Here is a 288,358-nt window from a genome sequence, read left to right on the forward strand (position 1 = left end):
GGCCGGTAAAACACATGTAGAGTCAATCTAGAGAATCTGAAACACGACTCCAAGGTAGATGCACTCACCCAAAATGGTGTCAATGCTTCCCCCAATTGAGGCCAAAGTCTAAACTGCGGGAACCCGCGCTTCTAACATGTCGTAATAACAGCCGTTTGTCCCTGTAAAACGGGGAAACAATAAGTGCCTGTACCCGCATAAAGATCCTGTAATACACCGTAACCACTTCATGCACACTCTCAGTTGCACCAAACTCACCGGGTAAAGGTATCTAAATTCTCACGGTAACTCCGGAGGTGTTCGTAGCTGCCAGCTGTCGAGAGGGATACTCTTGTGTGTCAACGCCAGCCCCGTGTGAGGCTCATAGAAATAAACAGAGGACTGTGACAGGTACGGAGGGCGCCATGTTAACATGGTCAAAACCCTGGCTAGTAGTGTTAATAAAAAAGGAAAAATACGAAATAGAACCGTATGTTACCCAAAGCAGCAGACTGGCGCTAACTACTGAAATAATATGGAAAATAAAAGTGACATCCGTCCAAATGTAAAAACGGATTGCGCCAAGAATAATGGCCGCCATCTAATGCTAAATAAAGTGCAAAAAATAGCCACATGGTATGAAGAGAAAAGGACCTAATGACAATGGTGGTGACTGCAGCTAAATCCAAAATACAACATAAATGCACCAAAATACCCTAAAATGGAGAACATAACCACCTAATTGAAATACATCCTATCAGTGTCTCTAGGAAAAAGATCAAAATGAGATGGAAAAGAGAATCATCACAGAAGCTGTTAGTCAATAAATGTGCATAAAAAACTGCTTTGGAGAATAATGGTTTGTGAAGTAATAGACAAGAAATGTACACACAATAGATATAGTGAACAAAAACCTGACCCATTGTGAAAATAAAGAAAACAATTAAGAAGAAGAATCTAGAATTGACAAATTTAGTAACTATACAATCTCATCACAAGTACTAATAGCTAACAATATATGCGAGCGGCGGAGCTCAATATTCACAAGTATTCCCTGGAGTGAGCAACAAGCCTTGTGAGCTTAAGATGTAACATTGTATAAACAGTGAAAAAGCTCTGGGAATCACATGAAAATGGCTTATATACATTGTTTCAGAGAAAACATATCATATCAAGACGATCATTGACACCTATAGGGTGCATCGTTCCCAAAGTCTGAATCCAAAAGACCTCTCTCTGGAGTAACAATCTATTCATGTCTAGGCCTGGTCTAGAAATAATTTGTTCAACAATTTGAACTCGCAATTGTGATATTGAATGCTGGGCAGTGTCCCAGTGTGTTGCCAAACTTGATGTGGTGTTTTTTGTACGTATTCGACTTTTATGCTCAGTAATGCGGATCTTAAGCTTGCGTGATGTCTTTCCAATGTAAGCTTTGCCGCAAGGGCACTTAATGCAATAAATAACATTAGCCGAATTACAATCGGTGGTATGCTTAAGGTGACATTTTTTACCAGATGTAGGATGTGTCAAGATGTTACCTACAGTCACGTTGTTGCAATATGTACAATTATTGCAACGTTGGGTACCTGTAAAAAGCTGTGTTTGCTCCAATTTCTTTAGTCTAGCCAATAGTGAACGTACATTCTTCCCTTTAGTGTAGGCGAACAGAGGTCTGTCTTTAAATATGCCATGAAAATCTTCCTCAGTCTGTAGTAGATCCCAACGCTTTACAATGATCTTTTTAACAGCCTGCGAGACAGTGGAGTATTTAGAGACATACAACATCCGGTTACTTGTCTCTCTCAAGGATGGTTGAAGCAAGTCAGCACGAGATTTCAATAGTGTTTTACGTAAGCACTCTTGAACAGTGTGCTCAGGGTAACCCAGAGTTAGAAATTTCTGTGAGTATTCCTCCAATTTAGTCTGACAAACTGTAGGGCCAGAGCAAATCCTACGTATTCTGATAAATTGAGAATATGGTAAATTGTTAATAGGACCCCTAGGGTGAAAACTAGAGTGTAACAAAGTGCTGTTACGGTCTGTGGGTTTAGAATATACAGTTGTATGGAATTTGTTTGGGTGTGTCTTTGAACTTGCACATCCAAATAATGGATGGAATCAGTGTGTATATCATAAGTAGAGTAGGAGGGAACGTCCGCATGGGCAGCGGCGTTCCCTCCGTGAAGATTAGGATGTGACCGCCAGGGTGGCGGTCACATCCTCTATCATTAACATTGCGGCGGGTGCAGCTTCAAGCTGCACCCACCGCAATGTTAAAAATGCATACATTGCATTTGTATGCAGAAAGCAGCAGGCACCGCGCGGTGCCTGCTGATTTCTGCATACAAATGCAGGGGGTACCATGGGTACCCCCCATGTGCACCCCGCACCCCCCCTTCACCCAGGGGGCCCGCAACGGGCCCCCAAAGTCAAATTCCGTATGCTTTTCACGGCGGAAAAGCCGCCGTGGAAAAGCATCTCTTTTACACTATCCTAATATGGCTGGCGGTGTCTGATAGACACCGCCAGCCATGTTACAGCTTTTCCGCCACGGTTGTAAGTCAACCGCGGCAGAAAAGCGGCGGACTGAAACCAGGACCCACCAGCCATCCTAATGTGGCGGTGGGTCTTTGGTGGGTCCGCTGAAGATTTTCCGCATCCTCCGGGCCGGCGGTGGCTTCCGCCGGCCCGAAGGATGCGGAAAATCCTCCATCCTAATGAGCCCCTAAGTTTGGCAACACACTGGGACACTGCCCAGCATTCAATATCACAATTGCGAGTTATATCTAGACCAGGCCTAGACATGAATAAATTGTTACTCCAGAGAGAGGTCTTTTGGATTCAGACTTTGGGAACGATGCACCCTATAGGTCTCAATGATCGTCTTGATATGATATGTTTTCTCTGAAACAATGTATATAAGCCATTTTCATGTGATTCCCAGAGCTGTTTCACTATTTATACAATGTTACATCTTAAGCTCACAAGGCTTGTTGCTCACTCCAGGGAATACTTGTGAATATTGAGCTCCGCTGCTCGCATATATTGTTAGCTATTAGTCCTTGTGATGAGATTGTATAGTTACTATATTTGTCAATTCTAGATTCTTCTTAATTTTTTTCTTTATTTTCACAATGGGTCAGGTTTTTGTTCACTATATCTATTGTGTGTAAATTTCTTGTCTATTACTTCATAAACCATTATTCTCCAATGCAGTTTTTTATGCACATTTATTGACTAACAGCTTCTGTGATGATTCTCTTTTCCATTTTTCCTAGTGACACTGATAGGATGTATTTCAATTAGGTGGTTATGTTCTCCATTTTAGGGTATTTTGGTGCATTTACTTTGTATTTTGGATTTAGCTGCAGTCACCACCATTGTCATTAGGTCCTTTTCTCTTCATACCATTTGGCTATTTTTTGCACTTTATTTAACATTAGATGGCGGCCATTATTCTTGGCGCAATCCGTTTTTACATTTGGACGGATGTCACTTTCATTTTCCATATTATTTCAGTAGTTAGCGCCAGTCTGCTGCTTTGGGTAACATACGGTTCTATTTTGTATTTTTCCTTATTTATTAACACTACCAGTAAGGGTTTTGACCATGTTAAGATGGCGCCCTCCGTACCTGTCACAGTCCTCTGTTTATTTCTATAAGCCTCACACGGGGCCGGCGTTGACACACAAGAGTATCCCTCTCAACAGCTGGCAACTACGAACACCTCCGGAGTTACCCTGACAATTTAGAAACCTTTACCCGGTGAGTTTGGTTTAACTGAGAGTGTGCATGAAGTGGTTACGGTGTATTACAGGATCTTTATGCGGGTACAGGCACTTATTGTTTCCCGGTTTTACAGGGACAAACGGCTGTTATTACGACGTGTTAGAAGCGCGGGTGCCCGCAGTTTAGACTTTGGCCTCAATTGGGGGAAGCATTGACACCATTTTGGGTGAGTGCATCTACCTTGGAGTCGTGTTTCAGATTCTCTAGATTGACTCTACATGTGTTTTACCGGCCTTTTTCATTTATACATTTCAGTATTTCTAAGACGCTATTTTCCTGCTTTGGATGTTGAAATCTTGCTTCGCATTCGGTACCAGTTTTTAGCATTCTGGTTTTCAGTACTACAAGGTATTTCTCATTGATACACTATCACGGTTTTGTTCACCTTTGAGTCTTTATTTTCCCTTTTTGTAGGACATTATATAAAGTGCTCACCTTTCTGCCACTATTTGTTCCACCCTTTTTGCACCATTGGTTTTTCCCTTGGGATTAGGTGGTTTCTACTGTTTTCATTTTTATTTTTATTTTTTATTTTTTATTTCGAATTGAACAGTCTCATCTTTCGTGACCACAAAAAGCTTTGTCACTTTCTTTGCCCCTCCCTTTTAGAGAGTCTGCTGTGTCATCATAGCTCCTTCAGTTATACATGTATTATTTTCTTTCAACAGACTGGCCCCTGAAGAAGGGACACCACTGTCCCGAAATGCAGCGGGCCGTTACAAGAACTCTTGTTAACATGTGATTGTATATTTATGTACTATTGCAAAAGGTTATATTGTTATGATACTATGTGAATTTTAAACGTACCTGCAAATAAGTTGGTCATGCATTAAAAAATTTGCGTTATGTATGTTAAAAATTATCTGTAAAGATATACATTTACAAGTACAACTGAGTTTATTCTGTTTCTCTTTGTATTTTTTATATACTATGCTAATTTTGTTAAAACTTCACGAGGGTCCATTGGGGACCATATTGCACAGTGCGCAGTGTTGCTACCGTGTTCGTTAGCATTTATATAACTTTGTCTAGGAGGAATGCACAAAGCTCAACTGCCAGCTACACCCAGTGATTTGACCAAAGACAGGCTGCAGGCACTAAATGGCTAACAAAAGAAAATGGCAACTTTCTAAAAGTGGCATTTTCAAAACTGCAATGTAAAATCTGACTTCACCATATGTTAGGATTTTAATTGTTATTCAAGGACACCAAATATGAACTGTAATCCCTTCCCATTTGGAAATGATACTTATCAAATGTAATAAGGCAACTCTAGTGTTATTCTGTAGGAGAGGTAGAACTTGCCGCACAAATATCATTGTTTTTCACTACCAGGGCATGTAAAACTTAAAATGACATGTCCTACCTTTTGAACACATTGAAGCCTGCCCTCTAGACTGTCCAGGGCGTACCTTAGGGATGACTTACATGCATTACAAATTAAGGTTAGACCTGACAAAAGGTTTATTTTGCAAGTTCAGTTTTAAACTGCGCAGATAGGCTATGCAATAGCAGGCCCCAGACATACTTGAAAGGGTCCTTACTTGGGTCGCAGAATCAATTCTGCAGACCCACTAGTAGAATTTAATTTTCAGTCCCAGGGCACGTGTAGTGCATTTACTAGGGACAAATAAATAGATTAGAAATGTCAATTGGGTGTAAGCCATTGCTCCTGTGTTTGGAGCAGAGAGCACAGCCACCTTAGCACTGGTTAGCAGTAGCAAAGTGCACAGAGTCCTAAGGTCAACAAAAACAAATTCAGCAAAAATTAGAGGAGTGAAGGCAAAATGTTTGGGGATGACCCTGCAAAGAGAGCCAGGTTCAACACAGTTTTTATTTTTTGGAAAGGAAATGGGTAACCTTCTACTCCATAATGTAGAATAGTCCTTAGGCACAGCAATTAGAATGCCATTGTAGCAGCTCTAGGTTCTGTATAATCAGTTCCGAAGCTTAACCCCTGTAAACACCTTATCAAAATCAGTACTGCCTGAAGGTAATGCTTTTCATGCTTACCAAGCACCACTGCATTCAAAGCAATACAGCAGCAGTCGATGCAGGAAAGCACGGTGGGGCCCACCGTGCCCTGACCCACCCCACCGCCCTTACCTCCACTGACCACTGCTGAAGCTATAGTTAGAAACACATGATGGCGATGGGGCCTAATGACGGGCTTGGATTCTTGGCATCATCAGTCAAGTGTGGTTAATTGTTGCCTAGAGAAAATCAGCTGTAGCCAAGGCTATTTCTACAATGAGGCAATTCTGCAAAGCCATGTAAGGTTATTCTCACAGATGTTGCCTGGTTTCCTCTAACTGCAGCAAAAGAAGCCTCATTGTTTGGAAAGGTGCGGATGAATTTTTGTTTACCTGTTGTGGCACAAACATTGAACCAGGGGGTCGATTCCGATCTGGTAAAAAGCGCTCCGATTAGCTGTACAGAGCGTTTTTCCCATACGATTCGTACACAAACAACGTCCCCGTACGAACTAGCAAGTACGATCCTAGCCCAAAGCGCCACTCCGTACGACTCGTACCAAACACCGTACAACTACAAACTACTTACGGATTCACTCCATCCGACGCTGTACATCACGTCCGTACGTAAATCGGCAGCCATTTCCGAACCAGGAAGTACGATCCGTGTTGACGACACTCCTTACGGCCCTTTTCCTACGAGAGCTGTAAACTGCCGTAAATCCAGAGTCCGCCACAATCTGCACCCCGGTACGCGACATACACAACATGAACCCCATCGATCGTGTCATATGAGCCCTGCACGCCTACGACCTCGTACATAGAAACCAACGACGGCACAGACAGTGAGTACAACCCACCGCAACAACGGAAGTATACCTGTACGGTGTGCCACACACCAGCGCATATTACCATCCCAATAGAAATACGCGCCGCACACACGTCATTAATCTTAGGGTACGGTGTGTCAAACGCTAGCGCATATCACCATTGCAATAGTGATACGCGCCGCCCACACGTCATTAATCTCGGGGTACGGTGCGTCACACGCTAGCGCACATCACCATTGCAATAGTGATACGTGCCGCACACACGTCACAAATCTCGGGGTACCGTGCGTCACACGCTAGCGCACATCACCATTGCAAAAGTGATACGCGCCGCACGCACGTCAGAAAGCTCGGGTACGGTGCGTCACACGCTAGCGCATATCACCATTGCAATAGTGATACGCGCCGCACACACGTCAGGTATGGTGCGTCACATCTGAGGTGTGGTTGGAAAAGACCCCCAGCAGTGCCCAACAGTAGAGGGGGTGGGTGCAGAGGACCCCCAGCAATGCCCAGCAGTGCCCACCAGCATAGGAGTGTGTGTGGCAAAGACCCCCAGCAATGCCCAGCATTAGAGTGTGTGTGTGGCTAAGACCCCCAGCAGTGCCCAGCATTACAGTGTGTCTGTGGCTAAGACCCCCAGCAGTGCCCACCAGCATAGGGTGTGTGTGGCTAAGACCCCCAGGAGTGCCCTCTAGCATAGGGTGTGTGTGGCTAAGACCCCCAGCAGTGCCCACCAGCATAGGGTGTGTGTGGCTAAGACCCCCAGCAGTGCCCACCAGCATAGGGTGTGTGTGGCTAGGACCCCCAGCAGTGCCCAGCAGTGCCCACCAGCATAGGGTGTGTGTGGCTAAGACCCCCAGCAGTGCCCAGCATAGGGTGTGTGTGGCTAAGACCCCCAGCAGTGCCCAGCATTACAGTGTGTGTGGCTAAGACCCCCAGCGGTGCCCAGCAGTGCCCAGCATTACAGTGTGTGTGGCTAAGACGCCCAGCAGTGCCCAGCAGTGCCCAGCATTACAGTGTGTGTGTGGCTAAGACCCCCAGCAGTGCCCACCAGCATAGGGTGTGTGTGGCTAAGACCCCCAGCAGTGCCCAGCAGTGCCCACCAGCATAGGGTGTGTGTGGCCTAGACCCCCAGCAGTGCCCAGCAGTGCCCAGCATTACAGTGTGTGTGTGGTGAAGACCCCCAGCAGTGCCCAGCATTACAGTGTGTGTGGCTAAGACCCCCAGCAGTGTCCAGCATTACAGTGTGTGTGGCTAAGACCCCCAGCAGTGCCCAGCATTACAGTGTGTGTGGCTAAGACTGTTGAAATTGACAATGTATATATACATAAGCGGCGTTCATTTGTGTTCACTGTACCCCTTGTTGTAAACAGAACGGATATCGCTAAAACACTGACTGTGTTATCCCGCTAGCATAGACCCATGCACACACGTACACGACAGCCATTTTAGGTATCATGGTCTCCCTGTTCACGACCGCCCGTCAGCACTCTTCCCTGACCCTGCAAGCCCCCCCATGCACCCTGACTGCCCCCGCTCTCACATGCACAAGTCATGAGCCCTCCCCTCCCGCATGACTCTGTCTCTGAGAATCGCACCCCGCGCCTGACCGACACCTCCTGTCCCTCCGTGAATACCCCTCCTTTGATGACCTCTTCCTCTGAACCTAATTGTCTGCGTGGACCGCTGGTCATCCCTTAGCCCGAGGATACAGTTTATTGCCCACTACTGTATGCACTCGCCTCTCTTGAAAGGAGCCACTATTGATCATGACCACCCCACCCCCTGAGATTCGATCAGGAGCACACATTCCAACGGAATCAACAGCACACTCAGCTGCATGACAGCCCCCTCCTATTGTATGGAGGATAAGGGCCCCTACTGTAGCCACGTGTTGGAATATCGTCGTATTTTACAATGTCTTGATTGTAATGAAGGATGTGTGTGTGTCATAAACCTGTGTATAAAAGACGAAGCCTCAGAGAAACTTGTTAGAGCCCCTCCCGAAGACACTCTGTGAGTGTCCCAAATGACATGCTCTCACTCATGAGTAATAAACTCTGTTCTTGTTTTCCTGCCTTCAGCACCCGTCTCTTTATTTGGTAATTATTCAAGATGGAAACGAAGAGTCGCCCTGCACCAGCAGCCTGGGCATTGGGTGCGATCGGGGCAGACTTTTCAACAATTGGCGTCCCAAACGCGGGGCCCATCAGCGACATAAGGTCCGGTAAGAGAGGTCCAGACGATGGGGTGAACATCTAAATGATTGGAGTATACCTGCCTTGAGAGGGCCCTCGTCCGGCTGCCGATTGAAATGAACTTCACCGATTCCGAACGGACCTCTCTCAAGTGACCTATTGTCCTGACTGGAATCCCACAGGACTGCTGCGGTAAAAACATGGAGAAAAGAGAACGATCGGGCGCTGGAAAAAGGAAGGCGAAGAACTGTCCACATGGTCCGGTCCGGGTAAGGTCGTGACACACGACAAATTGCGAAATTGATTGATTGATTGTTTGAAAATACTAGTATTACTTATTGATTGTTTCTGAGAGATTCTCTATTTGCAAACAAGCACAGAGTCGCCATACTCTGTTTAGTCTTTGCAGATAGTGAAGGATAGGTAATGCAGACTTTTGTCCCCATTGTAATCCGTCATACCTATTTTTCTCCCCATTGATTGATTGATTGAATCGAGCATTGAATTGTTCGAAGTTGGTTCTCTTAAGGATCTTCTCTGCCCGCAAACGGGGAAGAATAGGAATATTCTCCCTTCCTTTGCCGGTAGTGAAGGGTAGGTAACGCAAGCCTTTAACACGTCGTACCTATTTCATTCCTCATTGATTGATTGATTGACCGAACATTGACTATTTGGAATTGGTTCTTTTTGGAGGTATTCTCTATTTTTGCAAACGAGCACAGAGTCGCCATACTCTAGTCTTTGCAAGTAGTGAAGGGTAGGTAATGCGGACCTTTGTCCCCCGTTGTAATCTGTCATGCCTATCTACTCCCCACTGATTGATACGCCAGTCTCACCCGGACCATTTACTAGAGGAAGGTCATCTGGCCCGACCAGAGAGCACCCCTAGTGAAAAGGACATATACAATAATAGCGAAGTGATCACTATATCCTGTTAACAGAAAACTTTAGCATGAAACCACCTGGAAAGAAAAGAATAGGAAAACGAAAATCAGTAGGCCACTGATGAACTTTTTATTAAATAACGAACAAGGAAACGATAACAATACTTAATGATAAAACCTATGAGTGTCCTAGAAACAAGAAACGTTAGAGAAAAGTCCGTAATAAGAAACCTGAAAACAGTAAGAGAAACCAAGCGTGACATTGCAACGGTCACAAAGCAACAAGGCTTCATTGCCCCCCCACTGCCCCAAACATGTCTGTCCCACCGCCTGCCACGCCCAAATAACGGCAACTTGGGAAAGATACAAGCCAACAGACATCCGCCCCATTCTGGAAACTTCCAAAGTGCAACAGGGTTGCGGCTACGCCCAGCCGGAAGCAACACATATAGGGCGGGTCCTGCTGCCAACAGTCGGCTGGAGATCATCACGTAGGGTGTAGCCGGAGGAGAGGCCGAGGCCAAAGGGACCCGGCCAAGGGGATTGCTACGACCACCCTGGAGAGTTGCAGGGGAGGGAATGTCCGTGTCCTCGACCCTCCCCTCCCTCTCCCCAGTCCGGCCACCATCAACCAGAGGCCGAGGCCGACGGGATCCGGCCGCGGTGGCGGTAACACTGGAGAATTGCAGGTTGACCCTCTCTCTCTTTCCCAGTCTGGACCAGTATCCATGGAGGGCCTGGGAGTGGAGAGGCCACTCAGGCGCCACTTCTTTCTTTTTTCTTCCGTAATGGCAGCGACAACATGCCAGGCGCCACTTCTTTCTTTTATAATGGCTGCGACAACTCTGGGGGGGATGTCTTGCACATGCCTCCGACCCCCCCCCTCGTCCTCATCGCCTGGTCCGGCCATAACAAATGTCGAGCGAGACGCCGTGGGGTGCGCTGGGAGGGAGAGGCGGTGCGAACAAGCCTCTCCCGCCTCCCCAGGTGGAGGCTTCCCAGCTGCAACCTCAGCGCTCCAGGCGCCCGGAAAAGGGTTCTTCCACTGTGGCGATGCTGCAACGCCTCGCCCGGCAGGGTGGAGCCCGTCCGCTCATTTGACCCCGCGATCGCCGGTAGCTGCCGAACTCTCAAAATGGCGATCGACCTGGCAAGAGCGGGCCCAGCACGAAGGAATGGCCCGGTCACCAGTTGACTCCACCACCATAGTTCTCCACGACCTTGAAGATTCTAGAGGAGCCGCGGGAGTCCCCGACCCCCGCAGATACCCCCGATGGGGAATGACTGCCATGATTGCCCTCGGAACGACGGAAATGTAGCCGCAGGACGTCGGCGCTCCCATGCTGTTGCCCGCCTCAGTTTGAATGACTAGAATCCTGCAGACTACAGTTCGGATCAGTTCCGGTGAAAGCACAGTATGACCCGGTAGAAAAAGATTGTTGCCTCCCTCCCCTTTTGACTGATGGTTCAGACCACCGACCCTTTCTTTTGCCCTTTAACGGAACTTTGGACTGCCAAAGGAAGCTCTGGGCCAACCACGAGTTAGTAGAGATTTAGACTATGCCTGGTTCTGCCTGACTGCACCCAAAATGGCGCCGACGCAAATGAAACTCTCAACTCCTTATTGTACCCCGATTGCTCAGCCTTGATGTCATAGGATATGTATGAAGTTTTTTAAACATATAGATTGATATAGGATGTGTACTGATTATGAGTTCGGACAATGGATTGATATAGGATGTATACTGTCAGCTCGGACAATGAATTGATATGAGATGGGTACAGGTTATATGTTCGGACAAAGAATTGATATAGGATGGGTACTGGTTATGTGTTCAGACGGTAAATTGACATCAGATGGGTATTAATTGAACATCGGACAATGAATAGTTGTTGAGTTTGGCGCATCATGATTATTGAAAGTTCGAAATTTCGATGCTTATGATATTCGCTCACACTAAAGATTCAATAGGATTTTTATTGCACTTGGCGCACTTTTTATGAAATTAACGACCACTGACTCCATTAAGTTTTCTACTAATAAAGTATCCCCACATCTACAAGCCTAGCCTGCTCCGTGGCCGGCCCACGGGGTTGTAGGCCCATATTTATGCACTGACATTCTTATTAAAGATTTTTGGAAAAAGCAAACGTAGTTGTCACGTGTGAATTAGTAAGTTTCGAATAAATGACCACTGTTTAAGGATTAAAAAGTATAGTACGCAGAGATACTGCAAAAATGAATGTAACAGGTTTTTGTTGTATGTACTTTGCACATTTTTGTACAGCTTAAAGCAACCGCTAAAAGACCCTGGAATTCAGTCTATATTTTGTATGCTACCTGTATCAGAAAAATTGTGCTAAAATGCCCCTAAGTCGCTCCAAAGGAGTGCCATCTGGCCTCCCTACATATGATCAGTAATACCACACTTGGGTGACCTATGCTATCCACCGGCTTCCGATAAATCATCTCTCGCACACTAAAAGGTTCATCTGGGCTTAAATGCCGAATTGGCAAGAACTGCATCCCGTGGAGATAGGCCGAGTATGCAGTAAGTAAAAGCCTTTTCGGGTTTATGCGCGCTGATGTATTCTTAAATGCTGCCCCCGCCCCCCTTCTTTTTCCCTCTTTTCTGCAGGTCACCTTGGAACATCAATTAAGAATACAAAGAAGGAAAATGGTGATCTGACGGACGAAGAGACGGGAAAAAGGCGTTCGATTATGGTGCCCGCGCACTCCGAATAATGCAACCTAAACTAATGTGCACACATGATTAAACCCTCCACACTTAACTAAATAGGGAAAGTTTAAGGAAAGTTCCGAGGTAAGGATTACACAAGTACCCTCCGACGGGAGGACTAGGGATAAGGCCGACACTTAAAGACCTACTACCTCCTTTTCGCATCCTCATAGACATGTAACTAAAAGCTGCCTCATTGTTCTCCAATTGACACCAACTGTTGTCTCAGCCTAGAAACGCACTTGCTAAAAAATAACTCGAATAAACCACCGTGAGCATTAGCCCAACCAGGTCAGTTCATGACCAATTGCCAACGGCGTAAGTGTGTACAATCAAAGCCACCAGTAAAAGGCAGCCAACGAATAAAAGAGAAGACAGGGGTAAAAAGAGCTTAGGATGATAAGGGTGCGCGGCATACAGAAAAGGATAATTTTGGCCAATAGCTGTTTATGTTTTTTCTTGGATCTTTGTATGTAATACCTGTACTGTCTCCCCCGTCTGAGTTTGTGTGTACGTGATGTATGGATCTACGTCATCCCTCCGTTTGTGTTTCCATATTACTTAACCCCTGTTGTTCTATGTTGTGCGCGCACTGAATGGTCCATTATTGTACACGTCTCTCTCTCTCTCTCTCTCTCTCTCCCCCTCTCTTTCTCTCTCCATGTCACACGTGTACTGAATGGGCCACTTAGAGTGCGGTCTCTCTCTCTCTCTCTCTCTCTCTCTCTCTCTCTCTCTCTCTCTCTCTCTCCCTCTCTCTCTCTCTCCCTCTCTCGCTCTCTCATTCTCTCGCTCTCTCATTCTCTCGCTCTCTCATTCTCTCGCTCTCTCGCTCTCTCACTCTCTCACTCTCTAAAGCCCCCTGATCCCTCCTTCCTTGTATGGTAACGTTGTGCCCCCCCGGCACAAAACATAATTGGGTCTCCTCGAACACAAAGGTGTTCAGCAAAATTGACCAAAACCAAAACGATTGTGACTTGCCATATTACTACCTCTCCTTTTTGCAAAACGATAGAACCCGAGTTGGTAATGAAGGAAAGGGTAGGTAAGACGACGGATGTCCCCTAATCTGGCCTTCTGTGGGGGGACTATAACGTCAAATGGCCTTCTGTTTCTCAGTTCGCTAAAAATGCAATTGCCAATGCACAAATTACTTCGCCCCTCTGCCCTTGAGTACGAATGTCCAGAGTACCCCACTTCTCCCGATCGACCCCAGCTCCCTGTCCAAAGCGTCCCCGTTTCCCCCGATTAACCCCAGCCTCATGTCAGCTACCCACGAAACGTAATTGATGACCTTGATTAACGGACATTCCCCAGGAAAGCCATGTTTTACGTCCTCCCCCTTCTTCATGACGATAACGCCCCACTTACAAGAGTTAGCCGACCCCGAAGGGAAATGTAAGATTGTCGATGCTTGGGTTAAAGGGAAGGGCGAGTCTCTACATAAGGACTCGATTTTGAGTTTGATATAATACACTGTGTATAAAAGTCCAACTTCTCTCATCATATGCCGCAAATGAACTCTAAGCAGGTCTATGAATTCAATAAGCAATGCACTCCTACTGACTTCATAAATTACGACTTCTGACTATGACCGATGAACTTATTCCCCACCTACATAGGATTGGGGACGGAATTGAGATGTATAAATGTCTTCTCCTGCCAGTTTTTCTAAAAACTTGTTTTCTACTCATTTAAAGATATAATAACCGGAGGAGAGGAGCTGGACGTGACTCACAGCCTGGCTACAGATCATGAAGCACATGTGACCGCAAGCAAAGGTGGAGCCGCAGAGCAACGAGACGCGGGACGAGGCACGACTCTCAAACTCGGCAGATGAAAGAATGAAGGGCTACCTTGAAGCCCTCGACTTGCTGACCCACTCGTGCCTGAAGTCCCCGTCCCCTTTTTGAGTCCGACTGTTGGGCTTGCCTGCTCATTGTCCTTTGCTCCCTTGGTCTCTTGGTGTGTTCGAAGATCTGGCCCCACTCCGCCCTCTCTTCCCCCGATTATTCAACAAACTCTTTCATATAAACTTTGACTATGGACTGGGATTTTGCCACGAAAAAAAGAAAGACACGCAGGTGCCCAGCATGAGGCACCCCTAAGAAGATCAGTTAGGAAACAGGACTGTGATCTAACAGCAGAGGACTGATCGCACCCTGCAACGCGTAAGGAGGATTCTGAGCTGGACTTATAGCTCCACCGCCGGTGCTCAAAAGCGCCAACGAAAAGAAAAACGGACTAACAGAGTCTACCAGTGGTTGCTCGTCGTTGAAAAAGAAATTTTCACTAAGACCCCCCCTTCCTGAACTTTCTACCTACCCCTTGACTAGTCGTTTACATCGAACTGAATTCCTCCCTCAATTCTTATTGCTTTCAAAAATGTTTTCGGTCACTTAAGTCCAAAAGTCTCATATAGCACTTTTTACTATATGTTGATGTCATTGAAAAGAAAGTCAGAACTTGAAGTCTATAATATGTCGGAACGTTTTTTCCTGATTGCCCTCGACTACGTGTTATGCCGATCTCTAGATTTGTATGAATAACGCAGCAAATGTAAATTCACATGTACCGTATTCCGCCAATTGTATCGACTGCATATGGCTACACGCAATTTGCTAGCATTTGACGAACGTTATTTTATTGGCCACACATGATTATATGTACACTCCTTCAGTTAGGGTAAACACAAATGTACTAGCTATGTTTAAAAGCGGCGACTGTTGAAATTGACAATGTATATATACATAAGCGGCGTTCATTTGTGTTCACTGTACCCCTTGTTGTAAACAGAACGGATATCGCTAAAACACTGACTGTGTTATCCCGCTAGCATAGACCCATGCACACACGTACACGCCAGCCATTTTAGGTATCATGGTCTCCCTGTTCACGATCGCCCGTCAGCACTCTTCCCTGACCCTGCAAGCCCCCCCATGCACCCTGACTGCCCCCGCTCTCACATGCACAAGTCATGAGCCCTCCCCTCCCGCATGACTCTGTCTCTGAGAATCGCACCCCGCGCCTGACCGACACCTCCTGTCCCTCCGTGAATACCCCTCCTTTGATGACCTCTTCCTCTGAACCTAATTGTCTGCGTGGACCGCTGGTCATCCCTTAGCCCGAGGATACAGTTTATTGCCCACTACTGTATGCACTCGTCTCTCTTGAAAGGAGCCACTATTGATCATGACCACCCCACCCCCTGAGATTCGATCAGGAGCACACATTCCAACGGAATCAACAGCACACTCAGCTGCATGACAGCCCCCTCCTATTGTATGGAGGATAAGGGCCCCTACTGTAGCCACGTGTTGGAATATCGTCGTATTTTACAATGTCTTGATTGTAATGAAGGATGTGTGTGTGTCATAAACCTGTGTATAAAAGACGAAGCCTCAGAGAAACTTGTTAGAGCCCCTCCCGAAGACACTCTGCGAGTGTCCCAAATGACATGCTCTCACTCATGAGTAATAAACTCTGTTCTTGTTTTCCTGCCTTCAGCGCCCGTCTCTTTATTTGGTAATTATTCAAGATGGAAACGAAGAGTCGCCCTGCACCAGCAGCCTGGGCATTGGGTGCGATCGGGGCAGACTTTTCAACAATACCCCCAGCAGTGCCCAGCAGTGCCCAGCATTACAGTGTGTGTGTGTAAGACCCCCAGCAGTGCCCCGCATTACAGTGTGTGTGTGGCGAAGACCCCCAGCAGTGCCCAGCAGTGCCCACCAGCATAGGGTGTATGTGGCTAAGACCCCCAGCAGTGCCCAGCATTAGAGTGTGTGTGTGGCTAAGACCCCCAGCAGTGCCCAGCAGTGCCCAGCATTACAGTGTGCGTGGCTAAGACCCCCAGCAGTGCCCAGCATTACAGTGTGTGTGGCTAAGACCCCCATACAGTGTGTGTGGCTAAGACCCCCAGCAGCGCCCAGCATTACAGTGTGTGTTGCTAAGACCCCCAGCAGTGCCCAGCATTACAGTGTGTGTGTGGCTGAGACCCCCAGCAGTGCCCTCTCACAGCCACATGCAGCCTAAAATCTCTGCACACACACAAATAAAGATAATTATCTGAAACATTGTGATAGCACAGAGATACCATGGTCCACCTCTTTCCCATCAGAAAAATAGACATCTATCACAATACCAAAACATCAACATCACACAAACTTGTAGGCACACAGCACCTAAAGAAATTCCCTGAAATGCAATAGTTCAGACAGTAAAATAAAATGCTTTATTCAGCGCCAATCTGTTGAAAAAAAAATTAAATGAGTCAAGGAACACTGAAGGCCAATGGCCAGTCCAAAACAAGGTCCATTACAGTGGTGACTTTGTGGAGGCTGTCACCCCAAAACTTGCCTGCACATGTTGGACTTAGAGGTCCGTGGACCCATGGGGGGGGGCATCATCTGAGTCTGGGTCTGGCACCGCGGGGACAGGAGAGGGAAGCGTATGTTTAGTGTGCGCAGGTGGGGAGGATTCCTCCACAGTGGCAGGGTCAGCGCAAAAGGTAGCAACATATTCAGCGCTGCACACTGCTGCCAGTTCAGACAGGCTACCACCTGAACCCGGGGACACAATGGGAGTGGAGGTAGAGGGCTGTGAGTCAGGTGTATGGTGGCTGTGGGTGGGTGGGTGATGTGTGTCCCCTGTCCCTGTGTGTGTGCGTACATCCCCCTGAGATTTGGTGAATGTTGGTTTGCGCTTCGACTTATGTGTGGGTGTGCTGGGTGTGTCTGTTGGGGTGTCTGATCTTGTGCGTTTGTGTGTATGGTGGACAGGGGTGGGAGAGGGGGATGTGGATGGGTCAGAAGGAGTCGGGGGATTGACGCTGCAGGATGGCAAGTGCTGCCATCAGTGTTGAGTCCATGGACGCCAAACTCCGACGTTGATCAGACATGTCAGCTGACATGCCCTCCATGAATGACAACAACTGTGTCATTATTTGTGTTTGTCCAAGGAGGACAGTCAGCATTGACGCCTGACCAACTTGAATCAGCAGAAGTACGTCAACAGACTCAGCACTGAGGGCAGCAGGGGAAACAGGGGCAGGGTCCGTGGTGCCGGGGACAAAGGAGACACGGGGGTAGAACGGACTCTAGGGCCCCTAACAACTGGGTGGGTGGAGATGGGTCTGGAGGAGGAGGGGACAGACATAGTTGCAGTCGATGCCATTGCTGCATATTCCCCCTCCTCCTGGGAGTCAGATTCCGAGCCGTCTGCATGGTAGGAGGTGTCGTGCTCATGAGGTCTGGCCGGCTGACTCCCCTCACCCTCTGTGCCACTGCCTCCCTCCGACTCCTCGAAGCTGGTGGCAGTGTTGCTGGGTCCCTCGGTCCGTTCTGTGTCTCCTCCAGGTTCTGGTGATGATGCTTATGGCAACGAGAAAAAGAACAATATATCAGTCATCTCTCCCCATCATACATATCAGCATTAAAAAATGTTGCGCCATTTCTAATCATGGCATGCATCATGAGTCACATGCCACATAACTCAGCACATATCTAAGTCTTCTAATGCGCAATTGTAAGAGACACAAAGCTCATTGTATCCACAGAGCAAAGTCACAAACCAGGCCACAACTTGGAAAACAGTCACAATGATGAGCCACTGCCTGTCAACAGGAGAGGTGTTAAGCAATCATCTCTGGGAGCCAATACCATTTCCTGTAAATCCTACAATGACTATCTTCTCCAGCAGCACAGCCTAAGTGCATAGTGACAAGTCCACATCAGATATTACATCCTCAGCACACCACTGACAAGGCTAAACAGTTGGTCCCATCACACCTCCCATGCACAACATCCCAAGCACTCCGTCAATGTGAGTAATACTGCCCAAGTAGTAGAAAATATGAATCTGGCTCCCAATAACTGGAAACCTATATAAAGAAATCCAAGGTCCCATTGTTTTGCTGCACAATCAATATGTGTCCCAAAGAACCTGCTACATTTCTTGTAAATATGCACACACGCACTGCCCAGTGTGAGTATGCACAAAGCAAAATTAGGATACATGGACAGTGTGCACATGTAGCTAACACATGAGAAATACAAAGCATACCAAGGACAAAGGCCACTGAAGCAGACCTGTGCAGAACTCCTTGTTGAGACTCATGATCAGTTCCAAGCTATCATGAAGGGCAAGCACAGTGCACAGGCTGTTGAACAGTTAAGGTACCAACAAGTGTCACAGACCCCCCTCCAACATGATGATGTGCTAAGCAATATGCATACTAATACCTTTCTTCCCTAGGAGGACATGCACAAATATGAAACATAGAAAGCAGGGGCCAAATGTTGAGGAGGATAAGGGATGTCAAAGAGCATTAGCTTAAAAAGGGGCATTGAAATTACAATGCATTAAGTGCCTGTCTGACCACACCACCCCCACTGTGGGAATGTCACCAGGCTCACAAACACTGCAGGTAGCATGTGACATACATGACAGCAAACAGACATGTACCTACCCCCTCCTTGCTGCTGTCCCTCCTGCATCTGCCTATGGAGGTCAGGGAAAACAACTGCCAGGACCCGGAGCTGGTTTGGTGTGAGGTGACGCATGCCTCCATACCGGCGTGGAGCCTCCAGCTTAAGCTGCACCCGGGCGATACGGCGGGTCCAGCACCGGATGTCCTGCCACCTCTTGCGTATGTTCCGGACCCTGCGGTAGGGTCCCCCCTCAGACCTCACATCCCTGACGGCCCTGGCAATGTCCAGCCAGATGTCCCCCTTCCAGCCGCGGTCGGTAGGGGAGTACCTGCCGGGGCGGTGACGTGGGGAGGGGGAGGGGCAGGGTGGGGGTTAGTAATGTATGGATAATGGAGGTTTGCAGGTAAGTAAACATTGAAATAAATCAAACGAATTTCGTTGCGCGCACTGCATTGCATTTGGGGATGCAGTGCGCGCAACAAAATTCGTTTGATTTATTTCAATGTTTACTTACCTGCAAACCTCCATTATCCATACATTACTAACCTGCCCCTCCCCCACCCTACGTCACCGCCCCGGCAGGTACTCCCCTACCGACCGTGGCTGCCCCCTTCTCATTGGCAGATACCTGTCAGGAATAAAAAGTGAAAGTACATCAGTACACCTGCTCCATGTCACAAAGACCCACACTTGCCCCACATTGATGATAACAACACGGCAGAGGATGCAGACAGGACTAGTATCATTGTTCATGTGAATGTGGCCTGTGAGCAAACACCAATGCACTAAATGACTGTGAAAGGCAACTGATGCCCTAGGGCTTTCTAAACACTCACTGAGCATGGCTAACACTGAACAAGCTATGCTTTTTCATGGTGGTGTCCAGCACGTGACATGCTGGCACATATCCCACGACACCTAAGAACTCTAAGCAGACCACACACTCTCAAGTGAATGTACTTAGCACAATGGCGGTAAGCAGTACACAAGATTTAGATACATCATTCACTGCATGGTAGATATTTTAATGTACACACCAGGCACTCACTCTGAAGTACATTGCATCTCTCTCTGTCCCATAAATACACAATGGCTGTAGTCACACTCACACATTAAGCACTCACCTGATCCCCTGGTTTCCCATACAGCTTGCTGTAGTTGGGTAGGAGGGCATCCAGCAGAGCCTGGTTCTCCTCCTCACTGAATGCAGGTGCCCTCTCCATGTCCAGCAAAATCAGGGTCCAGGGAATGCAGAGCCAGCAGCAGTATTGTGCAGGCAAGTGCCCTCTCACAGCCACATGCAGCCTTAAATCTCTGCTGCTGAGGGGCTGTCATTCTCAGGAAGACAGTGTGATAGGGCACATCACTTTGCATCCTATGTTTCATCCAATCCCATTACACATAAGGCCCTGACACATTTGCATGGTTTGAGATTTTAGCTCCAGCTACACAATAAACATAGCAACATTGTATACTTTTGGCCAACTGAATTTTGCAGGACACCTGTAGCACATTCAAATATCAGTTTCCTTGACAACCAGCCTGCATTCAGTGCATCCAACTCGTCCCCTAGGTGTTCCCTATGTATTTTCAGGCATCCACACACAAGTACGGTGCGTGAATCGTTGCAAACGCCATGTTTCGATAGTGATACGACCCGTACACCCGCACGCACCAGTGGGGTACGCTCCTGACTTGTATCGCGTATAGGCACAATACATTGTTGAGACGACCCGTACACCCGCACGCACCAGTGTGCTACGCTACACATGCGTATGGACACAATGCATTGGTGAGACGACCCGTACACCCGCACGCACCAGTGGGGTACGCTCCTGACTTGTATCGCATATAGGCACAATACATTGGTGAGACGACTCGTACACCCGCACGCACCAGTGGGGTACGCTGCACACGCGTATGGACACAATGCATTGGTGAGACGACCCGTACACCCGCACGCGTCAGTGGGGTACGCTACACACGCGTATGGACACAATGCATTGGTGAGACGACCCGTACACCCGCACGTACCAGTGGGGTACGCTCCTGACTTGTATCGCGTATAGGCACAATACATTGGTGAGACGACCCGTACACCCGCATGCACCAGTGGGGTACGCTCCTGACTTGTATCGCGTATATGCACATTGCATTGGTGAGACGACCCGTACACCCGCACGCCCCAGTGGGTTAGTGTGCGTATCACATGCTCCAGTCAATGCATGTGTACAGTGCATTCCACAGGCTCATGCATGGCACCATTACTATAGTGACAACAGGAAAATACATGGCAGGGATGTGGGTGTGAGTTCATCATGAGGATGTCCATGTATATATTCACATGGCTGACCTACATTAGCAGGCCCCCGGTGTGGCACACAGTCAAATAGCAGAGGGCATGTGAACTAGTGGCACTGTTGATGAGTGATGGGCTGTGGAGACATGACATTTGTGACGGGCCACTATGTGGTTTACATTACCTTCACACGTGTCACATGAGTAACATAATGGACATGTAGTCATTCACATGAACACTGTGATGGCACACTCTTCATTATGGACATCTGTCACATGATGCCAGGGGCAGGGGCACTGTCTCACTGTACCAATTTAGGCTATGCATGACCCTGTGTGACAATGTAATGTGTGTGCCATGTAATCCATTGGACATGCTGTTTGTATTGGTTAAACGTCATCCTCTATCGGTGCATTTATGATGGGTCTGTGTCATGATAGCAAGTGTCACACATGTACGCACACCATGCCACGGGGCATTTCTAAAGCTCATGTGTGTGATGGCATCATAGAGTATTTGGACACAGACATACAGATCTGCATTCAGAGGATGTCTGTGGTGTAGTATTGTAAAATGCTAAACTCATACACAATATCACTGAAATGCAAAATATAGAGCACATGTGACGTGGGTGTGTTCCGTGCAGTCAGCTGTCTGGATGTGTTGACCACCTTCTCATGCAGGTCACGTGACGTGTGTCACAGACGCTATACATTGGTCTGCCATCTCTGACATGCCCAGAATATCTTTTGTGTGCATGTCATGTACATTTCACAGACAACAGGGCAATCAGTTATGTGTTAAGAGAGCCAAGTAGCTTGCTTAACTGTCCATGATGTATAGCCCATGGCAGGTTCATAAGTGATTTCATGTGTGTAATCAGTGGTGATTGTGATATGTACATTGTAAAATGTTTTGGCTGATAGTGGTACACTTTTTCCCCCACACATGTCGTGCAGGGCACCCCCTCTGCCAAGGCCGTTGCCTGACTTGGATGCCATGAGGGAACGGGATTGCATCCTCCGGTACAGATTTCTACAGAAATTGATAGAGGATTTGACTGACAGGCTGGAACCACACCTACAACCGCGACACAGGTATCCAACTGCGCTGACACCCAAGGTAAAGGTGATGGCAGCCCTACATTTCTTTGCCACAGCTACATTCCAATTCACCATAGGTGATGTGGGGGGATGTCCCAGACCATGTTTAGTCGTGTCCTCCGTGATGTCTTAGCTGCTATGTTGCAGCACATTGATGATTTCATTAAGTTCCCCACTCCACAAGAGTTGAACAATATCAAGGGTGCATTTTATGCCCTGGGACGCATGCCACATGTAATTGGGTCCATTGATGGGAAACATGTTGGACTGGTGGCACCACAGGCTCAGGAGCAGGGCTTCCGCAACCGTAAACATTACCACTCCATAAATGCCCTGGTGGTGTTTCTTGCTAACATGATGATTTCCCATGTTTGTGCACGTTTTCCAGGATCATGCCATGATGCATTCATCATGAGGCGGAGCAGGGTACCACAGATGATGCTGCAGCTGCGCAACAATCGGGCATGTCTAGTTGGTGGGTATACACTGTTACTCATGTATGTCTCAATGTCAATCATCTCTCTCATGGCTACTCATTGCACACTCATTGGCATGATGTATTGTTGTAGGAGATGCCGGATATCCGAACATGCCGTGGCTCATGACTCCACTACGCAACCCCTGAACTGCCGCAGACCAGTGTTACAATAATGCACATGGCCAGACACGGCGTGTGATAGAGCATACGTTTGGACTCCTGAAGAGCCGGTTCAGGTGTCTCGACAAGACAGGTGGATCACTACCATACTCCCCGCTCAAGGTGTGTGACATCTACACCGTGTGCTGCATGCTGCACAACATGGCAGTGGAGGGGGAGGTGCCACTCATCCTGGATCCTGATGAAGAGGACCATCCGCCCGTTGAGGACGAAGGCCATGGCCAGGATGCTAGCGATGAGGAGGAGGACAGTGATATCCGGAGTCAACTCATACGCAACTTCTTCTCATAACAGTGAGTACCTGGATGATAGTGTGCAATCTTCCACCGTAGAGTGACATGTGTAGCATAATGTGTGTCCAGCAGACTGTACACAATATCACTTTGATGTTGGTGGTGCTGTGTCACACAAGTGAAGATGTCATGCCACACACATGAGCACAATGATTGCAGTTCGAATGTACAAGTGCACTACGTTGTCCGTGTATTGTACGTGACCATGTCTAAATGAATCTATACAGTACGTGACTACTTGTGTGCCTGTCCTTTCCAAGTTGCCCGGGCTGTTGTCCGTTTGTGTCATCTTGGTCCTCCTGCAATTCCTCTTGATGATAGCAACGTTGGGTGAATCAGCGTACCCTGCACAGACATGTCGAAATGTCATTTTGGGTAAGGATTCCAAACCAGCAGTTCATTGTTGTAATGGTTTGTTTTTGGGTAGAAACTGTTCCTGTGCATGACATTGTAGGCCCATACATAGATGCCACATTGCCACGTATCATATTGCACACAGCTTGCCATTGTGTGTGACATCACAAACACAGGCACTGTGGAGAATTGCTGCCTCACTGTGTGCAGCAGGATGTGTCCAAATCATCCACTCAACCTTGTGGGCCAGTACAGTTTGATTTCCTGTGAACCATGTTGTGCCGGTGTGGGCCAATGTATGTCCCACATTTTCTGTCAATTGTCCTGTGAGTCTGTTTGCATGGATGCATTGCCCCTTGTGGCAGTATGTCATGTCACTGTCACATTGTTACCTCAGTGCCGGTGGACAACTCTGCTACGCTAGCCTTCTCAGTAAGTTGATGTTAACTTTCCTTTCCCATGATGCCAGGTATGTTGCGCTGATTACAACACCACAATGGCCTGGAGCTAATGTTCACACTTACGTGGCAACAGTCCGTTGAGGTAAATGTCTGAAATCTCTTCTGCCATGCAGCATATCTTGGTCACGGTGGGGTTGTATCTTTTAGCATTGTGCCTATGTACTCACAGTTGAGTTTGTTTACACATGCTTTTCCTGTCTAGCATAGTAAGGCACAGTTGCAAGAGGTAATGAGTGGGCCCTATGGGGCTTAATATTGTTTTGGTTATTTCCTTTCTCATTTGAGGAGCTGCTTACGGCTCTTGTGGGTGATGTCAACTTTTCCGTCATGACCCTCACTTATTCACAGGGCTGAGTACGTATAGTTGGCTTAGTGTCATTTGCACTGCTATACGTTACAATTACTGAGATCGTGAGCATCAATCATACACTGTGACATCGTTCATGACTGCATGGATCTAATTCCATTGTAGCAGCCTAGTGAGCGTCATACATGCTCCATTTTGGTGAGAACCCCTACCAACTCTCATGTGTCCCTGTAGAAGGATCTGATCTTGGCACATTGCAAGATCTGTGATCACTAATAAGACACAGTGGCAGTGGTTGCTCTACACAGGTGTGAGTGGTACAGTGTAGATGCCAAGATACTCTGAGATTCTGTAACTGAAAGTATGGAATCCTCATGCATGTTTTGCTCTTTTTCAGATCTCCCTCCCTGCAGTTCCCATCTTCACCTTCCCTCGCCTGATTGCCCTAATGTGTCTGTCATTAGTAGTCAGACCAAGGGGATATTGGGAGATGGAAACCTTCCAGCATCACACTACTCTGATGGTCACAGGTACGGACAGTCCCTGGCAGTTGTGTGGAGAGTGTATCACCAGCATTACAGGTAACATCATTGCATGAGTGTTATAGTCGTCTGAGCAATGCCACTGGACATGTAAATTGGCTGATGCAGCATGTCCTTGCAAGTAAGTTCATACTATTGTGTAGGAACTGTGTTTCACACTGTACATTGTGCCTCATTGCTGTCACCGCCAGTATCTTTCCAGACTGCATGCATTCAATATGTCATTCTTTACAGTGAGTGATCATATGTGGTTATGTGTACACTCACAACAAGCATGCTGTTCTTAATGGCTAATGGACCATATTGTGCATGATGAACATGGTTGCGTATGTGTTCTGTTGCTTGATACACACAACGTGCAGGCTACTGCTGCTGACGCAGTGTGTCGTGTGCCCTGATTGGCATTATGGTGACTGGTCCTGTGGCCGTGATGTGTATTCAATGTTCACACATTTGCTGGGACTGACCCATGGGTAACCAGCCACTCCAGGCTCACATACACATGTCAATTGTTGCCTAGCAAGAATCCTTGGGTTGTGTGGCTGTTTGGCATGTTCAATCGCCCCTTCTGCCCTCATGTGTTCACTCCTCCTGGCTGCAGCATCCACAGCCACAACGCTGCACCGCTTGCCCCAATCAAGCCACACACACCTATGAGATACTCATCCATACATCCATCAATCCATCATTGGAGCATGCCGCATCTTGTCTGTGCCACTGTTGCACAACCGCCATGACAAAGGCCGGTCCGTCAGCACCTGCAACATGCACACTGCTAGACACTCAGCTCATTTGATGATACATGTGACCGCATCAGTAGGAAGTTGGTTAGCTAGCAAGTCCCTCCCCTTTTCAATAGTGGTGGTCAATTTGTAGTGTAGTTCCTATTATCCCAATAGGCTCTGCGCATTGGAATAATACCTCCAATAGTATAGACCTAGACCAGACGTTAACTAGGTCTTCTACTGTCGATATTAGACTTAAAGTTTTGGGTTTGCCAGCTAGCTCAGAGTTCACTAGAAACTTTCTCGAATAGGCAAGGAGGAGTTGAACCTCCCTGGATAGACAAGAAGGGATTTAGTTTCTGACAACCATAGAACATGACAACTTTGCTCTCCCCTAATCAAGAGTGTATCTCTAGAGTCGTGTGAAAACAAAAGACAACTTATTTTACTCAGTCAGTACGTGCATTCTTAGTTTCACCAGATTGTAGAGAAAAGGAAGAGACGGGCGTGTTCAATAAAAGATGTTATTTTATTGATCAGTCTCTTTTCTCGTACAAGAGAAATGGATCGATATTATCGCAATACTTATGGTTAAGTAAAGTGCATACAATAAAAGCAGAATTATAAAATAATACTGTAAAAACATTGACATGGTTTCTAAGCCATACGTTATTTAAAATGGACAGAATATATACATACACATATACATTTAACTAATAGTACTCAACTGGTGCTTCTAACTACGCCTACCCCAGTGTACCTGACCTAAGCCTAAAACGTGGGCGGGGATAGAAAGTAGCAGTTTAAGTTAAGTTTGTTTTGCCAAGTGACTGACTCAAGAATTCTCTGCAAGGGGTTATTCAGCTCTGTACCTGAGATCTAGGATGGTTGAGGGATAGTATCTCTCGTCTGAGGTCTCGATATTCCAAGCTGCCTGCGAGGGCTGCTCAGAAGCGCCGGAGCTGGATTTCTCGGCAGGAGAAAGCAGCGTCTCGTTCTCAGCGCGTCAGGAAGGCGGGGCAGCGCCAGTGGGCTTCGCTCTCTGCTGGGCTTCGGCAAGTCTCGCTGCTCCGATCTCGTCACCACCGCGTGTGTTTGCTTAAGGCAATATCGGTAATATTTATACCTGTAAGGTGCCGAGATTGACATAAGGATGGACATAGATACGTCAATAAGGATGTCATACGAGCTGGTCGTTAGCACATTCTTTTACTGAAGTTCTCGGTGAAATCAAAACAATGGCCGCAGGGTTTTTCCCAGGTTGACATAGGTTTGATTTGTTTTGAGAACTCCGTATGCCTTATCAGGGGCTGGAGGAATATTGCTTTTGCCTAATTAGATGGCAAGCGTTATGACCTAATCAGATAACGCGCTCCTGTGCCGTGGTCTGGCGTAATCAGATAACGGTTTCTGCATCATGGGATGGCTGCTAGTTAACTTGTTAACCAGAATAGGGTCAGGAATAGGGGGATCGATACAGAACCTATAGGAATACATCACACCCACTCCACGCTAACTATGGCCATGTTTACGAATCTAGGCATAGTAAAACATACTGTAGAGTATCGTGTATACCTTACCACCCCAAAATACATATAATGCATTTCGAAATTATGTAATGTACGGGAAAATAAAATAAAATAGCCATACGTACTATATGCACTTAAGCAGTAGACTAATGCTAAATTAATCACGCATGTATACATTATTAGTAATCGAATATGAGAAGTACACATGAAATGGCTCTTAATACAGAAGAAAAGTTCGAGACCACTTCATCACAGTTCAAGAAGAAAATTTTTTTTGAACATACCAGCGGCCAGCTAATGTCTATGAAGGTTCTAAAAACAGAAATGAGTTCTCTAAGAATAGTTATTACTTTAAGCAGAAGAAAAGTGTCCCGTAAAATTTAAAAAAATATATTTTGGGGCTGCTAAAAAATTGCTGTCCGTGGACTGGAGGAAAAGTTGATCTTGCTACTTTATTATTAAAGTTGAAGGCCAAATACAAGGTGTCGGGAACGCCGTGTGCTAGCTTGTTCAAGAGTCATTATTTCTGCTCTGGTGAGAACATCATATCATTGAGACTGCTGAAAAAGCTGTCAACAGCTTCCTGTGAGAGTTCCACTAACTCGGAAAAGGATGTAACCATGCATTCATGTGCATGATTGTCTCCATTGACGTTTTGAGTAGTATTGCTGACAGAAGGTTGTACCTGATCGATGCTGCTTTCATCTTGATCTTCACTACCCCTTAATCGTAGTGATGAAGTTTCCACGAATGCCGTCATCAGGATTGGCAGCCGTTGAGGGCAGCACAATGCATGAGCCTTTACCGGACCCAACAATGTTTCTGCATCCATTGGCGCATCCGATTGTAGCGTCAGACAGGTGTCCAACACGCATTCTTCTCCGCACAGCATGCACCTTAATACAGGTAAAACACATCTTTGCCATATCGGCCGAAATGAAAGAAACCAAGTCATGTTCAGGTCTCTAAGCCGGGTTAGTCCCAGGATTTTTGATATCCGGTCCCGGTATCCAATGGCTCGGATTGTTTCTTCCCTTGTCGCGGGTGTTTTGTCTGTGACATGGTTTGCCATAACGAAATATAAGGACTAAGAATAGGATTCCTGCAATTAGTCCCAAAATGAGGGGAACTCCTCCAAAAATCGAATGGACGAAGTCTGGAAAAATACCCAGTATGGCTTTGAATGGTGTTAATGCCATCGAAAATACTGTCTTAAATACATCTGAGACTCCACTGGTATCAGAAATATTTAAGATTTCATTCAGGATTTCTGCGAAATGTATGGGGGAATTAGTTGATAGCAATGAGTGAATCTCTGCAGTCGTCCTTGCGACTAGGAGATCATACGTTTCTTTTGATGACGTGAGCCTGGTCGGCGTCTGAAGAAGCACTGTTTTCATTCTGCTTAAAGTATCAACTCGAATAGAAGTAATTTTCAAGTTAGGCCATGCCCTTGCCTCCCTGTCTGGAAAGGAGCTGGGGAACAATAAGCGTCCACAGCACATGACCTTCGCAGTCGTACTAACGAGATAAGGAACCCCGGGCAGTATACTACAACATCTGCGATCCACAATTAGAATGTAACTCCCGTTATAGAGTCTTTTAAAGAATGGTTCTATCTCTGTTGCAGGTGTGCCTAGCTGGTGACATGAAAGGTTATTTGAGTTCCCTTCACAGGCTCCATGCAAACTAATTCCATTACACAGAAGTGTACCGCTTAGTGACCTCGCACAATTATTGCCACTAAGAAACACTTTCTGTCCTTTATTACTGACACATGCATGTGAATAGGGCAAGTTCCATGTTGTCTTAATGTACCCTTTTCCCAATTTTTCGTACATGCCAGCCTGTATATATTTTTGGCAGTATTGAAACCTGAAAGTAGATATCGGAATATTAATTATCCCATGTATTATCCATTCAATGACAGGTCGTTCTGACATTGTCAATGGTAATCTCTCGAGTTTCTCAATGCTCAGGATTGTATAATCAGCACCCTTCTGTGCCATACTGATTTGTTTATCAGTAAGGTTAAAGATATTGAATAGTGACGTTGTGTTGATTAAACGCCAAGGCACATAGCCTGAACGCAGATTTTGTAACGTCCAGCCAAGCTGTACAATAGAACGCAATTGAGACTGACCGTGTTGTAACAACAGTAAGTCTTGCGATATTATGTCGATTGCTGATGACACAATGCTGTCCAATGAAAAGATTCTGGAGGCCAGAGTCATTAACCCATTGTCCACTACAGAAAGCGATTTTTCCAAATTAATACGGTCAATTTCCCGTATACTTTCTGCTGTCTCAATTTGAGTTATCTTCCAGGCCTCGTTGTAAGCTGCATATATAGAGGCTGCTATGAAGCGTTTTTGACGCTGTTTGCGCGGTCCCTTAATGAAATCACGCAAGTCAGCACCATCAGTAAGTAAAGTTAGGTGTTGCTTAATCTCTGTCAGTGTGGAAGTTTGTAGCCATTGAAGGCAGAGTTTGCCCACTCTGTAGGTGGTGATTATCCCTGGGTGTTGTCTTTGGGAATATCTAGGGTCTGGCCTGGTCAATGTGAACCCCTGTGTTTTGTTCAGGAATCTGTCTTGACAGTTATTAGTATCTGTGGGCCAGATCAACCATTGTTTCCAATCAGGATTTGTTCTTTTTTGATTTAATACAAAGTTTACGTCTATCTCTTCATCTGCAGAGTTATTGCTGTTCATTGTTGGTTTTGGAATAGACGGTTTATTTAAGTCTTTGATTTTGGCTAATCCAAGACAGGTAGTTTGTTGAATAGTTTCATTCAAGAATATAATTTGTTCTGGGATCATGCAGGCCCTAAACAATGATTCTATACCTTGTACTTGCCATTCTTTTGTACCCCAAACACTTTTTACTTCAACATTTTTGTCCCAATAATCAAAACCAAATGCATTCATTTGTTCAAAAAATGAGTCAGAATATATCAATTTCGTGTTTGTAAGCATGGTTTTTGTTCCTGTCCTATTTGACAATTTGAAATAAAATGTTTCAGCATTACTTGTGTTGAACCCTGAAAAGTATGAATATTTGTCATAAAACGTTCTTGAGCTTCCTTTTGGAGGGGTTGCACAATGTTCCCATTGATTATAATTTAAAACATTTCTAGGTTGTGCTGATTTATGTAAAAAATGGTTACCATAGTGGTTGTAGCAGTACATACTGTCATAATTAGATGAACCCTGCAAATAATCATGTTTGGTAAATTTAGCAGACATCACTAGGTCAGACATCATGTCATTAATACTTTCAAAGTCCCAATCATCAGCAAATGAGTTTGGTTTTACAAAGTCACTCAACGAGATCTTGATTTGGTGTGGATATATGAGGATTTCAACCGGACCATAAATTTCATAGTCAGTATTGTCCCATGCTACCCCACCCGGTATAGGATTGGCTGTGAAGTTGACTGAAGAAAGTTCTCTTTTCTCGACGTGTGAAGACGTGTGTGGCTTGAGGATCAAGTTGATTTTCTGGCTTGCTGTGTCCATTTTTACATATTTTCCCTCAATGAAGCGTCCCAAACATAGTATCATGATGAGCCAAAGTATCAGGATAAATACACCAAAGGACACCCAAAATTCAATCCATGGAGAAATCAGATAGGTTTCTTTCAGCTGTTTCAAAAGTTCCTTAGCTTTGTCTTTAAGGGTTTTTGTTGATGGCTGTGTCTTTGATTCACTGAGGTCTTCAGAGGAATCATTGAAGTTTATGAAGTAGCCGGATGCTGTTCTATCAATTGTTCCAATTGCTTCAGGATTACTGTTTCTTGCAGCTTCAGCATATTCATTTGTTACTTCATTGTAGGTTGGTGTGTCTCTACTAAATGTTTTTATTTGGGTTTTCAGAGGTGTGAGTTCCATTGCATTGTTGCATATTCCTTGTTGTTGTTCTGTAGGCGTTTCGAATGTGATTAGCCTTTTAGTTAGCACCTCTGTACTTGTAGCAAACCTCGGTGTTCTACTACTTATCGGGAGTCCACTTGGCCTACTGTTTGTTATCGGCCACATGATTGTGGTTTTACCAGGTCGATGGATACAACTCGGTTCTCCTTTTTACCAGCAAGTGGCGGTAGTACAACTGATCTCGTCCCGTTGATGGACAAGACAGGAACTGCTTTTCTGTAAGAAGGCCCAAATTCCTTCTTTACCGCGATCTTTTCTCTGACTAGATCCCCGATTTTTGGAATCCAGACAGGTCTTGCTGGGACAGGTGGTGGTTCTTCAGTGGTTGTTGGCTGCTGTTTCAACTTTATGTTGCTCAGGTCTTTTCTTGTTTCGTTTAAGTCCTGTAAAATAGCCAAACGATCTTTGATATCAAAGCTTTTTTCTTTCACCACTGAAGTCTGACTGTCAAGATCTAAGACTAGCATCCTAGTCCCAAACAGTAATTCGTACGGACTGAATCCCCTCAGAGAATTTCTTGGCAAGTTGTTTAGACTACGTTGGACACTTATTAGATGTTTGACCCACCCAGCTCCCGAACCTAATACCTTTGCTGTTATAGATTGCTTTATGCCTTGGTTTTTTCTTTACACCATCCCGTATCCCTCAGGAAGGAAGTGAGAAGAATCCCGCTTCGCTATGCTCATTTGGCCGTGCTTTCCCACAAGCTTGAGGGCTAAAGTGAAAACATTGGTCAAACGTAGCATGCTCCTAGCGTATATGCCGTTTAGACTCGCAAATCTTTGTATAACAGTCCCGACGTCAGCCGAGTGCTGGGGTCTACATTTATAAGTGGAAACTAGTCTTTATTTGTTAATGGGACGCATTATTTCACTGATTTATTGTTTAGCCCTTATTGAGTGAAACGCCATGGTATTACCCCGTTCCTCTCGCCGCTGCGATCTCTGTTGCAGCCCGGGCATTTTTTTACAAAAATGTGATGATGCAGGCTCATGCCTGGCCACCAGTACACTGATTGTAGTTCTTCCAGAGAATCTTTTAGTTTGAGGTGTCTGAGACCCTAGCCCATATGTGCGTCTGCTATTAACAAAGTTCTCCTGTCCTTGTTTGGAATTACTCTATCCCCCACTCCAGGGATTCGAGCAAAAGGAACGGAGTTCGCATCGATTATGTATGTATATTCGAGTGGGTAACTGATCGGTAACGCTGAGCAGTCGCCTTTTGATGACGTTTTCACCGCCAGCATTGTTTCACCGTCAATGTATTTTACTGCACGCTTTTTTCTAGCTACGGAAGCCGATTTAGTTGCTACCGCTGTGGCTTTCTCAGCCAATGAATTCCCTGCAACGTGAACGCCATCACGCTGATGACTCAGTGAGTGTATCACGTGAGTCTTTGGTAGTTCTTTTTTTAACAGAACTATTTGTTCCCAAAGCAGTTTTTGCTTTATTGTTGCACCTGTGTCATCTTTGTAACCGTTTTGAATCCATTTCTGTAAATCGCTGTTATATGATTTGACGCAGTAATACGAATCGGACACTATGAGTGTCGGGAATTCGCGATTTGCATTATCTAGCGCCATTTTCAATGCTATTATTTCAGTCTGTTGTTCTGAATTAGTTTCTACTGAGTGTGTTTTTGGTAATAGAGGTCTTAGTATACCTCTGCGCCACACTTCTTTTGTAATCTCACATGTGGGGTTGTATGCTTGTTCTCCCCAAACGGATGGTTGAGCATGTCTGTCTGTATAGATTACACAAGCGTACTGTCGTAATGGCAGAATGTCGATTGGCAGAGGGAATATTCTTTCATATTCTAGATATTTTAGTTCCTCTAGTTCTGGATCAAAGTAGTATTTTACTTTGTCCATTGTAATGGAATTCACCCATTGTATCCATTCCGGATTCAATGCTGTTGTTGGTAAATTACACGGGGTTGTTAATGCCTCAAAGGCTGATTCTGCTGTTCTGACTGTGATGTGTCTACCGTCAGCTTTATCTTTTTCTCTAGCTATTGCGGTTTGAACTGCATGAACAATGTTTTCTTTAATGCTGAATTTCTTTTCAGCTTCTGTGTACAAGTGTGATTTGAATGCAATTGATACCTTTTCTCCCACATTAGAGGTCAGGTATGTGAATCCGCATCTTCCTGGGATGACTCGAATCACAAGGTTGCGTGTGTTATCACGTGTTTCTAATTTTGTTTTAATTAATATATCTGTTTGTAAGGATCTCAGAATTTCTGTGTGTATTTGAGTCCAATTGGTTTTTTTAAAATCTGGTTTTATTAGATCATAAAGGGGTTTGACCCTTTCTGCGTAATTTGCAATGTATGTTCTTCCGAAATTTAGGAAGCCTAGAATTGACTGTAGGTTTTTTAGTGTTCTAGGTGCTTGGAGTACGGCACATTTCTCTAGGAAATTGTCAGCCAGGCTTTTGCCTTCACTTGATAATTCATATCCTAAGAACAGGACTGTTAGATGGGCAATTCTAGATTTTTTAAAGTTGAATTTGTAACCCTCTGCCGCGAACCCAAGTATTATGGTGTTCACTCTCTTCAAATGAGTATCCAAGTCATCGTCTGTTAGGTATATGTCGTCGACATACGATAATGCTTCGTCATCATATGTTTGTAGTAACTCTGTTACTCTCGCTGAGAATAATCCTGGGCTGTTCTTGTACCCCTGGGGTAACCGACAGAATTCTTTTTGAGCGCCATTTATTGAGAACGCTGATAAGTATCTGCTCTCTGGTGCTATATTTTGACAAAAGAATCCATTAGAGATGTCTAATGTTGTTTTATATTTTTTGCGCACTATGTTATTCATTAGTGCAGCACTATGCGAGTTTTGCACTGCAAAAGTTTTGCAACATGAGTTAAGGTGTCTGTAATCCAAAACTAGACGATATGAATTGTCTGGTTTGGAGACAGGAAATAAAGGGTTGTTCATTTGTGAGGTGCAAGTTTCAATCACCCCCTGGTATTCTAGTTGATCTAGAATTTCTTTTACCTGTTTTTTAGCTTCTTGCTTGATTGGATACTGCCTTTGTGCAGTAGGTTGTGATTTTAACTGGATTTTGTGAGGAGGAGACTCCTCATCCCATCCTACATGATCTTTATATAAAGCAGGAGCTTGAGCTACTGCCCACTTTCTTGCAAGTGTATATTTTTTATGAATTGGAATATGATTTGAGTAGGCAGGCATAATTAGTTCTTCGCCATGTGGGCACTCCCTGACGAACTCTGGTGGCCAATCTTTTTCAGCTAGAAGGATGTCATAGCCCTTGGAGAGATTATCCCAAAAAAGGCCCCTTATTTTCCTAGTCTTATCCCCTTCTATACGTAAAGTTATTTCATATATTTTGTGAGGTTTGCTAACTCTGGTGTCTGCAGTTTCCACCTGAATGTATTCATTCGTGTCCACTGTCTCCAGATGATTCATAAGGACTTTGCGTGCTATGCTCACTTCTGCTGCGCTGTCTAGCATTGTCTGAGCCCACTCTCCGTTTATCAGCTGTGTCTTCAGTATTCTCGGCATTGTTGAATACTTTAATACTGGCTACCTTCTTCTTTGGAAACTGTAATTTTTTATTTGGATGAGCAGGTTCCTTGTCTTTGGACTTGACGTGCCCTTCCCTGGGTTCCGATCGTCCTCTTCTTTCTGATTTCTGCGAGGAAGTCTGAAAAGATTGAGAGGGACGTGTATCAAAATCTTGATATCTATCCGGTTTCTTTATGTTATCCCTATTTCTAAGGTTGTATTTTTTCACAGAGGGCTCCCTTTGGGGAGACTTGGGTCCTTGGTCCGGAGATCTTTCTCTCCGCCGAGGAGACCTTCCTCTGGACTGGAATCTCTTTTCTTTTGGATTGGATTATTTGTTTCCATCCCAGTTCTTCTTTTGACTGTTTAGATTATTTTTAATAAATATTTTTTCAGGACTTTCAATTAGTTGGGGCTTTACTGGTATTCCACCCAAACTATCTCTACCTAGTTCTTCATAGGATTTTTCTATAATTCTGGCAATTTCAGCTGGTTGGTCAGCTATATCTGTCTCTTTTAACGTCTGGCGGATCGCCACATTCACTGCTTCTCCTTTTATGTTGGCTAGTAATATTGCCGAGACCTGCTTGAAGTCTTTTAGTAATTTCATACCGAGAGTTAAAGCGGGTTCTGGACCGTATTCGTCTTGAATTTGTTTTAGCACATCTGGTATTACCGACATGGATGGTACACCATGTGTTTTGTGTAAATGGAAGCAAAGACTGTACCCCAAGTGTCACAGTCCTCCACGTGTGGTGCGATTCCCATTGGAAGACAGATAGTCAGAATCCTGTGTTTATCCACAGGGGTGGTGTCTGGAAACACCGCCTCTATTTGGGTGATTTTTTGTGCTAACCAGAATGGTATTTGTTCCCGTTTAGCTGGTACTTTACCTAGGCAGGACTGTATGTTCTGTGGTGTAATTTTATTTGTGTTCCCCTGATGTGGGGTCAGCTGTGGAATTTTAACTACAGGTTGGATGGTTGAAGTCCGCATTACATATTGGACTAGTTGTCTATATATTTTAATTAGTTGTTTTAGTTGTACTAAAACATCTGCTGCAGACATTCTTTCGATGTCTGGATGTGGTGTGTATCCGGCTAGGACCGGCCATGTTGCTCCTGGTCTACCTAGTGGACCGAGCCTGGTGATGTGATTATTATGTTTTAGGGCGCCATTAAACCAGAGCAGGTGCTCTTGGAATTTGAGTGGTACTTCCACTTCCTCGAAAGGAGTGTACTCATTAGGAGGTTCCTCTATTTTATAATAGTGGAACTCCTTTGTTACAGCATTTGCTGCTGGAAAGTTTATCCATGAATAGAATACCTCTGTCTGCCGATATTCATGTGCCTCAATTACGAATATGACTGTACCACCTCTTGGTGTCAGTCCATTGTCTATAAGTTTTAACGTTATAGATCTTCTTATGTTGACCGGGATGAGTTTTATATCCGGGTTCGCTTCTTGCATAGTATTATCAGCTTCTATTAGTTCAGCTGCTAATCTAGCTCTCTCTCTTTCATCATCACTTTCTGGCATTTTACTGTCAGGAAGGTTATTCTGTTTGTTTGCAGATCAGGTTTCTTATGGAAACAAAGATTAGATGCACAATATTTTGGAACAGTGTATCCTTCAACGTTGATTGAACCAAGAACCATACATAGGAGTTCCCTCCTGCGAGGTTTGGCGGATTTTACCTCTCACCCACTCCAGACGTCTTTGGAGTATTATGGGAAAAAGGGGTCTGAGTGAAAGAGCACGACTGAGTTACTCTAAAGTCTTGCGTTAGTTTTATCGCCTATCCAAACACGTTGGGCGCCATGTAGTGTAGTTCCTATTATCCCAATAGGCTCTGCGCATTGGAATAATACCTCCAATAGTATAGACCTAGACCAGACGTTAACTAGGTCTTCTACTGTCGATATTAGACTTAAAGTTTTGGGTTTGCCAGCTAGCTCAGAGTTCACTAGAAACTTTCTCGAATAGGCAAGGAGGAGTTGAACCTCCCTGGATAGACAAGAAGGGATTTAGTTTCTGACAACCATAGAACATGACAACGTTGCTCTCCCCTAATCAAGAGTGTATCTCTAGAGTCGTGTGAAAACAAAAGACAACTTATTTTACTCAGTCAGTACGTGCATTCTTAGTTTCACCAGATTGTAGAGAAAAGGAAGAGACGGGCGTGTTCAATAAAAGATGTTATTTTATTGATCAGTCTCTTTTCTCGTACAAGAGAAATGGATCGATATTATCGCAATACTTATGGTTAAGTAAAGTGCATACAATAAAAGCAGAATTATAAAATAATACTGTAAAAACATTGATATGGTTTCTAAGCCATACGTTATTTAAAATGGACAGAATATATACATACACATATACATTTAACTAATAGTACTCAACTGGTGCTTCTAACTACGCCTACCCCAGTGTACCTGACCTAAGCCTAATACGTGGGCGGGGATAGAAAGTAGCAGTTTAAGTTAAGTTTGTTTTGCCAAGTGACTGACTCAAGAATTCTCTGCAAGGGGTTATTCAGCTCTGTACCTGAGATCTAGGATGGTTGAGGGATAGTATCTCTCGTCTGAGGTCTCGATATTCCAAGCTGCCTGCGAGGGCTGCTCGGAAGCGCCGGAGCTGGATTTCTCGGCAGGAGAAAGCAGCGTCTCGTTCTCAGCGCGTCAGGAAGGCGGGGCAGCGCCAGTGGGCTCCGCTCTCTGCTGGGCTTCGACAAGTCTCGCTGCTCCGATCTCGTCACCACCGCGTGTGTTTGCTTAAGGCAATATCGGTAATATTTATACCTGTAAGGTGCCGAGATTGACGTAAGGATGGACATAGATACGTCAATAAGGATGTCATACGAGCTGGTCGTTAGCACATTCTTTTACTGAAGTTCTCGGTGAAATCAAAACAATGGCCGCAGGGTTTTTTCCAGGTTGTCATAGGTTTGATTTGTTTTGAGAACTCCGTATGCCTTATCAGGGGATGGAGGAATATTGCTTTTGCCTAATTAGATGGCAAGCGTTATGACCTAATCAGATAACGCGCTCCTGTGCCGTGGTCTGGCGTAATCAGATAACGGTTTCTGCATCATGGGATGGCTGCTAGTTAACTTGTTAACCAGAATAGGGTCAGGAATAGGGGGATCGATACATAACCTATAGGAATACATCACAGATTGTCCTTGGCTCTCATAGGGGTACCAGGTACAGACACACATGAATTGCACCATAATTAACATGAGGGGACATAGTGGTTGATTATTTTATCACCATATTATTATTAGTTAGTGATTCACTGTTTGTATTTGCCTCTTTGTTCCTCACTCAGACGAAGACAGAGTGGCCGATGATGAGAAGTGGATAAACTGGCAATTGTCTGTCAGGAACCCCCTCGGGTGTTGCTACCGTGAGGCACTCTCTCTCTCTTAGCTCTCTTCATTTTTACTTTGGTGAGTGGTATCAGAACTTGGTGTCAATGTTGTGTAAACGAAAAACACGACATGACCCTGTGGATTAGTGTAAAGGTACACCTCTGAGGCAGTATTTTAGATTGGCCATGTAACTCTGACATTGGTTGTTAGGAATTTCTTGAGAGTTGGGTTTGGCCTTTTTGTTGTTGAACAGTGTCTGAATGGGGTGCGTCTTTTGCCAATGGTATCCACTTAGACTCCTTAGTATTTAATTGCAGATGTGATACAACAGACTCATGCCCCAGACAACCTCCACACAGTGAACAGCTGACAGTAATCCACCTGGTAACACGCTACCACGAACACACACATGACAGGCTCTCAGGCTGTGTGCAACTCATACTGACAACTCGACGCAGACACACTTAACAGTGCGTGTACATACAACCAGGTCATGTGCCTCGTACTGCACACACACTACTTCCAGCAGCACCACATTGTGGTGTATTACCTCGTTGACACAACACCACCACACATCGCCTCAAATGCTGTAACGTGGTAGTACGCAACCTGAGAACGCCACTCATGCCGGGAGATCACAGACGGATTTTCAAAAACCAAAGGGATCACACAGCCAATCCAGGATTATGATTGGTCAGACTTGACGGCCTACACCCTCTGAGTCACATCCAACACCATGGACACACTCTGCATTTTCAAACATCTGCAAGGCCTGTTTCACACCAGCATTCTGACCAGCATAATTGTAACTATCATCTACAGCTCTCCTACACTACACACAAATTTTTCCTAAGCCATCTACAATTAGTTGATTCGTTAGTATGATGCACTACCTACCCGTGACGGTCTCAATGCGCTGGGGGGTGCTGGTACTGATCTAAACACACTGGCCTTGAGAATTATTGTGAAGGGCAGCAGGTCCTGGTTCTGTAGTTGACTTTTAAGGAGGGTGTACCATGTCTTGGAGTCGAGGTAGGAGATTGATCTGTCACTGTCCGTGTTATTCGGGATGTGAGGGACAGTGGCGAGAGCATGGTTGTTAGAACAGAGGCTGCGGGTGGGTTGTAGAAGTTGAGTCTGTGGTTGTGGTATGCTGGTCCTGCGTGGTGTAGAGATTTGTGTGCGTGCATGTGGATTTAGAAGCGTATTCTGTTGTTGACAGGGAGTCAGTGCAGGCCTCTGGGGTGTTGTGTGATGTGGCCGGGTTGTGGTAAATGAGGATCAGATGGCCGATGTGTTACAGATGTGTTGCAGCAGTCTCAGGAGTGTGGTTGTTGTAGCTGCATAGATGGCGTTCACTTACTCAAGTCAGCTGTTGGAGAGGGGCAGGGTGACAGTATTTTGTATATTAGAGCTGATCCATTATAAGATCCTGCGGCCCATTCAGAGGATGTTGGAGCTGAAAGCAGAGCTGGGGTAGTCCTGCTTGGTCATGGGGAGTGAGTGGTCCAGAATGGCCCACAGGTAGTGTGCGTGTTTGGTGGCTTATGGTGCTGTTCCTAGCGATGTTGCCCACCAGGAGTCGTCACAGGCTGAGCTGGTTGGGCCGAAGATGTGTTCCTCAGAATTTTCAGGAATCTGCATCAACCTGCTGCCCTTACTCCATTCCGCTACAGCCGTGATTCCTCTGTGGAGGTATATGTTGCCAGTGTGTGGGGCTTTGGTGAGGGATATGATCAAATGGGTGTAATTGGCATAGTAGATGATATTGAGGCTTGGTTGTTGTGCAACATGGGTGAGTTGTGCCATGTGGATGATTAAGTCAGTTTGGCTGTGGGATGATCCCTGTGTGACGCTGTGGATGGTGTCAGTGGTATTGTAACAGTACTGTGGGAGGCAGATGCCCGAGGTTGTGCCGGTGGGAAAGGATGTAGGCCAACCAGGGTACTCGCTTTGCTTCCTATGTCATGGATGTGTACTGTTAGGGTGCCGTGGGCGACCGTGTGGTAGTCTGCTGATAGGTCCTGATGGATGTGGGCGTCTGTTTCTCCTTTGTCCATGAGTATGCAGATGTTGTTGGTGTTGGCTATGAAGGCGGGGTCCGTGCTCTGGTTGATGTAGGATCCAGACTGTGTTGGTTCTATGATGTTTATGTCTTTGAGGTTGTGGGTCAGCTGTCTGTTGATTATATTCAACATGACTTGTTCTGAGAAGGGGAGCAGGGAGATGTTCAGGATTTTCAAGATGTATTTGTGGTCCACCTTAGGTTTATTCAGTAAGGCAGTGAACACACCATTGTCAATACTCCCTGTGAAGGTTGTTGTCTTGAAGGAGAAGTAGGATATTTTAATGGAGAAGTGGTGAGATTGCTTATCTGGCTTGTTAGGAAGAGTGGATATGCCATGGGTCAGATGTGGATCCAGAGTGAATGTTTTCCTAGCTCATGATGGTGTCTTCAGTGCGGACGTTGTAGCAGCCAATAAGGTCAATTTTGTGGCTGTTTGTCGCAGGGGGGGTGGTCTGGGTTGTGGATGTGGGGCTGGTGGAGTAGAATCTTTTGTGGATGTGGTTGATCTTACCATGAGCAAAGTTGGCCAGTGAGTCACACACGTCTTGTGATGGTGGAATGTTGTATGCGCTATATTTGGCTTTAGAGAGTTGTTTGGCAATGTTGACGTGCTATTTGCTGTTGTGTGCGTTGGTGTCTAGCCGGTCCTTGATGGGTGTTCTGTTGTCGGTCATGAAGTGTTGGTGGTGTATGCGGGGGGCACTCAGGTGTACGTTGAAGCTTTTTGGTGACTGTTTGCAGTGCGCGCTCCTCTACAGCTTACAAGAGGTGGATTTGGACGTCCGGGGATCCATGTGGCAATGTGGTTGTTGTGTTAGGTGGCGGAGGACTTGATTGGGATGAAGGTGTATGCGCAGTCGGTGATCCACTGTTTGAGGAAGATGGCAGCGGTGTGGGGGTTGGTGGTGTTGGCTTGTGGGCCCAGGGTAAGGGTGGCTGTCAGTTAGTCTTTGTTGAGCTTGCACCAGCAGCTGCGTGGCATGGTCTGTGTGCAGGGGGATTATGTTTGCTTTCCTGAAGGTGAAGTGTAGGCTTCTGAGGTCTTTCCAGTGTTGTGAGGTGTTGTTGTTGGATTAGATGTGTAGAGTTTCTGCAAAGATGGGGTCCTGTGTGTGTCTAGCGTTGTGGGTGTGGTTTGTCACTTGTTGTTGTAATCCAAGGTTGTCAAGGTTGTCCATCAGGGCGGTGGAGTTTACGTCATTGTTGTAATTACGGTGACAGTAAATTTCCCCAAGGAGGATGTAGTCCGTGTAGGCGAGAGCATGCGTGCTGATGAGGTGAGCAATGGAGTTGGTGAATAGTGTTGTGACTCCAGGTGGTCTGTAGATGAGTGTTCCTCAGAGGGTGTTGTTTGTGTGGATCAGTAAATGCATGTTTTAGGCGATATGGAGGGTGTCGTTGTTGTTGGTAGTGACTATAGGATTATTAATGTGGATGATGAGAATTCCTCCTACCGCTCTGTCGGTGTGGTGTTAGCGGGATTTGTCATTTCCTTCAGGTATGTCTATGGTGATGTCTGTTGGCCAGGTGGTGTTCAGCCTGGTTACCGTCCACAACACCAGCCAGCCCTACTACAGCAACTACCTCTACACAGGAACAAGAACATGACTTACGGAGTACTTGTGGAAATACAGGGTGCATGCACACACCTCATCCTCAACGTCCCCTGCTGCTGCCACATGACCATCCGCCTGAGATATCTACAATGGTCCCACAGTCAAATGCAGCTTCACCTTCATACTCATCAGCCACACACATTCAGCACTCCACAGACCCAGGCTAAATAAATGATATGGACGTCTAACATCTAACACCCTATTGCCCACAGTACCTATTGCCACCCTCGGCCAGGCCATCAATCTTCACATCCACAGTACAACAGGATGTGGCTGCTAGTTCTCATTCCTCATTAGACAGATCCTGGTGCTCCCTCCGTGGACACCTAGCATATTTGCCATGCTCTTGACGCCTTACACACTCTTGTATGATTGTCTGTCATTTCAGTATTTCAAGCAAACCACATCTTCTGCCGTTAGTAACCATCACGGGTGAGTATTGCTATCCATGTATGTAATTTAGGCTATCTTGTGACCTATGTATTTCCACTGCCTAAATAAAATCCATGTGTGTAGATGGCAATAGTTTGCAGGAGACGGTGGCATTTGAAAACATTTCACCTCACAAATATATTAGAATCTGAGTACATACAAATACATCAATGCTTTTAGTGCAAGTGAGATTTATTTTTTACTCTTGTGCATGTAATGTGAGTAGGTGCTGTACAAGAAGGGGGGAATCCAAAGTTCACAGCGGGAGATGTGATGCCTTACAGTATGGGTCAACAGAGTCCAGGCCACAGTGCTTGGCATCATTGGGCACACAGCGACCAGCAAGTCAATGTGGGAGAGTGTCAAAGTCAATAGGGTGATGCTGTTGCACACAAAGGCAAGATGCCAGACCAGGTGACCTGGGAGTTGTTCATGGCCCTATGCCTCTCAACGTCTTGACCGTGGATTACCAACCTTCCTTGGGGTACCCTCACGTGCAGGCCTTGGCGATGCATGGGAATCTCCGTCTGACAATTCCGCCTCCTCCTCCCTCCCTGTGCCTGTTGTTGGTCTTTGCCTAGATGTTTCTGGCCTTGTGACACAGGGAGGGTGCTGCATGTTGCCAGCGATCAGACGGAGCGATTGGTTGACTTCCAGATGCACCGTCACAAGCTCATCCAGTCTTGCCTCCATCCGTCCCTGGTGTCGATCTTGACTGGCATGTAGCTGGGCCTGCTGCTCTGTCATTTTGTTGAGGGCCTCCACTACCAGGCTGAACTCCCTGGTGTCCCGCCGGTATTCATCCATGATGTCTCGGAGTTCGGACATACCGGGCCCTGCAGCTGGCTGGTCAGGTTCTCACCTCCGCCTAGTGCCACTCCCACCACCCCTGCCCACACGCCAACGCTTGTGGAAACATCATGTCGACGGGACCCATGAGTGCTGGCAGTGGAGGTGTCGTCTGCCACCTCATGGGTGCCCGGTGAACGATGTCCCTCATTGTCAGACAGACTCTGTTGTGTATCATGGGCAGGGCTCCGAGCTGTCTGCTGGGATGTGGCGGAAATGGGTATGGTGGTTAGCACAGATGTATCTGTTCCAGCTGATGCAGGGGTTTGGGATCCAGAGGGGCCTGGTTGGTTGGGGTCATCCACAGTGTGTTGAGAGGCTTCAGTTAGGGTGGGGTAACTGCCGTGCTGAGCCTGGCACTGGGATCCTTCTCCCCCCTGGTTGGGGGTAGTTTCCACACGTTCCCCTGTGGGTGTGAGAGAGAAACAGTGTTAATGCACTATCATGCAACATCCAAATGTAATATACATAGTCGTTATCAATGTTCCCCTGCTTCGTATTTTAGAAAGTGTTCACTTGTGTATGTGTATGTTGTGGGCTGAGATTGACATGTGATCAGGGCTGCTTGACATGTTGGGTACTGTCTTTTGATGAAAGTCACAGCCATTGCTGTGGCTTGTATGGCCAGCACCACACAGTTCAAGATGTGCTCTGTGTGGCCCAATCTGCACAATGCAGTCTGAATAATTATTGCTGGTGCAAGCATCCACAGGGTTTTTATGCTGCATGTTTATGATGGCGACTGATTTGAATTTAGCTGATTTCATCATGCTACCTTAGAGAGGGTTTGCAGGGCCAAGACAGACACCCACTGCCAACCCCCCAGGAGCAGTAAACCCTCTTCAGGCACAGGGCTTTAGGACGTGCCACTTCTCTATGATGCATTACCTTGTCAATACCCATGTCCATGGTGCTACTTGAGTGCATCCACAGCATCGCCAAGCTGTGGCAAAAGCACTGTGTGAGAGGCACAATGGACTTGTGATTCTGCACTGTGCTTTTTTTGTTTGCATACGTCATCAGATCAGTATTTTTGCGGTTTTGTTACATGACAATTGTGACAGTGGTGCACTCCATTGTCTGTCCCTAGGGGCTCAGTTTCTGTAAGGGGTGTGTGTGACAGGCCATGGTAGTAGTTTGAGTGTGATTGGCAAGTGGGCGTCCCTCGTGGTGTGTCTGTCCCCCCATGTAGCATGCTGCCATTATAGTGATTGTGAGTTCCTGTGCAAGATATCTTCACTTGTCCTGGTGTTAGTGTTTGCACTGGTCACAGGAGGCCCATGTGCTGCCTACACCAGGGCCCAGGGTCAGCTATCTTGTCAGTAGTTTCACACTCCCTGTGCATTGAACATGGTGCATGGGTGTGTACCTGGCCTATATGGGTTGAGTGCTGCCTCCTACCATACATCTTGCACTCTCTCACCCTCCCCCTTGCAGCCTTCTGCAACTCCCCTTGCATCCCCTCCTACTATTGGCCACTGCAGGGAGTCATGGCCATACCCTCCAACACACACCCCCACATCCCCCTACTGTTGGGCACTGCTGGGAGTCATGGCCAGCCCCCCCACACCCCCCAACACACCCCCACACCCCCTACTGTTGGGCACTACTGGGAGTCATGGCCACCACCCCCTACCCCCAAACACACACCCCCACACCCCCCTACTGTTGGGCAGTGCTGGGAGTCATGGCCACCCCCCCCAACCCCCCAACACACACCCCCACACCCCCCTACTGTTGGGCACTGCTGGGAGTCATGGCCACCACACCCCCACACCCCAACACACACCCCTACTGTTGGGCACTGCTGGGAGTCATGGCCACCACCCCCAAACACACCCCCCCACACCTCCTACTGTTGGGCAGTGCTGGGAGTCATGGACACCACCCCCCATACACCCCCCAACACTAACCCCCACACCCCCTTACTGTTGGGCACTGCTGGGAGTCATGGCCACCCCCCCAACCCCACCCCCGCACTGCTGGGAGTCCACCCATGTTACATGAGTTGTTTGTATACTCACCAGGCTCAACGGCTCCTTCAATTCTGTGAACTCCCACCGGTGGTAGCATGGCCATGACTTTCTCCTACCAGGGCTGGTATTGTGCAGGTCTGCGGGGAGGTCCACCTCCAGTGTGATGAGCGTTGGCGTAGTCCTCATCCATCTTGCACTTGACCATCCTCCGCAGAGCATACCACCTGTTCTGGCAAACCGCCTTGGTGCGCCTGATGGGTGCAACAGCATTCACCTTCTCGACTATTCTCTCCCACAAGCGTTTCTTTTGAGCTATGCTGGTCTGTCTGACCAATGGACCAAACAGCTGTGGATAGACTCAGATGACCTCATCTGTAAGGATCTCCTTCTCTGGGTTAGTGAACTTTGGACCCTTTGGTGTGGTCATGGTCTGGGGTGCATGTGATTGGGGCGGTGATGGTGTGTATGGATGAGGGTGTGTGGGTCTGATTGTGAAGGGGGTGGTGTGTGTGAATGAGATAGGGTGTATGTGTGAAGGTGTGTGGCTGCAATTGTTGGTGTGATGGTTGTGTCTTAGCAAGAATAGGTATGTTGCAAAGGATGATGGGTTGTTTGTGTGGGCCCTTTTATTGGTCCATTTGTGGGTGTGGCTTTTTTTGAATTTTTTGTGGGTGTGTCATACAGGGCCCTCTGTTTGTTTGTTTGCATGTTCCAAGGACATTGTTTTCCTATGCTGTGTAGACTTTAGCCTTCTTTATTGGGCTGTGCGCCTCGTATTTGTTAGTGCGTCTGGCAGTTAGGCTTGTGTATCGTCGCCGGGGGTACGTGTACGCTTGATAGTAGGGTGTGCGCCTCGTATTTGTTAGTGCGTCTGGCAGTTAGGCTCGTTTATCATCGCCGGGGGTACGTGTACACATGATAGTAGGGTGTGCGCCTCGTATTTGTTAGTGCGTCTGGCAGTTAGGCTCTTGTATCGTCGCCGGGGGCACATGTACGCTTGATAGTGGGGTGTGCGCCTCATATTTGTTAGTGCGTCTGGCAGTTAGGCTCGTGTATCGTCGCCGGGGGTACGTGTACGCTTGATAGTGGGTTGTGCGCCTCATATTTGTTAGTGAGTCTGGCAGTTAGGCTCGTGTATCGTCGCCGGGGGTACGTGTATGCTTGATAGTGGGGTGTGCGCCTCGTATTTGTTAGTGCGTCTGGCAGTAAGGCTCGTTTATCGTCGCCGGGGGTACGTGTACGCTTGATAGTGGGGTGTGCGCCTGATATTTGTTAGTGCGTCTGGCAGTTAGGCTAGTGTATCGTCGCCGGGGGTACATGTACGCTTGATAGTGGGGTGTGCGCCTCGTATTTGTTAGTGCGGCTCGCTCATACGCGATGTTTTCCGTACAAATCGAGCTTCATGCGGGACAACGTTTGCGTACTTGGTTCCTGGTCAGGATCGTACTTGTTAGTTCGTACGGCATGTTTACAAATCGTAAGGTTGAAGTTCCGACGACATTTTGTATGGGTTTTCAAATTTGGTTCGTACGGTTCGCAGATATTCGTACGTATTTGCGGATTTCGAATCGTACTACGCAATTCGGACGGGTTTTTTCAATTCGTACGTAAATGGGTACGAATACGAATCGTAACACGGATTTTAATACCGAATCGGAATCGACCCCCAGGTCTTCATGTAGGACGCTTGTGGATGGATAGTATCCTGTTAGGGACAGTCCAAACTGGAATAAACAGGGTGCGCCAGTTGCGGTTCAGAGAAAAATTTTCCCAAATCCACTTTCTTCAGTACACAGGGTTAACAGAATGGTACAGTGTGGAGCATCCAACTGATTGTACCTCTGGCTAAAGATGTGGAGAGAGGCTTTGTTTTAAAGTACGTATAGGTAGTGTGTTTCAATTTGGTCCGAAACATCTTAAGAGCTTGTTTTATCAATGTAAAATGGGTACACCGAAGAGGCGAGGCTTCTCATGGAAAACATGTTCCTCTGTAATGGGTTTGGCGGCCCAATGTAAAAAAAATAAGAATAGTTGTTGCTTCATCCCTGCTGTCTGCTGGGGTCATCTGGTTAAGTGATCGACTGGTTCGGTGCAGGAAAATACATCATCCTTAGTTCACTGGCATTTAAGTGAGTGCAAGTCCTCAAGTTGCAGCTTCATGAACATGGAGAGATGTCTTTCTCTTCGTGCGACCCTTTTAAGGATTGTTTGGCCCAAAGGGAAAAGGCAGCCACAATCTCGGGTGCCTGGGATTGGTGGCTGGCTGGTTGGACCTCAGGGGTTCACGGATTGTAACTAGTTCGCTGTCATCTGGACAGACAAGTGCATAGCCTTTTTCAATCAGCTTTAAGGAAGACAGATACACAGGAAGTTGATTGCAGTCTCCTGCTGGAAACTTTCGGCGTTGGCACATCTCTTCTTTTTAAGAGTCCCTTCCGGTATACAGACATAATATCGAGTCAAAAATATAGAATAGCACAAATATCAAATTAAAAATATAGAATGGACAAAATATTGAATGGACAGAATATAGTGGTGAAAAATATCTTTTTGAAGGTAAGTAATGTAATATCGATTTTTAAAATATGGAAATTTAAAATATCGAAGTATATAATATAGTTTTAAGATATATCGAATTTTTAATTATATCGAATTTTTTAAAGTGTTTTTTTATGATATGTTATTCAATTTTTGCGTTATTTAATTCTGTAGCAGGTTGTAAGTTTATAGGAGAATAGGGTGGGAAGTAATTTAATTGTAATGAATCAAATATGTTAATTTATGTATTGGCATTCATTTTGAATTATTTGTTAATTCATTTTTAATTGGTAATTAATTAATTTTAAATTGGTAATTCATTTTTATTATTTGATTACTTGATAATTATGTTAATTTAATTATTTTGTTTTCCGTAGTGGGTTGTGGGTTTATAGGGAAATAGGGTGGGAAGTAATTTAATTGTAATTAATTAAATATGTTAATTTATTTATTGGTATTCATTTTGAATTAATTGTTAATTAATTTTTAATTGGTAATTAATTAATTTTAAATTGGTAATTAATTTTTATGAATTGATAATTATGTTAATTTAATTATTTTATTTTCCGTAGTGGGTTGTGGGTTTATAGGGGAATAGGGTGGGAAGTAATTTAATTGTAATTAATTAAATATGTTAATGTATTTATTGGTATTTAATTTGAATTATTTGTTATATAGGACTTCTGTTCTTGTACTAGTGGTTTCAGGTATCTGTCCGCATACTAGCTCAGAGGTTCCAAAAGTGAATCAATAGAAGCCACTATTGGTCTTAAAGGCGGATTCTCAAGGTTCTTATGGACTTTTGGCAGTCCATAGAACGCCGGTGTTTTGGGATTACTCGTATACAGGAACTTAAACTCCTCCTCACTAATTTCCCCATTCTCTCTTGCTGTCCGGAGCAGAATTTTTACTTCCTTTTCCAGTGCCTTTAAGTGGGCTAGTGGTACCTTGGTGTAATGTGACTCATTCGATAGGAGGGACATGACCCTAACAATATGTATGTTATTGATTCATAGACCATGTCCGGTTTGAATAATAGTGGGACCAATCAGAGGGGATCAACTCCAAGCCCACCAATATCCCTCGTTGAAACAGAAGTTTTAATGTGCAAAGGTAAGATCCAAGACAAAACGACATGAAATGAGAGAGGGACGCAAAGGGAGAGGGAGTGGTGACGTCATATTTTTAATACCCCCAATAGAGAGCAGCTCCTGATATCCAGAAAGGAAAGGAAATAGTGAAGAATAGTAAAAAGCCACCGAATAAACACTACAGGTCCTGTTTCTACGTATAAAAGGTATGTGACCAGAATAAAATATAAATAAATAGTAAAAAGGGAAGGGCACAAAGAGTATACAAAAAAGTATACAAAAAAACCCCTCATCTTACTGTTATATTCAGGTCTACCCATCAACAAGGAGTAGACAGGCACGGAAAGAAGCATTACATCAATATATCAATACAACATGCCCGACCTCTTTTTGAGGTTAGTACAGTCAAAGAGTACAGCCCAAGAGTGAAAATGGTCGGTTGAATGAATGACTTACAACTGAAGTGAACACTAGAATGTAACGGAGGGACGTGATAAGCTGCCCCCAATAACAAGGAGTTTCATGAGGTGACATGAATACCACAAATGATATTGTGCGAAATAGGCCACACGCATGAATATACATAGAAGTTGTATATATATATATATATATATATATATATATATATATATATATATATATATATATATATATATATACAAGACGTTTCTATAAAGAACAAAGAAAAAACGCTGTACGAATGTAATAAGATAGAAACCAAAGATAAGAACTTACTGAAATATTATCTCTTTATACAGACGGATTCCTATTTGGGAAAACGGTGTACCCCTTTAAATAACTGTCTTGTCTTGAAGATGGTGTTCCCGCATCCAGGGGGCTAACACCGAAACGCGTCGACGCACCTGATTAAACACAGAATCCAAGCAGAGCCTAGGGAGTAACAGATATTAATGAATTTTTGATACTGTGACCCTTTTCTGAATACACAAAAGGCAATTAGATCAAGCAATGTTGTAGCACTAACACTGAAAGCTACCACTTTTCCTAGGGGTTTGTTTGCAGATTAATGTTATGTGTCTTTATTAATTGATTAGGAATGTGTTAATGTTCTTACCTTCTTTGATTAATTGATTAGGAATGTGCTAATGTTTGTACTTTTTCATCGGTGTTCATAGTGTAAAAAAAACTGTGGACAATTTCGCCTAAATGTCAAAAAGTAAAATGTACAATGTTGTTTTAAAAGCTTTGTTTTATTTAGATATGTTTTCAGGCAAAATCCTTTTTGCTGAAATTTTAAACTGATGTATATAGGTTTCATCCTATACCTTTTTTAAAAAAAAATTTAAAAATAAAAGACTGTGAACGTTACATTATAGTGTGGAAAATTTCAATTAAATGCTTTCTTTTGTATAATGCGTGTTGGATGAATGAGACATCAATACTAGTGAGTATTTTCAGCTGAATAGCAAGGTTTTTTCCAGGGATTCTCCTTAGACTTTCCTTGTCTACAGTACCCTGTTCCCTGGAACACGTGGGGTCTTCTCTCTTTCCTTAAAATAGTAATTCTTACCCTTACGCTATCCAACGCTTTCTCTACTGTTGCACTCTCTGGAGTGGGAATAGTAATTTTTACCCCTACGCTATCCAACACTTTCCCTACTGTTGCACCCTCTGGAGTGGGAATAGTAATTTTTACCCCAACGCTATCCAACGCTTTCCCTACTGTTGCACTCTCTGGAATGGGAATAGTAATTTTTACCCCTACACTATCCAATGCTTTCCCTACTGGTCCACTCTCTGGAGTGGGAATAGTAATTTTTACCCCTAGCCTATCCAATGCTTTCCCTACTGTTGCACTCTCTGGAGTGGGAATAGTAATTTTTACCCCTACGCTATCCAACGCTTTTCCTACTGTTGCACTCACTGGAGTGGGAATAGTAATTTTTACCCCTACGCTTTCCAACGCTTTCCCTACTGTTGCACTCACTGGAATGGGAATAGTAATTTTTACCCCTACGCTATCCAACGTTTTCCCTACTGTTGCACTCATAGTAGTGGGAATAGTAATTTTTACCCCAACGCTATCCAACGTTTTCCCCTACTGTTGCAGTGCTGGAGTGGTAATAGTAAATTTTACTCTCCCGCAATCCTACAGTAAAAATATTTTATATTATTAATTATTATTATGTTAATATATATATATATATGTGTTAAAAAATTTAATGTTATGTTTTTTTAACTTAAATTAATTATTTAATACTTTTAAAGTTATATAAGTATTTTTAAGTATGTTTCAGTTAATTATAGTTATTATTTCATTAATTTTAAATTACTTTTAAGATATTTTTAAAATAATCGATATTTTGTCTAACTATATATTTTTTTCGATATTTTTGTACTTACCTGTTTGTAGATAGGACTTCGATATTTTTGCTTTCTATATTTTTACTTCGATATTTTTAGTATTCTATATTTTTGCATTCTATATTTTGTCATTGATCCGTTTCTTCCCAATTGCTGGATACTATCTCTGTATGAAACTGCATCTAATGGAAAACACTTTGAGAAATGAAACACGAAGAACAGAAGTCTTCAGGAAAAAATAATCCACTTTATTTCTTATGCGAAGGTGCCAGAGGCCAAAAGGTGCAGCACAGCCAGCAGCTTTGTCTGTGGAGGGAGCAGCCATCTGAAGCATGCCAGGTACAATCATTGAATGCCGTAACAGACAGCCCTCACCCCATATATACAACCTACCATTCATTTGAAAGCAGCCCTCACCTCACATCATGAGCAAGCTCATTCTAACAGAAAGGTCACCTTTGAAAGACAGCACCACGGAGCTTCAGGAAATTCAATAGGTTGCGGGTTGGTGCATATAGCTCTGACTGATTTGTCAGAGAATGCACACTGATCAAAAGTTCTTACTTGGAGTTCAACATACAAATCAACAGGCCACCAAAAACTTTCTTTAACATGCCTTTCTGTGCTTGAAATACCCATGTGGCCTTCATGAGCCAGATCGATAATTTGTTTCTCAAATTAAATGGGGGAACAACTTTGTCCCCTCTAACCACAATGCCATTTTCAATAGCCGACTCTTCCCGTACTTTGAAATATCCCATGAGATCCCCTGTCATCACCTGTCATCTTCCTTTCCTCAGGCCACCCATGCAATATACAGTGCATCACCCTCCTAAGCTCAGTATCTCGTTCCATTTCTTCTATCCATTTTACCTCCTGAACGATGGGACAAGTATTGCCAATCAAACTGATATCCCTTAAGGTAAAATCTACTTCACATTCCTCCTCCTTATCATCTTCTTCCTGAACCACAGAAGGCATGGGCAACCTTGACATGCAATCAGCTTATATGTTACACTTCACAATCACAAATTCCAACTGATACTGAAATCCTTGTATTCTAGAAGCCAACCTTGTCATTCTTGCCGACATGGTCCACCCATTGCCTGATGCCATCATATAAACCAATGGCTTATGAACAGTTTAAATGATGAATTTAGTGCCCCATAAGAAAGTTCTGAAATGCTCCACACCCCAAACACAGGCCAATAGTTCTCTTTCAATCACAGTATAATTCTTCTCTGCATCTCTCAGTGTCCTGGATACATATGTAACAATCCGCACTTTGCTGCTATCTCTCTTCATCAACACACCCCAAACCACTGTTGCTGGCATCCACCAATACCACACATTGATTGCCAATCACAAATGGTTTGAAACGCAGGGCATTCACCACACACTCCTTCAACTGCCTAAATGCAATACTCATGCCTTCCATTCAAACAAATACCACATTCTTCTTTAGTAAACCAGACACCATGAGCAAGTTAACAGAAAAGTCACCTTTAAAAGACAACACCCGTGCACTTCAGACTAGCTCTTGTGTACCCTCATCATGGCATGGTATATACAAATGAAAATACAAACAAGCGAGTGCTAAAGCAATTGCACTTGTGCGTATGCAACATTCTCCTTTGTCAATTGATTGCTCCTAAAAAAGAAAAGGTGTCTCAAGGATTGTAAGGTAGTTTAGACTTCTTATCCATTTTTCTCTTGAGGTTTTTGCTACAAGTATTGTTTGATGTGAGGGACAGCCATCCTTGAGTTTAGGGGCCTAGGTCAGGATTAGGTTGTGAAGGGTCTTCTTAGATCTAGCAATGCAGTTGAAAAAAGTGAATTTTCTAGAATTAAAGCTGTCAGTCAAGACATGGAGCAGAGTTTAGTCCTGAAGTATTTCCAGGCGTACATCAGAATTAATAAGGACTCCTTCTGCTAGACCTATGCAGTCAGGTACTGCCTAGAGGATGGAGACTGAAGTGCTGCGGGTTAACCTTCTTAGAGAGTTTAGAAGTGTGTTCTCTGGAGAGCAGAAGGGCTGAACTAGACCCCATTGGATGGCCCCATATAGACCATGGCCACCGATCTCAGTGCAGAAAGCCTTGGAAGGGAGTAGAAAAGTGTCATCTTACTTGTATGAACTCCCAAAAGCTTTATATTTTCTGTGTTTTGTTTATTACTTCCTCTGAGAACTGAGGCTTTTCTGAGCCCTTGTGTGATTCTGTTAATTAGGCCAGCCCGCCTCTCAGTGGCAAACCACACTGGTAAAAGTAATGCAGCCGAGAACAGGTCCTGTCTGCTGGTGGCTTCCACAGGATTTGCTTTTTGCTAAAAGTGCACAAAATAACTATCACAGGTGAATGTGGGCCAGAGCCCCTACACTGAATTGTGCTACTTCTAAAGTAGACCGTCGAGAAATGTTTAATGTGCACCAATACATTTGGTAATAGTAAGATGAGTTTCCAAATAATACTTTTATAATTGGCTACAAGGTGTCACTTTAATTAAATCAGTTTCAGCTTACAATATCTTCTCTGAACATGTCTTGCATAGGCGATACATTCGTGGGTGAACCTCTCTCAGCTGTGTAATGAACGGACAGGCAATATGGCTCCTTCATGGGATTTGGAGAGTGTTCGCCCAACTGATCGGGTGAGTGGAAGGTGTATACTTCACCATTAGAAAAATGGTTCCTATGTGAAGTAGGAGAGGTCAACTGTGGTGCAGGGTTTAGCAAACACCTGACCATGGTTAACAACAGCTGATACTGTACACTCTTGTAAAGCTAACATGACAACATAAAAAACATTTCTAAATTGAGTTTCATCACTGCGAAAGCAGGCAAAAGAAATTAATGCTAGTCCTTGACTCCATAGGCAATACTTTTTACAACATCCTTTGTTGACTCGTCGGTGGGGTTACAAATAACCTATCACCCACTGAAAAAAGTTACAACAAGGTGTGCCTATCATTAAAACATCCTCGCAAATTCTGTGTGTGTCTGCATCTGCATCTATAGTGTCTACTATCAGTCAAACCTCGTGCAACCACGTGCAAAAGAAATTACATCGGATCACATCAGAAAAGTAATCAAAAAAGATCAGAAAGAAAAATGTGTGGATGGTGGGTAGGAACCTCACGGGAGCAACCACCAGGGAACTACTGACCGGTTCTCGTCAGTGTGTTCCTTTTCTCATCATTGGCTCCTTCCCACCGGAAAACAAATCAACAAGAAGATAGGAAACAAAGTATATAAAGTGAATCCTAATCAACTTAAAGGTGTATGTCCCTATAGCACTCCTGTGCAACTACCCCCTCGGTATCAACACCGCTACTCAGTGAGAACCTCTGTGTTAAAAAGTGAAGTTAGATAACCCTAGCTGATTGAACAACTTTATTCCATGCTGGGTATCTACTCCCATTAAAACCAAAACCTTGCCATTGTGCTTCGTTTTGTATTATAAGAAGCCAACATGTTTCATTGCCAGTCAGAACTGGTCGGCAATTTCTTCAGGGCAGGGGGTATTTCATTCGCCACACTCAGCTGGACACTGCCAACCCATTATACCTGTAGACACCGTGGTACAGACACACAGACAAAGACATAAAAACATTAAGTGACACGCATTAATATCAAGCCCACCTCCTCCGAGGTACATTCTGCATCCAACTGTTTCAAGAACATATTAGGAGTGTTACCTTCATTACGGTGTCTGCTGTCATACCTAGGGTTCTTCGTACCCTCTTCCACGTGTGTGGTCCTCTTTTTAATTACTTATAATGGTCGCTTCACGTCGACCTGCAATTATGTATACAGTCATTATTGCTCATTCCCTACAATTGGCTTTCCACAGTTTCCCCATTTACTGTTTAATTATGGTCCTCTGTTTTGCCCTATTCCCACTCGAATACCAGGGCTTTACTGCTCTTTCTAGCCCTTGTTGTGCATCTGCATGCCTCTCCCCTTACCATACGAGTAAAGCGCCACCTTAGGCTAGGCTCCCACGTAAGCTGTCCGTCTCCCGCATATAGGGTCTTACGGAAAAGACCGGAGAGACTCTAGGCGCTCGAGTTTCCGCTCTGCGCGGATGTTGAATTACGAGCAGCAGCCGCCTGTGCTCCGCCCGTCTCCCATATACCTTAATGGAGCTGTTCACAGTAAACTAACCCCCCTCTATTGCTCTCTCCTTACCGCCTGTCACTGCGGCGATGTTTTCAAATAGGGGCTCCCGTTCCCGCTATCACCGTCTGTGTTCACGGCGGTTACCGCTTACATAAGCGTATGATGTCACATATCACATGACCCTCCCAAGTTATGGCGGCCATCTTGAAGTGGGGATTTTCTCCATTTCGTCCGTAATGTCACTATCTGTTATTGATAGAACTATTATTTACCTCGTCTTTCAATATCTTTCTACGGGGGTGCCTTCATGATAAACATATTAATGCTCCCCATTAGTCACTCGCTATGAGCTGCATTGCACGTTAGTTGTACCTATTTGTATGCAAAGCTGTAGACTCTTTGGCTATCGCCAGGGGTGAGTGTTTGCTATGAACTTGATTGCACAGTGGTTGTGCATATTGATCTATACCCCTTATGTATCTTTACCAAACTACAAAAATAATTGTAGAGTGGTGTCATATAATGTAATATTTGATCTAGTTGTTAACTTATAGTGTGTTGTATTCCATAGCTATATTACACCCTTTTGGGGACAGATTTACTCAAATGACCCTCGCCCACTGCTCGCTCATCTTGCAGAAATTTTATTCCATTCAATGAGGTCATTAAGACCAATCTTGTCTGCCTTCTCCTGGTAAATCCAGCGGGCTTCTTTGGACATTAGCCTCACTTCTGTTGTTCTGGGGTCCCCCTTGATTCTTTCGAGGATCACCCAGCGTGTCTCTTTTGGTTGGTGATGCGCAGTTTTGTAGTGTTATACTAACTTTGTTGTTAGTCGTCCTGCCCTTAGGGTGCTGAGATGTTCCTGGATGCGGATTTTGGCCTTTCTAGTTGTTAGCCCAATATAATGTAGTCCACATGGGCATGTGAGCCGGTATATAACGTTGGCTGTGTTACAATTTGTCAAGCTGTTCAAGTGCCATGTTTTTCCGCTCGTCAATTGGACACTTTTGGTCTTACTCGTGAGGCCACACACCGAGCAACACCCGCACGGGTGATGTCCAGTGAGTGTCTCTGGTGCTGCGCCCTCCTGTATAGGTCGCGAATGTACCAATCTGTCCTTCAGATTTTGGGACCTTCTAAAGGCAAATCTGGGCGGGGGCATCTTAAAGTTGCTCGTACTCAGCAGGTGCCAATGTTTTCTTAGGATCCCACGGATCTTGGAGGACAGCGGGTCGAAGGTAGTGACCACTGGGAGGCAATCTCCTTTTTCCTTAGGTGCTCTCTCAAGGAGGGCTTCTCTGGGAGTGTTCAGTGCCCGCTTCCAGGCAGATTTCACAATTCTCTTGGGATAGGCACGCTGCTCCAGTTTGGCCCTCAATTCGCCTGCTTCTTCCACATACTTCTGTGTAGTGGTACAGTTCCGTCTGTACCGGAGGAACTGACCAACCGGTAGGTTGTCGCGAAGTGCGCGAGGGTGGTAAAAGTTGTAATGGAGCAGTGAGTTCTTGTCAGTTGGTTTCTTATGTACTTGAGTGGTAAGAAGATTATTCTGGGCCATTATATCGAGGTCGAGATATACCGCTGTCTGCCTGTTATAGTTCCATGTGAATTTGAGGCACGGGTCCAGATTGTTCAACCATGCGAGGAACTCCTTCAATTTGACCTCAGGTCCAGTCCACACACACAGGACATCGTCGATAAATCGTTTCCACAGGCAGATGTTAGCCTGGTACGGGTTTGACTGATGGTAAACATAGTGAGTCTCAAATTGCCCTACATAGATGCATGCTAGACTCGGGGCAAAAGTTGCCCACATCGATGTCCCCGATGTTTGTAAATATAGCTGGTCTTTGTATTGGAAAAAATTCCTAGTCAGTGCTAGCTCAATGCATTGTAGGACAAATGATGGCGGTATATCATAGAACCATTCTCTACCCTCCAGTGCCCGCGCTGCTGCCACCAGCGTGGCTTCCTGGGGTATGCTTGTATATAATGATTCTATGTCAATTGTTACCAAATATTGTTGGTCTGGGTCATATTCCATACTTGCCAGTATGTTCAACACATCTGTTGTATCCTGTATGTATGAGGCTTGGGTGATGACACACTCCCTCAAGAAGAAGTCCGCAAATTGGGACAGGGGTTCCAGTACAGACTGGATACCGGACACTATAGGGCGGCCTGGTGGTGGAGACTGAGCCTTGTGGATTTTCGGTACAATGTAAAATGCTGGAGTTCTCAGTTTGGAATTGATTAAAAAATCCATTTCTTTTGCAGTAATCCACTTTTTTCCTTTTGCCTCTGTTACTAATGTTGTAATTGTCGCAAGGAGTTCCGCTGTCGGGTCCCGCATAAGTGGTTGATAATTCTTGCGTGCTCCTAGTAGGCGGTAGACCTCTGTCTCATAGTCAATTGTGTTTAGTACCACAACGGCCCCGCCTTTATCGGCTGGCTTGATAGTTATCAAGGTGTTATTCTCCAAGGATTTTACTGCCATCCATTCTGTTTTACTCATATTAGAATGTTTCCGTTAGTTCTCGGTCTGCTCCAGCTGTTCAATGTCGGACAGAACCTTTTCCTCGAAAACAGCTACCTCTGGGCCAATGGCACTCATTATTGGGCAGAAGGTAGAGGGACGGTGTAAATTTGTGGTGAACAGTGAGGGAGGGTCATGTGGTTTATCAGCAAAGAACCGGTCAGTAGTTCCCTGGTGGTTGCTCCCGTGAGGTTCCTACCCACCATCCACACATTTTTCTTTCTGATCTTTTTTGATTACTTTTCTGATGTGATCCAATGTAATTTCTTTTGCACGTGGTTGCACGAGGTTTGACTGATAGTAGACACTATAGATGCAGACGCAGACACACACAGAATTTGCGAGGATGTTTTAATGATAGGCACACCTTGTTGTAACTTTTTTCAGTGGGTGATAGGTTATTTGTAACCACACCGACGAGTCAACAAAGGATGTTGTAAAAAGTATTGCCTATGGAGTCAAGGACCAGGTTGTTGTGATTATAATGATATGAGTGGAGGTACCTGTGTCCAAAGTTTTCCCTCTGAGCTCCGATTGTGAGAGAAAAAAGAAAGTAATGCAACAACAAATAGTGCAAGTTGCACATATATTACTGTAGCTTTCCCAGATACTTGGTTCCTATCGCAGTGGTGTGATGAAATATCACAGAGAAAAATATTGGTGAGAAAAATATGACCAAAAAATATACAGACTTTACATACCTGGTATGTAAAGTAAAAAATATCGACTACAAACATATAGAAGACAAAAATGGAGTCAAAAAAGAGTTAAGTATATTGGATTTTAACTATTACACTAAATTACCTTTAAAATATCTATTAACAAAAAATTCTATTACATGTAAAAACATACCTATAATATCAAAATATATATAAAAAGTGTGACTTTAAGACATAACCTTAAAATATATACTTTACAATTGCAAAAAATAAGAGACATAAAATGTTTAGAAATCATTACATAAGCTTAAATAAAAAGGAATAAAAGTTATTTATAATTACACACACTATATATAAAAAAATAAAACAATTTACTCAATAAAAATAAATACATAAAAAAATCTAGAAAACATAATAAAACATAATTTACATAAAATGACAATTTTAAATTAAAACAAAATATATTAAATAACTTAAAAACAGATTTTAAAAATAAGATGTGGAGTGATCAAACTCACTACTACAACTCTAGTCTTACCTACAGTAGGGAAAGGGTGAACTTTGAAGGGTCAAATTTACTATTCCCACTCCAATGTAAGCAACAGTACAGGAGATTTTGGATTTTTGAAGGAGCTAGGTTTACTGTTCCCACTCTGACGTAAACAACAGTAGGTAAAGTCGGTAAAGTGTTGAACTTTGGACGAGTTAGATTTACTATTCTCACTTTAATGTAAGCAACAATAGGGAATGTGCTGGGCTCTGAATAGGTCAGAGTCACTATTCCCCTCCAACCTGAGCAACAGCAGGAAAAGTGTTGGACTTTGGAGGGGTTGGATTAACTATTTTCAATACAAGATAAGCAACAGCAGAGAATGTATTGAACTTTGAAGGGGTTAGGTTTACTTTTCCCACTGTGACTTAAGCAAAAGTAGGGAAAATGCTGGACTTTGAAGGAGATAGATTTACTATTCCAATTCTACCAGAAGCAACGGTAAAGTGTTGGTCTCTGTAGAGGCCACAATTATTATTCCCATTTAATCATGAGCAGCAGCAGGCAAAGTGTTGGTCTTTGGAGGGGTCAGATTTACTATTCCCACACCAACTCTGTAAGAAATTGAAGCACTGGTGGAGGGGGGTAAACCCCTACTAAAGCAGAAACCATAATCTTTGTCAGAGTGAAGTCACAAGCAAACCCTAAATTAACCTGTGCTCAATCCTTGGATAGCTTGTTTCAAAGCAGTCAGGCCTAACTCAGAGGCAATGTGTAAAGTATTTGTGCAACACTTCAAATAGTAACACAGTAAAAATACACCACAAAAAGATCCTAGATCAGTTTAGAAAAATATAAATTTTTATTAAATAAACAAGACCAAAATGACAAAAATCCAAAATCCAATCAGTAGAACCAGAGATATGAAGGTTTAAAGTTTTCAGTGAAAATAGCACTTAAAAGCACAAAGCGCCAACTGTGGATAACTGGTCACGCTGGACCAGGCAAAAGTCACAAGTTCAGGCAGACCACAATGGAGCATGAACTAGCTACAGGGACCCAGTAAAGCCCACTGAAGAAAGTACCTTAAGTCCTGGTTGCTGAGCGTTGCCAGGTCCCGTGCCAAGGATGCATTGCGCAGCCCAGCAAATTCGTAGGTCTTGAGTATCTGTGAAGCTGCGATACGAGAACCTGCATCATCATCGAGGCTGCCATGGACAAGAGATTTGCTATGCAAGGGGCTGCATCAGAAAAGCTTTGCACATGTGGCGGTTCTGATGTAGGCTGTGAGGTCAATGTGGAATCCTTTGTGTTGGGAAAACACTTGCAGCAGAGGTGATGCATTGGTTCTGATTAGATTTGTGCCCCATAGCAGAGGAGATGTGTCAGTTCTGTTGGGTCCACAGATGGGCTGGCAGAGCACCTTGAGATCTACTACCAAGCACCCAGGACTGTGGTGGCACCACTTGAGAGTGAGGCTCACCAATGACAAGTTCAGGTCCGGGTTCAGGGTTGTTGGAGCCTTCTGCCTCTGAGGCTGTCATCAGGAGGCCAGCCAACTAGCCTTCAGAGTCCCTTTGGGGTATAGATTATACAGATGCAGGTCCAATCCTTCTCATCCAGGCAAGAGGGCAGCAGGTCAACAAAGCAGGGCAGCAGTTCCTTGTTATGTTATGTTATGTTATTTTTATTTATACCGCACACAGCTGCCCCAGCAAAGGGGCGTCCTGGCGCATTGATAAGGCAAACACAACACAGCACTAAGAAGAAACAGAAGGGAAATGAGACACATCATAGGGGCTAAGCAAATAGAAAGGTCTTGATGGCCCGTCTAAACTGAAGGAGCTCATCAATGGCCCGGAATTTCAGAGCAGCAGTCCAGCAGAGTGGCAGTCCTTTCGGCAGCACCTTAGTCCTTCTACCCTGGCAGAGTATCCACACATCCACAAGTGTACTGAAGTGTTGGTGTCTGAGGTCTAATATTTACACCCAGTTCTGCCTTTGAAGCGGGACAGGCTTCTAGAAGTTTCCCTTTGAAGTCCCGCAGGCATCCTGCCTTCCCTGTCCTGTCTCCAGACTAACAACAGGAGGTATGCAGACCTTTGTCTGGAGGCAGGGCACAGCTTATTCAAGTGTAAATAGCGCTGTGTCCAGCTTCACCCTCCCATCCTAATACTGATGTTCCATTCAAGCACACTTAAGCTTTCTATTGTGTGTGGCTGCTTGGAGAAATACACAAAGCTCAACTGTCAGCTATACCCAGTCATTTGACGCAGAAACAGGCTGCAGGTATTAAATGGCTCAGTCAGGAAAATATCAACTAGAGAAAAGTGGCCTTTTCAATATTGTACTTTAAAATCTGACTTCACCATGAGAGAGGATTTTTCATTACAATTCCAACTATTCCAAACATGACTGCTCCTAGTTGGAAATGATCACTTATTAGATATAAAAAGGTAACTCCAATGTTAGCCTATGGTAGAAGGTAGGCCTTGCAACAGTGAAAAAACAATTGTTAGAGTTTTTCACTACCAGGAAATGTAAAGTCTCAAAATACATGTCCAACCTTTTAAATACACTCCACCCTGCCCTCTGGGCTGTCTAGAGCCTACCCTAGCTGTAACTTATATGTATTAAAAAGGAAGGGTTGGGCCTGGCAAAGGGTTTATTTTACTCACACAGAAAGTAAGGGGTAGGAGGATATTCTCCCACGTTGACCTTATTTTGGTAGAGCTGGACGTGGAGTCCCTGTATACTAATATACCACAAAGGGAGACCCTGCTTGTGTGTTAGAGGAGATTCTGTACACTTTGGACTGTGAATTCTGTACCCCCAGACCCTTCATCTTAGACCGGACCGAAACTTCGAGTTCCTGGGGACCTACTACCTCCAAACACATGGGACATCCATGGGTAAGGATTTTACACCCAGCTTAGCAGGGCTATATATGGCAGCTTTTGAAGATCAATACATCTACACCCCCGGAGCATCTGGAAACAACATCAAGGTTTGGCTATGCTATATTGATGATGTCCTCCTTATCTGGGAGGGCAACAGACAGTCCATTGACGATTTAATGGAGTGGCTGAACAGCCGCAACCCCTTGCTCTTGTTCACGTCCACCATCACTAAGGAGAACCTCCCCTTTCTGGACCTTACCATCTTCCTGCAGACGAAAATATTCCATAAACCAACAGACAGGAACAGTCTCCTGTCATTCCAGAGTTTTCTTCCCAAGTCCCTCAGGTAGAATCTTCTGGTGGGTCAGTTCCTGCGCCTCCACCGAATCTGTTCCAGTGCATTGGACTTCAGGTCAAAAGCCAACACTCTACAGCACACATTACTCCAAAGGAAGTACCCATAACGGACCATCAGGAGGGCCGCAAGAGAGCAAGTAACGGTCATCGTGAGGCACTTCTGGAGACAGTGGCAAACCACCCACTAATAGAACAATATGTGTAACCACATTTAACACTGCCTCCAACAACATCCAGAAGATCATCTTGCAGAACTGGAGAATCCTCAACTCCAATGGCTTCCAGCTGGAGAAACCCCTTTTCTCTTTCAAGAGAAGCCAGAATATAAAAGACATACTGGTTCACAAAAGACCCAGAAATCCACCGCCGAGTCCAGGAACGACTAGTGAAAGAGGTTTGACATGGACCCTCCTCCCGGTGACAGGGCATAGCAGATGTTGGACTTGTGATGTGTGCTACCTTACTGCAAATACCAAAAACAGTAGACTATGGGCTTGCCCATCCCTGGGACCAAAGAAGGCATACCAATGACAACTCCACCAACGCTATTTACAGACTGAGGTGCCCCTGTGATCTTATTTACATCTTATTTACTTCGGGATGACCACAAGGAGAGTGAAGACAAGGATCATGGAACATAGGTCCATGATCAGGTGCCAAAGGACTATCAGTCGCCTCACCACTCACTACAAGGAGAGGAATCACTCAGCCATTGACATATTCTGGATTGTCCTGGATAAGCCTAATCTGAGTGCCACCTCCAGAAACCCTGAGAGTGCCCTGTTTATCAGGGAATAAAAATGGATTTACAGGGTTTGTAGCCACACCAGAGGCCTGAACGACGACATACCTTGGAACAGCTTGAATAACCTGAAGTATTTTAGAGAAACCCATAAACAAACAATGCCCCACTTTCTTCATGCTAGGGGTTTCATTTTCCTCTAATATACCCTACTTTATGCCCCCTAAGTAGTATAACTGGCCCCACGGGTCGCATGTATAGCGCCCGATGGCAATTTATACTGACTTAGGAGGGACCTCTCTGTTTTACTGCAAGGGTGTATTTTTGTGCTGGGACATTGAGACCTACCCCTTTATTAGTCTATTGGTCTACATTAGTGAAAGGAGTTCCCTCCAATTTACTAAAAACAGACATCATTGCATTCCCTAAATTGTCCCTATGTGTCTATGATCATCCGGTTTGGAGGAGCATTTTTAGTCACTGCCCTTAGCATGGCCCTTGGGCCTCAAGTGCTGTGGTTAAACTCCTCACTGGGCTTACCTTGTGCACATGTGCATCAGAACGTGCCTCTCCCAAGATGGGAGCGGCGGTTGATGCTCTACTTGAGCAGCTACTCATCTTTCCGGTCCCTGCACACGTTCCATCACGTCCCCGCTGACGAGTATGTGGGCAGGGATGGTTTTTTTTAACAGGGCCTCGGCAGCGCTGTACTTTGATTCTGCATGGCGCTGGGAGAGACGTATATTGTGCCCACAGCTCACCTACATGAAGTAAGTGGGGTGCTTGTCTCTGTCAGACCCTGTGCGGGCTGAGGTGTGAGCTCGGCTCTGGGCACAGAATTACCGCTCTAGTGAACGTGTCTGGTTTTCCCCCCGAGGTACTACATCCCAACTGGGGGGATCCGAGTCTACCTCACGGAACCCGATGGGTCAACCAGACCTACCCTCCTGCACATTTGGGCGGTGATTTGTTTACTAATGACTCTCCATCTTTATTCATTATGTTATCTTTCATCCTCATATCTTGCAGAGTGTGACTATAGGGAGCTGTCCTCGCTCCTCTGCCAGTTCAAGTTTAGATTTTAAATGAACTCAGTAAGCGTTATGGAGTACATGACAGTGTTCCCTGTCTCCTGGCAACGATGCCCGTTTATTATCAGTAATATTGATATAACCTGTGTATTTTGATGGTGCGACATGTGCGCACCCTCAGGGACGTTATATTCAATGTATACACACCGCCGGATGCTTTATCACTTTACTATGGCCTGTGCTGGTGCTATTATGCCCTTGATAAGTTGCTGTTCTTATGGGGGGGGGGGCACACCACTTAAATTTTTTGTACAGAGGGCACAGCACTTTGTATTTCACACATGTATTTTATTGATTCTGTTACAGGTTCCTCATGGAGAGCAAGGCATTATACCACATGTAATCTGAGCAGTTACTCAGAAGGGGGTTTTCCCTTCACCTTGGATCAAAAGGAGGTAGGGCCAGTACCCATGGAATCATATTCTAGTGAGTCCTGATGATAGCCGGGATATTGCATTTTGCTGGCTGAAACATGTCGACGGTTTTGCAGAGTGGAGGGGTTGGTGACTCAGTATAAGGTCTCCATACCACCATCCACTGGCCCTGTTGTGACCATATTACTCTGGACAGGGTACCCTATATTAAAATTGCTTTAGGGACTCCCTGTGACCAGTTTTAATCACTGTTTCTGCACCTATGTTCACTTATGACCTCATATTATTTTCACGTATTTGTTGTATTGTCTTCTCCCTCCTTATTGCTCCTCCTCCAGCGTTGGTCTGTGCGGAGGTGTGTTAGCAGCCCTATGAAGCATGACACAGTTCGCTGTGTGTGAGGGCAGTTTTAACACTCCTGTGTGATTCCCCCACATCTGTTTACAGCTATCTGAGTACAGAGTCCCTCTTCTATTTTGTGGTTATATAGGGCTTATTTTGACAGGTTGAATGGCAGTTTAAAACTTCAAACACATGCTGCAGTGGCAGGCCTGAGACATATTTAAAGGGCTGCTTAAGTGGGTGGCACAATAAGTGATGCAGGCTCATTTGTAGCATTTAATTTACAGGCCCTGAGTACATGTAGTACCACTTTGCTAGGGGCTTAAAAGTAAATAGAATATGCTAATTTTAGGACAAGCCAACGTTACCATGTTTTAAGAAGTGAGCACGTTCACTTTTGTCTTGGTTAGTAGTAGTAAAATGAACAGACTCCTAAGGTCAGTAAAAACGAATTAAGCAAAAGATGGAGGAGGAAGGCAAAATGTTTGGGGGTGATCCTGCAGAGAGGGACAGGTCCAACACACTTAATCAATAGTTAGGAAAGGGCTGGATTTTGGAGGGGGTGAATTTACTATTCCTACTTCAAAGTAACTAGCTAAAGTGTTGGCTAAGTGGTTAGATTTACTAGGATCACCCCAACCTGAGCAACAGTAGAGAAAGTCTTGGTCTTTGTAGGGGTCCGATTTACTATTCCTACTCCAACCTGAGCAACAGTAGGGAATGTGGTAGACTTTGGAGGGGTTAGATTTACTATTCCCACTCCGATGTAATTAACAGTAGAGAAAGTATTGGATTTTGGAGTGTCAGAACTACTTTTCCTATCCCACCCTAAACAACAGTGTGGTAAATATTAAACTTTAGAAAGCTCAAATGTAATCGTTCCTAACCGAAATTTATACAAAATAAATTTAACATATAAACATAAAATGAAGATACATAAAATATATTTCATAAACAAATTGAAAAATCTTTTAACATTACATAAGTTAAAATGATATAATGTTAAACACAAAATTAAGATATCTAATTATTTAGAAAATTATATAAAAACATACAAATTAAAAATGTAAAAAAAATAGATTTAAATACCACCCCTATTGCGAACAACTACAGAAACAAATTATATTAGTAACAGAAAAAAAGATAATATGCATTATTTTAAAACATAAAAGGACAAAAATATCCTGTCAGAAATCATTAAACATAATAAAATTATGTAATACCCATATTGTTACAAACAATCAAATAAATAACAATCAAATACTTAATGAACCATTTGACAAAAAATATATTACCAAAATGTTACAATTATCTAGTAAATAAAAAAAATTAACAAATTAATTGCAAAATTAACAAATTATTACTTAGAGGAAAAGTTACAATCAGTTAAAAAACATATGTTTAAAAAGCTTCCTTCTATATTCCCCATACAAACCCAACAGCGTGGCAAACATTGACATAAATAAAATTTACAACAATTATTGCTAAATTAAAAACAAAAAACAACTAAACATACTTAACATTAAAATAATAATAACCTATAATATAAAAATTAATAAAACTCAACTAAATAATTAAAATCGATGTTATGTAAAACTATAGCACTTGAAAAAACTTACAAAGTAATGAGCTTAACCTTTATATCATGTCCATGGTATTTTTGACACAATATTTGTGTCTCACAGAATTGATTGGAAAAAAGTTTGCGGAATATCCATAGTGTGCTCCAGGGGTTAGTAGATTATAACATGAGCTTGTGCTAGAACGCTCAGTCTTGAGGTGCTTATGTGATCCAAGAAGATTTCAAAAGTGGAGTTCACAGGAGAAAAAAGTTTGAAAAAGAGGTCTGAGGGAAATTCCATCAGGATCATGGGTTATGGTGGTGAAGATGCAGCATAGCAAGGAGTCTGTGTACAAAGGTGGAACGACTGTTTCATATAAACTCAAATGATGATTCAACCTGGGACACTTCTCAACATAATGATAAGTATAATAAACAAAGACTAGCAGTTATACAGATAGTCTCAATAAAACTGACGGGCATATGTCTTGTTCTCCAACAAAAACAATTCAGCTCAACCCTTCTGGGCCACCCCTTGAAAAAGTTCAGAGCAGTCTTACTTGTGTAGATCAGTTACCACTATTCTTTATCAGTGCAAGAAGTTCAGAGGTGTATTGAAGAACAGATGTATGTGTAGAAATCCCACAGCAGCGAGAGGTGCGGCCTCCGAGAACTCCCCTCAGAATATCTATACATCAATCCCTGGTATCAAACCTGACGAGGAATGTGAGGTTGTTCAATAGATTCCAGGCTTTGTCTGGGCTGGCGGATTGCGACTGACCTCATGTACAACTAAGGCCTGTCCCATGTAGTATAGTAGGGAACCACAGGGAGGTGGTGGATCTGGACTCGGGGTAGAGGCAGTTCCCGCTCAGGGCAGTAGTACAGTGGGGGAGGTTGATGTGGATCAAAATGTTACAACCACTGTAAATATTGAGCTGGATAATGAAGCCCGTTCACTGGAAAGGCAGACTTCTGCATACCAAGGACCTAGCGATCATCCTGTAGGGGAGACCGGACCCCAGTCTCTAATGGACTAGTATGTCAGACATCTCTCATTTCATGGAATGTGGCGGGAGTCGGGTCTAAAATCATTTCGCCTGTTTGGCAGGAATTTATTGATGACTTTGATGTATGTTTGTTCTAGAAGGTGTGGGCAATTGAACCCGTATTTAAAATAGGGTATTTGAATTTTTTTTGTACCGGCTGTGAAAAAACGCCAAGGACGCCCGATGGGGGGTCTGGTGACTTGGGTTAGGCAGATTCTTAAATGTCATATTCAGTTGCTCCCTGTGACGAGCTGTGATATTCTTGCTGTTAGACTTAGCTTTCCAAACAACCTAATAATTGACATCTATAATGTTTATGCAAGGGGGCTCCCTGGCGGTAAGAAATCTGACGTTATTGCAGAGCTAGATACATTGTTGCAGGCAACTCCTCCTAATATATTGCCACTGATTGTGGGTGATTTTAACACCAAGTTTGAACCCCTTGGTCTGGATGATATGCACCTAATAGAGGAGGAGGATGGCAGGTGGGGTATCCCTCAACTAAGCATTAATCCTATAAAAAAAATGGACAGAGGCTGCGATACAGATGAAGGGCCTCTGTATGGGGAACCAGTTGAGGGCTGCTAATGGGCGCACATTCTCAGACAAAATGGGAAAGGAAACTTTCGACAATGGTGTAAGGACAAGCAATATTGATTACTTGCTTGTCCCGCTTAAGTTGTGGTCTACTCTCTTAGATATGGAGGTGGTTGTCCTTGTCGAGAGTGACCATAATCCCCTATCTGCGTCGTTTAATCTGGGCATACACAAAGTGGATGAGGCTATGGGAGGACTAATCCTGCCTGATTTGGTTCTGTGAAATGATGAGCGCCATCTTAAGTGGTGCCAGTTTGTGGGACATCAGAAAATCATCTCTGACATCAGGGCAGATTTGGAAGAAACATTAGCTGCCATGGAGGAGGTCACCTTGTGTGGCCCTTCCCATCAACTTTTGATAGAGGCTCACAATAGGCTGTTTACTAAGCTGAAAACATCCTTCTGCAAGCGTTGCTCGGGCAGTAGATCCCAGACTAAAAAAGAGGAAAGCTGGTATAATGGTTCTTGTCGTCAAGCTAGGGGAGAGCTAGGCCAGGCACTTAAGTCTCAAGATCTAAGCAAAATAAAGCTGGCTCGTGCAAATTACAGGCATAAGCAACATATAGCAAAAAGGGAATGGGAAGAGAGTAGGTGGCAAGATCTTAAAATTGCATGTAAGGCTAAAAACCCCAAACTTTTTTGGAACATTTTTAAATGGGACAGGGGAGGGCATCGAGAGTGCCCTCAAAATAACGTTGACTAAAACTCATGGGTCGAGTTCTTTAGGCCCCAATATGCAAACAGTGTAGCTAGTAATAGCGAGGGGGGTTTTGTGCATACTTTTTATGGGGAGACCGCCTTCACTGTAGGAGAAGTGGATAGGGCACTAGACTTAGTTAATGAGGGTCGCGCTACATGCATGGACTGTGTACCAGCGGACTTATTTCTGAATAATAGAGCACGCTGGAGGATTTATATTCTGTACGTGGCAAATGCCATAGCACAAGGGATGGAGGTACCAAAATCATGGAAAGGTGCAGAAATAGTGCCAGTGTACAAAAAAGGGGATAAGTCGACAGCCGGTAATTATAGACCAATAAGTCTGATCGACTCTATTCAAAAAATTGTGGGACAGCTTGTATTGGGAAAAATCCAGTCCTGGATGGAGGATGATAACATTCTGAGTCACCTCCAGGCTGGCTTTCGCCCGAAAACAAGCACCATAGACCAGGTTTTCCGGTTCATTATGTTATATTGGCGGACGGTGGTACTGGAGAAAGGCACCCTGTATGCCGTCTTTGTAGATCTAAGGGCGGCTTTTGACCTTGTTCCACGTAATATCTTGTGGCAAGTTCTTGCAGGGCTAGGGATGGCACCCGAGCTGTTGAGCCTAATCGTCCGATTACACGAGGATACGTTTGCCCGGGTTCGGTGGGGTTGTCAGGGTGAGGTCACAGAAACCTTCCCGGTTGAGCGGGGAGTGAGGCAAGGTTGCGTCATGGCGCCTACCTTGTTCTCGCTCTTCGTGAACGGGGTGGCGGAGTTGCTTTCCCTGACCCCGACTGATGCCCCGGCGATGTGTGGTGAGCGGGTCCCGATCCTCATGTTCGCGGACGATACATTGATAATCTCAAAAACGCCAAGCGGGCTCCAGCGTGCCCTAAGGTGCTTTAAAGATTTTTGTTTGGAGAGGGGTCTTGAAGTAAATACGGCAAATACAAAGTTTATGGTTCTTAGTGGCCGTACATCGACTGGGTTAGACAAACCTTTCAGAGGGATGATATATATGAACGGCACACCGCTTGAGCAGGTCGACGCCTTTACCTATCTGGGGGTCACACTCCAGAGAGATATGGGGTGGACCAGCCAACTGGATATTGCGGTGTTAAAACACCGCCAGCAGGCTGGCATTCTTCTGAAAAGGTTTAGCTCGTCTTTAACCAAGCCCATTAGCCCACTACTGGAAGTCTACGGAATGAAGGTGTTAAGCTCGACACTATATGGTGCCGAACTTTGGGGGGTTCCAGAATTTAAGAAACCTGACGCTAGCAGAAAATGAATTTCTGCGAAAGGCAACTAGCGTTCCCATAAGTACTCCATTAACACCTCTCATGTGGGATCTGGGAAAAAAAACAGTTCAAGACCTTGCCTCTTTGCGGCCCTTGTTGTATTGGTGCCGCCTATGGACCACAGAGGAGCTTCAGCACTACGCCCAGGGAGTAAGGGAGATAATGAGTAAGGAAGGTTGCCTAAAAATACACTGGCTGAAGTCCATTCGGTCCCTACTATTCAGGATGGGATTGAGGGAACTATGGGATGACCCGGGAAACGCTGCATTCCCTTCCAAGAAAAATCTGAAAGAAAATTATTGGAAGATGGTAAATGCAGATGTCTGTACAAATGGCCTTTCCTCACACTTAACAGGTCGCTTTCTGGAGTTCAAGGCCCAAACGAAACTGGAAATATATTGGGATGCCATAGAGAAACAGCAGGATCAAAAACTCTATTTCCAACTTAGAGTAGGCTCCCTTCCAGTAAGGTCTTTTACAGCTTAATGGGCAGGTGAAAACGGCATGGATAAATACCCTAAGTGTGGGGAGGAGCGAGAGACAATAAGTCATCTTCTCTTTTTCTGTCCCTTGTATATTGCCCCTAGAGCCAAGTGGGTTAAGCCAATTTGCAAACTGCTTGGCACACGTAGGCATGCAGAGGCCCTAAGAATCTTATGTACTGACCCTAGCCCCCCAATTGCCATTGCTATGGCTACATTTCTGAAATGGGCTTGGGTCATCCGTATGCGATTAATTGTGGAAGGGCTCTGATTATTAAGTACATACCAGCATTAACTATGTATAAATACGTGGGACACTATATTTTATATGAGTTATGTGCAATATGCCCTGTTCTGTATGAAAAATGATGAATTTCCTTCTGATTTTTAGAATTTTATGAAATTTGTAGGATGATATTCGGCAACAGTCTATAGTAGTTTAATCTATTTTTAAGTATTTATTGTACTGTTTTTATTGGTTCTTTTATATTGAAAAATGTCGGTTTTATGTATGCTTTTATGACTTAACTGTCGAATAAAGTTTATGATTCGGTATCAAGCCTGTAAGCAGCCTCCTTTTTTGTCTTCTGTGAAGCTCCAGAAAAGAGATCAAGGACCCCGGTCTAGAGGGCCATTTATGACCTCTTACTCCAGACACAGCGGCAATTTCAGAAAAAAGTAAGCTTCCTTAAACCAATGGGGAAGCAACTAATTCAGCAGTGATCCTGTCAACAGGTGGGCAATCCTCTAGTGATGCTGGAAGCATACAGTGTGATCAGCACATTCTCTGACACCATGATTCGGTGGTTGAAAGCAGGCAGACTTTTCTTCATTTCCTTACCCAGTTCCAGGTGAGGCCTGGCTCTTCACGGCAAGGGACTCTGTTGAACTGGTGACCTATCCATGGAGACACTCTGCAAAAGACTGCATTCTAACCCTGGAAGATTAGAGCCAGTAAATACCAGCTTGCATGGACTCTGTCTCCTATGTGGACACCAGTTTATTTACAGCATTTCTCTTCATGAGAAAAGTATCCTTGCTGCCTCAAAGGGTAACAGCCCCAGCCCCACCAGTCTGCGCACGGCCATTTCGGCCCAAAATCTGCCTCAAAAGATGCCACCCTTCCAAATGCCTCTCCTCACATCTGTTCTTTCCTATATATACATTCCATTTGAGAAAAATATGCACCTTAGATTATGGCAGAAAGGTCATAGAAATGCTGTCTCTTGTTCAATCATTCACTCACTGGAAGCCAGTGTCATTTTGTCAAGTTGAGGTAATATGGCCATGAGGTTTCAGACTGACCACAGGGCGAGATATCATACATAGGGTAGGGTTTTATTTTAAACAGCACCAAAGAAACATAGGGGCAGATTTACAAGCCCCTTTCGCCACTTTTACGGCATGTTAAAAAGGACGCAAAAGTGGGGCAGGGGGCTTGTAAATCTGCCCTATAGTTGTCATCTCGTTTAAAAAAGGTCATTTCCGGTAGGGTTTGGTTGGAGGTATGAGGACAGGCTGTACTTTCACAGGAGAACAGGATTCACTGGGTGCATGTGTTTCAAGGCCAAGGTTGGTAGGTAAAGCGGGCGGATGGTAGTATGGCCGTAAGACAAGGACAGGCAGTGTCTCCAGCATGGACGTGTACCAGTCGATGAGTTGTCTTCATGTGATGCAGGCGGAGCTGGGAAAGTTCAGTCACCCACGGCTTGTTATGCTTTACAGTTCCCGGCCGTACGCTGTTTGTGGACAGCTTGGGTCAGAGTCCAGAAAACATGTAGTGTCACGCCGGCTTACTGGACTCCGCATCCCGATCCGCGCCGGCATCTCACTGCCAGAAACAACCTGTTGTGGACTGCAGTTGGAAGGAGTGCAAGGTTACTCAGGAGGACTTTGGACACATTTGTAAAATAAATGTTTGTGTGTTTTGATTTTTCAGGTGCTTGGGAGGCGGGATTGAAAGCACTGGAGTTGAATTAGCAGGGTAAAGGCCTTCTTGTCAGAATAAATATGTTTACGGTCATGATGTCTCCATTCCCCAAAGAGAGAAAAATCAAGGCACTGCCCACTAAGTCAGCAGTAATAAAAACATTTCCTGTTATTGCATAAACTACCTACAGGCCTACAGTAGGCTTGATTCCTGCAAGCGCATGTCACTTCTGGACCCCTGGGTAATGTGAGGCTTTACACAGTGTTGGACTTAAGAAAGCGTTTAGACTCTACAGTATATTAAAGCTGAGGCACCTCCAGAGGGTGCATAACATTTCTCCACTATGTGAATTTTCACTTGTAGCCTCAGTGGATGGTCTTCACTTTGTGGCTACTGTGAAATCTAATTTTGATTTATTAAAAACGTGTGCCAATTGTAATGAACATGTTTGCGCTAAAATAGTATACCTTGTAAAATTGTATTTTCCTGTGCTTGGCAAAACTATCCCGAACTAGGTCTAGACTCCATTTTTTTTGTTCAATATATTTTATTGGCATTTTTAAAAACGAGAAAACAATACAGAGAGGCTACCAAAAGAGGAAAACATTGAAAAAATCGGTGCAAGTTTCAAGACAAGTATGTAAATTAAATACATAATATCATAATCACCAGATTTAACAGATTCAAAAGAGCATTTAGTGCTTGAAATCATACAAAAGGATTAATATGTCGAATTGGAGAGTTAGTTTGTGGAAACGTATATGATGATAAAAAAAGAGAATAAGAACTATGCAGGATCAGGAGTAGTTGGTGGGTGGGGTATGGATTTTTCTTGCGAGGTGTGCTTAAATAGTGTATATGTAACTTACATGTCATTATAAATGTAGGTTGAGTCAAAGGTTAAAGACGGGGAGCGGTCGATGAGGGAGAGGGGTGTGTGAAAGGGAGTCAAGTGAAACAGTAGAGGAGTTTTTACCCTCTGGGTACAATCAGAGCTTGAGATCAAATGGTAGGTACGTTTTGGTGGGTCTCCCATTATGAGGAAAAGTCGCAGTTGAAGAGGTCTAGTGCCTCCCATATATGTTGGGAGGTTATAGGGTGACATTTATTGAGGGATTGGGCTATATGTGTGCTCCTTAGGTAGGTAATCCAATCCCACTAGGTATGTTGCTAGATTTCCAATCGATCAGTATTACTTTGATGGCAATATTGAGTAGAACATCAAGTAGGATAATTTTTGATTCTGGGAGATCAATTGGAGGGTCTGCAAATCATGATTACAAGATGATAAGTGTAAAAGATAGTGGAATAGTGGTCTTAAACATTTTTGTAATTGGGATGAGATGTCTTGCCAGTAAGAAGAGAGATGTGGGCAAGAGAACAACATTATGTTCTTCCTCACCAGGTGACGATTTGCATGCTTAGCATGTGTCGGAGTCTTTGAACTTTACTTGGAACAATTTTTCGGGAGTCCAGTAAAGGAAGTGTGCGCCGAAAAAATTGGTTTGGCTTAGTGAGGGAATTATTTTATGTTTGAGTAGGTTTGATACGATTTTCGACCAGGTTTTCTCACTAGGAGGAGTAAGCCCTTTGGAGGAGAAGTGGGGAGGGCATTTGTGTGGTAGTGGGGGCTAGCTTGGGGTCTTGGTACTAGTAAGTAGTTTGCAGAATCTAGAGTGAGTGTGACCACTCATGAGTATCAGTTGTAATTTTTGTAGTAGAGATGAATTGTGGAGGTGACCAAGGTTGGATATTTTGGTTTTGATTTGTAAGAAATCATAAACTCTGTGTTTGAGAGGTTGAACTTGTGTTGTAAGGAGAAGAATGAGAGTGGTTCGGAGGTTACATAAAGATCTGATATTGAGAAGATTTATTTGGCTGCCCTTATCGGACCAATGGTTAAAGAGATGGGAATTTGTAGTTTTTTATTATTCCGTAATGGCGTGAGGAAGAATTTGTGGACTTTTATTGCTAGTGCTGTGTCCAAGGTCAATATGGAAGATAAAGTGTATTTAAAGATTATCTTGGAGTGGTTGTAAGGGTGGTATATCATCTTTAGGGTGGTCAGTAATGAGAAAGGGTAGCAGATCCAGAACTTCACCTTAAGCCAGACAGGTTTTTAACAGATTAGTTTTGAACCATCGTGAACCTTGGGCCGCTATGTATGCACTTTGGTAAATATTCCAATTTGGGAAATTGCAACCTCCTAGTATGGGGGTGTTCTCAGTTTTGTAAAACTAATTCTGAGCTTTTTATTCTACCAAAGAAAGTTAGAGACAGACTTATCAATCTTGAGGAAGAAATCTGGGAAAAGTGAACAGGGAGCATACTAGACATCAAATTAATCCGCGGTGATACCATCATCTTGATGGTTTTCGAATCTACCCCACCAGGAGATATGATTCGGTGACCATGTAGAAGTAGGTCCTTTATTATATTCAGAGGTTTGTTTTTATTGATGGAGTTAGAATCAGATAGGTTCTTATAGAACCATATCCCGAGATATTTGATATTGGCCTTTCATTGGAAGTTGGAGGAGCCAACTATCGAGGTGTTACAATGAACATCCAGGGGAAGGATCTCAGTCTTTTCCTGTTCAGGGAGCATTCAGAGAAGTAAGGGAACAGTCAATACTATTTAATATGTGATGGCATGGTCAGGGGATTCTTGAATATCAAATGTCAACTGAATATACATCTGTTTTTTATGGGACATTGTTGAATGAGATACCTGGGATGCCCGGTGATTCATTCAGCATTAGTAGGAGAGGGTCAATGGTGAGTCGGAATAATAAAGGTGATAAGGGGCTGCCTTGACGCGTTCCCTATTGTAGTATAAAGGATTTGGATAGAGCTCCATTAACTCTAATTCTAGCCAAGGGTTTTGAGAATAAGGCCATGATCATCATGATAAACGCCTCTCCTAAGTTGTGTCTTGAGAACGTGGCTTCGAGGTATGGCTATGAGAGTTTATTGAATGCCTTCTCTGCGTCTAAGGCTACAGCTGCTGCTGGGTGGAAGAGTGGGCTCCAGGCTTTCCTGAAGACATAAAAAAGAGGTGAATGTTGTCGCTGGATAGGTGCCCTTTCATAAAACCGGACTGGGTAGGACGAAATAGTTTGGGAATTGGGGGGAGAGGCTGTTTGCAAGGATTTTTGCATATATCCTTGCTTCCATGGTTATGAGGGATATAGACCTAAAGTTCATAGGGTCAGAGTGGTCCATCTCGTCTTTGGGTATGACCACAATGGTGGCTTTGAAGGTAGTCCCTGATACAGAGCCAGAAGTAGCAAAGTGGGAGAGGGCCAAATCTAGTGTGCCAATGACTGTAGAAGCAAACGTTTTGTAAAATTCAATTGAATAACTGTCCGGTCCCAGTGCTTTACCAGATGTAATACTTTTCATGGAGTGGGTAATCTCTTCTCAGGTAATCGGTCAGGCTAATGAAATTCGTTCACAGTTGGAGATTTGCTTAATTGGTAAAGTGTGAAGGAATTCTGTACAGGCGTAAAAGGGAGTGTCTACAGAGGGGATGTATAATTTAGAATTTTAATGCTTGAAACCCTTAATTATTGCCTCTCTTAATGTTTGCAAGTTATTTTGTTAATTTATAATCGTCTGGATAAGGTTAGAATTGTGCCTGAACTTTAGGTAGGCCTCCAGGAACTTTCCAGCTTTATTCAAGTAGAATTATGTTTTGCTCTTTTGGGCATGTACCCATAAGTGTACGTGTTTACTGATTATACAATGTAATTCATATTTAAAGGCATTTTACTATAGTCAGAGTTGCAAGATCGTTAGTTTTTTTATACGTCAGCTCTTTAGCTTTTATATCTGATGTCAATTGATTTAGGAAGGACTTAATTAGTTTGTTTTTCTAGAAACTCCGGCATATAATTTTACCTCTACAGTAACATTTTAGGGAGTCCCAAAGAATTATTGGGGTAGAGTCTTTATTTATCTGAATGATGGTATCCTTGACCATGTCTGAGTCTTCCAGGATCTTTAGGTTCATGCGCCAGGCCTTCGATTTCAGAGGAGTAGGAATGAGTTGGTGAGCTATTGAGCTGCCTGCATGATCTGAGATAGTGATGTGTTCTATGGAGGCTGAGCAGGCTTGTTGGAGAAAAGTGGAGTTGATTAAGAGATAATCAATTCTGGAAAAGGTGTGGGGGAGAAAATATTTTGAATTCACTGCCATTGGGGTACTGGAGTGTCCAGACATCTTTTAGTTTATGAGCAGAGCACAGGGCATGTTGTGGTAATGTATCTAAAGGCAGATTGTCCGTTCAAAAGATGGTCCATTGGAGGTTAAAATCGCCACAAAGAACAATTCGTGCATTCAGGGGGAAAAATGTGAGTTTAGTAGAGAGGTTGTCCCAGAATTTAGGGTTGTCTATGGTAGGGGCATATATGTTCACAGCATATCGTCTGTAGTGGTATTCTCTAGTTATGTTATTAGAAATGTGCCATTATTATCTGGTTCTGATATAATTGAGAGGCCAGAATTCTTGGAAATCAGTGTAAGAACCCCATTTTCTTGTGATTGCAGGAGCGTAGGCAAAGTCTGACACCAATCCCGTGCACAGGGAAAGAGATTCTTTATATCCAATTTTGGTTTCTTCTAAAAATACCAAATCACTCTTAACAGAATAGTCAAATAATTGTCTATGCTTTACGGGGTATTTAAGTACTTTGGTATCGAGGGAAACTACAGAATAGTGCTGTTTTGGTCAGCCATTGGTGTACTGAGGATTTACAGTGAGCATGGTATTATGAGTGACCATTAATTTCAGTCCGGCCATTAAGGGTTTGTGGCAATCTCATGACTCAGAGTAGGGGCGAAACAAAAAGTTAAAAGTAGTGTTTAGGATAGAGTGAGGGGTCATGGGGAAAATAGTTGTTCTCCAACAGAGAGAGAGTTTTAAAAAGGCGAGGTGTAGAGTGTGGGGCAGTGGGTATCGCCTACAAGAAGTAACTAGTAGAAAACTAAGGAGGGCATGGGCTCGCCACAAAATTGACTGATTAGTAGAATATAAGCAAGGCTGTGACGGACAATAAATGTACACTAGAGCGTTTATCAACTTAATGCAACTTAATACAGTAGAATTGTCTAAACCAGTAACTTACGCAACTGTAAGCAGGTACATGTCATCATGAGAGACATTATATTGAGACATCATAAATGACTATAAACCATTGACTTAGGGGTATATTATGAGGAATCATAAAGTATTGTAAAACATTAAAAGACACCATAGATTATTGCATAAAATGCACTGCATTGCTTTGTATGGTGTAGAATGCAATAGTAGGAAGTCTTCTGAAGGAGTAAAAACCTATGGGTCCAAACATTTTATAGGCATTGCATAGGCACATTGTAAGGAATGATAAGAGATTAGTGTGTGTATACCTTATGATGAACCATATGGTTTATGGAGCTCATGAGACTTCTGAAACTTTATAGTATTCTGAAACATTATGAAGTATTATAAAGCATTATGAAACAATATAGGGCATATTATGAGACATTACAGGACACCCTAGGATACCCATAGAGTATACCACACCGCACATTAAATCAGATTGTAGAGTATAAGGCTTAAGGGCCAAAACCATATATGAGAATGTAAGTATCTGGGTGGTCATACATTGTATATTGGTTTCAATGTATATTGGTTTCAACCGTGACCACTCTGGGAGTCTTCCATGTGGGTTGTCTAGGAAAACTCGTAAGTCATTTGGATGTGAAAACACATGAGTCTTGCCATGATAGATGATTTTGAACTTGGATGGGCAATAAAAGAATTTTGGATTGCACTGTCGATCAGTGGTTTCTTAAAAGCTAGAAAGCCTTTACTTTTGATGACTGTGTCAATGGCGTAATTCTGGGAGATGTTGATCCTTGTGCCCTGCCAGGATATTCATTTTGTTTTTCATATGTGATGAGTTCTGTATGGTGGTAGCTCAAGGGTTGAAAAATAAGTGTCTGTGGGGTAGACATGTTTTTAGGTTCATAGGAGGGTGTCCAGTGGGCACGCTCAATTTCAAAGTCCTTGTTGAATGTGACTCCCAGGATCACCAGAATACATGTTTCAAGGAAGGCAATCGTAAAAGAGCCTTTGTCTTCTCTTCCTTCTGGCAGACCAAATACTCTGAGGTTCCCCCTCCAATTGCAGTCGTACTGTTCGGTGATTTCACGTTTGAGAGTGAAGAGAGTTGTTGATCTTGAGTAGGTGTTTGGAGTGCGCTGCGAGGCGTTCTGCCAATATGCTTATTCGGCTTTTGGCGGTTGACACTCTCAAGTTTAGTTCTTTAAGGTCCCTTCTGATTGCAGTTACCTCCATATATAACATGCCAGTGTTGCTTTTTGTGCTTTGAGCAAAGTCGTGGGCGCCGTTTAGTTTTTTAAGAATAATTTCTAGAGTGGACTGGCTCTCATGTTTGTCTTTCATAGATTATTCAGGGTTCAAGGCTTTGACATTTTTAATCCAATTTTGCTTTCTCTATCTTTTTTTGTCGTTGAAGGTTTTGTGATCCCTCTTGTCTGCCATGTTTGCAGTGTATCAATGAATTCTGAGAGAGCAGTTAATCAAGTAGGAAAAGGAAACCAGTTAGTTGGTTAACTAGATATGTGATTGTGAGAGACAAGAGGTGTAGGCTTTCCGGTATGACCAGAGCTTGCCCCGGTTCAGATGATTCAACAAAATGAGTGACTGGGGATTACAGAGGATCTGTTATGGCGCCGCATGACATTGTCTACTATATCAGGGCTACCACTTCGGTGTGTTATAGATATGTGTCTCTCCCTCTAGTACATAATGGATGGTTCCACTGGTGCGGTTGCTTCTGAGATTAGTTAATATCAGGTTATCTGAACTTACATATCCATCACATATCCATTGTGTATCCATCAATTATCCATACAACACATGTACACCAAGGAGTTGGTCAGAGTGTTGTTCGAAACACCAGGAGTGCAGTGTGTTACAGGGTGCTCTAAACTAAACAGTGGATTCTCTCCTTAATGAGCATGTTGTACCTGTGTGTGCCTCAATATTTTTTGTGGTTAGCTGGTTTCACAGGTTTACATTCTTTAGTGTTGCTCTCAACATCAGGCATACTGTTAGGCACTATGAACTATTCTCGTATGCACATCAGATTGAGCAAGCATTTGGGCCAACGAGTGCAGGCAGAGTAATGATTATTAATTGCCGGCCCTGAGTCTTAAGGGTCATGAAGTTCACACACTGGGCCAGCAGGGTTCGCGTAGCGAGAGAAGATCAGAGCATGCCCAATGGCGCCAGCATAAATCATCAAAATGAAGGTAAAGATCACAGTCTTACCGCAGTCGAAGCCCTCATTGGATTGAGAGTATTTGGTCCGGCGGGTGCCGTCTAGGTGTTGAGTCTGAGGCCTACGGGCAAAGAGGGCCACTCATCGGACTGACAGGGGCCACGAAGTGGGAACAGGTCAGAGTGTGTCATGCTAGTTCATAGCAATGATTCAACATCTCCCCTCGGTGAAGGCATTGTGATGGACACATTATGTATTGATGGAGCCGTTATAGTCGCAGTCGCAGAAACTGCTAGAATACTCATGTGCAGGCGTGCATTTAATTGCTTCACGCTCAGTCTCCAGGCAAAGAGACGGGCGCCGCCATCTTGTGTTCGTGCAGGTATCGGTGTGGTTGCCAATGGGTCACTCCCCCAGGATCTTGGGACCTCAAAGGGCCCTAAAATAGTTACAAATATAACAAGAATGGTTCTGTTGGGTAGAGCGAACATGAGTGATGGTTGCTATTAATGCTATCAGCAAATTAATTAGGTCCTGCGACACACAATAATATTTAATGAATAAATCATGGAGAAAAATTGCTTATAAGGGAAAGTTTATCTCGGAATTACTTCATTCATTGATAAATACAATTTGGTAGAATGGACTGTCAAGGGGGATACAAAACAAATGGAGGTGACAAAAGTGCAAAGTGCTTAGAAGGTGAACATTATATACAGTGCAGACATATACATGTGTACAAATGGAATAGAATAAGGCCAGGTAACTAATTTCAAAAACTAAGATATCTATCTGTTCAAGTATGGAGTCCTGTTAAAGCTGGACCTAGTATCAAGCGTCGACATTTCAACCCTGAGGTGCCCCAATGGGTGGTCACGGCGGGTCTTTCTCAAGACAGTTTGGGGGGTGGTAGACGGTCTGAAATGTAAATAGAGAAATGTGTGTCACAGGGGCATTGGGTGCATGTACATGAAAGTGCACCTGTAGAGTTGTGTAATTACTCACCCTATTGATGGCCAATTGTTTAGCCTGAAAGTTTGATGAGGGCTGTGAGGCTCGGTATCTGTGGGATAGGAGCAATCATTAATTAATTACTAAAGTTTGATTAGTCAGGTTAGTTTGTAAAGGAGGCGAGAGAATAAGAGTGAAAACTCACCCTATTGAAGGCCGGATATTCAGCCTGGAAAGTTGGGTAGGAAGGCACAAGGGCTCGAAATCTGTAGAGGAGGAACAATCCTAAATTAGTAGCTGGGATAAGGGGAGTGAAGCTTTGTGCACGGCGAAACCGTAACGTGACTACAGTGGGCGACAGCCGCTCAAGAAACCTGGTTATGGCCGGGTTGAAGGTAAGTATAAATTAAATAAATAAATAAACCGGCGCAAACTCAGTCCTGAAGTGTCAGAATGGTATAATATTAATATTAATTGCGGGAGCCGGTGTGCCATGTGCTCACAATATCTGAGATCGGGGTGAGTAATGCCCGTAAAAACAAGCTGGTGCTAGCTGTGAAAAGTCCCGGTGGCTGAAGCGGGACAAGAACTTCAAGGGTTAAGCAACGGTGAGGCCCCATATGATACAAGGGTGGGGGCCGCGGAGGGCTTATGACCGAGGTTTAAATCATACCATGCTCCTCGTGTGTGGAACAGAGGGAGCGGTCGCTTTACAATAAAGCCGTGGTGAGGCAGAGTTGCGGGTGCTGGGGCAGGTAAGTGGCCAAAAGGCATGGCGTGTTAGTACTGCGGATTAAAGGGCCGATGTTATCAGGGGCCCCCTGAAAGGCTGGGACCCTGGGCCAGAGCCCACTTTGCCCATGCCTTAAAGCCTCTGATGAGCAGGGGCGATTCACAGTAATGCGCCATGTGCACCTGTAAATTGTTCCTTATTCACCCACAGGAGCAAGTTGAACCGGTGACAGGGTGCCTCTGAGTGCCAACAAGAAGAGCTTTCAGCATTAACAGTTTATAAAAGGGCACCGGCTAGATCATACATGGAGTCCAACCAGAGGTCCGAGTATGCCCTTCCATCCTCATGTTGGCGTGGAGTCATAGTGAGCTGTCCCTTTATCCTTCTGGTGTCTCTCACTTGGAGCTCTTGTTAAGCATATTGGTAAGAAGCCGGAACGAGAATGTGGATATCATTTGTAAAGATGGTGCAGTGGCACCAGAGACCTGGAGGGTTGGAAACCACTCGCTGATCATGATATACTTTTGCCATCCAACCTGGGAGGTGGGGGGGATATGGGGGCTAGCAGTGATTGTCCTTGCTTGCATTAGGCCCCAGGACACCCTTGCTGGGTCAGTGAGCCAGATAGAAGTTTACAAAATACATTGGATACTAGAGGGCGAGTGCAGAGCCAGTGACTGCTGGGGAAGCACTACAGCCAAACACAATACGATTAACAACCAGCAAACTGAACCAGTCAAAGGACACTTAGACTCAACAATCCACATGAAGGAAAGAATATGTAATAGAAAGAGGAGCAGCAGCCATCAATTCCTACCGTTTTTAGACACTGGATCGGAATTTAGTTTGGGAAATGTCAATATTTCAATTGATGAACGGTCATGGCTGGTATATAATGTGTTTAATCTGTTGAAACCTTCGGTTCGCACAGCAGGCTGCAGCCTAACTCACAAAGATGACGAACAGTTAGATATACTTTTAGATTGTAACATCACCCCCTATTGATCACCCCATGTTGATTGCTTGTTTATGGTCCAGTCATGATTTAATTTAGTTTGATTTCAAAACTCTTTCAAGTAAAAAATTACTAAACGTGGCATAAATAGATGTTAAACCTTGCAAGAAAATCATAGGGGCTTAACTGCTGACGTACTTTCGTAGATGTATAAAATTGTCAAAGTGATGTTTGTCACATCAACAACTTCGGAGGCAATGTGGAGAAAGATAAATTGTGCTTCCCTTAAGTACACAGGCACTCACTGGCAATCACGATTCCGATGAGGCCGCAGGCTCAGCTGGACTGAAAGTCACCAGAGTAAATAGGCAACAGCACAAGATTTTTCACTTTTTTTTAAAACAGATTTTATTGGGTTATTGCAGAGAAGTCTGGCAAGAGCCGTACATGTACCTGTAAAAGAGCATAAATGAGCAGGAATACCATAATTTCAAAAGTTGTCTCTTTTGCAATCCTGGCAACATGCAGGAAACTCAATAAAACAATATGCAGGCAGTTCAAGATTCCAGTCAACAGTCCCAGGATACAATCGTTAAAAAACAGACTAGCCCAATACGGAAAATAAATAAATCTAGGAGAAATACCTACGCAGTGACCACCATTAGGGGTCCGTTGATGGTAAAGGGGGAGCTCAATCCCACCGTACACTGCCCAGAGGGCCCATAACTTGCGGTGTTTTTGGGTACAGCCATGTACCATAAAAACTGTAATTTCCGTACCCATACACCTATCTAGCTCTAAATTCCATTTGCCCAGGGCCGGGGGAAGTCCCTTTCCATAGCTGTGCAATGTCGCGTTTAGCAATAGTGAGGGCTAAAAAGAGTAAATGCTGCTTGGACCTATTGCCCCCTATCTCGTCAGTGCTGTGTAAGAGGAATAGTCTTGAATCATATGGGAGTTCCCATGATAGTATATTGCTGAAGCATGATGAGATTCCCCGCCAGAAGGGCTGCAATGCGAAACTCCCCCTAATGTATGGCAAAATGTTCCCTCCTCCCTCTTGCATCTCAAGCATGTAGGGGATTGGATTGCGCCCATCAACCAGAGTCTGGTTCGGGTATAATATTCTCGATGTAAAAATATTTGAATTGCGTGAGACGAAACCGTGTAGATACCGCCGCACCCCGAGGGCTGGCAAGATTTTTCACTTTTAAGCACAAGTTTAAAACGGTATCTTTGTTTGGAATCAACTTGGAGATTACTGAGCATTTGAAAATTTGCACATCTAAACCCAACTTTATCAATGAGAATGTTTGTTTTATTACTTTAATCATATTCTTGTAAGCCCTGCTAACTATTATTTTGGTCTGGCATTTGTGTATTTTAAAGACGGAGCTCCGGGTTTTATGCTATTTGGATTTCTTTACAGTTCTTTATGTATTACTTTATTAAAAAAATTTCAGCCTACTATAACTCTGCAAACGGGGACAAGTACACTCCTTCAGCACTGGACTTCCAGGGCAGCACCAGGGAGCAGTAACGAGCGTCTTGGGAAAGTAGTGCAGAAGTGCTTCAATCTCAGAGCTCAACAATGACCCAGCAGAGAATAACAGATTGTCCAACCCAGTGTTTCTCTTTTTTTAAAAAGTACTTTGATAAAAACAGAACACTCAGTGCTACACACTACAGGTCATATATATGGATGCTTCACTGACACAGAGCAACAGTTCTTCGAGTTGTTAATCCCTGATCCATCCTCTCCTCAATCTCTCCCTTCTCCCAGGATCAAGTTCTGTCTTGGACAGGTGTAAAGCACAGACTCATTGCTGGCCCCTCTACTGAGTTTGGGTGCTTAGTTACACTTATTAGTCCCAACCATATTTCACCACTCTGGAGTTTCGTCTGCGCTTCAGCTATGGGAGGACACACAGCACACGCCTGTCTCTCTCTCTCCATCTTCCGAGAGAAGAAGCACTGGCTGTGAGCGCTCCAACGCCTAGGTCAAGCCTGTTGAAGGCAGCTCCAGAGGCCACACCGAGAGTCTGTGGAGGCGTGCAGGGTCTGGTGTGGTTACAGGTCTCCGCTTGGTTGCCGTGGTGTCAGAGGCTTGGGACCACCTTGAGGCACTCTTCTTTCCATCGCACAAACCCACCAGGGTTGCTGTATTAGTAGCACATTCCTCTTCCATGCAGTTCACAGTCACAGGGCCTCAGTCCTCTCAGGAACACCGTCACAGTGTTGTAGCTGCACAGTCTGACCAGGCTTATTTTCACAATGTTGTACTGGCGCAGTTCACTCGGGCAGAGCTTCACAACACCGCAGCTGCACGGTCTTCGGAAATAGCTTCATGATGTCACAGCGGTCCTGTCTGTTTCAGCCCAAATTTTGAAGGATGCTGCTTGGCTGACCATTTGCTGAGAGAGACTGGAGCTCGCAGATCACTCTTATTTTGGGTGGACGGACCCTCAAGTTAACCGGTCAGCTGCTTCTGGCTTGCCCAGGACAATCACATCACCCGGAGGGTTGGAATACCACTTCCCTCTCTCAGCAGGCAGGATGGCATCTTGACACTTCAGAAAAAGGACCGCATCTTCCTTCCAGGTCAGACTTCAGGTGATTTCCCCTAACTTTTAGGAAGTTGCCTGACAGACAGACATCAGCTCTGGTTGCACAGTAGACCACTGAGTATTCTTTAGAGCAACCCCTTCCTTATTCAAAGCGAACCTGGAACTGGAAGAAGTTAGTCAATGGCATCCACTTGTTTACAGTCACAGAAGAAAGGGAAATGAGGATTCTCTGTCTCCACTCCTGGAGCCGGTTTGGGGTAGTTCTTCTTTCATCTGGCCTCTCAAGGGTTTCGACAGACATGGCCTTTGTGCAGCGAGATGCTCTTCATAGCAGGGTAGTCTCCAGCCAACAGCACTCACAGCAGAAGGTTTGTATTTGTATTTAATATTAGGAAGAGCATGAATGCTGAAGCTTCAAGGCACTAAAAAAACAAAATGACAAAACAAAGAAAATAAAAGATAAGATGTATATACCAGGTAGAAAAATGTACAGGAGGATCCGGGTGTACCACTGCTCAAATAATTACATTTTGAAAAGCCTTTCCAAAAGTGAGCAGTTAATATAGTGTCCAAATTGTGTCAATGAGCATAATCCATTTTGTGGCAGCAATGGTAGGGGCATTTCTGTCCCTGAAGGTTTTTGGGATGGTAGGGGCCCACAGGTTTCTAGATGTCAGGGCTGTGAACAACATGTTTTAAGGAAATTTGTTTTTAGAAACTGCAAAGTTAGAGGATACGATGTATGATCACCATGGCCTTAAATAAAGTTTGCTCCTTTAACAGCAGCCAATGTAGCTGCCTCGAGCAGGTGAAATGTGCTGGATCCTGGGGCTGCCAGTAATTAACCTAGCGGCTGCATTCCTTACCACCTGCAGCAACCTCAGAGCCTTGTTTCAAATCCCCAAATGGCAGGCATTCCTAAAGTTGAGGTGTCACAACACTAGTGCGTGGGTTGCTGGCACATGATAAATGTGATCCACAAACGGGAGGATTTGCTTAACCAGCTTTAGCTGCCAGAAACAACTTCTGACCACTTGTGTAGTCTGATGTTTTACTGATAGTTCTGTAGTCAGATGGATACCCAGGCTGTGCACTGTCCTAGCAGGGAGGGAGCTCAGAAAAATTAACCTCGATCATGCCCAGGGTCTATTTGAGCAATGTTATTCCCAGTTATTAACAATTCGAAATAAGCTGGGTTCGAGTTAAGGATGTTGGTAGACAGCCAATGCCAAATTCAAGCAAGAATGCATGCTAATTTGTATTGTGTAGGAGAGCTGCCAAGCCAGGGTACTTTTTGTTAGTCCAGCTTAAATAAATGCTGCCGGTCATCAATATTCATGTAAAATATGTACCCCATTGTTTTCCAAATAGTTATGGCAGGGGTGCCAAATAGATATTAAACAAGAGCAGTGACAGAATAGCCCCATGGCCAATGATGTTGAATACCACTAATAGGTCGAAAAGGACAGTGTCCCCTTTATCCACATGTGATAGATCCATTCCTGAGATGGAAGAATGTCCCAACATAACCAATATGGCGGCCACTCTACCCCTGCCAGAAAGTGAGTTGTGTGCTCTAGCAGGACTATCTGCCCCTCAACGGTGTATCATGAGGGCATATCCAGGAATGGCGTAAAAACGCTGACGGCAGGAAGAATCGGGGAGAGAGCCATGGAGAGAGAAGGAGAGGTGTAGAATTGAGACGAGGAAGAAGAGGCTTGTTTACTTCAAGAGGAAGCAAAAACGCTGGTGGTGACCGAGGTATTGCCGAGAGAGCAGGAAGACAATGCTCAGGGAGAAACGCTCAAGAGTCCAGCACTCCAACAAGGGAATCAGAGGCTGAGACTCCCCTCCCCATGGCCCAAGAGGATTGTGGCTTCAGGCAAGTGCCCAGCACACACTTATTTTCTTTGAAGGGCTGGTGGGCGAGTTTCCCGGCCACACCACCCTAATTCACCAACATCCCTGCACCTAGGCATGCCACAGAGATAGGGAACTGATGAAGGGAGTTCTATCCTCCTGGTATACCGCTAGGACAGTGGCCTGACCGTATCTTTTGTTTCTTTCCGGTTCCCTCCTGAGGAGATTCCCCCCCCCACGACGAGGAAAAGCCAAGGATGAGGCAAAGGACAACGACAACGGCCGTTCCCTGTTCTACTTCTTTTCAGATTCTCCCCCTTATGTTGTTGTCAGTTTAACACTATCATTACTCTCCAAACCCTCAGACTGCTAAAACTTTCCCCATGGAGTATTGGGACCTTTATAAGGAGAGAAGAAAATCATAATAAATTATCCTACTGAGAACTCAGAGTCTTGTGTCAATAAGAAAGGGAGAGGTGTGGGGCACCTGGTGTGGCCACACGATTACACCACCCTACATCTAAGTGTTGTGAACTTTCTGCACTTGGCTATTAACTGTCAATCTGAACAGTAATCTGGCAATAGACAAAAGGATGGGCTCACCTAAAAGAATATTCACACTTTGAACAGTAGAAACTATAGTCTGACTCTTCACCCCCACAATCCACAAAATGGCAGTACTCATGGAATAATTAGCATCTCTCTGCAGAAAAAGAACCAAATCAAACTTCTAAAGGTAGCCTGTCTCCTATATCCCCATTTCAGTGTATTCATCTCTCCTCACACTTGTGCTATCTGGGAAAACAACCTTACTTTCATCTTGTGAACATCAACTGGCCAGGGACTTTGACAATGGCATCCCCAGACATTAAATGTATGTAGCACACAGACCACACACATAACATACACTTGGGATGTTGGTGCTATTGTGGAAACTGAACCCCAATAATCATGTGAACCACAATAGTTTATACACCCTGATTTTTACTTCGGCCAGTTTGGCTCAATGTTTCTTGTTGATCTAGCAGTAAGAGTCCACACTCCTCACCAATAACACATTAATTTAGTAGAGTAAAAATCAGAATAAACTAGGACTATTAAATAATTTAGGGGGTCATTACAATGCCAGTCGTACTGCCATCCGACTGCCGAGATCTGATTCAAACCGCTGAGGCCAGGAAAGTCCCCCCCACCATATTATGATGCAACTGCTGCTACCGCAGAGGTCTCATATACAGCGGTGCACATATTCCCAAATATGATGCTGCAGGTGAATACAAAATCACAGAAGACATGTTAATTGTGCACACATGCATGGCATGTGAGGACATGCCTTGTGCTGCATGTACCCCATTCCTGGAGTGTGTTGGAATGTGCACAGTCCAGTCAATGGGGATACATACCGCAGAATAACTTAACTAGATTCCGGCTCCACAGGGTCGTAGACATCGGGGTTTAGCTGCTCAGGTGTAGATGGGACCTGGGAAAAGGTATCCACTGTGGAGACAGCTGAGAAGAAGCAGTATTGGGCGAGTATGTGCCCTAGACCATTTAATTTCTGACGACGAGTCTGTCGGACCGCCGCGGTCGGTTCGTCAGAAACCCACATCGTAATCTGGATGGCGGTCGGAGATCCATGCACTGCTCTATGGCTGCTGTTTTCTCTACAACTGCAGAGTCTTGGGAAGAACCCTCAACATCAGAGGTTTTATACACAATCTAAGCATGGATGTCAATTCACCAAAATGCCAGGGGTAGGGAAAGTGATTGTACATGCCTTTGACCTTCACTTTCACTCACACCTACATATGCTTATACATACACACACATTCTCACATACACACACACCCACACGTGCAATCACACTCTACCTACACATGCACACCCATTCACACATACACACACACAATCGTGTTTGCACATTACAGACAGCTCTGCCAATTCATCTCACTTCTGACAGGATCCCGTATGGGATTCTGGGACAGGGGCAGAAAAATGAATGGTGAAAAAAATGGAACAAGAAGTAATACAATATGCACAGGTATAATACGAACTTGTTTTATGTATAGAGCTCCATAGCACTTTAATTACTGTAAATTAATGGCGTTAATCATACCCAATTTAGTGGGACTCCCTTCACCAACCTTGAAAGGGTGACAGGCCAAGAATCAAACTTAAACCCGTTAGATCATCTGGGACAGTTCAACTCACTGAGCCAACTTGCCACCTAAAAGGAACAGGGGCATACTGTCACATAGTGTAATATTTTTTTTGAACACGTCTTGGTGCAGAATTGTTTCAGAATCCAAACACCTGTGAGGTTTGCTGTGTGAGGAAGAGGCAGAAACCTGACAGGAGTGATGGAACCAGTGGTCATTCGCTGCTTGTTTCCATGTTTCTGGCTCAGATTCTGTTAAGTCGCATCATGAGATTGCAGTCACCGAAACATCCATAGTTTTGGTGCTCGATCACAGGGTTAGAGAGCATACCAGGGCCAGGTTATTACTGCAAACACACTGAAAATGGGTTTATGCTGTGATCTCTCACACAGAGGTATTTTCAGTGCACATTAAGGTGGAACAATAGAAATCTTTATAAATGTGTCTGGGATTTCACATATCTTTGGTATTGCCCATATACGGGTTGGCCAGATGGACCGCATGTTTCTAGTGTCAGAATGTTGCAAAGATTTGCACAAGGTCTAAAGGGGATAGAGAACACTGCCAGGCCTAGGGCGGTGAAGGGGAGAGAATGCTGCATTGTCCTGAGGGTGGTAGAGCAGCACGGGGTATAAAAGGAGATAGGGGACAGTGCCTGTCCTAAGGCAGTGGAGGGGTGTGACCACTGAAGTCTTCCAAGGGGTGGGAGACCAGCTGAAAATGGGGTCACAGAACATCGCAGGTAAAGGAGCGTTGGGTAGCAGTACGTTTAAATGGCAAGTGTTTGAATGCTTACCATGTGTGGTAACGAAGGGCTTTTATATTTCTACTTTGAGCTCATGGTCACAAATTTAAATCTTGGTGTGGCCACTCAGTATTTCATCTTTCTGAGATTTTTAAAATTAGTGCCATTGAGTTGGATAACAAAATTTTTATTGTGGTGTCAAGACCCTCTCTGGTGAATATGTGCTTTACAACATACATGGTGTGGTAAGGACACAGAAATGTATTTTAATCTTTTGTTTTTTAATTTCTTTGCAATATTACACTGTCATTATTCCCTCTGTCCCTTTTTCACCCATTACCTTTCATACTTGTATCCATTCCCCTGTCCTCCTTTCTTTCTTTTTTACCATCTTTTTCCTTTCCTTTTTTCTATTCCTCAGCACTTCCAGGATTGCCTCCTTTCTTCTTTCCGTTCTTGCTTCCTTACATCCTCATTCATTCCCCATCTTTCCTCCTGTGGTGCATTATTTCCTTCTTCCTTTATTAGTTCCTTATTTTCTTTTTTGCTGCTCATTTTCATCCTTTCTTTAATTTCTTCCTTTCATATCCTCAACCCTTACTTCTGCTTTTCTCCTTTCTATTCATCCATCACGCATCGTTCACATTCTTTCCCCCTCTATCCCTTCATTTCTTCCTTTTTCATTCTTTTCTTAGTTCCTCCTTTTTTCATCCATTACTTATTTCCTCACTCAAGTACTCCCCTTCCTGCCTTCATTAGTTGCTGCCTTCTTTGATGTATCCCTTCCTTCATCACTTCCTTTCTTTTAAACAAGACAGTACAAGCACATATTCTTTAGCTTGCAAAGTTGCCTCAAGTCCACAAATGACCTTTCCAAAAGCTGTATTTTGAGGCATGCACATATTCTCTAACTTGAGTTCACTTCTGAGTTGTTGTTTATATGTTATATTATATTATGTTATATAGTGCACTTATCAACCAAGAGGGTATTCAGGTGCTTGGGCAGGTGTGTAGGTGTGAGGTCCCGAGGTGCTTATACGAAGAGCTAGGTCTTCAGCTTCTTGCAGAACTCAAGAAGTGAAGGAGGAAGCTCTGATGTGCTGAGGCTTGTGGATGTGGGTGGAGCCATTAAAGGTGGGCGGAGCCAGTGGAGGTAGGAGGTTGAGTCGGGGAGGCGGGCGTGGCCTCCTAAAAAATTAGAGCACCTGCACTTAATATTTTACAAATTAGGCACTGGCAGCTATTGTATATGTTGTGTAAACAACATGCATCATAAGATTATTGTCCTAGCATCCCACAGATCTCTACTCTACTCTACCTTTGTGACATGCTGCATTACCATTACAGGAATCCTCAGTAATTCTGTTAGTGCACGTCTCAGTGTCTGCGCAGTACAATGATATACACTGCCTGATCCGCTTCTGTACTGAAGAGAAACTAATTCTTCTACTTGAAGGCCACATCCCATCTGATGCATTTGTAATACTAAGAGTCCCATAATGATTTCCGTCACTAGCTACAGGGCCACCTTAGTGCTGATGAGAAAAAAAGATGTCCTTGTCACATCCCATGTAATAGATCTTAGTGCTGAAGAGGAACCTTGTCAGATCTTGTCACCGAATCCTTCTTTTCATCTGATCGATCTTGGGACTGACACAAATTTCCATAGGTTGCTTGTAAAATTGTGCGAATGGTGAGTCTTCTTGGTGCTAATGACAAACACCATCAGGGGCGAAGTAGGCATTGTCATTGTTTGCGCCGGGCACCCTATTAGCTACGAGGTGTAGTCAGTGACCATAGGACCTCCTTTCTTCTCTCCAGAGGCCTGCTCTCGGGAGGCGCAGTGCGCCCCTTAACGGCTTCTTTGCCTCTGTGTCAGCTTTTGTAATATAGTCAGAGCCTCCAGGATTTCGGGATTTCTGCAGTTTTGTAAAAATGCCACAATTTTTACAAAACTGCCTGCGAAATCCGACCCCTTCTATTGGCCCGTGGCTCTCGCCACGGAGCCAATAGAAGGATGGTCCTCAGGGTCCTCACAACAGGCAGGCTAAGTGGTGTGTTTATTTACACCCCTCACCTGCTCACCTGCTCTGCTGCTGCTTTTCATTTCCTGATTTCCTGCACTGAGGGGACTGGTCTCTTCTGAGCATCGTCGGGCTGGGCCTACCCAGGTAGGTACTCCTCTCCTGTGCTGCTGCCTTGTTGCTGTGGGCCCGCCACACACAGGGGACGTGGCGGGCCCTGGGGGGGCATAATTCTTTTTAAAAGGGCATATTAGGCCCGCTGCGCACGACAAGTATACAGGTTCCGTCAGCATTTATTCAATAACATGATAACATGTTTATGTCCTATAAGTTGCCTTGAAGCAAAACAAACTTTCTAAATTGTAAATAATACCAAATATACATAGCTTCATGTTGTAAAATATCTCCAAAAACTAAGATATCTGTGTTTGCTGTAGAAAAAAATTGCAAAATAAAGTGCCGCAAAATGCAGCTAAATTTCCAGATTTGTGCCGCTAAATTTACTAGTTCATGGCGCAATATCCTGGGGAGTCTGTATAGTGCGGGCGATAAGGCAAAGAAATTCCCTCAATCACATAGGGCATGCCCCTGTGCAAATGAGGGGAAGCCCCTTGAAGGTAGCACTGGCGCTTTAAGTGTTCCATCGCTATCGGTATTACTAAAGGGGACGCACAGGCGTCTGCGGCCCCTTCTGTAATACCAAAGTGCCCCTGGGGCGAGCAATGCGGGTGCAAATGCCCATTTTGCCCCGGGGCACTTATTGTAATACGGCCCCAGGTGTTTGTCATTAGATCTACTGCTCATCTGTCACGCTGGAGCTGACAGCACTCACGACAGGCTTTAAATCCTTGCAACCCCTCTCATTCTCTGTTCCACTTTTTGCTGTTTCGGCGTGCCTTTTCCTAGATTCCTTGGCCTCTAATGATGCACTTAAAAGGATCTGACACCGGTTGGCTACCTTGCCGTAGGACTTTATTAAAAATATTAGAATGCAGTTTAATTTTCAGGATGATTAGATTACGTTAGGAAACACGCTGTACTAGCTATTTGTTAAGGTTAGCCCATCATACCATGTCGAAACGGATGTCAATCTAATCTTCTGAAAAGTGTGCATTTTAATAATTGTCAGAAATGTTTATTTGATTAAAATTTTTGATTTGTTTTTATATTTTAATAAATACGGCCAGGGGGGGGGCCCGTACCCCCCCTTGACTTCCAAAGACCCCCATGTGTTGACTGGTTGAATTGGGTAATTCAGTCGGTGTTCAAGGGGGGAGGTGGCCGGCAGGCCAAGACCATGATACAAGGGGGGGCCAATAGGCCCCCACGCAAGCATGGCGGGGCCCGGCCCCTCCCACACCCCGTCCCTTTCGGGGCCGCTTGCCCCGCCCCCTCGCCCCGGAAGTACTGGTGTGCTTCCGGGGCGAGGAGGCGGGGTCGCGGCGGCGAAAGGGTTAAAAGCCTGGGGAGCGCGGGAAGCGGCCTCTTTGTGCCCGCGCTCCCAGGCTCGCTCCTCGCCCCACCGTGGGGCCGTGTAATTTTCCCCACCCTCCATCCCTTATTAGCAGACCTTGGGGCTTGGCAAATGGTAAGTATCAGGTTTGTCAATGTGCCGGAATATAGGTGTAAGGGGGGCTTGATCCAGTAGGCCTTGAATTTCCTGTTTACTGGGAGGTAGAACAGATTTAAACTTTTGGTGCAGTGCCGTGATATTTAACTAATTCTTTCCTTAGGCCCTTTTTCCCGCTTACAGGAGTAACTGTATATGTAGATGTTTTGTGCTTTGCTGTGTGTTAACATTTTTATCCTTAGGCCTTTTTTCCTTTTAGAATAGCAATGTCGTATTTATTATGTGTGTCTGGCGGTAAGGTCATTAATCGGTGAGCAGCATTTTAAGGTCCTTACGGGGGGGCGGACCCATTCACGAAAGGGGCCGCCCGCGGGAGGGGCCATTGGTCTCTCTCAGAACTTCAGGGGCAGGATATGATCTCCAGTAATTTAAAGGGTGCGGGGGAGGGAGTCTACGCTTTCCTCAGGCTGGTAGCCACCCCTCACAACACTATGACATCACTAAGGTGCGCGAGTGTCTGGGCCCTCCTGTTATGGTTAAATGGAGTTCAGGGAGCGCACGTGGGTGTAACGTGCCCTGGGTTGCGCATGCGCATCTTCAACGTGAGAGCGCAGCTGTAAAAGGATCTGACACCGGTTGGCGACCTTGCCGTAGGACTTTATTAAAAATATTAGAATGCAGTTTAATTTTCAGGATGATTAGATTACGTTAGGAAACACGCTGTACTAGCTATTTGTTAAGGTTAGCCCATCATACCATGTCGAAACGGATGTCAATCTAATCTTCTGAAAAGTGTGCATTTTAATAATTGTCAGAAATGTTTATTTGATTAAAATTTTTGATTTGTTTTTATATTTTAATAAATACGGCCAGGGGGGGGGGCCCCGTACCCCCCCTTGACTTCCAAAGACCCCCATGTGTTGACTGGTTGAATTGGGTAATTCAGTCGGTGTTCAAGGGGGGAGGTGGCCGGCAGTCCAAGACCATGAGAATACATTATCAACATTCATGGATACCGCCACAAAGCACCACAATGCCGATGTATGTGTGCATCTGGTATTGGTGAAGCGCAAACCTAGCCAAAAAGAGTCAAAGGCAATGGCACAGTCACTAAGTCATTGGAGGAGAAGTTGGGCTTTGAGAGTGGAAGTGGAGCGTTACTGCTGCTCCGACAGGAGTTGACATTACACAGCACATTCCTTCCAGTCTGTGATGCCGCACATCCCAGGGAGTCCTAGCTGGCAGCCAGTGGATTCAATTGTTTCTCCTTTGTTGCTGCTTTGAAAGGCTTCTCAGCTTTTCTGTTTTAAGGGAAAACCCAGTGGTGCTGCCTGTGGCCATGACAGATTTATTTTTATTTTTTTATCTATTTTTATAACATCTCTTCATCTGATGTCATTGGATGCACCTCAGTGGTGAAGTATGGCTGCTATTTTTAGTGTTGCTCCACTGCCACTGGCAGAAACAAAGCTATGTTTGTACAGAGGACGCTCTGAGGCAGATCTGTGCTGTGATATGTGTCCAATCCAGGTTAATAACTAGCCAGTTGATGGTAATATTTCATCATTTGCAAAACAGGGCGCTGCATGTTACATTCCGCCTGGGAATTACAGAGCTTAATTAAATGGAAACAAATGACAAGAAAAAGAATAAACGGTTGCAAGTAGCTGAGCGCAGTAAATGAATTAAAAATACTCTTCTCGAGGAAGCTATCTTGCTGTTATTTTACGAAAACATTTAACTAGTGTGAAAGCAATTAAGCAAAAAAAAGGCATACGAAACCGAAACTAATTTTTCGTGCAGTATAATCAATCTAATGAAGGTGTTTATCATTTTCCTTTTTTGCACTTTATTAAATGCCCAGATGCATTTTGTTTATTTCAAAGCATGCGAAGGGCATCTAGTAAATAAATAGCTAGCTGGCAGAAAGGAAGGTGGACGTTGTTTTTTGGTCACTGGCTTTCATGTAACAAACCAGTGTATTCCAGCTGTTGTAGATTTGTTTGCTCTAAGTAAACAATACATTCGATAACAGTGATTTGTAAAGGGAAAATCAAGAACTGGGTAGACAGTAGTTGATAGATATGGGACGATATGTGACATTCAAGTGTGGCATATGTTAGTATTAAAGACACGATTTACAGTGCTAGGTATTTATAATTATAACAAGGAGGCAAATAATGAAATTGGTACCCAGAGAGCACTGCATTGTTAATTACAGCTGATGATTCGAAAGAAGACAATAGTTGAGTAGTGTTGCACACTGAAGCATTTTATCACCAAGTAGGTTCTTTAGGTATGGGCAGAGACGTTGTAAGGCGGGGGCAAAGTGGGCTTTGGCCCAGGGCCCCCACCTCACAAGGGACCCCCTTGCAAAGTCCCAAAGTCCCAGGCCCCACCTCACACGGCACATTCAAAGTACAAAGCAGACATGAAGCACTTCTTGCCTCGGACAGTGCAGCTGTATGTCTGCTAATGAGGCTTCGGTGGGGCATGCCTGTCACTCTCTTCATCCCGATATCCTATCAGATAGCAGGATAGAGGAGGCGTGCTCACCTCCAACCCTATCATAGCATCTGATATGGAAAGCAGTTGTAACTCGCTTGCCAGGCCAAGATGAGCAAAAGCTATGACTCATCATGACAGCTTCCGCTTTTTCAGACTGCCTGGTGCGCAGTTAGTGGGAGGCAGAATCCAGGAGAAAGAATCAGAGAGATGTCGACTTAGAGACCCGACTTCAGAGGTAAATATTTATATCTTTCTTTGTTGACAGTTTTAAGTAGCATTTGCTCGACCCAAGGGTATCCGTGAGGTTTACAGTACTGTGGAACAGGCCAGGATCATAGCATTAATGCAGGGATTCAAGGGGATAAAAAACAATGCAACATTATTATATGTATATTAAAAGGTATAAAAATTACAACATTATCCCTCTGTGGAATTAATGAATGATTAGACGCTGTGTCAAGGGGCCTTTTCCATGCTCATGTTGGTGTGCTGGTCTCATGTAGTATTTGTTCAGCAATAGCAATTTGAGATGTTGTGTGAAGAAAGTATAGGAGGTATTGCAACGGATATCTATCAGAATCCATGGATCAGTATATGATAACTAATGTGCATGATCTAATGTAGCACTTTGATGATGTAGTTATGTAGTAATGTAGTTGTAGTAATGTAGTGAAATATATTAGGTCACAGAAAAATAAATGATGTCCCAGCTTTATATGCCAAAAGAACAGGACTCACCTTCCTTCCACTTCCATTTTCTGTGTTACATTGAACTGTGCAGTTTGTATTTTAGCTCACTCAGTGGTAATGTGTAGTGTGGATATGTGTAAGATATTCTGCATACAAATAAGGACAATTAGATTTGTGCTTGCTTCAAACAGTATTTGTAAAATGTTCTACATGTAAAGAAAGAATACCTGAATTTGTGTTTGCTCTGGTTATGTTAAAAAGGTAGGGCCGATGTCGACCAAGAACCCTTCAGTATTTGCCCGGCGTTAGCCGCCTCTCATACCATTCGAGATTACCAAACAAAGAGGCAGGCGCTGGAGACAGAAGGCAGGAAACAGGAGTTTATTCCGACGGAGCAGAACACGTCAAATCAGACAACAGGGTATCTTCTCGAGGAGCTCTGAACGCCTCCTTGAGGCCTGGCCTCTTATACACAGGTTTATTGCTTTATTACATGAAACACATTCTTGTCAATACTTTGATGTACGGAAAGACATCCTCGGAATCCTCACTTTGGGCCTGTTCCCACACACATTTACAGTAGAAGTCCCCACCCCGGTCACAGTAGGTGATGACTATCGCACACCAGGACATTCCGTCGATTCCCGGAATGTGTGTCTGATCGGATCTCATGGGGTGGGGGGCTTTGATCAGTCAGAGATCCTTTGAATCGGGGCAGCTGCTTACTGTAAGGGGCCAATAAATGGTGTCCGCAGGGCCAGGTGGCGCCCTGGGAACGGGCAGGACGATTGGGCACAGAGGAAAGGGGGTTCATCAAAGGATGGGGAGGTGTTGGCCGGGAGCGGAATGCATTTCCGAGGCAGAGTCGCGCTGGAGGGGAGTTTTATGGTTCAGGTATGAGAGAGCGGGGGCTATCAGCGCGCGGGGGATGCTTGCGAGGTCAGAGGGAGAGACGCGCTGGCTAGCGGCGCTGGGCAGGGAGACCATGGTTTTCAAAATGGCTGCCACTTACGCGCACGAAGGGGCCTAAAAAAGGGACAAGATGGTGTGGCCAATGTTTCATGATTTTCACTTTACGCCCAACAGTGGCTATGGTGAACATAAATGAACGCCGCTTATGTATACCGATTTTAGTCATTTTCCACAGTTATTACATATTAAGGATATTACTTCCTGGAGGTATGAGGTTTTCAGTTTATTTTCTATCTTGCTTTCAGTTTATGAATGTTTCAGACTTGCAAGTATGGCCAATAAAACAAACAACGAAGAATTATTTCTTAGAACTGTAATCTTTTCCAACAGTATCAGGGCCAAACTGGCTCAGATGGCCTCTATTCTAAAACAAGCTATTCAATCACCCAAGCAAGGGCGTGACTCAAACCATACTCTTAGTATATTATTACACTACTGGAAGCAATAGGTATAATACAATACAATACAAGACACTTGTAGAGCGCACAGCTGCCTCAGAAGAGGCGACCCGGCGCTAGCGGTAGCTCCAGTGAAAGACTGGCCTTAGGTATGCAAAAAATACCAGCTAGAGCTTTTTGTAGAGAGACACAACAAAATGAAAAAATTAAAAGATTTCACAGCGCCTTGACTGATACCAAAGTAGTTTTTACATTCATCTGATCTTCATACAACTTGAGTGCTAGTGAGGTTTATTGTCTTGAACCTTAAAAAGTCACGGATCTCGGTTTTCAATGCTTTGAAGCCAGTTAGAATGTGTGCTTTATGTAAGTGCAACTTGTGCGCAGATAAAGTGCTGCATGCATAGGCCACTAACTGCTCAATCAGTGCTAAAGTGCTTAGGTCCTTACATTTATTGGCGTCGTTAGCCTCTGATTATTACTATATCTGTTTGCTGAGCTTTAGTGCGGGCTATGCATTTAACCTTTTACTACTTGAGGCCTACAGTGCCTTGAGCTCTTCAGAATCCCTGATCTATGTTTGCTATGTCTGTTTACTTCCATTAGTACAAATTAGCATACGGCCTAAGGAAAATACGCTGTTTAAAATGCAGTGGGGTATGTGCAAAAGTGCTTTGTGCATTGAGCGCCATTGGGGCAGTGAACACGATTTGTTAATTTACATGCGGTTTGCCATAGGACAAAAATGTTTTCCATTTTTAAAATACAATATGTTCATTCAGTTCCCTCTTAATTTTATGTTTTTGAGGTGGATTGCTTCCCCAATTAAATGCTTATCATTTTTAATAAACTAAACTAGAAAGTAGAGCACATGGATAAGATTACTCGTAATAATTGCTGAACAAACTGTTGTAGTCTTGTGAGAGGCCTGCAGAATTGTAGGGTGCGAGGTGGGACCTGGGGAGAGCTAAGGGATGGGAGAGAGCCAGAACTGTTATTGTGCAATTCATTCATAGCCCTGACCTCCATTCGTACGCAATTAAATCCCAGATGACTCGGTGTCATTTGTTCTAAAGTCTTATCATGCCCAGTTGTCTAATGTTAGTCCTCGGTACTCTGATTGATGCTACATTGATGCTACATTTTTTATATTGAATTTTTGCTTTTACAACCTTAATGTACAGTTGTTCAACTACATAACCGCACGTGTCAGCACACTGGAATTTCAGTTTGTTGTGTACACAATTACACATTATGTAGAAAAGTCATCCCCATCTCCCCGCAGTCTGGGCGTTGTAGAGTGCCCCAGTATCCTTACAGGCTAGCTGTCACGCTGTACAGGGTTGCTCTCTCAAGGCCACCCACCTCTGACCTAGCAGGGTCGTCATTGCCAACAGTTTCTTGCATTGTTTAGGGGAATCAAGGCTACACCCAGCAGTGCCATCATGGGAGACATAGGGTTTATTAACTCTAGCGTGTGAATTACCTGGGACCGAGATTTTGCAGCTGCTGGGCAGGACTGGAGCACACCAAGTGCTCAAAATCTCTCTGACCCAGGGGCAGCACAACCACAGCATTTAGACCCTGCCAATATGCTGCATTTAGCATGCACACAGCAAACGGATCATTATTTGTCAGTATTTTTATTACTTATGTCTTTGGACCAAAGTATGCAGGCTTAACCCTCTGGTTCTGAAGTTGCGCAGCCCAGTATGGTATAATATAAATACAAGTTCTAAGAGGTTTAGGGGTTGGTTTCTCTAACCAGTCTGACGTGCTACTGGAAATGTTGGGATTAATGGTTTCATTATGTATATGAGAATATATGATACCCTAGAAGACCCAGTGTAGGGGAATGTACCCCATGTGTCGGAGTTGTTATCACTGTAGCAATGAAAGCAGGGCAAGGCAGGGTTGTGTTCGGTATGGGCAGAGAGGTCATGTGTAATTTCAGTTTGTGTATTTCTCAGTCTGGGTGAGGCAACCTGCTATAGAGTTTAGACTGGATAGCGGCCGGCTCAGTTCCAGATCCACGTGTAGTTGGTGCAACCTCCTGGATGACAAATGTACTTTTAACAAATTAGAATGTTGTGTGTGTGTGACCTGAGGACAAATTATTTTTATTTACTATTTCTTCTTTTAAATATCCCCTAAAAGTAATCACATAATGTAGGTCATGTGCAATTATTTTACTTACTATGGGTAAACTATACAAAACAATACTTCCGGAAGCTTCCCACCCGTACTTATCTCAAAAGTGAAAGTCACATGAAGGCCTATTAACAGCAGCACGTGTTAATCCAGATGAACCGTGATATACAACATTTTCAGCAATGCTATATGAAAAACTCTTCCTTTCAATAAAGCTGCCATCTTCATTGCAACCGAGTGCTGCTAGGCAGCTACCTTGTAATTGTGGTCCACATGTTTGTTAAATATGGAATGACAGAAGGCCCTCTCATAATGAAAACAGGCATTGGTAGCACTGCTATAGTAATGGCATTCAAATTAAAAGAAAAATGCAGCTATCTGTAGAGCTCTAGTGCCACACTGTACGGGTTTGGGCTCCTTTATCAGGGGAGTGGGCTTTGAATGTCAAATTAGTGCACACCTGCGTTACTGTGCTTTGAAAAGAACTGAAGGGCTTCCCAGCACTACAGAGCTTTGCATGCGACAGAAGGGCATTTCTTATTAGTGCTTTTGTACTTTCAGTGGGGCAGTTAGGCAATCCAGTGCAACTTTGCTTTAAATGTAACAGTAGGGCAATTCTCACCAGTGAAGTTGTATTTTCGGAGGGACAGCAGGGCACCCCAGAGCTACTGCGTTTTGAAGGAGATAGTAGGACACTCCAGGATTGCTATATTTAAAGTGAACAGTAGAGGACTCCAGTGCAACTGTGCTACAAATATGGTGTAAGGGCACTCCAGGGTTCTAATGATTTGAGTAGAACGGTTTAGTTTCCCAGCTCAACTATAATTTGAATAGGAAAGTAAGGCGCTTCTCATTAGTGCACCTGTACTTTCAGTGGGACCGTAGGGCTCTCCATGGCTAATGTGCTCTGAATGGGACTGTTGAGAGCTCTGGTGCTAGTGGACTTTCATTGGGACTCTAGGCCATTCCAGTGCTACTGTGTGTTGAATGGGACAGTATTACACTCAAGCGTCACTGTGCTTTGAATGAGGCAGCATGGCACTCCAGCACTATTGTACTTTGAATGAGACAGTAGGGCCCTTTTTTTTGCAGTTTTATATAGCTACCTATGTTGTTATATGCCATCTCTTTATTAATGTGATAATTGCACTTTCACAATTGCTTTATTAACCTTCTTGCTTTCTCAAACTTGCTTAAAAATGCACCATTTGTCCACTCTTTTTTCAAATTATCTGGTGGGAGAACCACCCCGAGCCCCCGTAGGTTGTTCATGCTCTTTCACTTTGCTAGTTCACCACAGTGCAGTAGTCCAATAATTTTACACCCCACCACTTTCAAATGTCACCAGCCGCCACCCCCATAGACCCAGCTATTTTGGCTGCTTCATGCAGCCAAAATCTTCAGGGGAAACATGACAGAGTTTCCACAGACTATGTAACACCTAATGAGAATTCCAGATGTGGTCAGTAACAGTTACCAGCACCATTTGGAATTTTGAAACCACTTCAGTGCATCAAATGAAAATATGAAAGTGTGGGTACTCATTATCCTGGAGTATCTGTTTGCTCCTGAGATGTAAATGTTCTCTCCCATTAAGAGTATTGGCAGTCTGCTGAGAAGCATAGGAACTCTCCCTTTTGTATTAAAGAAGTGCAGGGACTCAGTACCTGACAGTATCTGCACTCATAATGAGGCCCGAAACATTGACATACTCAGAAGTGGAACTGTAATCTAAATCTGTACAGAGATACCACATTTATGTCACTAGGACAAAAGATGCCCCCTCCTTGGCTTTTCTATTAAGTTAATCCATGGAAAAGAAGCAGCAGAAAGTTAGATATGTTTGATGTGTAGGTGTGTGTGTGTGTGTGGAGAGAGAGAGAGTAAAACATAATTACACTGCTGTTGTGGTTCAGGTAATGCAAACATGTGAAACATCCCAAGTCGGCCAGTTATGGTATGCAGGACATACAATGCACAGCATAAAGTGCATTTAAAAGCATTTTCTTTACATATCTCAGATGCCAGTAAATGGTCATCTTTCAGCTAACAGTGCTCCATGTTTTATTACACAAATAATGATTAATGTAAGAATATTCAAAATTACTGTAATACAACTTTGACAGTAAATAAAGAGTAGAGCCCTAACTGAGGTCCATAAGATCGAGCTGCCACTGTGTTCGTGGCACTGATTTAGCCACCTCTGAGGCCTGGGATAAGCATGGGCGGATCTAGCGGATCTCGCGTACGCGAAATTGCGGATTTACGGATTTGCAATCCGCGAAGATACGCGAACTCTAGCGGATTTGCGGATTTTCCCGTTTTTTGTGTTGGCGCGCGTTCGCGACTATTTTGGGACAATTTCGCAATTGCGAACTTACTTTTCGGCACGCAACGGCCGCGACTATGTTGTTTCTACGTCTGGTTTATCATCACAGGTTCACAGCACCCTCTGCTTCACCACTGCCACCCTCTGGGACACCCATGCCATCCTCTGGTACATCCTCACTGCCACCCATTAGGTTTGTTTATCACTGTAGTTTATGGGGGGTGAAAAAAGCAAGCACACCTCCCCTACTTCAACTGCCATGAATTAATTGGGGGTTGATTAATGTGTCAGTTATTTAGAAAGTTCCAGTCTGGCTGGCACCTGCTTCCTTCCTTATCTGTAATTTGCTTTCTGTTGCAGTGAATTTTTTTTTCACAGGACCTTTATGGTCTACTTGTAGCTATTCTATGAGCCTGCTGTTTGGGTCATAGCAGGGTCATAGAATAGTTGCAAACTCTGGAGGGGCCCCTCAGGAAGCACTACAGTGAATGTTACAAATGTTAAGTTTGAACTTTTGCACCTGCTCATTGCTTTCAGTTTAGCAAAAACCGTTTTTTCTGCAATTTCGCGCGTTTTTTGAGGCGCGAATCCGTGCGAGATCGATTTCGGGAGCCGCGAATGCTTGCGAATACACTTTTTTTTTTTTTGCGACGTGTATGTTCGCGGGCTTTTGCGCGTGTTCGCGAGGCGCTTGTAGCTATACGTTTGCCAAGTTACCCTAGCGGTCGTACACGGGCGCGGCCATCTTGTTTGCGTGACGTAATTCCGTTTCTGGCCGCTATGTGTAATCTCGCAAACTGTGCTGCTCGCTAGTACAATTTCGCGCGTGCTCGCGAGGAAAATCTCGCGCGAAGTTACCCACGCGGTTGTGAACGGGCGCGGCCATCTTGTTTCTCATTCATTGCTATGGTTCTGGGCATGCTTTCTGTATCCTCTCTGAATCTCTGCCATCCTTTGCTTGTTTGAAGTTTATTTAATCTATTTTACTTATTATCTATCCCTCTATTTTTCTAGCTGTATATTTTTGTGTTTTCTGCTACTTTTAGTTACTTTTAAACTACTTTTTTAAACTCTTTTCTTTTCTTCTTCACTATTCTATTTCTTCTTTATCATTTAAGTTTATTTCTGCCCAGACCATGGTAAAGGGAGCCGGGAAGCACCCTGAGAAGGGGAAGGGTCCCGCACCCCGTGCCCGGCTCCCGTGCGGGCGTTTGAGGGGGGAGCAAGTGGTGCCGTGGGAGATCTTCAGCGCGGAGGAAGTGGCGGCACTCATCTTCCACGTCCAGCGCCGCCTCCCCAAGACGATCCTGGGAGGCGGCAAGATCGCGACTGGCTATGGCATCCGGGAGCGCCGGAAGCGGTGGGAGAAGGTGTGCCGGGCCATGTTTCAGCTCTCTGGGGTCCGGCGCACATATAACCAGGCCACCCACCGCTGGACCGATGTCATGGACCGGGAACGGGACTTGCTGGACGCGCTCGGCGTAGAGGTCCCCGGGCTTGGTGAGTAGTAGTAGCTATTCATCACTACTCTGTTTTATCCGGCTCTGTTATTTGCAAATCTTTGTTCTTTACCAAGAGCAATAATGCTGCCGATTACATTGTAGGTAAATTATATTTCAAAATCTTCTATGCATTTCAGGTGCACTGCTCTCCTTCTCAGTAGCCTTGCTTGCTACTATGCTTATTTGTTTTGTACATTGTGTTCATTTCATTGGCCTGAGAAATTATGTATGAGTGTAGTGTAAAGATAAGAACTGCGTAATGCTAGACACTAAGGGTCATATTTTCAATTAACGGCATCCCTGCAAAGTAGCAGGGATGCGGCAGTAATTGTGTGCCATGCCACCATCACCACCCATTGGCCCAAAACGTCACAGAAGCCTTACGCATCTGTGCCGTAAAGGCGGCGCATTGCTGGAGTTGCGTGCCAACGATGGCGCAGCTCCAGCAATGCTCTGGGGTACCCTATCTCCCCAATGCTGCATCAAGCCGTACGTCGGCTTCAAGCGCGCAGGGTTTGACTCATGCATCATTGTCTTAAAAGTGACTGATTGACATCTTGTAGATTTCCCTCAGCCACTTTTAGGATTCGTCCCTGCGCAGGTACGCCCTCCCTTGCGCCGGAACGCCCCCTGATGGCGCAGGGCTTTACAACGTGATGCATCGCCCATAATTTCTTTTTTTTTAATATATACGCCGCACCAACACCATGGCGAGTCTTTTGTTCTGCCGCAGTGTCACAAAAGTCACGCAACAATGGAGGAAAATGAGCCGCAAGGGACTTCTAAATCAGCCCCAACAGACTGAAGTCCACTCCTTCCTTTAGACACATGGCTATAAGAAGAAATAGTGGTGGTGGTGGGTGGATTGATAGTTTGAGTATTCACTGATCTGCAAGCAGGATGGACTTTGTCTGTCACTTTGCGTGCTGCGGACTGCTGCCTGCAGTGCCAGGCCTAGGCAAACCTCTTTAGTAGTCTGTTTATTGAGTTACATAGGAACTTTCTAAGTCAACGTTCCGCAAATCAGGCAATACGAATAACGTAGTATACCACATGAGATAGATCCCGTGGAATAGTTGTCTATCTATTTGCTATTTCTCCCAAAAATGTTGTTATTGTTCTTTTGAAATGGTTGATTTGGTTGACAAATCTCATCCATGTTTTGTGGTCTTTCTTTCTTTCATGTTGTACATCAGCTCCCCCCAAGGGCAAGAGGACACAGGAGGAGGAGGGTGCTCAGGTTGCAGGCCAGGATCGGGCAGGCGAGGGCTCCTTTGCTGGCCCCAGTAAGTTTTAATTGTAATAAAGAGTACCTATTTTTTCCTAGCGTTCCTCATTCGATTTTTTCTAAATCGTCTTTGATCTTCTTGTACACTGGATATAAATTCTTATCCTGGCTCTAATATGACTCCCTGTGGTATTACTAGATTATTCTTATTAGTCTGTCTGTGTAGCTAACTAAGATTGGACATTTGGCAATTCCATTGGACTCCCATTCTATTCAGCAATAGCTCTATGCACTGTCTCCTTACTGACTAGATAGTGTGGCAGAGTCATTCAGCTCTGTAGTCACCGATTATTGATCCCCAATGATCTCTAGATTATCGTACGCAGGACAAGAGAATACGGAGTCACAGCACAGTCAAGAAGTGTCAGAGGCACTCATGCTTGCAAAAATTCCAAAACCTTTAGCTTATCCACTCTAGTCTGGAGGACCAAAAACCACAGAGTCTATTTAAGTTTAAAAGCTTTATTAAAAGTAAACACATTTATTAAAATCTACTTTGTCATAAAACTATTTAACTGAAAACGGAAAAGTGGTTAGTGCTGACGATTAATTGGACACATTTCTTGTGGTCGAGCCGAGCTCTCACCTGGTTTGAACTTGATCCTGGTCGTGTTCTTAGGAGTCAAGCTTCTGTCTGTTAGGAGAAAAAGTGGTGCGTGTTAAAAATAAAAAGCAAGCATTCATCAGTTGTGCATAAAAGTGCAGCAAGACAACAGCCTTCCCTGGAAAAAGGGACATTTTTACTTTGGAGTAGACAGTCACAAATTATTACATTGTATTGAGTTTTTTTAACATTTCTCCTAGACCAAATATTATATAGTAGTGAGTGGTGTATTCTAACATTCTTAAATGTACTTTGTAGGTGTAACATCTGGTGACGGGGCCAGCGCGGAGGTGGCTGTGTTGGGCGAGGACTCGGAGGACTCTGGGGAGGAGGCGGTGCAAGAGCCGGCGGACGGTCCTGTGGGGGTTCAAACGGTGGTGGCGGAAACAGGTAAGCTATATATTCCTTACTTATTGAGATTGAAGACTGCATAGTGTGCTTTCTGCACGGGTGTATTACAAATCAACCAGGTAGTAGCCTCCTCGAAATGTACTTCGACTTAGCTGTGAAGTTTTTGGTGAGAAGAATCCCAATAAGTTCTTAGACGAACGTGATGGATGGGATGAACGAAAAGCGAAAGAAGGGTGTAAGTAAGTGGGACACGAAATTGTATGATGGCTGGCAAAGAAGAACGATATGTGTTTGCTTGGCCCCCGAGGTGGCTTGGAAGGAAAGAATATGGTATGGTGCATGGCTGGGTCAATGATGAAGCAAGGATGGGTGGAAGGACAGCAGCCTGGGTGGGTGAAACAGAAACTGTATGTGTGCGTATACTTTGACTGAATGGATGCCTGGAGCATGGTATTCTCTGACTCTTAGATAGCACATGTGTATCTAGAGAGAGTAGATGGTCGCCAGATGTACTAAGTGTTACCTTGAAGAGCATGTACCACCGCACCCGCACGTCCGTTCCAGTGCAGGGAAGGAAAGGAAAAGGAATTGTAAATGTGTCCAATACTACCATGAATAGTAGCAGTACTTTGTATTGCGTCTGCAATCACAGCATATATCTGGTTATTACGGTGGACACTCCGTACCTCTCTTAATAACTTTAGTTTGCTTGTAGTACGTCATTCATGTGTGGGTGTATCACTGTTCACTCAATATTAAGCAAAGCACCTAAAGTCATCCCATATGTCATCAAATACGTCCCATGTGAAGTGATAGATAATCAAATTAGTTAGCTTCTTCATTGTCCTTTTCTAGTACTCATTTGCACTGTAGGGTGAAAGGTAAATTAATTAAGCAGTAGCCCTTGTAACAGAGTATTCTCAGTGCCACCCGTAATAGAAAAGTAATAGCTTCACCACCTGCATGTACTGGACCGGTACAGTAACGCAAGTCTGTCTCACTCATCATGGTGTGCAACTTTTTTTCTCGGGTGCAAGTTCACTGTGCTGTCCATGTCATTCTGCCGGCTTGCCTAAGATAACGTACCAATTTTCCTAAACAAGAGAGAAGAAGAAGAATAAGACTGGTGTACTGTCATAGTCGACTGTAATGGAAGTCCATAGTGGTCGTAGAATTTGTTCATTAAAGTACCACTAATGTTAGAGCAAGGATGCAGGAGTGGGAGGTTACATAGATACTGTCCTCAATAGTTATGTACTGTGCTTTCAATTTGCTACTTGTACTGTGACCCAACTTTCGGCTCAATCACTTTGTGTTATTAATGCTAAGGAGCATTGGTTACAGACTATGTCTTTCTTTCTTCATATAGTTGCTCCTTCCAAATCAACAACACGGAGGGAGCAGGCTAGAATGGCCCGGCAACGGAGGCTGGAGGCCACTGTCGCCGAATATCGGCGGCTGGTGGCCCTGGAGGAGGAGGAGGACACGCAGTCGAGCGGTGCAACAACAACATCCTCGGCTGGGACCGCTGCATCCTCCTCCAGGTCCCGCAGTGCTCCAGCGGGACCGAGCCGGGCTAACAAAGCCAACCGCCACCGCCAAGCAACAGAAAAACCAGCTGCCCCCCACAGGAGCTGCAAGGAACGCCAACGCCACCTACGAGTCCGAATGTCCAACCTGGAGCAGGAGGTCCAGAAGTATAAGAACTTGGTGAAGGGCCTCCGCTCCGAGCTTGCCACCCTCCGCAAGGAGTATGATGCCCATGCGGCAAAATGCACCAGCACCAGCACCCTCCAGTAGTGGAGTGTCCCTTGCCCTTTTTTTATAGACTTTTGGGGGGTGGGATTTGGGAGTTGGGATCGTTTTGGGACGTTTCAAAGACAATCGTTGGGGTTAGGGTGGGTCTTGAGGGAGATTATTTTGTTAGGGCTACATAAATATACATTTTTAAACTTTATCTGACCATACCTGTTTTTTACTGCTTTTCAGTCTGGTGGGTGGGGGACGGGGGTGTAACAGTAACTTTGTTTTCCTGAACAGTCGTAGGACTTTAGTAGTACAACCGTCAATCTCTTGTCTACTCCGAAATAATACTCCATTATACTACCTCCCACCAAACGCTTATCTTACCTGTAATTAGTGTTAGAAATTAGGGCTAGGCCCAGGGCTGGCTCCACGTGAAATGGGGATTAACGTTGTCAATCCTGGGCGGGTGACATTTCCTCATTGCGGTGGTACTAGTGGTGTGACACAGTGGCAGTTGCATGCCTATGGAAAAAAAGAAAACGAAACCTTGTTTGTCCTTACTGTAGCATTACAACGGTTACGGTACGATCGAGAATATAGCAGGTGACAGTACACTAGAACAGTGCCATAATGTAGCCTAACAAATGGTAAAGTATTTGCTTGCAAGTATAAGTAACTAGTACTTGCGTTGAATTTATTTGACATTGGCTACTACTACTAGAAGATATAGTACTGAAGCTGAGTAAGTCTAGAAGATATCCTCGTATTCCTTCACCAGCCTGTTGCTATGACCTTATCCTCCCCAGCAAGTGTGTGGAATTATTGATGTCATTTTAGTCAGACATCAAGCAAAACAACACAGCCCGGGGGAAGAGGGTTAGGGTTTGTAAAATGGATGGGAATGGGGGTTTCTTTTTGGGTAGGTTTTGTTGAGAGAAGAAAAAAAAAGCAGAGCATGGACAAACAATAATTGAAGATAAAGACAATCTTTGGTTACAAACTAAAGCTAAGCACATGCAGTCACACTCATAGAATAAAACAATGGATACTGGATCTGTATTGCGTATGTTGTTGGAGTTGTCCTGTTGAATTTGGTAAGTAAGTTGCATGCAGCAAACAATTCCTCTTATTGGCGGCACTCCTCCATTCCAGCTGACGCTTCGTCCATCAATGTTGGTGACCACTGACAGAAGACACCCTGTCCACTGCCTGCCTGGCGGATGTTGACTGAAACCCGGCCTGTATTTATTGAACGGAAAACAGGAAGTGCTATTACAATACCACTGATAAATAAATAAAAGGTATGTACGCTGTGTGGTTCAAAAAGTGACACTTTGATTTCCCTAATAGACAGTACAATATTTTTGAAATTGCGTGCTCTGTCTGAGTCACCTTTTTAAGGATAAATAAGTATGGCCAAAATATTATAGCGGATCTTTCCCCTCAAGGTAGGTGTACTGTAAACTGTGTTTTAGAACAAAATTTGACCTTCCCAGCAATGCTCCCACCAAGACCCTTACTAAAGCCAGTCGCAAAAATGTAGAAGAACCCCAATCAGATCTCCAAAAACGATGCCTAGCAGAAAAATGGTTACAAAACGTACTTTGAAAGTAACAGTAGGCCCAAATACAGACCGTGCATTGTATTCAAACCACTTGCAAGCAAGCAAAAGTATCCATAGCCAGCATCGCTCCAACAGTGCTCTACAACACCAGAACTGCGTTGCAATAGAACCCCCCGAAACACATGCAATCCTGCTGCTAGGGCTAACCCTAACGAACCCTAACTTACAAAAAGTGCCAAAACTGGTGTTTCCTTATGGATTTTGTCCAAAACACTTCTATCCGGTATTAGACCTTCCCAGGAATGCCCCAGGCAAGACCCGCCAACCCACCCGGAAAAAACCACCCGACAACACCCCCAAACAGCGAAAAAGCTAAATCTCATACTTACAATATCTCTCGGCCTTCGGTCCAAACGCGGCGCTGTGCAGCTAGGTCATCATCATCATCAATCATCATAACTCCTGTTTTCCACCACGGATTTCCTGAAAAGCAAATGCAATCAAGATTAGATTGTCGCAGCAGTGCTTCGACAGAGTCCCCGGCCGCAACCCACCCACGAACAGCAGGAAGCCCCCCAAAACGCTACATTGAGCAAGATGACAGAAGAAATAGCAAAAAAAAGGCTGTTCCTTAAGGATTTTGTCCAAAACACTTCTATCCGGTATTAGACCTTCCCAGGAATGCCCCAGGCAAGACCCGCCAACCCACCCGGAAAAAACCACCCGACAACACCCCCAAACAGCGAAAAAGCTAAATCTCATACTTACAATATCTCTCGGCCTTCGGTCCAATCGCGGCGCTGTGCAGCTAGGTCATCATCATCATCAATCATCATAACTCCTGTTTTCCACCACAGATTTCCTGAAAAGCAAATGCAATCAAGATTAGATTGTCGCAGCAGTGCTTCGACAGAGACCCCGGCCGCAACCCACCCACGAACAGCAGGAAGCCCCCCAAAACGCTACATTGAGCAAGATGACAGAAGAAATAGCAAAAAAAAGGCTGTTCCTTAAGGATTTTGTCCAAAACACTTCTATCCGGTATTAGACCTTCCCAGGAATGCCCCAGGCAAGACCCGCCAACCCACCCGGAAAAAACCACCCGACAACACCCCCAAACAGCGAAAAAGCTAAATCTCATACTTACAATATCTCTCGGCCTTCGGTCCAATCGCGGCGCTGTGCAGCTAGGTCATCATCATCATCAATTATCATAACTCCTGTTTTCCACCACGGATTTCCTGAAAAGCAAATGCAATCAAGATTAGATTGTCGCAGCAGTGCTTCGACAGAGACCCCGGCCGCAACCCACCCACGAACAGCAGGAAGCCCCCCAAAACGCTACATTGAGCAAGATGACAGAAGAAATAGCAAAAAAAAGGCTGTTCCTTAAGGATTTTGTCCAAAACACTTCTATCCGGTATTAGACCTTCCCAGGAATGCCCCAGGCAAGACCCGCCAACCCACCCGGAAAAAACCACCCGACAACACCCCCAAACAGCGAAAAAGCTAAATCTCATACTTACAATATCTCTCGGCCTTCGGTCCAATCGCGGCGCTGTGCAGCTAGGTCATCATCATCAATCATCATAACTCCTGTTTTCCACCACGGATTTCCTGAAAAGCAAATGCAATCAAGATTAGACTGTCGCAGCAGTGCTCCCAGACACCAAAAATCACCCACAAACACCCGGAACCCCGCCAAAGAGCACCCCAAAGGCAAGCAAGTCAGCAAAAACGGCAAGAAATTTCCACCTCATATTTGGTCCAAAACACTTTTGTCCATTATTAGAGCTTCACAGCAATGGGCCCAAATCTGTCAACTCACCCGCAAAGAAGTACAACACCCCCACAAGTGCTGAGTCTTTCTTCATTGGGCGTAATCCAGCACTCTGCTTTGAGGGAAATCGCAGTCTGGAGGAGGAGGATAGAGGAGCATGTTCTTCAGAACTTGTGAACCTGAGGAATGTAGACTGCGGCACCTTCAAATCAATAAGCAAACAAGTGAAGACAGTTCTGCTGATGGTCTTGTTTTTGGGATTAGGTGATTAAAGTTTGAATTAAATTAACTGTGCAAACCAAAGAAAGAGAGACAAACAGGAATAAAAGTGAATAAGGACGAAAAAGAAAGTTCTTGATTCATTGTCTCATTTTCAGGGCTCGGTGTCAGGGAATAAGAAGAAGATTTCGTCATCATACTCTGCGAATTCAGGCAGGATGAGGTCAGTGCCACCGAACAGAGAACAAATCCCCTCATCTACGTTGCCGTCCTCCTCGTCTTCATGCGGCGTGCTTTCTCGTACTTTGTAATCTGGTGGTATGAGGTGCTGATTCATCTTGATCATTGTCAGCCGCTCCACATTTTTGGGCGAGAGGCGGCTCCGTTTGGGAGTTACAATGCCACCAGCAGCACTGAAAACACGTTCAGAAGACACACTTGCGAGTGGGCAAGACAAATAGTTTATAGCCAGGTTGGAGAGCTGTGGCCACAATTGTTTTTTGCCATGCCAATACTGCAATGGCTCATCATTAAGAAAGACCTCTGTTGAGTCATTCATATAGTCCTGCACCATCGACTCAAGGTCATCAACGGTTCCTCCACTTTGCTTACTTTTTGCTGTGCCTTTGACATTTTTTCGAGAACCATACCCAAGCAAACTTAGCCAATCCTCTACAACAGCCACTGATACTGTTGTGTGTGGTGCAGATGATCCAGTTGCCTTTAACGGCTGAGAGGTCACTTGTGCCCCAGCCACAGGTGCAGAAGTGGATTCTTGTGACTGGGGATGGCCTGCTGATGCTGATGCTGATGTACTGTCTTCTCCTTCAATAACCTGCCGTTCTTTTTTAAACCTCTTGGCTGACAAGGCTAACCAATTTTTGTACTTTTGAACATCTGCATCAGCAAAAGGAAAGAATGCTTCGCCTGCCAGTGCCTTTTTGTAGCGTGGATCCAGAATAGTAGCACAAATGTAATGCTGTTCTGACTTGATGTTTTTAAGACGTTCATCACCACGTAGGCGCTCTAATAATTTCTCAGACAAAATAAAATGGTCTTTTTTTTTCATCTTTTTCAAACTCAGAAGACACCGCCATCAGTTGGTGCTCCAGCATGCACAACAATGGGATAGCTTTTCCCAAATTACAGTCCTCCTGGCTGACTGCACGCGTGAAGAACTCAAAAGGACGAAGCATGTCTGTCAGGCTTTTAACTATGTCCCATTGCGCCGCACCCAACCGCATGTCCTCCTTCTGAGATGTACCCTCTGTGAAGAAATAGTGATCGAGTACCGTATACTGCTCATACAGACGCTCAAGCATGTAGAAGGTTGAGTTCCAACGTGTTGCCACCTCCTGGATGAGTGCTTTCACTGGCCTTTGACGTTCAAGTAGCAGTCTCCTCAGATGCTTCCGGCCCTTAAAAGAATGGCTGAAATGGTTGCACATTTTGCGGCAGGTGGCCATTACCTCGAACGCTGGACTGTGTTTATCACTCAAGAATTTTTGAATTACCAGGTTGATACAGTGCGCCAAACACGGCACTCTAAAATAGTCACCCTGAAACATGGCCTTAACTACATTGGCGCCATTATCCGTGGAAACATAACCAATCATGCGTTTTTGGGGGGATAGCATTTTCAAGACCTTTTTGTTAAACTCTTCCAAAAGGTTTTCTGCTGTGTGACTTTTCTCCAAGCCAAACATGGCTAGTGTTGCATGTTTCCGAGCAGCTTTAAAAACTTGGTCCGGGTCAACACCTGCGTTTAGCTTTGCTTTAACACCTGAAAAAGAGACCCAGTGTGCAGTGATGCACATGTAATCAGCGCCTGCGCCACTGGTCCACATGTCTGTTGTCAGATGTATTGTGTGAACAGCACTCTTCTGCAAAGCTGCCCCAATCGCCTCCAGCACATCTTCATGTAGTGCTGGAACCGCAACTCTGGCAAAATAGAACCGGCTAGGAACCTTCCATTTAGGGCAGAGCGTTGCCACTAATTCTAGAAAACCTACCGCTTCTACAAAAGAAAAAGGGAGAAGGTCCACAGCTAGCATTTTAGCCAGCTTAGTGTTATACAGACGCGTCAGTGGGTGGTTGCGTTCATATGGCACGTCTGAAGTAAGCATTGTTCTAATGTTGCCCTGGACCAAGCATTTACGGGCTGATAATGACTTCGTTGACCCAATTTTGCTCGCTGGTGAACTTTTGTGCGTTGGTGTCTCAGTCGCTCCAACACTCTTAGTGTGCCTCACATTGGGTGTGCTGCTGACAGGGGTACTGGGTGTAAGGGAAGTGTTTGACACGTCTTCTTCCTCCTCGTCATCATCAGATGAAACATCAACGTTTCCTTGAATTCGGCCTTTCTTGATCGCATCTAGGTGCGCAAACCATTTGACAGTGTGCTGTCTCCTAAGATGACCTCTCTGGCCTCCGGTACCATAGTTGGTACCTGGCTTACCACGACTAACTGCTTGCTTACAAATGGTACAAATGGCAAACTTTGGATTTTTTGGACAAACAGTAAAGAAGTCCCAAACTGGGGACTTAAAGTGTCTGTGGGACATGGAGGAGGCGGCGCCGGCGATACTGGTGGTGGTGGTCATGAAGCTAATGCCAGATGAAGTGGAGGATCTGGATTGCCCAACTTTTGTACGTTTTGCACTTTCACCGCCACTAATTAAGGTCGAGGTTGACGGAGGTCTCTTCTTGCCAGAAAGAAATATGGAAGCGGGACGAGTTGGTGTACTACTTAACTCCAATGATTGTGGTGTTTCCACTGCCTCCTCATCGACAACATCATCATCATCATCACGCTCAGCAGCTCTTCGGGCTAGGGTCAAAATGTCTGTTTGCTGCATGCCCGCTGGGGCTGCAGTGACCTTTATGATGACTGGGTCGTCGTTGGCAGAGTCTTCATCAGCAGCAGTATCCGCCACTTCTTGTTGAGCCTCATCACACTCCATAACTCTGAGACTTTGGACGAGCTTCCTTTTACGCTTAACTACCTTTGTCGGATCATGGTGTGCCTCACTCTCAGACGGCTGTGGTGCTGGTTCCCAAGTTTGATCCGTATCATCAGAAGGAGGTGTGCTTGAAGAAGATGTAGACACCACCCTTGATCTCTTCCTTGCTAGGGGTGTGGAAGACAATGAAGGATCATCAGGAGGAGTGGCTTCCTCAAATGATACCTCGCCTTGATTGTCGATTTCCTGATGTGCCCCTACTTCGGGAGGAACAACTATTGTGGCCACTTGTGACCCTCCATGCACCTCTGCTTGCGCATCTCCTTGCGCTGCCTCTCCTTCCACATGTACTTGGGCTTGTACTTGCACATGTGATTGTTGTTGCGGCTGTGGTTGTTCAACACTCGTCAGATGAGCTACAACAACCTGTGTTGATTGAGGGACATTGCTGCTGCTTTCTTGCGATGCGCCAACATCACTGGTCGATGGTGATTGAAGAACTATACTGGCTGCCTCTGCAGCACTCAAGGGCTTGGACTTAAGTTGGAGTGGTGGTGGTGGTGGCACTGAGCCCAATGGAGCGGGGGTGCTGCTGCCAGCTTGGTCCCCAGCAGATCCCGCTGCAGGCATACTTTTTTTTTTACTCCCAAAAAAGGGGCGGGCGGCACACCAGTGTCCTTGGTAACTTGCTTCTTCTGCTCCTTACTGGCACCTTTCTTGCTAGAGGAGCTACGGGTTACTTTTTTGGGGGCCATCTTCTTCAGAGCAGGTCAGCAGGCAGCAGTTGCACGAGTTGCAGAGGGTTCTGTGTCCAGACGTGACGTCGCGTGACGTTATGCTGCACACACACACCGCTGCAGGACTTCTTCCTGGCACTGGTGGTTCTCTTGAGTCTTCTTGTGCACCTAAAAGCAATGGAAGACAGAGGAACATCAGTTCAGTTATACACCCCAAAAAATGGACAAAACACAGAAAAATGAGCACAATCCCATGCCATCCATGATGTTTACATTGAAGACACCCCACAGAAAGACTAGGGACATGCAAGTATGCAACACTCACTACCCCTGGGCATAATGGATGAAAAGTAGGCAAAATAAGTGCATGCCTCAGACACTGCCTCTCTTCAAAATGGCCCCTTACACCCCAAGCACATGTTGCCTGTACCAGCCAGCACTCAAGATGGCCACCACCAACACCCACATGGCCAGTCCACATCAACAGTACACCCCCAAAAAACAGAAAAACAGCCAGAAATCACCACAATCCAATGCCATCCATGATGTTTACATTAAAGAGAGTGAGACCAGACCACACCACAGGCACACTCAGTCCATGCACCACCACCCCTGGGCAAAAGGCCACACCAGCAGCCCCCAAAAAACGACAAAAAACAATAAAATAAGCACAATCCCAGCCCATCCATGGCCTCAATTATGTTTACATTCAAGAAGACACCCCTCAGAAACACTAGGCCCATGCAACACTCACTACCCCTGGGCATAATGGATGAAAAGTAGGCAAAATAAGTGCAGGCCTCAGACACTGCCTCTCCTCAAAATGGCCCCTTACACCCCAAGCACATGTTGCCTGTACCAGCCAGCACTCAAGATGGCCACCACCACCACCCACATGGCCAGTCCACATCAACAGTACACCCCCAAAAAACAGAAAAACAGCCAGAAATCACCACAATCCAATGCCATCCATGATGTTTACATTAAAGAGAGTGAGACCAGACCACACCACAGGCACACTCAGTCCATGCACCACCACCCCTGGGCAAAAGGCCACACCAGCAGCCCCCGAAAAACGACAAAAAACAATAAAATAAGCACAATCCCAGCCCATCCATGGCCTCAATTATGTTTACATTCAAGAAGACACCCCTCAGAAACACTAGGCCCATGCAACACTCACTACCCCTGGGCATAATGGATGAAAAGTAGGCAAAATAAGTGCAGGCCTCAGACACTGCCTCTCCTCAAAATGGCCCCTTACACCCCAAGCACATGTTGCCTGTACCAGCCAGCACTCAAGATGGCCACCACCACCACCCACATGGCCAGTCCACATCAACAGTACACCCCCAAAAAACAGAAAAACAGCCAGAAATCACCACAATCCAATGCCATCCATGATGTTTACATTAAAGAGAGTGAGACCACACCACAGGCACACTCAGTCCATGCACCACCACCCCTGGGCAAAAGGCCACACCAGCAGCCCCCAAAAAACGACAAAAAACAATAAAATAAGCACAATCCCAGCCCATCCATGGCCTCAATTATGTTTAAATTCAAGAAGACACCCCACAGAAAGACTAGGCCCATGCAACACTCACCACCCCTGGGCAAAGGGCCCCACCAGCAGGCCAAAACAAGCATTTACAATGCAATAGGTCTCGCAGCATTAGAGTTTGAGTTACTGGCATTGTAAATGACAATGCTTTGCATTAATTTTTTTTTTATTTGCAATTGGTATATAAGAATTGTTTGTGAGAGAAGATAGAGTATGTGATGAAGGGAGGAAACAGGGAGAGGAGAGATCGAGCCCGCCACGGACAGAGGAAGAGTATGGGGGGACAGAGCATAGAATGAAAGGAGGGTCAGGGAGATGAGAGACCGAGCCCACGGCGGAAAAAAGCATATTGCGGTTCTCTTCAAGCTTCTCTTTGCCGGTGTGACCCCAGTGCGCTATCCCCCCCACCGAAGCAGACCTAATAAAACAAGGCTAAGTAAGCTTGCTTTGCTCAGTCTCAGTTGTGACGCACATTGGCGGTTAACAGACTAGATTTTAGACCGTTCATGATGAGGAGTCATGTCGCCTTCCACGCCACGTATTTAGAAATATATGTTGCATTACATTTTCTAAATGCCAGATCCACTGGGGGCCGGTTTGAAAATGAGAAACTCTGAATTTTTTAAAAATAATGTTATCCCTGGACTTAATAAATCATAACATGTAAAATTAAACCTAAAGGTTTGCACACGTTGCACCCGCACAATGTGAAAGAAATAGTCAGAAGACAGAGACGGCAAGTTCGAATCCACATCAGTCAGTAATACAGTACTCACGCACTGCGCGACATTCTACACACCCCTAACTGTAAATTACTGGATTTTCGTGACTTAGAATGAAAGGACTGAGTTCACAATCTTCTATTTGAAATTGGCTGCAATGTTAAATAAGCAGGGGGGAGGAGGAGGCAGCCGCAGCCCGAAGAGAGGGAGCCAGCGGCAGTACCAGGTGAGCCCGAGAGAGTACGGAGAGTGTCTGTTAAAGTTAAAGGTTCTGAGCCAGGGAAACGCTCATTGACATTAAAAACAACTATTTAAAAATGCCAATTGTCTCGGCAGGGAGTGTGGAGTAACATCTTGAGCTGAAAATTTTCGAACTGAGTTCGAGTGTCGGCGTTGTCTCTCCCATGGTGAAACATCAAAGCGGGCGTGACCATTCTAAAAGCACACACGCTACCTCCTCGGAAGTAATGAATAAAATGAAACATGAAACACGGTGCCTGTCAATGAAGCTGTGCTGATAAAACAAAATAAAGTTTATTTACACACTAGTTGGAAAATGGAAGCGCGAGCACCGTGCAGATACACAAGCTGAGGGGTAGGGTATCCCTTCCTACCCCTCCGCTTATTGTAAATGGATTCCTCTGCACTTGTATGGGCGGACAGGCATGACTTTTTTTTTTACATTTCTGGACGGAGCATGCGCGAAGTTGTTAACGTAACCAATTGTATCGTTGGTGCTGGAAGTACAGCTTTGTCCGTACGATCTCATGTCGGTGATACTGTCCTGTAGCCATGCTGGTGAAAATACACGTTGTCTACCGGTAAGACGGCGCAGCTGTGGGTGGAACTGCAGCAGGGTGTGGTGTGAAATGCAGCAAGATGGGGTGGGCGCGTGCGTGTGGGCGGGGGGCCGGGGATTGACTGTGTGTGTGCGCTCGTGTGGCGGAGGCGCCGGCGGGGCCCCGGCGGGGGGGGGCTGGGGAGGTGTGGTGTGGTGTGGTGTGGTGTGTGTGTATGTGTGTATGTGTGTATGTGTGCACTCGTGTGTGTGTGTCTCTGTGTGCGTGCGTGATCCATGGTGACTGAAGAGCCTGCCGGAATCGGAGCGCGTGACCTGATCCGATTCTGGCAGGCTGCGTGCGTGCGTGTGCCAGTCTGTTGTCCCAAACCTCGTTAGTCCTTGAAAGCCAGAATGATTACAATAGGACTCCACTGCGACAATCGCTTTCGCGATTGCGTCGCAGTGCGAGCCCTAAAAAACGACAAAAAACAATCAAATCAGCACAATCCCAGCCCATCCATGGCCTCAATGGTGTTTAAATTCAAGAAGACACCACTCAGAAACACTAGGCCCATGCAACACTCACTACCCCTGGGCATAAAGGATGAAAAGTAGGCAAAATAAGTGCAGGCCTCAGACACTGCCTCTCCTCAAAATGGCCCCTTACACCCCAAGCACATGTTGCCTGTACCAGCCAGCACTCAAGATGGCCACCACCACCACCCACATGGCCAGTCCACATCAACGGTACACCCCCAAAAAACAGAAAAACAGCCAGAAATCACCACAATCCAATGCCATCCATGATGTTTACATTAAAGAGAGTGAGACCACACCACAGGCACACTCAGTCCATGCACCACCACCCCTGGGCAAAAGGCCACACCAGCAGCCCCCAAAAAACGACAAAAAACAATAAAATAAGCACAATCCCAGCCCATCCATGGCCTCAATTATGTTTAAATTCAAGAAGACAGCCCACAGAAAGACTAGGCCCATGCAACACTCACCACCCCTGGGCAAAGGGCCCCACCAGCAGGCCCAAAAAAACGACAAAAATCAGCACAATCCCAGCCCATCCATGGCCTCAATGGTGTTTAAATTCAACAAAACAGTTGTATCATGCACCCCTAACCAACCCTGGTCCTACTGGATACTGTGGCTACCCACAATATAATTTATTTAATGTTCTGAAAAAGTTCCAAAATTTTACTTGCAGCAACTGTAATGCCCCAAACAAACTTACTTGTGAAAGTTGATTTCTAATCCAAAAGTGATCCAAAGACAGTCAAAAAGGCCTCAAATCCAAATATCCAGCAGCACCCACAAAAAGTAATCCTTCCAGCTCCAGATCCAAATGAAAGTGACCAGGAGATGGACAAAGCACTGGGAGGAGCCTGCTGGACAGGAACAGGAAGTTGGAGACTGTGGGGCACTTCCTTCCTCCCCCCCCCCCAAAAATGGACTCCTTGCAAAAGAAAAGGCCATGCAAATGTCAATCTGAGGAGTGATTCTGATAAAAATCATAATTTTCTGAAGGTTTATCCTGTTTGCTGGTGATTTTCTTGTGCAGAATTGCAAAAGCTCTATTTCGCGAGTGCGAGATTGTTCCTTTCCGCCGCAACTACGTGTTCGCAATTGCGAACTCTCGCGAGGTGTGCTGTGCAAGGTGGCAAGCCGCGATTACGTATTCGCGGGCGCCAAACTCCCGCGGGATCACGCAGCAAGATCCAAAATGGCGCGTCACTCGCAAAGAAAAACAACTCGGCAAACGCTAAATGACGGAAAGTGAACGCCGTGCACCACGCCGCGCGCCGCAACCAAGCAAAAAATCCGCCGCGAGCGGATTCACGGATTTTCGACAAATTCGCGAGAGTTCGCGGATTGCGAATTTGCCGAAAATCCGAAAAATCCGCGATCGGAGCGGATTTTACGCCCATGCTTAGCCTGGGATCACAAAGCCAGTACCAGGGATAACAAAGGGCAAGCCAGGGGCCTGAGCTGCCATCCCAGTGACTCCTAAATGATGCCCCTCGTGTACAAATCATATATTATTGATACCAAATAATGTACTAATTTATTCCTCTTAAGCACATAATTGAAATATTGATAGACACTGTATTTACCAAGTACATTAGAAATCCAAAGGACATGCTTTGCTTAATGTATTAGCTAGTTGAGTTGCCTGTATTTAACTTTTCTTTTGTGTTATGTTTCAATACATAGCTAATTTGGAAATCCCACTCCTGTTAGAAATTGACTCACTGTGAATATTTGGATGATGTGTCCAAAATAAATGTATCCATACTAATATGTATGCAAATATAATTTTAAATGAATCATAAACCTGCCCTGTCTTCATGTGAAAAATTAAAATTGCCCAAAAACAAATTAAGTCCCACAAAGGAAAGTGATACCTTTCAATGGCTCCCTAAGTAAAATAAATGTGAGAAATGTTCATGCAGTTACATTTGTAACTGAATGCTAGTTACTTTGTGCCCCAATCTCCCACCACCTTGCTGATAGGGATGGTAAATTTGAAATGTACATATTTTATACCTGGGCCTAGTAGGTCCAGAATGTTTGATCATGCTTCAGGATTTCCTGAACATATTTGTATGCCCCACATCATAGTCTGCAATAGTGTGTTGAACAAATGGTTACCAATATAAATAACAAACAACAATGTACTGTTTTCTTACTTCCTCAGCTCGTGAGCACATATGTTATTGAATCTTTATGTAATCTGATAAGTTGCTCACTGCACAAAATGAGGCGTTCATATGTGAGTGGAGCTACGAAAAGGAAAATTAAATCTGAAGTAAAACAGAAGCTTGCAAAGCTTCAAAAAGTAACTTCTTTTTTTCCGGTACAATCGAAATACTGTACTGATAATGCGGCGCAGTCACAGTATGAACGAGATGATCTTGTTGCTAGTGAGCCAGTAAGAGAATGTACTGAGGATGTATCTGCTTCCACTTCCTCTAACATTATAGATTTACAAACTATTGCCGGAAATGCTTCTCAGATTATGATAACAGATGACAGCCAATGCTCAAAAATTCCACAACTAACAGCAGTGAGCTACGCAACAGATCCCGCCTTATGGAATCCTATCACAAACGAAACACGATCGTATTGGGTTCAAAGAGGGCCTTCAACCTGTCAAAATCGAAATAGTGATTTTTCCAGTTCTGCTCGTGTTTATCAAATTGGAGAAAAGAAACACAAGCGGAGTTTATCGGATGCTGCTTTCAAGCAGCAAATGCAAAATGGGGAATTTGTAAGCCGTACATGGCTATTATATTCTCCTTCACAAGGATCAGTGTACTGTTTTGCTTGTCGTTTGTTTTCTAGCACAGATTCTGCCTTCAGTAGATCTGGTTTTAATGACTGGAAGCATGCAGCCCGTCGTATTTCTCAGCATGAAGCTTGCCCTGAGCATCAAAAATGTATGTTAGTATACACCACCCGTCAAAAAGAAACTGGTAAAATTGATTCTGAATTAGAGGAACAGATAAAACATGAACAAATATACTGGCAGGGTGTGCTGAAAAGAATTGTAGCAGTTGTTACATTTTTAGCAGCAAGAGGTATGGCATTCAGAGGAGAAAACCAGATGATAGGATCACTGCACAATGGAAATTATTTGGGAATTTTAGAACTTCTAAGCCAATTTGACCCGTTTCTTGAAGAGCACATCAGGAAATATGGAAATGCTGGAAAGGGCTATTCCTCATACCTATCACCAACAGTTTGTGAAGAATATATCACATTAATGAGCAAGAAAGTTTTCTCTGCAATAATATCAGAAATAAAGGAAGCAAAATAGTATTCTCTCAGTGTAGACTCCACTCTAGATGTGTGTCACATCGATCAGTTGACATTCACAGTGAGGTATGTAATGGGTCACGTACCAAAGGAGCGTTTTTTGGAATTTATCTCCATTCATGGTCATGGGGCAGAGTATCTTGCCAATGTTGTCGTGAAATTCCTAGAGCGGGCCGGTATTCCATTATCAGATTGCCTTGGTCAGTCATATGATAATGCATCCAATATGTCTGCTCAGTATTCGGGCTAACAGGCAAGACTGAAAGAGATCAACACATTTGCTGTTTATGTGCCATGTGCTGGCCATTCCTTGAACCTGGTGGGTATAAAAGCTGCTGAGTGCAGCATGCAGGTTGTTTCTTTTTTTGACTTTGTTCAAATTTTGTACACTTTTTTTGCTGCTTCTACTCATCGTTGGGATGTGCTACTTCATTCTGTAGGCCCAGATCACAAGGTTGTAAAACGCTTGTCTGATACTCGATGGTCAGCTCATGCCGATGCCCTCAATGCATTGTGTAGTGGCTATGAAAGAATTAAAGCTGCTCTTGATTCACTGGCAAATGATCACATTTAGTCAAAAGATACAATGCATGATGCACTTAGTCTCCTTAGAAAAATGGACAAGCTGGAAACCATTTTTTTGACCATTCTCTGGAATGACATACTGATGCGTTTCAACGAAACAAGCAAGACTGTACAAAAAGAAGATGTTAACCTATCTGTTGCAGTCAACATTATCCAATCTTTGAAGTCTTATGTCCAAGAGTTGAGAGACCAATTTGATGACTATGAATGCAAGGCAAAGGCAAAAGCTCCTGATACTCATTACAGAGATTTTGGAAAGCGTACAAAACAACGAAGCATTAGACAAACTCAGTTTGAAGGGCCCTCTAGTGACACCGCACTTGAAGGGCGGAACAAATTTAAGGTAGAAGCATACTTACCGATCATGGATGCTCTGATTGATGGTTTAACACGGCGAAGTGAAGCATATAGAGACCTAAATAATCGGTTTGGCTTCTTTATAGAATTAAAAAACATGAACACCAAAGAAATCGAAGGGTGGTGTGAAAAGCTTGCCTCTTTGTACTATAAAGACCTGAACAAATCTGATCTCATCAAGGAATGCCAGCAGTTAAAACATTATCCTGTACACAAAAATGAAACAATTTCAATGTGTGGTCTTTACAGGAAAATAAAAACTGATAAACTAGAGAACACTTTCCCTAACATTGAAATTGCACTGCTGATATTCTTGTCGATGATAGTCACACACTGTAGTGGTGAATGGTCATTTTCAAAATTGAAGCTCATAAAAAATGAGCTATGTAATCGAATGCTACAAGCCAGACTCAATTCTCTGGCTCTGCTGAGTATTGAGTCAGAAATGCCCCAAGAAATAGAATTTGCTGATCTGGTTAATGAGTTTGCTGCTAACAAATCCAGAAAGAGATGCATACTTTAAGTAGTGTCTTACAGGTGCCTAATATTGTACAGAGATGCTCCAAGGTTCTACTTAGAAGCTTTATTTTGCAGAAACACATTGTGACATTTTTGGTATTTATTGAATATAAGTAAATATTCATAGAAACACATTTACTTTCCATTTTCTAAAAATCTGCGTTAAGATGTTTAACTTCTACAACCTAACCTGCACTTAAAATACCCCAAGATGCTCTGGATTCACAGCACATTGTGCACTTCTAGCATTTGACCTTATATGACAAGAAAAACTGACAAAAGGGAAGAAGACCCAAGAACAAAATCACTTTGAATAATGTTCGCAAGAAAGTACCAAAACCTTATTTTATGTGACAAACAGCAGCGTCAAAATTCAAGCCAACAGCATAGAGTTCTTGTACTCAATCTTGCCTTTTTCATACTTCTCCAACTATAAAACAACTAAAGAGGGCCTGACCATTCAGGAAAACAGCATGGATGCCTTGCAGGCATCTCTAAGACTGAATAGACCTGAAAAATGGTAAATCATAAATAGGGTCCATCTGAGCATCTTAAAATTATTGTCAGCATTTCACAAAAGCCTATAACTTTCTATGGTCTATAACTTTCTACTTATCATTGAAACTTAATTCAAGCCTTTGATACAGGCAGCAAACATTGCCTTCAACAAAACTTTGAAACCCAGCAGCATTTATGTTCAATTCCTCAAAATTAAAATAGAACTCCTTAACACAATTACTGCACAGGTCAGGTGTAGATAACAAGATGAGGTCAACAAGGATAATTTCTCAATCATGTCCTGTTTAACCTATGCACCCTGATGTATATGATATCATCCAAACAACTACCTATTGCACAGAACACTTTGAAGAATGTTGAACGTCAATGCTTTTCTGTATTTATTACTGTTTTCTGTCAGCCCATGCAATATAGTTCATCCCAGAATCAACATGTTTAAGGCCTTAAACAATTTGAAGTTCACCTGTAAAATGTTAAAGGTGATGTTCTGAGTATGTCTGAGGAAAGAAAGAACCAATGTTAACAATAGAAAGAAGGTAAGAAGAACAGCACTGAAAATTGTAAATGCATAGAAAGTACTATAACTCAGGCTAAATGAATGAAAACTAATATCATGGAACAAGACATTGATTGAAATCTAGATAGGTGGATACAGAATCTTGCTAGAAAATGGGACAACATCACTCTGGCCTACTTCAATATTGTTATATGTGATACTTAGAGTGACTGAGAGAGTGGCTTAGCACAACCAGAGGACCCCACAGATCTTCATTTGTCTTCAGGAGTGGATTCAAATAACATAATCACTATAAAATGTAAGTAATTACAGCTCATTTTTCTTCTTTTTTTTTACTGTTTCATACATTTTGAATGTGTCATTAAATATTGCGTGACATAACAAGGGTGTGAATGAACGTATAATGGACAGTGAATTCAAAGGTATTGCGAACAGGGGCCCCCAAAATATGTTTGGCCCAGGGCCCCCAAAATCCTTAAAATGTCCCTGGGTATGGGGCTGCTTAGACCTGTAACTGACCTGTCGGTGGTCCTGACCTCCTAGCCCAACCTCTGGCGCCCATGATTTTTCTTGGGGCATAACCAAATCATCACGGGTTGCCCCAGTAGGGACAATGTGCTAAACGGCTCTCTGGTGCTTGCCTTATAGAGACTGATTGTGTCATCCCTGTGAACGATGCATTAATATTTAATAACATTTTGCTTTGTTTCAAAAAATATATGTTTGCTGGGCCCTAGGAACCTGCCTCCCCCGACGGGGTGTAAATGCATGTACATTGAAGTTAGAAAGCTTATATCTGCCGTAGGATATTCATAATGTGCAAGCATTAATGTGTATGTTATCGTGTTACCCTGTTCTGCAGTATTTTCTCCTGAAGTAAAATTTGTTTTGTCCTTCAATAATGGAAGTGTTTGTGACTGTCATTTCTGTGGGGGTAAAAGTCTGTGGTACAATTGGTTGTGTGGTCTGATTACTCTTACACGCACCTAACAGACTTAGGGGCATATGTACAAGCCCCTATCACCACGGGACCGTCACTTTTTGTGACATTCTCATGGCAATAGGGGCCTTGCCTTATGTACAAGGCAGCGCTAAGCCAATTAATGCTGCCTTGTACATAAGGCACCCTTTCACGCTATGTGTAGCGTGAAAGGGGCGTGAAGTGGGTGTTGTGGTGGGCTTTCAACCACAACACCCATTGTATTTGACCCTGCCCCCTATGTACCAGGGTGGCGTACATAGGAGGCAGCGCCAAAATTAAGACCAGGCTAATCCTGGTCTTAAATTGGCAAAAAAGGAGAAATGTATTATTTCTCCTTTTTTGTGCTTTTTCCGTGTGTGCTGCCTTGTGCAGCAAACATGGAAAAAGCAAAATGCCATGGTTTGTTTATGTACAGAAAGGTGTCCCTTCCTGAACATAAACAAACATTTTTTTAAATACCATTTTGTAAGTTTTATGTGTGCTACATCAAGCAGCACACATGAAAGTTACAAAATGGCATTTTAGGATTGTTTATGTGCAGGAAGGAACACCTACCTACACATAACGAATCCTCCCCTGCACACAGACACTCTTGCACTCTGGTGCAAGGGTGCCTGCGTTGGCGCTAAGTTTTTAAACTTAGCACCATCGCAGGGGGAACGCAAGACTGCATCACATTCTTGTAAATATGGTGCAGCCTTGCGTTTCCAAAGTGGCGGAGATTGTCGGGAAGCCCAGGAGGCTAACGACATGCTCCGCCACTTCATTGTACATATCCCCCGTAGTACTCAGAACATTTGTTCTCCTATTTTCTTCTGCGCTCTTTTTTAAGTGTGGACGATTTCATAACCAGTGTTTGAACAAAACACCCTGTTTTTCATGGTTCAATAGCCAGGGAAATCGTAAAAACAACTTGCTAACATTTTTTTTCACCACACAAGTGAGTCCAGAGGTTGAGATAAACTCAAAAAACAGGAAGCTTTTTTGTCTATTTTTAAGAGCCTCCAACAGTTCACTGAACACACCCACTGGCAAAGTTTCACGATTTGTGGTTTCACTGATGCAACTCAACATAACATTCTAGCTAAAGTGTCGTCTTATTAACAAACGTGTTTGGTGAAAAGGAGTGCCAGCGACTTAATAACTGACCATATCTCCCACACTAACCACAAAGGGTCTCTCGGTGGTGGTCTTCAAAAGCCTACACACCAAACTGGTCTCCAGCTTTTGCCTGAAGACAGTGAGTGAGATCCATCGGAGAATGAATGGAAAAAGCACGAGTTTCTCTTTTGGAAATCTCGAATTTGTTGAATGGAGTGCCGTTTCTAGGTGTTTTGCCACCCTAGGCGAGAATTGAAAAATGACGCTCTCTCCTCCCTTTTACTATCATCACTCTCTCCCCCTGCCATGAACATACTATGGCTCCCGGTCCCAGTCACTTGCTGCTACAGTTAGCTGAGCGGAGTGCTGCCTAGCCCGCCAGGGCACCAGGGATGGCCAAGGAGAGCAGTAACGACACATGCTCAGATTAACCCTTTAAAATTAAATATATTTACAATGCAGGAAGGTCGGATATTACAGACCTGTATGTGTGAGCCCCTCAGCGTTAACCTGTTTCCAGCAGCCTGGTCCGTTCGAGGGCGCATTGTGGTGGGAGGTACAGGGGAGGGGGGCATCATGATGGGAGGTAGTTGTGGCGCAGGCTGCAAAACTAAACTTCAGAATCATAAATGACGCCTCCCTCGCTCCGCTGGCGGGGCGCCATGCCCTCCAAGTCCTGTCTCCCAGGCAAAATATGGACAGTTTTGCAGTCCTGACTCCTGAGGCGCCATGAATTCACGTGACGTCTGAGACGGTGATGCAGCCAGCTATGGTTGCTGAGCCAAGCCTATTCACATTTATTAATTCAACACCAGGGCAGACCAGCAATGTACTGCATGGTGTCGAGCAGCCCTGTCACACGCACTGCAGCTGCCAGTGCAGCGCGCGTCTGTGCTTTGCTCAAATGGAAGGAATGCGAAGAACACCCAGGCGTGCGAGGCCTAGCCGCTACACAGCCTCTAGGTGCTAGGTGCAGCGCTTAAATGCCACTAACCCCGGGACTTCTAGCTGTTCCTTCCAGTCTGGGTCGGGAGGTCGAGTACACACAGCAAGAGAGGAAAGGTCGATTGTGTGCATATGTTTGCAATATGCACCGGGAACCCTCGGTCCTCTCGCGTTGGGTCGATCACACACAGCACGAGAGGGAAGGTCGAGCATGTGTGTGTGCCTGTAATATGCCATGCGCAGGTACGAGGTGGGAGTGATGTCGGCATGGCGTGTACAACTCTCATAGAAGAGACAGAACAGACTAAGCCTCAGCCCAGCCGACGCTGCTTCCTGGATATGTGCACTCAAGGCCTTTGATGAGTCTGAACACAGGCTCTAATTTCCAATCCTGTGAAAGGCTCCCAGGCCAAAGTAGAGTTTCAGGCACTATACCTCACCCTTGCAGTCCAGCCATTTTAATCAAGGGTGTTTGTGGCATTCGTTGTTGGGTGGGGGGTTGGACGCCAGGCTGATGGCAACGCAGGACACTGTCAGAAGAACTGAAGCACCCAGGAGGAGCACAGCGGTGCCTCCGCCATGGCAGCCCGGGGGTTGGGGTGGGGCTGTGGGGCTGGGGTCTCAAGCGGAGCACAGAGCGCCACAGCATGTCTCCTCCTGCACAGTATGCCCGGCCCACCCAACGTCCTGTGCTCAGGTGTGCCCTCAGCACCCGGTGCCTCTCAAGGGCATGCTGTGCGCTGCAGCTGCAGATCTGCTGTCTCCGTCTGGGAGCCGAGGTTTGGGACGCAGAGTCCTGGCTCCGCTTTGATACTGTCACAGTGAGAGTGGAAATGAGCAGGATTCCCAAACTTTTGTTTTTGCCGCCCTCTCCCTTTTGCCTCCCTAGGCGGCCGCCTAGTCTGGCCTAATGGTAGAAACGGCCTGAGTGAAGCCGAATTCCTGTTCCTGAGGTCCAGGTGGTGATAAAGAGCTTAAGTTTGTAGACTAGATAATCAGGTGCTAGATGAATAAATATGTGAACGCAGGTACCAAATCCTGAATTGGATGCGTACAACCAGTGGTCGAAGTGGGGAAAAAAAAGTAGGGGAACCGTGGGTGGAGAATCAGGGGCGGGAATAACCGAAGATTGAATCAGTGGGCGGAGTCAGGGGCGTGGCTAGAAATAGCAAAACATACCAATTTTTAGTACGTTTAGCATTTCACTGACCAGTTACAGCTTATAACGTTATTTAATTAAAACAATGGATAAACATGTTTGAGGTTTAATTCAGGAAAAAGCAAACACTCATAGGGAATACAGGTTTATGTAAAGCGTGTGAAATATAACCAGGAACAACATGTTACCTTAATGCTTTTACTCAATGTTCAGAAATCCATGATTATTTTTTGTCTCAAACATTGAGGTCATGAATACAGGGCTCCTCTTGTACACATGTGTTAAGCAGGGCTCAGAAGAGAAAGGAACTCTTCAGGAGAATCTAGACTCACGGAAACCCACAAAGGCTCCTTCATATTCATGTCGCCAGCTAGCTGCTCAATCATAATATAGCAAAAAGAACAACTGAATGCAGAACAATATCATACATTCACCCCAGTACAGAGATCTGGTCCTAAATCCATTGTTTCTTTGCTCACCACCATGCCATTCCAGTTTGGACCCAGCCATATGCAAATCAGTCTAGATTTTGCACCCAATGGGAACAGTCCTGCCCCCTCCCTTCTCCTGCCCCCGTCACCGCCCCTGCCCCCGTCACTTCTCCTCCCCCGTCACTTCTCCTCCCCCCGTCACTTCTCCTCCCCCGTCACTTCTCCTCCCCCGTCACTTCTCCTGCCCCCGTCACTTCTCCTGCCCCGTCACTTCTCCTGCCCCGTCACTTCTCCTGTCCCTTCATTTCTCCTGTCCCTTCACTTCTCCTGTCCCTTCACTTCTCCTGTCCCTTCACTTCTCCTGTCCCCGTCACTTCTCCTGTCCCCGTCACTTCTCCTGTCCCCTCACTTCTCCTGTCCCTTCACTTCTCCTGTCCCGTCACTTCTCCTGTCCCATCACTTCTCCTGTCCCATCACTTCTCCTTCTCCAGTCCCATCACTTCTCCTGTCCCGTCACTTCTCCTGTCTTGTCACTTCTCCTGTCCCATCACTTCTCCTGTCCCGTCACTTCTACTTCTCTTGGTCTCTTCACTTCTCCTTCTCTTGTCCCGTCACTTCTCCTTCTCCTGTCCCGTCACTTCTCCTTCTCCTGTCCCGTCACTTCTCCTTCTCCTGGTCCCTTCACTTCTTCTCCTGTCCCGTCACTTCTCCTTCTCCTGTCCCGTCACTTCTCTGTCTCCTGTCCCTTCACTTTTACTGTCCCTTCACTTTTACTGTCCCTTCACTTTTACTGTCCCGTCACTTCTCCTGTCCCTGTCCCTTCACTTCTCCTGTGCCTTCACTTCTCCTGTGCATTCACTTCTCCTGTGCCTTCACTTCTCCTGCCCCGTCACTTCTCCTGCCCCGTCACTTCTCCTTCTCCTGTCCTGTCACTTCTCCTGTCCCGTCACTTCTCCTGTCCCATCACTTCTCCTTCTCCTGTCCCGTCACTTCTTCTGTCCCGTCACTCCTCCTGTCCCGTCACTTCTCCTGTCCCGTCACTTCTCCTTCTCCTGGTCCCTTCAATTTTCCTTCTCCTGTCCCGTCACTTCTCCTTCTCCTGTCCCGTCACTTCTCCTTCTCCTGGTCCCTTCACGTCTCCTTCTCCTGTCCCGTCACTTCTCCTTCTCCTGTCCCGTCACTTCTCAGTCTCCTGTCCCTTCTCTTTTACTGTCCCTTCACTTTTACTGTCCCTTCACTATTACTGTCCCTTCACTTCTCCTGTCCCTTCACTTCTGCCCCGTTCACTGCTCCTGCCCCCGTCACTTCTCCTTCTCCTGTCCCTTCACTTCACTTCTCCTTCTCCTGTCCCTTCACTTCACTTCTCCTTCTCCTGTCCCCGTCACTTCTTAGAGTGGAGGATGGGCACATTTACTAATTTTGCTTGGTGTGCATCAAAGGTTTACTGCAAAATGGGGGGCATTCTAATTTTCTGACTACTCCCTTCGTTGGAGGGAGCAGTGAAGACCGCTCTTTTAGGGAGTGCAAAGCACACTCTCATCACGTGCTGCTTGCCATTATAAGTGTAGTTCAAAGTTCGGGGCATTTTGATTTTCTGGCTTCTCCCCTGAGCAGAGCCTCACACCTTAAAGGCCACAGGATCGCAGAGGAGGGCTTAAGATCACGTTGTCCTCCAGTTAAAGGGGTCTGGCAGTTTAAAGGAAAACCCCATTCTTTTTATCACACCTCATGCAGATCTCACTGGCATATGCTAAAGGCAGGCAGCGGGCAGGCGCATCGTCATTCCAAAGGGGATAATCAGCCTCAATCGGAATGACAATGGGCCCGCCCTCGGTCTGTGTGAGCTCAGCGAGGGGCTGCTGCAGCCTCTGGAGTTCAACAGAGAAGTGCGAGCAGCCCCTGAAAGCTGAACAAAAATTATCGTTTTTAGTAGGACTATTCTCTCTGTCCCGGGATGCTTTTTTCAAAGAAAGAAGTAGGGGAACGGGCTGAAATTATTTTTAGAAGTAGGGGCACGCCGTGCCCTTCCGTCCGCGCCCACTTCTACCGCTGCTTACAACCATTGGTGCCCATTGAAGGGATGTGTATAGGCTGTCTCATTTACACAAACCGAAAGGCATATATAAACTTTATTTGTGGCTATACGTAACTAATTAATTCAGATAGCTGGAAGACCAGCATATAATGCATTACGATCGTTGAGAAGTTAGGAGTTCTATTGGATAACACTTCGAAGCTCAAGGCTAAAGTCAAGAAAGTCTCCCCCATATGGTTTTATAATATGATAATGCTTAAAAAGGGTTTTGCCTTATCTTTCTTATGATTGCTGAAAAAGGAGCCTATCTGGTGATGATTCTCTCTAGATTCGAATATTGTAATGCCCTACGCTTAGTGATCTCCAAAGATATTGATGTACAGCTTACAGCTAGTGAAAAACTGGGCATTTTATGCCATTTTGAATCTGTCAAAATATTCTCCAGGCTCTTATTTTAGGGCTCATCCACGCTGGCTCGCATTGAGCCTAGAATACTATTTAAGTCACTTTTCATTGCTCACTGAGCTTTCCATCAGCTGTGACCCAGATAGATACAAGCAAAATTGACTCAATGACAGTTTACCTGAATTTTGGGAGACCTTTGAAGACATTAATCCTTGCCTAAACAGCTGAGTTAGTCACAGGTCTTGAAGAGTCATTAAGTCAAATCAGAACCATAGCACGCTCTCAGGGTAACAGATGTGCTCCAAAAAAATGATCAAGATTAGCATTAACATTAGCAATAGTCGGGCCATACTTTGAACTCAAGAAGATACCACCAAATCAGCAAGTCAGGTCTCCAGCCCTTGACAGAAGGGTTACTGTGACGGGGTCAAGAGGAATTGGCAATAGGCGGGTCTTAGTTTTCACGGGTTTTATTATATTGAACAGATGATCAGTACACGTTTTCCTTAAAGGTATATTTCGTCGTGGAGATCTACTTCTACTGGGTTGTCTGTGATGACGTTCAGATGGATCCAGTCGGCGAAATCCTTCGGGACTCCGTCGGGGCTTTACATCTGCGTCCGTGTTGACTCTCGGTTTAAACAAACAGAGACAGTCTTTCGTGAGAAGGGTGCTATATATATATACACGTGAAGGGAGAAGGGAGTGAGGACACAATAACCCGTGTAACACTCTTTGCTACGGACTACTAAATGTGCAAGGCAGTGCTCAGGGAAAGGTACACCGGGACAAGGAGGTATCAGGATTAATTAGGCGAAGCGCCCTTACGTCCCACCCAGTTCCGGATAGTTTCGCGTACCTGAGTTAGCCACACACCTCCCCTGGGTGTGTGGCGGGGCGACTCGTAAGATCGTTGGCCTCCTGGCTTCTCGACGGTTCTCGATGACCCAGCTTTGCCGCAGTCCGCTCCTTCTGTCTTTTCTGTCTCCTCGTCCGTACTCTTCCGCTCCTCGTCAGCTTCTCTCCGCACGTCTTCTCCTCTCCGGGTGAACAAGCACACCTGGTGCTGGCGTTCCCTCGCATAAGACGTCTCCGCCTCTTCATACAGCCCCGCCCATTCTTCTGCTGCTTCCTCGTTAAAGGGCCAGTGTATCTCCTCGCTCTCCTGCGTGTTGGCTTTGGCTTCTACGTTCTGTGAAGGGTAGAAGAGGGGTGTTGAAGGTGGAAAAGCGTCCTGCAATGTCTCTTTAGTATTAACAGGGTCAACCTATACTGCCACTCCGTTACACACCTCCCCCCTCAGACACTCACGATCGGGGAGTGGGTGGCGTGACAGAAAATCAGCCCCGACATTGTCCGAACCTTTTTGATGATGGATAGTGAAAGAATATGGTTGCAGGGACAAGAACCACCTCAGAACCCTGGCATTGTTTGATTTGTTGCGAGCCATCCACAACAAGGGCTTATAAAAAGAACAGGAGTATAACCCATAAACCAATTGGGATAGGGGTTCTAAATATAAAGGTGAGACAATATCCCAGGAGGTGTAAAGGTAAAGACAATTTACATAGTATGCAATCAGCATTACATGAAGTACTGGAAGGAGACACCTATTCAAATAGTTTTAAAAAAATACATTTTTAGTTATTTTGTATTCGAGCAACAATTTTTTGGATACATAAAGTTGTATACAGCACATAAACCAAACTTCAGGGTGACAACCCAAAGAAAAACTTGGTGCACAGTATGTACAAGTGAGGTGTAGCGACTCAAGTGAAAGCGTGTGCAGCGGCGGGCGGCGCAAAGTGAGCAAGGTGCAATATTTACAGTGAGTAGCTCAATAGTGACATAAAATCAGTGACAATCTATAATGCAGTCTATAATTCCAAAGAAACAATTGGGGTCACAATATTATGCGCCTGAAATTTGCGCTGGAGGGTCGATGACGTTTCGGTCCTTAGCCAATGTGGACCATCTTCAGGACAGGGTTGTCTCAATTAATGGTGCTGAGAAAAAGGGAATCAAGGCCGTGATCAATTAGAGCCGGCACGTTACATCTAGCCGCCCAGGGACTGAATCCTAAGTCTGAAGGGATGGGCGTCTCAGGAGGTTCAGGCAATGGTGCGATATCTGTGGTCAAAGACCTGAATTATATTATTCCACCCGCTTTCGTCAGTGCTTGTGGTAGGTTTGAGGTAATCCGCACCAGGGGACCTTTTGAATATATAGGGTTCCCAGGACGAATCATCAAGGAAACGGCAGCGTTGGCAAGTACCAATGGATGGCCGAACTCCTGTATATTTGGGTGAAAGCAGTCGACCCACTACATGTGGTCAGACGTCGCCGGTCAGCGATCCGGGCGGTTGCAAATGCAGTGAAGCAACTATTGAGCTACTCACTGTAAATATTGCACCTTGCTCACTTTGCGCCGCCCGCCACTGCACACGCTTTCACTTGAGTCGCTACACCTCACTTGTACATACTGTGCACCAAGTTTTTCTTTGGGTTGTCACCCTGAAGTTTGGTTTATGTGCTGTATACAACTTTATGTATCCAAAAAATTGTTGCTCGAATACAAAATAACAAAAAATGTATTTTTCTAAAACTATTTGAATAGGTGTCTCCTTCCAGTACTTCATGTAATGCTGATTGCATACTATGTAAATTGTCTTTACATTTACACCTCCTGGGATATTGTCTCACCTTTATATCCACAACAAGGAGGCATGGTCAGTATACAGTGAAAATTTGTGCCCTTCAAGATAGTATGCGAGTTTCTCTACCGCCCATTTAATGGCGAGGCATTCTTTTTCAATTGTCGCATACTTCAGTTCCCGGGGAAAAAGTTTTCTGCTAATGTATAAAATGGGATGTTCATAATTATCCGATCCCATCTGAGAGAGTACGGCGCCAATGCCATAGTCTGAGGCGTCGGTGTGTAGTATAAAAGGTCTGGAGAAGTCCGGAGATGTGAGGACCGGGGTAGATGTGATGATCGATTTCAGCCTATGGAAAGCGTCCTGCATATCAGTCGTGGGTTTAATGGGAGTCGTTGATTTCCCTTGGTGTTTCAGTGAGTCGGTGAGGGGGGCAGCCACGTGAGCAAACTGTGGTATAAAGCGCCGGTAGTATCCAACCAACCCTAGGAAGGCCCTCATTTCTCTTCTGTTCGTGGGGAATGGGGTGTCAGCTATCCTCCGAATCTTTTCTATCTGTGGTTCAATGACTCCATGTCCGAGTAAATATCCCAAGTATTTTACCTTCTGAAAGGCCACTTTGGATTTTTTTGCATTGACCCTTAACCCAGCGTTCTCCAGGACCTTGAAGACAGTGTGTAAATGCGACACATGTGTGGACCAATCCGGGCTATAGATGACAATGTTGTCAAGATACGCTGAGGTGAAGTCCGACAAACCTTGTAACACAGTATTCATTAGGCGCTGAAACGTGGCGGGGGCGCCGTGCAAGCCAAAAGGAAGTACTGTAAATTCGAAGTGCCCATCTTCAGTCGAAAAAGCAGTTTTTTTCATGTCCTCCTCTTTGAGGGGCACTTGCCAATACCCCTTCGTGAGGTCTAGGGTTGTTATGTATTGGGCATCACCCAGTTTTTCAATAAGTTCGTCTACACGTGGAATCGGGTATGCGTCAAATGTCGAAATGTCATTGAGGGCACGAAAGTCCATGCAAAAGCGTCGACTCCCGTCGGGCTTTGGAACCATGACAACGGGGCTCGACCAGTCGCTCTTTGAGGGACGGATAACTCCAATGGCCAACATTTTGGTTATTTCCTTTTTGATGGCAGCCCTTCTCGCTTCCGAAACTCTATAGGGGCGTATCTTCACCCTCTTGCCGGGAGGCGTGTCTATACAATGTTCAGCCAGAGTCGTTCTGCCTGGCGTGTTTGAAAACAGTGAATCATGTCTTAACAGTATGTCCTGAAGATCCATTTGTTGTTGTTCAGTAAGTTCATCGTTCAGGAGCAGTTGATCATGAGTAGAAGAGCGTCATTGCGGGTCTGAAACCATGTTCACGCCCGCAGGCAGTGGGCCCAACCACTTCTTAAGTAAATTGATGTGGTATGTTTGTTGTTTACTCGGGGTCACCTGCAGTTTGTAGCTTGTCCTTCCAATTGTTTCAACCACTTTATAGGGTCCGACCCATTCAGCTCGAAATTTCTGTGTGGAAGATGGAAGTAGAACCAAGGCCCAGTCCTGTACGTTAAGTTGCCTCCATTTGTTTCCTTTATCATAAGCCGTTTTTTGACATCTCTGACTCTCCTCTAGTTGAGTCGAAGCCAATTCTCTCAGTTTTCCCAGTCTGGACCTCAGGTTTTTGGCATAGTCTAGTGTGGCGGCGGTTTCCTCTCATTCACCCATGCATCTTTTGTCATCTCCAGGAGAGAGTGTGGAAGACGACCATATAGGAGTTCACAGGGGGATATTTCCATACTGCTATGCTTATGACCCCTTATGGTATACAATGCTAGGGGCAACATTTGGTCCCAATCGGATCCGCTGACTTCCATCCTCTTCCTGAGGGTTGACTTCAGAGTGCGATTATAGCGCTCCACCAGACCGTCCGTCTGAGGGTGGTATACAGAGGTACGAATCTGGTGGATATTTAGGTTGTGGCAAATTTCTCTCATCAATTTTGAGACAAACAGCGTGCCCTGATCCGTTAGGATCTCCTTGGGGAATCCCACAAGAGTGAATAACTCAATCATCTTCTCACCAACTTGTTTAGACGTAGCGGTGGTTAAAGGAAAAGCCTCGGGAAACCGCGTTGCGTAATCGACAACCACAAGTATGTGTTGGAAACCTTTTTTTGTCTTGGGCAAGGGTCCAATAAGATCCATTCCGACTCTCTCGAATGGTTTACCAATAATAGGCAATGGCTGCAGGGGGACCGATGGTGGCTTGGTCATGTTTTTCTTTTGACATATCCCGCATTCCTTGCAGTATATAGAGGTGTCCTTATATATTCCAGGCCCAAAAAAATTATTGAGGATGTTTTGTGTAGTTTTCTCAGTACCCGTATGTCCGGCTATGAAATGACTGTGTCCAAAAAATAGTACTTGTTCTCGAAGGGATACGGGTACTAGGAGTTGTAAAGGATCGTCTTTTTTTCCTTGTCTATAAAGTATATCGTTTTGTATCAGGAATTTGGGATATATATCGACATTTTTATCCTGATTCACATGAGCCCATTCCCATGCATTGTAGAGGGTAGGATCATTAATTTGTGCGAAACGAAAACTTTTATCTAAGACCCATGGATCTGGGGAGAGAAATGCTGGAAATATACCATGTTGTTTGTCTGTGGATTCAAAACCTCCCGACCCCCGTTCAGTGTCATCTAGAATGGTTAGTTCCTTCAAGGCGGGGTATGATATGCGCTCGCAAATCAGTTGTGCTATTCGATCATTTTTTTTTACTTGAAACTCTTTTTTTCCAAAATTGAAAAGGCTGATTCCTACATTTCCTCTGTAGTCTTCATCAATGACTCCAGCTTCTACATCAATGAAATGTTTCGCCGCTAATCCAGACTGTGGCGCGATTCTTCCGTAACATCCAGTGGGAACAGCAATTTGAATGTCGGTTTTTATCAGTGCTTTTCCTTGTGCAGGGATAATATAATCATAGGCGCTGTATAAATCATAACCGGCTGCTTTACTGGAGCCTTTTGTAGGAGTGGTTGCATTTTTAGACAATTTAACGAAGCGTAAGACAACTGCATTTGTTTCTTTGTGGTTAATTCCCTTTGAGTCTGGATTTTTCCGAACAACGTCTTGATGTTGTACGTATGGACCGTGTTCCAAAGTTTTTTTAAACATTTGTAAAAACCTTGGGTTATCTGTCCAAATAATCAAATCTTCAGGGAGAGTCGTAAGGACTCCTACCCTAATGGTATGAGGTTTTCCCAGGGTGGGTTGGATTGGTACGTCGGCCAAGGGGTAAGGCTTAATATCCCCGTGTACACACTTAATATTTACTTTTCCTTGGGGAATATATTGATCAAGGGACATGTGCTGTGACTGAATAACTGACTGCCGACAGCCTGAATCTAGGAGTGCTTGTACAGATGAACCATTCACGTTAACACTTACTCTGTATGAATCTCCCAATTCTGCAGAATAGAGTACAGCTCGGGGTAGGTATCCCACCTCCATCGGTTCTTCTGGATTTCTTTTCTTCTGGCATAACCGGGCGATGTGTCCCCAGTTACCGCAATCGAAGCACTGTGGTTCCGATGGTCCCGGATGTTCTGTTCTCCAAGTGCGAGATCGTGGAGGCTCCATGGTTCGCGTTAATCGTTTTTTCGTTTTTTTGACTTGGTCTATATGATTTTTCATAATCCCAACTGGGATTTTTAGGTTGGGCTCTGGAAAATGTGGAAGCCATCTCGACGGCTTGGTTGGTTGTCAGGTTATGGTGTTGTCTGAGACATTTCTGAGTGGCATATGGGAGGGCCTCTAGGGATTGTTCTAGGTATATGCAATCTAGTATTTCCTCCTTACTACTGGTTGCTGGAGTGAGCCACTTATCAGCTGCCATTTTTAATCCAACGAAAAGAGTTTTGGGATTTTCTCCAGGATTCCCTCTCTCTTTTCGGAATCGCAATCGATAGGCCTCTGCGTCGAGTCCTAGGTGGTCTAATATTATTTTTTTTATGTCGTTATAAGGAGTATCTCCGTTGGGGTTGGCTACTTGATAAGCGGCCTGTGCTTCACCTCCTTGTAACGGCGCTAGGAAGAAGGGCCACTTACTGGTGGGCCACCCGCATGCTCTGGCGGCCCGTTCAAAGTTCAACAACAAATGAGTCAGGGTCTTCTCCCGGTTGGTATTTTTGGAGGGAGACTGCTGGTGCTCCATGTGTAACGGGTCTTTATACATTCCCAGTTCGCTGTACTGGGTCAGACCATGGGGAAAGAACTTCGGTTCGTACTTCTAATGCTTTCTTCCAGATCTCTCGGTCAGCTTGTGCGGATGATGATTGTTGTTCTACCACCCACTCAAGCCTCTCTTGACCCTTCACTAGTTGCTGAACGACTGTTTCCATCTTTTCTATACAGATGGTGTCGATGCCCGCATTCTCCACCACTGTGACGGGGTCAAGAGGAATTGGCAATAGGCGGGTCTTAGTTTTCACGGGTTTTATTATATTGAACAGATGATCAGTACACGTTTTCCTTAAAGGTATATTTCGTCGTGGAGATCTACTTCTACTGGGTCGTCTGTGATGACGTTCAGATGGATCCAGTCGGCGAAATCCTTCGGGACTCCGTCGGGGCTTTACGTCTGCGTCCGTGTTGACTCTCGGTTTAAACAGACAGAGACAGTCTTTCGTGAGAAGGGTGCTACATATATATACACATGAAGGGAAAAGGGAGTGAGGACATAATAACCCGTGTAACACTCTTTGCTACGAACTACTATATGTGCAAGGCAGTGCTCAGGCAAAGGTACGCCGGGACAAGGAGGTTTCGGGATTAATTAGGCGAAGCGCCCTTACGTCCCACCCAGTTCCGGATAGTTTCGCATACATGAGTTAGCCACACACCTCCCCTGGGTGTGTGGCGGGGTGACTCGTAAGGTCGTTGGCCTCCTGGCTTCTCGGCGGTTCTCGATGCCCCAGCTTCGCCGCAGTCCGCTCCTTCTGTCTTTTCTGTCTCCTCGTCCGTACTCCTCCGCTCCTCGTCAGCTTCTCTCCGCACGTCTTCTCCTCTCCGGGTGAACAAGCACACCTGGTGCTGGCGTTCCCTCGCATAAGACGTCTCCGCCTCTTCATACAGCCCCGCCCATTCTTCTGCTGCTTCCTCGTTAAAGGGCCAGTGTATCTCCTCGCTCTCCTGCGTGTTGGCTTTGGCTTCTACGTTCTGTGAAGGGTAGAAGAGGGGTGTTGAAAGTGGAAAAGCGTCCTGCAATGTCTCTTTAGTATTAACAGGGTCAACCTGTACTGTCACTCCGTTACAGTTACCCAAGCTACATAGGTAAGATATATATAGATACTCCCTGAAACAACAAAATATAAAGAAACGTTATAGTTACGTGTAATCAAAATATCTGTTTTCATTTGTTTTTTAAACGTAGAAATTCACTGAAAAAACAAAGGTTAAAGTAACATTATAGTTAGGGGAATTTCTCAGTGACAGCATTAACATTTTAAACAAAAAAAACACTGATATTTGGCAGTTATATTTAGTAGCAGTAACTATAACTTGTACCCCCGCCATGCACTACTTTTGACCTTACTTATAACATCACTCATGACATGTTTTATGAGATCATTTATGACCGCACTGATGACAGCTCAAATGACATTTAAAAAAAAAAATTATTTTATTTATAATTTTGACTAAAAAACAGGCAACCTTAGAACAGGTTGAAGGTATGCATATATACAGGTCAGATGTTATAATAAGCAATAATTAAAATACAGGTACATAAATCAGGTAGGTTCATAGTTAGCTTCTCTGAACAGCCATTGGGTTTGTGCCATCACAGTCTTAGATCAGTGTTATAACTCGAAGTGACGATATCTGTCAATCAAATTCCTGCAACTGTAAGTAATAAAATCACAGATATATCTATAACCAGCAGTATACGTTCAGACAGCGTCCGTGTGCTCCAACATTGTTGTCATGTATGGTCCCCAGATGTCTCGTGGCCTTGACGCTACCGGAAGTCCCTCAGCATAACAGATGAGTTGATCATGGCAGTATGCCAGATCTTGCAACCATTGTTTCGATGTAGGTACCTGCCTCCCTCCCCAGCACAATGCTATCCTACGTTTGGCCAGTTGTAAGGAGAGAACCACCAGTTTACGCACCCCCACCGGTATCTTAGACACTATTCCCAACAGACATATCTTAGGGTCACATCCAATCGAAGCCCCTGTCTTAGCAGACAAGACCTCAGTCACACATCAAACCAACAGAAACAATAAATTAGTGCACATGTAGTCTTGATTGCTGTTTTTCTTCACGTTTTCTTTAATTTCTACGCCCAGCCAACACTTGTTTCGTCAGGGCCCTCAGCCCACGACTTCATCAGGGCTCTACAAAATGTACAATGGTTACCTGTTACAAGCATGCAATAGTACCTCATACATCTACATTATTCAGCAATGTGCGACAAGGTGACTTAAAGTGCGAGAACACAACCTCGAACGACGTAAAGATCCAAAAGACCTGGTCAAGGAACATTTACACCTGTGTGTGTATTGTGTTGCAGAAAATCGGATGAGTAACTTATGAAAGACCTCAAGCATTTATAATCTCAGTAGTACCTGAATTTGTGTGCAAAGTTATTAATCTAATTTACATGTAAAAACTGCATAATATCACAAACATTTCAAAGTCTGACTTTTATAAACCTTCACAGTGTTGCTGATCAATTAATATATTTGAAGAATAAAAGTAAAAAGTTATTACTTCAGTTCCTGGTAGAAAAACTAAAGTTGTGGTGATTGCAAGAAATGGAATATACTGAGTCCTAGCATGCCAATTACGAAGCAATCCGACAACTGGCTTTCTAGACGAACACGAGGTTTTCATAAATGCGGAACATGTGGGGTGTGTAAATGGGCTCTAAACAACACCACAGAATTCTTTGGCCCGTGTGGGAGGGCTTATAGCATCAAAGAGAAAATAAATTGTCTGACCAAGTATGTGGTATACATAATCACTTGCAAATGTAAGAGACAATACGTGGGTAGCACCATTAGATGCCTAAAGTATCGTATTAGTGAGCACGCCAGGGCATTAAAACAGGGTGACCCAAGGTACCCTATGGCCATACACGCCATGACATGTGACCAGCAAGGAACATACAAGCAGTTCAATTTCTTTGGGATTGAAATGATAGCAGCACACCGAAGGGGAGGCAACATGGAATTATCTCTCCGGAGGGCAGAAGCAACCTGGATAATGCGTCTAAACGCGGTAGACCAGGGATTAAATTCCGACCGAGAACTGTAATTCTTTTTGGGAGACTAAGCAGGCCCTAATCTGACATAGATGGATGAGGTGAAGATATAGAACTACTAATGAATGTCAAAAATGATGGAATCTGTAACATCCATCTTTATGTGTACACAGGATATTAATTTCTGAATGAAATTGTTTAATTTTAATTGGAATGAGGCACCCTAGCATGACATACCGGCACATGGGTGCGTCACTCTTTAGTAGAAATAATCGCCTACTCACTATTTCAGCATGCCTTTTCTTCCCTCTACGGAGGATTCACCTTTTTTCATATGAGCACTTGACTCATCTTTCCTCTTTTGTCCGCGTCGTTCTTAGAGTGTGCATTGAGTTTGTAGAATCAAACTGATTTAGTAGGAGGTTCATATTGTAATGAGGTCAGTTCAGGCTTTGTATCAAGAATTACGGTGAATATGCGATTTACCATTAAGAGGTAGGCCACACATTACGGCCGTTCGGATTACTCATGTCCGGGCTTTGGTGTCAATTCACATGCACGGGTTAATTAATCTGCACCCGCGTGGCAAATATATGAATTCTAGTGTAATGTCTGATGAACAGATTGTACTGGGCAGTGATAAGAATCAGATTAGGCAAGACATAGCAGTAGCGTATGATTTGTTTACTGAACGAATCAATAAAAGAGATTTAAACGGGGCCAGACTTTTTATTCACTTCCGACCACTATTTTCCCGAACTTCCGCTATGCTGCAGTGCGGGGTCAGCGTTCTAGCGGAGGCCGGGGGGAATATAACATGTGATGTAGGTCAGAGGTGGCACTTCTGCATACACACGCGGACGACACTGAAGTTGGTGATACTATCTCTGCCGGGAACTAGAACACGAATTTGGGTAAGCGGAACGTAATTGACTATGTCTCTCAGTCATATTAGAATTGAGGTACCTTAGAACGGGCCAGTAGTTGGAGGTTAATTGGTGTACATTAGAACGGGACAGTAGTTGGAGGTTAAATTGTAACTGTTAAAACAGGACAGACAGCGATATGTATAGCAGACAGTGGGCGGTCGTTAAATAAAGACCGGGCTACTTGGAGCGTTTTGCAAACTCTGTAAACGGCGGGCCATGTCAGGGCGTTTTTAAGATAGAGACCGAAGTAGTTCAAGCTAAAACGTTACTAAGAAAGTGAAACATAATGGGCTCGGGGGTCCTGTAGAATTAGGCCATTTCGGACAATAAATGCCCCGGATGTCGGATCATATAGATAGAAACAAGGCCTGTCAATAGAGAGGGACGGGCATTGAGATACCGAATAGTACTTGGGCTATGTCAGGGCGGTTTAAAGATAAGAACCGGTCCGCGTGGGCTGATATATGGGTGATAATGAATTATGTTGTACTGGAGATAACTGGCTGTGCAGTATTAGAGGTTCCGCTTTTCCTCCCCAGTGTTCTGTTCGACTCACTGGTACTTACCAGCATACTCTTTGTTGATCAACATCAGCGTCTTTTTTACCTTTTCCCGGCAGCCGGGACAGAAGGACAACCGGCGGAGAGGTGAGACATTCTGCCTTACCCTGTAGACTGTTGTTGGAATAATAATGCTGGCAACGGTGATGCAATGGACTTGTAAGGGTCTTACCTTGTACTGACATAGTCGTATTGTTTTTATTTCGTATCCTTTAGCACAAAAATTTTTGCAGTGCATTCAGAGACAAAGTCAGCCCGATTGGGTAAGATTTGTGTGCGTGGAGATACTGTTTGGGACTAAACTCCTACCATCTGACCTCTGAACTTTCCTTGTCTACTAGTAAACTGTGTTACTTGGAAGCATGGGTGTTCCCCCCCCTATTTCTTGCAATCACCACAACTTTAGTTTTTCTACCGGGAACTGAAGTAATAGCTTTTTACTTTTATTCTTCAAATATATTAATTGATCAGCAACACTGTGAAGATTTATAAAAGTTAGACTTTGAAATGTTTGTGATACTATGCAGTTTTTACATGTAAATTAGATGAATAATTTTGCACAAAAATTCAGGTCCTACTGAGATTATAAATGCTTGAGGTCTTTCATAAGTTACTCATCCGATTTTCTGCAGCACAATACACACACAGGTGTAAATGTTCCTTGACCAGGTCTTTTGGGTCTTTACGTCGTTTGAGGTTGTGTTCTCGCACTTTAAGTCACCTTGTCGCACATTGCTGAATAATGTGGATGTATGAGGTACTATTGCATGCTTGTAACAGGTAACCATTGTACATTTTGTAGAGCCCTGATGAAGTTGTGGGCTGAGTGCCCTGACGAAACACGTGTTGGCTGGGCGTAGAAATTAAAGAAAACGTGAAGAAAAACAGCAATCAAGACTACATGTGCACTCTGTTGAGAGTAGTCTTGCCTCCACGCTCTCTCGAGTCTGCGGCATGATTGCTTCATGGTTCTGAGTGCGGGTGTGTACCACGGGGCCACTTTGGATCTGGTTATTGATTTTAGAGGGATGCGGGGGAGAACCTGGTCAAGGGTACTGGAGATCCAGGTGTCAAAGTTGGTCGTGGCATCAGTGGGATTAGTGGACCTCTGTGGTGGATGTTCAATAAGGGCACGTTCCCACTCAGGAAGCGGTAGGGAGGGCCATTTCCTTCCCCAGTGCTTGTTGGACTTATGAGTGGTAGTAGAGGGGTTCGTAGACCAGGTAAAAGGTATTAGGCAGTGGTCAGTCCATGGGAGGGGAATGGGAGTCTCCACTTTTAGAGTATCCAGGTTGCTGTAAATGTGGTCCAAGAGGTGTCCCTTATTGTGAGTTGCAAGAAAGCCCTTTTGGCAAAGGTCCATGGCCTGCAGGTTGAGCCTAAGGTTATTAGCTGAGGAGTCGCACGGATCATCCAGGTGCAAATTAAAATCCCCCAATAGAGTGAAATTTGCTGTGGAGAGCAGGGCACTGGCGACAGTGTCTGTCAGGTTGGGGATAAAGTTACTGAGGGCGCCAGGAGGGCGATAAGCCAACATGCCGGAGAATGTGGCGGTGGGCGAGAGTTGCACAGCCTTTTTGACGTGGGCAGTGCTGCACGCCTTCCTATCAATCTCTTGATCCAAGACCACATTGAGATCGCCCCCGCCTATAACAGCAGACATTGGTAGCGCAAAGACCTTGCTCCATAGTATTGTATAAAAATTAGGGTCATCTACATTCGGCCCGTACACATTTACCATTGTGATCAGAGTTCCATATAATTTCCCTTGCAGTATAATGTACCTGCCTTCCTTATCAATTTCCTCATATGTACTCACAAATGGAACATCCTTTTTTATTAGTATCATGACCCCCCTAGCATATGAAGAGTATGTAGAGGCAAGACGTGTCCCTGCCCAATGCCTAGCCACTGATGTAGCAGTGTGCGCTGTGAGATGCGTTTCCTGCAGGAAGGCTATCTGTACGTTGTGGCGATTCATATATGCCAGGACCTGCCTGGTTTTCTTCGGATTATTCAAACCCCGTGCGTTCCATGTAAGCCAAGTGATTTTACCTACCGTACCCACAAAGATCAAAAAATGATAACCTGTAACAGATAGTTAAGCAGCATACCTTCAAATTCCGTTGCCAAAACTGGTAAACCCGTAGCCCAAAACAGTACTCATGAATCCTCACCATATAGATGGGAGCAAAGAACAACCAACCCTCCTTTCCCAGACCCGACCAATCCCACCCGCCACCCACTTCAGCTACCCAAACCTGCCAAAGCCATCCCAATAGCCCACCAAACAACCCTCCCCACCCACCACAATCTACAGTTTGGGGTTCACCCATACGTAGGGGCGTAGATGCAGATTCCTCCCACAGAACGAGAGGTGACCAAGCAACTATATTGTATCATCCCTATACTTCAGTGATAGCAGTGATATCTGACCACTACCGGCAGGGTGAATAGAAGGGCCCTAAATACCACGAAAGTTCGAGCACTGGCTCCTATCCAACATCAGCGCAAATCACAGTCTACGAATAAGTCAAATCAACATTGCAATCAGATAGTAGTCACAACAACAGGATAACTAAGAGCAACTTTGCCGAAAATGTATCAAATTCAAAGGCACCATAATAGTGGAATGATCCCATCCCTCCCGCAGTCGCAATTGTAGGATACAGTCTCTACCCTCAGCAGGCTAATGCAAGCGACAGGTGCGCAGAAAGCGTTCTCATACTGCCCAGACATCTCATCTAGCTCTCCTCTTCTACGTGCTTTTCCTCCTCCAGTCTGTCAGTCGAATCCCGCTTTTTGCGCTTCAGTTTCTTAGCGTAGTCCATTGCCGCTTTTGGGGAGGTGAAGATTTTGTTGTCCGCAGCGGCGCCAACACGTAGACGGGCCGGGTACAGCATAGCGTAAGGGACCTCCTCCTTTCGCAAAAACTGCTTTACATTGGCAAACACCCTCTGTGCAGCCTGAACATTGACTGTAAAGTCGGGGAAGAACGCAAGTTTGTTCCCTTGGTGCTCAATCGTGCCCTTCTCCCTAGCCATGCGCAGAATAGTGTCCCTGTCCCTATAATTCAATATTTGCGCTATTATAGGACGTGGTGGCGCCCCAGGCACCGGTCTGGCAGCCAATGAGCGATGGGCACGTTCGACGATAAACATGTGGGACAGTTGTTCCGTGCCAAACACATCCGTGATGAGCCGTTCCATATACACCTCCATTTTGCCCACGTTCGTGGATTCCGGCAGCCCCGTAACGCGGATGTTGTTGCGCCGGGATCGGGCTTCCTAATCCTCATTTTTTGCCTGTATAATGGAGAGCACCCTCTCCATATTTGGTGCTTTGTCGGAGATTGTCGTCAATCCATCCTTCGTGGCGGAGACACTTTGCTCCACCTCTCCTATACGCGCACTCTGCTTCTCAAGCTGGGTAGACATATGATCAAGTCTATGATTGACCGCTGCCATGGTGCCCTCTATGGACTGCAGGGTCCGCTGCATGGCCACCAATGTGGCCTCCAGAGTAGGCAAGCTCCCCGACCCTCCTTCCACCTCCGAATCCACGACCGCCTCCTGTGAGGGTTTGGTCATCCGTTGCGACTCAAAGGTGAGCTTTGACTGATTTCTATCAGCTCGCCCCATGATTAAGTGTCAGTCACAGCTCTATAGTATAGTAACGACCCCCAACACAGATAGCAGCCCAGAGTCACACTTAGCAGCTCTGCGCAGGTAATTTCACTTTTTACTGTGCCAGGCTCTTGAGGATCGTGGCAAGGAGACAGGTAACTTTGCAGGTAGCCCCTTCGCTTTACTCAACAATATCAGCAGTTCACTAAGCACCTCTGTGTTGGCAAAGTGACCATCTCCTGTGGTGGCGCCCTTGAAAGTGCCCTCCAGTATAATCAGCATCCATTCGCGCGACCTCTCTGCTAGTCGCCACACACCCCGAATGGATCTTCAGATGCAGCACACAGCAATCCAAGCACCGGCCTATACGTCCTAGTCGCACCAATGAAGCCTGCAGCTTGAGTGGTTAGCCCCCGCCAAATAGCGACGCTCCTCCTCCTCTAATTTATTCCGAGCTTTGCGGACCACTCCCGGGGGTCCCCACCACAGGCAGCAGCAACCGCACGGAGGCCTTCTCAGACTCCCAAGCCCCCACTCACCCGCGCCGCTGTCACCCGCTCCCCCCCACACCAACCACGGCCAGCCGAGAGCAGGCCGGCGCCCGCTCCGGTACCTCCTTCTCAAGCCCGGCCAGCACCGGGCTCCTACCCCACTCACCGCACCGGTATGCAGGAGATCGCAGGGCCAGCAGCTGCAGATGAAGGGAGCTCCGCAGGGCCGACACCGCCACAGCAGGCCAGCGGGACACTCTTCGGGCGTCCCGGTTACCACCTCCGCCTCCAGTCACAGCCGCTCCCAGAGCTTCCGAGTCAGAGACGTGTCTCGCTCCAACGCACCGCAGGAGCCACCCAGGTAGAGCGTCCCGCAGATCACCTGTCCGGGTCCGAGCGATGGCACAGTACAGCACAGGACTCCCAAGGTAGGTTAGATGTCAGCTCCGCTGTTTAGAATCAGACAAGCCGCTATTTTGTGAGCGCCTCTCGGCCAGGGCCTCGCTACCTCACAGGTCTGCACACGGCGCTCCAGGACTACGCAAATTTAATATGTCAGCTCCGTGGGTCCCTAGGTAGATGTGCCCTCCGGTAGATGGTTGAAAATTACAGGATTTAGAGGATTTTGGGCGGATGTTGGCTCGGTCTGGCAGAGCCTCACAGAGGTGCGGCCATCTTGCCTGGCGCCCTCTAGCGCCCCCTCAAATGACATCTTTGATGGCATCACTGATGACATCATCCCCTGAGTGTGCTAGTTTGTTTTACAGTTTACATTGTAACAGGTAGCTGTCATATTCCTATGATACTTAATTTTGTACAGCTTGGATTCAGCTAATGTAGGTAAGTGTTTACAAAATACATGTGCTCCTAATTGCACTATAGCTGTGTAGAGGTATTGAGCACGTTATCACATTTTTATTTAAGATTAACTCAGTGTGCAGGTGACAGTTGACATTTGTTCATAATGCATCAGACAAGTTTTTGGTTCTCCAGAAAAATGTCCTACAGAAGAAAGATTTTACACGGTAGATACATATGGCCAGATGTAGGTGACCAAATACTGAGCGGTAACGCAGAAATTTGCAGAATTTCTGTGTTACTGACCGGAATTTGGCTGAGAGCAATGTAGGTGAGTTGAAACCTACTTGCAAAATAAGGAATCACAAAATTGCGATTCCTTATTTTGCTCTTGCATTTAAGGAATCGGAAATAGCGATTCCTTAAATGCAATATAAGTAGCACTAAAAAAAGTGCACTTCAGCCTTAAGGAATCGCTTATTACCACCAACTTCAAGTTGGTGGTAAGTAGCGATTCCCTTTTAAAAAAACACTTTTTTGCTTTTTTAAAAGGGCCATGTGGCACACATCCATGCCCTTAGGGCATGTATGTGCGCCACATGTGCACACATGCACATTTCAGGGGTGCAACAGGGTGTCCTTTTGACACCCTGGTACCCTTGAAATTGCTCCTGCTATTTGCGATTCTTTAATACCGAATTGCAAATAGTGAATATCTTCCCATTCATTCCTATGGGCCTCCTAGCCCATAGGAATGAATAGCTAGGTATTCCTTATTACGAATCTCAATTAGCGAATATTAAGGAATCGCTAATATTTTAGAGATTCCTACCTACATTCAATTTAGCGAGGTCTTAATAGCGATTCGGTAAAAACCGCTATTAAGGACTCAATACATTGAATTTACCTACATCTGGCCCCAAGTTTTGTAAGCTGCCTTCAATTATTAGAGACAATCTTGTCAGCTCGATAATTTATACTTAACTTAGAAGACTGTGCGTACCAGAAACGAAAATATGCACGGGGCTAGATGTGCTAGAATAGATGAGCTATCTCTAAAAGTTTCACCACAGTAGGAAGGTGCAGCTAGAATGCTCTTTAGCACCTTTAGATTGTGGTTATTTTTTTAGCAAATAGTGTTCTTTTTACAACTGTTACATAGAGTGTGCACTGTTCTTAGTAGATGTTTCTAATACTCTTTATTGCATTTCTCATGAGAGTCCTACTGTCTGCAAAGTGTGCTACAGAGTAAACTCTCTCCATAGTGAAAAAACTGTTTAGAGTACCTACTTTTCAGCCCATTTCAACTTAATTTCTCAATGTAGGTTCGGAGAGTGTCAAGGATTTGATATAGATAAAAGCTGCCCATAGTAGGGCATGATTTGAACTGGCATTCACTATTTTTGCTTACTTTCAATAATTGAATACATGTTGAACTCTGCAGTCATTGAGTGTTTGGGGGCAAAACAGGGAGGAGGGGTGGGGGGGACAGCACCGACACGGACTCCGATTAAGGCGTGACAAAGGTCGCTTTATTGGAAACAGGTGCACCTCACAAACTTTTTACCCTTGGCCTGTGCCGTACAAAACTACGCCTGACAGTGCCCCCCACCCCCTCCCCTAAACATGGTTCCCCAAAACCAAAACATGCACAATTAAACAACGTAACCTTGCCTCCCTACCTAACTAAATAACCTGTAGTACTTATCCCCCCTCCCTTCAGAAAAACAGACCTCCTCAATTTTCCCAGCCCTTAGGGAAAAACTGCCCCAACTGAAGGCTGAACAACACACCAGCACCTGTTCCAGCGACAACACCCTGTACATAAAAAAAAACCTTTGTGTCAGGGTCTGACTAAGGTGCCTGCCTAGAAGATTGACTACATCTCCCAGAATGCCTAGCGTGGAGTGGGACGGATTACGAAAGGCATAAAGACCTATGGGTGACAGCGATCAGCGCACATGATTTGTCCTTTGAGATTCTGATGTTTGCGGACGCCTTGTCCCCGCGGAGTTGCTGGGGAAGTGCGGTTCGTCTGCTCCGTGGCTGCGGAGCAGGTTGTGTGTCGGTCGTTGGTAACGACGTGACTAGGCAGTTACCGGCTGGTTCTGTCTTTTGTTATTTCCGTGAGACGCGTGAGACGCCTGGATTGCCCCTCCGCGTTCTTGTGGTATTTGGTTAACTTCTATGTGAGACGCCGGAGACGCCTGGATTGCCCCCTCCGTGCCTCTCTCAGACTGTGGTATCTAAACTGAGTTACAGTCACCGGCTGGTGCTGTGTTCAAAGGGAATTAACGTGAGACGCCGGATTGCACCCTCCGCGATCTTAAACAGTTCAGTTCCTCTTTTTTGGGTGTTTTGTGGAGACGTTGGGTTGCACCTCCACGTTCACTTTGAATTCTTTGAATTACTCTCGGCTGAGAGCATCGAGCAGGAGCCGCTTGGATTGCACCCTCCTGTTACTTGTAATTGTTGTTGAATTACATTCCCTCAGTTTCCAGGAAGAGCCGGTAGGCTTCATTTGATTTGGTTCTATTATCGTTTCGTTTGGAACAGTGCATTACTATCCTTATTATCTACATGGGGAATAGGAGAGATATCCATCTACCGCGGCTGTGAGAAAGTATTCCTTTCTGTATTCCTTCTCTTGGCACCTGGTGAGTGTTTTGGGTTGTGAGAAAGATGAATGACGTACATGACTTACAGAGTATGTAGAAGGGCACTAATTGTTCTTTCATTTCCTCAGCAAGAGAAGGATTTCAGCAGAGGGAAGGGGTCGCCTCCTGAGCATTATCAGGTGAGGGTTAAAGAAGCATTATTGAGATAGAACAGGGAGGTAGTGAGTTTTTGGACTAACGTATGCCCTCTTTTGTTACAGGTCCCTATCCCTGCTGCTCCTACCCCTACCTTTCCCTCGCCTGACTGCCTTGAGCTCTGGATGTTACTGATAGTCAGAGTACAGGGACGTCTAGAGGTGGACCCCATTTGAGCATCGTTCCGACCCCGAGGAGCAGCAGCCGTGACAGAATCACGTGCCCACCTTTAAATACTCCTCCTGTTCGGAAGGATTCTCAATTATGGCTACTATGGACGATGTGCTTCAGGCCTTGCTGTTAGTACAGCAAGAACTGGCAACGTCTAAAGCAGAGACTACCGCTTTAAGGGAAAGACTAGATCGCCAACAGGCTAATCCATTTGATGCAGCGTCAGGGGGTCGGTCGATACAGGTAACAGTTCCTCCACCGATACCCCTAGCCAGTCCCGAAAGATACTCGGGTGACCCACAGAAGATACAGGCTTTTCTGACCCAGATCACCCTCCATTTTTCGTGCAGACCAGCATCATTTCCCAACAACATGTCCCGAGTTGCGTTCGCCATCTCCTATTTGTCGGGGGATGCAGCGAACTGGGCAGTTCCTTTCGTCAGAAATGACGACCCTATATTGAACGACTGGTCTGCCTTTCGCAGAGAGTTTGAACGTGTATTCGACCGGAGAGCGACTACACTAAGCGCAGACAGGGAGCTTTTGGAGCTCAGACAAGGGAGGAAAGATCTTGTGTCTTACATAACCACTTTTAATCGACTAATGGCCGAAACCGCGTGGCCCGAAGAGAAAAGGATGGTGTTGTATTACCAGGGACTGTCGGACGAACTAAAAGATGTGATAGCACAGATTGACCCACAACCCATAACATGTATTGACCTTATTAACCTCACGTTACGTTTAGACCACCGTCTGGGAGAGAGGGGAGATGATCGCAGAAAACATGATAGACCTTCCGGAACCATGGGGCAAGTGCCACCACCTGGCACAAGGACTGGTGACAGTAATCCAGAGCCGATGGATGTAGGCGCCATCCGATCACCTTTGACTAGGGCGGAACGAGAGAGCCGCCGCACACAGGGGCTTTGCATGTATTGTGGGAAGAAGGGACATTACGTCAAGGAATGTCCCCTCAAACCAAAAAGATCTAAGTCCCTTTTCTCCGGAAAGAAAGTGGCTCTCACCACTGTCGATCCAGAGAGAAACGCCGAAAACGTTTCTTCAAACAAAGGGACGGAAACAGGAGAATGGAGGCTGACCTCGTTGGCTTCTACCGAAAACAAAACCCCAGTTACGCACATCGCTTTGTCCACGTTGTTACAAACCAAGGGTAAAGAGCACATGGTGTGGAGCATGGTAGATTCGGGGGTGACTGGGAATTTCGTAGATGAGGGATTGGTGCGTAGTTTGGGTTTGGGAAGAGTATCTACTGCCAACCCAGAAACCGTGTTGGCCGTGGATGGTACTCCCTTAAAATCCGGCCCTATATAATTGAGCGTACTGAGGAAGTGGTGTTGGTATTAGAGAACAGCACCATCAAACATGTTGAGAGCATAGTGCTGAATATTATCGAGGCTCCGCAATATGAGATAATATTAGGAATACCATGGCTGGAAAAGCACAATCCTTCTATAGACTGGAGGGAGAAAACCGTGAATTTCCATTCAGAGGAGTGTCAGAGCATTTGCATGAATACGCCTACATCACACACTCTAGAACTGACACGGATTATGCACATAGCCACAGCAGCGGAAAAGACAACCATCTTGCCTACTGTTTACCTCAAGTACAGAGAGGTTTCCAGCGAAACTCAGGCCGAAGTGCTCCCTCCACATCGGGAGTACGATTGCCGAATAGACCTGGTTGAAGGAGCCATTGTTCCGTCTTGTAGGGTGTACGCCTTGTCCGAACCTGAGTCCAAACACCTGCAAGAATATTTGGCATACTTCAGTGCTATAGGCTTCATCAGACCCTCCAGGTCTCCAGCGGCATCGCCTCTGTTTTTTACATCGAAGGCCAACGGGGAGCTGCGTACCCTTATTGACTATCGCCAGCTAAACAAACAAACCATTCGGAACCGTTATCCTCTTCCACTCATCCCTGTTCTTTTGGACCAGGTGAGGGAGGCAGTGATCTATACACGGTTGGACCTCCGTGGTGCCTATCACCTGGTCAGGATCCGCAGTGGTGATGAGGGAAGACGGCCTTTAAGACCCGATATGGCCTTTTCGAGTATCTGGTAATGCCGTTCGGGCTTTGTAATGCCCCGGCGGCATTCCAGTACTTTCTCAACGACGTGTTGAAAGAATATCTTGATCAGTTTGTCATCGTATATATTGATGACATTCTGGTCTATTCAGACTCACAGACACAACACGTCAGTCATGTACTCCTGATATTACAGAAGTTGCTGGAACACCATCTCTACTGTAAGCTCAGTAAATGTGAGTTCAGTGTGGATGAGGTGGAATTTCTGGGGGTTATACTGACACCGAGGGGTTTCCACATGGCAGAGAGAAAGATTGAAGCGGTGCATGCATGGCCGGTACCAACCAGTGTGAAAGAGGTGCAGTGTTTCCTTGGCTTCGCCAATTACTATAGGCGATTTATCTCTCAGTTCTCCTTGTTGGCCTCTCCCATCACTAAACTACTGAGAAAAGGGGTTCCTTTCCAATGGAATACCGAAGCCATGGAGGCCTTCGTGCTACTGAAGAAGGCGTTTGTTACTGCCCCAATATTGAAACATCCTCAATTGGACCTGCCCTTTATAGTAGAGGTGGATGCCTCTGATTCAGCGGTGGGGGCAGTTCTATCACAAAGGGACAGGGAGACAGGTCAGCTGCATCCTGTTGCCTTTCTGTCCAGAAAACTTAACTCTGCTGAGGCCAATTACACGTTTTTAGAGAAGGAACTGCTGGCCATAAAAAGAGCATTCCAGGAATGGAGACATAATCTGTGGGGAGGGATCACAACATCCGATAACGGTGTATTCCGATCACAGAAACCTGCAGTTTATGAAGACCGCCCGCCACCTCTCCCAACGGCAAATGAGGTGGATGCTGTTTTTTGCGGAATACAATTTTATTGTTACTTTCCGTCCTGGATCAGAAAACAGGAAAGCAGATTCTCTCTCCAGACAAGGGGGAGACCTGGTACCAGCAAAGGAACTGACAAGAGCGATCATCACACCTGAAAAGGTGGTGTGCATGATAAGAGCAGATCGTTTTATCGAACAAGTCCAGAAAGACAGAAACCAGGCCCAGTGGCAGAAATGGGCAAGTCAGAACAGGCTCCGAACCATCCAACATGGTGTACCCTTGCATGGCGGAAAGTTGTTTCTACCCTCCCATGCTCTGCGACTTAAGGCGTTCAATTGGTGCCATGGGAACGTGTTGGCGGGGCATCCAGGAAACAAGAAGACTGTCCATCTCGTAAAACGCCATTTTTGGTGGGAAACCATGACAAAAGACGTGGAAAAGTGGATTGGACAGTGTGACACCTGTGCGAGGGCAAAAGGGGACCATTCCATGAGTCGTGGGAAGCTCAGGCCGTTACCCACACCATCCTGTCCTTGGCATACCGTTAGTCTAGATTTCATCGTGGGTTTACCCACGGATCAAGGGTACAACGCGATCATGGTAGTGGTGGACAGTCTGACAAAAATGGGGCACTTCATACCATGCAAAAACCTTCCCACTGCCAGTCAGACTGCTCAGTTGCTATTAACACAAGTGGTACGGATTCATGGCATCCCACGGGTGATCATCTCGGACAGGGGACCACAGTTTGTGGCCAGGTTTTGGCACATGCGGTGCAAGGCTTTGAGAGTGGAAGACGCTCTTTCCACCAGCTTTCATCCCCAGACGGATGGACAGACAGAGAGACTCAATCAAACGCTCAAACAATATCTGAGGTGTTATTCGGAAGAAGCAAGTCACTCTTGGGTCTCTCTTCTATGGCTAGCGGAACTCTCATACAACAATGCATGGCATAGTTCGATAGGAGAAACGCCTTTTAAAGCTAACACAGGCTTTCATGCTAACACTCTGCCTTTAACAATACCAGGAGAAGTCCAGAATCATCCCACTGTGGCAGAACATGTGAAAGCACTGTTAGAAACACACCGACGGATTCAAAAGACCCTGGTTCGAGCAAAGACCACGTACAAAAAATGGGCAGACAAACGCCGGCAGGAGGGTCCTCTGTACGAGATAGGGGACAAGGTGTGGCTGTCCACGAAGAACATCCAGTTCCGATACCGTAGCATTTTTTATCCCCGGTTCATCGGCCCCTACTCGATCATCAAGAAAATCAATCCGGTGGCATACAAATTGAAGCTGCCTGTTTCTATGAGGATTCACCCGGTGTTTCACTGCAGCCTGCTGAAGCCTGCTGGCTCAATGCGACGCAAGGCCGCTCCGCCGGTCCAGCGGGATGGTCAGATGGAATACGAGGTCCACCGCATCCTGGATTCTAAGTTTCATCAAGGGAAGCTGTGGTTTCTCGTTTCCTGGAAGGGGTATGGGTCTGAGGATGACTCGTGGGAGCCCAGCCTGGAGGTTCACGCCCCGCGATTGATCCGCTCGTTCTACATCCGCAACCCACGGAAGCCGGGCGCTAGGAGGCATAGGGAAGGGGGGCGTACTGTCAGGGTCTGACTAAGGTGCCTGCCTAGAAGATTGACTACATCTCCCAGAATGCCTAGCGTGGAGTGGGACGGATTACGAAAGGCATAAAGACCTATGGGTGACAGCGATCAGCGCACGTGATTTGTCCTTTGAGATTCTGATGTTTGCGGATGCCTTGTCCCCGCGGAGTTGCTGGGGAAGTGCGGTTCGTCTGCTCCGTGGCTGCGGAGCAGGTTGTGTGTCGGTCGTTGGTAACGAGGTGACTAGGCAGTTAACGGCTGGTGCTGTCTTTTGTTATTTCCGTGAGACGCGTGAGACGCCTGGATTGCCCCCTCCGTGCCTCTCTCAGACTGTGGTATCTAAACTGAGTTACAGTCACCGGCTGGTGCTGTGTTCAAGGGGAATTAACGTGAGACGCGTGAGACGCCGGATTGCACCCTCCGCGATCTTAAACAGTTCAGTTCCTCTTTTTTGGGTGTTTTGTGGAGACGTTGGATTGCACCCTCCACGTTCACTGAGAATTCTTTGAATTACTCTCGGCTGAGAGCATCGAGCAGGAGCCGCTTGGATTGCACCCTCCTGTTACTTGTAATTGTTGTTGAATTACATTCCCTCAGTTTCCAGGAAGAGCCGGTAGGCTACATTTGATTTGGTTCTTTTATCGTTTCGTTTGGAACAGTGTATTACTATCCTTATTATCTACATGGGGAATAGGAGAGATATCCATCTACCGCGGCTGTGAGAAAGTATTCCTTTCTGTATTCCTTCTCTTGGCACCTGGTGAGTGTTTTGGGTTGTGAGAAAGATGAATGACGTACATGACTTACAGAGTATGTAGAAGGGCACTAATTGTTCTTTCATTTCCTCAGCAAGAGAAGGATTTCAGCAGAGGGAAGGGGTCGCCTCCTGAGCATTATCAGGTGAGGGTTAAAGAAGCATTATTGGGATAGAACAGGGAGGTAGTGAGTTTGTGGACTAACGTCTGCCCTCTTTTGTTACAGGTCCCTATCCCTGCTGCTCCTACCCCTACCTTTCCCTCACCTGACTGCCTTGAGCTCTGGATGTTACTGATAGTCAGAGTACAGGGACGTCTGGAGGTGGACCCCATTTGAGCATCGTTCCGAACCCGAGGAGCAGCAGCCGTGACACTTTGATGCACCAGCTCCCAAAAAAACATCCACATGTCCTACCAACCCAACCCCTTACACCAAAAATTCCTCAGACCCCCCATCCTGTCACCAATAAGGCGGGCGGGTGAGGAAATGGAAAAAACGCCCCACACAGTCCTCAAGCCGGCTGCTGTGTCACTGCCACCGAAATGGTGGACAGTGACCTAAAATGTCCAGTTTTATGCCCAAAGCCCTCTTGGGGCCCAGCAGGAAGGGGGGACAGCACTGACACGGACTCCGATTAAGGTGTGACAAATGCCACTTTATTGGAAGCAGGTGCACCTCACAAACTTTTTACCCTTGGCCTGTGCAGAACAAAACTACGCCTCGCTAAATAACAACTTCCTGACAGTACCGACCACTCCCTCCCATAAACATGGTTCTCCAAAACCAAAACATGCACAATTAAACAACGTAACCTTGCCTCCCTACCTAACTAAATAACCTGTAGCACTTATCCCCCTTCCCTTCAGAAAAACAGACCTCCTCAATTTTCCCAGCCCTTAGGGAAAAACCGCCACTCGAAAGACAGCTTCCGGCTTTTGCCCCCCCCCAGGATACCTGCGCATTCTTAGCGCTCTATCCAAAGCCTCCTTTAGCTGAACGATGTACAATTCCATCCCGTACCTGGAAAGGTGAAGCCCGTCCTCCCTAAAAAAATAAACTGTCCCATACCTCAACTCTGGATGTTCCATCGTGCTCATCCTCTCCTTTTCACAAAACCCCCTAATTTCCCTGTTGATCTTCCTACGGGTCCTATGTATGGCTCCCGGCCTCTCCGCCCCCCTCCAAAACCTTCGCGGAACCAACTCGGACCAAATCACATGACAGCCTGACCACTTGCATCTTATCTCCCCAAGATCCCTCTTCATTTGTTTCACTAGGGCGATCCCCTATCACTGGACCAAATCATTTCCCCCCAAATGGATAGCGACTACATCTGGGCACACCCTCCCTTTTACCACTTTGTTCAACGCCGGCAACAGTTCGTGCCACCTCATGCCTCCTTTTCCTTGCCAAATCCAGTGAAACATCCTTGGGTCCAACTCCAAGTTCAAATTGTGTTGTTTCTCCCACTCAGCCCTCTCTGCACGCTTCACATAAGAATGTCTTATTATGCAAATCTCCATGACTGCCGCAGACGGCCCCACCACGGCACCTGCAAAGACACAGATGTAAGATAGCGAAACGGCATGTTGTTCATTGTTCCTCCCCTACCCCCCTCAACCTGACATACTTCTTGTAGCAATCAGACCGCCAACGCCCCAAACACATCAGGTCTGCCCTCCCCCAACCGTGCCTCGCCGCCTACGTTACGGCTCCGATCCGGAACGAATGTGTTCCAAAAACCGCCGGGTCCTCACCCGTGACCCATAGGGCGTGCCGCAGGACCCACAACAACTGAGCCGCCGTCACCTTGCCCCTTTCCACCCGCATAAACACTTCCCCTGACCTCAACCACCGATCCATCGCCAACAACCGTCCCCACGTTGCCGGGCAGACCGCCTGCGATGCCACCTGACCCATCACCACCCACGTTCCAACACCGCGCTGATCCGTTTTCGAATGCCTCAGATGCACTACTACCTCCGTCGCCTTCAGGTTAACCCCCCCCCCACACAGGGGATCCCAGGCCTACCTCTTCCCCGCAGCATCTCCGAAACTCTGAAAGCCCCAAAAAACATACACGACATGAGCGTGGAAAACAACAAAGTCTCACCCTGGTCACGACAAACTGCCGGCAACGTCGGCAACAGTCCCTCGAGCATCCCTTCCATAACGGGCCTACGCTGGTTGACCTTGGCCCCTTTCTCCCTTGCCCATCCTTCCAAAAGCCGTGCCCCCAGCTCCCCCGCAGACGGTGCGTACCCCCACCACAACTTGCCCATGAAAGCCACCGCCGACAATTTTCCCGCAATCGTCACCTTTGACAGACCCTTATCCATCATGCTCAGCATAAATTGCACCACTTGCTCTTCCCGACGCCAACACCCCCTCTGAGGCATGGCTCCTCCTTCCAAAAACTCACCCCATGCCTGCTCATACGCCTTCCATGTAGACGCGGCCACCGACGCTCTTACCAGCTGTACAACCCGGCTTCTCCTACCGCCCACAATTCCACCGGTACTGGCGCCTTGCAGTCTTCCGCCTCCATGGCTATCCCAAGGAACCTCCGCCACTGTGAACGAGACACAGCATCCGCAATGTCATTGTCCACCCCTGGCACATGCAGAGCTTGAAACAATATGTCATGCTCCAAACAGCGCATCACAAAGACTCCCATCAATTTCAACACATGTGGGTCCCTGGCCGACTGCCTATTTACCACCTGCACCACCGCCATATTGTCCACCTTGAACCACACCCTCTTGTACGCCAACTCCCGCCCCAGACGGAGATTGCCACCACCAGCGGAAAAAACTCCAAGAAAACGATGCTCCGCCCCCCGCCCCGCCAGTGCCGTGGCCAGTGTCCCGCACACCACCTGCCCTCCCAATACAATCTAAAACCGCCTACCCCCGCCGCGTCCGAAGACATGGTGGGTCCCATACCCAGTCTTCCGGGGGCGCCATGGGCACACCATTGAAACGCCGCAAAAACGCCCGCCACATCCGCAAGTCCTCCTTCGTCCCCGCCGACAAGCTCACATGATGATGCGGCAGAGTCAAACCCGAGAGTGCCAATCCCAGCCTTCTGCATAAAGTACACCCAGCTCTCACCACGCGACATGCGAAGTTCAAGTGACCCAGCAGCACGTGTACTTCCTGCACCGTCACTTTCTGCTTACCCAACATGCCATCCACCAAAGCCAACATCTTTGCTCCCTTCTCCTCCGGCAGGCGTGCTTCCATGGCCACTGAGTCGAGCTCAATTCCCAAAAACGACAGCACCGTACTGGGACTGTACATCTTCTCTGGCGCTAAGGGCACCCCGAGGTAGCCCATGAGTTCAGTGAAAGTGTCCAGCTGCTGCTGGCAGTCCGTCGAACCAGGCCGTCCCACCAGGAAGAAGTCATCCATATAGTGTGCCATCGTGTGTGAGCCTGAGTGCCAGGAAAAAGCCCACTGCAGAAAAGAACTAAAACGCTCAAACAGCGCGCACGATGTGGAGCACCCCATGGGCAACGCCTTATCCACACAAATGTCCCTGTCGAACTGGATCCCCAACAACTGGTGATCCGCTGGATGCACCGGGAGCAGCCTGAATGCTGACTTGATATCGCATTTCGCCATGAGGGCCCAGCCCCTACCGCCGCCACCATCCGCCTTGCCACATCCACCGATGCGAATGACACCAACGCCATCTCCGAGGATATGTAGTCGTTCACCATCGACCCTCCGGCCAGGACAAGTGCTGTATCAGACGAAACTGCCCCGCGTCCGATAGGCGAAATTATCAAGTCCTGCATTGGAGCCTCTCCATAGGGCCCTGCCATCCGCCCTTCACGTACCTCCTTAAACAACTTCTCCCGTACCACCACCTTGTTCGCATTCACTGACTTAAGATTCTCCTCCCACCTGGTGATCCGCGGGCCCTCATAACCTAGCCAAAAACTTTCCCGGAAACCTCACCGCAACATGTCCGCGTCGTCCACCCACGGGTAAGCAGCCAGGAAGGGCTCCAGCCGCTCCAACTTAACTGGCGTATGAGACTTTTCCCAAAGCCCCTGCTGCCCCCCTGACCCCTCCCCTCCCCACTGTCTGGGTCCTGGCCGCTGCGTGCTGTTGTCCTTGTGTATTGCCCCCGACTCCCCAGCAGCGCACCACTGGGTGTCTCTTCCCGGACTTCGAGCACTCAAGCCGAAAACAGCAATACTGTCTGCCACAGGCGCCTTTGTTGAAATCCCAACAGGCATCCACAGTGTTGGTTGTGGACCCTTCTCCATGCCCCACCCCCCTGCGGGTGGGACGCGCTGAAAAGGGGGGCGGCGTCAGCGGCAAACCGCTAGCCGTATAAATCGTCCGTCCGAACTTCGCCCCACCCAGTTTGGTGGTACAGGTCCGAATCGATCTCGCCCCAATTCGCCTCGGGATCGGACGCCAGGCACGCATGGAATTCCTCATCATAATGAGATCAGGCTTACCCCCCGTACGTGATCGGCGCCCGCCGCACCACATTCATATACTTGAAAAGCGCTACCGCCTGTTCCGGGTACTTTTCGCAGTACACGCTAGCGAATATCAAGAAGGCCGCCGACCAGTTGTCAATAGTCAGGGGCACCTTAGGACTCCGCGCCAGCTCATGCTCCTCCTCCTTTGACCCTTCCTTTGCTGTCCGCTCCCTAGGAAGGAGCTTCAAGATCTCCACATACTCCCCTTTCCAAATCTTCTCTTTCATCGCCAGAGACAAGTTCGCCCCCAGCGGCTTCGTGCCACCCATGTATGGAAGTTTACGCACTGGGACATCACAGCTCTCCTTCCCCACTTGCCCGCCATCGGTGCCCTTGCTTGCCTTGTCTGCCCCGGCCCCTCCGATGCCTTCCTCATCTGCCTTGTCCGCCCCCGTACCGCCAACGCACGCCTCGTCCAGGCCAACCCCGCGTCAACCACATTGGTCCTTCCGAAGCATCACCCCTATCTCCCCCGTGCCTCCGTCTACACCGACACATCCACACGTCTGGCTGGGCTCAACCCGCTCCCCATACCGTCGTTACCTGGGGTCAAGGCCGGTGTCCGAACTGGATCCCGCCGCCTAACCAGTGGAGCAGGGGGGGGCCGTCACTCTTGCAGCTCCTTGTCAAGGGTGTTCCTGCAAAACACTACGAACATCATTACGCCTCTCACCCCCCAAACCCCTTCACCCCTCTCCTCCTGAATCTCCCCTTCCTCCGGAGACTCCTCCTCATAATCCAACTGCAGCATATCACCCTGGTCCATATCCTGCACCCCCACTTCTTTACCCCTGCCACCCATGATCCTGGTCTCCACCCTGCTCAGCCCCGCCTTTCTCCTGCATTGATGCAACAAACCCTCCAAATCCACACTCCTTCTCCTCTCATCCCTGTGATACTCCACCAGGTCTGAATCCGCAGCTCCTGACCCGTCCCCCGTCCCCCGGCGGCCATGTCGACCCTTCGGGTTGGGGCTGGCGGAGACCTACCACCCCGCCTCCTCACGTGTGCCACCGTCTGGTTCCTCGTTGGAGCGCGACCGCCCATACTAGGCAGAGCTGGCCCATCCCCTCGGTGGAGCGAAGCTGCATGCTGCTCTCCAGAGCGCCTATACCAGCGATCCTGCCGGAAAAAAGAGATGGAGTCCAGCATGCTGGGGTAAATATGACTCCCCATCCCACCCGGTACCCCCACCCCCTCTCATCCCCCGGCCCCCTCCCGATGAATGCCCCCCCCCGCTGCGCCGGCCTGTCCCCCCGCCCCTCCCCCCACCCTCTGGCCACCCTCCTGTCCCACCCTCCCATCCGCAGGCTTCCTCCTCCCCCACCCCACTCTGCCGGTTCCCGCTCCCTGTGATCTGCTACCCCCCACACACCCCGCACCCCAGTCCGACGCCTGAACACTCCCTGTTGCCCCTCCCACCATCCGGCTGTGCCCCGTCCCACCCCCTCAAGCGGCACCGCCAGGCTGCTGTCATGAACCCCCCCACGGGCTCTTCCCCCCTTTGGTCCCAGCTGCCCCTTTGTTCCCCTCGCCCCCCCCGCCCTCTCCCCTCGCCCCCCTGCCCAAGCAACCTTCCGTGCCCCCCCGGGGACTGCGGACCAGTAGGCAGCACCACACTCCCCTCGGTCTCCGAAGAAACTTCTCCCCCTGCGCCACTGTCCCCCACACCCCCACTCACCCCCTCCTCCAGGTCATATTCTTGAATTAATACTGGAGACGCCCCCCCTGGAGCCCCGGTGAGGCGGCCCCTCCCCCACCCACCGCCAAGTCCCCTCTCTGCTCCTGCCGGTTTTGCATGGTATGACACGCCCACGCCGAGCCTTGTCAGCCCACGCCTCCACCTGTCCCCCCACCGCCCCCCCACAAACTCCAACGTGGGCTTAGCAGCCCACCCCGGTGCCCCCCAGCGCGCTTCCTCCCCCTGCCTCTTTCCGGCATAGCGCGTCCTCTCTTGGCCCCCTCACCCGTCCTCTTGCCCCGCCCCCACCTCGATTCGCTGCCACACACGAGGCAGCTCAGACGCCAGTACTGCCGCCGCCGCGTCGCCGGCGGCCTCACCATAACTCCCCGCCGCACCAGGTCCTCCCAAAACGGCACCGCTCGCCTCCGTGCTAGGCCTCGGCCAGTACGCCTGACGCCAACCCCCACAAGCCGCGCACCACCAAGGCAACCACCGCGCCCCTATACGCGACCAAATTTCACCAAAAAACGCCAAATTTTGACCACAGGCCCAAAATTGAAAAAAACGCCCTACACAGTCCCCAAGCCGGCTGCTGTGTCACTTCCACTGAAATGGTGGACAGTGACCTAAAATTTCTGGTTTTTTGCCCCCTAGCCCAAAACCAGCCCAAAACCAGCCCAAAACAGACCAAGGACAAACCCCCCAGCCCAAAATCAGCCCACAAATACGGTGCTGGCTGTTACCCCCCCCTGGGCCCCAAAACCCCCCGGGAGGAAACAGGCCTCCCTCCAGTCGGCCGCCCCTCCCAAAGCCCTCTTCTCTGATATCTGAGGTCGATTGTTAGTTTGATCTATGCTACACATAAAGTGTATTCTATAGGCTCAATGTTACAGATAATGCTTTTATTCAACATCTAAGTGAGTTTTTATCTGTGGAGGCAGTAGTAATGGGGGATTTTCTCCTGAGCTATTTTGTACTTACTGTCAGGCCTCTAATGTTATACTAAATTTATAGAGCAATATTTGTGAAACTGAAGTTAGGATGATGTCATCAGTGATATCATCAATGATGTCATTTGAGATGCCATCAGTGGTGTAATATATGATGCCATAGAACCTGCTATGAGTGATATCAAATGTGAGGTCAGAAGCAGGGCCATTGGAATTATGTGGCAGTGGAGGCCAAATATTTGCAGCAGGTTCATTTACATTATGCGGGAAGAAAAGGCAAATTATGTAGAGTAATGCAACATAGTTTGTGATAGTATGACTTCATTTTTTTCAAATGTTTACACTTGTTAAAACTATCTGGGCTTAGATTACACCTCTTTAGTACTGGATTAGCCCACACATTTTTTAATTAGTGAGAGAAAAGTGATCAGTTAACTTTTGCAAAGGTAGTTCCACGCACGTCCACACATCGCAGTGTTTCTAGTACAATTTGAACTGTTTGAGGTAAAAACAACATTTTTTTAGTTAAAAGCTGCAGATTATGCAACAGATGATAGATTATGTGGCAAATGCGGCAAATCCATAATGATGCGAAAGTCGCCGTGACCGCTCAATGGCATAATTCCAGGGGCCCTGGTCATAAGCAGTGCATGGTGGGGTACAAGTTATAGTTAGTGCTACTAACTAGAACTGCTGAATTTCTGTATTTTTTTTTAGTTTAAAATGTTAACTTTGTCACTGAGGAATTCACCTAACTATAACATTATTTCAATCTTCGTTTTTTTCAGTGCATTTTTAAGGTTTTATTTTAAACAAAAACTCATATTTTTAATTGCAATGATACTTTGGCCTTTAGTTTTTTTTCATTGAATTTCTAGTTTTAAAAAAAAGTAATTTAATTATTTTTGTGAGTGTATGTATGGCAGAATAACTTCATAATATATGTTGTGTTCAGATATTATGTTTGTAAAATAATGTTTTATTTTATTGTAACAAAATCTTTGTAAAATGTGTGTGAGTATTAAACAGATAAATATCCAATAGAAATTGTTTATTTGCTTAGTTATTGTAACTCTAATATCTGGACATGTCACCAGTAATCTTGTTTGAGGTGTCATTACTCTGACGAGAGGACCACGAGACACCCACGGAACAGTCTCGAGATTGCAAAGTTCTGAATTTCTTTGTCATCTCTTGTATATGGTTCTAAAGTGATGACTCTCACAAGACGCTCACAGTAGATGGATGCATAATCCCCTGCATGGACAAAGAGGGGGCATTACTTCCTGTTTTCCTCTCTCACAGCACATGCGCACTCATACTTTAAAAATTAAGTTAATTACAGTGTTTTACTGTCATTTTGAACAACTAGAACATTCAACATGTTGTTTAAGGTAGAAAAATGAACTGCGCACTGTTCTATTGAAGATGTAAGAAAGTATTTTTTTACAATATCGCAAGATGCCCGCGAGACACTTGTGAGTGGTCCGGTAGACAAAGCACACCCTAAGAAGGGTTTGTGATTGGTCCATATGGATGTCTTTATTTGGAAGAACAAGATTCTATCCTTTTTCCTTTTTTTCACTTTTGAACATTGGTTAGAGTTGTCATATTTAACTAGCTTACCTATTATGATTATGATTGCAAGTCAGCAGGAATATGTCTTCCTCAGATTCAGATGAACAGCCAGGGGCATCTGCACCAGCTCAGTCATGTCAGCCACCCAAGGAATTCTTGGTGTGGCAATTCTTTTGTTTAAGGCCAGGTGCCAAGAAAGTTTCTGAGAAGTATGTTACCTGTCAAATTTGCAGCAAAGGGTTCAGCCGGGGAGCAGAAATAGACAATATAGCAGGAGTACCACAGAGAGGTAGAGACACCTGAGGTCTATGCATCTACCAAGGATTGCACAGGGACAGTTGTCTCGTGCGGTGGAGCTAGACAATTCTACAGAGGCTTTAACATCAGTTACTCCAGGAGATAATGTGCCTGTGCAGGTTCTGACTGCACAAGTGACAATAGCCCTGCTTTCTTTTAATGAAGCATTACTTTGCTCCTTGTTGCCAGCAGATCATTTTTTTAGCATAGTCAAGCAGGTCTGCCCAGGACAAACTTGTCCAAGTATTTTATTTTACACTTTTTTTGTACGTTTTTCTCCTTTTTTGTTTTTAAGGAGATGCTGTTGGGGTTTGATTAACACTTCAAGTTGTATGTTTTGTCATACACATTAAAAAAATACCCCCCGAAAATGCTTTGAAAACACAATTTTTATATAGGTGTTTTTCACAAATATGGCTCTTTAAAGAGCTACCCTCTATTTTAATAATCTACGTTGTTTGCACTATGTTTCCCTGTTTTTCCTTTATTAAAACCTCTCCCATGACCCTCACAGTAGCCATAGAAGGGTACTAGAATAGATGAGTTCACAAGAGCTCATAAGAGCCAGGAAGGCAATTCTACGCATTCAGTCCGAAGGAGCAGTGCTTCCTGGTTTGCTCTTGCGAGCCTCTTGCAAAATCTTACTTTTTATAAGTAAAATTTGTAGATACCAGAATACTAACAGTGTGTTTAGTTTAATTACATGTAATCCATTATTTAATTGTGGGGAAAAATTAATCTCTCAGATTAATGAAGAAAACACGTTTTAAGTGCATCAGGCCAACATTGGCACATAGCATACATTGATACTCATTTATTTGCCAAAGTTCAATTATTATTATTAGAACATTTTAAATCACTACTTTGTTTATGACCCCACGAGCGTCTCACAAGATCATAAAAAACCTTTAGAGGAAGAATTTACACTGTCCTTTATTACAGTACTTATGCCTTTTAGTCCCCATTAGTAGGGTGTGGGGAGAAAGTAGACTCTTAAATGAGACCTTTTCACAGTATTACACCAGTGCACATTATAGTGTGAGGACACACTGGCATCTCACTGGCACCTCTCCAAAGCCTAACATCAGTGTACAGTAGACTGTGGGGAGAGACTGGCCTCTCCAGGAAGACCTTGCATGAAGTCAACTGGTGTGTAGGGTGTAAACAGATACTCTCTATCCACTCACACCTTTTCCCAGGCTCAGGAGTATGCATAGTAGGGTGGGGAAGGTATTCACCTCGCATATGAGACCCCACTATTCCATAGTAAGTTTAACAGTTCAGTTCAATTAGTCTTTATTCGATTATAAACAATCATAAAAGACACATGTACAAAACACCATTAAAACAAATTTGTCTTAATAAAACATATAAAAACGTCAAATAAAACTCATTAAAATCCATTTACATATCTAGTTCCAAATACATATAGGGGAACTTATGTCATCAAAAATAGATAAGATCATACTGTGAGATGGAACTTCAATTGGGTGTGTTAAATTAGCATAAGCTTATTAGAAGTTTAAATGCCATTTTACCTTTTGCTTTCTTTTGCACACGGCACACGTTAGCTATTGTTTAGAGTTAGGCTGAGTGTTTTGCGTCACATGAGAATAACTTGTTTTTCTACATTGCTAGACTTGCTTCGTAAGCTTAGTCTGAACAGTGAGTGCCGAGGCCTTCAAGGTTATCTCAACGCTGTAGCTGTTGTTCGAACTGATCAGCGCACGTTCTAGCCATAACATATATGCAGCTGTGGCCAACTCAGATACTGGGGCCTTTAACAATGCACTGTGTAGGCATGATTGAACACACTTGGAGAACATTCGTATGCTGAGAGCTTGTGCAGAACTCAATATGATTCACTCCTGCTAATCTTTGAGGTATGGGGTCGCCTATGCAAGCCTAAGAGACCTTCTTTAGTTATAAAATAACCTACTAGGGTGAAATATATGTATATATTTAACCTGTTTCCATTTAGCATTATATAACATGCTTTCTCCCTTTGTATTTTGTGGAACAGTAACTATGCTGACAATCTTATTTCTCATTATATGTCTGCTTGTGTTAGCTAAGATGCTGCACCTGAGATCACGGCGTTAAAATAAATATTTTAAACTTGCACATGTCTCCCTTTACTCCCTGTTCTGGACTGGTATGAGAGTGTAACAAAAGAGTGTTTAACAAATACTGGCCTCCCAACTGAGACCTCTCCCCAAGGAAATAACGACAACTATTATGGTGTGGGAATGGATTTGACTGTCCAGTGACAGCTTTGCCCAGCATGCCAGACATGCACATTAGGGTGTAAGGGAACATGGCCTTCTCCACTAACACCTACCTCCAAGACAACATTGATGTACAGTACGGTATGAGCAAGCAATGGCCTCTGTATTGACACCTCTCCCTACAGCAACAGTGAGATGCAGTGCAGTCTGGGAACAGGGTGAGCTGTCCACTAACACATCTTACCAGGGTGAGGGGTGTTTGTAGTAGGGTTTGAGAAAAATGTATCTCTCTGGCCATATCTCTTCCCTTGCTGACAGGTATGCATAGAAGACTCTTTTAAGAAAGTGTCCTGTTTGCTGACACATCTCTCTTGCATGATAGGTCTTTCTAGAACATTGTGGGGAGAGACTTGCCTCTCTCCTGTGATTTCATGGATGATGGGTGTGCAAATTAAGCTGTGAACACTATCTTACCTCTCCGGTCACAGCTTTCCCCAGGTTGACAGATGTACAAGTCAGGTGTGAGGATGAAATTACCTCTATGATGAGAAGCCTGTTTTGCATACAACTATAAAGACTATAATGTGTAAACACACTGCCCTGTCATCTGAGACATCTTCCCAGAACAATATATGTGCACAAATAAGCTGTGGGTAGTAGGGTACAGAAATGGTTCATCCTCTCTACTGAGAACTGTGTCTTGGTTGATTTGTGTGGATAGTTGAATGTGGGGATATATTCACTTCTCCTTCAGACCTCTCCCCATGGGGACAACGAGGCGTAGTAGTGTGTACACAGGGGCAGACTTCTCCACTGAAACTTCTCTCCAGAGTCGCAAGCATATATAGTAACATGTGCTAAAGAATGTCCCTCTCCACTATTATATCTCCATCAGCTGATAACAGTGCGTACTAGACTGTGGGAATGCACTGGCCTCTGTGCCAAAACGCCTCTCTTGTATGAGAGGTCTGAATACTACAGTGAGCACAAGGACCGATCTTCCAGTGAGACCTCACTATTGCATGAGAAGTCACCACAGTTAGGTATTCGAATAATTGGCTTCTCCATTAGCAATTCTCAGTAGCATAAAATATGTGCATAGTGCTGTATAGATATATATACATAATGGAACTGCCAGTGTTAGTCAACATTACAATACTGTAATAATATTCAAATCTATAACAACTATTAAGCAAACAAACCAGTCCTAACTTTAAACTTTATTACAAAAAAACTATTTAACACCATTACAAAGCTACAACACAACTACATTAACAAACAATGTCAACAATTATAAAACAAACAAAACAACGAACTTTACTCATTTATAATTAAGGCTCCCAGTTTTCCATTTTTACCAATATTTACAGATAGATACAGACAGAAAACAATGTATTTCCTGTCTGTATTTTTTTTTAGGATGGAAAAATACTGACAATTGGCTCTGAATGAGTGACTTTCCATGCTTTCTGTGGTGAATTCCAAGACAAAGTAAAGTAAAGTTTATTTTGTTGATTATTTAAAATCTTACAATATTCGCACATTCGATAGGAAAAAGTCATATAAAAGCTATATTCATGCACAAAACAGTTAAAAAACAATACAAAAATTAAAAAGGTTAAAATAGTTACATCTCCTAGTTTCCTTTTGACAATCTTAAGAAATTTTACAAACGCAACATTTAAAATAATATCATTTGAGTCCAAGCACCTTATTAGGGCCTGCCTGCATGTCCTTATGCCTCGTGCATTAAGTGGAATCTTAAGCAAAGTTTTTCTCTCCTGGGAGAGTTCCGGACAAATACAAAGAAGGTGAAGGATATCCTCCTCACAGGCCTTGCACAATCTACATTCGGTTTGCGTTATTGTTCTTGCCCAGGGTGGACGATGGCACAGGCCTGGAATATTGCCAAATCTTGCATTGAGGAGTGCGTGTTTATTTGTTTCCGTCCAGGGAGTCACCAAATATTGTTGGATTTCTTTCTTTTTATAACCATTTATTATTGTCCAAGCATGTTTTCTTTTGGTAAGGATAGCTTTATAGCTTTCCAAGACGACAGATGAGCAGATAGGCAGAATGGGAAGTTAAAATACAGGTTAAGATATCTTTAAATACAGGCATATGTTAAAATATATTTCGAGAAAATTGCTAATATTTACCTGTGGGTGTAGTGTTTTGCCATTTTTGGCTGTTGAATGTGCTAAAACGCGACAGGCATGACAGTATGAGTGTATGTTTAACAGTTAAATAAATGCAGAAATGTACCATTATTTACTCCACTTATTCGCAAACCACAAAATAAATATGGATAATTACAGATGGAAATGTTAAAAAAATTAATACCATAAAACCGGAAGCCCTAATTATAATGTCTTTATCACATCATGATGAGCAGCCTGGTGTAGTTGCAAAACCTCAGGCACCTCAGCCTTACAGAGTCTTTGGTATGGCAGTTTTTTGCTTTTTGAGGCCAGCTAGCAGAAAAGTCTAATCAAATGTTCTTCCGTATACAGTTTTTCAAAAGGAGTTCACAAAGGCCAGCTCAGACAGAGTTAGTTTGTGCTGCTGAACTGCATAGCTCTTTATGTGCTTCTGCATCTTTTCAACCTGAATACACTGTGCCTTCTCAGGTACTCACTGATGAGCAAGACAATAGTCCTGCTTGACTTGACAAGGCTCTTTTTTGTTGCTTATGTAAGCAGATAATTATTTCCTCAGAGATAAGTAGATCTACACAGGAAAAGCTTAAGTAAGATCACAAATGTCCCCCTAACAAAATACATATATTGTCACTTCTCCAATTAATAGTTTTTTCCTCACTTTCAACAGTAATTATTTCCTGTTTTAACAAAAGTGAACAAGACTTTGTTTTCTTTTCCATATATTTTCCCACATGGTTGTTGTGTTGTTCTGTTTTTCATTTTCCTTCTACAAAAAGAGAAATACCCACAAAATTTAAAGTTACATACAAGTCAATAAATCATGTCATTCTTCACAATATTCTGTAAAGTTTTCTACATCTTTCACCCTCAATCACACATTTATATGTAGTACACCACTTTCTCCAGAAACATTCTACACCCTCACTCAGTGTATTTTGAATGATTCACAAATAAATGATAGGATGGTATCAAACCTGATATCATAAACGTTTATAAAGTAACACATTCCTCAACACACCTTTTTTAACACTAAGCATGGTGATTAATAGCAATACTAGCAGTCAGAAATCACATAGGGCTAAAGTAAATGTACGGTGAGGTTCATAAAAACACTAGAGCTTGTATTAACACATTCCACAGTCTTTGTTTAATGATTTGAGAACACTGCGTCATTTACTTACAAGTAAAGGTGGAACTCTTCCTTTTTCAACACAATCTGCAGTACTTGCTGATATCTCTCTACATTATAATGTCTACCACTCAAAAGCTATATTAAGAGATCTACACCTCCCCAAACAGCGTTTCACTCTATAAACTTGCTATAGAATATGTTTACTAACATCAGTATACTTAGTGACACTTCACAACCAAGTTTATAAAATATATTTTTAGTAGTCTGAACTTGGAGTTCTATCTTAAATGCAGATGAAGACTCCAGTCTCTTTCAGCTCGAAATAAATTCTCTTCTGCTGAGCACAACTTTAACAGACTTACTTCTCTAAAGCACCAAGATTAAGCTGAGCGATCGCTGATAAAAAAATGGTAACTATTGGTTGAGCCTTGGTCCTTTTTATTTACTTCTTTCCATCTCCCCACAATCTCGCAAGACTCTCACGGGAGTAAAGGAACTGGTGGCAGGCCGCATCATTTTCTATGCGGGTCTCACATTATCAAACTTTGCAATACACTCTAGGACAACAGTAGTACATGCGCAGACTAGCCTCTCCACTGAGAACCTTCTCTTGAATAATAGTTGTACATACTAGGAAGTGAGAAGGGAATACCCTCTTCTTTGAAAGCTCTCGTCTTGAATTACAAGTATGCATTTAAGTGTGGGGAGGTACTGCCCTCTCCTGTCAAATCCCTCTCTCAGATGATTGGTGTACATAGTAGACTGTATGGATAAACTGGCCTCTACTTTCAGATCTCCGTCTCAGATAACAAGTGAGCATAGTAGTGCGTGGGGAGGGGCTTCCCTCTCCTTCCAGACCTCTTTCTCGGATAAAGGGTGTGAGTGGTAGGGTGTGTACATGGCCTGACCTCTCCTGTCAGACCTTATTCTCAAATGACTGGTTACCATAGTAAGGTGTAGGGAGTGAAAAGGCCTCTTATGTCAGACCTCTTTCTCAGATGACGGCTGTGCAGAGCAGGGTGTGTGGAGAGAAACTGGCCTCTCCGCTAAGACCTCATTCTCAGATGACAGGTGTGCATAGTAGTGAGTAGAAAGGGAATTCTGTTTTCTGTCAGACCTCTCTCTCAGAAGATGGGTTTCCATATTGAGGTGAGTATAATGACTGTCCTCTCCTGGCAGATCTCTCTCTCAGATGATGGATGTGTGTAGTAGGATGCCTTCAAGGACTGCACTCTCCCTTGATACCTCTCTCTGAGACGACGGGTGTGCTTAGGAGTATGTGTACTTGGGCTGGCTTCTCCTAACCTCTCTCTCAGATGGCGGGTGTGCATATTAGGGTGTGTCATGGATTGGTCTCTTCTGTCAGACCTCTCTCTCAGATAACAGGTTGGCATAGTAAGGTATGTGCATGGACTGGCCTCTCCTTTGAGACATATCAGATGATGGATGTGTGTAGTAGTGTGTGGGGAGGGACTGCCCTTGCCTGTCAGACCTTTCTCTCAGATGATGGGTGTGTGGGAGTGGCAGGCCTCTGCTTCCAGACCTCTTTCTCAGATGATGGGTGACCATAGCAGACTGCATGGATAGACTTGACTCTATTTTCATTTCTCCATCTCAGATAACGGGTGTGCATAGCAGTGTGTGTATGGAGGGACTGCCCTCTCCTTTTAGACCTCTTTCCCAGATGACGGGTGTGCATAGTAGGATATGAGAAGAAAGAACGGCCTCTCCGGTGAGACTTCTTTCTCAGATGACGTGTGTGTGTGTGTGTAGTAGTGAGTGCATAGGACTGTTGTTTCCTGTCAGACCTCTCTCTTAGATGACAAGCATGCATTGTAGTGGATGGAGAGGGACTGGCCTCTCCTTTCACACCTTTCTCTGAGATGACAGGTGTTTATAGGAAGAGGTGTGGCGCCGCGGCCAGGCCGACTGACTCCGGAATCTGGGGATCACGGTTCGATCCCCGGCACCGGCGGCAGATTAGCCCAGCACCATGTGACTCTGGGCAATAGCTTGCTTAATCTTCCCGACGGCCCCCAGCGCCTAGAGACCCTAACGGGTGATTGTGTGCTTTACAAATGTGGATATTATTATTATAGTAGGGTATGTAGATGGCCTGGCTTCTGCTTTCAGACCACTCTCTCGGATGATGGGTCTGCGTGGTAGGATGTTTGGGGAGCAACTAGCCCCTTCTTTGAGACCTCTGTCTCAGATGAAGGGTGTACATAGTAGTGAGTGGGGAAGGACTGGCCTCTCTGCTGAGACCTCTCTCTCAGATGAAGTGTGTGCGTAGAAGGATGTATGCATGGACTGCCCTCTCCTGTCAGGCCTATCTCTCTCTCAGATGGCGGGAGGGCTGTTCCTCTCCACTTACTACTATGCATACCTGTCATCAGAGAGAAAGGTCTCCAGGGAGAGTTTACTCCATCCAGACACTCTACTATGCACACCCATCATCTGAGAGAGAGAGGCCTGAAAGGTGAGGTCATTCCTCCCCCACTGATTACTATGCATGCCCGTCATCTGAGAGAGAGGTCTGAAAGGAGAGGCCAGTCCCACACACCCTACTATGTGCACCCGTTATGCAAGAGAGGGGTCTCAACGGAGAGGCCAGTCCCTGCACACATCCTACTATGCATGGTTGTTATTTGAGAGAGATGTTAGAAAGTAGAGGTTAGTTTCTCCTCATATTCCAGTAGGCATACCAATTATTCAACAGAGGGTTTTAAGTGGAGAGGCTATGCTTCCCATATACTACTATTTCCCTGCAATTATATTGCGATCCCATGATTCTCGTGAGAGTAGAGTACAAGCGCCAGGGAGTGAGGCTTGCCGCATGATGCTCGTGCAAACCCGCAAGACACTCGTAAGACCCACATCGAAAATGACTGAGCCTGCCACAAGGTCTTTTTCGATTCCATAGGAGTCTCACAAGATCGTATGGGGAGATGTAAAAAAAAAGGCCAAGGATCAATGAATAATTAGCATTCTTATTAGATGGTTGGAGAAATGCTGTGATGTGATTGGGTGAAGAACCAGAGAAAACTCAGTTTGTCCTTGGTGCCTTGGAGGAAAAGGAAGTCTGTTTGAGTTGTGCTCAACATATGTGAATTTATGTGGAGCTGAAAGAGACTGGAGTGTGTATCTGCATAAGATAAGGTATTTAACAATACCGATAATAAACTTTGTTGTGAAGTGTGAGTAAGTGTAGTAATGTTGGTAAATTTATTCGACACTATGCTTACAGAGTGAAAAGCTGTTGGGGAGGTGTAGATGTGATAATCTAGCTTTTGAGAGGTATACATTATAACGTAGAAAGATGCAGATTGTGTTAATAAATTAAGGGTTCCAACTGTATGTACTTGTAAGTAAAGGATCGGTATTTCTCAAACTATAAAGAAAGATTGTGGAATGTGTAAATACAAGCCCTAGTGTTTTATGAACCTCACTGTACATATATTATAGTCCTATGAGTTGTTTGAGTGGTGATATTGCTATTTCTAGTGTGAAACACTATGGTGAGTATTAGCAAAGGTGTTTGAAGATGAATGTGTCATTTTATAAACTGTTATGAAGCCGAGTTCATAGCATGTTAAAATGTAATTGCAAAAATATGAAAATAGACTGGTTGAGGGTGTGGAATTTTCAGGCGAAAGGAATAACAAGTTACTTGTAGATTAGATATTAACTTGTGTTCCTGGGTGAAAACTGTAGCAAAGATTAGACAATATAGGGCCAGCTGTAGAAAGCCAAATAGCGATCGCAAACGTCAAAATTCGCAGAATTTCAGCCTTTGCGTTCACAATTTGGCTTTGAGCAATGTAGGTAAGATTAAACCTACTTGCAAAATAAGGAATCGCAAAAATTGTGATTCCTTATTTTGTGATTGAATTTAAGGAATCGCAAATTGCGATTCCTTAAATGCAATGTAAGTAGCACAAAAGAAAGTGCACTTTAGCCTTAAGGAATTGCTAATTACCACCAACTTCAAGTTGGTGGTAATTAGCGATTTCCTTTAAAAAGCACTTTTTTGCTTTTTTAAAAGTGCCATGTGGCAGACATTTATGCCCTTAGGGCATGTATGTGCGCCACATGTGCACACATGCACATTTCAGGGGTGCAACAGGGTATCCTTTTGGAACCCGTGCACCCTTGAAATTGCGCCCACAATTTGTGAGTGCCTCTTGGTTACTCGCAAATTGTGGGCGCAAATCCTATTCATTGCTATGGGCAATGAATGGGATGGTATTCCTTGATTGCAAATCTCAATTTTTGATTCGCAATTAAGGAACATTAAGAAATCGCAAATATTTTTGCGATTCCTACCTACATTCAATTCGGCGAGTCCTTAATAGCGATTCGGTAAAAATTGCTATTAAGGAGTCGCTAAATTGAATTTACCTACATCTGGTCCATAGTGATGTATCAGTGTTAAGAATTATTCATCAGTATGTAACTTTTATCTTTTTTGTTTTTTTTGTCTTTTTAGGAGGAAAATGGGAACTTGTTTCAGAGGAAATAGTTATTTGCTTACATAAGCAGCAAAAAAGTGCCTTGTTAACGCAAACCGGATTATTGTGCCCTTCAGCATAAGTGCCTCCTGAAGCAGATTTTGCAGGTTGGAAGGATGTGGAAGTGACTGAACAGTTGTACAGTTCAGCAGCATGAGCTGTTTGTTTTTCTTTGTTTAATACTTTGTCAATAGTTTGTCAATATAGTTGTTTTAAATTAGTATTGTTGTTCAATTGTTTTGTTGTAATAAAAAAACTCAAGATACCTAAGATTTCTTTGCTAAATACTTATCAATTTCAGTTTTTTTTTAGTGTTGCAATAGTTACCAAAACTGCCATTTCCATCGTCAGTAACTGTAAATATGCTATTGCATGTATATATATATATATATATATATATATATATATATATATCAAGCTCCAATTTCACAGGATATTAAATCCAAAAGAATGCAGCACACGCAGGGGTAGTTCCAACCAGGATTTTAATGTCGGAACACTCACAGCAACAAGACGCGTTTCGCCATCGGGCTTTGTCAAATTGTGCAGAGAGCCGAGGCGCCCGTCAGCTTAAAAAGACGTCATTCTCAAAGTAACAAGCGACAAAGGACTAACATGTAACAGTCTACTGTGGCCGCCATCTTAAGACGGTCATGATGTTACTGAAATGATGTTAAACGGCCTTAAAACACATGATTGTACAAGTGTAAATGCAAACGCCATACGTTCTAATGGAACATTAAATAAACATCACATATAATCAGCTGGTAATCCTTAAAATCTAGCCCTGGATGGGTATGCATGAAGTGAAAGATATAGTGATATATGCGCAGGCAGGATATAGCACCCAAGTCCAACTCCAATAGTAAAGACTGCAAGAATACTAGTCATAGATATAACTATGTATACAAGTTTGGGCAAGCATCAATGTGCAAACATGATGAAATTCACCAAAATATATAAGAATGCGCAACACCAATAATAAAGCCCTGGATGGGCAGGACAAAAAACTTCACTTCAAATATACGCAATACATTACTTTGCAGAATGACAGTAATAAATATAGATTTCATAATATTGAAGAAATTAGAAAAATCCAGAGAGGTTCAGAAATTCGGAAATTTGGATGATATGTACAACCAGAGACTCGGGTGAGGTGCACTGCTGTTAGACACCATCATTACACAAATTGTCATCCTAAGTGTACTGATAACTCCTCATGCATATTCAATCCATGTGGAATTTTACATTGCAAGTCGATTATGTACCTGGATTCCAAGCGTCTTAATTTTAAGAGGCGATCCCCCCCTCTGATGTTAGCAGGTACACTATCGAGACATGTGTATATCAACAGATCCCTGTTGCTTTTATGCATTTTTTCGAAGTGCCTGGCTACTGGGTAGGAAGCATCTTTATTAGCAATCGCACGCATGTGCTCCAAAATTCTAAGTTTCACGGCATTGGTCGTACTGCCGATATATTTCAGGCCACAAGGACACGTAAGACAATAGATGGCATAAGGTGTCGAACAAGTGAGAAACTTAGTTATGCGTTTGGGGATTGCCAGACCAGGTATTTTATATGTAAGCGTCCGCTTACTATATTTACACGCCTTGCACTTGCCACAAGGATAGAAACCACTGAGAACCGGCATTTTAGGGGTGGTTACTTGAGTCTGAAAGTGGCTGGAGACTAGGTGATCCCTTAGAGATCTAGCCTTTCTAAAGGTGACTAAAGGGTTAGTAGGCAGGTCAGCCTTGATAGTATTATCGGTCAATAAGATATTCCAGTTTTTTTTTAGTATCTTCTTGATTTGACCTGCATTCTCAGAGTAAGTCGTGATAAGGCGAAAGGAGCCGTTGTTGACTTTCCTTGGCTTTTTAGGTAATAAAAGCTCTTGTCGCCTTAACTTCTTGACTCTCTCATAAGCGTTAGCCAGGACTCTCTCACTATAACCCCTTATTCTAAATCTCTGTAGACTAGAATTAGCTGCTCTCTCATAGTCATCCTCATTAGAGTTGTTCCTTCTTAATCTAAGCAATTCCCCATAGGGAATGCTCTCGATAAGTGGTCGTGGATGACTACTGGTGGCAAAAAGGGTGGAGTTACCAGCCGTCTCCTTCCTGTAAAGTTTAGTCTGCATTTTGCCGTCCTTGTCAATATATACTGTGAGGTCTAAATAATTCACAGATGTTTGGCTGATCTGGCCCGAGAATCTAAGATTCACATCATTGTTGTTGAGAGCATCAACAAAGTTACTCGCTGTTTCTATAGGGTTCTCTAGAATGATAAAAAGATCGTCTATGTAACGATGCCACCCTACTATCCTGTTATTCCATTCATGATTCACATTACTCCAGGCCACTTGCTCCTCCCACCATCCCACGAAAAGATTCGCGAAACTGGGGGCGGAGCAAGCTCCCATGGCAACGCCTGACATCTGTTTATACAACTGTTTGCCAAATAAAAATATGTTGTTATTTAGGCTGAATGTCATGAATTCAAGTAACATTTTGTTGTGCTCATAAAATCTGAGTGGACGTTTTTCCAAAAAGCTATCCTTGTGGCAAGTGCAAGGCGTGTAAATATAGTAAGCGGACGCTTACATATAAAATACCTGGTCAGGCAATCCCCAAACGCATAACTAAGTTTCTCACTTGTTCGACACCTTATGCCATCTATTGTCTTACGTGTCCTTGTGGTCTGAAATATATCGGCAGTACGACCAATGCCGTGAAACTTAGAATTTTGGAGCACATGCGTGCGATTGCTAATAAAGATGCTTCCTACCCAGTAGCCAGGCACTTCGAAAAAATGCATAAAAGCAACAGGGATCTGTTGATATACGCATGTCTCGATAGTGTACCTGCTAACATCAGAGGGGGGGATCGCCTCTTAAAATTAAGACGCTTGGAATCCAGGTACATAATCGACTTGCAATGTAAAATTCCACATGGATTGAATATGCATGAGGAGTTATCAGTACACTTAGGATGACAATTTGTGTAATGATGGTGTCTAACAGCAGTGCACCGCACCCGAGTCTCTGGTTGTACATATCATCCAAATTTCCGAATTTCTGAACCTCTCTGGATTTTTCTAATTTCTTCAATATTATGAAATCTATATTTATTACTGTCATTCTGCAAAGTAATGTATTGCGTATATTTGAAGTGAAGTTTTTTGTCCTGCCCATCCAGGGCTTTATTATTGGTGTTGCGCATTCTTATATATTTTGGTGAATTTCATCATGTTTGCACATTGATGCTTGCCCAAACTTGTATACATAGTTATATCTATGACTAGTATTCTTGCAGTCTTTACTATTGGAGTTGGACTTGGGTGCTATATCCTGCCTGCGCATATATCACTATGTCTTTCACTTCATGCATGCCCATCCAGGGCTAGATTTTAAGGATTAACAGCTGATTATGTGTGATGTTTATTTAATGTTCCATTAGAACGTATGGCGTTTGCATTTACACTTGTACAATCATGTGTTTTAAGGCCGTTTAACATCATTTCAGTAACATCATGACCGTCTTAAGATGGCGGCCACAGTAGACTGTTACATGTTAGTCCTTTGTCGCTTGTTACTTTGAGAATGACGTCTTTTTAAGCTGACGGGCGCCTCGGCTCTCTGCACAATTTGACAAAGCCCGATGGCGAAACGCGTCTTGTTGCTGTGAGTGTTCCGACATTAAAATCCTGGTTGGAACTACCCCTGCGTGTGCTGCATTCTTTTGGATTTAATATCCTGTGAAATTGGAGCTTGATTACCTTTGCGGGCACACCCCCGCCTTGTGTGCACCCGCTCGAGAGTGCAGTTGGCTGGTGTTTTGGAGCTGATATATATATATATATATATATATATATATATATATATATATATATCACAGCAACAATCCTCCACACGACCACTTTTGGGGAAATGAAGGAAGCGGACCACAAGGAACCAGGCAGAAAGGTATTTATTTACTCCCTCGCTCTGCTGCGACGCGTTTCGAGCACAGCCGTGCTCTAGCTCACACAAAGTTTTAGACAGCATTGTGTTATTTTTAAATGTTCTCAAACTGCCCGCCCACAGTGCACATGGTCATGTGATGCCTGTAAGCATAGACATAGAAAACATACTAGTGCATTTTGCCTCTTGTTGTCTCAGTGTAGTGAAAAAATTATTATTCTTCAATAAACATACATGAATGTAAATATGTAAATATGTAAACATAAACTCTCATAATCGGCTTTAATGCCTTAATGTACTGACTCCGTATCTATTCGGAATTTCTTGTGCAAAAATCTGCAATAAATAGATAAATACACAACATCCGAATCCACAACTTATATAAACCTTAAAATATGTACTCATTACTCATTACTAAAATTTCATAAATATATTTTCTATGATAAAACCATAAATATATAAATTTTTTGTAAAAATATACGAGTAAATCCTTATAACTTCCTGACTCTTTATGACAGTCTGTACATATTATATAAGTGCAGTTTGTTTGAAAAACGTATTCCCTTGGAATTACAGTTTTGTCTATTTATCGAGAGTTATTATTTCTGCATTAATGCAAGTATGCTTTTTACACTGTTAAAACATAAAGGAGGCTGCTTAAAGTGCTTATGAATTATTAAGTGCTCAAAGTGCAGTGCAATACTAAATCCTAAACCCATAAAAATACACAATAAATATTATTTAGTTAGATTACAATTAAAATTCCTTAGCGGTTCTTAGGAGGATAAATATTCTGTTCCTATTTTTCTATACATTATTTTATTGAATTAACAATTGTTTCAAAAATTCTGGAGGTTTGTTTTAGTATGTTGTCCACAGTACTGACTCTAATTTGTTCTATCAAATATATTTTATTTATAGATAGTGATGCAGATCTTCTGTGTTATTTGACCCATTGGGATTTTTACTGTCTAACTCAACAATCATTTGAGTTTCTAATCTTCTTAACAGTTTTTCCCTGTCTCCCCCTCTTCGTAGTGGTGCTACTGCATTAATTACAAAATAGGATAAGCACTTCAGATCGTTGTCATGTACTGCTCTGAAGTGTCTCGCCACATGATATGCCGCATCATTGTTGACAATTGCCCTAGGATGCTGCAATATTCTGACGTGCACCTGCAGCTTGGTGATACCCACGTAGCGGAGCCCACAGGTGCACGTCAGAATAATACAGCATACTCAGTGCGACATCCATAACTTCCTTTAATGGCTACACTCCTATTGGAAAATGGGGTAGAATAATGAGTTGTATTTATTCCAAATCTGCATGCGCTGCATGATGAGCACTTGAAAACTCATTTCTCTGCGTAAGCCAAGTCCCGTCTGTTCTAATTTCTGGGCTCGTTCTAACTAGTTGATTCCTCATTGATCTCGCTCGCATGAAAGTAATCATAGGTGACTCCGATAATCTACTTGCAAGTACACCATCAGTGAGCACAATGGGCCAATTCTTTTTGATGATGGCTTTTATTTTCCTTTCCTGTTTGCTAAGTGTGGTTATAAGTCGAGGACTTTCATATATATATACTCCAATACTCACTACTGACGAAGGCTGAGTGCCGAAAGCGCGTTTTGCAATAATAAACTGAACCGTGAATTTACCCTGGGAGTGCTGCTTCCTGATTCCCGCTTGATTGCGGGGAAGGACTTTTGGAGCTGATATATAAAAGCTCATAGAGACAGCCACATCACAGTGAGTATCTTGCCACCGAGGATTATAGTGGTGCGGGGGCCTGATGCGGACAACACAACCCACTGGGGAATTTATTTTACAAAGAGGTCCGAGTACGCCAGCTCACTCTAGCAATAGAACGCACTACATGGACCAGCAGGCCACAGGAGTGGCCGCGCCCACATGGGCGGTATTAACAACGTTCATAAGGAGCGAAAATGAGCGTGTCGAGATCCTGAAGCCTGTGCCTCTGATGAAGTGGATTACACGAAACGCGTCAGGTGGAGGCTTAAGAGTTTTAGTGAAGTCTGTTCCATGTCCTCGCAGCAGCCTCCAATAAAGATCATTGGCAAGATGCTCACCTGTGATGTGGCTGTCTCTATCAGCAGGCAAACTTTGGGGCTCATTAGGATGGCGGACGGAAAAGCCACCGCGGCCCTGGAGTAGGCGGAAAAAGCCTTTTCCGTGTCCGCCTACCGCGGATACTCCGTCCGCCATATCAGGATAGAAAAACGTGTCAAATTTCCGTCCGCGACGGAAAAGCACGCACCGCCGCCGAACTACACACGTCCACGTGGCGGACGGAACACATCCGGAGGCCCCGCCGTACGTACTGACGTCTAAGACCGTCCCCCAAATCAAGATGGCGGAAAACACACATAAAACCTCAGCGGAAAAACAACCTGTCTGAACACGGCGGAATCCCCACAGCGAACATAGGTGACATAGCAGAGATACCCACCGCAAGCTGACCACCACCATGGACCCAGCGCTACACGCTTTCCCGATGCTCTTCGCGATCCACCACGTCCTAGTCATGGCCCACTATGGACGACGACGCAGGTAAGGCACAAACCATTGGCTGTCTGGAGGGGAATACCAGCAAGGGACGTGACGTAGGGAGGGGGAGTGTCATGTTACCGAAACCACTGATGAGAAGCATATACGAATACACATTTGTAGTACGCAAGCAGGAATGACAACGACAGACCACGAGACTTGATAGACTACCTTTATTGTACAAAATAGGGGTATAATCACAGTGTATGCGTGAGCATGGGCAAAGTGGGCACCAGAGCAGCCACATCATTGGCAGTTAACGAGAGGGCAGAATGCAGTATCAGAGCTTCAACAGGGCATTGTGCAGTACAGAGCAGGTACATCATAGGCAGGTAACGAGAGGGCAGTATGCAGTATCAGAGCATCAACAGGGCATTGTAGAGTACAGAGCAGGTACATCATAGGCAGGTAACGAGAGGGCAGTATGCAGTATCAGAGCATCAACAGGGCATTGTAGAGTACAGAGCAGGTACATCATAGGCAGGTAACGAGAGGGCAGTATGCAGTATCAGAGCATCAACAGGGCATTGTAGAGTACAGAGCAGGTACATCATTGGCAGTTAACGAGAGGGCAGAATGCAGTATCAGAGCTTCAACAGGGCATTGTGCAGTACAGAGCAGGTACATCATAGGCAGGTAACGAGAGGGCAGAATGCAGTATCAGAGCTTCAACAGGGCATTGTGCAGTACAGAGCAGGTACATCATAGGCAGTTAACGAGAGGGCAGAATGCAGTATCAGAGCTTCAACAGGGCATTGTGCAGTACAGAGCAGGTACATCATAGGCAGGTAACGAGAGGGCAGTATGCAGTATCAGAGCATCAACAGGGCATTGTAGAGTACAGAGCAGGTACATCATAGGCAGGTAACGAGAGGGCAGTATGCAGTATCAGAGCATCAACAGGGCATTGTAGAGTACAGAGCAGGTACATCATAGGCAGGTAACGAGAGGGCAGTATGCAGTATCAGAGCATCAACAGGGCATTGTAGAGTACAGAGCAGGTACATCATAGGCAGGTAACGAGAGGGCAGTATGCAGTATCAGAGCATCAACAGGGCATTGTAGAGTACAGAGCAGGTACATCATTGGCAGTTAACGAGAGGGCAGAATGCAGTATCAGAGCTTCAACAGGGCATTGTGCAGTACAGAGCAGGTACATCATAGGCAGGTAACGAGAGGGCAGAATGCAGTATCAGAGCTTCAACAGGGCATTGTGCAGTACAGAGCAGGTACATCATAGGCAGGTAACGAGAGGGCAGAATGCAGTATCAGAGCATCAACAGGGCATTGTGCAGTACAGAGCAGGTCCATCAGAGGCAGCACGTGAGAGGGGCTAAGTGCATCAACAGTCCATTGCACAGAACAGGTCCATCAGAGGCAGCACGTGAGAGGGGCTAAGTGCATGAACAGTCCATTGCACAGAACAGGTCCATCAGAGGCAGCACGTGAGAGGGGCTAAGTGCATCAACAGTCCATTGCACAGAACAGGTCCATCAGAGGCAGCACGTGAGAGGGGCTAAGTGCATCAACAGTCCATTGCACAGAACAGGTTGATAAAAGGCAGCACATGAGAGTGCAGAATGCAGTATCAGAGCATCAACAGGGCATTGTAGAGTACAGAGCAGGTACATCATAGGCAGTAAACGAGAGGGCAGTATGCAGTATCAGAGCTTCAACAGGGCATTGTGCAGTACAGAGCAGGTCCATCAGAGGCAGCACGTGAGAGGGGCTAAGTGCATCAACAGTCCATTGCACAGAACAGGTCCATCAGAGGCAGCACGTGAGAGGGGCTAAGTGCATCAACAGTCCATTGCACTGAACAGGTCCATCAGAGGCAGCACGTGAGAGGGGCTAAGTGCATGAACAGTCCATTGCACAGAACAGGTTGATAAAAGGCAGCACATGAGAGTGCAGAATGCAGTATCAGAGCATCAACAGGGCATTGTAGAGTACAGAGCAGGTACATCATAGGCAGTAAACGAGAGGGCAGTATGCAGTATCAGAGCTTCAACAGGGCATTGTAGAGTACAGAGCAGGTACATCATAGGCTGCACAAGTACGTGTCCCTACCAACCCGTCACAGGAACCACAAGAGTGCCACGCAGTTCTCAATGGACACACCATGTGAAATAACATTTGAGTGAAGTGTTCAGCACCTCACATCACAGAATCAGGGGGACTGCGTGAACTACCTGCCTCGGACGCACTGGCAGCACCAGCAACAGGAGTGTGAGACACAGCCACAGCCCGAGTGACACACACATGGGCCACGGACCCAGACACACTGGCAGCACCAGCTACAGGAGTGTGAGACACAGCCACAGCCCGAGTGACACACACATGGGCCACGGACCCAGACACACTGGCAGCACCAGCAACAGGAGTGTGAGACACAGCCACAGCCCGAGTGACACACACATGGGCCACGGACCCAGACACACTGGCAGCACCAGCAACAGGAGTGTGAGACACAGCCACAGCCCGAGTGACACACACATGGGCCACGGACCCAGACACACTGGCAGCACCAGCAACAGGAGTGTGAGACACAGCCACAGATGTAGTCACTGACACGTGAGCCACTGACCCAGACAGACTGCCAGCACCAGAAACAGGAGTGTGCAACACAGCCACAGATCTTCTAACTGACATGTGAGCCATAGACCCAGATACACTGCCAGGACCTGCAACAGGAGAGGGCACAACTGACACTGTGCCACCATCTGATACATGAGAGTCAACTGCACCAGCGCCACTGGGACAACTGAAATGATGAGCCACAGGGCTGTATGGGCCAGGAGGCAGGGTGGGCCTGGGAGCTGGGGATAGCTGACCTAGAGCCAAATCGGGGTTGGCAGGTGTCAATGGTGTGTGTCTGCGTTTCTTAGGGATGTGTGAGTGCACCCTGGACAGGACAGGACTGCCAAGTGGTGGGGACTCCAAAGAATCACCACCCACCATAGGTGGAGCATCTGCTGCCGGGGATCTGGTTTCTGGGGACGTGCTGAAGCCTGCTTGTCTTTTTCTCTGTGCCTGCCGCCTGGACTCGGAATCATGTGTAATGGGGGATGCAACTACAGGGGACACCCTCCTCTGCTTCTGACTGGCCTGGATGGGAGTGGAGGTATGGGGGGACTCCGCCGCGGAGACATCAGTTTGGCGTTTAGTAGAAAACATCAGCCTCAGTGCAGCCAGGGGTGAAGTATGCCTGTCCTTGATTGCGCCATTGTCCATGCTAGATGCCTTGTCTGTAGGATGTGCCTTATCCTTAGGTGGAGTGTTGTCTCTGGATGTAGCCTGTGCCCTGGTCGCCGCCCTGTTCCTGCCAGCAGACTTGTCGTCTGTGGTGCACCTGTCTCCAGTAGACACCTGCTCTGTGTGTGTGTCCCTGCCCTTGGGAGATGGACCTTGCTCTGCTGTGGGCCTGCCCTTGGGAGTCTCCCTGCTCTTGGTAGGTGCCTTTGTCTTGTCCCTGCCCTTGGGAGTGTCCCTTTCCTCTGCTGTGGGCCTGCCCTTGGGAGTCTCCCTGCTCTTAGTAGGTGCCTTTGTCTTCTCACTGGCCTTGGGAGTGTCCCTTTCCTCTGCTGTGGGCCTGCCCTTGGGAGTCTCCCTGCTCTTAGTAGGTGCCTTTGTCTTCTCACTGTCCTTGGGAGTGTCCCTTTCCTCTGCTGTGGGCCTGCCCTTGGGAGTCTCCCTGCTCTTAGTAGGTGCCTTTGTCTTCTCACTGTCCTTGGGAGTGTCCCTTTCCTCTGCTGTGGGCCTGCCCTTGGGAGTCTCCCTGCTCTTAGTAGGTGCCTTTGTCTTCTCACTGTCCTTGGGAGTGTCCCTTTCCTCTGCTGTGGGCCTGCCCTTGGGAGTCTCCCTGCTCTTAGTAGGTGCCTTTGTCTTCTCACTGGCCTTGTCCAAGGTACAGTCCATGGACATGTGAGTATCCCTTGCCTTGGGAGTACCTTTTGTGTTGAATGCCTGTGTAGCTCCTGAAGGCATGTCCCCCAACAACACTTGTGGATCCTGTGTGTGTACTCCAGTGTATCTGACGTCGTCTACGTGAACAGATTTAGCTGATCTAGGGGATGGGGTCTGTGCCCTGCGTGCCCTGACGTGCTGTCTGACGCTGCTTCTAGTGCAATAACCTGTATTTGAGTCCTGCTCAGAATAATCACTACCCCCTGAGACATCCAGTGGTGTAGATGGGGAAACAGAAGTAGCACCCTGTTCATGCGACTGTACTATTGCAGACGACACACTGCTTGCCAATGACTGCACTGTCCTGTGTAGACCTGCAAGATCGCCATGCATCCCTTCCATGAATGCCACCACCTGCCCCAACTTCCTATCATGGTCCTGGAAAGCATTTGTCATATTGGTCTGCCCCACACACAGCTGTCGCAGCAGATCAACGGCCTCAGCACACAGTGCATTTTGGCTCACCGTGGCAGGGGCAGCGGTGCCTGCACCGAACGCCACTCTGCTCCCCCTACTCCTCCGGCCACGAACAGTACATGGTGCAGTTGGCGGAAGTGTGGGCCCTGTGTGCTGTCTTCCGACAGAAGGTGATGAGTGCCCACTCCCAGTCTGTGACAACAGTGCAGGCTCACCAAGAGTGTCCGACGAGGAGGACGATGGTGTCTCCACATGCGAGTCCTCAGGGACGGTCCTGTCCCCCTCTCCGGCGCTGGCCTCCTCTGTGTCAGTCTGCGTGTGTGCGAAGTCTGAGCCGGACTCATTTCCTCGACTACTCTCCACCGTCTGTGGCTGAGTGTCCTCTGTCATAGCTGAAATGCACATAAAAGATGTGTGAGTCATGGGCAGACTGACGTACAGAAGGAACAGGATTGCCAAATTACATAGCTGACAAAGATTTTGTAGCCCTCATCCTGCACATGGCCCACCTCTACCAGTCATCCTCACATTTCCTGCCTTGGGGGCATGGACCACTAGGGGATGTGCTTCAACACTCAACTACTAAGCAAGTGGCGTGTCAACATGGCGGACCTGGATGTCAAATGAGAACCACCCAATGGGACCAAAATGGCATCACAGACATACATACGCAACACGGAACTCAATAGTGTGTCTGTGCACCAATACATGCATAGCACTCACAGGTTTCCTACACAGACAGTATGCTCACCGCTAGTTTGCTGTTGATCGGCACTCAGACGTTCGGCCAGTTCAGGATGCGTCACTGCAATGATACGGTGCATGAGAGGGGTCATGGAGCGTCGGGCCAGACGGGGCGTCCTTGGAATCAGGCCCAGTGTTACTTCCGCTACATTCTTGCTCAGCCTGGAAATGTCGTCCCAGCGTTTGTGGCAGTGTGTATGTCGTCTGTTGCACACCCCCAATGCCCGTACTTCCCGTGCTATGCTCCTCCACAGGTCCTTGCGAAGGTGCAGCTTGACCTACCATGATGGGAGACAAAAGGGTTTAAGTCAGTGGACAGGTGGCCTGTCACACACATAGGGGCAAGACGTAACTGTCAGCAGCCATGCACAATCAGGAACATATGTCTAGCCCACACTACACAGCTAAGATAGAAATAGGCCAGATTATTTGGCCCCCTCATGCACACCAACATGTCCCACACTGCACTTACCACCCGTCCTGGTGCGCCGTAGAGGCGTCCATAGTTGCGGAGTACACCGTCCACGAGGACATCAAGCTCCGCGGCGGTGAAGGGTCGAGACCGGATCTCTTTGCCTCTCGACATGGCAAGATCACGGAGTATGGCACTAGAGCAGCAGTCGGTGGTCAGCTCAGCAGCAGCAGCAGGTCGAGGTGATGGTCACAGGCAGCAGTCGGTGGTCAGCTCAGCAGCAGCAGCAGGTCGAGGTGATGGTCACAGGCAGCAGTCGGTGGTCAGCTCAGCAGCAGCAGCAGGTCGAGGTGAACAGGCAGCACTGGTCCCCAGGGTAGGAAGTGTCATTTTGGCCAACACACATATATAGGGCCCTCAGCACGTGTCAGTGGCATACGTCGCCAGCAATTGGTCAGCCCTGGAAGCGTGATCGTGAAATGGGCCAATGACTGGCCATGTTGTTGCGGTGCACTGCTTCCGCTACTTGCGATTGGCCATATGCGGCCAGCATCCCTCTTCCCATTGGCTGCATGTGCAGGGACCGTCACGGGCACACATCGGCAACCGCACGTGCAAGCCTCAGGCACGGATGCTTCAGTTGCAACAATGTTCTATCACTGGCGCCTCCATGGCGGTGCACGTACTCAGCGGGGGAGGTGCAGGCCTATACACCCTGTAGATGTACTCAATGGACATGCCAGTTCATGACCCCCCTTACAGTCACCTTGCATCATCCACCGTACACCGGCCGGAGCGGCCGGGCCTAGGACGGCCGTGCCCGGCCATGTACACAACCGCCGTGCCCGGCCATGAACACAACCGCCGTGCCAGGCCATGTACACAACCGCCGTGGCCTGACATGTACACAACCGCCGTGCCCGGCCATGCGGTTGTGTACATGGCCTGGCACGGCGGTTGTGTTCATGGCCGGGCACGGCGGTTGTGTACATGGCCGGGCACGGCGGTTGTGTACATGGCCGGGCACGGCGGTTGTGTTCATGGCCGGGCACGGCGGTTGTGTACATGGCCGGGCACGGCGGTTGTGTTCATGGCCGGGCACGGCGGTTGTGTACATGGCCGGGCACGGCGGTTGTGTACATGTCCGGCCACGGCGGTTGTGTACATGGCCTGGCACGGCGGTTGTGTTCATGGCCGGGCACGGCGGTTGTGTACATGGCCGGGCACGGCCGTCCTAGGCCCGGCCGCTCCGGCCGGTGTACGATGGATGATGCAAGGTGACTGTAAGGGGGGTCATGAACTGGCATGTCCATTGAGTACATCTACAGGGTGTATAGGCCTGCACCTCCCCCGCTGAGTACGTGCACCGCCATGGAGGCGCCAGTGATAGAACATTGTTGCAACTGAAGCATCCGTGCCTGAGGCTTGCACGTGCGGTTGCCGATGTGTGCCCGTGACGGTCCCTGCACATGCAGCCAATGGGAAGAGGGACGCTGGCCGCGTATGGCCTTTGGGAAGTAGCGGAAGTTGAGCACCGCCATGGCGGCGCCAATTATGTTATCTTGTCAGACGCTGCACCGTGATGTGTTGTGTGCAGTTGCGTCATGAGGGATGTGAGCGTGATAGGGAAAGGTCATATGTCATACAATATAGCATGTGTGTCCATACAATGTCCATCGGTCGGCACACAATGGGCAACAGATGTGCATTTGTACGTGTTGACGTCGGGTGTGACCCTACAGACATTCTTACATCTTCACAACTACACAGTACATCACGGCTGTGTGGCCAAATTATGCATCTGTTGTCAGTGTCTTGTTCTGGCGAGGTGACTACAGTGGTGGTGGTACACATGCATTCCGTGTATGTGTTTTGTACGTTGTGTCACCATGCATGTAATTACCGTATGCACATCATTATTGGTGTTGGCATTTGTGCTTGATGACATGGCGTGTGTATAATTATCGTTTGTGTGCATGCAGTTGCATGTGTGTCTGTGATGTGGCTACTAAACATTAGGGTGAAGACTGAAGTTTTGTCAGTAAGGTTCACATGTGATGGAGTTGTACACGTATGCGTCGTTTGTAAGTTGACCTAAGTTACATCTCTCTCCCACACAGCAGGGCTCCAAATGTGCATCGGCCATACACTGTGCTGGAGGATATGGTTGACGAGGAGGTGATTCGGAAATTCCGGCTGGATCGACGTCGGTTGCTGGAGCTTGTGGCTCAATTGTCTCCTCATCTGCAGCCACGTAGGACGTATCCTGGGTCGATTACACCCACTGCAAAGGTCATGGCGGTACTACATTTCTTTGCTACTGGCACATTTCAGTACACAGTTGGACATGCCGGGGGGATGTCACAGGCCATGTTCAGCACGGTTCTTCGGGATGTCTTAACAGCTATGATGCTGTACAAGAATGACTACATACATTTCCCACGGCCGGAAGAGTTGCCAGCTGTCAAAGCTGATTTCTATGCACTGGGCCACATACCTCACGTTGTGGGCTCAATTGATGGCACACACATCGCTATCATTCCACCACGGGCACGGGAACAAGTGTTCAGGAATCGCAAACACTTCCATTCGCTGAACGTGCAGGTGGTGTGCCTGGCAAACAACATCATCTCCCATGTGTGTGCAAGATTTCCTGGATCCGCACATGACGCCCACATCATGCGGAGCAGCATTGTCCCACGACTCATGGCAAATCTGCGACCCGGTCAAGCGTGGCTTGTTGGTGAGTGTGCAGTGGGGACTCTTGTGATCTCTGTGTTGCATGGGGTACCCACCATATCTTGTTGTGATGTTTGTCTCTGTCATCCCCCTACATAGGCGACTCGGCTTACCCAAACCGGCCCTGGCTCCTCAGTCCCCTACGTAATCCGAGAACAGCGGGTGAAATGCGGTACAATGAAGCACATGGAAGGACACGGAGAGTCATCGAACGTACCTTTGGACTGCTAAAGTCTAGGTTTCGGTGCCTCGATAAGACCGGAGGGGCCCTGCCTTACTCACCAGGAAAAGTATGCAGGATCGTGATTGCCTGCTGCATGCTCCACAACCTGGCAGTACGCAATGACATTGAACTGCTGTTGGACCCTGAAGACGAAGGAGTTCCTCGGCCTCCCATCCCACCCATGTCGACTGATGAGGATAGTGGTGAGGAGGAAGGTGTGGACCAGAGGCGCCAGCTCATAGATTGCTACTTCCCTTGAATGTGAGTAACTACCTCTAGTGGCGGTTGACAATGCCTCATGTATGTTTGCTGGTGTTGTGTGGATGTGGGGTTAATCAGCTGTGTGTTGTTTGTGATGGTTGCATATGTGTGTCTTCATGTCTTTGGACATACAAGTCTCCATGATGTGTGTGCTCTCATCCCATGCTTTTGTGATGGTTGTCGTTTGTGTAATGTTGCTGTGCATTGTGTTGTGATGTGTGTGAATCTGTTTCCTGACGTGTGTTTGCTGTCTCTGATTTTCTCTAGGTCACTCCCGCAGCGCCATGATCATGTACGACTGTGATCCCTGAACCTGTTTACGTCTGTTTCTGAAGGCAATCATGTGAATAAACATGGAGGCAAAACATCATTGTGTGAGTAAGTGCAATTTATTTACAGGTTGTGCTTCTGTGCTGGTGAATATTTACAAGTAAGTGGGGTGGAGGGAGTTGGAGTTGAAGGTAATGGCAGATGAAATGTCCGTGCTGACACCACATTGGGGGGTGTCAGGGTAGTCCAGCAGACCAGTGGGAATGATTGTCTGTGGGACAGGATACTTAGCTGGGTGAATGTCTGGCACAGGCAGTGACATTGTCATGGTCGTCCCCTCTTGGAGCGTGTGGATGGCGCTCCAACACTGCTCTCAGCCACTTCCTGCCTCGGCCGGCCCCTCCGTCTCTGAGGTGGAACAGAGTCAGCTGGGAGGGCAGGTTGTTGATGGGCCACATCCGTCGCCAGGGGCACAGGTGGTGGTGGCGGCGGTGGAGGCGGAGGTGACGGTGGCGGGGGAGGCGGAGGTGACGGTGGCGGTGGCGCTACGACACTTGGTGGAGGGGGGGGGTTGTTCCAGCCAACCCATTCCCTCCACATCGTTGCCTGCTGGCCCATGATCTGCAACATCTGGCCAAGGATGCCACAGATTTCGCGCTGGATGTTGGTGTTGTCCACTGAGTCCTGGTGTGCACGATCAGCGTTTGCCTGGGACCGGTCGTATGACGCCTGGCACCTGGCAAGGTCTTGTAGGGACTGTGCCACTGGATGGGGTAGCTGTCCTTCCTCTGCACGGCGGTGTGTGGCTCGCCTGATTGGCTGATGTCCCGTTGCCTGTGTTTGTGGCCCACTCACCCTGCTTGTGTGTGAGGCCGATGGACCAGCGTCGTGCGCTGGGTTATGCTGGGTGGCACCGGCAGGAGTCGTGGTGCTGGTGGTAGTGGTGGTACTGGTGGTACTGGTGGTACTGGTGGTACTGGTGGTGGTGGGGACTGTGCAGATCACAGAGACAGGTGTCGCTGGAGTCACACATGCGACGTTGGTCGGTCCCGGGAGTCCCTGTGAGCCAGATGGCCCTGGCTGCGTGCTTGGTCCCGCTCCATCCTCCGCACCGGAGCTGCCTGTGTCCTCGTCACCAGAGAGTCCTGTAGGTGTGGGAGGCGAGGCTGGCGGCCGGGTACTGGTTTCCCCAGTCAGTTGACGATCACCTGAGGGACAAGATAGAGCTGGTCAGTAATGTGGACATTACATGGTTATATAGATTTGTAGACATTTCTGTTTCCTGTCGCACTCACCCCACCCTCCACCACCACCACCCTCCCCGTGAACATGGGGGCCTGTTGGGAGTTGTAGTTTGGGCCTCTCACACACCCCACCCTCCACCACCACCACCACCACCCTCCCCGTGAACATGGGGGCCTGTTGGGAGTTGTAGTTTGGGCCTCTCACACACCCCACCCTCCACCACCACCACCACCACCCTCCCCGTGAACATGGGGGCCTGTTGGGAGTTGTAGTTTGGGCCTCTCACACACCCCACCCTCCACCACCACCACCACCACCCTCCCCGTGAACATGGGGGCCTGTTGGGAGTTGTAGTTTGGGCCTCTCACACACCCCACCCTCCACCACCACCACCCTCCCCGTGATCATGGGGGCCTGTTGGGAGTTGTAGTTTGGGCCTCTCACACACCCCACCCTCCACCACCACCACCCTCCCCGTGAACATGGGGGCCTGTTGGGAGTTGTAGTTTGGGCCTCTCACACACCCCACCCTCCACCACCACCACCACCACCCTCCCCGTGAACATGGGGGCCTGTTGGGAGTTGTAGTTTGGGCCTCTCACACACCCCACTCTCCACCACCACCACCACCACCCTCCCCGTGAACATGGGGGCCTGTTGGGAGTTGTAGTTTGGGCCTCTCACACACCCCACCCTCCACCACCACCACCACCACCCTCCCCGTGAACATGGGGGCCTGTTGGGAGTTGTAGTTTGGGCCTCTCACACACCCCACCCTCCACCACCACCACCACCACCCTCCCCGTGAACATGGGGGCCTGTTGGGAGCCATGGACATGTTAGTGAGTTGGTGTCCAACGTGCATGGGTTGGGGCGTAGGAGATGTTTCTTCTCAGTTGTGTGAGCCTGACCATGTCGTGCTGATCGTGGTGCTTGGTTTGTACTCACCAGTCTCTTCTCCTTCGTCAAGTCCGTCTAGGCTCTCTGGGTGTAGTATCACCAGCACCTTCTCCTCCCAATCGGTGTAGGGTATGGGCTCCGGGGGTGTGCCACCGCCAGTATGATTGGCTCTAGCAAAGTTTTTAGCTCGGATGCCCTTGACCCTGGTCTTCAGGTCATGCCACCGCCTCTGAATGTCATGCTTCGTCCTCGGCACAGTCCCCGACGCATTCACCCGAGTGACGATCCTGTCCCACATGTGGTTCTTTTGCGCCACGGACGTCTGCTGGACTTGGGCCCCGAAGATGTGGGGCTCAACACGGATTATTTCATCTACCATTACCCTCAACTCTGTCTCCGTGAATTTAGGGTTTTTTTTGGGTGCCATGGTGTGTGGTGCTCAGTGTGTGAGTTGAGTGAGTTGGGGGGTGCAGGTGTGTGGTGTGTGATGTGTAGGATTTGTGTGGTGGGTGTTTGTGTGGTGGGTGTGGTAGGGTGGTGGGTGGGTGTCTTCTATGTGAGTTTGCAGTATCTCGAATTGGGCCTCTTGCTAGCAGCAATGCTGTGATGCAAAGGATTGTGGTAGCGTGTGGGTGTCATTTTATAGTCGTGTCTCAATGGTTGTTGGCAGTCAGGTGGTCGGTGGGCGTGTTGACTAGTGTGCATTATTGGATAATTGGGACGTGTCATGGTGGCTTGTGCTTGGTGTTGGTGTGTGGGGGGGGGCGTTGACAATGTTCGTATGTTTGCTTTGGACTTGCGGTACACTTTCTAACATTTGTTTGCCGCTAGGGATGTTGTGCGTGTTGGCCTTCCGCAGTGATGCTGTGGTTATCGTAGCATTCTTTCCGCCGCGGACGTGGATGGCTGTGAGTTCCGTGGTACGGGCGGATTTATCCTAATTGCGGCCACGGAGTATTCACAGGTATGGCGGTACATGTGTTATTTTCCGCGGTCATTTCCGTCCGCGGCAGTGGTTGTTCATTGGACTCCGTCCGCCGCGGACGGAGTTGGATGTGTTCCGTCCACCGCGGACGGTGTTGGTTATGATCCGTCCGCCGCGGTCGGAGTTTCGTGACATGATTATCCTAATCCCAACCGCGGAATCTCCGCGGCGCAGCCGGGAGTAAAAATTCCCCCACCATGGCGGACAGTACCCATTTCCGTCCGCCATCCTAATCGACCCCTTTGTTTGGAGATATATATATATTACCTACTGGCGGTCGCCAGTAGGTAGTTATAGTTAGGATTGATTTCCATAGGGAAATCGCAACATTCTATTGGGAATAACTTTGGTGCCGGTTGAGGAATCTGCCTGAATTTTTCAGCAACTTTGCCTCGCGGCTCTCCGCTCCTTCCCTGAAAGTTTGGGGGGGATTCGTCAAGCGGGGGCCGAGATAAAAGGGGGGCCCCAAAACGTGTTTTCCCCATGTTAATTTCCATAGGGCGGTCGGTCGCACTTTTAGCTCGAACGGCTGAATGGATTTTCACCAAACTTGGCAAAATTGTAGGGACTGGTAGCCCGATGTGCCTTTGCTATGTCTCAAGATATGTGCTCCAGAGGATTTTGAGTAATTTAGGTTAAAAAAAATGTATATATCTATAGCCGCGCCCCGGTACGCGCACCGGGGAGCGCAATGGGCACGCTACGCGACTTGCGCACGGAAAGCTGATTGGCTCTCGGGTGTCTGTAAACATTCCAAACAGTCCGGAGCGGCCGCCATCTTGTGTCTCGGTAGGATCGAGACACAAGAGGTGGTAAAAACAAAGGGGGAAATAACCAAAAGGGGGCAGGGTAGACCCCCCCCTGACCCCTTAGGTTTGATGTGAGGGCCATAAAAGGGTCCCTCAGGTAAAAAAAATGTAAAACATTTTTCGGTTTTCGCGGGGGGAGCGCCCGGTACGCGCACCGGGGAGTGTACCGGGGAGCGTACCCTGGAGAAAAAAGAATGACAGTTTTTAAAAAATTTAGCATTTTTTTATGAATTGGAGGTAGTTCTAAAAAGAACTGTTTTTTTATTCTTTTTGTTTTATATTTTTTTGAATGTTTTTTTGAAAATGTTGTACTTTTTTTGGCTTTTCAAAACAGTTTTATATTTTTTTATTGTATATTTTATGGGGAGAAACAAAAAACCGGGAATTGTAAATGGCTCAACAGGAGCAAAAAACAAAAAACGGAAAAAATTACTGTTTTTTGGGGCATTTGTGATTGTCTCCAGCAAGGACGACGAGCTTCATGCTCTGTTCACCATAGGCGATGAGCTTGCCACATGCAATACATGTGATTCTAAAATCTGCAAATCGTGGCTGAATACAAGGCATCGTCTCCGTTGTATCTGGTCCCGATGGAGTGGGTTGCTTTCTTTTGGAGCTGGTCCTTGAACACTGGGGGAGGTGACTGGCCAGTTCCCTGATCTCTGCACGAGAATAGTTGTTAGGATGCCTCTGGGTCATATGTCGAATCATGGTATCTGGATTGCCCCTTGAGAGTTGTTCCCCACAGATTAGGCAAGTTACCTTGGCCGCATTCACTTTTTTCTTGCCCTCTGGGAGTGAAAAAAAACTCCCATACAATGTGTTCTTTTGGCTTGTATGGGGTATTTTGTTCAGGCAGCCATCTTCTCCCCTCCTCCTCCTCTTCTTCCTCCTCCTCCTTTTCATCACCACCAATGTATTGTTGTGGTGGTCCTCTTGGTGATGGCGGTGGTGGTGGTGGTGGTGCAGATGCTCCGGCTGTTGCTGCTACAGTAGCCATTTCAAAGTACAAAAGAATTGTCTCTATAGATGAAACAGGTCTTCCTCAGTCAAAGGACAAAGTCAGAATAAGGAAGAAAGGTGGGGTTTTTCATCATTTGTGAAAAAAAACTGTCCTGAACCAATCAGAACTGTTATTTTCAGGTCACAAGACCTAGGCTTTACTCATTTGGGAAAAACAACTGTCCTGAACCAATCAGAAGTGTTATTTTCAGATCACAAGACCCAGGCTTTACTCATTTGGAAACCAAAACTGTTCTGCACCAATAGAAAGTGTTATTTTCTGGTCACATGACCCGACGCGCTTACGCTACGCGCCGCGGGGCGCGCCCGTAGTCGCGCTCCGGTGCGCGCCCCGGTGCGCGCGGCGTAAGCGTGTCGAGACGTTCCGCGATCGTATGCGCACGCGTGCTTCCGGGTGCGCTTACACTGTGCGTCATATGACGCATCACACATCTACGCGATACATCACGATGTTGTTTTCGTTCGCGAGAATAGCGCTTACGGGACGCTCCCCGGTACGCGCCCCAAGTTAAAAAAAAAAAATTTTTTTTTAAAAAATTGACATACTTATACAATATAAAATTCGTTTTAAAATGTATTATTTTTTATACCTATAAAGATTTGCTATTAAAAAACCATTGAAATTCACTGAAAAAACCATAGGTTTCACACCAGTTATAGTTAAGAATTAGCATTTAAAAAACCTATTAAATTCACTGAAAAAACCATAGGTTTTACACCAGTTATAGTTAGCTGGAAGTTTTACTCGCATAAAACCATTGAAATTCCCACGTTATAGTTAGTTGGACTCACTATAACTTGCGCGTGCAATGCACTGCTGATGACGTCACATATTACATCACTCATGACATGGTCAGTGACATCACTCATGACATCACTGATGACACCATCCAGTGAATGTGTGTCTTTTGAAAAATAAATATTAGTGAGTAATGTTTAAATATTTAAGTATATGTATTAATGTTTCACTTCCAGCTAACTATAACTGGTGTAAAACCTATGGTTTTTTCAGTGAATTTAATAGTTTTTTTTAAATGCTAATTCCTAACTATAACTGGTGTGAAACCTATGGTTTTTTCAGTGAATATATATATATATTATTTATTTCCTGTCTCTGGTGTTTAATATACAGCGAGCCGCAATTTGGTTATTAGAGTAAATTTTCTCTGGTTATTTTTGCCAGTCCAATGCCGATACACGGCGATATACCTTCGTTCTCTGGCAGTGGTTAATAGTCTATACAAAATTTATGATTTATTTTTATAATTTTGATAACTTAAATGTTTCAAAAAAGCTTAGATTATTGTATTATATATATTTCTGTTTGCGTAAAAATATGTACAATATGGCTGCCACACTTAACCCATGTTTGACATCACGTTCAAATGCTTTCTAAATATGTCCGCCCTCAGTTTCTATGGGGGTGTATACAAAAACGTGCCGCAAAGTAAGTGGCGGCGACACTGAGGAAGGACTGCTGTCCGAAACGCGTTTGTCATCTTTTGCCGTGTGCTGTAATTAAAATCTTCTGCCATACCCGGAGTGCTTCGAGTTCTCTTTCCAAGACGAGAGGGTAACGAATGAGCTTCAATATATCACGCGATCAACCGGCGCGAGATAGCACCCGCCACACGAGTGCCCCGAGATATCTGGTTGGACGGAGCTTGAGTGTGTTTATCGGGAGCACCGCTGAGATCAGCATCGGACCGGAAGCGTGAGGAGTTAGCGGATGGGCGCACGGCTGGGACTAAGCACAACCGGTAAGTCGCCGTACCCGCCTTTACACTCCTATCCGCACTTGCATCTGCGAGGGTCCATTAACATTTCAGCGAGGCAAGTGGGTATTAGCAGATAAACCCAGGGAGGCTTCCCTGTGGTTTTTTAGCACACAGGCATGTGCGATGAAGAAGAACGCCGCAAAGCGGCTTTGGATGTATTTAAGAAGCGTACACCAAATGCGACCGCTGCACCAAACACCGGAGGCAAGGGGAACACGTCACACAGTTCCCTACAAAATCTTTTTCAAAAAATGGAACGGATGAGTGAAAGGGAGATACGGAAATGGTGGGAGGCTACCTCCCTACAAAATTATATGGATGTCGATCGAGTGCCCAGAGGTCTCCGCATCTACACGGTCCCTGCCTACTAAAGTCCTGACCCCATGCTTTTGGAGCAGTTGGCGGAGCTAACGGCGGCATTCTGCAAAGCCATGCTAGAGTTACTTGTTAAATTCGCATGGAGTGACAGAACAAAAGCGATTGACGAGATAGCCTCCCTAGAATTGGAAATTGCCAAAGAAACGGTTTTGGCCACAGTGACACAGCTACGAGATGAGATGAAGAAATGCCTGGTCAGATATGAACTAAAGATAGGACAGCGCAAACAAGATAAATTCGAGAGAGACGAGCGCGACTAGACACAAGGAAGAATTCTAACATTTTCCAAAAAATTCGATGGCCCTAGAAAAGCTTTGTATAAAACGAAAAGCATTGGACCAATCGAAGAACCTCCTACCTCCGAATCCTCGGCCACAGAGGAAGAGCCATCAGAAGATGAAAGACCAGCCACAAGCAGAGAAGGGAGGAAGACCCCTTTTCATTTGGAGTTCGATCTTATCCGCAGTACATGGCTGAGAGGGGGAAAACTGAAACCACCCGAAAACGACGGAGAACCCGACGAGGTGGTTGGCAGAGGAAGAGGAAGGGGCAGAGGAACAGTTCAACCCACCCGCAAGAGAAGAGGCAAGAAGTGGTAGACGCAGGTCTCACAATAGTCAACCTCACGGAACATCCTTTAACACAAGTAGAGGAAGACACTTTACAATTGGGGCTGAGTTTTTGCCCTAACAAAAGACTCGAGTACACCCAAACTCGCATCGATCTGTTCAATCTGACCCGTAAGATGAAACTACACAAATTCCACAAATTAAAACCACGAACTGAGGGCACAAAGAAAACAAGAAAGAAAATCACAACTTATCCCACTGACGTTCTATCTATTAAAGATCTTAATACGGCACGAGTGTTGGAGGAACTTCAAACTGAGCAAGATGTTACAATTGTTGATACCAACATCAACACGTCAGAAATGGGAAGTATTGAGCAACAATCCCCTATAACAAACTTCAAAGCTCCATCACAATTTAATCCACAAATGCCGTATGACGCAATAGACACCTTTGCGGACACTGTAACACAAGATCTGATGCATCATAGACTATCCAGCAGAAAAAGAACTTATAAAAAGAATAACTTAACTTTGGCACAATTAGATACTTTGACCAATCTGCACAACAACAGAGAAATAGTTGTGAAACCCTCAGACAAGGGTGGTAATGTGGTTCTATTAACTCGAAATCAGTATTGCCAGGAATCTTTGAAACAACTGCAAGACCCTGGACACTACCAAAAGATCAACAAAGAAGAATATATAGAAAGTATCAAATCTTACCATATTTTACTAACTAAATGGCGTAACAAATCAATGTTAGATATTGATGAGTTCTTATTTCTTCGCAATCCAGAACCAATGTTGCCGACCTTCTACCAATTACTGAAGGTTCACAAGGACTCCAAGAATCCACTGGGATGACCTATTGTCTCCTCAAAGGGGAGTCTAACTGAGAACTTATCTGTCTACATCGATTCTTTTCTCTCTATCTTTGTCACTGATTTACCATCTTATGTGAGAGACACTAAGGACTTCATTAAACAAATTGACCAGATTATTTGGGATCCATCCATCCTATGTGCTAATCACTTTAGATATAGCCAGCCTCTATACAAGTATCCAACACGACCAGGGAATAGAGGCTGTCAAACATTTTCTGGATAAGAGACCAGCAAAATATGCTATGCATGGACAATTCTTGATTGAATGTTTGAATTTCTGTCTAACAAATAACATTTTTCTCTTCCAGAATGACCTATTTAGGCAAACAAGTGGCACAGCGATGGGAACCTGCTTCGCCCCCAGCTATGCGAATCTCTTCGTAGGCTGGTGGGAGGAGCAGGTTGCCCTAGCTGGTGAAAGCCAGAGATGGGCTAGTCATATCATCGCATGGCGTTGATATATCGACGACCTCTTCCTGGTGTGGAGGGGCTCCACCACACAGGCTGAGGAATTCATTGAGGATCTCAACAGAAATAATCTGAATCTTAGATTTACATCAGACATCAGTAGGAAGGAGGTACACTACCTTGACCTAAGGGTCTATGTACATGATGGTAAACTTGAGACAAGTCTTTATCGCAAGCCGACTGCTGGCAACAGCATCTTGCATGCTGACAGCAGCCATCCCTCTAGTCTGATCCGTAGTATCCCGTATGGGGAACTACTGAGATTGAGACGAAATTGTTCTTTGGATTCTGAGTTCGTCAGAGCTGCAAATGAAAGCATAGCTACATTTCTAGTTAGAGGTTATGATCAATCTCTCCTTGACAATACGTATAGGAGAGTTCTGAGAATTCCCAGGAAACATCTACTTACTCAGACTACCCTAACTACTGACGAGTCAGACTCCAAAACCAAATTCCGTCTTATTACAACATATTCGGATGAGGTAAATCACCTAAGACAGATTCTTACAAGGAACTGGCACATCCTTCGAACAGACCCTATTATAGGAAGTGATGTCCCAGCTAAACCCCTAATAACTTTCAGAAAGTCTAAGTCAATCAAGGACAATTTGGTACAGAGCCATCTCATGCCAACTCCCCCGAAATCAACAGGTACACTGAAAGAAATGAAGGGGTTATTTCCCTGTGGGAAATGCCGAGCCTGCGAAAATAGCAGAAGGACTTTGACTTATAAGGTACCAGGACTAAGTAAACCAAGAATGATAAATAAATTTATCACGTGTACAACACCATTTGTAGTGTACTGCTTAGTCTGTCCCTGCGGGTTACAGTATATCGGAAGTACTATTAACAACGTTAAACTCCGTATACTGGAGCACCGAAGGGCAATCACGAATAAGGACGCAACCTATCCAGTTGCCAGTCACTTTGCCTAAAAACATGGCAGTAACAGGGAACTGCTACGTTATTTCGGTATTGACCATGTGCCCCTACATCCCAGAGGAGGAGATAGACTGCTTAGTCTCCGCAGACTTGAATCTAGATTTATAATAGATCTACAAACCAAGAACCCTATGGGATTGAATATAGGGGAAGAATTAACTGTGCACCTGGGGAGGTAACTAACTCTTCACACCAGAAATCTGATGGAGTTATTGTCTGTCACCGTATGTAGAAACTAGACCATTTCCATGCTGTACCACGAAGTCTTAGTACAGAATCTAGTTCAAGTACATGTAAATATTCCCGTATTCTCTCACTTTCCCTCCCCTTTTTCCAGTTTCTGATCTGCTTTACTTATCTGTCGAATAACACATGAAATAGTCACATGCACTTTCTTTATTGTCAGTAATATATTAATCAGAAACAAGAGTACTGGTATTCGATCCAAAGCTCATTAACTATGCGAAATGTGACATTTCCTATGTATTTATATATTTCTTGATGCAATCTCTTTATGGATTATATCTTGTATATACTATCAAATGTGCTTTTTGGACAGGTTATTCTCCGGACTACATATAGTTGTATGTTACCGGAGCCTTGCCGATACACGGCTAGATTATTTCCTGTCTCTGGTGTTTAATATACAGCGAGTCGCAATTTGGTTATTAGAGTAAATTTTCTCTGGTTATTTTTGCCAGTCCAATGCCGATACACGGCGATATACCTTCGTTCTCTGGCAGTGGTTAATAGTCTATACAAAATTTATGATTTATTTTTATAATTTTGATAACTTAAATGTTTCAAAAAAGCTTAGATTATTGTATTATATATATTTCTGTTTGCGTAAAAATATGTACAATATGGCTGCCACACTTAACCCATGTTTGACATCACGTTCAAATGCTTTCTAAATATGTCCGCCCTCAGTTTCTAGGGGGGTGTATACAAAAACGTGCCGCGAAGTAAGTGGCGGCGACACTGAGGAAGGACTGCTGTCCGAAACGCGTTTGTCATCTTTTGCCGTGTGCTGTAATTAAAATCTTCTGCCATACCCGGAGTGCTTCGAGTTCTCTTTCCAAGACGAGAGGGTAACGAATGAGCTTCAATATATATATATATATATGTATATATATATATATATATATATCCAAGCCAACCCTACTCCTCACAGAAAAGGGCACGCACACGAAGAGTGTATATCCATAATATAATAAAGAGAGAGCCCAAACCTTTGAGACGGGTAATCTCAGGAACCACAGCACCAATCACAACACCCAATACAGCGTTGGAAAGGGCAGTTGCAGCAGAAGGAAATAGGCTATGCAGACGCCCACCATATACATTTAAAAGGTGAAAGAACCGTGCCTGCAAAGTAGTCCCTTGTGGGCGTGTCTGCGTTGTACTGTGGGAGTGTGCTGGGGGCATGACAAACACTGGGGGCGTGTGGTACGTTCCGCCCTTCATGCCATGTCTCATATCGTGTGCTAAACCCACCCAGCTCCCTTTAAATACCCCTGCACCCCATATTCATAACCCACCCTTACTCCTTAAAATACCTCAACACCGTTAAACACTAACCCATCTTAACCCTATAAATATACCCTGTACCCCAAAACCCACACCTATCCCTAAACCCTAAATATACCCCTGTACCCCAAAACCCAAACCTAGCCCTGAACCCTATAAATACTCCTGTACCTCAAAACCCAAACCTACCCCTGAACCCTAAAAATACCCCTGTACCCCAAAACCCAAACGTAGCCCTGAACCCGAAAAATACCACTGTACCCAAAAATCCCAAACCTACCCCTGAACCCTAAAATACCCCTGTACCCCAAAACCCAAACCTAGCCCTGAACCCTTAAAATACCGCTGTACCCCAAAACCCAAACCTACCCCTGAACCCTAAAAATACCCCTGTATCCCAAAACCCAAACCTAGCCCTGAACCCTAAAAATAACCCTGTACCCCAAAACCCAAACCTACCCCTGAACCCTAAAATACCCCTGTACCCCAAAACCCAAACCTAGCCCTGTACCCTAAAAATACCCCTGTACCCCAAAACCAAAACCTAGCCCTGAACCCTAAAACTACCCCTGTACCCATAACCCAAAACTATATCTGAACCCTTAAAATACCCAAACACCCCAAAACATATACCTCAGTACCCCAAAACATATACCCCTATACCCATAATTACCTTATCCAAACATAAAAAACATGCTTTTACCATTCATGCATTTACAACGAATTTCGTTGTAAATGTATGCGTGGTAAAAGCATATAAAATGTAATGTCATGCGTTATAATGGCATTGCGGAGTCATGGTACTTTCGTAATGAAAGTATGCGGAGTGATGGTATGCGGAAAGAAAGTTGCGGAATAATGGGTGTTTACCCTGCCCCGGTAAGTACATTGGTGGCACGGCAGCCCACATCTCCAGCAACATACTCATATTTTTTCACCACCCATTTGAAAAATGTAGAGGTCTCTCTCATTGATGGCCAGCACCGACATACACTTTTAGACACACCTCCCGCCACAAGTTCTAGAATTGTGAACTTTAGAGCTGGGGAGCTACGTTCGAATCTCGGCATCAGCTCAACATCCTGTGATTCCAGGCAAACCGCTTTGTCTCCCCGTGCCTACCACAAATGAATGTGTTCTTCTGTAATGTAAATTGTGCTCATGCCATGTATGCGAGTTTGCGCTATATAATATTGCAAGGAAAAATAAAGTAGGGAAATTCGAGTTCACACACTACTGAACGCGCACTCTTAAGTGCATCAGCAGGGCACTGTGAATCGGAACGTTTCACAGACCTGTCACAGATAAGAAATGCTATCTAAACGAAATCCTACAAAACAATATACTACTGGCCGGCAGCAATTCATACCCGGACAACGTCGGGAGGGGCTGCTAATATATATATATATATATAGATATAGATAGAGCTATAGATATATAGATAGATATATATATATGTATATTCACTGAAAAAACCATAGGTTATAGACCATATATAGTTAGGAATTAGCATTTAAAAAACCTTATTTTACTCACACAAAACCATTGAAATTCCATATATAGTTAGTTGCACTAACTATATATCGCGCACCCGCAATCCACTGCTGATGATGTCACATATTACATCATTCATGACATGGTCAGTGACATCACTGATGACATCACTGATGACATCTCAAATGACATCACTGATGACATCATCCAGTGACTGTGTGTTTCTGTAAAGTTTAAATATGTTTTACATATTGAAGAATGAGTAGATGTAGAAGTGTCTGGATGAAGGATTTAGTAGGTGCGTGACTGACTGTATGAGTGAGTGATTAAATGTGTCTCACTGAGTGCATGGGTTAGTGACTAAACTGTCTTAATTTGTGCATCATTATGTCTGTTGTTCTGTAAACTGCTGCATGTGTTGGTCAGTAGCTATATGAGTAACTATATGGGTTATTGAATGATTGCCCAAGTATTTGTATGGGAGACTGAGTGTGTGTGGCTGGCTGGGAGGTGTGTGACTCTGTGCAGATCAATGTGTACTTGTATCAATGATTGTATAAGAGAGTAAGTATGTGTTAGTATATGTTTCAAAATGTAAGGTGCTCTATGTTTAACTGTATAGATTAGAAAATGGAAGTGTGATTGATTATTTACAGGACTGACTAGGTGTGTGAGTAACTCCATGGATGAGTGACAGAGTGTGAGAGTCTGTATAGGTGTATGAGTGCATATGATAGTGTTGTAAAGATGAGTGATTGTATGGATGAATGATTGTATGGGTAAATGAGTGAATGTGTGTGTAAACATAGGAATCACTGAGTGCGTATGTAGTAACTAGTATTGGTGTGTCAATGGTTTCAAAAATTATACTCTGTATTTAACACTGGGTGTAACAGAGATTATATTAAAGTGTGAGGAGATGCATTGTATTGTCACATGAATTATATCATCAGTGATGTGACCATTGATGTCAAATGAGATGTCATCAGTGATGTCATCAGTGATGTCATTTGAGATGTCATCAGTGATGTCATCAGTGATGTCATTTGAGATGTTATCAGTGATGTCATTTGAGATGTCATCAGTGATGTCATCAGTGATGTCATTTGAGATGTCATCAGTGATTTCATCAGTGATGTCACTGACCATGTCATGAATGATGTAATATGTGACATCATCAGCAGTGGATTGCGGGTGCGCGATATATAGTTAGTGCAACTAACTATATATGGAATTTCAATGGTTTTGTGTGAGTAAAATAAGGTTTTTTAAATGCTAATTCCTAACTATATATGGTCTATAACCTATGGTTTTTTCAGTGAATTTTCAAGGTTTTGTAAATGCTAATTCCTAACTATATATGGTCTATAACCTATGGTTTTTTCAGTGAATTTCATTGGTTTTTTAAAAGCTAATATCTGTAGCTGTAAAATGTATTCTTCTTTAAATCCAAAAATATATTTTATATGTTTATTAATAATTTTTTTTTTATATTTTTTTTTCTTCGCTCCCGCTTCGCGAATCGGGAAGTTTCCCGTTAGGTGACCTTGATGCCACGAAATAGTCTGCGAACCGGTAAACGTTCCTTTAGCGCAACTGCCGCGTTAGAAAACAACATCGTGACGCCTCGCGTCCGCATGACGTTTCGCGTTGTCGCGTGATACGTCATATGACGTGCTACGTTAGCGTACCCGAAAGCGAACCGAGGCGCGAAGCGCAGGTTCACGGAAGCAAACCGGGAGGCGGCGCAAAGCGCGTAACGTAAACACAGCAGGTCATGTGACTTGGTAATAACACTTTTCATTGGTTCATTTCACTTTTGGTTTCCTCATGATGTAAGACTAGGTCATGTAATCTAAAATTAACACTTTTCATTGGTTGAGAACTATTGTTTTTCCCAAATGATGAAAACCCCTCCTTCTTTCCTCACTCTGACTTTCATCTTTGTGAGAGAAAGACCCTTTGTTAGCAGTGAGCAATGGCTTCTTTAGTAGCTTCAGCTGGTGCTTCCCCACCACCTCCACCACATCCAAGGAAGAGAGGACCACCTGCTGAAGTTATAATTCAGCAAGAAGAGGAAGAAGAGGAAGAGGAGGAAGAGCAGGAAGAGAGGCAGTTTTTGCCTGAAGAGCCCAGGAGGTCTCACCGGAAAGAAAACTTCATTTGGCAATTTTTTTTAATTCCCAAAGGCCAGAAAAAAGTAAATGCAAGATACGTAACTTGCCTTATATGTCAAGATAGACTGTCCAGAGGGACCGAGAAGAAATACAGTTACGGAAACTACACAATGCATCGCCATATGACTAGGTGGCATCCTAACAACTACAGTGCTGCACAGTTTCGTAACGATCTAGATAATCCCCCTATTATGGCCAGAAGATCTGTTGTACCGGAAGTGACGGGACCAGAGGGCAGGGAGATGGTGCCAAATATACAAATGAGATTTGGGGAAGTAAAACAAGTCTGCGTACTTTGCAATGGATTCATTTGCTACAGAGAAAGTAGCATCACTCTGATCAACAGAGCTATTGACAATCATCTTCCAGTTTGTCCGAAACGTCCCAAATAATAAATTCTTTTTTTTTTTGCTCCTGTTGAGCCCTTTACAATGAATCGTTTTCGTTTCCCCCCCCCCAAAAAACCAAAAAAAATATAAAACCGTTCAGAAAAATTCAAAAAAAGTAAAAAAATGTTCAGAAAAATAATAAAAAAATATAAAACAACAAAAACAATAAAAAAAAGTTCTTTTCAGAACTACCTCCCCGTTATTAAAAAATTGGTAGAATATTTGGAACTCTGCCAACCTCTATTTCTCTTGGTTCGCTTCCCAGTTCGCTCGCCGGTACGCGAACCGGGAGCGAACCAAAAAAAGTTTTTTAAAAAAAAGAACAGTAAGTATAAGGGAAGGAAACAGACAGTTATGTTAAAAGAAAGACAGCTATAGGGGAGTAAACTAGAGATACTATTACCCGTAATCCACTGCTGATGATGTCACATATTACGTCATTCATGACATGGTCAGTGACATCATCAGCAGAGGATTACAGGTAACAGTATCCCTAGTTTACTCCCTATAGCTGTCTTTCTTTTAACATAACTGTCTGTTTCCTTCCCTTATACTTACTGTTCTTTTTAAAAAAAAAATTTAGATCAGTCAGAAACAGTGAAAGTAATAGAGACAGAGTGAGTGACCAAGAGTGAAGAAGTATGAGAAGAGAGGGACTAAGAAAAATAGTGAAGGAGTAGAGTAATTAAGTAATAGAGAAAGGAATGAGGGAAGTAGCAAAGGCAGGAAAGTGATTCTTAAACAAATGAAGCAGTGGAAGTAATAGAAGTTAAATGTGATAGAAATATAACAAAAAGAGTACAAAACATTTACCTTATAATTGTCGTTAACTTAGTCATTTGTTCTTTTTATACTAAAAAATCTGTGAAAGAGAGAACAAACATTTGAAAAATATTAAAACATGTTTTTAATACATTAGAAAAAACAAGGGAAAAGATTGAAGGACAAATAGTTTTTCAAGAACTTTGACACTTACAGAAGCCTCTGCTTCTCCATGCCCCTACACAGTCCTAAAAATATACATTTTAAACTAATAGTATCTTGATGCAGATGAAGTGAGTCCTATCTTGCAACATTGTGCATCTTTTGCATGACTGCTGCATCGGTTTCGTGTGGCATTGTTTTTTTACAGCATGACACATCTGCCTAGATTCATCATTTTATAATTTTGTCCCCTCATAGCAAATCTTTTCAACCGCGAACTGCTAAATTACACAGACGGGTCCGAGGAGGCTCGTTTGAGGAGGGAGAACGTTTGCCTGCTGACTGGGACGCCCACGTACCTGACCGCCTTACACCGCTGGTTCCTCCCTGCCGGGACGCGAGAAGCAACAGCGCCGCAGGTAGCAGGAACTAGCATTCCCAGGGGGCACCGCTATCGCGCATAGGAGCGCGTCATCATCTTGCGCCAGGCGGCGCTATAAAGCGGCCCCACGCCCGACCAGAGGGGCGAACTGCTAAATTACACAGACGGGTCCGAGGAGGCTCGTTTGAGGAGGGAGAACGTTTGCCTGCTGACTGGGACGCCCACGTACCTGACCGCCTTACACCGCTGGTTCCTCCCTGCCGGGACGCGAGAAGCAACAGCGCCGCAGGTAGCAGGAACTAGCATTCCCAGGGGGCACCGCTATCGCGCATAGGAGCGCGTCATCATCTTGCACCAGGCGGCGCTATAAAGCGGCCCCACGCCCGACCAGAGGGGCGAACTGCTAAATTACACAGACGGGTCCGAGGAGGCTCGTTTGAGGAGGGAGAACGTTTGCCTGCTGACTGGGACGCCCACGTACCTGACCGCCTTACACCGCTGGTTCCTCCCTGCCGGGACGCGAGAAGCAACAGCGCCGCAGGTAGCAGGAACTAGCATTCCCAGGGGGCACCGCTATCGCGCATAGGAGCGCGTCATCATCTTGCACCAGGCGGCGCTATAAAGCGGCCCCACGCCCGACCAGAGGGGCGAACTGCTAAATTACACAGACGGGTTCCAGGAGGCTCGTTTGAGGAGGGAGAACGTTTGCCTGCTGACTGGGATGCCCACGTACCTGACCGCCTTACACCGCTGGTTCCTCCCTGCCGGGACGCGAGAAGCAACAGCGCCGCAGGTAGCAGGAACTAGCATTCCCAGGGGGCACCGCTATCGCGCATAGGAGCGCGTCATCATCTTGCGCCAGGCGGCGCTATAAAGCGGCCCCACGCCCGCAACGCGGGACGCGAGCGGGACGCCCGGGGCGAAGCCCGGGCAAAGGGCGGGCCCTCTACGGCCGGCTAGAAGAGGCTGGGCTGGGCCAGAGATCCTGGCACAAGGTTTACGTAAGTAACTGTCTCTGTTGTGTGCCCACCTCGTGATCACGCCTCACCATTGAATGGCCGCTGCGGCTACAAGCCCTGCATTAGTGGGGTTGGACAAAAATATCACCAACCGAACACTGGATGATTATTTCCTTAAACCAGCTATAGATGGCAACAAGGAGCTTTTGCTAGCCGAGAGGAGGGCAGACCGCCGTCGTTCCATCGAGCGAATAAAAAACAGAACATTCTCTGAACCTATAATGTCTGTTTCTTTAGACGACGATCTGTTTAGCACCCCAGTAGATAACACCTTACTGACTTGCAGCGTACCCTTGCTCCTCCAAGAATGTTTAGCTCCGGCATTGTCACCTACCCATTCTCAAGAAACCACCCCTACAGTGACCACTGAACATAATAACATTTCTAAGATCCTAATATCCCCCACAATAAGGCCTGGTAAAGTTGTACGAGGTAAAAGCCCGAGGCCAGTGACTGTTAAAACGCATGGGCCACCTCCACCTAAAAGAAGAAGGAAAACTATAACAGCTAACAAGCCCAAAACAAGTCACACTGAGTTTGGTAAAAAGAAGAACACTGCTACACTACCTCTAATGGGATCTTCTGATACAAACCAAACTATAACAGTTAGCCCCACTTTACCGGTACCTTTACCCCAAGCACCTACAGACTCTGATACTACCCTTATCCAGATGGAGGAGGACTTGCAACCCGCCACCCCCAAGTCGCTTCTGGACAATATTGAGTTGATCATACGTAGTTACATGCTTGCTCTGTCAGACAGATTTAGGGGGATGGAGGCACGTCTAGGTAAAATTGAGGGGGATCTGACTGTGTTAGGGAATTTTGTACGTTTACAAGGTCAGTCCAAAGTACAGCACCAACAAGTCACCACATTAACCCAACCCCTCTCAAAAAATACTGTGGGTCCCACACCGTCTAAACCTAGTACAAGTAATAGCCAGGCTGTTGTAGCAACTTCAGCCACCCCTAATTCCCTAAATGTGGCACCGAAAGCACATGGCGGTAATACCTGTAAAAACTTTTTAACAACAGCTTCAACTGACATACAGGGTAAACCTACCATCTCATTACCAACTACTTCTGCAAATATTCCATCCAGGGAACCTAGTACTCTCCCGGGAAGATCCCCTAGACCTGAAGGGAAGGAGAATAACTGGGGAAGAGGGGGCCTGTCTAGGGCACCACCGACAGAACTTCCCCCAGAAGCATTACCATTTGTGGTCATACTCACCGGGGTCCCAGAATTGCCCATTGGTAAAAGAGAGGGATACTCACAGTTAAAAAATAAAATAACGCACTGGCTTTCTCTTTATAGACCCAAACCCATTGCGATTAACGGTGAGATAGTCCATGTCCGGCGCCTGTCCTGGCTGGGGGGCAGAGCAAAGGACATTGGTGGCGATGTTGTGGTAATAAACTTTAGAGACAGGAGAGCCGTACAACATATCCTGAACTGGCCTTACGGAAATGAAAAGAACTGTATAGTACCACGCCCCCTGACATATTTTTACCCCAGATCCACTGTCTTCCCTCCACAACACTATAACAACAATACCTTCTTCTCTTCTCAGTTCCCTAACATCGAGGCTCTAAACCCCGTATACATGCACCAACTGGCTCCACCACCAGCCACACACGGGTGGAATACCATACCCTTTAATCATAAAACTGGTTTCAATGGGAACATGTCAAACCTGTTACCATTTACGCCCCTAGAGCTCTCCAACAGGTTTATGGCCTTTAGCAGCCTAGAGGACTGCGATTGATGGTTAAGGAATGCAGAAGCTACGGGGGGTGGGGTAAGTGCTTCATGTAATTTAAGGTCACCTGAGAAGTTAGGGGGTTGCTGTCATGATAAAAATTCACATAGTGTCCAAACCGCCGCTGTTAAAAACAGTAGTCCCCCTAAAGCACTACCCACAGTGTTCCCAGGGGAAAATGAGGTGCCCTTTACACCCCCATCAGATATAAGGCTAGTTACTAGTGATACATCTGAGCTTCGGGAGTCAGATGCAGAGTGTACTGTGGGCCCGGTGGTGGTAGGCGCAATGTCGCCTATTTCAACATCTTCACAACCAATTAGAGAGTCTGTTACTTGTCCTGCCCTCAATGACAGTGCAAAATTAATTTCCTGGAACATTGCAGGTTTGGCAAATAAGCTACGAGACCCAGTATGGCTATCATTTATCAGAAAATTTAGTATTGTGTGTCTCCAAGAGACCTGGATAGAGGAAAATAATGTTCATATGGAGGGTTTCTTAAGCTTCATTACCCCAGCAGTTGCCTCGACCAGGGGTAGAGCCAAGGGTGGCTTGGCCATCTTCATTAGCCAAGATCTGCAATGTAACATAAGCAACTACCATAGTGTAAATCTGAATTTACAGAAGATTGATTTAAAAAATGGGAAGATTGTGATGACACTGGTTAATTTTTACAATGCTAACAGTAATAATGAAACTTGCAATATTGCCTCTTTAAATGATATTCTGAGCAAAAATGTTTACAATGTATCACGGCACTTGTTGATAGCAGGTGATTTTAATGTTCAACCATGTGGCAACCCAGCTAGCACGCCAATGGGGTCTTTAGGGTGTCATAATGAGGAAGGTTTTCACTTCTCCCATAGTAGGGGGGGTAAGAACCTAAACGATCTAACGAACGAGCACAATTTGATTGTAGCTATGTCGTTGGTCCCCGATATAAAAATCTTTGACACCCCAACCTTTAAAGGGCATGGGCAGGGTTCCTTTATTGATCACATATTAATATCTTCAGATGCTGTTCAATGGGTCTTGCATTTTTCTATTCTCACTAGTATATACAGCGATCATAATCCCCTTGTTATAAACTTGGGTGGACCATTTATTGCTAAACGTCAGTCACGTTTCGATCATGGCACGTCAAGGTGCGTAAATGGCAGGCGTCGCATTAAATGGTCAATGGTAAATCAAGACACCTTGTATACTAATATAACCAGCGCATGTGAAGCGGAGCTGTCCGTTTGTCTTTCATCTGACTCAATCCCCTCGAACATTTTGTTTAGGTTCGAGGGGCTGGTCGCTAAAATTGGTTCCATGCTCACAGCGCCAACAAAGGGACATAGTGAGAATAATTTTAAATGGTTTGATCATAACTGCTCAAAGGCAAGCAGGGATCTGAAACTTGCATTAAAAACCAAACCAAGAGATCGTGAACTGATAAAAAATCTTCGTATGGCCTACAGGAAAGTAATAGCAACTAGAAAAAAGGAAATTAAGGCAAACGTTATCGAATCCCTCTTAGACCCATCCGTGTTGGGGAATAGCAGTAAGTTTTGGCAAATAATTAATAAACCTATGTTTGAAAACCCAAATGACACAGCTATTGGAACAAACATCCCAGAGGGGGAGTGGGTGTCCCATTTCAGTACAATTTTTAAGAGCAATGAGCAACGGGAAGTTTCCGACCTTTTAATTCCAACTGCGATTCCACTGTGTTTCACAGTACAAGAGACCGTTAGGGGAATACAGGGTCTAACCACCAACAAGGCCCCGGGTCCGGATGGATTGCCGCCGGACCTGTTTAAGTCTAGTATCCCGTTTTGGGCCCCGGTTCTCACGGCTGTAATAAATGCAGCAGTGACAACTGGTTGCCCAAGAACTTGGGGTCTTTCGACTATAGTCCCCATTTTTAAGAAGGGCGACCGCAGTAGCCCGTTATGTTACAGGCCAATTTCCTTATTGAATTCAGTAGTTAAAGTGGTAGGGGGTGTAATTCTTAACAGGTTAACTATCTGGGCTAAAGAAAATAAAATCCTTTCACCCATACAATACGGGTTTAGACCAGATCACTCGACCATTACGCAGTGTCTGAACCTATACCTTATTCTAAGCAAGTATACACTGGCGAGACAAGGCACTGTCTACATGGCCTTTATGGATCTGTCGTCCGCTTTCGACTGCGTAGACAGAAGCCTATTATGGGCCACTTTGCTGAGAATGGGCGTAGAGAGGAACCTTGTTAATTTTCTCGCTGATCTGCATACAGACACAAGGGCGAATGTCCGTTATTCTCAAGCCCTTAATGTAACGGATGAATTTAAAATAAATCGGGGTGTCCGACAAGGTTGTATCTTGGCCCCTTTTTTATTTAACCTGTATATTAATGAACTGGAGGAGTCTCTCTTACTTGTAGAAGCAGATTACCCCTTAGTCGAGCGCAAAGGGGTACCTGTATTACTCTACGCCGATGACGCTGTTCTTATTTCCAGAACAGCAATCGGTCTCCAGAAACTATTAAATTCCTTCCACAAATTTATGGAGTCACGTGGTTTAAGTATAAATAACTCCAAGTCCTTCGTCATGAAGGCAGGTAAGGGCATTCTGAAACCTGGCCATTTTAGTATAAATGGGGAAAAAATTCCATCAACCAACTCCTTCTCTTACCTCGGGGTCCTGATAGACCATAAGTTATCATGGGGCCCAGCAGTCTCCAAAAAGAAGGGAGAAACTACAAGGGTCAATGCGGCCATCCTTGGCTTTGCAAAAAAAATCGGCAATTGCCCGTTGGCCGCATCGCTTAAATTGTACCAGGCAAAAAGCGTTGCTGTTGCCTGTTATGGGAGCGAGCTCTGGGGCTATCGCAAGGCTAAAGACCTAGAGGTCGCAGAAAATAACTTCCTAAAAAAGATCCTAAGACTACCTAGGGGTATTGGGAATTACTCAGTACATGAGGAGCTGGGGGTCCCCTATCTAGGTGACAGAATAGCAGTAAGCCCAATCACATGTTGGCTGAAATGTTGGCTAAACAATGAAATTCCATTAACACATGCCCTACTGAAAGAAGCTTTACAGCTAGATGGGAGATTTAAGGTACCGTGGGTAAAGTACATAAAGGACAGCTTAACGGCAATTGGCCGACATGATCTGTTTTATGCCCCAAATACAATTAGAAAATCTGATGTGAACCTGGTCAAGAATGCCTTAGTTTTGTTAAGATGTACCGACAGAGAAGAGGTTGAGATACAGAAGGTCAGTATTAGGAAACATCTATTGCTAAAAACATGCTTGCAAATAGAACCTTACCTGACATGGCCTATGTCTAGCTATGATCGGTTTCTGCTAACAAGGTTCCGCTTTGACCTCTATCACCTCCTATTGGCATTCCCAAGTGGCGCTCAGCGGGGCGAAGTGTTGCCAGCTTGTGGCTGCGACGGAAAGTCTCCTCAAGATCTGGCACACTTCCTTTTTATTTGCCCTTATTACTCCACTCCACGGAAATTATACCTTAAACCGTGCCTTAAAAAAATGAGCTTCACACAAATTAAACCCGCACTTTATTACTTACAACTACTGAATATTGACTGTACTTTGTTTATTTGTAATTTTTTTTAAAAAGCCATCTGCTTTAGGAAAAGCATGGATGGCTAACCATGCTGTAAAATTGTGCTGGTGCTTTTTAAGTTTACAGTTATTTATATTTTTAACTATATATTGCCCATGCTTTTATTGTCTGATATATTGTACTGTTTACTGTGTCATTTTTTGCCTTTGAAAATGAATTGTGTGTAACCGTTTTTAACTGTGTGCTTTTTAAAAAAATGAACTTTTATGATTGTAAAATCTACAATCGAATAAAGATTTTGATGAAGATGATGATGAACCGCGACTGCGTCACAAAAGTGACGCACAGTGGCGCAAAAGAGGCATACACCTATCATAAATCTGTCCCTAACATGTTAAATAATTGATTCAGGATGACAATAAGGTGTGGCCTATCCAGAGGTTTGTTTAAGGTGAGGCCTACTCAGGGTTGCAGATCAAATTTACACTTATTGAAGAATACAGAGGAGATAATACATGTGAACGCCTACTAATGAAGTAAGTCATGTCCACTTTACTCTTGAACAAAGGCTAGACCTCTTCTGTGTCCGTGGACAGACCTAAACTTCATCTGCACAATGTCATTCGTAAACTTAGGAAACACAGGTGATATAATTGAAAAATGTGGAGTTTATTTTCCTCATTTCACAATCACATTACCTGTGTTGCCTTTGCTTAGGTATCTCATAGTGGAAATGTAGTCTATCATATGAAAGACTACGTAGAATATGAGCACTGTATGCAACAACTTTGACACTTACAGAAGCCTCACCTTCTCCATGCCTCCTACACAGTTCTACATGTACATCATAAATGCAAACAGAACAGAATTAATTATACATTTTAAATGGTTTATTTTTGCTGTTCTCAGAATGTATCAAATTTCACTAAAAACAGTGACTTGAAGGTATTCATCATATAACAGCGGAGAAAAAAAAACACAATCAAAATGATTGTGTTTAAAAAACCCATACAACATAACAAATCAGAATTCAGAACTCCTTAAAGTTAACTTACTTTCCATGACGGCGAAGGATGTCCTATGAACAGCTTACACTCTGTTGTGCTGTTATTACTTTCAACCCGCCACTTTCTGAAAGAAAACCTCCATCGTTTTCAAAAACATGTTACATACAATAAATGACTTCTCGCTCTCTACCACACGTTTCCATAAGGCCAAATCGTGTCAGAGCCATTTATAACTCTTGGAATTCTTGTAAGCCAATCCCGTCATGTTGTATTTCCGCAACTTTCAGAATTAAAATGTTGAAGATCATTTTCACAATCCTGGATTACTAATATCTTACCTTTCTTGCTCACTCATGTTCTACATTTCCTATGACACTGATACTGCTTACTATAAAGCAGACTTACACTATCTCTATGACTACTACAATTATTAAATTCTCTACATCACTTTTAATCACAAAGCAATATAAAACAGTAGACAGCATTGCAGACTTACATTCCCTCTACTCCATGTTTTGATTGGCTGCTTGAATTTGCTTATAAAAAGAAACAGTTTTTCTGAATTCATTCAAAGTGCAGTTATTTCAACATGACATCCAGTGTTATGGTAAGAAGTTATGTCTCTGTACTACACTTATCCTCAAGGCCAAATCGTGTAGGAGCCATTAGAACTTCTTGAAATTCCTCAGAGCACATCCCGAGATTCTTTCCCTAAAATTTTGGTTTTAAAAACACCAGTTAAGAGTTTTTAAGGTCATACGGCAATTTTTTTTTTAAAATTAAAACAGAATCATTGCAGAATGACCAGCCGTTTCTAGACTTTAAATAAGCTGTGTAATGTCCTGATGTTATTGAAGGACCGTCATGATATATAATTGCTGCAGTTACAAAAGTCCTTCCTGATATTGACAACTGTGAAGCCACAACATTTTTAATTAAAGTTGTCAATTTTGTTCCATCAGGCCTACATCGTTGGAACATTAAAATAACATACTGGCCATATGTTCGTATAAATAATGTGGACATCATTTCAGATTTACATTGGCTACACTCCATGTTGTGATCAGCTGATTTTACTAGTTTATTAAAAGAGACTGATTTACTGTCTGGCAAAGTTAAATATATAAATCTTTCTGAGTCTACACTAGTACTACTTGATACCCTACAGTTCTCGCAGTCATGCTGCCATTGATAAGAAAGCCCAAACAGGTGATCTACATCTACACCTTCAGCATGCAATACATCAAGTATATACATTAAAAACTCCTGACAATCTTGCTGAATATTTTGAGAGAATTGTGTTTGGCCTGAACATCTGTCTAACAGATTTCGAATTTCAGACACACTTTCTATTTTTGTTCTATCTGTGCTACATTTCTCTAACACAGAATTTAACAAACTGCAAAATCTTTGATCAGAATTGACCACAATCTCTTCTTTTACATTTTCTAGAGAAAACAAAACATTAACCACTACATTAGCATAGCAGTTGACACCAGAACTGTTTTCAAATTGAAAACCAACAACATCTTCAACAGAATCCTTTTTGTTTCTGCTTATAATTTCAGGTTCATCGACTTTTCGTCTTTTTGCTGCAACCTCCCTAGTATTTGTCACATTTCTTCGTTTCCGGCCTACCACACGTTTCTCAAACAAAGGATATTGAGGCAAATGTGGCGCATACTCTCTTCTTAACCTATTGTATTCCTTAACACAATCTAGATCCGCACAAATGTTTGTGACATCACACTCAATCAAGTACAATCCCGATAAAGTTCTAACTTGTGACAATGCCACATATGCCATACCCTCCTTGAACACAGAACTGCCAATATTCACCAATGCACTGTCTACACTTAAACCTTGCGATTTATGGATTGTCACCGCATATGCCAAGCAAACAGGAAACTGCTTACGGCGAACATATAAGTCTTTTACAAGCAAAAATCTAGCAGAGCAACGACCAATTAGCTGTACTTCCTCAATGCCATCAAATTTAATTTTTAAAAATTCAATTCCATCTCTATTTCTCTATTTCACAAAATCAACAACATTACCCATTGATCCATTTACCAGACCTCTTTCAACATGTAAATTCCTTCTTAAAATTATACGGCAGTTCAAGCACACATTCAGAGTCTTTTCAAAACCTGCAGTTTTAGATATAGTCTTCTCTAATGAATCCAATTTTGATTTCAAATTCTCAGACAAAATAATTGTTGATCCCATATGCTCTACTCTGTCAATAGCTTCTAGTTTCACAATCTCCTGCTTTTCCAAATGCAACATTTTGTTGTTGAATTTGGCACATTCTGCAAGAGTTGGCATCAAACATATTCCAGATTTCTTCTCAGTAATTTTCTGAAAAATATTCTCAGGCACAACATCTTGTTCTGGATATAAATTTGACAGTAATCGTGCATGTAAAGCTTCTTTCCCATGCTCGGTCACTTTTCCAATTCTAACATCTTGTAGAATACTCTTGTAAACTTCATCCTTCGCCTGACGCATATTTTCATGCAGTTCAGCATAATTGAAGTTTAACCATATATTGACGTTGCCAATGCTACTTAGGCACTTCCTGGTATCTTCATGCGTGAGCATTTTGAACACAGGTTGCCCTTTCACTGGTGTCAGCTGCAGAAGATCTCCGAAAACAATGATGTGTTTGCCACCAAATAACACATCATACTCTGTTTTGAGAACTTCTTGCATTCTCAAATGCACAAACGCAAGCATGACATTGGAAACCATGCTTACTTCGTCAATGATAAGAAGTTTCATTTTCCTCAAGATTCTTGAAACTTCAAAACAAGCATCTCCAGATAGCTTGTGATATTGTAATCTGTTGTCATGCTCCACTGGCAGCATCAGTAAACGATGTAAAGTAATCCCTTTAATGTTATGTGCTGCCAGTCCAGTTGGAGCGGTGACAACACAAGACAGCGATGACTCTGTCCTTTCCTGCAAATAGCATGAAATTGCTTTAATAAGGAAACTTTTTCCAGTTCCCGCTTCTCCACTCACGTACAGTCGGACAGGCTTCAACGACGTACATGAACACTCTTTCTTCTCATGACTTAATCCATGATCAATTTGCATGGTAACTTCGTCATATATTTTCCTCTGCTCAACGTTGAGTTGTCTTTCCAACTCTTCTAAGTTAACCGCATCCTCCTGAGCATGTGCCATGGCTCTTTCCACTTCATTCATAGCAGTGGCAGCTTCATTTTCGATAACAGGTCCTCCTAGTGGATCCTAACTCAATGAAGCAGAACTCTGACTGTCCTGAGAACTGTCTCTGGCAATCTCGGCTGCAATCGTTGCTTCCTGCTCAATTTCCGCATTCAACATTTCTACATATTTGGGAAAAGCAGGACATTGTTTGGTCTCCTTGGCAGCATTGAAAGAGTCTTCGTAACAGAGGAAATCTCCAAGCAGTTCCTCTTCTGCACGCCAAGGCTTGAAAAGTTGCAAAAGTGCTAAATAGAAAAACTTCTTTTTTTCAGGAGATTCGCCACTCAATTTTCGATGGTTTACCAAGTGGCATTTTCTTTGCTTGACCAGACATCCCTCACTTCCTATTACAGCATACACTCCTTTCTCAGTATCTTCTTTGATGTTCCTCTTGAATATGTAATTTTGAAGAACCTCATACAGACAAACATTGTCGAGGTGTTTGCTTCGATTTGGATAATATGTATCCAACATGTTGGTCTTCAAAATGTCAGTACTGTTTGGCTCCTTTTCCGCCAAATACTCAATTTCCAGCACAGGTTTCAGAACTCGATTACGCGTTGCAGCAAGACCAAGACTCGCCCAAACGATACTCCTGGACTTGGCATAGAGACTTGCTGAAGACAACCGATCAGAGCATTCGTAAGCTCCGATTTCTCGATGCGACAACATCTTCAGACTGAAACTGTACAACTTCTTGCTGAGGCTCTTTTCATGTGAAATGTCCTCCCACATATCCTTCAATTCTGTCTTCTCTTTTTTGGTGATGTAAGATGTCACATACCGAGCCACAGCCATACAGTTATCAGCCACAAACTGTATATCCATGTTAGCATTCCACATGGACAAAATCACCGGGTTGTAGTCGTTGATGTACTTGGACTCTTCGTTCCTCTTCAAATTGTATGTGTTTTTAGGTGATTTCTTCATCACATTATGTCGCAGCGAAGACATCAAACTGTTTACTCTTCCTTTAGAAATCACCGGTCGTGGAAAGCCGAAACGACATTTGGTGTAGAACTTGTCCTTGTTTCGGAATTTACGACGACAGTACTTTCCACATCGATGGCTTTGGAAACGTAGAACTTTTTCTCTTAGGCTTTTCTTCTCCTTTGCGTTTGGAACAGCACACGTAGAATACTGTTGTATGAAACTCATCACTGACTCTTCTGGATCCGTTCCAAATTTAGGTGCATCCTTGATCCACAGCAGCATATGTATATGAGGAGCACCTCTTGCTTGGTACTCCTTTCTCCAGAAGAAATCCAACACCTCTCCAAGAGGTGGATTCTTCTTATTCATGATGAAAGACATCATAGCTTCAAATCCATGATTGAAGTACCTGCATACATTGACTGGATCCAAGGAGCACAGTTCTCCGGGTGTCTTGAATTCGATGTTTTCGATGTTTGCATTTGCCTCTCGTAGAAATTCAAGAAAGTCTTCCCAGCCATACTCGGCACAGCTCAGAGTGAGGAACCATGTGGGAGTTCCTAAGTTCCTCAGCATACATTTTAAATCACCATGACGACGGTACCAGTACTCATTAGTACCACGCTGACACGCCATGAGATTAATCAGGTGAGAATCCAAAATACTGTCTTGGACATTGACTTTATCCATAAAGTCACTTGCCGACATGTTTTGCATGTGTATACCACTTTTCAAGATGTGGTTCACTGCATATGACAGTCCAGACAGATCGCTTTCAAACAGGAGATGAAACAAATAGGGAATGCATTGTCGAAACCTAGCATCTCCTGCATACAATCGCAAAGTCCGGTATTCAGAAGCAGGAATTTGATGAGGTCGCTCATCATATCTTCCTCCCTGACCTGTTGGTAAAAGCTGTGGGAAACACCGAGCTTCCAAACTTTCCTCCCAAACACTAATGGGACTCCCTTTGGCTTGTTTCATTTGAAACAACTCAATAGCATTCCCCATGACTTTCTTGGAATGCAAAGGATGAACACTATAATGTTCATATATTTCTTCACTAGTACAGGGTTCTACTTTCTCAATTTGACCAGCACACAAATCGCTATCCTCTTCCTCACTTACTTCCTCTTCTGCAACATATACATTTTTATAGTATTTATTATTTTTTTTCAAATACAATGTTGCCTTTTTGACTTTCCTAACATCCACTAAATCTTGCCATATTTTCTTATTCTTTGTCGGAACCCCATTAACTAAGATAACCAGAGGTTCCTCTTCCACTTTTTCTACTCCAATTGTGTTAATGTTTTTCTTCAAATCTAGAGGCAAATAAACAACTCTTCCCTTTAATCCTCTCTGTAAATCTGATGGAGGCAATTTCCCTGTCTTTGGCTCCATTCTTACAATAGCCTGAAAGGGATGGATACTTTGAATCAAAATAGATTCATAAGTATTTAAATCCTTCAATTCAGAAGGAATCTCAACCAATTCCAGATTATTATGAACTGCTCTAGCAGGCATCTGGTTTTGATTTAATTTGTTACAACAATAAGTACACACACGTTGATCCAATCCCAAATCAAAACAATTTTCCACCATCAAGTATGTTGTAAAATCCTTCCATTCACTATTATTTTCCCTTTCACTTTTTGCATATAAATCCACTAACTTAGTCTGATTCTTATAATAAGTGCGTCGACAACACACACAAGTGAAATTTGGCCTCTCACTTGATTTCACCTCAAAGGTTGCAATTTCCCTCTGGAAATTATCTGTACTGGAAACCTGTACACTATCTTCCACATTACTCTCTTCTTCTTGGTCAATTTCAACATTCTCCTCTTTACTTCCAAAGTAACAAAACTCAATTTCTTCACATATATTCTTCACATCTATTTCAGAACCATGCAAAAGAGCAGCGCATAATTGTTTAAGCATAATTGCTGGACTCTTAGCATAATACAACATTCTAAGTAATTTCCTCACTTTATTATGATGCACTGCTAGCATCCTGAAATGATGAAAAACACTCTGGCATACTCTCCTGGAAAGACAAGCCAGTGAATGCCCATGCAAACCTGTCACTTCTCTCACTCTGCAAGGATCTAATTCTTGCAACAACTTCATTTTCTGCTTCAAACTTTTCTTATTAAATGACCGTATAAAATCACAAAGCAAATTGATGGAATCCTGTCGTACACTGCAAATACTACTACACTTCCAGGTGTACACAGGACCCTTAGGACGTCTTCCTAAAACCTCATTACCTAACACCTCTTCTATCTCTGTTGTCACAAGTTTTTCTTTTTCAACTGGACAACCATCTTTCACTTCATAAGCTCGACCACTGGTGTCAACTGCATGCACCAAATCATTATCCTGGAAATAACTCTCCTCATTAAAAAATGCCTCAGAGCTTGAACTATGCATCCATTCTCCAGAAAAAACTTCACAAAAATTACTACGATTAACTATTCTCTTCCATCTACTATTTCTTTTGAAATCATAAATTGCCTTGTTTACCTTCCTAATTCTATTGATTATCAAAATAAATAACTTACGTTTAATTTCAAATGCCTGATCAATGACTTTCTCAACTATTTTTTTTCTCTTATAAAAAAACACTTTCTGTTCACCTTTCTTAATATTTTTTAACAAATTGCCAATTATCCTGTTGCGGAACATTCGTTTACGAATGTCCCTAAACTGTTGTTTCCTTCTACTATCATGCACAGAGTTATCTCTTGCTCTAGCAGTAACATTTTTCATTGGCCTTTCCTTTCCGTTTGAATTGCTTCTCCTTTTCTGGACTGAAACATTTTCTGTAGTAATATTTTTTTTACTACAGATATTTCTTATGAATGTTTTTGTACTCTTACCCGGTGCTTTCTTGGTGACTTGACAAATATTTTTGTTAGAGGACTGCTGCTTTTTTTCATTAACCTGCTGTCTTTGACGTTTTGCAGCCTTTCTCAGTCTTTCTTTGGTTGGCATGCTGAAATCTTCAAATGATCTGCAGTTGAATCTGTGGTAAAATATAATAAAAAATGTTATTAACCACTATTACCCAACAGTAAATCAATAACAGTCATCAAAAACTTAACACACTACTTAACATTTTTACATAGAAGATTTTTTAGTGCTTGGCAAATTTAGATTACAGAAATAGCAGAAAAGAAATGGAATTTATATTCATTTTACCTGTGCTGTTTTATATGTGAATCTGATCTAATTTTATGAGCATATTTTAATATTTTATTGAAGACACTACACATAACCTGTTTTTGAAGGTGTCTTTATTTTTAAATTAAACGGTTTACATTTTTACTTTTTATTTGTTATAAATTTTTTAAATAAATGTTTATAGTTCCATAGGCTCAAGCACGTCAGCTTCCCATCCTATGTCATACAATTCTGACAAATCTGCATCCTCATCACGTTCTTCTTCATCCTCAGGATTTAAATCATCCAAGGGATCAACATCCACTGATGTTTCAATTACGAGTTCAATGATGAGGTCGAAATCAACTGATTGCTGATTGTCGCTCATGTTGATGTTGTCTTTATCTTTAAAGAAAGATAACAACAATGAGATGTTGCAGAGTAAGAGACAAATCTCAGAGATTATAATAGTAAAATTGTTTAACAAGAGTAACATTTTGCAGCTATTATTTAGCCATGTCCAGCGATGCTGAGGAGGTGAAGCCTATGTCCAATTTTTCAGTGAACAGGACTCATCTCTTCTTAACCTTGGATAAGCCTCACCGACTCTGTGTCCCCTGCACATACTTAAATGTAAAGGAGCAGATTGATGTTAACTAGCACATCCCCAGGAATGCACCAGTTAACGTGCACCGCTGCTCTGCCACCCATGTTGTGCCGCATTTACAATCAGATAGGACAAAGCTGCGTCAAAACCCTGCGCCTGGTTGAAGCAGGCATACGTCTTGACGCACGTAGGCTGAAAGCTAAAGCAACAACTAAGTGTCGTGTGCAGAAGTTGCAAAAAAGGAAAAATGGCGTTTAAACCGGTAATGAGCCCATGCTAACTTAACACGGTGTAAAGATATCCAGGTTCTACATCAGTTTGGGGTTCACAAACCTGGCAGGTACAAGGCACTGAGGCTTTGTACAGGGTTCATGTCTCATCCCGAATCATATGTTGTTTCTGAATGAAACAATTTCCCAGACCACATGCTTTGGATTGGCTACTTCTAAAAAATTAAACACCCCTACTATCCCGGAGTTAGAGGAATATGATGGTTGGAGTAATTTTACTCGGTTGTCCATTAGTGATTTACAGGCCCTACTCCGTAATTCTTCCTTTAACATTTCCAGTATAAATCCAAAAGGTTGGCTGCTTTGACAACGTAGTTCAGATTCTTGCAATTTGCTTGGACCCTTCAAACTCTGACAAATGGTAAAGTTCCCTGGGGATACATGAACGTTTCTTCTTTATTTGCCCCTTTCAATTTGACTAACAAACAACGCTTGCTGTCAATGCGTGATGCTTCCTTTTCAATGTTACATATTGAAAGGTTAGAATCTTTGCCTTTTTCAGTGGCAGAGGCCAATGCTGCAACGTGCCTTATCCACGGTTTAATAACACTGCGTTTTGCTTTATATAAGTTTTCAAATTGTATGAAATATGTACCAATAGGTCGTTATGAACCTTTAGGTAGTGGTTTTCTTCATGAGGTCTGGTCGCTTCCATACACATACAGATGTTTCAAAGATGACCAAGAAGTTTATCTGAATGGACAGGAATGCACTGAGACGCCACATCATTCACTAATGTGTAGGCACATACAGTTACACGGTTCATACAACAAAGACCGACCAAATATGGCTTGCGTGTTGCAAGGCACGCCAGTTCCTGCTATCATCCCCACGTTCAAGTTGTTGGAAAATGGTAGTTATTTGATGCTCAATAATGAAGATTGTTGTGGGTTAATTACAAGTATTCCTTTTATCGTAACAGTAAGTGAACGGGTTATTTGCTGCAGAAATGTTCTATTTCCTCCCACACATGAACATAGGGAGTTTTCCATCTGGCCACAAATACCAACCTTGGGTGCAGATTTCAACGGCATGGCAAGAATAAGGGCTCTTTTGTCTCAGAGAGAGGTGGCCTTGAGTTCGGCCCGTGAAACTTTCGTGCTTCACATAGCGAACACCCGTACAGAGGTGCAGGCCCTTTTAAATACTGATTCGCCTTTGCATTTCACCGAGATGGTTCGGACTATCTTTAACGCGTCCTCCACAAAGGACCTGGCACATTTTTTTAAAGTTGTTAGCAGTGGTCTCGTGACTTCATTTGAGAAAATCTTTGGAGTCATCCCTGCTTTCTTTCATTCTATTTTTTCCACTTTGTTTGGTGGATTTCCAGTTTTACTTGCATTAGCAGCGGGCGCTCTTGTGGTTTTTTACATTTTTAAATATGGATGTCCTTCCTGTGCAAGGTCCCGCCCTGCAGCTGCTGACGCTGTTCCGCAATCGCATGCTTGAATATTATGGCACAATGCCGTTGGCGATATTAAGCACGGCATATGGATTATCTTTTCGATTCTCCTACTTCACCTGTGTCCAGCCTGTATTTCACTGCCTAACCTGTGATTTCGATTGGGCCATTGATTTGTGTCTCTGCGGACCGGTTTCTCCTGACGTCGACTTTAATCAGCTGATGAGTCCTATCATTACTCACGAGTTGGTTTGTCCTGGCGAAAGGATTATGGCTGTGGCATTGATGCATGGACTAATTGGTCCCTGGAATTTACTGGCGGCAACACAGTCTTTCTTGGAACAGAGCTTTCTTGAAAACCCACCGAGCTGTCCTCTGATGGTGATAGAGGATCCGGTGCTGGGAGAGCACGTATGTTCTTTTCCGCTTTTAAGTTGGATGGCTGAACTGTTTTCGGATGAAGACGGTGACTTCCTATTGGAGGCTGTTGCAGCTTATTTTGCATACACAGTTATGTCATAGACCTTTTTCATGTTTGATATGCTGAGTACTAGCATTTCATTGACAATTCATTTACTTATTTGTCAAGTTTTTATTATTTAGCTTGCCTATTGGCTTAAGCCTCGATAAAGTAGTTGGCTGTTTTATTTTTTTTTAGCATTACATTTTGCTAGTTTTTAATGTTTTACCTTGTGGACCGTGCACATATAAAGTTGCAATCTGCTCTCATGACATGGCACTTCTATTATCTTATTCAGTTCGTTTCCGGATCATGGGGGGGTGTCATGTAGATCCTGGATATCTTTACACCGTGTTAAGTTAGCATGCGCTCATTACCGGTTTAAACGCCATTTTTCCTTTTTTGCAACTTCTGCACACGACACTTAGTTGTTGCTTTAGCTTTCAACCTAGTAGTTCATCGTGGTTTACATGACAATAATATGTTATTGCTCTACTATCTGCTTTGCTTGTTAAACTATATCTGTACAGCGAGTGCTGAAGTTTCAAGAACAACACGATACAAAATTGTTATGAGGTCTGATCTCCACGACTTCATAGTCATAACATAAGTGCAGCTTCTGCCAATTCTGGGCATGAGGCGCGTTTTATATTGCTTTGCCGAACACACATACACAACACTTGATGCGGTTCACATGAAGAGAGAGCTGGTGTATGCTGATGTGATTCCTTCAAATCTAGAACACTAAGGTATGGGCCCGCCCTAAACCAACCCAAAGAGACCTTCTTAACAAATAATATAATATGTGTATTAGGGAGGGTGAAATATAAGTGTTGCTAACTCTTATTCATTTACAGCATGTTAACATACTGTCACCATTCGCTTTTGATGTACTAGTAACTATGCTGGTAATTTTGCTACTGATAATATGTGTACTTGTATTATCTAAGATACTACGCCTGAGAAGACGGCATTAGTAAATAAACATTTCAAATGCACATGTGTTCTTCTTAACTCCATGTTCTCGTTTGTAATGAATATATAACGACCGAGTGTTCATGAGTTCCACGTATCCTGAGGTACTGTAAGTTCATGTTCTGAATTGTCTAAAGATTGGGAGTTTGTTATATCCAATGTGACACTGTACCTAGCTTGTTAGGGGGTTTTTGGGTACTAAGGTCAGTTTTGGGGCACCCTAATTCGCTGAGGTTCCAATCCTCTGTGCTTAGTTCTGTGTGAGAACAGAAACCCTACGACAGGGGCACCCCTGAGCCTTGCTGGAGCTTCATCACACTTGCGATACAACTCCAGCAATGCGCCACCTTTACGGCACAGATGCGTCACGCATCTGTGGTGTTTTTGCCCCATGGTGCGCCGCATTGTAAATGCAGCACACCATGGGTGTCGGAACAGCGACGCAGGATGACTGGCACATCCCTGGTGATGCGCCAGTCATCATAAATCTATCCCTAAGCTTCTTATCTTGTTAGAGATGAACCGCCATATGTATCATCAAAGTTTTTTGCATTTCCTAAATAGCGAACTTTAAGGAATAAATAGCGATTCTTTACCATTCCTAATTTGCGATGAGCAAATTGCTAATTGCAAATTACCCATTCATTTCCATGGAGCAGGAGACCCATAGGAATGAAGGTGCAATTTGCGATTAGCAATTACCTCATCGCAAATTTGGAATTTTTTCGAGGGTGCAGGGGTCTCTCAAGAACACCCTGCTGCACCCCTGAAAAAGAAATTTGGAGGCATATGGCGCACATAAATTTTAAAAACATTCCTTTACCTCAAAAACGATTTTCAACTCATAATTTGAAAACACTGCCCACAGGGAAATGACTTAAAATGTCCTCAAGACACATGAAAGTGTTTTTTTAAAGCCTTTGCAACTTTTTTGGGTCACTTTTAACATGGCTATGTAACTCAAACAGTCAAAATTTAAATTTACCATGCACAGATGGGAGCATATTTACAAGGAATTTGCTCCACGGGGAAAGGTCTTTTAATTTAATATTGGAAAAATAACTTCAGAGACACTGAAATGCCTTATAAAGAAGCATACACCATTATGTCCTTGTCATAAATTTTAAAAGCATTCCTTTTCCCCAAAAACGATTTTCAAGTCATAATTTAAAAACACTCCACATGGGGAAATGACTTAAAATGTCCTTAAGACACATGAAAGCGTTTTTTGATTGCCTTTGCAGCATGCTTGGGTCACTTTTAACACGGCTATGTAACGCAAACATTCAAAATCTAAATTTGCCATGCACAGGTGGGAGCATATTTACAAGCAATTTGCTCCACAGGGAAAGGTCTTACATTAAAATGGAAAAAATAACATCAGAGACACTCAATTGCCTTATAAAGAAGCATACACCATTATGTCCTTGTCATAAATATTAAAACCATTTCTTTTCCTCAAAAACGTTTTACAAGTCATAATTTGAAAACACTCCACAGCTCCTATGCACATAAAAACCCTGTCAGTACTAATACTTCACATTTTCTCCAATTACAATTTCTCAAAGAAACAAAATCTATTTGTAAAACACTTGACACAAAGCAACATTTGAAAAACACAACTTTCTTCATAATTTTCTCCTTAAAGCACACTATTCTGTATCTAAATTAAAGAAATCTTTTCTCACCTAAGCAAATACTTTGAGTTTCAAAACAGTCTCAGAAACACACCAATTTGTCTTCAGCAGAGCAAAAGGTATGCACTCCAGAGTCTGCAGCTATCAAAAGCACAGAAATGCTGTAATTCTTCACACATATCTCTCATGTCACCCAATCAAAACTCTTCCCTCACTTTTTTTCAAATTAAAACCCTTCCCCCCCCTCTGCCCTCTCTGCTTTTTTTGCATAGCAACCACCTCTTGGAAGACCTCTGGTGTTTGCAAGTTCACACAACAATGTTGCAATTGAACTCTGAACTCTCAGTGCACCTGCATATCCAGTGCATTCTTTCATTTAATGATTTTTTCTTCACCACTCAAAATACATCTTTCAAATCAATCAATCAATCAGGAGTTTGTTAAAGCGCGACTACTCACCCGTAAGGGTCTCAAGGCGCTAGGGGTGGGAGGGGTTGGGGGGGTGCAGGTTCCATTCCATCAAGGAGGGGGTCTGTCGAAGAGCCATGTTTTGAGGTTTCTTGTGAAGATGGGGAGCGATGTTGTCTGTCTGAGGTGGAGCGGAAGGGCGTTCCATGCTTTGGCCGCGAGGAAGGAGAAGGAGCGGCCTCCCGATCTGGTCTTTCTGGTGCGGGGGACCACAGCGTAGGAAAGCTGGGCTGATCGTAGGGTCCTTTGGGGTGCGTGGAATTTGAGTCGGCTGTTCAGGTATGCTGGTCCGGTGCCGTGGAGGGCCTTGTGTGCGTGGGTGAGCATCTTAAAGGTGATTCTCGCCTCGATGAGGAGCCAGTGGAGTGTGCGCAGGTGCTGGGAGATGTGGCAGTGTTTTGGCAGGTTGAGGACCAGTCTTGCGGCGGCGTTCTGGATGTTCTGTAGCTTGCAGATGAGGTTTTTGTTTATTCCGGCGTAGAGTGCGTTGCCGTAGTCGAGTCTGCTGGTGACCAGGGCGTGAGTGACTGTCTTTCGGTGTTCGAGGGGGATCCATTTGAAGGTCTTACGAAGGAGGCGGAGGGTGTGGAAGCAGGAGGATGAGACAGAGTTGATCTGGCGGTCCATTTTGAGCTCGGAGTCCAGGATGATTCCCAGGTTGCGTGCTTGGTCTGTGGGGGTTGGAGGGTTTCCGAGGGCGGTGGGCCACCAGGTGTCACTCCAGGCGTCGGGGTTTGGGCCCATGATGAGTACTTCTGTTTTGTTGGTGTTTAGTTGTAGGCAGCTGTTTTTCATCCATTTGGCAACGGCTTCCATGCCTTCTCGAAAGTTGCGTCTGGCGGTGTTGGGCTCGTTGGATAGGGAGAGGATGAGCTGGGTGTCGTCTGCATATGACACGATGTTGAGTCCGTAGGTTCTGACGATGGGGGCAAGTGGAGCCATGTAGATGTTGAAGAGCGTCGGGCTGAGGGAGGAGCCCTGGGGGACTCCGCAGGTGATAGGTGTGGGGTCCGAGAGGAAAGGGGGGAGTCTGACCCGCTGCGTCCTGCTGGAGAGGAAGGAGCAGATCCAGTCGAGGGCCTTGTCCTGGATTCCTGCATCGTAGAGTCTGCGTATTAGGGTGCGGTGGGAGACTGTGTCGAACGCCGCTGATAGGTCGAGGAGGATGAAGGCTACTGTTTCTCCTTTGTCCAGTAAGGTGCGGATGTCGTCTGTTGCGGCGAGGAGGGCGGTTTCCGTACTGTGGTTTTTTCTGAAGCCGGATTGGGAGGAGTCGAGGATGTTGTGTGCTTCAATGAATGTGGCGAGTTGGCTGTTGATGGCTTTCTCGATTACTTTCGCTGGGAACGGGAGCAGGGAGATGGGTCTGTAGTTTTTGAGGTCGGTGGGGTCCGCTGAGGGTTTCTTTAGGAGGGGGTTGACCTCGGCGTGTTTCCAGTCGTCGGGGAATGAGGCGGTCGCCAGGGAGCGGTTGATGGTTTGGCGGAGGATGGGTGCGATGGTGTTGGCGGCTCTGTTGAAGATGTGGTGGGGGCAGGGGTCCATGGGGGCCCCTGAGTGGATTGACTTCATTATCTTCAGTGTGTCTTCGGTGGTGAGGGGTGTCCAGTCATCAATCGCTGGTTTCCGGGTGTCGGGGGTGGTTGGTGAGGGTTCAGTGTGTTGGTTGTCTTCGTCGAAGTTGTCGTAGATGCTCTTGATTTTGTGGTGGAAAAAGATGCTGAGTTTGTCGCAGAGGTCTTGTGAGGGAGGGATGTCGGTAGACTCGCTGGTGGGTTGGGCGAACTCCTTGATGATGCTGAAGAGTTCCTTGCTGTTGTGTGCGTGGGTGGAGATTCTGTCTTCAATCGCTTTTTTCCTCGTTTCTCTGATGAGTTGATGGTGGGCGTTGGTGGCGGCTCTGAAGTTGTTGTGGGCTTCTGTGGATTTGGTGTTTCTCCAGGCCTTTTCGAGGCGGCGGCCTGTGCGCCTGGACTCTCGAAGTTCGGTGGTAAACCATCTGGCTTTCTTGGCACGGGTATTGTTGTTTTTCTTGAGGGGGGCTATGGTGTTGGTGCTGTCCGAGATCCATCTATGCAGGGTTTGGGCTGCGGTGTTGGGGTCATCGTTTTCCGCGATGGTTGGGGTGGAGTTGTTGAGTGAGGAGATGAGCTGGTCATCGGTGATTTTGGTCCAGTTTCTTTGTGAAAGCAGGTGCTGGTGTCTGTGGATGGTGCGTGTTCTGAAGGTGAAGTGGACGCAACGATGGTCGGTCCATGGGAGTTCGGTGGTGTGGCTGAAGGTGATGGAGTTTCCTGTAGTGAAGAGGGGGTCGAGGGTGTGTCCTGCTGAGTGCGTGGGCTCGGTCACGATCTGGCGGAGTCCAATGTTGTGGAGGTTGTCCAGGAGGGATGTGGTGTTGGGGTCCAGTTGATTGTCGAGGTGGAAGTTGAGGTCTCCCAGCAGGGTGTAGTTGGTGGATGCGATGGCCTGCGGGGAGATAATGTCCGTGATGGAGTTGGCGAAGCGTCCGCGGGGTCCAGGGGGTCGGTAGATGAGGGTTCCTCGGAGGGCGGCGGTGGGGCTGGCCAGTATCTTGAAGTGAAGGTGTTCCATCAGTTCTGTGGACTCGTCAGGGAGTGTGCTCAGGCGGAGGCTGGATTTGTGGACGATGGCGATTCCTCCTCCTGGGTGGATGGGGCGGTCCTTCCTGGAGATCTTGTATCCTTGGGGGATGGCGATGGCGATGTCCGGTCCCGAGGTGGTGTTGGTCCAGGTTTCGGTGAAGAATGCTACGTCTGGGGTTGTGCTGTCGAGGAGGTCCCAGATTTCTGTGGCGTGTTTGTGGAGGGATCGGACGTTGAGGAGGATGCATTGCAGGGTCTTTAGTTTGGTTGTGTTCTTGTGGGCGGGTTGTGCTGGATCCGTGTTCTTGGCGGTGCTGCAGGTGTGCCGGCAGCGGTGACAGCTGAAGGGTCCATGGGTGTCGGCTGGTGATGCTAGCTTGCAGTTGTTGTTGCAGCCTGGGTTGAGTGCGTGGAGTGCTGCTGGGTCGTAGCGTTGGCGGGGCGGAGGTCCAGGGTTCCAGGTGCTGGTCGCGGACGGGTCGCAGACGGGCGCAGACGTGCTTGCCTTTGATGCGCCTTCGGTGCACCAGTGGCCGCCATTAAGTAGGGGTCGGGGAGGGCTGGACAGCTGGGAGGCGGGAGTGGGGAGGGGAGCTGGATTGGGACGGTCGTGCTGGGGGGGAGGGGCCGCGGGGGCAGCAGCGGCGGGGAAAGGTAAAGGGAGGAAAGAAGGGATAAAGAAAAAAGGGAGAATAGGCAGAAATAAGGCACAAAAGAGCAGAGATGCAGAAAAGAGCAGAAAGGTGAAAGATAGAAAGGGGAAAAAAATGAGTGAAAACGAGTGAAGGAGCAGAGGGAGAGAAAGGGAAATGGGCAGAAATAAAGCGCAAAAGAACAGAGGTGCAGAAAGGTGAAAGATAGAAAGGGGAGAAAAACGAGTGAAGGAGCAGAAAGAAAGAAAGGAGACAGAGGTCCACTGGACCACCAGGGATGAGGCGCAGGGAAACCTGCGGGTGGAGGAGGGCCTCGATCACCAACACTCAAGAGTGCAGGGGCAGGGGCACCTCACTTAATGGTGGAGCTGCGAGGGTGGGAGAGCAATTTCACTGACAATGAGTCAGTGGTCTTGCTCGCCTGTCCCCGCAGTGGCCGCCATTAAGTAGGGGTCGGGGAGGGCTGGACAGCTGGGAGGCGGGAGTGGGGAGGGGAGCTGGATTGGGACGGTCGTGCTGGGGGGGGAGGGGCCGCGGGGGCAGCAGCGGCAGGGAAAGGTAAAGGGAGGAAAGAAGGGATAAAGAAAAAAGGGAGAATAGGCAGAAATAAGGCACAAAAGAGCAGAGATGCAGAAAAGAGCAGAAAGGTGAAAGATAGAAAGGGTAAAAAAACGAGTGAAAACGAGAGAAGGAGCAGAGGGAGAGAAAGGGAAAATGGGCAAAAATAAGGCACAAAAGAGCAGAGGTGCAGAAAGGTGAGAGATAGAAAGGGGAAAAAAACGAGTGAAAACGAGTGAAGGAGCAGAGGGAGAGAAAGGGAAATGGGCAGAAATAAAGCGCAAAAGAACAGAGGTGCAGAAAGGTGAAAGATAGAAAGGGGAGAAAAACGAGTGAAGGAGCAGAAAGAAAGAAAGGAGACAGAGGTCCACTGGACCACCAGGGATGAGGCGCAGGGAAACCTGCGGGTGGAGGAGGGCCTCGATCACCAACACTCAAGAGTGCAGGGGCAGGGGCACCTCACTTAATGGTGGAGCTGCGAGGGTGGGAGAGCAATTTCACTGACAATGAGTCAGTGGTCTTGCTCGCCTGTCCCCGCAGTGGCCGCCATTAAGTAGGGGTCGGGGAGGGCTGGACAGCTGGGAGGCGGGAGTGGGGAGGGGAGCTGGATTGGGACGGTCGTGCTGGGGGGGAGGGGCCGCGGGGGCAGCAGCGGCAGGGAAAGGTAAAGGGAGGAAAGAAGGGATAAAGAAAAAAGGGAGAATAGGCAGAAATAAGGCACAAAAGAGCAGAGATGCAGAAAAGAGCAGAAAGGTGAAAGATAGAAAGGGTAAAAAAACGAGTGAAAACGAGAGAAGGAGCAGAGGGAGAGAAAGGGAAAATGGGCAAAAATAAGGCACAAAAGAGCAGAGGTGCAGAAAGGTGAGAGATAGAAAGGGGAAAAAAACGAGTGAAAACGAGTGAAGGAGCAGAGGGAGAGAAAGGGAAATGGGCAGAAATAAAGCGCAAAAGAACAGAGGTGCAGAAAGGTGAAAGATAGAAAGGGGAGAAAAACGAGTGAAGGAGCAGAAAGAAAGAAAGGAGACAGAGGTCCACTGGACCACCAGGGATGAGGCGCAGGGAAACCTGCGGGTGGAGGAGGGCCTCGATCACCAACACTCAAGAGTGCAGGGGCAGGGGCACCTCACTTAATGGTGGAGCTGCGAGGGTGGTAGAGCAATTTCACTGACAATGAGTCAGTGGTCTTGCTCGCCTGTCCCCGCAGTGGCCGCCATTAAGTAGGGGTCGGGGAGGGCTGGACAGCTGGGAGGCAGGAGTGGGGAGGGGAGCTGGATTGGGACGGTCGTGCTGGGGGGGGGCCCGCGGGGGCAGCAGCGGCGGGGAAAGGTAAAGGGAGGAAAGAAGGGATAAAGAAACAAGGGAGAATAGGCAGAAATAAGGCACAAAAGAGCAGAGATGCAGAAAAGAGCAGAAAGGTGAAAGATAGAAAGGGTAAAAAAACGAGTGAAAACGAGAGAAGGAGCAGAGGGAGAGAAAGGGAAAATGGGCAAAAATAAGGCACAAAAGAGCAGAGGTGCAGAAAGGTGAGAGATAGAAAGGGGAAAAAAACGAGTGAAAACGAGTGAAGGAGCAGAGGGAGACAAAGGGAAATGGGCAGAAATAAAGCGCAAAAGAACAGAGGTGCAGAAAGGTGAAAGATAGAAAGGGGAGAAAAACGAGTGAAGGAGCAGAAAGAAAGAAAGGAGACAGAGGTCCACTGGACCACCAGGGATGAGGCGCAGGGAAACCTGCGGGTGGAGGAGGGCCTCGATCACCAACACTCAAGAGTGCAGGGGCACCTCACTTACTGGTAGAGCTGCGAGGGTGGGAGAGCAATTTCACTGACAATGAGTCAGTGGTCTTGCAGTGGTCTTCTCTCTCAAAGAACTCATCCATGCACCCTAACTTTCTGTTTTCAGTAATCAAAATCCACCAATCACTCTTACTGCTTCATTAACACAGAAACTCCACAGTTTTTTTCATTTTACACTCTTATTTTTTCAACTGCCATTTCATTGCCACACTTCATCTGACTGCAGGAGAACCTTCTCTCACCATGTTTTCTGTCTGGATTGTTGGACATAGTTACATCTATTGGGCTCAGAGGTATGCTGAGAACAGGAATTTACCTAACCTCAATTTACAAGATGTGGAAATTAAGTGGTTTGGCCACAGAGGATTAAAATGTCACCAATTGATACCATTGGTGAAAACCTTTATGCATTTGCCAAAACCTGACCTGTTAATTGTGCACTGTGGAGGTAATGATTTGGGCACTTTGACTGGGGTAGGTCTGGAAATGCTTTTAAAGGACACCTTTGAGCAATTGATGGCACTTTTTCCTCAGACTGCCTTGGTATATTCAAATATATGCCAAAGACAGAAATGGAGGTGGTCGAACCAATTTTGTCCACAAATTGAGAAGTCGAGGAAGCATGTAAACAAATCTGTTTCAGCTTACATGAGAGACCATGGAATGGGCTCCTTGTACAACAATAACTTGCGTTACTACATGCAAGATATCTACAGAGGAGATGGAGTTCACTTCTCAGATGAGGGCAACAGAATTTTCATTCTGAATTTAAGAATGTGCATTGGTACCTACTTATAAGTACCTAAATGTACCATAAACCCAAAAGCTCTTCTCAGAGCTACCCTACATCTGATCACTCACAATTATTATTTTACTCTAACTTTTTTCACTAATTTTCAACAAAGTACGCCCCCCCCTGCGGGGCCCTTTTAAAGCCTCCACATCAAACCTAGGGGGTCAGGGAGGATCTACTATGCCCCCTTATGGTCATTTACCCCTTCGCTTTGGCCTCCTCTTGTCTCTCGATCCTACCGAGAGACAAGATGGCGGCCGCTACGGACTGTTTGGAATGTTTACAGACGCCGGAGAACCAATCAGCTTCGCAAAGCTCCGTAACGCGAAAAGTACGCGAAGCGGAGCGCTGTTACAGATATATATCTTTTTTTGAACGTTAATTTCTCAAAATCCACTGGAGCACATATATTGAGACGTAGCAAAGGCACATCGGGCTACCAGTCCCTACAATTTTGCCAAGTTTCGTGCAAATCCATTCAGCCGTTCGATTATTATAATTTTTTTTTTTTTGCCCCGCGGGGCCCTTTTAAAACCTCCACATCAAACCTAGGGGGTCAGGGAGGATCTACTATGCCCCCTTATGGTCATTTGCCCCTTCGCTTTGGCCTCCTCTTGTCTCTCGATCCTACCGAGAGACAAGATGGCGGCCGCTACGGACTGTTTGGAATGTTTACAGACGCCGGAGAACCAATCAGCTTCGCTTCACAAAGCTCCGTAACGCGAAAAGTACGCGAACTGGAGCGCTGCCCGGTCCGCTGTTACAGATATATATCTTTTTTTGAACGTTAATTTCTCAAAATCCACTGGAGCACATATATTGAGACCTAGCAAAGGCACATCGGGCTACCAGTCCCTACAATTTTGCCAAGTTTCGTGCAAATCCATTCAGCCGTTCGGGCTAAAAGTGAGGCCAACCGCCCTATGGAAAACTCAATGTTAAAAACACGTTTTGGGACCCCCCTTTTTTCTCGGCCCCCCCTTGACGAAACCCCCCCAAATTTTCTGGGCTGCTCAGAAACAAAATGTTCCATTTTCCTGAAAATTTCAGCCAATTCCGTCCACAAACGCCAAAGGTATTAGACATAGAATTTTCAAAAATCCCATAGAGAAAAAATCCTAACTATATATACCTACTGGCGACCGCCAGTAGGTAATATCCAACGCTACAGGAGACCCATTGGAGAGATGCCACACGGAGGTAAGTTTCAGCTCAATTTATTAAAATGGGCAGCCTGTCAGCAGGAAACCTCAAGGAACAGCAATCTTCACTTCATTAAACGCCAGAAGCGTTTCAGGATTCGACCTTTCTTCAATGGCGTTCGGGCATATTGACTGGAAGCGCTGCGTAGCGTGCATGTTTTCAATTCCAACACCTGACCCCAGTGGGCGTGGCCATCTCTTGGCTTTCTGGGTGATGTAGTGCACTCTGAGTATATATATTTATTTTTAAGGCTCCAGGTTCACCCTTTTTAGCCGAACTCAGGACGGGTGCTATCGCCTGCAAAACTGAAGGGTGAATCACATAAAATTATTGCTGGTCCAAAAACATGCTTCAAGCACTCACGGGACTTCTGTTAGTTTCATTTTGAGCAAATGCATTTCAGCATATTTTGCCTTCCTCAGTGCTCATTTAAAATGCCATCAAAACACGCATGTGTAAATTGCTTTATAAGTAATTTATTTAGGGGAACTGAACAGCGACAAAGGACTGACAAAGTTCTTGGTACCAATACCGAAGTTCTGGCCACCATGTCTCAATGTATATCCTTTGCTTGAAGCCAAATGGTCTTCATTTTGTTTTTCAAACATTATCAAGTTCTTATAGTCTCTAATGGACAATTTAAAATGTGGTCTTTCAGACAGAAAAAAATGAAACTTTTTCTTTTTTCTGAACTACCCATGGGGCTGCCTCCTTTCAGTCCCTTGTTAAATGACAGTCTCCATCCCCTAAACAAGTTGGTGCCATGATGATAGTCTCACTGTCCATCGCCGCTGCCGTGGTTTAAAAAACATACATTCCCACAGGCTGCAGATGTATGACTGCAATCCATCAACTGAATAACTGACAACCCCACAGGTTGGTAGGATAATATTTCATTTCAGCCACTGTGGTTCTTACAATAGTTAAATTAATGGCATGTGATCAAGTCCCCTGAGAGGGATGAAATGTGTAATTGCTGCTGCATTGGTTTGGGAGTGAGATTAAACATGGCAGTGCAACAAAACTACAGTGGTCCGTGCTCGTTCTTCGCGCGTTTGGAAAAGGTTCAAATGGGAAGGAGTATATGGACACCCCTTGTGCAAGACACACTTTTCAACAGAAAAGATACTCCATTTTATAATCTACTGTGGACATTCATCATTATCAACAGAGTAGTCACTAACCACAGTCTACTTTGCACATACAGATGTATACTATGCATACCTGACAGTCTTGGAAGAGGTATGAGCAGACAGATATATTTGTCTGAAACCCTACTATAGACACCTCTCAACCTTAGTAAGATGTGTTAGCGGACATGTCACTCCCTTCCCAGACACCACTGCATATCCCTGTCGATCAGGGGAGGTCACTCCTTGCCAACACTGTACTGCACATCCATGTTATTCTGAAGATCCGAATATATATGGTTATTTTCCTGGGGAGAAGTCTCATTGGAGAGGTCAGTACTTGTTATACTTTCTATGAAATAGTCACATCTCACATGTGAGGTGTGTACCTTCCCCACCCTACTATGCATATTTCTGAGCCTGGGAAAATGTGTGATTGTAGAGGGGGTGTCTATTTAAACCCTACTCTACAAACTGGTTAACTTAATGCAAGGTCTCACTGGAGAAGAGAGTTTCTCTCCATAGTCTACTACACACAGCTGTTAGGTTGCAGGGAGGTCTCAGTGAGATACAAGTGTCTACTTACACCCTACTGTGTGCTATTGTTATACTGTGAAAAGGTCTCATTTGAGAATCTACTTTCTCCCTACACCCTACTAAGTACTAGGTACTATAAGGCATAAGTACTGTTATAAAGTAAAGTTTAAATTCTTCCTTCTTAAAAAATGTTTACGATCTCATGAGACTCTTGCAGAATTGTAAAAAAAGTAGTGATTGAACATTTTCTAATAACACATTTACTTCAAGTAAATAAATAAGAATAAGTGTGTGCTATGTACCAATGTTCATCCCATACAGATAAAACAAGTGTTTTTCCCACAAATCTAAGTTATTTAATTTTTTACCACAATTACATAATGGATTGTATTTTTTTTTTGATGAACGCACTGTTAATATTCTGGTGTATGTGTATATATTATATATACTGCATCAGGATATATTCAGTGTAGATGCAAAGTTTATTATAAAAAGTTCTATCTCATGACAGGCTCGCAAGTGGAAAACAGGAGGCACTTCCCATTTGGACTGTACGCGAAGGAAAGCCTCCCTGGCTCGCACAAGAATCTTGCAAGAGCTTTGAAAAAGGGAAAAAAAGGGAAACATAGTACAAGTAACATAGATCATGAAACAATAGGGTAGCTCTGGAAAGAGATGTTTTTGTAACAGTTTCGAACAACTATAAAATATGTGTTTTCAAACATTTTTTGTTTTGGTTTTTAAATTTGGGTAGAACAAAAACATAAACATTTAGGTGTATAACTAACCTGAAAGCATCTCCTTAAAAACAAAAATGAGAAAAAAAGAAAAGAAAATGATCAAAACAACAAACTACTGCCCAGGGGAAGTTACTGGTGCTGTTGGTCAAGCTAGTCCTGGGCAGATCTTGAAAATATTATCGCTTAATATGTATCATGGAACAATTTATAATAACTTTTACAAGCTAATCAACATCTCCGAAGGCTTGATTTGTTCAGAATTACAAGAAACCACTGATATTAGCCTAATTCCAAATGAGCGATCTCACGGGTAAATCGTAAGAGCCTAACAGGAAGTATATTCCCTCAGAGTCCATGCAGGGGATTGTGTGTTCACCTCCTGCAAGCTTCTTGCGATATTGTAAAACTGTATTTGCTTTATTTATTCAATGGAACAAATCATAATCAATTTTACTAACATAATCAACTTCTGTAATCTGATACTTTGTTCAGAATTACAGGAAAACACTGTTCTTAAATTAATCCCAAATGTACGATCTCACAAGAGGATTGCAAGAACTGACCAGAAAGTACATCCCCCTCGGAGTCCATGTAGGGGATTGTGTATGCAACTCCCTCAAGGTTCTCTTGAGAGTAAACACCTTTTTTAAAAAATGACTTAATTAATCCTACAACCATATTTTAATGACGGTCTTATTACAGATTAATATTAAACAATAATTGAACATGTGAAAAGAACTGTAAACAGTACATTAAAACAAAATATAGAACTCTAGTGAGTAATCACACCCTTTATAATAAAAAATTGATTTATATGATAAAACTTAATACTGTAAAGTATTCCAAAACTGATTACTCTCTCTCTGAATTATCATTACGACTCTAATATAAAACGATTACAAAGGCTATGAAAAATATATTATTACAATATTAATGAACTTGCTCAGAAAATGTCTCAATATTAGAGTCTGAAGAACTGAGGAGATAGATAATCTAAAAACAAAGATTGTTGTATTACACTGTTTTATACTCAAACATTATTCTTTAGGAGCATTTTGCAATGTGTGCACCCTTTATTTTTAAGTTACAATATGAAAGCAATTACCATTCAGATTAATGTTCACACCCAGGATATATTATTGAGCTATTCTACCATATATACATACATTTAAAAAAGAAACTAGAAATTCCCTGGAAAAAAAACAATTAATGTAACGTTACAATTAGGTGTTACAAAAGGATCTGTTTTCATTTTTTTTTTAAATCGTTGAAATTCACTGAAAAAACAAAGGTTAAAGTAAGGTTATAGTTAGATGAATTTGTCAGTGTCAACATTATTGTTTTGAACAAACAAATCACAGAATTTCACCAGTAGTTAGCAGCGCTAACTATAAGTTACGTCCCAGCCATGCACTGCTTATGACCTCACATATGAGATCACTCATGATATGTTCTATGACATATTTTATGACATCACTAATGACATCCCAAATGCCATCATTGATGACATCGCTGATGACATCATCCAAACAGTTTTCCCACATATTGCTGCATGTATTGCTTTGACTTTACACATAGTATAGTTCACATTAACAATCAGCCACAGATAAATGGACAAACCTCATTGTGTATACTGCTTAATCTGTATACAACTGTTCAGAGAAAGCCAAATAGTGAATGCCAATTCCAAAACATACACCCTACTGCAGACAGCTTTTGTCTGTGTTAATCCCCTGACATACACCAAAACTACATTAAGAAACAAAGTGGGTATAATTTGAGAACTGAGTACTGTGAACAAGGTTTACTGTATGGAAAGAGTTAATTTTATGTCATAGTGTTTGCAAGCAATGAAATTCTCATGAGAAATTCACTACAGAGTATTCTTAAGAATCTAATAGGAACAGTGTACATTCAATGCAACAGTTGTCAAAGAAGACAATATTTAATCAAATTAAGCAAGAGCTGAAAGTGAACAAATCAAATCAAATCAAATAAACTTTATTCGGCTACACAAGGCAACCATAAAAGTAAAAAATGTCCAGTACATAAAAAGATTCAGACATTTAAAAAAAGAAAGCAAGCCCACTCCTGAATACTACACACTGTAAAGTGTAAAGTGCCCAGAATTTCAATATGTGCAAAGCTGCTAGTTCATAAAAAGCAAACGCCCCATAAAGCATCACATAAGTTAAAAATAGGCATGCTTTGCTATTACACCTTGACTAAAGCTAGGTGAGCGTGCACTGAAATACCCGGGGACGAACAACTCCCACGTTATACATCCATACAAGCCCTTGATTTCATTGTAGATTTTAGAAACCCCATGACAAAGAACAAACAGTCATCATTCAAAAGTTGTAAATACAAGAGGGCTGGGCGCACTCGTTTAAAATTCAACTTTTTCAAGAGAGGGACCAAGAAATGTTTCTGTGGAACAGAGTAAAATTTACAGAAGAACATGAAGTGTAGCAAATCCTGCGAAGACAGGCCGTCGCAGCCACGGGACACTAACACTTGACCTCTAAGACAGCTCTTGGGTCTAGCCAGCAAATAATGGAACAGATTCATCCTAAACCTAGTTAAAAGAAACTTCTCATGAGTGGACAGGGGCCCCAGGAGGTAAGGCTCTGTAAGTGGTGTTGTTTTAAGCATTATAAACCTGCGGACACTTACTTTCTTGAGTTCCTGCTCGTTCCTATCCAGTTTCTTTAGAGACAAATAGGCTAACTCTACTGACTCCACATCCTTCTTGGTGATTGTTTTGGGCGTATAAAATAGCTCTACACGTCCTATCTCTTCCAGGCTTCTTTTGATATAATTAAGGCATGGAACTTGTAATGCTTTATCCAGAGTCAGACACTCCCTCATTATAGTGTGAGTCAAAGATCAAAGATCAAAGATCAAATAACCTTTATTCGGATATTACATTATCCATAAAAGCATAAACATAATTACGTACATGGTCAGGATTAAAATAAGATGACTGTACTACATTTTCCTTATTAAAAACAATGACAACGATAAAGTGCAAGATATCAATGATGTCCGTGTCCACCAATTCTTGTATATTCCTATAACTATCTAGTGAATATACATGTACAGAGGTCACCGTTAAACCAGCAGCGATATATACATACAACAAATACTTAGCAGCATTATTTTAAACACAGGTTTTCTAAAGTGCATGGGGCATACATCCCAAATATTAGACTATCTAAATAAAGTGCATAGTGTAAATAGCAGCATATGTTTAAGGTGCTAGTGTGCAAAGTGCAAAGAGGTCTCCTCCCAGTCTATTGAGGTGACATAGTTCATTTAAATGAAAATTAATTCATAGAAATACGGGATCATATGGCCATTTTTAAAAAGGTACACACACGGTATATTAATCCATCATATTTAAGCTGTAAAACAGATTTAAATGCCACGTTAAAATCTTTTATGCCTTTGGATCTAAAAAATGATATCAGGAGGGGTTTACTGTATTTATGATAATAGGAGCAAAAGAACAAAAAGTGCATTAGTGTTTGCTTTCCAGAGTTCTGACATGGGCAAACCAGATTCTCAATGTTACAGTGGTAGCCCAAGGGGAAACACAATAGGTACTTTATAGATCCTGCTCTTAGGGGAAACAAAAGGCTATGCTCCCAGCATGTAATTTCTTTAAGGAGGTAGCCGGCTGGTGTGAGCGAGGGAGATACAATGTCATCTTCTATTTGGATATAACGTTTAACAGAAGATTTTGCTAGTTCTACATTGTATCTAGTCTCCCCATAGTGCCTATAGATGATATTCCGTATTGTCTTCCCATTAGTCCCCTCGAGTGCATTTGGGTTGTCAAATATGTGTTCAAGATTGACTGCTGCCAGGCTTGCCTGAACTTGCCATGAGATTTTGTTACCCTGATCACATTGTAGACAGTCAGTCAAAATTTCTCTTGTCAGTGAGGCTTTGGGGTTTTTCCAAACCTTAATCCAGAACAACGCAGGGCGTGCCTTAATGTAGTCCTCCAAATAAGACAATTTTAATTCATTATGGCTTATGAAGGTGGAAGATGAAATTGGTACACCCAAAAGCCTTCTGCAAAATCTGTTCTCCTCAGCCTGGGCGTTTTTTTAAGTTAGAGTATCCCAGATTTCGGCCCTGTATGCCATAACAGGGACACATTGTGTCTTATAGATTTTTAATAAAGACTGGACCACCTCAAATCTTTTAGGCTTAGGAAGAGACAATGTGGAGTTTATGGCCTTGATGAACTTAGACCGGCCGTAAGCCAGGTGAGCGGTCCATGAGCCGCTATCGGCGAATTGTAGGCTCAGGTATGGAAAAGTGCGAGTGCATAACAGTGGTCCCTGATCTAGAACAATCATATTAATGTGACGTTTTTTAGGGCCACAACACATTAAATACGATTTTTTTAAATTAGTACAAAGGTCAAGGTTATGCATAAAATCCACAAATCCCCTCACTAAAATCCTCAGGGCATTCGGTGTGCGACCCATTAAAACTGCATCATCTGCATAGGGTAGGGAAGGGAGGTTAGTGCCGTTTATTTTAGGGACATCGGAAGTTAAATTAGACAGGGCGTTATGGAGTTCGTTAATATATAAAATAATAATAATAATAATACAGCATTTTATATAGCGCGAACAGCTACCTCACGAGGAGGTGTCCCGGCGCTGAAAAGAACACAGTTAACCAGGAGGACTGCAGTGAAGATGCCTAGTGTGATTGGGTAAAGAGCCAGGTTTTTAGTAGCCGCTTGAAGCAGATTTCAGAGGGGGCTTGCTGAATTGCTGGGGACAATGTGTTCCACAATGTTGCAACATTTGCCGAAAAAGTTCGTCCCCCCAGTCGAGCCCTTTTCACTCGAGGGGCAGCAAGCTGAACGCGGCAGTTGGAACGTAGCGTCCAAGCCTGGAAGTATCTCGGGATCCGAGCTTTCAAGTATTTAGGACAGGTGCCAAACAGAGATCTAAAGGCCAACGTAAGTGCCTTGAATTTGACTCTGCTGGCAACTGGTAGCCAGTGAAGTGATCGAAGATACGGAGAGACTGAATGCTTAAAAGGAATCCTCATTAACAGTCTCGCAGCCGCATAGTTTTTGAATAAAGTATTTTGGTAAGCCCAGATAGAGGCCATTGGCGTAGTCCAGCCTAGATGTCACTGTGGCATGGATTACTGTTTTACGGCAACTCTCTGGTAGCAGTCTCAGGATCTTGCGAAGATTCCTCAGTTTTCTCAAGCAACAACCAACTACTTGTTGGATGTGTGTTGTAAAAGACAGACTGTCATCCCACCGCACACCCAGATTTTTTGCCGTTAGGCTGGGTGAGGGGGCTTGTCCCATTTCCGCTGGCCACCAAAGCTCTGGGGGTGGAGGGAGGCCTTTCCCGAAGAAGATCACTTCGGTTTTATTGGCGTTGAGCTTCAATTTATTCGTATTCATCCAACAGGCCACATCTTGGAGACAGCCCTTGAAACTCCAGAAGGACTCCTCCGACACCTCTGAATACGGAAATACCAATTGGGTGTCGTCGGCGTATGAAATTGCCTTAACACCCCAATTGGCAATCAACGTAAAGAGTGGGGCGAGGTAGATGTTGAACAAGAGGGGGCTGAGTGCCGACCCCTGGGGGACGCCACAACTGAGGACTTTGGGTGTTGAAGATACAGATCCCAACGCCACCTTCTGTGTTCTCTGGGACAGATACGAATGTATCCGCCCCAGTGCCTGGTCACGGATGCCTATCTCAGTCAGTCGCATCAAGAGTCTAGCATGGTCAACCGTGTCGAAGGCGGCCAACAGATCCAGGAGTACCAGCATCGCTGAGCTACCTGAATCCATCAACCACCTTACTGACTCTGCCACCTCAATTAGTGCTGTCTCTGTGCTGAAGCCTGGTCGAAAGCCTGATTGCGTCTCATGCAGTATCTTGTTGTCTTCAATGAATTTACTCAGCTGGCGCTGTATTATTTTCTCGAACATTTTTCCCGGTGCTGCTAGCAGAGAGATCGGGCGTAGATTGCTGAGATCTTTAGGATCCCCATTAGGTTTTTTTTTTTTAGCGGAAGGAGGGTTGCATGTTTCCAGATATTCGGGAATACCCCAGAAGCGATGGACGAATTCCAGATCTGTTGTAATGTAGGGGCCACAAAATCGGCTACGGTGCACCAGAGTTTAGGGGGACATCGATCGTCCGGGGAGCCTGATTTGCAGCAATTTAGTTCTTGCCAAACCGCCAGGGATATCGCCTGGAATTGGACTAGGGTTTCACACGTCACCTCTTTGATGGCTAGATCCGTTTTCACTGTTTTTACCTCTGGCCCAAAGGACTCATAAACGTGTTTAATTTTCTGGTCAAAAAACTCTGAGATGTTTTCACACAGAGTGGATGACGGGGGGACCTCTCTCTCAATACATATTGGTTTGAAGAAGGACTGTACCACCTTAAAGATCTGTTTGCTCGAATGCTCTGCTTGCTGGATTGAATCCGCATAGAATAGTTTTTTTGCCATTCTAATTTCCTTATGGAATTTTCTGGATGCTACCTTATATCTAGTTTTTTCTAAGGGTCCGTAAATAAATAAGAGAGGGGCAAGGACGCACCCTTGTCTAACGCCTCTGCCAACCGTTATGTCTCCTGACACTGCTCCATCCATGCTTATCCTTACTCTTGCTTTTAGGTCTCTATGCAAGTATGCCAGAAAGTAAACCAAATTATTGTCCAGGCCGTAATCCAAGAGACGTTGCCAGAGCTTTGACCTGTTGACAAAGTCGAAAGCGGACGAAAGGTCCATAAAAGCCAGGTACAGTGGACTGTGTCGGGCGATGGTATATTTTCCTATAATTAGGTTCAAATTCAGGCACTGCTCCACTGTACCCAGATGGCTCCGAAAGCCCAACTGGCATTTATTTAAAATATTTTCTTCCTCTGCCCATGCCCTGATTTTGTTAAATAAAACTCTTCCTAATATTTTGAGGGTATTGTCGATTAATGAGATCGGCCTATAACAACTAGGGTCCGATCTTGATCCTTTTTTAAAAATTGGTACAATTATGGAAGTTGACCATGTGCTAGGAATGTCAGTTGTAATGAAATTATTCTCGTGAGAAATGCGCATGCGCGGCCGCCCGCGCATGCGCATTAGCATCCAGGACGCGCGCACCGGCGGCGCAATGACGAGCGGGAGCCCCGGGGACGCGGCAGGACAAGGTAAGAGGTTTTATAATTATTTCATAAATTATTGTAAGCATTTAGGGAGGGCGGGAGGGAGGCGGGTGGCAGGCAACTTCGCTACGTGGGCGTAGTGTTGCCTGCTTCGCCTACTTTGCAAAGGGCGGGCGTAGCAAAGTTGCCCGCCCACCCTTAGTTAAAATCACCCCCCAAGCAAATACCCGCCAAATTATATTTCCCTAATAGGTTATCTTGATCCATAATAAAATTAAAAAGTTGAACAAAATTGGGATTCGGGGTCCTTAAAAAATCGTTGTTATAAAAATTAATAAAACAAATAGAAGGGCATCGTGTGTAGATTAGGGCTTGGAAGTTGGTATGACCAGTTGGGATTAGTTTTGTTCTGCCTCCTGAAGCAATTCTGATCCATATTGATAGTCCCCCTATCGGTCTACCGTGACAAGGGGTGGCAGGAATGGTGTTAAAGCATTCATAGCCCTCAAGGTATAACTCTTTGGGGGCCCAGGTCTCTTGAAACAAAAGAACATCATGTTCTCTAATCATATTCACCCACTCAGCTGATTTTAACTTTGGGGCTAGGCCTGCCACATTCCAATTTAGGACATTCAATAACGATTCATAATTATCAGCTTTGCAGGGGTTGGATACTTCAGGGTGGACAGGGGCAGACACGTCCACATTCCCACACGCCAACGAGTTATTAGAGATGGGCGACTCAGAGGGTCAGTCAAGTGTGTCCAAATCAGAGAGGGCCAGGTATTGGTTTGTGAGCTGATGCAGAGAAGAGACTGAGTGTTGTACCAGTGGGCATTTATAAAAGAACCCAAGGGGCAATGCACAGATGTTAGTTTGGCAAAGATTGCTTGTTTCCTTGACTCCAAGTATGGATTCAGCGATCCTTGGGTGTGAAAAATTAATAACAATACAGTCCCCTTTGATGGATTTTGGTGTAGGTCCTACCCATCCCACCCTGCGTACCATTAGGATTTTACTCATGTCGGGCCTTTTGAACCTTTTATGTTTGGCCAACCAATCCATACATTTATTTCTAAGCTGAACCCACGACTCAGATTTATTTTTCTACAGGGGAGGAACCCCTGCAAGAACTAAGACGTATGGACAGGAAGGAGGTGGCAGGGTCAGAATATCTTTATTAGGTTTGTCAGGCCCTTTATCCGTAACCGAGGCTATGCTAGTGTTATCAATCGTCCTGCTATGGGCAGAGTTTGAGTTAGGATCGCGTGGTAAGCCAGGACATGTGGATGTATTTTGATCAGTAATAACTGGCAAGGGTTGAGGTTTTACCGTTTGGGTTGCTGGGGGTGCGGGGGAGAACAGTGATGTCCCAGATGACTTGGGTGCTACAGTTTTAGACAGTGAGGATAGGGGGATAGGCAATTGTTTTCCTGGCATATGAGTTCTCAGAGTGTTATTTTCCTTGTTTGGCAGTGTGGATTTCATGGTTAAGCTTTCCAATCGATCTAATCGTTTCCACAGCCTATCAAAACTTAAATCTATCAGCCCTTTAATACGAGTACAACTGTATCAACAATAATATCGATTGCAGTATCCCCCAATGTAAAGTCTGAAAAAGCAGTTTGTGTGGATTGTATAGTGTGAGTCAGATTTAACTCTGGATTCAACCAGAATTTTAACCAGAATACAATAGGGCGTGAGGCTAATGTATCACACAGAAATGGAACGCTTAGTTCTTCATGGGCCGCCATGTTAGAAAGACTTTGCGGGGCGGATATCAGGCGCTTTAAAAACTTGTTCTCTGCCACCTGCAAGGGGCTCACCGTAGTGTGACCCCAGATTTCGCTCCCGTAACTAGCTATAGTCAGGCTTTTAGCCTGATATACCTTTAGCATAGCACCTATAGCACGGGTACTCATAGAACGGCCCGCGGGCCGCCAGCAGCCCGGCAAGCCTTCCGTGGTGGCCCGCGGACCATGAGACATCGTACCCGTGTTTAAAAAAAAAATCCAAGAGTGTCTGCAAACACTGCCGGTTGCAGAGACACTCTGAGAGACTCTGCAGCTCTGTGGGGCCAGGCGATTCATTCCAGGAGGCCAGAGTGGAGCTGCAGGGGCGGTAAGAGGTGAACAAAGCCCCATTCACACACAAACGGTCTTTTTAAAGACCTGTGAAGTGCTCGGATCGGGCTGTGTGTCTGTGCGCGCTGGGGAAGCTGGCTGGGGAAGCTGTCTCAGCCCGGTGACGCACAGGCAGGGTGAGATGGGAAAGGGAGGGAAAGGGAGACCGAGACATGGAAACAGAGAAAGGGAGACAGACGGAGGGAGGAGGGCGACAGAGGGAGACGGAGTGAGGGAAGGGAGTAAATGTAAATTGATACTTGTATAGCGCACTACTCACCCGCAAGGGTCTCAAGGCGCTTGTACGAATACCGCTGTGGAACCCATCCTGGCTTTCCCTGTGAGGTGTCCACTCCTGGGCACCCCCGAGGTGGAGGCCAGGCATCCTTAGCGTTGTGGGTCCGTTGTGGAGATTAAGCAAGCTATTGCCCAGAGTTGCAGAGTGGGACTCCATGATTGGAATAGGCACCCAGGCGAGAATTATCAGGTCCGTGGAATTTTGAGCCCAAGGCCTGCCGAGGCGGGGAATTGAACCCTGGTCCCGGGCTAGACCTCTGCATCAGGGTCTGCCGCTCTAACCATTGAGCCACACTTCTCCACGTGAGTGAGGGAGGGAGTGAGGGAGTGAGGGAGTGAGGGAAGGGAGGGAGGGAGTGAAGGAAGGGAGAGAGGGAGTGAGGGAAGGGGAGGGAGGGAAAGGGAGGGAGTGAGAGGGGAGGGAGGGAGTGAGTGAGGGAAGGGGAGTGAGGGCAGGGGAGTGAGGGCAGGGGAGTGAGGGAAGGGAGTGAGGGAAGGGAGTGAGGGTGAGGGAAAGGGAGTGAGGGAAGGGGAGGGAGTAAGGGTGAGGGAAGGGGAGTGAGATAAGGGGAGTGAGGGAGTGAGGGAAGGGGTGGGAGGGAAGGGGAGGGGAGGGAGGGATGGGGAGTGAGGGAGTGAGGGAGGGAAGGGGAGTGAGGGAATGAGGGAAGGGGAGTGAGGGAATGAGGGAAGGGGAGTGAGGGAATGAGAAAAGGGGAGTGAGGGAAGGGGAGTGAGGGAAGGGGGTGAGGGAGGGAGGGAAAGTGAGGGAGGGAGGGAGGGAGGGAAGGGGAATGAGGGAAGGGGAGTGAGGGAGGGAGAGAGTGAAGGGGAGTGAGGGTGAGGGAAGGGGAGTGAGGGAGGGAGAGGAGGAAGAGGGGGAAGGGAGTGAGGGAAGGGAAGTGAGTTAGGGAGGGAGTGAGGTAAGGGGAGTGAGAGGAGGGAAGGGAAGTGAGTGAGGGAGGGAGGGAGTGAGGGAAGGGGAGTGAGTGAAGGGGAGTGAGGGAATTGGAGTGAGGGAAGGGGAGTGAAGGAGGGAGTGAGGGAAGGGGAGTGAGGGAGGGAAGGGGAGTGAGGGAGGGAGAGGGGGAGGGAGAGGGGGAAGAGGGGGAAGGGGAGTGAGGGTGGGGGAAGGAGAGTGAGGTTGAGGGAGGGACGGAGAGGGAAGGAGAGGGAAGGAGAGGGAAGGAGGGAGAGGGAGGGAGAAGGAAGGAGAGGGAGGGAGAAGGAAGGCGAGAGGGAGAGGGAGTGAGACAGTCAGAGAGAGTGAGACAGAGGGAGACAGGGAGGGAGAGAGGGAGATAGAGGTTTGGAGGGCGGGAGGCAGATATATATATATATATATATATATATATATATATATAAAAAAACAAATATATATATATATATATATCACTGAAAAAAACATAGGTTTTACACACGTTATAGTTAGAAAGTAGCATTTAAAAAACCTATGAAATTCACCGAAAAAAACATAGGTTTTACACCAGTTATAGGTACCAGGAAATTTTACTCGCATAAAACCATTGAAATTCCCACGTTATAGTTAGTTGGACTCACTATAACTTGCGCGTGCAATGCACTGCTGATGACGTCACATATTACATCACTCATGACGTGGTCAGTGACATCACTCATGACATCACTGATGACACCATCCTTGCGACAGAGTGACAGACCTCTTTTCACTGTAATGTAACCCTTGAAACACATATTCAAAAATAGAAACTAAAATTTTCAAAAAAATGGAGATACCCATTCGTCCAGCCTGAGGTGGCATCCAGCGAGCCACGGGTGGGGGGGGGGTGAATGCCCTGCTGATGACCCCCCCCTCTTATTGCCTGGTCTGACCATCACATATACCTGCGCCAGGAGGCGTGGGGTGCACTGGGAGGGAGAGGCGGCGCGAACGAGCCTCCCCCACCTCCCCAGGTGGAGGTTCCTCAGCTGCACCCCAGCGCTTCACTCGGCCAGCTGAGTTGCGCCTGCTCTTGCGGTACAGTGCCTCGCTCGGCCAGCTGAGTTGCGCCCGCTCTTGCGGCACAGTGCCTCGCTCGGCCAGCTGAGTCTCACCCGCTCTTGCGGTGCCTCCCTGAGCCGCTTGACGGAGGCCCCCGAGGGGCGGTGTGGTGGCGCGGACTCGGAGGGGGCGCTTGGCTCCTGCCCCCTCCCCAAGTCTTGTTGCCCTGGTGTGGCCTGAGATCGCCCCCGGCATAGGCTGCCGGCTCCCGGGGTCCGGCGGGACTTTTAGCCTTTTGGTGACTCTTCCATTCTGGACCTTGTCCCACAATCCATTTGACCTGAAGACACGTCCTACAGTGCCCTCGCAATGCGGCCTGGTCCCTGAATGTGTGCGGGGGGACGGTATTGATTGGATCAAGATGGCGGCTTCACACAAAGCTGACTCAAGTGTTGCTGCTGATGCTATGCAGACAAAAACTGGTTTTCAGTTTGTACATTCTTCAGGATTTTTCCATCCAAGGCTGGTTGAGAGTTTGTAGAACGATGGCTTCAGATTTTCAACATACTACTCTTCAACATTCTTCATAAATGTAAGAATGTGAGACTCACTAGGAGAACGGCCGTTTTTCTTTCCTTTCAAAATGCTGCCAACAATATTTTCTGTATGGAAGACACCATCTTGTAGCATAAACGGCTGCGTCAAGGGTGGTATTGCCCAGAATGTCTTGTTTTCAAGTGCTCGTAATGACGAAGCCAGGACTGTGGCAGAGCGTCCAAAATCTACAAAAAACACCACTGCCAACTCTTCAATAACTTCCATCACCCAGCACCGCATTTCCAAAGAAACAGCATAGCAAGCTTTCGTGGCCTTTAGAGTTTTCGGAAGCAGTTTCCCAAGACCATCACTGCAGCCATTGCAATCCAACAGAGGAACTTTTTCCAAGATCGGCATATTAACAGGGCTGCTGGTGTAATCGGGGCTCTTGCAGCCATTTAACTTAATTGAAGCTTTCACAATGACAGACCGCCCACTGAACTTCGTGCCATGACATTTACTTATAACATTCTGCTGGGTCTTCGCCGAACTGAAGTCTACAAATGCAAAGCATTTCATTCCGCTTTGACATTTCATGACATGTAGTGGGTTGAAGTCTTTAAAGAGGTCCACAATTTGCTCCTCAGTCACATCACTTGAAAGATTCCCCAAGCCAGGCAGGTCCCACACCACACCACTTGAAAGGACCTGCCTGGCCTCGACCAAAATGGCGCCAGTATGGGAGCGACTTGCAACTCCTTATGACGTTCTAGTTACTTAGCATGACGTTATGGGGGATGTATGCGGTCTTTGTGCACATGGCGGGCAGGGAAGGGTACTGACTGGGCATACGGACAACCCTATTGATGTCGGTTTTTCATTATTGATTATTGTATTATTAAAGCTTCGAAGTAATGTTACCCATGATACTCGCCCTTGGTGTGCGTATGGACGATTTTATTGTAACTGATCCTGTTATACTTTCGAATAAAAAATCAACCTTCACTGATCCTGCAACCGTTTGTCACGTTTATTTTTTTCAATTAAATGGCTTGCTTGTTACATACTCCTATACCCCTGGCTTTTGACCGTTTCCTACGCGCGGTCTGTACTACCGCCCTCGGGCGATCTATGTAATGAACAGACTACCATTGCCGAGCCACAAGGGAATGCATCTCAGAGAGATAAGTCAAGTATGTGGTAGATAAAAACATTTTCGTGTTTATGCACGCTGATGTGCTTTGAACGCTGCCCCCCCCCTCTTTTCTTTTTCTGCAGTTTACATTGGAATTTCAGCTAAAGTATGGAGAAGACCTAAACCGCACCGTGTTCCACGTGAGGAAAAATAGGCTAGCTCTGTGAGACGGTACATTATATGTACGAGCTATCTCTGGGAGCGTGAAAGATTGTATGGTATGAATGTGCGCATGGGCCCTGATTTGTACGGTATGAATGCGTATGTGTGGCGCACGACTGGGTCAATAAAAGAATGCTTTTTGTATGACTGAGGCGTTGATCGAACGGTTAATGGAATGAGAAAAATAAGCCCGAACATGGTATCCGCATGTGAAGGACGAAAAAGAATATAGCACTTTCCTTACTTAGGAACGACTCTCTCTGGAGCTAGTGAATGGGAGAGTAGCCTACACCAGAAACTTGAAGGGTTATTTCAGTACGACGAACCCGACCCCAACCGATATTCCAAATGTACACCCAAAATAATGCGCACCAGTAAGTCAATTTATGTGCTGACTAAATAAGAGAAGTTAGCTCGGCTCCGCCACCCACCCCGCCCAAAATAACGACAAACCCTATGCAAATATTATAAATATATACAACACACCAGCAAAGTAACAGGGTAAAACGTTTTATTAAATAACTATTTACATGGCAGCCTGCTGCAACATCGATCCAAATGCATGACGCTGTTCCTGTCGAGGTAGCATAGGTGGCGGCCTAGGGGTGGAGGACCGTTGTGCAAATAGCCCGGGGGCGACACCACGCGCCAAGGCCCATCCCCGCGGTCAGCTGCAGCAGGGCGACCCTTAGCGTTTCACTCCCCGGTCAGCTGCACCATGACTGCCATTGGCGTTCCACTCGGTTGGATGGCCGGGGACCCGCTCCGGTGGCCGGGGTGAAGAGCGGCTGTTGCTGCGGAACGCTCAAAATGGCGGCCGACTTCCCGGATTTGGGCCTGGTCCACTAGAACGACTCTGGACTACCCTGGAACTCGAATAATGGCATAGATTTTCTGTCAATACACACTCATATATGTCTCCTCAACCAATCATATTTGTTCCCGCACAATTTTATATTCAAATTAACATTTCAGTTGGTTATTCTTTCAATATTTTCAAAGTCACATAACGGTCACCCTTCACCCTCTGCCTTCTCTGGCTGTTACCATGGTAACAGCTCAATCTGCACCTAGCTGAAGGCACACGTCAAAAGTTCATATCTCAACGTTCTAAATCCAAGCAAAAAGGATAATTTCCCTCCAAACACATATTCACTCGCACTAACAAAATGGCGGACAACACTTCCTGATTTCCTCCGAATCGAATGTTGACAGACGTTAAACAGCAAATCACAATGCCGCTCGCGCACACCCGCATAGGCGCGCGCACCCGTGCTCGCTTACAGATATATAACTGATTTCAACTTTAATTTTCTCAGCAACTACTGAACGGATTTACACCATTAAAACAAAAGCGTGATCTGCGACCCACACTCTACCTTTCTACCAAATTTCTTATAAATCCATTCAGCCGTTCGAGCTGTAGCCGTGTCTAAACATCCTATGGAAAATAACATGGGAAAAACACGTTTTGGGACCCCCCTTTTATCTCAGCCCCCACTTCACCAATCCCCCCAAAACTTTCACAGAATGAGCGCAGCGGACCTAGCCATCTTCTTTGAGAAATTCGCAAACATTCGTCCACCAGGGCCGAAGTTATTCCCAATAGAATGTTGCGGATTTCCTATGGAAACTAGGTCCTAACTATAACTACCTACTGGCGACCGCCAGTAGGTAATATATATATATATACACATGAATGCCGGGTCTGGTAGCTCAGTAGACGATGGTCACAGGCTTTTTTTGTTGCTCTAGCCCCACCCCCTCCCCCACTGACCCCGCCCCCACCGGTGCGGCCTTCGGACACAAACCATACTGTAAATTTGGCCCCTGAGAGAAAGTTTGTGAGTACCCATGACCTATAGGTTTCCTCCCTATCTTTGTTGAAAAATTAAAAATTGCTGCATTAGCCCTAGTTAGGGCCCCCTGTTCTTAACAATTTGGGGCCCCCATTGTAGCTGATCATCCAGAAGAACCCCCAGGTATGAGAAAACATTTGTACGGGGGATGGGGAAGAGTCAACCCTGAATTGAAAGCTTTTTTTAGGGCGCCATCCCACTTGCATAACATACGATTTCGTGTGGTTGATGGCCAGATCCCGGTCGGACATAAAGCTGGAAAAAGCCTCCAATAAAGTTTGGAGGCCTAATGCCTAAAGTGAACATCATACTACCTGCACCCTTCATACTGTGGTGAAAACTTTCCAGCTAGCCCTTCCTTTAAAACCATAAGAAGCACACATAGGTTAGTTCCTGGTACCCAAACTCTTCCATGTTAAGTATAAATTATGGTGACACAATTCTCTTTAATAACTCAAGGCTGCTTACAAAAGTTAACATCTACTAGGTAGTATCTTTCTACTGGTGGAAACCTTTCATGCAGAACCAAAGAGTTGTGTGGAGCATAATGAATACAAGTAAGCTGTTGCTTATACACAGTGTAAATGTATGCACTCTTGAATGCATACATTTATAACATGTTGAATACCTCAAACTTTAGGAGGACATGCATTTGTAAATACTCACACCCATTAGCTGTACCCAAGCTTTCCAAATTAATGGGGAACAGTAATATGGTAGCCACTATGTGAACTGTAAAACAAACGCACACTCATTGGATGATGTCATCAATGATGTCGTTTGAGATGTAATGAGTGATGTCATAAATGATGTCATACAACATGTCATGAGTTATGTCATATTTGAGGCCAAGCAGTGCATGGTGGGGACGCAAGCTATAGTTAGCGCTGCTAGCTATAAGTGGTGAATTTCTGTGTTTTTTCAGTTCAAAACATTAATCTTGTCACATAATTAGAAGTTTACTTTAACCTTTGGGTTTTTTTCAGCAAATTTCTAAGGTTTTCTTTTTTTTTAACAGATCCTTTTATCACACCTAACTATAACATCCCTAAACCTTTGTTTATTTCAGTGAATATATATATATACATGTGTGTGTGTGTGTGTGTGTGTCATCAGTGATGTCACTGCACATGTCATGAGTGATGTAATATGTGAGGTCATAAGCAGTGCGAGGGTGTAAATTATAGTTAACTCGGATAACTATAACTGCTGAATGTCTATGGTTTTGTGTGTGTGTAAATTCTGACCCTAACTATAACGTTCCTTTAACCTTTGTTTTGTCAGTGAATTTCAAAGGGTTTTTAATGCTATTTTCTAACTATAACATCCCTGTAACCTGTATGGATCTGTGAGTGGTGTTGTGGATGTGTGAATGGGTGTGTATGTGAGTGACTGTATAGGTGTGGATGGGAGAGTGGCTGTATGGGTGTATGAGTGGGTACCTAAGTGGATATATGGGTATGTCAGTAGCTGTGTGAGTGACTGGGCCAGAACGGAACCTCACCTGCCTGTTTATCCATCAAGAGTCCACAGTTTTACAAAAACTGTCTACCCAACTGGAGTGCTTTCTAATAATTAGTATGCTACCTCATTGGGTAAATGTCTAGTGCATAGCCTACACTACAGCTGCATAATGGACCAGGAGTAAATGTCTCCAATGATCAGTCTATAAATGTCTATAACGTTCCTTTAACCTTTGTTTTTTCTGTGAATTTCAAAGGGTTTTTTAATGTTATTTTCTAACTATAACATCCCTGTAACCTTTGTTTGTTTGTGAATTTCATAGGCTTTTTTAATTGTATTTCCAAACTGTAACCTGTTACCTTTGAGAATGGGTGTGTGAGGGCTGTATAGGTCGGTGAATGGGTGTGTGAGTGGCTGTATGGGTCTGTGAGAGAGTGTGTGGGTGGTGATGTGGGTGTGTGAATGAGTGTGTATGTGAGTGACTGTAGAGGTGTGCGAGTGGATGTGAGAGTGGCTATATGGGTATGTGAGTGGGTAACTGAGTGGATATATTGGTATGCCAGTAGCTGTGTGAGTGACTGGGCCAGAACGGAACCTCACCTGCCTGTTTGTCCACCAAGAGTCCACAGTTTTTTACAAACTGTCTACCCAACTGGAGTGCTTTGTATTAATTAGTACATGCTACCTCATTGGGTTAATGTCTAGTGCATAGCCTACACTACAGCTGCATAATGGACCTGGAGTAAATGTCTCCAATAATCTTCTGCGCATTTCATTTTGACAATGGGATTGTTGCTCGAGCGTCATCTTCCAGAAATCTGTAATAATATGAATCCTTGTATAGAGAAGACTACATGACTGCTGTAGTGAAGACAGGGTTCTGCTTGCACACATTGCTATGTCAGCATAAGCGTATTAGGAGTATCAGGAGTTTAAAAGCCATTTTGCCACTTTGCAGCTTTTGCACACCACACTACATGTAACTGTTGTTGTAAGTTAAACTGCTTGATTTTCTTCGCATGAGAACAGTCAGTTTTTCACATCCCTAGACTTACACTGCAACCTTAGTCTGTACACTGCGTGCAGAAGTCTTCATGGTCATAATAACAATGTATACTGCTGGTTCAGGTTGATCGTCCCACACTCTAGACACAACACGCACACAGCTGCAACCAACTGAAATTCTAGTGCCTTTAATACTGCACTGCCTGCATGATTTGGGCACTTGGAGAAAAAACCTTTCCAGAGACAGTGAGCTTTGCTGATCCTGAGATGTGATTCACCTCTGCTGATCTTGGAGGTATGGGGTTCCCCATTCAAGCCTAAGAGACCTTCTATTATTATTATAAAACCTAGTTCCTAGCAGGGAAGGGTGGTTCACAAGGTGCTATATGACCTGTTTCCACTATCATTATAACATGATTTCTCCCTATGTGTTTTATGGAATTGTAACAATACTGATTGTTTAATTTCTAATCATATGCTTGCTTGTGTTAGCCAAAATACTGCATCTTAGAGCACGTAGTTAAAAATAAACACTTTCAACTTTTCTGTGTCTCTGATTACTTACGTTGTGGATTGGTATAGGAACAAAAACGAAAGAGTGTTCTTGATTCCCACCATTCCTGAGAATACCCGAAGTCACATGTTCTGGGTTGTCTAATCATTGGTAGCTTCGCTGTAGGATGGAGAGCTAATGAGGCACTGATGCTAGTCGGATAGGGGTTATGGGTACTGAGGTGAGTTGTTTGGTACACCACAATTCATTGAGGTCCTGGTTTCCTGTGCCTAGTTCTTTGCATGAGCAGAATCCGCACAACACTGCAAAGCGGTGAATCTCCACCAAACAAGGGTACTTCCTCTTAACTATATGAATTAAGTGCTTCTTCGGTGGCGATGTCCTCATATTCCTCTGCATCGAGAATGCGTCACCAAAATAGAGGGGAAAAATGCTCAAGGGGCCTTTTGGTAAGCTGTCCATCAACCTGGAAAAAGGCGGGGAGGCCTTTGCCTACTACGAAGGTGGACACGGTGGGGCCAAATGGATGGATCTTGTAAGGGATTTTGCGCATTTTCATACTGTTAGTAAATTAAACTGAGAACCATGGACTCTACTCTCATCAGGCGATGACAAGAAAGAACACACTCGTCATAGTCATTCCCGTTGAAATTGCGCTCCAACAGAACAATGATGCATTCACCTGCATCAAGGATTTCAGATAGTTTTTCAAGGTGGAATTGCTGAGAAGGCACACTTGATTTACCTTCGCCAAGCCCAAGAAGATAGGCAGACCTGTAAACTCACATGGTGCCACTGTGTTTCACATGAATCGGCTCACTTCACATGGTCTCCCGGCGAAGAGCCGATATCACACGGTAATTCCATGCTCCGGTCAGTGCTGCCAGATTAGGTATTCCCCACACAAATGGGTGACATTTTTCTGATTTGTGCGGGGAAAAAGCAGCATTGTCGGGCAGGGGTCACTGATTGGACTGGATTAGTGCTTAACACTTTATTGGCCACCGCTGCACACCTTATCAGGAGGCACAGCCCAGGTCCCTGCCTCAGCATCAGTTCCATAAGTGGTACCAATGACTGCGTGATGAGGGCTTGGAAATAAATATGCCCATTTCTCTTATCCTGAGTTTGATCAATAGATGTGTGTTGTCCCCAAGTTCTCACCGCCCCATTAATTTATAGCATAGGGAACCTATAGATGTCTTCTGTGAATGTTGGTGTAATCCATAGGTCACTGGTAATAGATTGTAATGCTCCTTAAATAACTCTGGAGATGAAGCCATCAGCCACAGTGATTATCGGGTACCTGCATCACAGACGGTCTAATCCTAGTTAGAATTTGCAAGCATCTCGCACTTATTATATCACCTCTTTACATTAACCTGCATTTAGTTTTAACACTTTATATGCATAACCTTTTTCTGTTTAGTCGCACTTTTACTGAGTACTAGCATGTGTAATCACCATGTAGCCTCTCCCTAAGCAGTGCCATCTAAAGTGAATGACAGCAGCTCGACATGCTTCACAAAAAACCCTAAAATAGATAAATTATACTTCTTCACAGAAAAAATATGTACAGCCCGTTCTTTTCAGCCTGTCTACCATTGTCCATGTAATCAAGCAGCAGCACAGCTCGCTGCAAGAATGGTATTGGAGTCCTCTTAAGCAATGGCACGAATGTCAAAATGTACTAGTAGGTCTCAGATAAAACGCTGACAGTCAGCCACGAGACAAGTGGCTGTGACCTGTCCCTGGAATGAGAAGCGTTATTTAGTTTGCCACTTTTCATTTGCCCTTTACAGAAGTGAAGCTTTAACTGGGGCACCTGCTCTGTTTATATTTCTAAGTGCTTTCTACTAAGGTTTAATTTCTGTGAAATGAGCGAAAGGGCCAGGTCGGAATCTCACGACCCGTTTATCCAACAAGAGTCCACAGTTTTGCACAAAATGTCTACCCAACTAGAGTACTTTCTACTGGTTAATTAGTAAGTGCTACTTTGCTGGGTAAATGTCTAGTGCATATGCTACACTACAACTGTGTAATGGACCACGGGGAAATGTCTCTAGTGACCTTGCGTACATTTCATTTCAGCAATGTGATTGTTTCTCGGGCTGTGGGGGCAGCCATAAAGCCCCCACGGTCCCTGCCATCTCCCCGCCCCCAGTGGGAGCAGGCATTGCTCACACAGGGAGGGAGCAGCAAAAACGCTGCTCCTTGCACGCAGGGGCAATATTTCCATCTGTTTGCCTGCCAACTTGACAGCGGGCAGGGAAACAGATGAAAAGTCCTCTCTCTCCCAGGAGCAGGAAGCATTTTTCCTGCTCCAACCCATGGGGGGGTGAGGGGGATTTCTGTTTGTTCTCGCTTTGTGGAAGCTTTAAAATGCTCCTGCCAAGCTAGAGCAAAGAGAGGTTTCACTGTCTGCACTAGTATGGACAGGAAAACAGTTATGTCCCAATGGTGGGCACACCGGGGCATAGCTGAGCCTGGCCCTGAGGGATGGGGTGTAAAATCTGAACCTAACTATAACGTCCCAGTAACCTTCGTTTTTTAATGTAAATTTCTAAGGTTTTCTTAATTCTCTTTCCTGACTATAGCAGCCCTGTAACCTCTGTTATTTTCTGTGATTTTCTATCGTCTTTTAATGCTATTTCCTAACTATAATGTCAATGTAACCTTTTCTTTTTAGTGATCTTTTACTGTTTCCTTTAATATAAATTGTGCTACAATTTTACCTATAAGTTCAATTTAGTGAGATACATTTTTACAAGTTTATAAATGCATTTTAGTCACACATTTGTCTTATTGTAACTTTTAAAAGTAACAATTAACAAATCAAGGTAAGGTATTATGTATTATTTCTATAAATGCAATATACCAAGTGTTTCTCTATTTTTTATTCATTTTAATGATCCGCTGTGCCACCGCAGATTCGAAAAGGTAGCCCATATGAGTACTCTATGCATACTAGTTCCTGGGACGAAATTGCAATGTATCCACTGATTCTGTAAAAAATATTAAATATATATACATTTCATATACAAGCCACACAAATTTAACATTTACATCAGAGAAACCATATCCATACATTAATATTTGGAAGCCTATTTGTGTTTCACAACATATTTATTTTACGAGTTTGATGAATCTGCGGATCCAGCGCAATGCCATCATTGAACTGCCGCAATTCCAGGAACACACCCAAACCTCAAATTCTCATTGGATATAGTAAGTCTCCAAACATGCAAATAGCAAACCACACCCTAAATCAGTTGGGGGGTTTCATATCTCTCAGGAGACAGGCTGAAAACCACAGCTTTAAAGTTTAAAGTTTTAAAGTCAGTGTGTCTTCTGCTGAAGATAGAAGAGAAGGACAAAGAAGACTTACCACCTTAAAAGCCGTCCTCCAACATTGGGCAATATTTCTCCATCCCGTCAGGGTAAAAGAAAGTTCTTGCAAAAATTGTTCAATGCAAGATATGAGCAAAGACGTTTTGAGAGGTACTTGGAAGAAGTATTCACATAGCACATCCTCCATGTGGAAACATCTGAAAACCATATATACAAAGACGTTTGACAGGATGATGAGAGTGAGGGAAGGAGGTGCATCATCATCATCATCATCATTAGCTGAACCATCTGTTAGACCCTTACCACCTAACCAGATGGCTACCATCCCCACTGTTCCACCACAAATGCAAGACATTGTGGCAAATGCCATACGCCAGTTGCACAAAAAATGTCATTAGTTGCCCAGTTTATGGATGCTGTCAAAAACATAATTATTAATTTTTTTCACCCCCTGTTCCACCTTCTATTTCTCTTTAAACACAAGTAGATATCTGAAAAGCAAATACAGAATACATTTAACTTTACATTACATACTATAAACAAGTGAGTAGCTACATAAGTGGTAATGTCAGTGCGTAAATATTTGCGTACGTGTCTGAGTATGAGTGTATAAATGTGTATACGAGTGGCTATATGGGTGGATGATTAGGTGTGTGAGTGGTTGAGTAGATATGTGTAGGAATGTATCAGTGCCTCAGAGGGTGTCTCACACGACGTGTAAGTAGCTGTGTGGCAACTCGTTGTGTTAATGGGTGTTTGGGTGTATAGCTGGGTATGCAAGTGGCTCTGTTAGTGGTGGATACATAAGTGCTGTGTGGGTGTGTAAGTGGGTGTATAAGTGCAATTGCCATTGTCTGACTGGGTGTGTGAGTGGCTGTATGGTTGTCTAAATAGGCTTGTGAGTGACTTTATGGGTGGGTGACTGGGTGTATAACTAGGTGTATGGTTGTGTAAGTGTGTGTATAACTGACTGTCTGAGTGATGGGTACATGTATGGCTGTATAGGTGTGTGAGTGGGTGTGACAGTGCCTGTATGGGTACGTGAATGATGATATAAGTTGATGGATAATTGAGTAAATGGGTATGTGAATGGTTGTATGGGTGTGTGACTGAGTATGTAGTTACTTTATGGCTTTATGAGTGGAGGGTACATAAGTTATTTTGTGGGAGTGTAACTAGGGTGGGTAAATACCTGCCTGACTGTGTGAGTGGGTGCAGATTACATCATATTAAATTACATACTATAAGCAACCAACCACATCTAATTTTAAAAACATTCATTCATACTGGCGTATTAGATACTTATATTTTCAATACAGTAATTCCTCTTCCATCTTTGCTGTTTGCTATATATTCAGTTAATGTTCTCCTCCAACTTCACATCTATTTTGCCTTTTACTGTAGTGTCATTTTTTTCTTTCAGCTTATATACATTCACAGTTTTTTTAATATACTTTTTTAAGTACAATCTAATTAACACACCTGTAAACTCTCTTTGCTGTTGTCCTACTTTTTTTTTTATATATGTTAATATCTGTTTTCCACTGCAAATCTGAAGTCAGAAATATGGCACTACTCTTCTACTCTCAGTACAAAAGTACCAATAATGTCTACTCTTTCCACTGTGCTTTCACTCATACTCCTGTACTTAACAAATCACACACTTCCTTTCATATTTTATTTTTGTTATACCACTTTAAAATGATGACTATTGTGTACCCTTTCCATGTTTCCTGCAAAAAAGTCCAGCTGCTTTTTTTTTTGGTGGATCCATGTATCCTCTGCAGGGCTCAGCGAGGCCCCCATATGATCCACAGTAGGTCCGCAGATTCACACGAAAGTTGATAAAAGAATTCAACAATAGGCTGCTAATGCTTTTCATTTATGCTTTATTGTATAAAATATTGTCAATTACAAGACATGCACTCCCTAATAAGCAATTTGTGTATACCAGTCTGGTTTTCAGTTTCACATTGCAGTCTCTTTTGTTCCCTTCCCTACCACACTCTTTTAGCTCTGTTTCCATAGCAACCATGTTGTTTCCAAGAGTCTTTGCATACCAGTAGGACAAAAGTTCACAAGAATTTCTCTCAACAGCATACTAGCTTCACATAAACTGTAGCAGGTGTGGTTGACTGTTTGCAATTCAAAGCTTATCCCAAACAACATAACTTTTTTCTATTTTTCCAAAGTCAATCACAGAGTTAATTGCCTTTTTCCTAAAGTTACCACCTAATTTTAGTTCCCTGCACATCTTCTCCATCCAATCAAATATGATCTTTTATAGTTAAATCAATTCAAGTCAATACATCTTTATTCTGCCAACATTTACCATAAAAGATGTTCAAACATGATAAAACAAATATCCAATTAGAACATATAACATTCTGAAAGCAATATAAAACCAGTACAGTAAAATGTTAATCAATCTGTTTAAAATATAATATCAGCTTTTATCACAAGGATAAAACTATTACTAAAATTCTAGCAGTGATACAACCTGCAATCCTTGTATGAGGAATGGTTTGTTTGAAACAATATAAAAGAGCAAACTACACCCAGGGATCTAACCTTCATAGATTTCCTACATCTCACCGCAGCTCCGAGAACTGAACTGACCCTGAAGCCATCACAGCTATTTCTCTACATTTATGGTGCCCTAGGAATTTATTAAGAGTTTAAGAAAGTAACGAAACAAAGAATTAAAATTGTTGCTAAAAAACATAAAATGTAACAGGGTTTGGTCTGCCAAACCATCACATGGGCAAGGCGGGGCAAAACGACCAATGCGCTACAGTCCACCCAAAAACAAAAGACCCGCCAAACGTTCTGGCCCAGAAACAGAAGAGACCTCTCCAAGTATGTAAGATCAAGGGTCAGCCATAGCACAGGTTCAGCAGGCACTAAAAACCTTTAAAATCCCCCCAAAGAGTTTTTACTTAATTCATATTGCAATCTCTGCATTATGCATTTTGCAGAGCTCTGAAAAGTGATACTTAACCTTTGATTTATCATCCCTTGTGATACTTAAAAGGACGGTGAACAGGGTGTGCTGTAGAAAAATATAAACCTTCTAAGGGGTCCCACTGATACTTGGTCCTTTTAAAGCAACAAAGAAGAAATTGGCACAGAAGCTAAAATATAGAAGTAAAATTGTTATTAACCTCAATTGAGTGAGACTACGTCACACAGAAGCCTTAGCAACTGAATGAGGCAGTCTGAGGAGTGCAGAAAACAGAGGCCTTATATATGCTTAGGGTTACATAGTCATCATAAGACCAAGGGGCAGTCCTGGCTCATGTAAGCATGCAAAATGACTAATAGGGACATGCAAAAATCTGCTTGCTCAACAAAGTGGGAGGAGAAGTACTTCTCCATACAGCAGCAAAAATAGCCTGACAGTTATACTAGAGAAGCAGGTGCATTCTACTAGCTAGGCCCTTCTGGGCATGTGCGAAGGTGGAAGATGCTAAATATAGTTAGTTTCTAGGCAGATTACAAGAGCAGTCAACACTGATGGAGGACAGAGCACATGGCGAGCAGGTGGCAGCACATGGCAAACAAAATGGCTGCCTGAAATACAAAATGGCTTTCAGCTCATGCCAACAAATCCGTCCAATATTTAACAGTGTCACCCCATAACGCACAACGTTTTAGAAATGTAATCTAGCCAAGGAATTGTAAGGTACTTGTCCAAGATAAGGCAGTTGAGATAATATCCCATCACAAACTGGCATCATGGTTAAGCCACACACTAACCCAAAACAGCAAAGGAGCCAAATGTACTTTATCTGAGAAGTACTGTAGGTTTAGCTCTTAATGCAGGATGACATTTGAGCTGGAGGTGGAGAGATAGAGTAGCCTCCGGCAAATTCAATTTTCCTTGACTTGGAGGAAGGAAGCATTAAGACGTCCCCAAATCCCTGCATCATAAAGGGATGCCGAAACACACTGAGTGTTATAAATATTTAAATGTTCTGTTATAGTTTACTTGCTGTCTTCCATTGTAACTGCCTTCTCCTCTTCAAAACTGCCTCATTCTGCGGTAGCTTGTTCCTGCGTGCTACTCCTGTTTGTCTCCAAAATGGTCAGAGTCTGGATTTTGGCCCATAGTTTTGTGTTTTGGCCCAGAGAGAGTATTAGAAAGAGTGGTTTTGACAGTGACCTAGGTTTACCTGATGTAGATATTACTTGGGATGGTCAGAGAGGGCTAAAGTGGCATTAAGTGCTGGCTTTGATTGAAAGAATTACATATTGCTTACATCCAGACTTCATGATTGTGCTCTGTGGTGGCAATGACCTAGGCACAATTCCTGAGGTAGGATTGGAAATCCTAATGAAGGATACCTATGCTAAATTAATTTCACATTTCAGAATACTGCCTTAGTGTTCTCTGACATTTGCCAAAGACAGAAGTGACAGTGGTGTACCCAATTTTGGCCGCAGATCGAGAAAACCAGGAAACATGTACAAATGGGCTCTATATACCATAACAACTTACGTTTTGACATGGGCAGAATATATAAAAAAAGATGGAGTCCATTTCACAGACACAGGCAACAGGGTATTCCTCAACAACTTAAAACACTGTATCTTGTTTTATGTGCAATTATCATCTACACACCATAAACACAAAGGCTTTTTTTCAGACCCAATTATTTTCCCAAAAACTGATTCTTTTTGTTTTCAATTTTTTTTCTAATTTCTCACTCGGTTCCATGTATTTGCCGTGGATCCTTGGTCAAATAAGGTGTCTACTGGCTATGTTGCAGCTGGATCCATGACATATATGTGGATCTGTCCCTGACCTTAAGCACACATTCATTACAAAACAACAGCACATTTAATACAAAGATATCCTATTACAACTTATATAACTGTATTACTGCCTGTGTGTGGATATATGAGTAGCTGTGTAAGTAACTGTGTGGATGTGTGTGAGGGGCTATATGGGTGTGTGAGTGGGTGTCTTAGTGGCTGTGTGGGTGTGCATCTGGGTGTGGGAGTGACTGTGTGGGTAGCTTTCTAGTGCCTGTGTGGGTGTTTGAGTAGATTTCTGGATATATGAGTGAGTGTGTAAGTGGTTGTGTGGGTGTGTGAGTGTGCAAGTGGATGTATGGTTGTGTGGGTGTGCATTGGTTCTGGGAGTGGCTCTGTGAGTGGTTGTGTGTTTGTGTTAATGGGTGTGTGAGTATGTGGTGGGTGTGCGAGTGAGTGTGATAGTGCTTGTGTGGGTCTCTGAATTGGCATGCTAGTCATTCTCTGGGTCTGTAAGTGGGTGTGTTAATGGCTGTATTGGTGTGTGGATGGGTGTCTGAGTGGTTTTCTGGGTCTCAATTGGTGTGTAACTGTCTGTATGGGTGTTTGTGTGTGTTAGTGTTTGCTGTGTGTGTGTGATTGGGTGTGTTAGTGGCTTTGTGGGTCTGTGACTAAGTGTTTGACTGGCTGTATAAGTATGTATGTGGGTGTGTGATTGCCTATGCGGGTGTGTGAATGGTTCTCTGGGTATCTGAGTAGATGTATCAGTGACTATGGGTGTGTTAGTGGATGTGTGAGTAGCTGTAAGGAAGTGTGACTGGGTGTGTGAGTAGTTGTATGAGTGTATAATTGGGTGTGTGGGTGGTGTTCTGGGTCTATGACTGGGCGTGTGAGCGTCTGTATGGGTCTCTGATTGGATGTGTGAGTGGTTCTCTGAGTTTCTGAATGGATGTATCAGTGACTGTATGGATGTGTGACAGGGTGTGTGAGTGGCTGTATGGAAGTGTGGCTGGGCGGGTGAGTGTCTGTGTGGGTGTGTGAATGAGTGTGTAAATGGTTTTCTGGGATTTGAGTAGGTGGGTGAGTGGCTGTATGGTGTGTGAGTGGTTGTGTGGGTGTGTAAATAGGTGTGTGAGTATGTGGTGGGTATTTATGAGTGAGTGTGTTAGTGTTTGTGTGGGTCTGTAAATAGGTGTGTGAGTGGTTCTCTGGGTCTGTAAGTGGGTATGTTAGTGGCTGTATTGGTGTGTGAATGGGTGTGCAAGTAGTTTTTTGGGTCAATGAATGGGTGTGTGCCTGCATGTATGGGTGTGTGAGTGGTTATGTGTACATGTGTGTTAGTGTTTGGTGGCTGTGTGATTGGGTGTATTATTGGCTGTGTGGCTATGTGAGCAGGTATATGGCTGTATACGGGTGTGTGAGTTGATTTGTGAATCCATGTGTGGTTGTGTGAATGGGTGTATGAGTATGGGTCTCTGAATGGGTGTGTGGCTGGCTGTGTGGGTGTTTGAGGGGGTGTGTGAGTGGTGTTCTGGGTCTCTGGGTGGGTACATTAGTTCCTGTGTGGGTCTGTGAGTAGATGTATGACTGGTTCTCTGGGTCTGTATGTGGGAGTGGCTGTATGAGTAAATACATTGGTGTGTATGTGGTAGTATGGGTGTGTGAGTGGTTGTGTGGGTATGTATGTGGTGTGTGAGTGTGTGATGGGTAGATCTATAAGTGGGTATGTAAGTGGCTGTGTGGGTCTCTGAGTGGTGTGCGAGTGGCTGTACTGATATGTAAGTTGGTATATCAAATGTTTTGCTGCATGGGTGTGTGAGTGGGTGTGTATGTGGCTGTGTGGGTCTCTGAATGGAAGTGTGTAAGAGGCTGTATGGGTATGGCTGTGTGAGTAGGCGTGTTAGTGCCTGTGTGGGTCTGTGAGTGGGTGTGTGAGTGGTTCTTTGGGTCTCTGAGTGGATGTATCAGTGACTGTATGTGTGTGTGAGTGGGTGAGTAAGTGGCTGTATGGATGTGTGACTGGGGGTGAGTAGCTATGTGAGTGTATAAATGGATATGTGAATGGTTTTCTGGGTGTGAGTGCCTGTGTGTGTCTGTGAGTAGAGCAGTGACTGTATGGGTGTGTGAGTGCCTGTATAGATGTGTGACTGTGTGTGTGAGTGGTTGTATGAGAATACAATTGGGCGTATGATTGGTTTTCTGGGTCTCTGACTGGGTGTGTGAATGCCTGTGTGGGTCTGTGATTGGATGTGTGAGTGGTTCTCTGAGTCTCTGAGTGGATGTACCTGTGACTGTATGGGCATGTGAGAGGGTGTGTGAGTGGCTGTATGGGTGTGTGAGTATCTGTATGGTTGTATGAATAAGTATATGAGTGGTTTTCTGGGCCTCTGAGTGGGTGGGTGAGTGGCTGTATGGATATGTGAGTGGTTGTGTGAGTGGTTGTGTGGGTGTATGCGTGGTTGTACGAGCGTATGATGTGTGGATATATGAGTGGGTATGTAAGTAGCTAAATGGGTCTGTGAGTGGTTATATAAGTTGATATATGGTTGTGTACATGGCGATGTGAGTGAGTGTGTGAGTGCCTGTGTAGATCTGTGAGTGGGTGAGTGAGTGGTTTTCTGGGTCTCTTAGTGGATGTATCAGTGACTGTATGGATGAGTGACTGTTGGGTGTATGAATGCGTATGTGAGTAGGTGTACGGATGTGTGAGTGGGTGTGTGAGCGGTTGTGTGGGTGTGTGAGGGAATGTGTGAGTGGCTCCTTCAGCACAGCAGTCTATCTGATTGACAGACCTTTTAACAGCACAGGAGTTCTTCTTCCTGCCAGGAAGAAGGACTGCTGTGCTGCGAAAGTATTGTCACTCTGTTAGACTGCTGCACTAGAGAACTGCTGCCCTGCTGTGCTGACCTGCTGCCTGCTGCCCTCTTGCCTGGATGAGAAGGGCTGGGCCTGCATCTCTTGAACCCAGATCCCAAAGTAACTCCAAGGGTTAGTTGACTGGCCTCCTGATCTGAAGCCTCATAAACATAACAGGCTTCCAACAACCTTTCATCTGCACCTAGACGCTGCCATCTGTGAGCCTACCCTGTCAAGTGGTGCCACCCCAGTCGTGGATCCTTGTAAGTGGGCTTAAGGTGGTCTGCCAGACTCCGTGGATCCAGTGGACTCGACACATCTCCTCTTCTGAGCGACGCAAACTTGAGCAGAACCGCTGCATCTCCGCTGCTGCATGGACTGGACCATTCACAAACACCTGCATCGTCGCCATAGCCCACAGCAAATTCAGAACTGTTGCCACATGATGCATCCTCTGTACAGGTTCTTTCATCTCTCGACAGCAGTCTCGACGATGATGGCAGACTTTGCATCTCAGTCTTGCAGTCCTTTGCAACTGAGGCATCGCCCTGAATGTGCACTGCACCTATAAAACAGGACTTCGCATCACAAGCTCCATTGATGGGATCCTTGACAACGACTCAGGCCCTAGCATCACAGTCTAACCACATCTCGGAATCAAAACATCGCAAAGCTACACAATGAATCTTCGGAGCAGATCCTCACAATACTCCGTAAATCAACATTTAAGGTACTCCGTTCAGTGGGCCTAACTGGGTCCCTGTAGCCGGCCCGTGCTCTATCGTGGTGGGCCTGAACTTGTGACTTTGTCTCGGTACGGCACCACATAATATCCACAGTTATCACATTGTGCTTTTTGGCACTATTTTCACAAAAATCCTTAAAGTTGCATATCTTTGAATCTGATGATTGGATGTTGGTAATTTCGATCTTGTTATTTATTTATTTAAAAAGTGCTACTTTCCTAACTTAGTGTTGGATGCTTTTTCTGAGGTGGTTTCACTTTATTACTGTATGAAGTGTTGCACAAATACTTTATATATTGCCTCTAAAGCTAGCCTAACTGCTCTATGCGAATCTACCTGAGTGCCGAGCACAGGTTAATTGAGGGGTGGCTTGGGCCTCACCCTTAGAAGGATTGTGGATGCTTCCTGACCAGGGCTCAAACCCTACTCAACCAACAACCCAATTTTTTACACTGGTGGCAACAGTTGAATGAGGACTTGTGCCATACAGTGATTTTTTGTTACAGGACCATCCCATAAATAAGACTAATTTGAGTTTTTTTTAATTCTCCTTTTTCTCTCAAATAGTCATTTTTTTCAAATTTGATTTCTGCCTAACCTTCACACACTTTGGACTTTGTTTTGTTACTGCACCAGTGATACCTTGCCAGAATGTTACTGGATCACAACTGCCTACAATACTACAACATGAGGAATCTGAAGAAGTTCTGCAAGGGCTGGTGGTGAAGAGGAGATCCACTAAGTGGGATCTTTTGGCAGCCCTGTATGCTTATGAGGAAGCAAGCAGGATAGGGGTTTCAACAAGGGACCAAGATGGTGAGGACCCTGAGAAGGAGAATGAGGTAAATTACTTAGGAGTGGCTCTAGAGGAAAGCAGAGTCCCCTGCTGGATCCAATACAGGAAGCAGTGTATCCTCCCACACCCTGTCTCCTGAGGTGTTGAAGGACAGACAGGCTGAGAGGGACCTGAAGAGTTAATTCTGAAAAGGCTTAGCAGAGGATAGAAGGGCAGAAGCTGAGAGAGCCTTAGACCAGGAAAAACTGGTCATGGGGTAGGACAAAAGAAGGATGAGATAATCTTGGAATAGAGAAAAATCTTGTTGGATCATAAACTGAGTCTTGAAGAGCTGGACTTGAAGGCGAAGCAGCTTTCAGAGTCCAGCAGGAATGGTGGCAGTAACAGTACAGTGTTTAGTGATGAAGGAAGGATCCACGTAACCGAGGTCATGGTGCCTGACCTTGAGGTGGGGGATGCCATAGAAAGGTGGTTTGAGGCATATGGAATAGCTACAGAAATGCATAGGATTCTTGAGGAGGATTGGGAAGCTGCCCTCTGGAGGCATATACCTACTGAGGGATGTCCTACTTGTCTAGCGAAGGGGGACAGGAAGAAGTTTATTCCATGAAGGAGACCCTTGTCAAGAAATATGGTCTCACTACAGAGAAGTCTAGGTTGATGTTCAGGGGCAGTGAGGAACTCTCTCACCAGTCCTGGGGGGGATTCTGTGGATTTCTTGTGTACGACACCGGATGGTTGGGTGAAGGGTAGTGAGGTAAACACCTGTGAGGGGCTGTACAATTTGATCACCAGAGAGCACATCTTTAGTCACTGTTTTCCAGAGCTACGCTAACACCTGGTTGATTGCAAGCATGCTGACCCCAGGGAGCTTGCAAAGGAGGCAGACCTCTGGGTTGGTACTAGAGTGCCTGGGAGGGCATTGTGGAGAGATATCAAGGAGGATGGTCTAGGTTCCCCTCAACATAGTGAGGGGAGGTACACAATGATCCAGACAGGTCCCAGTATAGTGTGAGGGTAAAGGATTCCCATGTCCCTACGAAAGACAGAAGGGTATGTTATGGTGGGCAGAGGCTCAGGGTGAAACCATTTCCAACTCTGGGGCTTAGATTGCTCCCGGTTGCGGGACAAGCAAGGAAATTATATTTACAGCAAATCCCTTGTCAAACTGATCACATATTTCACTCATGAGACACCCCTAACATCAAAATTTTTGCTAGGGGAGGGTCACACTCCAATGTCCATTAGAGACTATCCCTCTGCCTATGTGTGATAATTTGGCCAGGCTAGGTGACAGAGGACATTCACTTCAACACAGTTCAAAAACTCATTGTGTGAAAAAAGTATATGTATATAGGAAGCGCCTCACGGAAGCAACCACCATAAGCTTCTTGTATGTTACTCACCAACTTGCTTCCTTTCTCATCATTGGCAGCTTTCCTATAAACCGAAAGAACCAACAGCTAGACTAAAAGTACTTCTTGTGTGTATCCCTGTCAGCATGACACATATATCTTAGCCTCCCTAGATAAAGATAAAGGAACAAAAATTGTCTTCATCACAAACACACTAAAAATTAGTTATATGTGGCATCTAGAATGTGTCTTTATTCCATGCCCAGACTCATGATTAAAACCAAATAACATTTTTCGACCATTTTAATGTGAATGGCTGACATGTTTCATTTAGGGTTGGGCAGTGTACTCCGCTCCCCTGATGGAGTTCACAGAGTTTTACCCACTTTGCACATTGGTGGCTCCTCCGCTAAGGTGGAGGAGTGTCACCCCACTGCTTTTTTGCAGTGAAACACAAAGAAAATAAAATGAAAATTTGCGTTGATATCCTTTTATTTTCTCCTACTTCTACCCACATCTTTGTGTGGGGGCGGGGGCAGGGGAGGAGTGGTAGCACCCTGTTAAAGTGTGCAATGGCTGCTAAAGCAGCGTTGTGATTGGCTGACTGGGAGCCTGGGTGTGCTTTCGGAGGCCGCGTGAGAGGTGACTACGGAGGAGAGACGAGGTGCAGAAGCGGCAAAAAGGTACGTTTGTTATGTGTTTTTTTTTATAGCCACTTCCCCCCCTCCCGGCCCACCCCCCTAACTCCGATCCATGCCAGCCTATGCTGACTCTGCATAGAGCACGTAGTCCACTCGAGCGGCAGAAGAAAGCAGCGGCCTCTTGCACTGCGCATGGTACCATTTGCGCTGATTTTACAGCATTGGACAAACTCCCAGCGCTAAAAATCAGCGCAAGCAGCACGAATTACCTCACTCTGCCATTGGCAGAACTACATGGGATGTGGCAGAGTTTTTTCTGCACTTCACAGAGTTCCAGGGCACAAGTCCTAAAAAAAGAAGTGGGGGGACGCTGTCACCGAAAGTGACATCATGACAGAAAGGGACATCACGAAAGGTGGCTTACACCATCGGCTCATTGCCTCCCATCGCTCACCCCTTAGATGCAATTGCATCTGAGAAGCCAGCATGTGAGCAGCGTGCTGTGAGCTCCGATCTCGTCCCAGAGAGGCCAAAGAGAGAAGTCCAGCTGTTTGGCAGGGCTGACGGCGTCCACCCGGTAAAATAAGTGGGGGGATGCGGTCCACCCGCGTGGTACCCCGACTCGAGCCCTGCAGAGTTCCACATAGCAGAACTCCATGAACTCCACCCAGGCTTAGTTTCATTGCCACACGACAACTTACTGCAATTTCAATAGAGCATCAGGACCAGTGATCGCCTAATTATTCACTGGACCTGTATTAAAAAGAAGAGACGACATGGACAGACGACATGAGATGCGATAAATAGAAATCATGTCCTGCAGGAGTTAAGAAATACTCTGCGCACGCCAAATATTTCAAGTATAATGCAGTGTGGTCATATATACTATATGTCCTCCAGGTGATCATCTACCAGTAGGCCATAGGAAGAGAGTGTCTGGAAACAGGATTGTAGTGCCGATGGGGGAACAATATGGTTTTTCAGAGGACCCATAAAATCCGTTTCTAGCGATCATGACTACGTCTAACAGATGTAGCCTCGAATTCCATTGTGGTAGCACTTCTTGTACCATCCGAAATTATCAACCAAGTCACACAGTGGCTGTTCCACCCTGCCATCACATGACATACAGGCTAAATATCAGGAGCAGCTCTAATTGTGACAGTGTGAATTCCCAGTATGGGATAACAGTGACATTTGCGACAACGCATCCCCACTGTCGCCATTTACACTCCAAGTACCCCCATCAGACTCCACACACCACTAAAGCAAAATAACTCAGCCTCCAGCCATCCCATCTCTATTCATGTTTCAGAAGCACAGCCCAGCATGATAACATGGGGGGAGGGATTCCAATTCACTCACCGCCGGTGCGAGCAGACCCAAATAGGTGCAAATGCAGTGTGTTTTCCCTTGATGATGTGAGTTGGGAGATATACTGTTTTTCTTGCCCCCTTCCCGCACGCCTGAAATTGGGCTGTTACCTCTTTTCCGTTGACAACCTGGAGGGCTCACTTCACATAAGGTGATATGTGTTTTGTGTACCCTTATCTTTTCTTTTTTATAGTTTGTGACTACAGGTACACGCCCTCGCCTCTCCCAGAGATCAGTTGTTACCCAAAACGGGCGAGTGTGTTTGTTTGTGTCCCACAAAAGCCTACATTTTCATCAATATGTGTATGTTTCGTTTCTTGCTCTATGTTTACAGTGACATTACCTTTCCCTCACCAGAGTTCATCGGTGGTTTATATGTGTCTACGCCATGCAAACCTCTTTGGAAGCATCATACCTACATTACTATGCATGCATCTAGCAGGCTATGTGTGGGGTACATGCTACTATGAACATATGTGAATTTTTAAACTCACTGGTTCCATAATTCGGACCCATATCCACGCGCCTTGGGCCCTCTCAAGTACCATTAGATGATGTGATGTGTTGCATAATAAGAATAAGACACATAGTGAATTTGATGTGTTTGCTTCTATTTCAGGTGCCACAATTGTGCTGTATACTACATAAAGGCGAGTAATTTTACTCCCAGCATGCATTTGACAGGCACTTGATGGTCAATTACTCACTGAATTTGAAGTCCGTTGACACCGGAACTATTCCAAGAAATACATCCTGATGAAAGCCTGGGACCTTGTAGGCCAGCTCTAGAGGCCGAAACACGATGACGGCTTTAGTGAGGTTCTTAGGACCAAAATATCCTAGTGAACTCCCTGTGTATTTCTTTTTAACTCATGCCCACTTTCACTACTAATAAAGGGATACCTTAGTGAGAGTGAGGTATTTTTAATCTTAAGGTCCCCGTTAGGATCTATCTAAATGCTCCTGGAATGTCGGTAGAGCCCACCCTGGATTTTAGGGGCTGGGTTGGACCAGATGATGAAGCATGCGACTAGTAGAGTGAGTGAGGGTCATAGTTAAAGAAATTATATTTTTTCTTTATCGATTCATTTCTGATTTGGTTCCTGAGATGAAGACCAGGAGCAGGCTTTTACACATAAGTCTACTCTGGTATTGAGTGTTAATATTTCTTGGGAGAGTGTATTCCTTTGACCCCCCCCCCCCCCCCCCCACCCCCTGTGTTTATCAGGAAAACTTCTTCCTTCCCTTCTAGGCGACGAGTCGGATTTTCTGGCCTGAGTCCACTCCTGTTATGAATGTGATTAACACGAACAACAGCAGCCGGCAGCCGCTCACTCTCTCTTAGTCAGTTGTTCCTTTGCTCCTGTGGTAGGATTTTTGCCCCAAATTCCTCAAAATGGCGTTATCGCGTAAATTTGGTAAACAGTAATGTGTAATTATTGAAATTTCTCTGCTCACACTGGTTTACTTAAAATTTCCAGGCCTACTCAGTATCAGAGTGATAAGTGTGGGATGGGTGCACCAGCTATGCCCTAACTTTGGAACTGAAACAGTAATAACTTCCCCAGTTTGCCTCAGCCGCAAACGCCTAGACCTGAAGGGCGCATAGTGCCTCTGGCTTTCTCCCTTTGCTCCCCTTCACCAAAGAAGTTAAGACTGCATCACAAATAATGCAGTGGCCACATTATGTCTCACTAATTTCTGTTTCGCATCCCTGCAATCCCAGGATCTATTGGGGTTCTTCACATAAACATATCAAACCATCTGCATGTCCACTGTGAATAACCTTATTCTGAACACCTAAAGTCATTCTCTGTAGTGTAGCTGCCTGCAATTCAAGGAGGCATTCATAATACGCATTGCATACCATGACAGCGTCTTAACCACTTTTTGCAAAAACTCCGTAATTCTGCGAACCTCAGTAGATTATTTTACAGCATAAAAGTGGAAAATCTTGGAGATACAAACCTTTCACTCGCAATTTGAACTCCTAATACTGCTTTATACAGTTGTTAGCAATTTCTGTATCTCTTTACTCGGGGTTACTACAGATGGTTATGCCTGCTTTAATAATATGAAATGTGCAAGTTTTAAATTATTAGTAATAAAGACAAAGCGATAGTATACCACATGGCTGCAGCTCACGGATCTTAGCAGTAGGAATACAGCCAGCCACTAAGGGCCATATGTATCATGGTATGTATAAAGCAAAATCTGGTGCAAAACAAGGAATCGCAAAATGTGCGATTCCTTATTTTGCAATTGCATTTAAGGAATCGCAACTTTTCCGATTCCTTAATGCATTGTATGAAGCAAAAACCATTTGCAAAATGTCCTTAAGGAATCGCAAATTACCACCAACTTCTAGTTGGTGGTAAGTTGCGAATTCCTTGAAAAATGCACATATTTGCATTTTTCAAAGTGCCATGTGACATGCGCACCCATGCATATTTGAGGGGTGCAACAGGGTGTCCTTTGGACACCCCTGCACCCTTGAAATTATTCTCAATTTGCGATTAGCAAATTGCGAATCGCAAATTGAGAATAACTTCCCATTCATTCCTATGGGCCTCCTGGCCCATAGAAATGAATGGGACAGTATTCCTTAATTGCGATTCGCAATTTGCTAATCGCATTTAAGGAATTTTAAAAAATCGCAAAAAAATGTGATTTTGTACATTCATACCTATTTGCGATTCTCAAATAGCGATTTCTTAATAATCGCTATTTAAGAATCGCAAATCAGGTTGATGATAAAAGGCCCTGAGCTCTTTTATCAACATGTGATTTTCCACTGACTTTTCATTCATTAAAATGGGCCCCAAATTACAGAGTCTCTTGCAGCTTCTCATTTTTTCACAATCCTCAATACTTTGCAAACATTGTAGGCGCTTCTAATCCGGGAGGGGAGACACCGTCATTTTCCATAGACAGCCCTTGATGCCAGTTCTGCAAGCACTGCTGACTATGAGCTTCAGAAGTCTGCAAAACGACCTCTCTAATACTCATTCTCCCTGAGCACAGATGGTAAAAAGAACTGCCAAAAAGAGAAAAAAATGGCTCTCCATTTTTAGAAAGAGGCTTTGAACGTGCCTTTTCACAGTGGAAATCAGAATCTGGCAAACTCCAACTGCAGGAGTCAAAATGACTTCTAAAATTCATGTTATTTGGAACAGTTTCACCTGACTGCCCGTCTGGTCTGATTCGATCGTGAAATTATCATGGGGATCTGAAGGCTCCGCTCAGATATTATCGCCTAGCTGCCACCTGACTGTTAACTTCAGACAGTACTGTGGCTTTTAATCGAGAGAATTTCCATGCCAGTAGTTGTAGCCCGTAATTAAAATGTACCCAGATGAGCTGCAAGTGCCAGCATGGATGTCAATTTACCAAAATGCCAAGAGTAGTGGAAGTTGATTATAACAGGTTACCTCTAGTACCATTTGTTCATACTATTCTTTCAGAAGCAGGGCCTTAATTTTCCCTACCTATGGTGTTCAATTAATGAACTGATCTCCTTTAAATGTTTCTTATCACATGGATCAGTGAGCAAACATATACCTTTAGCAATCTATAGACATTCACAATATATAATCAAAAAACCTTCATTTTGGAAAAATATTTTTACTTCAAAACTATTTTCTTTTTCTTTTTGTCATTATTTAGTACGTATTCTTCAAACATATTATATACTGTAGCCTTATATATACTTATAACTCGATATACAATTGTGAAGACAAATTATCTACAGTGCATGATCAAACAACTAACATTTTCACCATGACATTACATTAGTGCCATAAAGTCCTACTACATGGTCCTTATTTATCGGGATATACACTACATAGCCTCGATATTTCCTCTTTATCCAAGGTCCAAATAAAATAGTGAAAGGTGTTAGGGTTAGAGAACATTTCTGTATTTCTTCTCAAAGTTCCAACCACTATATGTCGGTTGGGCTAATAGTCTCTTATTACTTCCGTGGACTCTGCAATAGTGATGCTCTTGACCTTGGATTGTTAATGGGTAAGTGAATGGGTCCCATGGTGGGTGCCTGGCTGGGTGTCTGCTGGGGCTTTTCCACTGCTGCCTATCGGTCTCTGTTTTGGGCTCTGCTTCCTTGCCTGGGTTCTCTTTTCGTACGCTGGCGGGGTGCTCTACAGTTGCGGCCGTGTCCTGGTGGGTCCTTTGGGTCCTTCTCCTGCTGGCGGTTCTCTTCCCGGGCCTGTGTCACTTGTGTTGGGGCCTGTGTGGGGTCCTGTGTCTCCAGGTCTGCCGGCTTCATGCTGGTTCGGGATGGCCTTGGGCTGTGCCTCCTGGGCTTTCTGGCTGTGCTGTCGCTTTTCGGCCTGCTCTAGGGGATGTTTTGCGGGGCATTTCCCGGTTCTTTCCTGGTTCTGGTGTCCTGGCTCGCTTCTTCCTCCCTTGCTTCCCCGGGCTTTGTTCCCAGTATGAGTCTGTTTGGGTGCTCCCCCCTCTCTGGTTAGGGTGCAGTTCTGTGGTGCTCTTGCCTCTGTGGGGTTCTCCCTCCTGGCTGCAGGTTGTCTAGGGTTTTCCTGCTGCTTGGCCCTCTGCCTTCTCTGCTCGGCTTCGGCTTTGACGGTTTCCTCTGTTTCTTTTCCAGCTTTCTGTGTGGTCCGGCGGTGTACTGGGGAATCCCTGTTCCTCCCTGCCCTTTGCTTTGGCCTGGGCGCTGCGTGGGCTCCTTCCGGGATTTGGTTGGGCCTGCGGTTCCTCCTGCGTGGTCGGGTTGCTTGGCTCTGGTCCTGGCTTCCTGGTTCCTTTGGCGTCTGTTGCCCTGGTTTGTGCTGTTTTCTTGGCTCCTCTGGCATTGCTGGTGTTGGGCTTTGTGGGCTTTTGGTGTGGATGCTGTGCGCCCTGGGGGCGTTTCTTTTTTTCTGCTGCTCCTGCCCTTGCTGCTTGCTTGGCTTGGGTGTAGGGTACCAGTTCGGTCCTCTGCCGTGTTGGCGCCTGTTTTTATCTGCCCTCTCTGCCTGGTTTGGGGGCTGCTGGGTGTTGCCGGTTGCTCTGGCCTCCCGTCCTTACCTTGTTTTCCCTCCCTTTATGGGTTGGGGGTTTTCTGGGGGTTGTGGCCGGTGGCTTTGTCCCCGCCCTTGTTGGGCTTGTGCGTTGTTGGTTTCCGGTATTGTTTGCCTCTCCTTTGTTGGTCGGCTTTTGGCTGGTTCTTTCTGGGGGCATCTCGGGCCTGTGGTCTTTGCGTTGGCCTCTTCTACCCCTGCTGTTCTTGGTTTGGTGGCCTTCCTAGTTTGGTTGGTGGCCTCCAACCCTGTTGGGTTTTTGGCCTCCTGGGGTTTTCGGGACTCTTTCCCCTTACCTGTCTCTTCTGTTTGGTTGGGGTCTCGCTCCTGTCCGGCTTCTGGGCTCTTGCTGCTTCCTGGGCCTCCTCTGTGGAGTTTTGGTGGTTTTTCTCCTCTGGATTCTCTGGGGCTGGGTCGTTCGGTTTGGTGGGGTGGGCCGGTTTCTGGTCTGTGCTTTCCTCCTTCCTTGATTGGTCTGCGTGCTTGTGCCTGCGCTCTGTTGATCGTTTCTTTCTCTGGCCTTCTTTGGGGTTGCCTCGGTTTGCTCTGTGTCTGTGTGGCTGCCGGGTCCGGTGTGCCTTCTCGGTGGTTCTGTGCTTTGCGGCCTTGTCTGGTGGGTTGCTTCCCCGTGTCCTTTGGTTCCTCTTGCCCTGTCTCCGGTTTCTCTGGTTGGCGGCCTCCTTGTTGGGGTCCTGGCCTTCTGTTGGTCTCTGGTCCTTGTTTGGTCCCTGCTGGTTCTGGGTTGCGGGTCGGTTGTTTTCTGCGGTCCCCCTTTCCCTTCTCCTCGATGTTCCTTTGGGTTGCTGCTTTTGTAGTGGTTTCCAGGGTATGCTTGTGGGTGCGGAAGGCCGGTTTTCTGCTTTGGTATTCTCCACTTTGTAATGAATGGGACGAGGACATGAGGGACCTGGGAGTAATGCTCTATTACTTACCGGTAATCTTCATTACTCCGGGTCCCGTTGTACTCGTCCCATTCATACGCCCCTCCCTCCCTCTTGGACGGCCGGCTTTCCTGTCTGGGCTTGGTTGTACAGGAGGGATGCTGGATAAGTACTGCTTATGTACTCCCGGTGGGAGGGGCAGTATTAGGGTCCCAGCATTCCTCTTGTTTTTTTCTGTCGGGAGATGGTCATCTCCACTTTGTAATGAATGGGACGAGGACAATGGGACCCAGACTAATGAAGATTACCGGTAAGTAATAGAGCATGTATGCTGTCTCTCTCACACAAACACACTTGCGCCCTCAAGCACACAACATCTATTTAAAAATATTTTATCTGCCCATCACAGCTGCTGGCGATGGTCTTGTTCCACCTAGCGGTGCTCCATTTTTTATTACACTGATACTGAATAATACTCAGTTAATCACAATCAGTGTAATATAAAGTGGGCAGAAAACAAGGACATTGTATTCCTGATGACCATAAGAGCCCCCACCCTGCCCATGTCCTCTTGATACTGATTTTGCCACCTCTGAGGCCAGTGCAGGAGTCATAAGAGACAAGTCAGGGGTAGCAACTGCAACACCTGGCAACTACTAAATGACCTCAATGAGTGCCAGAATCAAAGTGCTGTTTATTTATTTATTTTATTTAGTAAAGTGCTGATTGTGAAGAGCTACCATTTTGGAATGTTGAAAGATGGCACATAAACGGAGGTGGTAGATTATTAGGTCATGTAGACTCTAGGTTCGGATAAGATATTCTGTGATATCAAACTGGCTGTATGATGGAATCACGCATGCTATTGCCACAAATGACTTCACAAAGTGGTCTTAAAAACGTATTAGACTTTACCACACATGCCTATATCACGAAAAAGTGTACCACACATTTACGTTAACCATGCATGCCTTTACAGCACAAATATAAGTATTTTGCAGGTAAGTATAAACACTATATATACACACACATATACTCACTCCTACAGCCATTCAGACACTCACTCACTAACCCATACAGTCACTACACACTCATTTACCTACCCGTAGTCACTCACACCAGCACGCACTCACCCATACAGCCACTGACTTATCCCCTCACTCACCAATACAGCCACTCACACTGCAACTCACTAACCTACACAGCTACTCACAAACCCGAGTATACACCCTTACAGCCATTCACACATACAGTAACATAGCCAGTCACATAATATATGTTAGAAGTAGTATCACTCATTTGTAGTGCACCTAGAATACTAATTTAACTTTTACAGTAGGTTAGTATGTATGTTTAACACTCATAAACTCTTAGAAACTACTGTGTCATCAGTGAAGTCATTTGAGATGTCATCAGTGATGTAAAGAGTGATGTCCCTCACCATTTCATGAGTGATATAATGTGTGAGGTCTTAAGCAGTGCATTGTGGGGAAATAAGTTAAAGTTAGCTCCAATTTTGCATGGGAAAGACATATGGAGTAAAGACTCAAGCATTGTTAAGTATGCGTGGTAAAGGTAATGAATGCATGGTAATGGTTGTTTCCAGGACAAACTACATACAAAGAGGCCCTGTCCCTTATGAAGGGGAGGCGCATAATAATCCCAGTGATTTCATGCGTTGGTGGCAGGTCTTCTTTAAACAGGTTTGATGTTATGTTTTAGGTTTTCATCTATAGACTGCTTGTCTACTCTATTTTGAAAAATACAATACTTAAAGTGGGCTTTGGGGCAGTCACTTAATCAAAAGTGAATAGCTTTCTTGTCTACCTCAGTTCCCTGCTCTTGATTCAATGGCTTTTCTCCTTATTTTTGTATGTGCCCGCTTCTCTTAATGTTAATGTGTTTTTTAGAGTGCACGCTTACTGTGAGGCGTCTTGGTCCTATCTAGAACAATCCTGAAAAGGTCTGCAGGTGCCAGTTTAGCCAGGATGCCTATTAAGAATATTTGGCGGAAAAGATAGGGTTTCAAATTCTTCCTAAATATTAAGAGATTGGACTGCTCCCTGAGATGAAGTGGGAGGGAGTCCCACCAATTAGAGGAGGAATAAGAGAAACTACTTCCCCCCATTGTGATCTTGGAATCCTTTATTCTTCGTGATAGAAACCATTGCAAGATAAACATCCTTGCATACATATACGTGCTTATATAAGGGTTAACATAAAGAAAAAGTATTGAAAGATGGCCACCCAGGCAAGTGCATTATATTTATATTCAGCTATTTCGCAATTTACCTGATGGAAACAGACATTGGCAAAGCCAATAGCTGTATGGCTTGTTATAAAAGGCAATACATATTGGCTTTGCTAATCCTTGTTCTTAAAGTTACGTAGTTAGTTGGACGTTTTAGGTTTGGAACCAGATCATTCAAGAGCTTAGCTCCCATGATGTGGATTGACCCCCTCCCTTTGGTCTTTTGATTGAATCTGGTCTGAGCAAGCAGATTTGTATTACTAGATCTCAGGATGTATTTCAGAGTATGGTTCTTCAGCAAGTAGAGGCAAATTGGGTCAGTTCCTTCTCGATCTTTGAAGACCTTGCAGAAATGTTAAACTTTTATTTCTGTGCCCTCTGAAGTCAGTGTATGTCGTGCAAGCTCCTCCTACGATCTCCTGTCCAGCTTGCCCGCAGTCAGCTACCCTCTGTTGCCTTAGGTTTGTGCCTCCTCTACTTGTTTAGTGCTCTTTTTCTGCTTCTTTTCTGATCGCTTTATGCTCGTTTCCCTGCCCACTTCTGCCCTTTATTTTTGCCTCTCTCTGCTCATTCTGCCTGTTATTTTCTCTGTTTCTGCTTGTTTCTGACCTTTATTTTTCCTCTTCTGTTTGTTTCTAACCTGGCTCTTCGACGGAGACGTAGCATCCACAGGTCTCAGAAACCCTTAGGTGAGGCATTACTGTGCTATACAAATGCTGATTGATTGATTGATTGATTTCCCAAATTGAAACATTATCTGGCTAAAAAAGTGAGGACAGGCTGAAAGTGAGCATCACAACACGGGGCCAGTGTAATCAGGAAAAGTGTGTCAATCATTCCATGCTACGCCAGAGGCTGAGCCAAATACGTAAACATCATTTTAAACAGGTGCTTTGTTTCAGCGCAGACATGTTCTTCACTTCACTTGTAGACATAAATGTCATTAGGGTAATGCCAGAGATCACATTTCTACAAGCTGTCCCAATGCCCCTGAGTATGTCAGCTTTGAGGTCAGTCATCTACTCAGTCTTTAGCTGCTACTGGCAGGGATTTGCCCCTTCTCGAGCAAGCGAAGAGCAGATGGCCCTAAATTCTGTGCCATATTCGTCAGTTTTGGATGCTAATAAAATCAGCTGCAGAATCTTCTGTTGCCCCAATGAATTGTATAGTGGATGAGAGGGCATGGGAAGATTATCTACAGGAACTATATTCCCCGGAGAGGGAAATTGGAGAGGAAAGTTCAAGAGATTGGAGCAGCCTAGTAGAGAACTTAAAACCAGATTGCTCAATAGCTAATGTTCTTAGTACAATAAGGACTTTGAACTTAACAAGAGCGGCAGGCCCAGACAACCTACCAGCCCTGATAATAAATTCAAACCAGTCCTGGTGGGCAGAATTCTTCTCGAAGATGTTTTTAGTAATCTTAGAACTAGGGAAGATTCCCACAAATTGGAAGGGTGCAATAATTAGGCCGATTCAAAAGAAACGGGATGTATATGCCACTAAGAATTACAGACTCATTAACCTGTTAGATATAGGAGAAAAGATTTTTGCAAAAATAATATTAAGTAAATAAAAAAATTGGGTAGAACAGGGATCTATTGTTCCAGTTGAACAAGGAGGGTTTAAAGAAGGTCAGTCCACAATAGATCATTGCTTTGCCCTGTGGGCATTGGCCAGGAAATAGATTGAGCAAAATGGCAAACTGTTTTGTTGCTTTGTCGATTTCCGGGCGGCTTTCGATTCTGTGGATCATAATAGCCTTTGAGAAGTCCTGGAAAATTACGGAATACCGGATGGTATTTTGAATATTTTAAAAGAGTTACACATTGATAACTGGGCCAAAGTCATTAGAGATACAAAGGGGTCACTAACTCACAAAATACCGGTAAAGAATGGTCTTAGACAGGGGTGCGTGTTGGCACCCCTGTTTTTTTCAATTTTTCTAGAAGATCTCCCCGCAGTGCTAGAAATTGAAAGAAGTGCGAGTCCGCGTATTAACAGAAATAAAGTGCCCTGTCTTTTATATGCCGACAACCTTGTGATCCTTGACCAAACCGAAATGGGTCAAAATAAAATTTTTTATTGGTTGTTAGGACAAGATAAATTAGAAATTGTAAGCGAATATAAATACCTAGGCCTTTGGTTTGATAGTGCACTGAAGTGGGGCACTCACTTGGAGGCACAAGCTGCAAAAGCCTTTTCGTCAGTCTGCGGTCTGAAAACATTTAACAAAGAACATGTCACATAGACCCATGTTAAATGCATTTAAAGCTATGATCTCCCCGCAAGTTCTGCATGGTGCAGAAGTGCTCTATTTGAGTAGCAAAAGGGTGTGGGATCATGAAGAAGGAAAGATTTTAAAAATGCTGCTGTCTTTACTAAATATTACCATGATTCAAGCAATCAGAATGGAGGTAGGACTAACAGCCTGGAATGTAAAGACCCAAAGGTCCCTACTAAGATTCTGGAAACGCCAGGAGCTAGGCAGCGTGCAAAAGGGTTCAACATGGTGCAGAGAGGAAATCCTAACGAGTTGCTTTGGTTGGGCACGGGATGTAAGGAAAACCCTCCAGACCGTAGCGGCACATCTAAAGTTGAGCCTTTCGCAGCCATCCCTGGACATAGTCTTTACTAAGAGAATGCTTAGAGAACAAGGGCTCCAATACTCTAGATCACAAGACCTTGACTATTTGGGGGAGAAAAGATCGGTTAATCGGGTAAGAAGTGCATGGCAAAGGGAGGACCGGTTTCCATATTTGGATTTTTGCTCAATAAATGGCTAAGACACGAAATCCTATGGGTTCGTGTGGGTATTAATCCTTGGAAGTCGGAACGAAAAATAAAAGCAGCATTGATCCAAATGGATGGTATTTGTAAATGTGGCCTAGGAGTAAGAAATTATATTTTGCACATACTGCTTGATTGCACATTGATTTTAGCGATACGGAAAGAATTTTTACATCCAATATTTTTTAAATATAAGGTGAATTCACGTGCTCAAGCGGCTTGTCTCCTTATGGATATGCCATCCCTAGATATTATAATCGCTTTGGGGAAGTTCCTGAAAGCAATACATGCCTTTATAAATGAGAAATTAAAAGAGGGATGTTGATTTAAATCTTTTTTAAATGTTCTCCCAAAAATGAGAATTTATGGATGAGAATTTTATGGATTTATATTTTTTGTAAATTGTGTTAAAATGAAATGTGTCTTTTATTATGTTATCACTATGAGGATCCAAAAGCTGTGTATGGTTTTAAAGACTATGGTCTAAATAAACATTGTTTATCTCTCTCTCTCTCTGTGCCATAGTAACCACTGGACAGGTTGTCACTTAAGGATCTCGAGGGTTTGCAACTGCGAAGATTTCTTTGCAGGCCTGTGTGCTAGTGGTCACTGGTGTTAATAATAAAATCTTTATTACATTTGTAATCAAATGGAGCATACATTCAAAGCTTAAATGACTTACTTTATGTAGCTACACTTTTGGTTCAGCTCTTTTTCTGAACCTAATGGTGTGTGGTGTAAAATCTCTTGCTGTGACGACCCATTATTAAGGAACTGTCATTACTTTGCATCAGCACTGACATATTTAAAAACAAGGTGTGTCCTCATTTTTCTTTAACCACTAGCAATTCTTAATATCAGTAGGTTTGGAGTCCGATAACCTTTTTCAGCCATAATGCCTAGTTTTGAAATGTTTTAGAACTTTGCAGATTAAGGATCAGATGTACTATGAATTGTTTCTTTTAAAATGGTCGCAAATTGCATTGACTTTTACCAAATCTATTTCGTTGTTGCGAACTGACATATAAGCCAATACGTCAGTTTGCAAAAACCTGATTCGAAATGGTTCTCAATTCAACCTACCTCATGAATATTAATGAGATGGTTGCAACTTGCAGCCCACTATGAATCACAGCCATCAGGCATGGTGGCCTGCTGTGGTCATCAATCAATCAGCTCGTCATGAGGCACGGTTGCGCTGTGCTGATGACGAGCTGAGCTCGTCATGACATGGGCGGGGTTCACACGCGGGGCTAATTCCTCCGCTGTGCTGAACGTTCCGAAAAACGGGTGTGGTCATGATGAGCTCAGCTCGTCATGAGCACAGCGCCACCATGTAGCGTGACGAGCTGAGCTCGTCACAAGCACCGTGGCGTTGCGCGCCCCCGCCTCCCCCCAGCACCGCGGGGGAATTAGCCTCGCGTCGAAGGGGTTAAATAAAGCATTTATTTTTTAAAATGCAAACCATTTTCCTTCAAGGACAATGGGAAGTGTTTAAAAAACAAAACGAAAAGTTTAAGTAACATTTTTTAACTGCAGGTCCATGGGCCCACCCCCTACTCTTACAAAATGTTTTTGTCAACATTTACAAAGGTTAAAGGGTCCCTTTGGGAACCTTTCCAAATTGGGAATCGGTTACTACTATATTTCTTTAGTTAATAAAATATTAAAGTTTTGCAACTGGTTTTCAGCCTCGAAACATTAATACATCCCATTCCCAATCAGTATGTGGACAAGACGCTCTAAACACACCCATTCACAATACAGATTTGGTCGTAAACCCAAATTGTGATTTTGTAATGTCCTCCTGTATTACAATTTGGGTTTCATACATAACAGAAAATCTTTTTTCAGTCATCTTGATTCTGCAAATTGGACATTTTGCGAGCGCAAAAGGCTTGGTACATCTGGCTCTAAGGGTACTGCAAGAAGCAATGCCTTTTTCTTCTATTATGGCTGCATTCAGGAGGACATAGTACAGCTCTTGTCTAGTAAGTATTGAAGAATACTACTCAATGGTAAAATAACATTTACCAATGGGATCCATTTTGGCTTTTGCATTGGGGAAAAGCTATTGATGGCTTGTTAGATATGCCTTGGTTTAGAACCATGACAACTTCACAGTCAGTTTCAGGGATATTAGGGCATTAGATCTCAAACTGTCAAAGCTGAAAGAGTCCCCTGCTAAAAACAATGTGGGTCTTACAAGAACTTTCCATTTAAATGCAGTGGCCCAACTGCATGAATATCTAGTAATAAAGTTGAGTGGCCAAAATGAGGTGGACCCTAATTGAGAGTCAACCGAGAGCTATGAATGGTAGCTTTGAAAGAAGAGTGTCATTATGGTCTAATTACTACCTGAAAGAGTGTCCCCGGCATGGATACATGGCCTGAAGGGGCAGAAAATAAAGATATTGTATACAAATAAATAAATGGGCTTATTTGTATTGGTTTGCAAAGGTTTTATTAAGTGTTTCTCTACATGAGAAAATATAATTTCATATGAGCCAAGTGCATGATTCAGAGGCAATATTATGAGCACTCAAACTAGGATACTAAGCTTGGATGCAGATGTCAAAAATAACATTTCTTATGAGCACTCTGCTTGTGATAAAAATTCAGTCCAGTTATCCTGATGCCTGTCAATAACAAAAATTTGGCAAAGTCAATAGGTATGGCTTGGAAGTGAAAGTGTCTGGGAGCTTCCATCCATGCAGTCACTTCCATCCATTCATGCATTTTGTCACTCCTCTTCCATGAACTTGGCTACTCATTCCTGTACATTCATTCCCCCATTAACTCTTTCTTGCATTCTCCCACTTAACCAACCACAATACCACTGGCTCAAACTCATCAGTCAAGGCAGAGGCGCTTTCAGTTATAAGCCAAACCTATTCCCTTTGCTGGTAGTCCATGATGGGTATAAGAATACTTCTGATAGATGTGAAAGAGATTCCAGTATTGTGTGACTGCTAGTCTGTGATGGATGTGAGAGCGCTGTTGGTAGGGTGAGACTACTAGCGGTTCTGTGGTGTGAGAGGTGTCAGTAGCGCCAGACTGCTACTCTAAGTGGTGTAATAATGCTTATGGTAATGTGTGACTGCTTTTCTGTGATGAGTGTGAGAGATCTTTCAGTAGTGTGCTTGTGAGTTGGTAAATTGAGCAGTTAAATAGCATTTGCCTTTTGCTTCAGAAGTACAAATTCTACTCAGCCGGCAATGGTAAGCCAGAAATGGGCCACCAGATTAACCCAGGAGCACCAACATTCTAGCCCTAGCCTTTAGGAAGCCCTCTATTTCATCTGCTAATGGTGGCTGAGTTACTGATCTGACTTGGTAACTTGTTGGACGGATATGACATTTCTGAAGCATCATGTTTAGGAAGCTGCCATTCAACTGTTAATACTTAACGTATAAACTAGTCAATCTGCACTTACTTTGCCTAGGGAACCAGCATTTATCTGTTTACTGGTGGCCAAGAAAAGTAAGCAGGCTTTGGGGACAAATTTAAAAACAACCTCTGAATTAATGCATGATAACCTAGCATACTAAACACAGTGGGTTTATAATTCACTTTCACTATTGAGAATCTGTGTGCATGTATGCCTATTTTAATTGTGTTAAATATAAGGCTGAGAATAAGCCACAGACTATCGGAACAAATACATGAAATATATGATCATACAAATAGTAATGATTCATTCCTGAACTGATTCTCATGCTTTGGGGACCACCCATCAGCAGCTTTATCTTTGGTATTTTTACTTGGAGAGAGTGTTTCTAATTTCCTGAATATTCTGTAACAAACGTGTTAGACCTGGCATGTTTTGGCATGGTTTCCCCTGCAGAGGGGTAGCTGGAGCCTGTGGCACCCGAGGCTATCCCTCAGATTGCTTTCCCTGGGGGGCGGGGGCGCTGGGGAAAAAGGACCGAGAGACACGTAGTATTGCCGCCAATAGTTACCTCGATCATGCAAGTTACATGCACATACATGACACGGTCCAAGGCTACACAGTTGAATACACCAGTGACCGGCATTACAAAGGAGAACACACAGACTGCCACCCTGCAGGATTTCAAGAAGGGCCTAAAAACATGGTTATTCGATTAACATACCTCATCAGCAGCATACATGAGAAGAGCTAAAATTATAAATGTGAATAAATCACGTGTTGCTGAATATATGACTAAAGAGTTTTAATTTTTAACTGGTACACCAGCTGTTTGATGTTCTTGGGTAATATCGTATATATGTGGGAAATGGAGCGAGGACGATGGGACGAGGAGGTAATAATCAGTTTAATTACTAGTAATCTTTATTACTTGTCACAGTTTTAGTTAGCTACCCTCCCTCTTCATACACATGCACCGACTGTACAGCTTCATTTTTATATACCCTGGATAATACAAGAAGTTCGGAGGTGTGCTTTCTCCGTTTCTAGAGGAGGGAACAGTGAAGTCATAGGATGAAGTTATGTTGGGTACGTTTTTTTAATGCTATTGCTGAGATTGGTAAATAAAGTCTGCATGCGCAAAACAATCACTCATATGGGTAAGGATTGGGATGAATAAAACGGGTGAGGAGGTAATGCGTAATTTCGGTGGCCGTGGAAATAGCATTCAGGTATTCAGCATAACGTTCGTGGCTGCTTTGCTACCGTAGGTGGGAGCTAAACACTTCACACACCGAATACGAAAGGGTGAGCAAAATGAGACAGATAGCAAATATATGGCACTCATAAATAGAGGTTAGAAAGTAATGGAAAGCTAGACAGAGACTGATAGACCAATTGGTGTGTTTACAGGAAGTGACAGGCGACAGACCACGATCAACAATGACATATGTCTGTTCATGAAATGACCTAATTGTGTCTGTCTATAGCAATATATTGTATATTGTGTTTTCAGAAATTCTAAAAACACAATATACAATATATTGCTATAGACAGACACAATTAGGTCATTTCATGAACAGACATATGTCATTGTTGATCGTGGTCTGTCGCCTTTTCTGCCTTTTTTACTCTGCTTAACTCTCGCACTCCAGCCACGACTGAATCCCTCCCCTTCCTCTCCTCACAAGTAAACTACTAAACTGAACCCATTTTGTCATGAAAGTAAGCATTATCTGCCGATCTGCAACCAGCAGCCGGCTTGCTCAGGCTTGGTCCAAGAATGCTCCCCCCTCACCACCCGCCTACCTTGTTTGTGAAGGAGAGGAACTTACTTGACAGAAAAGTTGTTTGGCCTCCGATTCACCTGGACGACTTGCAGGACTGGGGCAGAGGAGAGAGACACCAACACCCCCCTCTAAGCTGGCACCATTCCCTCATTGCTTTCAAAATGTCAAAGAGTCAAAGACGTCAGACCGGCCCCGCTCCTACTGCACACGAGGGGCAGGGCGCCAGAAGAGGCAGCATGCCACCCGGCAGTGCATGG

This window comes from Lissotriton helveticus, chromosome 5_1 (assembly GCF_964261635.1).
Source record: "Lissotriton helveticus chromosome 5_1, aLisHel1.1, whole genome shotgun sequence".
Taxonomy (NCBI): Eukaryota; Metazoa; Chordata; class Amphibia; order Caudata; family Salamandridae; genus Lissotriton; species Lissotriton helveticus.